The sequence below is a fragment of the Pseudophryne corroboree genome, chromosome 9, assembly GCF_028390025.1.
Source record: "Pseudophryne corroboree isolate aPseCor3 chromosome 9, aPseCor3.hap2, whole genome shotgun sequence".
Classification (NCBI taxonomy): domain Eukaryota; kingdom Metazoa; phylum Chordata; class Amphibia; order Anura; family Myobatrachidae; genus Pseudophryne; species Pseudophryne corroboree.
Genome location: NC_086452.1, coordinates 111,245,082 through 111,533,439, shown reverse-complemented (window position 1 = coordinate 111,533,439; position 288,358 = coordinate 111,245,082). Strand labels below are relative to the sequence as shown.

Here is a 288,358-nt window from a genome sequence, read left to right as displayed (position 1 = left end):
ACATACAAACTCCACACTGATGAGTCACTGTGTGTGCGAATACATGCAGTGTGCACAGCGATTTATGGTAGCATATGCATTCACACAGACAAGCCACAAAGATATATTCAACACATATTTCATACCACACATAAATTAAACATGTCAAGCACCAGACATTATAATGTTTTAAATTATATAACAGAATATAACATCATGTATATGTATTAATGGAACGGAACAAGATAAACATGTCATGCTTGGTGTCAAAATAATCAGAGGAATGAGTGTGTTGGTTTGATACCTGTGATTAGATTGTAGCACATTGCAATGAGTAGTTATGATTGAATGTATGAATATGAAGCCACAATTCTAATGACAACAAAGAACATTCCAAGGAAAGCATGTGTGGGCAGGAAACCAGTGGCCAACCCCTATGATGTCATCTTCAAGGCTGGATGTTGCTTGCATATGAACTGACCAATAACACATCATGAATGAGAAAGTTCCCTCCCCTGGACCAATAACAGAAGACTCAGTCCCAGACCTGTACTCTCCCAATATACACAGTGTATAGGTGATTCCAGCCACAAGAAGTTCTGTTTGCTGTTTTTCTGCTACTGTGTTAGTTGCTGAGCATTGAGAGAGAGGGAGAGATGGAGGAAATGGAGCGGAGTGTGCATTGAGGGAAATGGTAATTGTATGCTGGTTGTATCTGTATGGATTCTTTTGTAACCATCTGCTTTTTGTGTAATTGTAACATTATAACTGAATGATATATACTGTACATGTGAAATATTGTATACATATCCTTTTAATATCAAATATATACATCACTGAGCATTGGAACTCAGACAATGTGTGCGAGTGCTTGTTTTCTCTTAAGGGAAGTAGTGTTTGCGACGTACAGCGCACTTTTATCGTATATGATAATAAGATACGCCTTGCGTCCGCAGCATATACAGTATTAACGCTGGCATTATAAATATTTATTAGAAATAATTTGAATTTCTCACTGCGCATGATTAAAAAAATACAGAAAACATGACCTGTTGGTGGTACTTTAAGATCTCCCCCATATGTGTGTATAAAGATGTTTAAAAAATAGGGAACACTCTTCTAAATACTACAACTAAGTGGCGTAATAGACAGCACCAGGGCATCAATATATATCACTTCCTTTAAAGTTGCATGTACATACCAAACATAACTATAGTGTTCTGCTATTTTTAAAGACAAGGCTCAGTTAGTTTCTTTGTAGCAGACCTCAACCACGGTGGTTTATTTGTTGTAATGATGAAGCAAGTCATTGTTACTGTCCTTTAGAAAAAAAAAACCCTTGAATACTACTCACTGGTGTTACTTTAATTCTTCGCAAAAATAGGATTTTGGTTACCTACCAGTAAATCCTTTTCTCGTAGTCCATAGAGAATGCTGGGGTACACATTAGTACCATGGGGTATAGACGGGTCCACCAGGAGCCATTGGCACTTTAAGAGTTTGAGAGTGTGGGCTGGCTTCTCCCTCTGTGCCCCTCCTACCAGACTCAGTCTAGAAACTGTGCCCGAGGAGACGGACATCTTCGAGAGAAGGATTTAACACAGATAGTGGTGAGATTCATACCAGCTCACACATACAAGGCACCTCAAGCTAACTAGCCTGAAAACTCAGCAACTGCTGAAACATTACTTACCAAATAACAATGCAGTATACAACTAACTAAAGTTGTACTGAACCAGAGAACGGTTGCAGGAAAATGAAGCGCTGGGCGGGCGCCCAGCATCCTCTACGGACTACGAGAAAAGGATTTACCGGTGGGTAACCAAAATCCTATTTTCTCTTACATCCTAGAGGATGCTGAGGTCCACTATAGTACCATGGGGATGTACCAAAGTTCCCAGAACAGGAGGGAGAGCGCGGAGGCTCATGCAAAACTGATTGATTGAACTTCAGATCGTCAGAGGCCAAAGTATCGAACTTGTAGAACTTAGCAAACGTGTTCGACCCACCCAGGAAGACCCCACCTTACAAGTAGAGTGGGCCTTAACAGATTTTGGACACAGCAATCCTGCCGTAGAATAAGCATGCTGGATAGTGAACCTAATCCAGCGAGATATAGTCTGCTTTGAAGCAGGACACACAATTTTCTTGGGATCATACAGGACAAACAAAGAGTCCGATTTCCTGTGACAAGCAGTCCTCTTCACATAGATTTTCAAAGCCCTCACAACATCCAAGGACTTTGACGAAATTGAGGAGTCAGTAGCCACTGGCACCACAATAGGTTGGTTGATATGAAATGACGACACAACCTTTGGAAGAAACTGCTAACGTGTCCGGAGGTCAGCTCTATCTTCGTGGAATATCAAGTAAGGGTTTTTATAGGACAAAGCCCCCAATTCTGACACATGTCTAGCAGAAGCTAAGGCCAACAACGTGACAGCCTTCCATGTAAGAAATTTGACCTCAACCTCCTGTAGAGGCTCAAACCAGTCGGACCGGAGGAACTGCAACACCACGTTAAGGTCCCAAGGCGCCGTAGGCGGTACAAAGGGAGGTGGAATGTGCAGCACTCCCTTCAAAAAGGTCTAAACCTCAGGGAGGGTAGCCAATTTTTTCTGGAAGAAAATGGACAGGGCCACAATCTGGACCTTCACAGATCCCAACCCCAGGCCCATATCCACACCTGCTTGCAGGAAAAGGAGGAAACGTCCCAGTTGAAACTTCAGTGTAGGAAACTTCTTGGACTCACACCAAGAGACATATTTCTTCCAAATATGATGGTAATGCTTAGACGTTACCCTTTTTCTAGCCTGTATCAGGGTAGGAATGACCTTCTTCGGAATGCCCTTCCGATCAAGTATCAGGCACTCAACTTCCATGCCATCAAACATAGCCACGGTAAGTCTTGATAGGCGACCGGCCCCTGCTGCAGCAGGTCCTCTCGAAGAGGAAGAGGCCTCGGCTCTTCCTGCAAGAGATTCAGATGGTCCGCATACCAAGCCCGCCTTGGCCATTCTGGAGCAATGAGGATTGCTTGAACTCTTGTTCTCCTTACAAGCTTTAGAACTCTTGGAATGAGTGGAAGTGGTGGAAATACGTACACACACTGGAACACCCACGGAGTCACCAGGGTGTCCACTGCCACTGCTTGTGGGTCCCTCGACCTGGAACAATAACATTGAAGCTTCTTGTTGAGACAAGAGGCCATCATATCTACTTGGGGTAACACCCAAAGGTCTGTTATTTCCTTGAACACCTCCGGATGGAGACCCCACTCCCCTGGATGGAGATCGTGTCTGCTGAGGAAGTCTGCTTCCCAGTTGTCCACTCCCGGAATGAAGATTGCTGACAGCGCCAACGTGTGTCTTTCTGCCCAGAGGATGATTCTTGTCACCTCTGACATTGCAGCTCTGCTCTTCGTTCTGCCCTGTCGGTTTATGTAAGCCACCGTCGTTACATTGTCCGACTGTACTTAAATGGCCCGATCTCTTAGAAGATGGGCCGCCTGAAGAAGACTGCTGTATATGGCTCTTAGTTCCAGGAGGTTGATCGGCAGGCCGGCTTCCAGACTTGACCACCTTCCTTGAAAGGTTTCCCCTTGAGTGACTGCGCCCTAGACCCGAAGACTCGCATCCGTGGTTAGAAGGACCCAGTCCTGAATCCCGAACCTGCGGCCCTACAGAAGGTGAGGCAATTGGAGCCACCAGAGGAGTGAAATCCTGGCCTTTGGCGACAGACGAATTCTCTGGTGCATGTGGAGATGAGATCCTGACCACTTGTCCAGGAGATCCAGTTGGAAGGCCCGAGCATGGCACCTCCCGTACTGGAGAGCCTCGTAAGAGGCCACCATCTTTCCCAAAAGGCGAATGTATTGATGAACAGACACCCGGGCTGGCTTCAGGACATCCCAGACCATTGTTTGCATCACCAACACCTTTTCCTGCGGAAGAAACACCCTCTGCACTTTTGTGTCGAGGATCATCCCCAGAAAAGACAACCTCTGGGTTGGTTCCAAATGTGATTTTGGAAGGTTCAGAACCCAGCCGTGGAGTCTGAGTAGGTGGGTTGTGAGAACAATGGACTGCAACAGCTGCTCCTTGGACGATGCCTTTATCAGCAGATCGTCCAGATATGGAATGATGTTCACCCCTTGTTTGCGGAGAAGAATCATAATCTCTGCCATCACCGTGGTGAACACCCTCGTTGCTGTTGAGAGGCCGAATGGCAGGGTCTGGAAATGACAGTCTAGTAATGCGAAACGGAGATAAGCCTGATACGGCAGCCAAATCGGAATGTGGAGGTACGCATCCTTGATATCCAGGGATACCAGGAATTCCCCCTCTTCCAAACCTGATATCACCGCCCGGAGAGACTGCATTTTGAACTTGAACTACTTTAGAAAGGGGTTCAGTGATTTTAGGTTCAGAATGGGCCTGACCAAACCATCCGGTTTCGGTACCACAAAAAGGTTCGAATAGTAACCTGTGGTTTGCAAATGAGGAGGATCTGGCACAATGACCTGTGCCTCCACCAACATCTGGACAGCCACTTGTAGGACAGTTCTGTCTGCCAGTACAACTGGCAAGCCTGATTTGAAAAATCGGTGAGGAGGGAGATTCTGAAATTCCAGCCTGTATCCCTGAGACACAATATCTATCACCCAGGGATCCAGGCCGGACCATACCCAGACCTGACTGAACTGTCTGAGTCTCGCTCCCACTCGCCCACCTCCAGGCCGTGCGGTCCACCGTCATGTGGAGGACGGTTCCGGTATGAATGGTCGACCATGTTATGGTCGACAGTCATTAGGTCGACCACTATTGGTCGACATTGACATGGTCGACAGGGACACATGGTCGACACATGAAAATGGTCGACACATGAAAGGTCGACACATGAAAAGGTCGACATTAGTTTTTTAACTTTTTTTGGTGTAGTTTTTTGCATACAGTGACTGGGAACCCCAATTAGTGCACCGCGTCCCCTCGCATGGCTCGCTTCGCTCGCCATGCTTCGGGCATGGTACCTTCGCTCCGCTACCGCTTCGCTTGGCACAGATTACCGTTCCAATCGTAGTCCACGTGGATCGTAAAGTATGGAAAAGTTCCCCAAAAGAAAAAAAGTTTAAAAACTCATGTCGACCTTTTCATGTGTCGACCTTTCATGTGTCGACCATGTGTCCATGTCGACCATGTCAATGTCGACCAATAGTGGTCGACATAATGACTGTCGACCATAACATGGTCGACCATGTGAATGGATACCGTGGAGGACTTTGGCATACCTGAAACAGGCTTTTGTTCCTGGGAACCTGCAGCAGCAGGTTTCTTGTATTTAACTCGACCTCCCCTAAAGAAGGTATTGGACGGTTTGGCCTTTCTAGGCTTGTTAGGCCGAAAAGGACTGTGATGCTGATGAAGAGAAGGATTTCTTCGGAGCAGGTGCAGCTGAGGGAAGGAACAGAGACTAACCCGCTGTAGCCGTGGATATCCACGCATTCCAAAGCTTCCCCAAAGAGAGCCTGACCTGTGAAGGGTAGGGACTCCACACTTTTCCTGGATTCCGCGTCGGCCGACCACTGGCGCAGCCACAGTCCCTGACGAGCTGAAACAGACATGGGAAAGATTCCCGCAGCCATGGAACCCAGGTCTTTCATGGATTCTACCAAAAAACCTGCTGAATCGTGAATGTTACGCAATAACAATTCAACAGCACCCTTATCCATCGTATCCACATCCTCAAGTAAGGTGCCTGACCACTTTACTATAGCTTTTGCAATCCATGCACTAGCAATAGTGGGACGTAATAATGGCGCTGAACGCTGCTGGGTCCGCTCTGAGGAGAGCTCCACCCCCAAAATGGCGATGTCTTCCCGCTCTTCCACTAATTATACTGGCCTGAGGATTGAGTGCTGGCTGAGATCCGAGGACACCGACAGGCTTTGGGACCAGTGTAGGGTGTAGCGCTGGCTCAGGGCGCCCCTCACAGCGCTGCACCATGTACCGCTGAGCCTCCTGGAGCGCCACCGATTCTTCAGCTCTGTAAGGGGGTGGCGGCATGCTGCTGGGGCAAGCGATCCCCTGCGGCTGGGAGCGATCTGACCCCTCAGGAGCTCAGATTCCTGTCAGCGGAGTAAGTGGCTCAGACCCCACAGGGCGGACACCCCTTAGTCCCACGAAGCGGGGAGGCTGTTGCCAGCAGCCTCCCTGTAAAATAATAAACTCTAAATAAAACTTTTATAGGCAAACTCTGGAGAGCTCCCCTAGCTGTGACCGGCTCCTCCGGGCACATTTTCTAAACTGTGTCTGGTAGGAGGGGCATAGAGGGAGGAGCCAGCCCACACTCTCAAACTCTTAAAGTGCCAATGGCTCCTGGTGGACCCGTCTATACCCCATGGTACTAATGTGGACCCCAGCATCCTCTAGGACATAAGAGAAATGTGTATTATGCAGTGCTAGTGCTAATTTATCTTGTCAGCATCATGTAACATGCATATCTAGATGTTACTCTGTATTATTTCTAACACACCAATACCGAAGGTGTTGATGGCCTCAAGGGAGTCTAAATAAGAACCTAATCGTGAGGATTGTTATCAGTTAACCACACAAATACTGCATTACGCCAACATGATAGCACAAATGTTAACAGATGGGAACAAGTGCTTCTTGTATTCTGTCATATCTCTACATAGCAACTATGGGGCCAAGACTGATAATTGTTGCACAAATTCAGATGTACTCACTAATGCTTGCCAATGTACGTTAGCAGGACCAATGCTTGTTATGCTTCTACCCAGTGGCGTAAGGTTGTCCCAGGCGCCCGGAAGCAAGCTAAATATGGTGCCCCCCACCCCTATATTTAGTCAAAGAGATATATATATATATACATATATATATATATTATATACAGGTTGAGTATCCCATATCCAAATATTCCAAAATACAGAATTTTTTGAGTGAGAGTGAGATAGTGAAACCTTTGTTTTCTGATGGCTCAATGTACACAAACTTTGTTTAATACACAAAGTTATTAAAATATTGTATTAAATTACCTTCAGGCTGTGTGTATAAGGTTATATGAAACATAAATGAATTGTGCGAATGTACACACACACTGTTTAATGCACAAAGTTATTAAAAATATTGGCTAAAATGACCTTCAGGCTGTGTGTATAAGGTGTATGTGAAACATAAATGCATTTTGTGCTTAGACTTAGGCCCCATCACCATGATATCTCATTATGGTATGCAATTATTCCAAAATACTGAAAAATCTAATATCCAAAACATTTTGGATAAGGGATACTCATCTCATCCTGTGTATATATATATATATATATATATATATATATACATACACATACACACGCATTCATACATATACTCTGTACATATATATGTGGATGTGGATCATCAAATCTACAGTGTCTAGGTCGACAATGTTTAGGTCAACCACTGTATATACATATATACACACACGCAGTATATATAGCACACATGTATGTGCCGCCTCACACACATATGCACCACAGAAAATATAGGCTGCTGCAATCATTATAACCCTCCCCCTCCTGACACCCCAGAAAATAATGGCTGTTGTAACCATTACAGACCCCACCACCACCAGCTCCAACCCAGCAAACTTAGGCTGCTGTAGAACTCAACCCTCCACCCCCACATATACATACTTACCCACCCCACCCCTCCCCCTCCCCTAGCAAATATAAGCTACTGTAATATTTATAACAGATCCTCCCCCCCCCCCAACACACACATATATATATATATATACACACACACACACACACACACACCAGCAACCTGCCCCGGCACCACTGCATGCGCCATACACAGTGCAAGCACCGCCTTACCTGCGGACAAGCATGCAGTGGATTCAGCCACCCGTTTCTATGGCTGCATGAGGAGCTGCCGTTTATGCATGGCAGTTCACTTGAGCTCCGTTTATAATGGATTGGCGGGCGGGGGGGTTTCTAGGTACTCAGAACCACCCCCTCCCCACATGCGCATATGCAGCACCTCGCACGTGTATGTTCCCCTGTTCCTCCCGCAGCAGCAATGGCAGCAGCTCTCTTTCCTACAGACACTGAAGCCACGCACAAGGGGTGAGCGCTGGAAGGGCCTCATGGGCGATGGACTTACAGGCATGAGTCACTCTGCCTCATTGCGGCCGGCACGGAACATGAGACAATGGAGGTCCAGGTGCCCGCTCCTGGAGCCCGGCGGCAGCTGACTCCATTGCCTCCCGGATTTCCTCCTCTGCTACTACCTGCTTTGTCATTTTTTTTATTTATCAATATTAATCAAGACGTCATTCATTGTCTAATAATCGCTAACTTAGCTGGCTGCAAATTCACTGCAGTTGTCAACTTCGGTCCTGACATAATATGTATTTACATACCTGGCTGTAATAGTCATTGGTGGGATCACCGAGGAGAACAGACCAGGGAGTAAAGATAGCATAAAGACAATAACCTAATGTTTGTCAATTTGACATCTTTCTGGAATATCTGTACATAGGGACAGACCTGCCTAATGTGTTTCATATAGTCATTCTCCGTTGCAAGATCTAAGCTGGGTACATTAAACAATGTGTACCCAGCGCGATGTCATCAGCGACGGAACCCGGCGGTGGGGCCGTCCGATAGCGATGAGTGAAGGCAGGGGGGGAATGGAGAGTGGAGGCCATGCTGCATTCGGCAGTATGGCCCTCGCTGGTGAGCACGCATCATCAGTGACATAGGGGGTCATTCCGAGTTGTTCGCTCGGTAAAAATCTTCGCATCGCAGCGATTTTACGCTTAATGCGCATGCGCAATGTCCGCACTGCGACTGCGCCAAGTAAATTTGCTATGCACTTAGGAATTTTACTCACGGCTTTTTCTTTGTTCTGGCGATCGTAATGTGATTGACAGGAAATGGGTGTTACTGGGCGGAAACAGGCCGTTTTATGGGCGTGTAGGAAAAAAACGCTACCGTTTACGGAAAAAACGCAGGAGTGGCCGGAGAAATGGGGGAGTGTCTGGGCGAACGCTGGGTGTGTTTGTGACGTCAAACCAGGAACGACAAGCACTGAACTGATCACAGAAGCCGAGTAAGTCTGGAGCTACTCAGAAACTGCTACGAGGTGTGTAATCGCAATATTGCGAATACATCGTTCGCAATTTTAAGATGCTAAGATTCACTCCCAGTAGGCGGCGGCTTAGCATGAGCAAATCTGCTAAAATCCGCTTGCGAGCGAACAACTCGGAATGACCCCCATAGTGAATACACACTAGACGATATTGTGAACGTTGTGTCGGATTCGGGCACATCATCTACGATGTTGTTTACTGTATACCCGGCTTAATGTGGGCCCCTTACATATAAAAAAAAAGTGTCCTTCCCATGGCTTTCCTCAACACTTTACCACAATGCCACTCTATTTATAGTACTTACCCCGGCCCTGATTCAGGTCCTGACATAGCTGTGGCTCATGCCGCAAAGTACCGATGTTCAGTACTTTGCACATGTGCAGTACGGGTCTGCAATGTCGGACGCAGATCGGCAGCAGACTATCAGTGACTGAGACAGTCTGCTGCCGTTTGGGGGTGGCGACGGCCTCGGTTTGCCATAACGGAGTTGCGTTGGCGCTGTTTCAGGGGGAGTGGTGAGGCCAGGATCTCTTTCGGTAGATGGAGATTTCCTGGCCTCTTTGTTGGATCTGTGGCGGCCGGCTAGCACAACCACATGGGATATAGAGCATGGGATCGCAGGTGATCCAATACTGTGCCCTAGCATGGATCACAAATGCAAGCAGGAGGCGTGATGCCTCGAGCTGCATTACCATATTAGTGCTATCACTGCTGCTTCCATGTAAGCAGCAGCGATTACTCCTCCAACCACTTCTGAATCAGTCCCCCTATGCGCACTCCCAACATTGTTACCTTTTCTTCCTCCTCGTCATACATTATAACATATTTACCAATAAAAAGATAATCCTCCAGCTAGCCAGCACTACACACAATTGTGCCCTCACACAAGCATAAACATAGTGTCACATCCCACCACATCTGTGTCACTGGCTGCATCATTCTCAGTGGCTGTTGCCCCATTTAGGATCCAGAGCCTCTTTCTCTCTCACCTGCCTTGGCTGAACGGGTCAGTGACCTTTGTCACTCTTAAAGAACATTACAGGAACACTCGGAAAAGGGTGTGCATGAGCAACGGGGGTCCAGTCCAGACTCTGGTACCATCCCCAGCATTATATAAGGAAGCAATGAGTAAACATTCTAGTCCCACGCACCTGAGTAAGAAAATGTTACCTCCTCCATCTCTATGAGCCGCAACATTAAATAATAGCATTTAGATTTACTAAATAGGCTTCTCCCCCAACTTGCTCTGACATTAAATTAATAACAACTACATTTAATAAATAGGGGAGCACATGAGAGGGATGGGACTTATTATTTTCCCTTTCATGATTTCTTTATTTATTTGTAATTATTTTAGTTGTCAGTCATTATCATTAATCATGTTTGCTTCTGCAATTTGGCTTCCCATACTAATAATATAAATATGCCTCTTTGTATTTATGTTATCAATTTCAGGATTATAAATTTCTATTTTGCTCTCCTGTTCATTCTCTTCAATTTTGACTGTGACTGGTTTGGCCTACATCAGGCCCGCATCTAAGGCAGCAGCCTGATCAGCTTATTGGCTGGACAGCTGCTGCACACATTGTAGTGTACCAATTTAACAAATGCCTAAAAGTTTAGCTTTTTGGAGTATGGCCCCAATAGCTTCAGATGGTTTTACGTGTTGTAGGCTATGGGCTACAGCAGCGGTGGCCAACCCGCGGCTCTCGAGCCGCATGCGGCTCTTTCATCCTCCGCATGCGGCTCAATCCGCTCCCGGCCACCGCTGCCCGACACTGCGCTACTTAGGACTCTCCGGCGTGTGAGTAGATGTGAGCGCAGCGCGCGCCTCTCCTGCCCCTCTGACTCTGGCAGCGGTGTCTATCTTCAAGTCAGCGCCGGCCAATGAGCCAATCAGAACTCGCAGTCTGGCAGCTGAGGCTCCTGATTGGCTGCCGGACCGCGAGCTCTGATTGGCTCACGGGCCGGCGCTGAATTGAAGATAGACGCCGCCGGAGTCAGAGGAACAGGAGAGGCGTGCGCTGTGCTCTCCTCCCCTCACAGCAGCAGCACGGTGAGTAGCACTCGGGAGTCGGGGAAGCCACTGTGGGGACATGCGTATCTGCAATGGGGGCATAGCTGGCACTGTGGGGGCATGTGTGTCTGCACTGGGGGCATAGCTGGCACTGTGGTGGCATGTGTGTCTGCACTAGGGGCATAGCTGGCACTGTGGGGGCATGTGTGTCTGCACTGGGGGCATAGCTGGCACTGTGGGGGCATGAGTATCTGCACTGGGGGCATAGCTGGCACTGTGGGGGCATGTGTATCTGCACTGGGGCATAGCTGGCACTGTGGGAGCATGTGTGTCTGCACTGGGGGCATAGCTGGCACTGTGGAGGCATGTGTGTCTGCACTGGGGGGCATAGCTGGCACTGTGGGGACATGTGTGTCTGCACTAAGGGCATAGCTGGCACTGTGGGGGCATGTGTCTGCACTGGGGGCATAGCTGGCACTGTGGTGGCATGTGTATCTGCAATGGGGGCATAGCTGGCATTGTGGGGGCATGTGTGTCTGCACTGGGGACATAGTTGGCACTGTGGGGGCATGTGTGTCTGCGCTGGGGGCATAGCTGGCACTGTGGGGGCATGTGTCTGCCCTGGGGGCATAGCTGGCACTGTGGCAGCATGAGTATCTGCAATGGGGGCATAGCTGGCACTGTGGGGGCATGTGTATCTGCACTTGGGGCATAGCTGGCACTGTGGGGGCATGTGTGTCTGCACTGGGGGATTAGCTGGTACTGTGGGGGCATGTGTGTCTGCACTGGGGGCATAGCTGGCACTGTGGGGGCATGTGTGTCTGCACTGGGGGCATAGCTGGCACCATGGTGGCATGTGTGTCTGCACTGGGGGCATAGCTGGCACTGTGGGGGCATGTGTATCTGCACTGGGGGCATAGCTGGCACTGTGGGGACATGTGTATCTGCACTGGGGGTATATCTGGCACTGTAAGGACATGTGTAGATGGCACTGTAAGGACATGTATAGCTGGCACTGCGGGCATATCTGGCACTGTTAGGACATGTGTAGATGGCACTGTTAGGACATGTGTGTCTGCACTGGGGGCATATCTGTCACTGTAAGGACATGTGTATCTGCCCTGAGGGCATATCTGGCACTGTGGGGGCATGTGTATCTGCAGTGGGGGCATATCTGGCACTGTAAGGACATGTGTATCTGGCACTGTAAGGACATGTGTATCTGGCACTGGGGGCATATCTGGCACTGGGGGCATAGCTGGCACTGTGTGGACATGTGTATCTGGCACTGGGGGCATAGCTGGCACTGTAAGGACATGCATAGCTGGAGACGTGTTTATCTGCACTGGAGGCATATCTGGCACTGTGGGGGCATGTGTATCTGGCACTGGGGGCATATCTGGCACTGTGGGGGCATGTGTATCTGGCACTGGGGGCATATCTGGCACTGTGGGGACATGTGTATCTGGTTCTGTGGGGGCATGTGTATCTGGCACTGGGGGCATATATTTATCTGGCACTGTGTGGACATATGCATATCTGGCACTGTGGAGGGGGGTATATGTATCTGGCAGTGTGGAGGCACCAATTTATTGGCATTTTTATATGTATGTGGCACTGTACTGGGGCATTATATGTATGTGGCACTGTACAACATGACTAAAAATGGGGTTATGACACAAGGTTATACTCCTACAAATTTCATACCGAAAGGTGCGCGCACAAAAATGGGGTGTGGCTTTGTGAAAACTAGTGATAGTGGCTCTTGCCCTTTACTATGGATCTTTTCTGGCTCTTTGCCTCTGACTGGTTGGCCACCCCTGGTCTACACCTTCAATTGTACATACATACATAATTACAGAGTAAAGAGGGGGGGGGGGGGGGGCTGAACTGCACACCCTAATCTTACATTTTTCAGGTGCTACCTTGTAGTGCCACTCAGAAAAAAGGAAAATGCGGGCGCATACTCACTGTAGACCCTTCGACGTGGACTAGTATCCTACCCACCTGCCCTTAGGTGTTTTTAATAAGTATGGGATCATCTATTTGCTGACAACATATTAGAATAGGCACTATGATAGGTAAGATCTGGATACATTTATATTTGTCTGTATTAGGGATGTTAGGGACCTACCTGATGAGGTCACCGTGACATGGCAGGTGGGTCCACATTTTTGGCCAAAAATAGTACTAAGAACCTTAATTTTACTCCATGTTAAATTGTAGAGATTATTATAATTGTTTCGATCACCAGTGTTCTTAGAGGTTAGAGTGTGCATCTACAGTTTCCTTTTTTTCTGTGTGTCACTAGCACCTCTTATGTTTAAAATTAGGGTGTGCACACCCCTCCCCCCCACCCCCTTTAAAATCGATAATATCCCAGAAAACCTTTAAAAGCAGGATAAGCGGTAATAGTAAACCAACTTCTAGACATATATGCAATCGACTGGAAAGACTCCTGGTTGCTAGAAGATAGAAGAAAATAAAAAAATGCCATATTAATTAATTCACAAAAAACTGACCCTACGAACTGTAAAAACTACAGAAGCATCAGTTTGCTATGAACATCCAGCAAAATATGACCATCAATTATACACTCAAGGCTACTAATAACTCGAGAAAGCAACTGCAGAGAAAAAGCTGGATTAAGACCTTGTAGAGCAGGGGTGGCCAATCAGTCAGTGACAAAGAGCCAAAAAACCTTGTTAGGTACGTCAAAGAGCCGACATCGCGCGTGCAAAAATGGTGTGTGGCTTTGTGCCAGCTAGGCCACGCCCATGGTGTATAAATTACATTGGAAAAGCCAGATCCAACATAAGATACATTTAAGAATCAGATCCATATAAAATATTTTGAAAAAGCCAAATCCATATAAAATATTTTCAAAAAGCCGGATTCACATAATACACTTCAGCTCCGCCTGTGTCACTTCAGCCAGCTCCCCCATGTGTCACTCCTGCCAGCACATTCCTGTGTCACTCCAGCCAGCTCCAGCATGTGTCACTCCAGCCAGCACCCTCCTGTTTACTACAGTCAGCTTCCCATTGTGTCTCTCCTGCCAGAAAACTCCTGTGTCTCTCCAGCCAGCCTCGACTTGTGTCACTTCAGCCCACCCTCATATGTCACTACAGTCCCCCCAACAAGTGCCATTGCAGCCAGGGGCCAGTGCAATTTAAGTGTTCTAGGGCCATTTGACTGCAGATTCCCCGTGAAAAGCTGGGCCGCTTGCTTGAATCTGCCCCCCAGGCTGAATGTTGCCAGTCAGCCCCTGATTGCAGAAGCCACTTTATGTATCCTCTATTTGCCAGTGGATGTCTCACCTATAGCATTTGGCTTCCTGAGTTTTCAGTCCCCATAGTGCTGCTGCTGTGTCTGGCTGGAGTGCAGTGGTTTCTGGATCTGTTGTGGTCTTATGAGTGCTGGGAGCCACATTTGAGTAACGAAAGAGCCGCATGTGGCTCAAGAGCCACGGGTTGGCCACCGCTGTTGTAGAGGATGCGGTGACCATATTTTCGCTATCAGGCAAACACTGGAACCACGCCTACAATCAAAGAAAAAACTTTTTCTAGTTTTTGTTGACTTAATGTAACTTTGACAGTGGGGTACCCATGTATAGATAGACGGTGTATAGACAGTCAATAGGTTGACACCATATGATTGACATGGTCAAGGTCAACAGGTAAAAGGTAGACAGTACTTAAGGTCGACAGGTACAAAAGGTTAACTTGACAATGGTTGACGTACAAATGGTCGACAAGTTGTTTGGGGTTTTTTCAACTTTTGTTTGATTTACCATCAACATGGACTACAATTGGGAATAGTAAGCTGTGCCAAACGCAGCGGTAGTGGAGCGAGGCACCTTGCTCAAAGCAGGGGTATACATTTGCCCTAATTGTGGCCACATATGATGAAACATAGAAGATTACACCCAAAAAAACCTTTTTAAAAAAGGTGTGTCGACCTTTTTGTGTCAACTATTTCCATGTCAACCCTCTATTGTCTACATTTTGACCCTGTTGACCATGTGAGGTAGATCTAATGACTGTCTAATTACTGTAGATCTTCTATACCACCCCCTGACAGTGTGACCCGGGAATCTGTTTGGTGTGCCCTTAAGGAGGAGAATATACCAAATAATACCCTCAAGGTGCTTCAAGCCCTCTACAACAATGGATCAAATAAAATTAAATATGCAGGCCAAATGTCCCAACCATTCACAATCCCAACTGGCGTCAAGCAAGGCAGTGTAGTATCACCCATGCTCCGCAACATAGCTATGGACTGGATTCTCAGAAAAACATTCCTAAATTAAATAGGTAAGCTACTGGCAAACAAACAGCCATAACATGATATCGTCTTCCTAGCCCCAAAAAATGAAGGGTACCCGAAACATCCTAAGCTTTAAATACCTGGGTTCAACTATCAATATTCAATAAATGCTAGAAGCGACATAACAAGTCGTATAGGGGGTGCACAGAAAGTTGGGAGGTACAGTATAGTAGACTTCTGCATAATGGGTCATCATGTTTGTATGCAATGGCCAATTATCATGCAACGGGGGAATTATTGCAGACTGGGCATGTGCCGTGATCGCAATGTGCATGCGCGAAGGTGCCGCTGTGATCCCGCTCGCACTGAGGATTTCATGGAAAAATGATTGACAGGAAGTGACCATTTGGAGGTGTTAACCAGAAGTTTACGGGGAGCGAATGGGAAAACGAAGGTGTGTCATGTCTGTTTTCGCGTTGTGTATCTGCTGACGGCTGCGAGCTTGTACGTGCAAAGACATGGCGCCTGAGTCACTACTGCTGTGTCCAGTCTGTGTTGCCATAGGACAACCCTTTTCCTCGATGTCCCTCATTTTTGCGTATAGGCTGCTAATGTCTATACAGTTGTAAATGAGTTTGCGATGGCTCCGGTGGGCGTATCTTCTCATTTCTGGACGGCAGCTTCATTTACTAACATTAGCAATCCAATAGCCTAGAGAATCGCACTTGCTAATGCATTAGCGTACAAACATGAATTAGGCCCTATATTCTGGAATTGAACCTATTAAACACTCAACTGATCCTGGTTTCCTATATGATACAATTTGATGATGAAATAATAGGATTTTGGGACTTACCAGATAAATCCTTTTCTTTGAATCCATAGGGGTCACTGGAGTACTCTTGGGATATGGACGGGGCGTTAGCAGGGATAGGCACATTTAAATATGTATATTAGTAACCCTGCTCCCCCTCAATACTCCCAAGATGCCTCAGTGCTTTTTACTGAGTCGAACAGGAGCGAAAGAGAGGATGAACAATGGAGAATTACATATAACAGTTATAAGATAACGAACAATGAGAAAGTTGAAACGACAACAGATAACAATCAATCACAATAACATTCAAACAAGCCGGTGATAATGTGTTACCATAAGATATACTGAACTTACCGCAAGACAGGTGAAACTGCTCTGGGCGGGCGTCCAGTGCCCACTATGGATTCAAAGAAAAGGATTATCTGGTAAGTACAGTGGTGCAAGTAGAAAAAATGTCTTATAGGTACTGTGTGCGCGCGCAGAAAAAAATGGGTGTAGCCAAATGCCACATGGGGCGTGGCCAATGAACATGGGGGCGTGATACACATATGGGAGGGCCAGATACACATATGACTCCAATAGTGCCAGATACACATTGCCCCACAGTGCCAGATATACATTGCCCCAGAGTGCAAGATACACAAATGCCCCCACAGTGACAGATAAACAAATGCTCCCACAGTGCCAGATACACAGTGCCCCACAGTGTCAGATACACATTGCCCCACAGTGCCAGATACACATTTCCCCAGAGTGCAAGATACACAAATGCCCCCACAGTGACAGATAAACAAATGCTCCCACAGTGCCAGATACACAGTGCCCCACAGTGTCAGATACACATTGCCCCACAGTGCCAGATACACATTTCCCCAGAGTGCAAGATACACAAATGCCCCCACAGTAACAGATAAACAAATGCTCCCACAGTGCCAGATACACAGTGCCCCACAGTGCCAGATACACAGTGCCCCACAGTGTCAGATACACATTGCCCCACAGTGCCAGATACACATTGCCCCACAGTGCCAGATACACAAATGTGAAATGATGTGTGCATTTGACGTGATGTGAGTTATTAAAAATCATCTTGAATTTTATCCTTAAAGAAGACTGGTGAGTGCTCTCTCTATACTTGGATATATTATTTCTATATATATATATATATATAGAGAGAGAGAGAGAGAGAGAGAGAGAGAGAGAGAGAGAGAGAGAGAGAGAGTTACAAATGTGCGGCACTCCCCATATATCAAAAATAGACCCAAGTGCCTTCTGCTGTAGGTATTGGTACAAATGAGCAAAAAAGGCAGCAGCACTCCGGGATTTAGAAAAATGTAAACAACTGTATTGTGCAAACAAAAACAGTCTCATCTGGACAACGTTTCAGGGCCCGCAGCCCCTTTGTCAAGGTGTGAACAAAGGGGCTGTGGGCCCCGAAATGTTGGTCAGATGTGACTGTTTTTTATAAATCCCGGAGCGCTGCTGCCTTTTTTGTGCAAAAAAATAAAAATAAAATAATAAATATATATATATATATATATATATATATATATATAGAAGAAATTGGAGCACTCACCAGTCTCAGTATTCAAATATGCACCAGATTTATTTATGTTGACAGTATGATTCAGCTGTGCCTCACAGCCTATATGGTATCAAGTATACCTTCCAGTTTACAGATACCCTGTAAACTGGAAGGTATACTTGATACCATATAGGCTGTGAGGCACAGCTGAATCATACTGTCAACATAAATAAATCTGGTGCATATTTGAATACTGAGACTGGTGAGTGCTCCAATTTCTTCTATATATAATTGGATGTTCGTGAGAATCTCTTTGGATGACACCCCAGCGGATGGACTGTGATCTAAACGTGAGTGCGACCCATATACTTATATATATATATATATATATGCAATCTGGAAGGCGACACTTAGGAAAATAAATCCACAAGAAGCAGGTCCTGAAGTAAAGTGCTTGCGCATTGAAACGTTGATGTGGTAAAGAAACCTGCTTCATGTGGAGTGCCGCCGTCCAGATTGAATATACACTGTCTGATACAAGGCACAAATTGGAGGGCAATGGGGCAAGTAACTTTCATTCCAAGTTTCATTCCATGTATATAGAGTGCCAGATAACAATGCCATATATGGGGCGTGTCCTGGCTATAAGATGGAACAGACGTGCTTCAGAGGAGCTCATAAGACCGGAGCTTTCCACTGGCGTTTTTCATGCTCCTACCCTTCTTCTGCAGGTGACACGGCTCCCATTTCTCTCACACATCTGGATAGCAGCGTCCGGTGTTCTCTTCCATTCTCCCCCCGCCATTATTCCGCGAGGCCTACCCGTGACTCAGGAGCCACGGCCTCGATTCGCTGACGGGATCGGGAGTTCACTTCCGGCTATCACCACTGCCGCCATCGGAGGATCCCCCGGACGCTGGGTCTGTCTCTCCCTCTGCACAGAGGATTTGTACCTAGTACCCGCGTCTGGACCTGCCACTCTGTCTCCCTCACATTGGACCCGCCTGCCTGACGAGCTGCGCACGTCCCTACAGCCTGCTCCATCACGGGTGACAGCCTTTCTCCTGCACTGCTCTGGTGAGTGTCGGTCCCCATGTCTGCTGGACACCCAGAGCCAAACTTTAGCTGGGTCCCTTTGCAGTGGCCTTATCAGACTTGTCTTATACCAAAAAGGCTACAGTCCAGTGGCCACCTCCTGGTACATGACATTGTGTTTAAGTGCCCAGCACACACGCTGCCTCATTGCTACCACAACTCATCAGTGTGCTCCCTATGATATCTCACGCTGCGGCTGTTCAAGCATAGAAGCAGCTACAGGTCCTGCCATCACCAGTCTCCCCCCAGTAAGTTTCCTCATGTGGTGATTCACTTTTGTGGAGGAGTTTATTGTGTTGTATATTTTTCCACCTGACACCTGGTTGTTTCCTGCTGGCCCTCTCATACCAACTGTTCCTGCTGCAGGCCCACATTATCCCCCCTCTATTCTTATTACGTTGTATGCTATATAGACTGTATCCCTGGAAATCTCTCAACTATGATATAACTATGTTACGTCTCTTTTCACCTAACTGTTCACGTGCCACGCTGTTCATGGAATAATGACGACCTCTCCCTGGTTGTTGCCCTTTAAGATGTAGTCTGCTGTATCTACTTTTCTTCTCCATGTGACCTCATTACCTGCTCCTTTGTGCGACGACTTCTACAATTGAGATCTCCATACCCCGCCTACTACTGTTTTTATGGAAAAGTTTTCAATACCACCTCAATGTCTGCTGCTGGCTCCGCCTTATCAACCCGTGACGACACTGTATGTGGGAATTCCTCTGACCCGGACTGCTCCATCACCCGTTCCAGGTCTCATCAAATCTTCCAAAATGAAACCTACGGATATCGTGGCGGTGTTAGGCCCCTTGCTGGATGAAACTGGCGGGCATTAGGGAGGCTATTGAATCCACCTTGTCCCAATTAACTCAACATTCTGGCCGCCTGGATGACGTTGAACAGAGGGTGTCTACCCTGGAAGATAATTTACACGCTGCTCAACTCACCATTGCCTCACAGCAAAAAGATATTACGGACTAAACCCTAAAGCTGGATGATTTAGAAAATCGCAGACGCAGAAGTAACCTTTGGGTGGTGGGTATCCCCGAGTCGGTCAAAGTCCATGAACTGCTTGACCTTCTTTCCACTTGGATACCACAACAATTGGCAATGGATCTCAAAGGCACCCCTCTAGCTATTGAGAGGGCACACAAAATTGGTCCTGATCGTAAAGCAAACTCTGGTCACCCACGTTCCGTGATCATGAAAATCCTTAATTATGCTGACAAAGCGAAGTTCTTGGATCACTACCGGCCAACCTGACCTACAATGGTGACAAGCTTCTAATTTTTCAGGACTTCTTTACTCTTGTCGCTGCAAAACACAAGGAGTTTGCTCCATTATGCAAGCAACTATTTGACGCAAAAATCAAGTTTTCCCTCTTGTATCCGGCTCATCTACGAGTCTTTGAGGATGGCAAACCGTTCTTTTTTTTTTTTTTATGAGATAGCACTCGCTAAAGCCCACTTCTCACGTTTAAACACCTGAATAATGCAATGATGTTACTGCTTGTATCTATGCCTTTCTTTTTTCTTTTTTTTTCACATATAGGTCACATGGTGAGGAATGATTGCACGGCCCTATGCGTTACTCTTGTTTGTTGGTTATGTTAATGTTTATTACTGTTAGTGTTACCTGCCGGGCCCACTGGTCCCGATCCTCCAGAGATCAACCCTTCCCGCTCATTGGGACGGGCAGGGGCCCTGTTTGATCTTTGCTATATGTTTCATTTTATTTCCGTCAGAGAGAATAGGCTGATATGGTAGCCCTACCCCTCCCTCGCCCACCGCCCCGGAAGATACCCCACTTCTTTCCTTTAATGTTATATCTTGGAATGTGGAGGGTCTCAATAACCCAGTAAAACGTAAAAAAATACTTTCACGCCTTCCCCGTATGACCCCTCATGTTACCTTTCTGCAAGAAACGCATTGGTTAGATGATCCCCATAACGCTTTACGAGTTCCCTGGATAGGGTATTGTATTTCGGCCCCTTATACTAATAAGACTAGGGGAGTTGCTATTATCTTTCATCGATATTTGCAATACTTGATTTGCAGGAAATTCTTGACCCTGATGGGTGGTTTATCTTAAATGATGTGGTTATTGATAATGTACTTTATACTTTTCTCAATTTATACACCCCGAATGTTTCTCACCAGGATATTTTTGCAGCTGTCTTGCAGAAAACCTTATCTTGACGGAGTTCAAATTTGATTTTAGGAGGAGATTTCAACACGGTCATCGAACCATCCATGGACAGGTCTGAGCTTAGTAATCCACCTTCCAAATCTAGCTGTGATCTTCTCTCCTCCTTTTGCTCACAACTTGCTCTCTCTGATCCTTGGCCTATACATCACCCACTACACCGTGACTATTCCTTCTATTCCCATCCTCACGCTACCCACACTCGTATTGATTATCTCTTTCTATCCAGACATCTCTTTTCCAAAGTCACTCACACCTCAATCAAAAATATAATTATCTCTGACCATGCCCCTATCATGCTGTCCCTCAAGCTAGCGCTACCGCAATGCTTTTCCAAATGCTGGCGCTTCCCTGCTTACCTTATGCACTTGGAGGTCTTTCTTCTGCATCTTAGACATACCTGGCATGCCTACACTTCTGATAATTTGGCCCAGGAGGAGGATGTCTCATTGTTTTGGAGCGCCTCTAAAGCTGTCATCCGGGGCCATATTATTTCATATGTTACTTCTAAACGCAAAAAAATCCCCTCTCGCTTACACGAATTTAGCTCTATTCTCACATCAACATATGGAGCATATAAACGACGTGACACCCCTGCTCATAAAGAGGCATACCTTTCCGCAAAACAGATCTATGAAACTTTTCTACTGGAGCAGGCCCAGTCAAGACATGATTTCCAGCTGAATAAATATTTTAGGTGGGGTAATAAGTCGGGCAAGCTTCTGGCAAACCTTATTCAGGGACCCCATAAACGTACATGAGTGGAAGCGGTAGAATCTTCAGGTGCCATTATCTCAGACCCTACGGCTATCTGCGCTGAATTTATGCAGTTCTATGAATCTCTATATACTGCAGAGCCTGATAATGCAGTTGCAGGCCACTCCTTCCTATGTGATGCACAGCTTCCTATCCTCTCTCAGGATGACAGGGACCTTCTTGATATGTCTATAACGGAGGAGGAAGTCCGTTCAACTATTAAATCTTTACCAAACGGCAAAAGCCCAGGCCCGATGGTTTTGGGGCTGAATATGATAAATTACTTAGTGCTGAGCTTGTACCCACTCTAGTCAAATTATATAACCATATTCTCATTTCCAAGACTATATCACTATACTTAAATGATGCACGGATAATTGTCTTAGCCAAGCCCCTCCCTAGTGGGCTCCTACCACCCTATTTCGCTCCTCAACTAAGACTTCAAACTACTCACCAAATTGATGGCCAACCGCCTACAGACCTGTTTACTTCACCTCATTTCTCCGGCCCAGCTCGGTTTTATTAAAGGTAGACAATCAGTGCCGGGAATTCGGTCGGCGATAGCTGCAATTTCCCATACCCGCCTTCATAAACTAGAAGATAACATTCTTATTAATTTGGACGCTGAAAAAGCCTTTGATAAAATAGCTTGGCCACATCTTTCTAGGGTACTTTCCCATCAACAATTTGGCACTAACTTTTGTAATCTTATACAAACTCTTTATACTAACCCGATAGCTCAGGTGGTTGTTAATAATGTAGCTTCCCCTTCCTTTTTTCTTGGGAGAGGTACCAGACAAGGCTGCCCTCTCCTTTGCTTTTTAACTTGGCCTTGGAGCCTTTTATTCGTTATACCCAGCTATTGCCTGAGTTTCGGGGTATTGTTATTGGAAACCGCGAGCTCCGAGTCGTGGCCTTCGCTGATTATTTACTTATATTCACTTCAGACCCTAAACGATCCCTCCCTGCATTGATTGATGCTATCGATAAGTTCTCCTCCTTTGCTGGTTTCTCTATTAACTTTGACAAATCAGAAGCCTTAGCTATATTTGTCAGGCGTGACTGGGCTGGGATAGACCCTTCCCATTTAAATGGGCACCTTCGCATATCACATTCTTAGGAGTTGCTCTGCCACAATATCTTTGCACCCTCTACTCACGCAATATTACCCCGATTATACATAAAATACGAGATGAACTCAGTCTTTGGCAAAACCTCCCCCTCAATATGTTAGGGAGATGCAATTTATTCAAAATGACGAGCTTCCCAAAACTATTATATATTCTACAGATGACCCCCATTCTTCTCACTAACTCTGATCTTTCTTTACTTAATACCCTGCTTTCCAAGTTTCTATGGAACCGTAAGTGGCCCAGAATTAGTCTTAAAAAAATGTTGCAGACTGTGCATCGAGGTGGAGTGAATTTGCCCAATATTAAACAATATAATTTGGCTTGCCTCCTTCGTTTTGCCATGGACTGGCTAAGTGGTAATAATATATTCATGGATACCAAGTTAGAATCCCAGCTCTGTACCCCCCTTTCTCTTGGTTACCTTTTACATTCACGTTCCTCTCAATTAAAATCTCCCCAATTTGATAATCTATTACTATCACCCACTATCAAGGTATGGAGAATGTCTAGGAAATCTCTTGGTCTTAAATATTATCATTAATTGTTCCTACCCTTGCTTGGGAATTTGGAATTTCAGAATGGTGCTGCCTCTATGCCTTTTAATGCCTGGTGTTCATCTGGTCTTCTAAATTTACGTAACCTAATGACACCCTCAAAGACCCCTCTGCCATTTTTGGAGGCTATTGAGAAATTCGAGATATCGCCCCTGCATGGGTTTTTTTTTTATTCCCAGCTATACACTATCTGAAATCTGTTCTTTCTCAACTCAAGGACCAGGACTTCTTAAATCCTATAGATTCCCTTTTACGTTCCAATAATTACTCCATATTCTCTATATATGCCCGTATCCGCTTGGAATTAGACCCACACTTACTGTAGATAGCTTTATAGATACCTTTTTTATGACTCTTAAACTAATACCGGCGAGTATGTATCAGGAAATGACCTATAAACTGTTACACAGGGCCTATATCTCACCTAAACAGGGACTTCTAATGGGTATATCTGATGAGGCTAGATGCACTAAATGTTCTGCTGAGGAAGCTGACCTTATGCACTGTCTCTGGAACTGTCCTGTTATTCAGGGTTTTTGGCGTACTCTACACCACTATGGCACTTCAGTCTTAGGCATCCCCTTTCACTGTACTTTTCCTTGTGCTCTCTTTGGACACCTGACAATCTAATATTCCAAACACCGACAAAAAACTGATTGTACTGCTTTCAACAGTGGGGAAAAAAAGCGATATTACAGCAATGGATCCATTCTACCCCTCCCACTCTCTCTATGGCTACCTCTAGATTACTCTTTATTTAATATGGATTGGCTGGAGGCATCTATTCATAAGGAAACCCTAACCTCCACGCTCTTTATGTGCTGGGAAAAATATATACATACCCTTCCACAACACACTAAGTTGGCAATACATAAATGTTTTCAATCTACCTCCTGGTATTTGCTTCAGCGAATTGATAGCCGGGATCCTTTGGCTTACTGAATTCTTTACCCTTCTATCGTGCTCCTCTCTCCCTCCTTTCCCTTCTTCTCTCTTTCTTACATCTCTATCTCCTTTTGGCGGTTGGACGGACAATTACATGGTGGTTCTTGGTAGGTGTTTTTGTTCACTATGTTGGTTTCTAAATTGTTACTTCTTTTCTTTTTTCTCTCTTCTTTTCTCTTTCCTTTTTCCTTCTTTTTCTCTGAATTTTTATTAGGTGGATGATTTAGGGAAGGTTGGTTTTATACTCCCTGCACCCGCCTACTGCTTTTTCAGAACTGGGTGATAGTCTGACACTATGCTTATTAGCTATGTTTTATTCCATCTCTGCTACCATATAGTTATACTGTCGCTCTCTTGATAATCTACAGTTTGTTTTTTATTTCATCATTCACTAATTTTTCGCTAATATGTTATAGTATACGATTGTTTTAGAAAGTTGGAAAATTTTCTCAATTTTTCCTATATATGTTGTGTATCTCCATTTGCCCATTTTGACTACTGCTGTGATGGTATGTACGATTTACTTACTATTTTCCCTTGCAATTTTGTAATGTCCATTCTGAAAAATTTAATAAAGATATTTTGAAAAAACAAACAAACAATGCCATATATAATATATATGTATGGCGTAATGGCGGCACTCCAAGGCTTTTATTCAAATACCAAAAAGTCCTTTTATGTCAACGTTTCGGGAACCAGTCCCGTCGTCAGGTTTTCCTAAAGACGGGACTGGTTCCCGAAACATTAAAATAAAACCACTTTTTGGTGTTTGAATGAAAGCCTTGGAGTGCCGCCATTACGCCGTACATACTGGAGATTAACCTCTCATGGAGGGCACCCAAGCAAGTAAAGCGAGGCCATTATAGGAGGGTTGTGTCTATGCTCCCTTCGTGATCAGGACAAGGAAGTGACAGGGAAAATAGACACTACCATTATAGGAGTGCCAGGTGAATTGGATATTTTATATATATGTTTGGTGTATATATATATATATATATATATATATAGATAGATATATATATAAATATAGATATATATATAGATATATATATATATATGAAGAAAAAGGTTTCCCCAGGGAGCTGGTGTAGTTCTTTGGTATGTACAAGTTTGTTGTATAATAAAACAATCGTTTGCAGAGGCCACCACTACAAATATACACCTAGATCCTGGAATACGCCTAGAAGTCCAGCACGCTTCAAACGGGGAACTTGTTGGTGTCCGAGAGAGGAACAAGAGACCATGCTTTCAATAGGACTTCAATCGTCCAAAATCAAGCTTTGAAGGTTCTTCATTCACTCCATGTGGACTATACCATCTATACAAGTGCTATATACACCCACTGGACTGTGGCATCTTTTTCCAAGGATTCTATACGTGAGACTGTGTTTGGGCTCTATATGTGGTAATATATTCAATGAAGTGCTGTGCTGTGTTTGCCCTATTTTACACATTTTAATATCTATCTATATATATATATATTTTAATTTTGTTGTTGCTGCAACTAAATGGTAATTTTTGTTTAAATAAAAAGCTATATTGTCTATATCCAGTTTATAGCGCTGTATATTCCTTCCCTAATTATTTCTCAGGGATTAACTATCCCTGCTAATAGCTGCTTTGGGTTAAAACATCACATTTTGAAGCGCCGGGACCATTACCTTGGTAATTTTTCTTTGCATAATCGTAAAAATTAGACTTTTTTTATTTTAAAAATGCAATAAATAAAACTGTTTCACAATTTGCCCAAGATAACAATAAATGATGTTTTGTACAGACAATGCTTGTGTTGGTATTAATCCATTTTAGTCAAACAACATCATGATAATTATTCTTCCTTGAAGACATGACAAAATCGCTTTCTTAATCCAACGCGTTTCGTCCTACAGACTTCATCAGGGGTTTATTATAATCATACATCTTAGCGTGTCTTCAAAAGGTAAATAAACAATACTAAAAATGGTATCGGACCAGATTTCACCACAAGGAATATCAATTAAATGTTTGTTAGATGTGACCCATTTAGTGATTTTCCACTGAGCAACACCCGGTTCAAAAATTACATAAGTAACTTTAATCAACCCAATTATATTAAATCAAGCCCATAGAGCAGCTAATCACTGAACAACGCCCAGGTGTAGATTTGAACAAGGTGGGTAACTGTATAAGTACCTCTCCACAGTTAGCAACACTCCTAGCTGCTGTATCCAGCAGATACAGCAGCTAGGAGAGGTGGAGAGGTACTGTGGAGAGGTACTATTACAATTACCCAAAGTTAACCCAAGTTACCCATTTTGCAAAAAATCTAAAACTAGATTCAAGTCCCATGGAGCTGTAGGTGGTATAAACGGAGGTTGAACACTAAGGACACCTTGCAGGAATGTATGCACTGTTGGTAAAAGAGCCAAACAGCGCTGAAAGAAAATTGACAAAGCAGAAACCTGCACTTTTAGTGTCGCTATACATAGTCCTCCATCTAACACCGTCTGTAAAAATCGCAAAAGACGAGATAACTTGAAACTTCTGAGCTTCACACAAACCAATATCAGCTTGCCAATCCTGTGATAATGAGCTGCTGTAACTGGCTTCCTAGTACGTAGCATGGTTGGTATAACCAACTCTGGATAGATAGATAGATAGATAGATAGATAGATAGATAGATAGATAGATAGATAGATAGATAGATAGATAGATAGACAGTTAAGATCTGGGACAGTCACATAAAAACTTACAGATCACCAGTCAAATTAAGACGGACAATAACAGATGGGAAGAAACTGTTCTTAAAACGAGATGTTCTTGTTCTTATACACCTGAAATGTCTACCAGATGGAAGAAGAGAGAAGATGCAATGGTTAGGATGATAACAATCATGTACAATGCTATTTCCTTTGCGGAGACAGTTATCAACATAGATATTGCGGATTGATGGTAGCTCACAACCAATAATACTCATAGCTGTATGTACAACATGCTCAGCTATGAGTATTATTGGTTGTGAGCTATGTTGAATGCCCTCTCATCTTAAGAGAGCGGTTTCAACAGTCACCCCGTCAAGCGCAGCTGCACTAAATCGGGGTAAAGAAACGGACCCTGTTGCAGAAGGTCTGGATGTAGCGGAAGCGGCCACGGATCGTCTGCGAGTAGATCGCGGAGGTCCGAGAACCACGCTCTCTGAGGCCAATGAGGTGCTACTAGTATGACGGTCGTGGACTCTCTTTGATCCACTTTAGCAACCGAGGAATGGTGGAAATAGATACGGCCACGCTATTGTGAGAGCATTCACTGCCACTGCATTTGGATCTCTTGTTCTGGACACATACTTGGGTGTCTGATGATTTGGGGAGATGCCATTAGATCCACCTGTGGGTAACCCCACTGCTGGACTAACATCTGAAATAGACATTAACATCTGTAAAACAGATTACAGGTTGAACCCGATGGGCATTTTGCCTCTTTTCAACCTCATTAACTATGTAACTATATGTAACTATGTAACTTCTGGATGTAAGGCCCATTCTCCTGGATGAAAATCCTGACGACTGAGACATCAGTTTCCCAGTTGTCCACTCCCGGAATGAACACTGCCGATAATATCACCTGGTGGTGCTCCGCCCAATTAAGAATTCGAGCAACTTCTCGCATGGCCATGCGACTTCCAGTTCCTCCTTGCTTAAGCTCATTGATGTATGCGACTGCCGTCGCGTTGTCTGACTGAACCTGAACAGTCTGAGACTGTAGTAGGTGAACTGCCTGTTGCAGAGCGTTGTAAATTGCCCTGAGTTCCAGGACATTTATTGACAGTAATCTTTCTCGATCTGACCATAGACCCTGAAGCTGACAATGTAGGACTACTGCTCCCCAACCTCTGAGACTGGCGTCCATCGTCAAAATTATCCAATTCCAGACTCCGAACCTTTGTCCCCGTGGTGAGATTTTGTATTTGGAGCCACCAGAGTAGCAATACTCTGGACCTTGGAGACAACCGCACCATCTGATGAATTCGTAGCTGAGAGCCTGACCACTGTGCAAGAAGATCTAGCTGAAAAGGACATAAGTGAAATCTTCCGAACTGGAGTGTTTCGTAGGATGCCACCATCTTTCCTAACAGTCGAATGCACAAGTGCACCGAGACTGTCCGTGGTCTGAGCACTAACTGTACCAGGTGACGAATACTTTGTGCTTTCTACTCTGGCAGGTAAATTTGTTGATCTAACGTATCCAGAATCGTTTCTAGAAATTGAATCTGTTGAGACGGGACCAGGTTTTATTTATTTATTTATTTTAAATTGACAATCCAACCGTGCTGAACAAGTACATTGTACGTCAGTAAGCCATTTTGAAGGAGTATTTGTTGAGATGAAGCCTTGATGAGAAGGTAGACTAAGGGGGTCATTCCGAGTTGATCGTAGCTGTGCTAAATTTAGCACAGCTACGATCAGGCACTCAGACATGCAGGGGCATGCCCAGCACAGGGCTAGTCCGCCCCGCATGTCAGTGCCAGCCTCCCCCGCAGAAATGCAAAAGCGCTTTTGCATCTCAGGAGTTACTCCCGGCCAGTGCAGCTCCTGCGGCTGGCCGGGAGCACCTCTTCGCTGCCCCGGGTCGCAGCAGCTGCGTGTGACGTCAGGCAGCTGCCCCGGCTTTCCCCCCCAACGGTCTGGCCATGCCTGCATTGGCGGACCGCACCCCCTAAATGGCGGCTTAATGCCGCTGTCCAGCCCCCTCCCGCCCAGCGACCACCTCTGCCTCAGAGGCGATCGCTAGGAAACGACGGCCTTGGGCCGTCTGGCATGCTCCGGCGCACTGCGGCGTCGGCGCATGCGCAGCTCCATCCCGATCACTGCGCTGCGATAAACTGCAGTGAGCGATCGGGTTGGAATGACCCCCTAAGTACAGAACTATTATCACTCCCAGAGACCTGAGATGAACAATCATCACAAACATTACTTTTGTGAATACCCGAGGCGCTGATGAGAAGCCAAATGGTAGTGCCTGAAATAGATAATAGGTTTGTTGTACTGCAAACCTTAAGTACGCCTGATGCTGTGGCCAAATTGAAATGTGTAAGTACGCATCCTTGAGATCCAGCGAAATTATGAATTCCTGTGCTTCTAAACCTGGAATAACTGACCGCAGGGATTCCATATTGAATCTGTAGTAAGTGACATACTGATTAAGCCCCTTTAGAGTCAATATCGGTCTGACTAAGCCATCCGGCTTCGGTACTACAAAAAGATTGGAATAAAACCTGAATCAAAACTGCTGAATCTACGAGAGACTGAATAGCGGTCTGCCGAACAGCCTTCTTGTCTGCTGACACAGACAGATCTGTCTTGATAAACCGCATAGGTGGTAGCCCATCGAACTCTGTTTTGTAACCTCTGTACACTTAAGTGCGGATCCACTCACGTTTGAAGGCGTGCTTCCACAACTAAAGATCGGAGTTGGTCTGAAGCCTGTCATGCCACTGGTTTGTCAGTTGGCTTTGTGTCTTGACGACGGTTAGTGGTTTGTTGAAAACCACGTCCTTTACCACGTCTACTCTCTGAATGCTGGTCCAGTGTACTTCCTTTTAGGAACTGGTGCGGGCAAGGTAGGAAAACAGATATTCCCCCCCGTAGCAATCCATTTGTCCAATTCAGGACCAAATAACACATCGCCAGTATAAGGCAACGCCTGTATTCCTCGTTGTGACTTAGCCTCTGACTGCCAAGAACGCAAACCAAAGCGCCCGTCGGGCTGCAATTATTGAAGCTGAAATCCGAGAACTTACTTGTTAGACATCCATAAAAGCCGTACCTAAATACTCAGCCGATTTACAAATGTGATCGGTGAGAGGTATAAACTGGTCTGAGGAAATATGAAAAAACAAAATTCCACTAAGTGGAAACAAAGAGCGCCAGTATTTAAACTGCTTTATTATAATTTATCTGAAACAACACATATATATATATATATATATATATATATAAACGTTGATACAATACCCATAAAATTATAATATGTTATAACCGGCCGGTATAAAATATTCCCAAACGAGACCTTTTAAAATAAAATTTGTCCGAGGCTTACTCGTTCCAAAAGTGCTGCTTCTTTAGTTACTTTGAAAGTTACTGTATCCGTTAGTATAGATATGCACACAAATTGTCCATTGGCCGCACAGTAACAAATAAGAGACCTATTTTTCCGTATACTTAATTCAGCAATATGTAAATCACTGTATCAGCCAAATTACTTTTAACGGGATTAAACAAGCATATATATTTTTACCCATCCATAGGGGTATATTTACTAGGTCCCGATTTTGACCGAGATGACGTTTTTTCTTCAAAGTGTCATCTCGGGAATTTACTAAGCAAAAATCTCGGCAGTGATGAGGGCATTCGTAATATTTTGGAAGTCCTAGGAAAAAATTATGAATCAATACACCATCGGTCAAATACGCCTGCAATTTGGTAGAAATCGGTCATTTACTAAAAAGTGCAAATCACAAACACTGCCGACAATAGCCAAACACTGCCGTGCTGAAATACAATTCGTGAAAAAGTGCTAAAAAAAAACAGACCTGCTTTTCCCCCCCATGTTTGGATAGGCATGCACGGATCTATGAGATCCGTGCATGTTTTTCAGTGGGATGGGGTGGGAATTTGTTATTTTTTTTAATAAAAATTGCGTGGGGTCCCCCCTCCTAAGCAAAACCAGCCTCGGGCTCTTTGAGCCAGTCCTGGTTGAAAAAATATGGGGAAAAAAATGTCAGGGGTTCCCCCATATTTAAACAACCAGCACCGGGCTCTGCGCCTGGTCCTGGTTCCAAAAATACGGGGGACAAAAAGCGTAGGGGTCCCCCGTATTTCTGAAACCAGCACCGGGCTCCACTAGCCAGATACATAATGCCACAGCCGGGGGACACTTTTATCTTGGTCCCTGCGGCCCTGGCATTACATAACCAACTAGTCACCCCTGGCCGGGGTACCCTGGAGGAGTGGGGACCCCTTCAATCGAGGGGTCCCCCTCCTCCAGCCACCCAAGGACCAGGGGTGAAGCCCGAGGCTGTCCCCCCCATCCAAGGGCTGCGGATGGGAGGCTGATAGCCTTTTTGACAAAAAATGAATATTGTTTTTAGTAGCAGTACAACAAGTCCCAGCAAGCCTCCCCCGCAAGCTGGTACTTGGAGAACCACAAGTACCAGCATGCGGAGGAAAACCGGGCCCGCTGGTACCTGTAGTACTACTACTAAAAAAATACCCCAATAAAAACATAAGACACACACCTTGAAAGTAAAACTTTAATACATACATCCACACCTCCATATCCACATACTTACCTATGTTCACACGAGGGTCGGTCCTCTTCTCCATGTAGAATCCATGGGGTACCTGTTGAAAAAATTCTACTCACAAAATCCAGTGTAGATGGCTCCTCTTCTTTCCGATTTGTAATCCACGTACTTTGCAAAATAACAAAACGGACACCCGACCTCGCACTGAAAGGGGCCCCATGTTTTCACATGGGACCCCTTTCCCCGAATGCCAGAAACCCCCTCTGACTTATGTCTAAGAGGGTTCCATCAGCCAATCAGGGAGCGCAACATTGTGGCACCCTCCTGATTGGCTGTTTGCTCCTGTACTGTATGACAGGCAGCACCCGGCAGTGTTACAATGTAGCGCCTATGCGCTCCATTGTAACCAATGGTGGGAACTTTGTGGTCAGCGGTGAGGTTACTTTCGGTCAACCGCTGACCACAAAGTTCCCACCATTGGTTACAATCAGTGCGAGGTCGGGTGTCCGTTTTGTTATTTTGCAAAGTACCTGGATTACAAATCGGAAAGAAGAGGAGCCATCTACACTGGATTTTGTGAGTATAATTTTTTCAACAGGTACCCCATGGATTCTACATGGAGAAGAGGACCGACCCTCGTGTGAACATAGGTAAGTATGTGTATATGGAGGTGTGGATGTATGTATTACAGTTTTACTTTCAAGGTGTGTGTCTTATGTTTTTATTGGGGTATTTTTTTAGTAGTAGTACTACAGGTACCAGCGGGCCCGGTTTTCCTCCGCATGCTGGTACTTGTGGTTCTCCAAGTACCAGCTTGCGGGGGAGGCTTGCTGGGACTTGTAGTACTGCTACTAAAAACAATATTCATTTTTTGTCAAAAAGGCTATCAGCCTCCCATCCGCAGCCCTTGGATGGGGGGGACAGCCTCGGGCTTCACCCCTGGTCCTTGGGTGGCTGAGGGGGGGGGACCCCTTGATTGAAGGGGTCCCCACTCCTCCAGGGTTCCCCGGCCAGGGGTAACTAGTTGGTTATGTAATGCCAGGGCCGCAGGGACCAAGATAAAAGTGTCCCCCGGCTGTGGCATTATGTATCTGGCTAGTGGAGCCCGGTGCTGGTTTCAGAAATACGGGGGACCCCTACGCTTTTTGTCCCCCGTATTTTTGGAACCAGGACCAGGCGCAGAGCCCGGTGCTGGTTGCTTAAATATGGGGGAACCCCTGACATTTTTTTTCCCAGATTTTTTCAACCAGGACAGGCTCAAAGAGCCCGAGGCTGGTTTGGCTTAGGAGGGGGGACCCCACACAATTTTTTATTTTTATTTTAACACTGATTACAATTGTTTAAAAGGTGCACAATGAAGCCCAGCACGGATCTCTCAGATCCGGCCGAGATTCATTGTATTAAAGTCGGCAGTGTTTTACAAGTCACTCACGTAAAACACTGCCTAAAAAAACGAATGACATCGACATCGGTAAATCCGAAAATGCAGAATACGACAGCTTAGTAAATTAGTCATAATAAATTCAAAAAGTTGCAACTTTACACTTTCGATGTCATTCGTGATTGAACTTTGACCTCAAACGGGAAAATACGAATTTTAGTAAATATACCCCATAGAGTCCACACTCATGGTGAAGTCCTCCCGACCGCTGGTGCAAAATCTTTTTTAATTGCAGTCCTATCCGGAGGTAACCTGCATGTGGCCACCGCAGTGTGGAACTCCGTCTCCCCGGTCAGGTGTCTCTTTGCAGCAAAAAGTCACGATTGTAGTGACTAATCTATAGTCCCCATCAGCATATAATTTGGTCATATATTGCAGAAGTCCCGGTAATTACACAATATGGGAAATCAGGGCTTTGACCGGCTCCTGTGTTTATGGTCGAATTTACACGTTTCCCGGCCTTTGACCAGAGATTCGGCGGCTTCCTCAGAATCCAGTATTGATTTGGAACACAGGTGAGCTTTTTAAACCTGTTGCGCTCCTATGTGCATGCGCACTATGGCCCTCATTCTGAGTTGTTCGCTCGCAAGCTGCTTTTAGCAGCATTGCACACGCTAAGCCGCCGCCTACTGGGAGTGAATCTTAGCTTAGCAAAATTGCGAACGAAAGATTCTCAAAATTGCGAATAGAAATTTCTTTGCAGTTTCTGAGTAGCTCGGGACTTACTCTGCCACTGCGATCAGTTCAGTCAATTTCGTTTCTGGTTTGACGTCACAAACACACCCAGCGTTCGCCCAGACACTCCTCCGTTTCTCCAGCCACTCCCGCGTTTTTCCCAGAAACGGCAGCGTTTTTTCACACACTCCCATAAAACGCCCAGTTTCCGCCCAGAAACACCCACTTCCTGTCAATCACATTACGATCACCAGAACGAAGAAAAAACCTTGTAATTCCGTGAGTAAAATACCAAACTTCTTAGCAAATTTACTTGGCGCAGTCGCAGTGCGAACATTGCGCATGCGCAATTAGCGGAAAATCGCTGCGATGCGAAGAAAATTACCGAGCGAACAACTCGGAATGACCACCCATATGTGCAGCACAAGCCTCACTTTAAGCAGCATTGAACCAATTAAACACAATGTTACATCATATAATTTAACTAATAGCTATCAGAGAAGAGATGGCTACATTTCAGGCGCCACCAAAGCACAAACGGCTCCCTAACAATTAAGTATATACATACACAGAGACATTTATATAGTATTAGGGGCACATGGGTGTTTACTATGGGGGTCATTCCGACCCGATCGCTCGCTGCAGTTGTTCGCAGCGCAGCAATCGGGTTAGAACTGAGCATGCACCGGGGCCGCAGTGCGCCGGTGCAGGCAATCGTTCCCTAGCGATCACCAGGGTACCCAGAAACCCCCCCTGATCGACTAAATTCTTGCTTGCAGAGATGGAGACAGCTCTGTCTCCATCTCAATACAAACTGCGATCGCGACCCGCTCACAGCTGGTGCTGCAGCAGGGAGCTCTGGACGTCCGTGCTCTCTGCAGGGAATATACCCGGAGGAGCATAGGAGCTGTTGCGCATGCTCAGCGACAACAGTTCCCTCCACGATGAATGCTGGCGTTTTAATCTAGTGACCCAGACCACCAATCTCCTAAGGGTGTATGTTTATATGTATTTACAGTGTGTGTGTGCGTGTTTATATGTATGTACTATGGGGGTCATTCCGACCCATTCGCACGCTTCTGTGCGAACGGGTGCGGAATGCGCATGCGGCGCAGGGTGCGTGCGCGACGTTGTCACCGGGTTACATCGCAGCTTCCGACGGGAGCGGTCACAGTTGCGACCGCTAAGAAGATTGACAGCAAGGAGGCGTGGAGGGGCAGATCCGGACCATTGGAGAGCGTTTTCGGGGAGTGGTGAGTATAACGCAGGCGTGTCCAGGACAACGGAGGGCGGAGGAGTGACGTCAAAGCCGGGCCCATCATCGCTGGATCCATCGCACAGGGTAAGTATGTCCAGGGCTACTCTTCTTCTGCTTGAATTTTTTTTAGCTTAGCAGGGCTGCACAAGCGATCGCAGCCCTGCAAAGCTAAAATACACTCCCCCATAGGCGTGGACTATTAATCGCAGCAGCAGCTAAAAGTTGCTAGCTGCGATCAACTCGGAATGACCACCTATGCAGTGGCGTAAGTTCGTCCTAGTCGCCCGGAGGCATGATACATTTTGGTGCCCCCCTACACATACACACACATACCATATGTAGCTATCCGGCACCCAGGGTGAACAGTAGCAGCGTGCTCAGGTACCTTTCCCAATAGTAATATAGATACACATAGAAAGTGGACGCACTCCAAGTCAGTCATTACAATAAAACAGACACCAGCATACCATTATAGTACACCTACAGTGCTCCCTCACCCGCCAGGTCTCCATGGAGATGCTTTGGCGCAGCGGTGTGCCAATATAATTAGTGTTCACTGTGGTATTTTTTTTTAGGGCAGGGTGCTGATCACGGGGAGGGCACATTTTTCATTCGGGAGGGCACATTTTTAAGTTAGATGGGCAAACTTAGGTACATACTATAATGCTTGGTGCTCCCATTCCTATGGCCAAAACATGGACAGTGCGCACCGAAGGTGCGCAGCAAAAATCTAGGGGCGTTGTTTCGTGGGGAAGGTAGTGCCCCTAATACACATTGCACCAGTTAGAACCTCCTATACACACTGCGCCAGGTAGAGCACGTTATACATATTGCGCCAGATAGAGCACATTATACACATTGCGTCAGATAGAGCACATTATACACATTGCGTCAGGTAGGGAGCACTGAGGCACATTGCACCAGGTAGAGAGCACTGAGACACATTGCACCAGGTAAAGAGCACTGAGGCACAATGCACCAGGTAGAGAGCACTGAGATACATTGCACCAGGTAGAGAGCACTGAGACACATTGCACCAGGTAGAGAGCACTGAGGCACACTGCACCAGGTAGAGAGCACTGAGGCACACTGCACCAGGTAGAGAGCACTGAGGCACACTGCACCAGGTAGAGAGCACTGAGGCACACTGCACCAGGTAGAGAGCACTGAGGCACACTGCACCAGGTAGAGAGCACTGAGGCACACTGCACCAGGTAGAGAGCACTGAGGCACACTGCACCAGGTAGAGAGCACTGAGGCACACTGCACCAGGCAGAGAGCACTGAGGCACACTGCACCAGGTAAAGAGCACTGAGGCACACTGCACCAGGTAAAGAGCACTGAGGCACACTGCACCAGGTAGAGAGCACTGAGGCACACTGCACCAGGTAGAGAGCACTGAGGCACACTGCACCAGGTAGAGAGCACTGAGGCACACTGCACCAGGTAGGGAGCACTGAGGCACACTGCACCAGGTAGGGAGCACTGAGGCACACTGCACCAGGTAGAGAGCACTGAGGCACACTGCACCAGGTAGAGAGCACTGAGGCACACTACACCAGGTAGAGAGCACTGAGGCACACTGCACCAGGTAGAGAGCACTCAGGCACACTGCACCAGGTAGGGAGCACTGAGGCACACTGCACCAGGTAGGGAGCACTGAGGCACACTGCACCAGGTAGAGAGCACTGAGGCACACTGCACCAGGTAGAGAGCACTGAGGCACACTACACCAGGTAGGGAGCACTCAGGAACACTGCACCAGGTAGGGAGCACTGAGGCACACTGCACCAGGTAGGGAGCACTGAGGCACACTGCACCAGGTAGAGAGCACTGAGGCACACTGCACCAGGTAGAGAGCACTGAGATACATTGCACCAGGTAGAGAGCACTGAGATTAATGTTTACAGCTGCAAAATACTTACAAGGTTAATTTAGCCCAGGGGGACTCTCATGTACGTACCGGGTCTGGCGGCGCACGGCTGGCCGACGTGGAGGGGTCCGGCAGGCAGCAAACGGCGGGGCGGCAGGGCGCACAAAAACTGGCAGGGCGGGATTCAGCTGTCTAAAAAAGGGGCAGACACCTAGCGTGAACACTAGATATATATTAAAAAAAACACAAACGCCTCATTCACTTAAACACTCACACACGTCTCACTTAAACACACACGCCTCTCACTTACATACACATGCCTCTCACTTACACACACCTCTCACACACGTGCCTCTCACTTACACACACCTCTCACACAAGTGCCTCTCATATACACATGCCTCTCACTTACATACACATGCCTCTCACTTATAGGCCCTACACACATAGCGATTTCACTGCACGATATGAACGATCTTGTTCATTAATGAACGAGATATCGTTCATATCGTGCAGTGTGGAGTCCCCAGCGATGAACGATGTGCGGCCCCGCGCTCGTTCATCGCTGGGGCCATGTCGGCTGTGCATGCAGGCCAATATGGACGAGATCGTCCATATTTGCCTGCAAGTCTACGGAGCCGAGTGACGGGGGGAGTGAAGAAACTTCACTCCCCCCGTCACTGCCCCCCCGCCGCCGGGTCGCTCGTCGGCCGTATCGGCCGTCGGGCACCTTGGTGGCGCATCGCCTAGTGTGTAGGGCCCCTTACATACACATGCCTCTCACACACACACACACACATGCCTCTCACTTACATACACATGCCTCCCACTTACATACACATGCCTCAAACACACACACACACACACACACACACACACACACACACACACACACACACACACATATGCCTCTCACTTACATACACATACATGCCTCTCACACACATGCCACTCTCACACACACATCACACATGCCTCTTTTACTTGAATGTACAACTTTCCTTAAAAACACACACACACCTCACTTAAAAACAAGCACACACAAAACACAGTACTTCCCCCCCAAATACACCTCTCCCCCACCCCCCACACAGTGCCTACCTTTGGCTATCATCCAGAGCATGGAGGAGCAGAGAGTTCTGAGCTTCCCTCGGCTGGCTTACTAAGGGCCCGGGAGGAGCTGTGCTCTGGAGCTCCCCCTAGCTGCAGCCAGTGCCATCTCTCTCTACAGGAGGCAGCTTCCGTGTCACTGACACAGCTCCTCCATCTGCAATAGCAGCGCAGTTCTCAGGCTGCGGGAGACAGTGGAGGAGATGCGCCCCCTTGTGGCCAGGAGCCCGGCGGCAGCCGACTCCACTGCCTCCCACAGTTCCGCCCCTGCACCTATGTATGTACAGTGTGTGTTTGTGTTTGTGTGTGTGTGTGTTATGTATGTAACATATAGATATATATTCTAGATTTGTATACACACACATTATATCTATAAGAAAATTCTATCCTTTATTCAAGTCTGATGTTTTGTTACTTAACCCATCATCAAAGATATACTGTACATATAGTGTTAATAAAAGTACAGACATTTATACTCACAAGTATTACCCCAATAATCACACAATGCTACTCACCTGGACGACGCCGAGGGTCAGCTGCCGCAGGGAGCGCACCGGGACAGGGAGTCGCATATCTGTACTTTTTTGCATACTGTATGTATTTCCCTGATGATGGGTTAAGTCCCAATTGAATAAAGGACTGAATTTTCTTAATATATTAACAAGCCTAATGAGTACCACCTATACCTGGATTGCTCTCTATATATATATATATATATATATATATATATTTCTCTAACATCCTAGTGGATGCTGGGGACTCCGTAAGGACCATGGGGAATAGACGGGCTCCGCAGGAGACTGGGCACTTTAAAGAAAGATTCAGTACTATCTGGTGTCCACTCGCTCCTCCCTCTATGCCCCTCCTCCAGACCTCAGTTAGAATCTGTGCCCGGCCAGAGCTGGGTGCTCCTAGTGGGCTCTTCTGAGCTTGCTAGAAAAGAAAGTATTTTGTCAGGTTTTTTATTTTCAGAGAGCTTCTGCTGGCAACAGACTCTCTGCTACGTGGGACTGAGGGGAGAGAAGCAAACCTACTCACTGCAGCTAAGTTGCGCTTCTTAGGCTACTGGACACCATTAGCTCCAGAGGGATCGAACACAGGTACCTAACCTTGATCGTCCGTTCCCGGAGCCGCGCCGCCGTCCCCCTCGCAGAGCCAGAAGTACAGAAGCAGCAGAAGCAAGAAGACATCGAAATCGGCGGCAGAAGACTCCTGTCTTCACTTAAGGTAGCGTACAGCACTGCAGCTGTGCGCCATTGCTCCCGCAGCACACCCACACACTCCGATCACTGTAGGGTGCAGGGCGCAGGGGGGGGGGGGGGGGCGCCCTGGGCAGCAATTAAGATACCTGATGGCAAAAGTATACATATATACAGTCAGGCACTGTATATATGTGCGAGCCCCCGCCATTTTTACACATGAGAAGCGGGACAGAAGCCCGCCGCTGAGGGGGCGGGGCCTTCTTCCTCAGCACACCAGCGCCATCTTCTCTTCACAGCTCCGCTGGAAGGACGCTCCCCAAGCTCTCCCCTGCAGTATACAGGTGCAATAGAGGTAAAAAAGAGAGGGGGGGCACATAAATTTAGGCGCAGAGATATATATATATATATGTATATATAAAAACAGCAGCTACTGGGTAAACACTAAGGTACAGTGTAATGCCTGGGTTATATAGCGCTAGGGTGTGTGCTGGCATACTCTCTCTCTGTCTCCCCAAAAGCCTTTGTGGGGTCCTGTCCTCAGTCAGAGCGTTCCCTGTATGTGTGCGGTGTGTCGGTACGCCTGTGTCGACATGTTTGATGAGGAAGGATACGTGGAGGCAGAACAAGTGCAAATAGATGTGGTGTCGCCCCCGACACCTGATTGGATGGATATGTGGAAGGTGTTAAATGATAATGTAAGCTCCTTACATAACAGATTGGATAAAGCTGTAGCCTTGGGACAGTCGGGGTCTCAACCCATGCCTGCTCCCACAGCGCAGAGGCCGTCAGGGTCTCAAAAGCGCCCAATATCCCAGTTAGTTGACACAGACGTCGACACGGAATCTGATTCCAGTGTCGATGACGATGATGCAAAGTTGCAGCCTAAAATGACTAAAGCCATCCACTACATGATTGTGGCAATGAAGGATGTGTTACACATTTCTGAGGAAAATCCTGTCCCTGACAAGAGGATTTATATGTATGGGGAGAAAAAGCAAGATGTGGCTTTTCCCCCGTCACATGAATTGAATGAATTATGTGAAAAAGCATGGGATTCCCCTGATAGGAAGGTAGTAATTTCCAAGAGATTGCTGATGGCGTATCCTTTCCCGCCAACGGACAGGTTACGCTGGGAATCCTCCCCCAGGGTAGACAAGGCGTTGACACGCTTATCTAAGAAGGTGGCCCTGCCGTCTCAGGATACGGCCGCCCTAAAGGATCCTGCGGATAGGAAGCAGGAAGCTATCCTGAAGTCTGTTTACACACATTCTGGTACGCTGCTGAGGCCAGCAATTGCTTCGGCCTGGATGTGTAGTGCGGTAGCAGCATGGACGGATACTCTGTCTGAGGAGTTAGATACCCTGGACAGGGACTCTGTTCTAATGACCCTGGCACATATCAAGGACGCGGTACTATATATGCGGGATGCCCAGAGGGACATTTGCCTGCTGGGCTCTAGAGTAAACGCAATGTCCATTTCTGCCAGAAGGGTCTTATGGACTCGGCAATGGACGGGGATACCGACTCTAAAAAACACATGGAGGTTTTACTTTATAAGGGTGAGGAATTGTTTGGGGACGGTCTCTCAGACCTAGTTTCCACAGCTACGGCTGGGAAGTCAAATTTCTTGCCTTATGTCCCGCCACAGCCTAAGAAAGCACCGTATTACCAAATGCAGTCCTTTCGTTCGCAAAAGAGCAAGAAAGTCAGAGGTGCATCCTTTCTTGCCAGAGGCAGGGGTAGAGGAAAGAGGCTGCACCACGCAGCTAGTTCCCAGGAACAAAAGTCCTCCCCGACTTCCACTAAATCCACCGCATGACGCTGGGGCTCCACAGGCGGAGCCAGGAGCCGTGGGGCCGCGTCTCCGACATTTCAGCCACCAGTGGGTTCGCTCACGGGTGGATCCTTGGGCTATACAAGTTGTGTCTCAGGGATACAAACTGGAATTCGAGGTGACGCCCCCTCACCGTTACCTAAAATCAGCCCTGCCAGCTTCCCCCATGGAAAGGGAGGTAGTGCTGGCAGCAATTCACAAGTTATATCTCCAGCAGGTGGTTGTAAAGGTTCCTCTCCTTCAACAGGGAAGGGGTTACTATTCCACTATGTTTGTAGTACCGAAACCGGACGGTTCGGTCAGACCCATCTTGAATTTAAAATCCCTGAACATTTATCTGAAGAAATTCAAGTTCAAAATGGAATCGCTCACAGCGGTCATTGCAAGCCTGGAAGAGGGGGATTTTATGGTGTCTCTGGACATCAAGGATGCTTACTTGCATGTCCCCATTTATCCACCTCATCAGGAGTACCTCAGATTTGTGGTACAGGACTGTCATTACCAATTCCAGACGTTGCCGTTTGGGCTCTCCACGGCACCGAGAATATTTACCAAGGTAATGGCGGAAATGATGGTGCTCCTGAGAAAGCAAGGAGTCACAATTATCCCATACTTGTCCGATCTCCTCATAAAGGCGAGGTCCAGAGAGCAGTTGCTGATCAGCGTAGCACACTCTCAGGAAGTGTTGCAACAGCACGGCTGGATTCTGAATATCCCAAAATCGCAGCTGATTCCTACGACGCGTCTGCCCTTTCTGGGCATGATTCTGGACACAGACCAGAAGAAGGTGTTTCTCCCGGCGGAGAAGGCTCAGGAGCTCGTGACTCTAGTCAGAGACCTCTTAAAACCAAAACAGGTGTCGGTGCATCACTGCACGCGAGTCCTGGGAAAGATGGTGGCATCATACGAAGCCATTCCCTTCGGCAGGTTCCATGCGAGGTGCTCACCTTCTCGAGGGCCGCAGGTTCGGCATACAGGACTGGGTACTGGTGACCACGGATGCGAGCCTCCGAGGATGGGGGGCAGTCACTCAGGGAAGAAACTTCCAAGGGTTGTGGTCAAGTCAGGAGGCTTGTCTGCACATAAATATCCTGGAACTAAGGGCCATATACAACGCCCTGAGTCAAGCGGAGCCTCTGCTTCGCAACCAACCGGTGCTGATTCAGTCAGACAACATCACCGCAGTGGCTCATGTAAACCGCCAGGGCGGCACAAGAAGCAGAGTGGCGATGGCGGAAGCCACCAGGATTCTTCGTTGGGCGGAGAATCACGTGCATGCACTGTCAGCAGTGTTCATTCCGGGAGTGGACAACTGGGAAGCAGACTTCATCAGCAGGCACGACCTCCACCCGGGAGAGTGGGGACTTCATCAAGAAGTCTTCACGCAGATTGCAAGTCGGTGGGAACTGCCACAGGTGGACATGATGGCGTCCCGCCTCAACAAAAAGCTAAAAAGGTATTGCGCCAGGTCAAGGGACCCTCAGGCGATAGCTGTGGACGCACTGGTAACACCGTGGGTGTTCCAGTCGGTCTATGTGTTTCCTCCTCTTCCTCTCATACCCAAGGTACTGAGAATCGTAAGGAAAAGAAGGGTGAAAACAATACTCATTGTTCCGGACTGGCCAAGAAGGACTTGGTACCCGGAACTGCAAGAAATGCTCACAGAGGAACCATGGCCTCTGCCTCTCAGACAGGACCTGTTGCAACAGGGGCCCTGTCTGTTCCAAGACTTACCGCGGCTGCGTTTGACGGCATGGCGGTTGAACGCCGAATCCTAGCAGAAAAGGGCATTCCGGATGAAGTTATTCCTACGCTGATAAAGGCTAGGAAGGACGTGACAGCAAAGCATTATCACCGTATATGGCGAAAATATGTTGCTTGGTGTGAGGCCAGGAAGGCCCCTACAGAGGAATTCCAGCTGGGTCGATTCCTGCACTTCCTACAGTCAGGTGTGACTATGGGCCTAAAATTAGGGTCCATAAAGGTCCAGATTTCGGCCCTATCCATCTTCTTTCAAAAAGAACTGGCTTCACTGCCTGAGGTTCAGACGTTTGTTAAGGGAGTGCTGCATATTCAGCCCCCTTTTGTGCCACCAGTGGCACCTTGGGATCTTAACGTGGTGTTGGATTTCCTGAAATCCCACTGGTTTGAGCCACTTAAGACCGTGGAACTAAAATATCTCACGTGGAAAGTGGTCATGCTGTTGGCTTTAGCTTCAGCTAGGCGTGTGTCAGAATTGGCGGCTTTGTCATGTAAAAGCCCCTATCTGGTTTTCCATATGGACAGGGCAGAATTGCGGACTCGTCCGCAGTTTCTGCCAAAGGTGGTGTCATCTTTTCATTTGAACCAACCTATTGTGGTGCTTGCGGCTACTCGTGACTTGGAGGACTCCAAGTTGCTGGACGTAGTCCGGGCTTTGAAGATTTATGTAACCAGAACGGCTGGAGTCAGGAAGACTGTCTCGCTGTTTATCCTGTATGCATCCAACAAGCTGGGTGCTCCTGCTTCAAAGCAAACTATTGCTCGCTGGATCTGTAACACGATTCAGCAGGCTCATTCTGCGGCGGGATTGCCGCAGCCGAAATCAGTGAAAGCCCATTCCACAAGGAAAGTGGGCTCTTCTTGGGCGGCTGCCCGAGGGGTCTCGGCACTACAGCTTTGCCGAGCTGCTACTTGGTCGGGTTCAAACACTTTTGCAAAATTCTACAGGTTTGATACCCTGGCTGAGGAGGACCTTGTGTTTGCCCATTCGGTGCTGCAGAGTCATCCGCACTCTCCCGCCCGTTTGGGAGCTTTGGTATAATCCCCATGGTCCTTACGGAGTCCCCAGCATCCACTAGGACGTTAGAGAAAATAAGAATTTACTCACCGGTAATTCTATTTCTCGTAGTCCGTAGTGGATGCTGGGCGCCCGTCCCAAGTGCGGACTTTCTGCAATACGTGTATATAGTTATTGCTTAACAAAGGGTTATGGTTATGTAGCATCGGTTGAGTGATGCTCAGTTGTTGTTCATACTGTTAACTGGGTAAGTTTATCACAAGTTGTACGGTGTGATTGGTGTGGCTGGTATGAGTCTTACCCTGGATTCCAAAATCCTTTCCTTGTAATGTCAGCTCTTCCAGGCACAGTTTCCTTAACTGAGGTCTGGAGGAGGGGCATAGAGGGAGGAGCCAGTGCACACCAGATAGTACTGAATCTTTCTTTAGAGTGCCCAGTCTCCTGCGGAGCCCGTCTATTCCCCATGGTCCTTACGGAGTCCCCAGCATCCACTATGGACTACGAGAAATAGAATTACCGGTGAGTAAATTCTTATTATATATGTGTGTGTGTGTGTGTTTGCGTGCGTGTATGCATATGTATGTATATATATATATATATATATATATATATATAAAAAATATGGAAACTCCCCAAAGTAAATCCTGCGTTTGCCCCTGAAGCTTTCCCGAGGTAGCCTTCCTTCAATCCTGGAAGATCAGGTTATATAATGCCAACAGGTTTTACCTTACAAACAAAAACAAAAAAGATACATTATAATGAGTTTTATAATACAGAAAAAAAGATTTTTGTTGTCTGTTCCACTAGGCAAGGAGTCTTTCTCGCTGCTTTAGTACCAGTTATAGCCCATAGGTGGTGTGATACAGGGCCTGATTCAGAGATGCACGTAAACCCCTTGGTTTGTATGCACAGGTCTCCATTCTGCAAGACTGCTCCCACTGCTCCCAAACTGCAGCATGATTGACATACTGTGGCTGTCTGAGGAGCGGGGCTGCCTGTGTTTGCAGAAAGTGAGGACGTGTTGACCCTATTTTCTGGGACTGACGAGGCCAGTGTCTGCGTCTTCCGACACAGATTGCAAGTAGCCAATCTAAGTAAGCTTAGGACAATATTTCCGCCATCATGACTGGTGGTTGCTATGGTAATGACGCTGCGTCTTCGGACACAGCACTTGGATCTGAGATGCTGGCAGGAGGCATCTTTTTCCCTCAAACACTTCTTGCAGGTACTAGCATATTTTTCGCACAGCAGCTGCATACAAAGTATTTTAGGGTAAAATAGTTATAGATATAGAAATTCACTATGTTTTAGGTATTTAGATTTTTGATTTGTATGATTTCATGTAATAATAGTCTAATGTGACAACCGTAGGGCTCATCCACTGCATACACCTTGAGGGGTATATTTATTTAAGTGGGTTTATAGAAATGGAGATGTTGCCCACAGCAACCAATCAGATTCTACTTATTTATCTAACACCTTCTAGAAGATAATAGCTAGAATCTGACTGGTTGCTATGGGCAACAGCTCCATTTCTGAAAAACCCACACTTTAGTAAATATACCCCTAAAACTGCAGAAGACAAGTCACATCTTTCAAACTAGGTGCCTCTCCTTAAAAGCTAATGGGGGTCATTCCGAGTTGTTCGCTCGGTAAATTTCTTTGCATCGCAGCGATTTTCCGCTTATTGCGCATGCGCAATGTTCGCACTGCGACTGCGCCAAGTAAATTTGCTATGCAGTTAGGAAATTTACTCACGGCATTACGAGGTTTTTTCTTCGTTCTGGTGATCGTAATGTGATTGACAGGAAGTGGGTGTTTCTGGGCGGAAACAGGCCGTTTTATGGGAGTGTGTGAAAAAACGCTACCGTTTCTGGGAAAAACGCGGGAGTGGCTGGAGAAACGGAGGAGTGTCTGGGCGAACGCTGGGTGTGTTTGTGACGTCAAACCAGGAACGACAAGCACTGAACTGATCGCACTGGCAGAGTAAGTCTCGAGCTACTCAGAAACTGCACAGAGAGGTATTTTCGCAATATTGCGAATCTTTCGTTCGCAATTTTGATAAGCTAAGATTCACTCCCAGTAGGCGGCGGCTTAGCGTGTGCAAAGCTGCTAAAAGCAGCTTGCGAGCGAACAACTCGGAATGACCCCAATGTCTGTGGATCAGTTTGTGTGATCTTTACAAATTTATTAAATATACAATTAATTTATTTTTCTTGAGCCGTCCTAGTTCAAACAGGAAAGCTAGCCAGGGTAATGCTACATAGCACTAGGCTTGGCAACTCATAATGTTGACATTTCCATTAGGGTTACCATTTGGGACAGATTTACAGGTAAAAAGTTTGTGGACATTTCAACAATACAGAAACATAGGGGTAAATTTACTAAGATGGAAGTCCTATTTAAGATAGGATGTTGCCTATAGCAACCAATCAGATTCAACTTCTCATTTATCTAGCACCTTCTAGAAGATAATACCTGGAATCTGATTGGTTGCTATGGGTAACATCCCATCTTAAAAGGAGATTTATGGTAAGAACTTACCTTTGTTAAATCTCTTTCTGCGAGGTACACTGGGTTCCACAGGGAATAACATTGGGGTGTAGAGTTGGATCTTGATCCAAGGCACCAACAGGCTAAAAGCTTTGACTGTTCCCAAGATGCAATGCGCCGCCTCCTCTATAACCCCGCCTCCAGGCACAGGAGCTCAGTTTTGTTAAGCAGCCCAATGCAGTAGCAGGTAAAAGAAACGACAATCGTTAGTAGCCACATATACCAAATTCTCGCGACAGGAGAAGGTACCAGCGGCTAATGCAATACAAACCCAAAGAAGCTAAGTGCGTCAGGGTGGGCGCCCTGTGGAACCCAGTGTACCTTGCAGAAAGAGATTTAACAAAGGTAAGTTCTTACCATAAATCTCCATTTCTGCTGCGGGGTACACTGGGGTTCCACAGGGAATAACATCGGGGATGTCCTAAAGCAGTTCCTCATGGGAGGGGACGCACTGTAGCAGACACAAGAACCCGGCGTCCAAAGGACGCATCCTGGGAGGCGGAAGTATCGAAGGCATAGAACCTTATGAACGCATTCACTGAGGACCATGTAGCCGCCTTGCACAATTGTTCAAGGGTCGCACCACATCGGGCCGCCCAAGAAGGTCCAACAGACCGAGTAGAATGGGCTTTGATGGTAGCAGGAGCTGGAAGACCAGCCTGTACATAAGCATGTGCAATCACCATTCTAATCCATCTGGCCAAGGTCTGCTTATTAGCAGGCCATCCACATTTGTGAAAACCATAAAGGACAAAGAGGGAATCAGATCTCCTAAGAGAAGCTGTTCTCTTCACATAAGTACGGAGAGCCCATACCACATCCAAAGACCGCTCTTTGGAGGATAAACCAGGAGAGGTAAAGGCCGGAACCACAATCTTTTGGTTAAGGTGGAAAGATGACATCACCTTAGGCAGATAACCAGGGCGAGTTCTAAGAACCGCCCGGTCACAGTGAAAAATCAGAAAGGGTGACCGACAGGACAAGGCACCCAAGTCTGAAACCCGTCTAGCAGAGGCAATAGCCAGCAAGAACAGGACCTTAAGAGTAAGCCACTAAAGGTCCACAGACTCAAGAGGTACAAACGGAGACTCTTGTAAGGTGTCCAGAACAACCGACAAATCCCAAGGAGCCACAGGCGGGACATAGAGAGGTTGAATCCATAAAACACCCTGAGTGAATGTATGAACATCAGGCAGACTCGCAATTTTTCTCTGAAACCATATCGACAAGGCAGAAATATGAACCTTGAGGGAGGCCAGACGAAGGCCTAAGTCCAGGCCCTGTTGCAGGAAAGCCAAAAGCTTGGCAGTACTGAACTTATATGCGTCATAATGGTTAGTCACACACAGGGCAAAGTAAGAATTCCAGACCCTATAATAAATCCGAGCAGAAGCTGGTTTACGGGCCTTCAACATAGTTTGAATGACCGCCTCAGAAAATCCTTTAGCCCTCAGTACGGAAGCTTCAAGAGCCACGCCGTCAAAGCCAGCCGGGCCAAATACTGGTAGACACAAGGGCCCTGAACGAGGAGATCTGGGCGTTGCGGAAGTAGAAGAGGACACTCTATCGAGAGACCCTGGAGGTCTGAGAACCAATGCTGTCTGGGCCACGCTGGAGCGATTAGAAGTAGTATTCCTCCTTCTTGCTTGAACTTCCTTATCACCCTGGGCAGAAGTGACACCGGAGGGAACACGTATGGCAGCCGAAAGTTCCATGGAATTGCCAGTGCGTCCACGAACGCTGCTTGAGGATCCCTTGCCCTTGCTCCAAAGACCGGAACCTTGTGATTGTGTTGAGACGCCATCAGGTCTACAACTGGTAGGCCCTACTTGTCCAGTAGGAGTTGAAAGACTTCCGGATAAAAACTCCACTCTCCGACGTGTACGTCCTGACGACTGAGGAAGTCCGCTTCCCAGTTGAGGACTCCCGGAATGAACACTGCTGATATGGCTGGCAGATGGCATTCCACCCAACAAAGGATTTTTTATACTTCCTTCATTGCCATGCGGCTTCGAGTGCCGCCTTAATGATATATGTACACCACCGTGGTGGCGTTGTCTGACTGTACTTAAACAGGCCTGTTCTGTACTAGAGGTAGGGCTAGTGTCAACGCATTGAACACTGCCTGCAATTCCAGAATGTTTATCGGGAGGAGAGATTCCTCCCTGGTCCACCGACCCTGAAAAGAGTGTTGCTCCAACACCGCGCCCCAACCCTGCAGACTGGCATCCGCCGTCAGAAGGACCCAGTTGGAGATCCAGAAGGGACGACCCTTGCTCAGTTGCTGGTCCTGTAGCCACCAGCTTAGTGACAAGCGGATCTCCGGAGTTTAGGAGATCATGTGAGTCCTAATCCGGTGAGGCAGGCCGTCCCACTTGGAGAGTATCAACCTCTGCAGAGGGCGGGAATGAAATTGAGCGTACTCTACCATGTCGAAAGCCGACACCATGAGGCCTAGTACTTTCATCGCCGAGTGTATCGACACACGTGGGCGAGAGAGGAAGCATCTTATCTTGTCCTGAAGTTTCAGGATCTTTTCCGGAGACAAAAACAACCGCTAGTTGTGGGTGTCCAATAGTGCTCCCAGGTGCACAATGCTCTGAGCAGGGACCAGGGAAGATTTCTTCCAGTTGATGAGCCACCCGTGGGCTTGCAGGAATTGGACCGTCAGTTCCAGATGATGGAGGAGAACCTCTGGAGAGTTCGCCAGGATCAACAAGTCATCCAGATACGGCAGGATCCTGATACCCTGACGGCGGAGTAGAGCCGTCATGACTGCCATGACCTTGGTGAAAATTCTTGGAGCCGTGGTCAGACCGAAAGGTAAGGCCTGGAATTGAAAATGTAGGTTGCCAATAGCAAAAATAAAAGAAAAAACAAAGAAAAGGCGCCCTACTGATCCTAAGTTGAAATGCTGTCTGCTGCTCTCAAGGGAAAAGGGTATTAGCACACCCTAGACAATTAGAAAAAAAGGAAAAGAGAGAGCGCAGACAGACTACATATAAATTTGAACAAATTTATTCATAAAATATGTTAAATCACAATCAGTTAAAAATTGAAATTGATTAGAGCTGATAATAATTTAATTCAACAAAGAATCCACACTCAGCATATAATATATAATATATAATAGTCCCGCAATACTAGTGCACTAGTAGATGACACAATAACCGGTATATGATTTTTAATAGAACCAATGATCCATCAGTCTAATATAATTAGTATGGCAAATGACTTGATATGGAATTATTTATATAGCACTTTAGAAACAGTTCCAAACTGGATGATTTCTTTTAATCTGTGTAGCAATGGTCTTCTTGCTAATAAATATACCGGTTCAGTGAAGGTATCATACTCAAATTACGTGAAGTGAAGTATAGGTGCTCTGTCCGTCACTCTCTCACTCACTGTGACCGGTAGCCGGAGCTAGATTGCTTACCGCTTCCACAGATGTCCCAGCGGCACTGACCATGAACCGGGCGCCGCTCTTTCTGGCGGCTCGACCTCCCGTTCTCCTGCCGGATCAGTATGGCAGGATATTTCATCCACTGCCGCCTCCAAAATGGATCGATGGTGCTCTTAATGATTTGAGCGCTGTAGATTCCAAAGGATCCAGGCACTCGTCAGTCCTACGAGTTATCTAATTTACACCTTTAATCTCTGCCGGCATTGATTGACCAGCTCCGTAGCCACCTGCATTGGTCCCGCTTGCCATACGGGGACCGTGGCTTTCATTTGATCCATCTGGAATCTACAGCTCCAGCAAGAGTTTAAATAGACTTCAAGCAACCCGCCACATGCTTATCCGTCGGTTCCTTCAGCTAGGTGACGGTAGTGACAGGCAGAGCAGAGGCCACCACCAGACGTGCGACTTGTGAATCCACCGGCGGAGGTGTTTCCCAATTCTTACTTAACTCTGCAGTGAGGGGATAATGGACTAGCATCTTTTTAGACAAGGCAAATTTCTTTCCTGGATTTTCCCAGGATTCCTGACGAATGTCAACCAAGTGGTCAGAATGAGGTAAAACTAATCTAGTAACCTTCTGATGTTTAAACTTATCTGGTTTCTTAGAGGTAGCTGGAGGCTCTTCGTCATCATCGATTTGAAGAATCAGCCTGATAGCCTCCAAGAGGTCAGGAACATTCACTTGTGTCAGAGATTCCCCATCAGAAGCATCTGCGTCAGTGTCTGAAGGGTCAGTGTAAGCGCTTTCTTCATCGGATGAGATATCCGAAACATGTGTGGATTGTGAGGAAGTAATGGCCCGTTTAAATGACTCTTTGGTCTTAGACGGGCGAGAGTCAGGATTTTGCTTAGCTAGAGACTGATTTAATTGCTGTAACTGAGAGGAAAGAGTATCTGCCCATGGCGGATTAACTGCAGGGACAATATGTGGCTGTAATGGCACAGGAGGTCCCATAGGGGCCGCAAGTTTAGTTACTAGCGTAGTCAGTAAATGAGAGAAAGCAGCCCAAGGTGGGTCTTGATTTGCCCCCGTTGATGCAGACTGACCATGGGGTATTGAACCCCCAGTACCTGAACCCTCAGCTGCTATGTTTTCCTCAGAGTAATCCGTGGCATCAGCACTGCATGGTGCAGGATCAGCCATATATCGACCACCCTGTTTAGCAGACATTATATGTAAGCGTAACTTTAGGGTGTAATAGTACAATATAAGCGGACAAATTACCTGAAAAAAAAACCCTGTATAGTGTCACTGCAAAGCAGAGCACAAACAGAGGATTTAAGAGGTATGTGGTGACTGTAAAACACAGAGAAAAATACCAAAGTAGTATATCCTTTGAAACACTATATTTATGAGGACCCTGGCGCACTTAGCCCTCCTCAGGGTACAGAATATAGGGATAGCAATATGTGTGGGATACACGAAATAGAGATCACACAGAAGCAATTGGCACACACTCAGTCACATATACAATGCAGAAATTATTACCAACAATAAAAGGATGTGGATCATCAAATCGACAGTGTTTAGGTCGACCACTACAGGTCGACAGTCAATAGGTCGACAGGGTTTCTAGGTCGACATGTGCTAGGTCGACAGGTCAAAAGGTCGACATGAGGTGTGGGTTTTTTTTGAGCCGTTTTCTGCGTACAGTGAACGGGAAGCCGAATTAGTGCACCGTGTCCCCTTGCATGGCTCGCCATGCTTCGCTCGGCACAGATTACCCTTCCTATCATAGTCCATAGGTGGATCGTTAAGTATGAAAATGTTCAAATAAAGAAAAATTTTGGGGAAAAACTCATGTCGACCTTTTGACCTGTCGACTTAGCACATGTCGACCTAGACAGTGTCGATATTCAGACCGGATCCCCAATAAAACTGCACTGGACTAGCAATACTAAGTACAAACTGTACCACTAAGTAAAGCTATATAGGTATATAGATATAACAATGCACAGTAAAGACTGGATGTATATCACAGGATACTTGTACTTAATATCCCTGTAGTCAGAGCCGGTGTGAAGCGCTCAGCGAGGGTATGAAATGCAGGACGGCGCCGGGTTGGACAGGCGCCGTCCCTGCTCTGCTAACCTTTTTTTTCTCATTTCAAAGGGCTTATGAGAGGGAAGCCGCGGCTGTATTTTATTTTGTGAGACAGATCTCTTTGTCTCATCTGGCTGCCGCTGCGCTCCCCTCAGAGCAACGGATCACAGCACGGAGTGCCCAGGCCATCTGCTGCGGTGCAAGCTCCTCCCAGCAGCTCTCGATAGCCTGATTCCCCTTACCCGTAGCATGGAGGAGAGGGTGCGCTGTCTGCAGACAGGATCCGGTCCTGCGTTCCCCCTTTGCCCTTGCCGTGCTGTTAATGTGTAGGGTGAGCATTGAGTGTCAGAAGGTGAGGGCAGGGGTGGGAGATGCTGTTGCAGTGTGTGCAGAGAGTAATCTCTGTAGTCACTGCTGGGTTTTGCTGCCACTTATCATTCATTACTATTTCTGGTCATGTTTCCTACAGTTTGTTCTCCAACCCCACCCTATACCATCTCCCCTGGTACAGGACCCAATAGGTGCTGCTAACCCTCATAATTATTTTGGCTCCCATTTGTCACTGTAACTGTGTGAAAACCAGACTTGCTGGTTACTTGCAGCCTGGAACTGTGTATGTATATGTGTGTTTCCCGCCTCTGTGCAAGAAGTGTATGTCCTCATGGGATGGTATCAGGATCCCAGCGTTTGGGATGCTGCGGCCAGAATACCGACAGCAGCATCCCAACGTGCAGTATCCCAACACATGTATGGTATGTAGTCTAACCCTAACCCTGTACCTGCCTAACCCTAATCCTCTCTTCCCAAAGCCTGACCTTACCTGGTGGTGCCTATCCCCAACACTCACTCACTACAGCCTAACCCTAACCCCTCCCCTTTAGTGCCTAACCCTAACCACCCCTTTAGTGCCTAACTCTAAGCCCACCTCCCCCCACATCTTAGTGCCTTCAGACCAGTGTAGGGACCTGGGGGCTAGGGCAGGAGGCTCAAGGGCATTTCTAGAGAGGAAGAGGAGGCCTGTGTGTAGGTTCCGCCTGGGCTCCCTCCTCTCCAGCCGGAAACGCTGTACAGGTCTGTGCACTAGGATCCCTGGTGGACCCTAGCGCTGTCCTAGAGCCTAGCGCGCATGCGCAAATCACCGGGAAAATGGCAGCGGACATTTTCCCAGTGATTTTCCTACTGTGTGTGAGCCAATTGCGGGAAAAATGTCGCCGCTCCATTTTCCCAGTGATTTTGTGCAGCGCTGCTGCTGCGCCACGGGACTCCAGAGGGTAAGTATTTAAATCAATGGGTGCAGGGTGTGTGGTGTGGACCCCCTTGGACCCAGGGGGGCCGGTTTGCACCGCACACACTGCACCCATTATACATATGCCAGTGAGAAGGCTGCATATGACTCCTATCATGGAGGGAAGTCTGCTGCTGCTGTCACTGCAGCCCTGGTGGGTAACCCTTACACAGAGAGGCAGGTGCTGCTATTGCATGGCTAGTGAGCGGTGATGGGTTGTAGGATGTGAGGCACCCTAGTGCTGCATGTTGCCCATCATCATCGCAGACACTGAGAGATGTGACATTGACGTCACGTTGCTTCATGCACAGCCCACCGGCCCCAGTCATCTTCTCTGTGATGGCCCCAGCAGTATCATTTCATAGTGTTACATATAGTGTTAGTATTGTTTTTCTGTGTATCATGCAGCTGCAGCCAGTAAGGGGGTATATGTAAGACTGTCAGTGTACTAAGTGCTTGGGGAATTATATAAATTCCTCTAGCCAGTCACCTCCACCGCACATTGGGAGACTGCGGCCTCTGATTGGTGGCCGGGCAGTGATCCTGCAGAGAGCCCAGTTTCTATTCAACGTAATTCTGTTTGGTCACACACTGTATAATCTCACACACACAGGTCTCTCAGCAAAGGTAACACAACAAATGTCACACATGTACACTTACCTCCCTAACCTTCACACACATTATTGTACCCCTTATAATCAATTTTACAAAATATTGCACGTTACATTTCAAAATATAAAACATTGTAAAGAAACATGTTAAGAGGACTTTTTTTGTAGGAGGGCGAAAATGTATAGTTTGCAGGGGGGCGTCGAACACCCTAGCACCGGCCCTGCCTGTAATAATGCACTTGTTCTTAACTAACACTGTCTAAATGACATGTAGAATACTTAAGTGTCCTGTAAACGCATATAAAGCTGCCATTTGGAGTGCAGCAAAACCGGTCATGTGCCTGTGTTACCAAGCTACAAGTGCGCTGGAGAAAGGACTCAAACCAACCCCTGGACATCACTATCCATCGCATCTTAAGAGGAGCCCAGTAACAGTTTGGATTAGGAGGCTTCAGACCGCACTGCATGAGGAACCCATCATTAAGGGACATTTGAAGGAAATCAACCTCTAACGGTCAAAATCACAGTACTCCTCCACTGGACTCCCACCCAAGCTGTGTAACTATTGCGTTGGACTTTATCATTTGCTACAGGGGTGCTAATAGGAACGGACTATTCCAGCGTTAATCCTTTGCTGCAGACGCACATGGATGGTTACAATTTATCAATTCACTGCATGAATTTGCAATTTTTAATTTAATGTGACATGAATGTTTTTTACAGTGTTATTAATTGTGTAACAAATTGTTTTAGTAGAGATATTTATTTGCTCTCTCATATTGTACTATACAAATTTACTATTTAGCGGTCTTCTTTTTTCTGTTGGCTTTACAGAGGAGACATTGCCCAGCAGTCCCAGAATCAGCTCAGCATGTGTGTAATGGCGCCCAAACGCTGACAGGAAGTGAGGGAGACAGAGAGATGCAGCTCCAGGGCGGGAACATTTGCAGTAAATGGCGTCTGGGGCTGGGGGAGGGGCTACAGGTCAGAGCCTTATCCCCTTACTGGACTTCACCACCGGGTACTGCGGGGCCTATTAACTTGGATTATGAAGTAATCCGACCTGTGCCCCTTGCCCTGGTGGTCTAGTGAGGTCCCTGTACGGCCACAATGTCCACGCCAGCGTGTGTGGCCCGTCTCCTAGAGACCGCGTCGGATCGCGTTTTTCAGCGGGTCCCGCCTGGGGGACCCTCTTACCTCCTCCCTGTAATGCGGCCACGCGATCCTGGAGAACAGCGGAAGGTGTGTGTAGAGATGGCTACTGACTCGCTGACTCAACACAGTGACTCGAATCATCAGGAAGTGTGAATGATTCGAGTCACTCACTGTGTAATGTGTCGAGACAGCTGCAGTAGCCTCTCTCAGCCAGAGGGAGGAAACTCAGTGTGTCCTGAGTCGTTCAGTGAAGTCAGTGTGCTGTGTGTGTACACCAGCGTCATCTGTCACTCACACACACAGTGCTGAATCCATTCTGGGGCTGGGGGGGGGGGGGGTAGGTAGGTAGGTATACTGTACAGTTCCCGGCGCCCGCTCATTCCCCGCAAAAGTGCCGCTGCCCGCTAACACACTAACCCTCCGGGAACCGGGGCACTGACAAAGGTGCTGCTGCTAGGCCTGCAATGCCTCTATGCAGGCTGGGGATCACATCACAGTCACACACATTCCGGAGCTCTCTAGTCCAGCCACCCCGAGCAGCAGTAAATAAATAAGATGGGACCTCACCGCCGGACGAGTGGATCAGTCACAGACTCAGTGCGTGCCGTGGATCAGTTTAACTTCTGACAGCAGCAGCGGCTCCACACTCAGGGGCGGGGCGGGGGCGTGCACTATCACCTGCCTGGCTCTGCTGTAATTGGCCAGCAGCAATACTGGGTGACACCTAGTGGGAGGGAGGCAGGGAGGAGCAGTCACGATTCATGAGTCAGTGAGACCTGAGAGACGTGCTGTGCTGTGCTGCTTTGCATGACTCACTTTCATTCATCCTGATTCCTGAGTCTGCCAGTGAGTCGAGACAGTTGTACACTGTGTAGACTCAGTGACTCAGTGGATGGATCTGATTCATGCAGCATAAGACAAACCACAAATAATGAAGCCCTGTACACACTGCTCTCAGCTCACTCAGGGGCAGATGTATCAACCTGGAGAAGGCATACGGAAGTGATAAACCAGTGATATGTGCAAGGTGATAAAGGCACCAACCAATCATATCCGAACTGTTAATTTACATATTGGAGCTGATTGGCTGGTGCCTTTATCACCTTGCACATATCACTGGTTTATCACTTCCTTATGCCTTCTCCAGGTTAATACATCTGCCCCTCAGTGCTCACTGTTCCTAGTCAATGTGATTGTGGCACACTGCATACCCCTGCCTGGAGGCTAATAGTGTATAAAATAATAAATCCAAGCCCACATAAAAAAAAGAAAAAAAATATATAAAATCATCTAATTAGCATACTATGCAAAGCAAGATAGCAAGGTTTTTCAGTCACACTGTGAACTGCAAACAACCTTGCTACTTTGCTTAGCCAATTGCGTTTCAGTAGACAGGCGCCGGAATTTTACTGAGGTTAGTCAGTAAAAAAGGGGTATGTGTGTGCCACTGGTAAGTGTGTAAAGTGCAAGTGTGCTTAGCTTTCCATTGGAGTGCACATGTGACTGCAGCTGTCATATGCATGCTATTCTTCTGTGTACACCGGTAATGCAGCAGCTCATTATGTGTGGTCTGTATCCTTAATTTCCACATAACTCTGTATCACTGTCTATGGGCCCAATTCAGACCCTGCTCACTGGGCTGCATGTGTTTGGAGCCCAGCAAGCAGGTTAACGCCCCCCTGCCCCTGTGCAGGGCTACGAACGAATGTGTACGGGTACACATCCGCTCGCTAGCATACTCATCCATACTCTAGCGGGTGCACAGAGGAAAAATCATTTCATAGTTACTTGCCATCAAATGATCTTTCCTCCTCTCCCCGGTACTCGCAGCCGCCGCATGACCCTGGAGTCACTCGACGACTGCACGGGAAGTGAGCGATTTCGGGGAGGGTGCTGAAGTCATGCGACTGCCCCAAGCAGACAATCGAACGCTTGCATTCGCTCGGCTACTCCCAGTGTACTGCTGTGCTACTGTGTTTTCTCCTTCCCTAAAATAGAGAGCTGCTGCTATCTGCAGTCACCCTACAGGAGAGAGGGATCCTGTTTACTTACAGATGTTTTATGGTGGATTCAGCATTTTTGTAATTTTATTTGGTTTAGTTCCTGTCAAAGTCAGAAAAATGTCCCAATGCACGTTGCCATATTTGTACCGCACACTGGTCCGCGCTGCGCGTGCGTACGCTCTCCCGTGGAGGCGCATACCCGCAATAGCGTGCACTCGCAGGCGCGGTATGCGTATTTACGGTAGAGTTTATGTAGTCGTAGCGTGCGACTCATTCGTTACATATTTGCACAATTAATGTAGTTTGTAGATCATGGTCCCCTTGATAGATTCTGAAAGTTTGGTTAAAATAGAAGGTCCCTGGTTAAAGGAATCCCTCTTTGTATTGTACGAAGGGTCTGACAGGAATCATACAGCAGTGTTTGGTACCCATCGGAAGAGTATTTAATTAGTAATATTCCGGTGTTGGTTTGGAGCGTATTAATCGCTCGTGCGAATAGTTATGGACATAAGAAATTTATGTCCATTTCTATTATTTACACATACTCAGGTATGCGGCGGGAAACCCAGTTTCCCACCCACCTGAGCTGTTGGAAATCGTCACAGCCCACCTGTATGAATCACCCTATGACCTTTTGTTATGATGCAGGGCCGAATTCCTTCGGCCAATGGACAATGGGATTGTAGGACCATGAGATTGCATTGTGTGTGGGGCATAAATAGGCAGGCCGACCACATCCAGCTCTCACTCTCTCATCAACGGTTATCTGCTGATAGCCGGGAGCTGGATATCGAGGCGCAGGCGATCATACCCTTTGTGCGTAAGTTTCTCTCCGTAATCATTGTCTTTCTGTGAGCCAATCTCTCTCATCTCTCTCTCTCTCTCTCTCTCTCTGTTCTGTTCTCTCATATCTCCCCTAGACTAGGCTAGTATTGTATTGTATTAGATAGTATTGTATTGTATTGCATTTAGGTCAGTGTAGTATTGTCTTTTTGTATTTATTGTTTAGTTCTGTGGTTAGGAAGTCTTTGTTATATTGTAGTGTATCATTTGTACTGTTATCCCCTTTTTACAAGTATATTAGATATAATACAGTTAATAGGCTTTGGAACCTAAACCAGTATCTGTGTATTTTCTATAGTGTTAAGTGTTCACTTGAGCGTCGGTGACGCTCAAGCAGCTTTGTAGTTAGTCAGGTTACACAAGGTTGCACTTACACCCTGTACTCACATTAAGGTATTCTGTGTATTTCATTGGTATAAGGTTTAGACATAAAGGTATAGCGTTGTGAGCGTCTGCGCCGCTGGTGATCTCCTCGTGGTCTCGAGCGTCCGCTACGCCATAGCGAATCATTACTCTAGTCATAGCCAATAACGTGTCCTGTGATCGCTGGGCCGTGAGCGAACGTGACGCTTGAGCGTCTCGCCTACGGCTGAGCGATCGTTACGCAACTAGCGTACCATTACGGTACTTCTTAAGTAAACAGCGTACAGTGTTCTTAGCTTCATAAAGGGTTGTTTATACGACAAGGGAATTTAGCATTGTCAATTGGGGACTCGTCCTATCCTTCTCATATCTGCACTAGGTAGATCAGCAGACATTATCCCTCCAGCAAAGGGTGGGAGGTTGTCTCACAGTGCTGACGGGATAAACGTCTGCTTCGCTTAGATAAAGAGTGCTGAAGGAATCCGGGAACCGGAAGTAAGAACAAAACGCTTGTGTCTTTTAAAACTGTTTATTTCTCTTCTGTCTTGCGTATACACGCACGCATACATATATCTGCATTTTCTGTTTCAATTTCGTATATCACTATTCCTGTTTGCCAATTTTTATAGTTGATAGAAAGTGCTAAAAAGAGATTTGCTGTTATTTCATAATAAAGGTAATAGTTAAAGTATAGAACAACACACGATTTGTCTAGGAGACAAGGCAGTCAGTGTGGATTGCGGTAGATGATCAGGGATCATTTACATTGATAAAAGTATATATTGTGTTACGGTGGATCTTTGCATTGCGTACACGTGTCGCTAACAAAGACTAGCGTACGCAATCCAAAAGGCAGACGCACGCAGCGTACATTACGCAACGTAGCGTCCGGTTACGCTCACGTAGCTCAAGTCACGAAAAAGTTGAATTAGCGCAAAGCGATAATTAGCGCAAGGCGATAAGTAACGCACAGCGGTAGATAACGCGAAGCGGTAAATAACGCAAATCTATTTTTGGAAAAAATCTGAAATTTAGTTTAACAGATCCTGCTCCTAATTGGTAACACTTTTGGCCTAAAGACAATTTCTGCGCAGAAATAGATATAGAAACAAAAGTGTACATGTGTTGAGTGAGTGTGTTTTGTATACCAAAGTTTATATAACTTTAAGGTGGAACCAAAAGGAAAGCCGGGTACTCGTCAAGGGACATACGTGTAAGTGACATATACGGTGGCTAGGGAGGCATCCCTGGTTAAATAATATTTGAGCATTAGAGTATAGCGGACCATAAGGTAACAAGACCAGGAGGTCATAAGGTAACAAGACCAGGAGGTCATAAGGTAACAGACCAGGAGGTCATAAGGTAACAGGTAAAATAGACAAAGAGGTCCGCTATAAAAGTCCAGTGGCACAACGCCTGGGGTGTTGGTGCAGAACCCATATAGGCCATACAAGCTCTTGCTGAAGGAATCGCGGCCGGAAACATCGATTCCATTGATCTTTCAGTACATGACAAGTAGTGCTCGTGTACTGAACGATTGGACCGCACGTAATTGTGTGCAGTAGTTAGTAATCTGACCTAATACCATTAGAGTAAAGTGGTCACAAACGCTATTTGTACATTCTGACGTGATTTGTGTAATTTTTTATTTTTGGAAGGGAAGTTCGCTGGTCACTCAGGAACTATCCAACAACCGATACTTGCTGGGGAACGCGCCCCAGTAAATAAAGGTTCACAGGGGCCCTAGGTTGGGTACAGCAGCTCTGGTTACAGTGATTGCAGTACTGGCCAACGTGGGCGAGAAGTAAGTGGGGTACTTGATAAACCACCACCGCCGGCCTGCCCAAGGACATCTTGGTTTGTTTGTAAGGGTTCGCTGAAAACCTTGAGATAAAGATCCAAGGAGGAATAAGCAACGCCTGCAGATTATGGGGGCCATTTGTTCAGGTAGGGGGCGATCAACCTCGGTTCGGGTTGATTCAGAGAACCGACCAGTTGGGTCGGCACGATATGTAATGTGTGAAAAATACGGTAGTCACACAGAGGTTTTATGTGATGAATGGGAGAGAATGACTGTACAAGACAGGGACAAATTCCCAAGAATAGGTAGCTTCAGTCCAGAAGTGTTACAAAATTTAAGGAGGAGGATATGTCTCGTAAAATCAACAAAGAGACGAATTCAACATCATGATTGTTTACAGTTATGGCACCAGGAAGGTGAGATACAGAGAGGTTTGGCTCTGGCGGCAGGATCTGGGGCAGTCAGGAAGTTGATTGCCACAGCTCCTCCTCCACCATACATTGCAGGAGAGAAGTTGATTGCGGAGAGAAACGCACTGGGTTGTAAAACACAAACTCTTAGTAACACTGTAAATGTTAATGATGTTAACCAAATAACTCATGCAAGTATTAACCCGTGCAAGTTGTACCCTGTTTTGAACCTTCCTCAGGAGTGTGATCAAGAAGACGATTCAGCAACAATTTCAGCTCTCTCTCTTGCAGCCACCATAGCAGAAACCACAGTAGGCACAGCGACACCCACGAGATTAGTGAAAGCCCCTAGCGGAGGGATAGGTGAGGTCGTGTCAACGGGTAAGTACGGCACCATGCACTACACTGAAACAATTGTACCACAACAAGCAGTAGAATCTACACAGGAAGAGGCTGTTAGAATTGCTCCTGTAAGGGTAATAGCAGTTCCCAATGGAAAAACAGATGTGTCTGGAGCCACTCCCATAAGGAACATTGCCATGTACACTCCATTTTCCCGAATGGAATTAAGAACAATAGTGTCCGAATTTCCTGACCCCAGGAAGGATTTAGTTGCTAGCCAAAAATACATCAGGGATCTAGGTAACACTGTAGAACCCAACAACAAGGATTGGCAGATACTGCTAAGAGCTTGTTTACCTTCCAATGTTGACGCAACTCAATTTTTAGCTGATTGTGCATTGGATAAAGATGTACCGCTTACAGACGTGTACAACAAGGATAATGTAAAAAGGATAAATTTACAGCTAAAAGAGTATTTCCCAGCCGTTGTTAAATGGAATAAAATATTTTCCATTAAGCAAAAGGAGTCCGAAACGGCAATAGAATATTTTCACCGGGCACTATTAGAAATGGCAAAGTACACGGGTATAGAAGACATAAAGACCAACCCAAACCATCGAGAAGTAGCAGTATCTGTACTGATGGATGGTTTGAAAGAAACATTAAAAGCTAGGGTACAGACCACGCAGCCATGTTGGCGAGGTCTGTCAGTGTCCACATTGAGAGAGGCTGCTATTGATCACGACAGAAACATCACTAGGCACAGGGAATCGCAAAGTGATAAGTTGATGTCCGTAAGTATACAGGCGCTGACCACAAGGCAGCCTGCGTATGTACCACCGAATCCTGTGGGTAAGGCAAGTGTAATAACATGTTTTTCTTGTAACAGACCGGGACACTTTGCACGAGAATGTAGAACAAAGAATGTACAAAGATCTTTTCAACCCCCTAGACAACAACACAACACACGACATTGGGAGCAGGGTCCACAGAGGCGGAGTTTTGAGCCACATACAGGGGAAACAAAAAGATATCCCCCGAACAGAGATTGGCATGCCTCTGGTAGTTCCCAGCTAACTCCCTCACAAGTAGTTGCTGCCAGCGGGATTCAGGGAGGTCAGCATACCCAATAGGGGTGTGGCCATACCTGTAATCTGCACCCAGTTAAGTTGATTGCTAGTCTTGGAAGCGAACCAGAAATTGCAATCAATGTAGCTGGTAAAACTTTAAACTTTCTTGTAGACACAGGGGCGGCCAAGTCAGTGATAAATTCGACAGTGGGCATGAGAACCACTGGTAGGACAATTCCAGCCATGGGAGTAACAGGAGTAGTCCAGCACTACCCTGTTAGCAAACCAGCCGAGATTACAATAGGGCCTTTGCATACCAAGCATTCCTTTTTGCTGGCTGCATCGGCACCAACTAATCTCCTGGGAAGAGACTTACTATGTAAAATGGGTTGCGTCATTTATTGTACTCCTGAAGGTGTATTCTTGGACATCCCTGAGAATCACGCTCAGGAAGTACGAGACATGTTAGACTCCCCATCAAAATTAATGTCACATTCCATTATGACAAATAGGAATCCATCCCAAGTAGAAGAGATGACATCTCAGATACCAGAGTCACTTTGGACAAAAGATGGACAGGACACTGGATTAATGGCAAACGTAGCTCCAGTAGTTGTACAAGTAAAAGATGGTAGGATAGCTCCAAAAATCCCACAGTATCCTCTGAAGCCAGAGGTGGAGTTAGGAGTTTTCCCAGTAATAGAGCGCTTGCTACAACAGGGCATTCTAGTAAGAACGTCCAGCACAGCAAATAGTCCCATCTTCCCTGTTAAAAAGAGTGGGGGGAGGGGTTACAGGTTAGTGCAGGACCTAAGGGGGATTAACAAAATAGTTGAGAGTCAGTTCCCCGTAGTGCCTAATCCAGCTGTCATCCTAATGCAAATTCCTCCCACTGCCAAATTTTTCACTGTTATTGACCTCTGCTCCGCTTTCTTTTCGGTACCTCTGCACCCTGACAGCCAATATTTGTTTGCATTCACATACAGAGGAGTCCAATACACGTGGACTCGGTTACCCCAAGGTTTCATAGATAGTCCAAGTATATTTTCTCAGGCTTTGCATGATTGTTTACAGTCTTTCCAACCGGAGAGTGGATCAGTGTTGATACAGTACGTGGATGATCTACTACTGTGTTCTGATTCATTGGAGGCATCCCTGAAGGATACGAAACAGCTCCTGTTTCATCTTTCAGACACAGGTCACAAGGTTTCCAAAGACAAGTTGCAATTATGCCAAGCTAAGGTAAAATATTTGGGACACTGTCTAACACAAGGACTGAGACACCTGACCGCTGATAGAATCCAAGCCATTAGAGACATGACACTGCCACAAACCCAACAACAGATCAGGACGTTTCTAGGAATGTGTGGGTATTGCCGTAATTGGATCCCAGGGTTTTCCATATTGGCGCTACCTCTGCAGGAAATGGTCTCTTCAAACAAACCTGATCGGATTTCGCATACAGACGAATCCGAAACAGCATTTGAGAGACTCAAACAGTGTCTAACGCAGGCACCAGCACTAGGTATGCCAGACTATGGGAAACCCTTTGAACTATACGGAACAGAAAGTGCTGGGTGCGCAGCAGGTGTACTAACACAAAAACACGGTGACGCCAGCAGGCCAATTGCATACTACAGCGCCCAGCTAGACACGGTAGCGCGATCCCTCCCCACATGCTTGCGTAGCGTTGCGGCGACAGCATTGCTAGTGACGAAAAGCGAAGATGTCGTGCTAGGCCACAACCTCACAATCCATACACCGCATGCGGTATCTGCCTTATTGAATTCTGCCCAAACCAGACACGTCTCATCTGCAAGGTTTACAAGATGGGAATTGGCATTAATGGCCCCAGTAAACATCACCATAAGGAGATGCAGCGCATTAAATCCTGCAACATTTCTCCCAGGTGTGCCTGGTCAGACACAAAGGGTGCAAAGGAAGATACACATGATTGTATGGAATATTTGACCCAAAATTTTACCGCAAGGCCTGACATCAGTGACAATCCACTGGAAGATGCAGAACTCACGTTCTACACGGACGGTAGTTGTCACAGACAGTCAGACTCGGGAGACTTGTGTACTGGATACGCAGTCGTAGATGACCAAGACACCATAGAAGCGGAACCGCTAGGCCCACCTCACTCAGCCCAGGTTGCTGAACTGGTCGCCCTAACCAGAGCATGTGAATTGGCTAAGGGTAAGTCAGCCAATATCTACACCGATTCCAGATACGCGTTCGGGGTAGTCCATGATTTCGGAGCGCTATGGCGGCTCAGAAATTTCATGACGGCGGCTGGTACACCGATAGCGCATGCAGCTTATATAAAAAGGCTTCTAACAGCGATACAGGAACCCGACAGAGTGGCTGTTATCAAATGTAAAGCACATACATATAGCCAAGACCCAGTATCCCTTGGTAACAGCCGAGCAGACGAAGCCGCAAAGCTTGCAGCTGCTACCCCCATACAGACAGACACCACACAACTGATGGTATTTAATACCATCAACACACAAAAGTTGTGTGAGATGCAGAATTTGTGTTCCACACAGGAGAGAGCAGTCTGGAAGGCAAAGGGATATGGCCAGGAGTCCTCAGGGCTCTGGACGGATGGACATGGTAAACCAGTGGCCCCCAGGGCATACCTTCCATGTCTGGCTGAAGCAGCTCACGGGCTGACTCATCTAGGCAAGGAGGGGATGTGCAAATTGGTAAGAGCATACTGGTGAGCCCCAGGATTCTCCTCTCATGCGGGTAAAAGAGCAATGTCATGCCTTACCTGTCTGAGAAAGAATATTGGAAAAGCAATACCTACAGAACCATCCCATATCCCACCTGCCGGCGGCCCTTTCCAGGTAATACAAATTGACTTCATTCAATTACCCCCATGTCGAAATTTGAAATATGTACTTGTTTGTATAGATGTTTTCTCGAATTGGGTCGAGGCTTTTCCAGCAGCTACAAATACCGCTATGTTTACAGCTAAGAAAATTGTGCAGGAATTTGTATGTAGATATGGTATCCCTAGAATCATTGAAAGTGATAGGGGTACCCATTTTACAGGTGATGTCTTTCAAGGAATGTGTAAGTTGATGGGAATTGATAGTAAGCTGCACACTCCGTACCGTCCACAGGCGAGTGCGAAGGTCGAAAGAGTGAACAGCACTATTAAAAATAAATTGAGTAAAGTAATGGCAGAGACAGGATTGACGTGGCCAGAAGCTTTACCCATTGTTTTGTATAGCATCAGAACCACTCCCAGGTCCCCTCTTAATCTGTCTCCTTTTGAAATCTTGTTTGGTCGACAACCGCATGTCATGATTAACCCTCAGGATGATTTGAAATGTAACAATGAAGTAACTGTAAAGTACTTGATTAACATGAGTAAGCAGTTGAGGAGTCAAAATGATAATCTGAAGTTGGTGATTCCTGATTTACCAGGTAGTAATTGTCATGACATTGAACCTGGGAATTATGTAATGATACGAAATTTTCTACGCTCAGGTTGTCTTATTGATAGATGGGAAGGACCATACCAGGTCTTATTGACTAGCACCACAGCATTGAAGGTTGCTGAGAGAGAGACTTGGGTCCATTCATCCCACTGCAAAAAGGTTGCCGATCCAGAGAAGTCCCGTGATAAGGAACAGACGGTAGAGGTTGTATCACTGGAGTGTCTGTTCCAGGAGGACTGAGGCGGCACCTGAGCCTTGAAGACCGAAAGCAGTTGTCGACTCCCTTCTCCCTTTTATTGTTTTTCTCCACTTCCCAGCCCCTCTCCCTTAAAATTTCTTTTTCCCCCTTCTCATTCTTCTCTATTTCCTCCTCAAAGATGGACTTGCCCCAAGAGACTGTGATCCGGATTTTGATGTTAACCATGATGTTGACCAGAGCAGTCTGTTCCGGCGAGAGTACCATAGAGGTCGAAAGAGGTTCTGGAATGGGTTCCGATTATGATGATGGAGGCGTAGTTTTCCAAGATCAACCAAACCAACAAGCAAAGGCGAGTATCAGAAAACGATCCGATAGAAGAAATTGTGATGGATTGTTAGCTGAAGAAAATTGTATCTGTAGGCTCTGTGATAATCTGGTTGAAGATGGATGCATAAAGAAATGCCAATCTAGTTTTAATATCCATATGGACCGGCATCCATTGAGTGACTATCACTCCTTAGTGGGTAACGTGTTAAACCAAACAGATTGTTGGGTATGCTCTCAAGTACCTCAGGGTCACAGCAAATCAGGGCTAGTACCATTTCCTTTAACGTTAGGGGAGGTACTTGAGCTAAGTGGTGGGAGACCGGTGGATCGGAGGTTTAACATCTCCAGCCCTCCTAGTTTGAAGCTCCACCAATACCATGTGGATAGGTCCCTCATATGTTTTAACATCTCCAATCCCAGAAAACCGGGAAATTGGGAAGTGTCATGGAGCAACCTTACCATGACCTTTTCACACAGAGCAGATAGAATGCCTACAGATACAGAGCTCGTACGCCACATAGCCAGTAGAGGAAAATCTTTCCGGTATCGATATACCTTAGGAAATAGGATTACTAGAGTTGGAGAGGTATCACCAGGATACTGTGCACATATCGTACAAACCGATACGTGCATTAAGCAGATGGAAGAATTAGGGTCAGGAGATTTCACCTGGAAGGTTTGTAACATGATCATGTCCTTCTCCGTCCCTTATGTTCTCCCCGATGATGCATATTTCATATGCGGGAGAAAGGCGTACAAGTGGCTTGCCCCAAACTCTGAAGGATTGTGTTATATTGGAAAAGTATTGCCTGAAGTGATGACTGTAACACATGACAAAATGAAGGACATACACCGTGGTGCCCAAGCTCCTTATACTCACACTCATTACGAGCACCGAGTTAAAAGACAACTGTCAGAAAGGTTAGAGCATCCGGCCTCTGATCTTATCCATGAATCCACCGGGATTCAGGTTCTGGTAGCGTTAGATTTCACTCGCACCGCTCGAGGTGTGATGAATTATAGATACATTTCCGCACTCGCCAATTTGTTAGATAATATCACTGAAATGTATGATGACACGTTTAGATACACTGGAAGAGAACTTCAAGCTTACAAAACAGAACTAGTTCAGCATAGGATGGTTCTTAATTATCTTACAGCAGTAACAGGCGGATATTGTGTTACATTGGCAACACAGTACGGCATAAAGTGTTGCACGTATATCACAAATAGCACCGAGGACCCGGTAGAGGTCATAGACCAAAAGATGGACGATATTCTCCAATTGAAGTGGGAATTTCGTCGAAAACACAATCTCACCCTTGCTGCTGTAGGTAATGAGCTGACTGGTTGGGTGTCATGGTTGAACCCGCGAAATTGGTTCTCCGGTTTGGGAGACTGGGCTCAAGGAGTCATAATGGATGTTGGAAAGTTTCTACTATGTATCTTGGGTGTCGTTATATCGATTGGATTGATATTTAGATGCGGGCAGGCTTTAATGAGGTGCAAACAAAGTACAAGAGTGATGAGCTTGAGGAGCGAGGAAACCGTAATTAACCTGGATTTGATTTATGACCCAATGATAGAAACCAGAATGTGATGAAAATGCGATTATACGGTCCGTTTCTTTCACCTGTTTTTCTGCTTTTCTCCAAGATACAAAGACCCCCTTGGACGAGGAAGTTGACGAGACGCTATACAGACAACAGACAAGCACCAAAGAAGAAGATTTGACAACTTTAAATATGGACACTTGATGAACTTTGCCATGGATCCCCAGTTTCCCTAGTATTTTTAAACTCACGCTAGCCCAACATTTTTGTAAATCTGATGGCACTGACAAAGCTTGTTGCTCATGCCTAAGGAGCAAAACAGCGCAAAGAAGACGACTCTCAACAGATACCGAACACAACTTCGACGACAGATGTACATTTCCCTGACATAGAATATCATTGCATTTTCCATAAGTGTTCTTTATCTTCATCTCTACAACCCTCAGGTAATGACACACATAGACGATAGGGAATACAGGCACAGATATTAGCAACCACATACCTCCCCCATTCATGTATCATCAACTAAAATGTGCATCCCCATTTTGTTACAACCACAGCCGAAATGAGCTCGGTAGAGTTTGACAGCCCATCCACAGACCTGTACCACAGGATAAGAAGGAATTCAAATGTATACTTCGCAATACCTCGAAGCTTGATTTACAACACGTACGGCACGATGATACATGACCCCCCAAACATGGATTCATACACACATGCTTCTGCTATCTCACTAGGTCATACCCTCTTCACACCTTCTCCTCTCTCCTCCCCTACCCAACCATGGAAATCAATTAACCCCTGACTTACATTTTTCTCCTTAAATGTTTTGTGGCAGTTATTATTGACTGCCAAAGGGTGGACTGTCAAAGTCAGAAAAATGTCCCAATGCACGTTGCCATATTTGTACCGCACACTGGTCCGCGCTGCGCGTGCGTACGCTCTCCCGTGGAGGCGCATACCCGCAATAGCGTGCACTCGCAGGCGCGGTATGCGTATTTACGGTAGAGTTTATGTAGTCGTAGCGTGCGACTCATTCGTTACATATTTGCACAATTAATGTAGTTTGTAGATCATGGTCCCCTTGATAGATTCTGAAAGTTTGGTTAAAATAGAAGGTCCCTGGTTAAAGGAATCCCTCTTTGTATTGTACGAAGGGTCTGACAGGAATCATACAGCAGTGTTTGGTACCCATCGGAAGAGTATTTAATTAGTAATATTCCGGTGTTGGTTTGGAGCGTATTAATCGCTCGTGCGAATAGTTATGGACATAAGAAATTTATGTCCATTTCTATTATTTACACATACTCAGGTATGCGGCGGGAAACCCAGTTTCCCACCCACCTGAGCTGTTGGAAATCGTCACAGCCCACCTGTATGAATCACCCTATGACCTTTTGTTATGATGCAGGGCCGAATTCCTTCGGCCAATGGACAATGGGATTGTAGGACCATGAGATTGCATTGTGTGTGGGGCATAAATAGGCAGGCCGACCACATCCAGCTCTCACTCTCTCATCAACGGTTATCTGCTGATAGCCGGGAGCTGGATATCGAGGCGCAGGCGATCATACCCTTTGTGCGTAAGTTTCTCTCCGTAATCATTGTCTTTCTGTGAGCCAATCTCTCTCATCTCTCTCTCTCTCTCTCTCTCTCTGTTCTGTTCTCTCATATCTCCCCTAGACTAGGCTAGTATTGTATTGTATTAGATAGTATTGTATTGTATTGCATTTAGGTCAGTGTAGTATTGTCTTTTTGTATTTATTGTTTAGTTCTGTGGTTAGGAAGTCTTTGTTATATTGTAGTGTATCATTTGTACTGTTATCCCCTTTTTACAAGTATATTAGATATAATACAGTTAATAGGCTTTGGAACCTAAACCAGTATCTGTGTATTTTCTATAGTGTTAAGTGTTCACTTGAGCGTCGGTGACGCTCAAGCAGCTTTGTAGTTAGTCAGGTTACACAAGGTTGCACTTACACCCTGTACTCACATTAAGGTATTCTGTGTATTTAATTGGTATAAGGTTTAGACATAAAGGTATAGCGTTGTGAGCGTCTGCGCCGCTGGTGATCTCCTCGTGGTCTCGAGCGTCCGCTACGCCATAGCGAATCATTACTCTAGTCATAGCCAATAACGTGTCCTGTGATCGCTGGGCCGTGAGCGAACGTGACGCTTGAGCGTCTCGCCTACGGCTGAGCGATCGTTACGCAACTAGCGTACCATTACGGTACTTCTTAAGTAAACAGCGTACAGTGTTCTTAGCTTCATAAAGGGTTGTTTATACGACAAGGGAATTTAGCATTGTCATTCCAGACTGAATATGTTTCATTACTGTTAAGCTTTCTCTCCTCAGCCTGAAGTAATGTGCACATTCAGTAACTAGTATGCAATAATTGGTTATTAATAATATATCAACATAACACTGAATCTATGTTAATATATTATTAACAATCAATTCAATGCATAAGCAGCTGCCTCCCCCAGATACACTGCACACAATCAGTGCAGCTGAAATTCTAGCTGAGCCAACTCCCAGAGTACTGAGTGACTCCCTCCCTGAGTCACCAGCAGCACTGATCTGCCAGCACTGAGCCTGAGCAACTCACTGATTCATGTGCACTGTGTCTCTGCAACTGCAATACATTCAAATAGAAATGAGTCATGACTCATGTGTCGAGACACTGACTCGAGACACTTCACTGAACTGAGTCATGTGTCCCAACTCAGTTCAGTGAATCCATACCTCCCAACTGTCCCGATTTCGGCGGGACAGTCCCGTTTTTCACGGTCTGTCCCGCTGTCCCACCCGCGGGTCGCAGTGTCCCGCGGGTGGGGGGGCAGTTGGGAGATCCCCCCCTGTCACTCGCTGCTCTGAGCAGAGCAGCGGTGAATAGATGCTATGCGCATGCGCACAGCGTCTATTCACGGCAGAGAGGGAGAGGGGGCATGACCAGCAGCTCTCACAGCGCTGTTCATGCCCCCATAATGACGAAAACGGGGGCGTGGCTTGTGATCGCGGCACTTGCCATGAGGCCACGCCCCTTTCCGTTAGGCCACACCCCCTAAAGTCGGTCGCGCGCAGAACTGTCCCTCCTTGGATGACAACAAAGTTGGGAGGTATGGTGAATCACTTTGCCCATGACTAGGTGTGTGTGTGTGCCTGAGGAGAAACCGGAGCCCTCCGCTGTAAGTACCCGGCAACCAGGGCGCGGGAGTATACAGCACCACTGGGGGAGGTGAGGGAGCCACAGCACGATATGTCAAACTGACATATAGCACTTTTAAGTGCCTGTGCTGCGGCCCTTGAAGTCTTCTTTCTTCTAAAAATCTCTTTTCAGGGCTGCCTAGCGCAGCCCTCCCTGTTGGCTGCCTGCACTGCAAGCACCAACTTACAAACTGAGCTCCTGTGCACGGAGGCGGGGTTATAGAGGAGGCGGCACTGTGCATCTTGGGAACAGTCACAGCTTTAGCCTGTTGGTGCCTCGGATTAAGATCCAACTCTACACCCCGATGCTATTCCCTGTGGAACCCCAATGTACCCCGCTGAAGAAATAGAATTCCCGTCTAAGTAAATTTACACCATAGAATTTGACAGCAGATAAGAACCACTTGGCCCATCTACTCTGCTCATGTACGCACACACTCACAAACTACGCTTACGTTTTGTTGGAAACCAATTAACCTACGAGTATATGGACCCTATTCAATAAGGATTGTAAATTCTGAATTTACAAGCCTTTTGCTCGCATGCTGGGGGCCGCCCAGCATGCAGCCCCCCGCCTACCCACTGCGATCACGCTGAAATTGCGATCGCACCTCAATTTCAGCGTGATCACTGAAATTGTGGATGGCTCCTGCCAGCGCAGCCTGGCTGCGACGGCAGGAGACCTGCCGCCATCTTTTTGATCAGTGCGGCTGCGTGTGACATCATGCAGCCGCTCCGATCACGCCCCCATTCAGAAACTGCCACCCCCATTTTCCTGCCGCAGCAAAACTCAGTCTTGAAAAGGGAGCGTTGCCGCCCCCTACCTATCAATCAGTAAACGCGGGCGCCGGACCTGCGCATGCGCCCGCATAGTCATTGTATTTTTTATGGTTGGATCGCGATTTGTGATCCAACCTGAATGAGCTCCTATATTTAGAGTGTGGGAGGAAACCAAAACAAGTACAGGGAGAACATACAAACTTTGCACGGTTACCACACCCAAAGCAAGAACCACAAAGTATACAGTATCTTGCTTAGAGATGTTTAGCTAAAATACCCCAAGGTATTTGCATTTAGCTCAACTTCAATAAAAAAAATATTTTTTTTTTGAGGATTTTGGATAAATGTAATTTGCTAAACTCGACCAAACCGTTGGACGCAACACAAAAAATAAGAATTTACTTACCGATAATTCTATTTCTCGGAGTCCGTAGTGGATGCTGGGGTTCCTGAAAGGACCATGGGGAATAGCGGCTCCGCAGGAGACAGGGCACAAAAAGTAAAGCTTTCCGATCAGGTGGTGTGCACTGGCTCCTCCCCCTATGACCCTCCTCCAAGCCTCAGTTAGGTACTGTGCCCGGACGAGCGTACACAATAAGGGAGGAATTTTGAATCCCGGGTAAGACTCATACCAGCCACACCAATCACACCGTACAACTTGTGATCAAACCCAGTTAACAGTATGATAACAGAGGAGCCTCTGAAAGATGGCTTCCTAAACAATAACCCGAATTAGTTAACAATAACTATGTACAATTATTGCAGATAATCCGCACTTGGGATGGGCGCCCAGCATCCACTACGGACTCCGAGAAATAGAATTATCGGTAAGTAAATTCTTATTTTCTCTATCGTCCTAGTGGATGCTGGGGTTCCTGAAAGGACCATGGGGATTATACCAAAGCTCCCAAACGGGCGGGAGAGTGCGGATGACTCTGCAGCACCGAATGAGAGAACTCCAGGTCCTCCTTAGCCAGAGTATCAAATTTGTAAAATTTTACAAACGTGTTCTCCCCTGACCACGTAGCTGCTCGGCAAAGTTGTAATGCCGAGACCCCTCGGGCAGCCGCCCAAGATGAGCCCACCTTCCTTGTGGAGTGGGCCTTTACAGATTTAGGCTGTGGCAGGCCTGCCACAGAATGTGCAAGTTGGATTGTGCTACAGATCCAACGAGCAATCGTCTGCTTAGACGCAGGAGCACCCATCTTGTTGGGTGCATACAATATAAACAACGAGTCAGATTTTCTGACTCCAGCTGTCCTTGCAATATATATTTTTAATGCTCTGACAACGTCCAGTAACTTGGAGTCCTCCAAGTCACTTGTAGCCGCAGGCACTACAATAGGCTGGTTCAGATGAAATGCTGACACCACCTTAGGGAGAAAATGCGGACGAGTCCGCAGTTCTGCCCTGTCCGAATGGAAAATCAGATATGGGCTTTTGTAAGATAAAGCTGCCAGTTCTGACACTCTCCTGGCCGAAGCCAGGGCTAGTAACATGGTCACTTTCCATGTGAGATATTTTAAATCCACCTTTTTTAGTGGTTCAAACCAATGAGATTTTAGAAATTCCAAAACCACATTGAGATCCCACGGTGCCACTGGAGGCACCACAGGAGGCTGTATATGCAGCACTCCCTTAACAAAAGTCTGGACTTCAGGAACTGAAGCCAATTCTTTTTGAAAGAAAATCGACAGGGCCGAAATTTGAACCTTAATAGATCCCAATTTGAGACCCATAGACAATCCTGATTGCAGGAAATGTAGGAATCGACCCAGTTGAAATTCCTCCGTCGGAGCACTCCGATCCTCGCACCACGCAACATATCTTCGCCAAATGCGGTGATAGTGTTGCACGGTTACTTCCTTCCTTGCTTTAATCAAAGTAGGAATGACTTCTTCCGGCATGCCTTTTTCCTTTAGGATCCGGCGTTCAACCGCCATGCCGTCAAACGCAGCCGCGGTAAGTCTTGAAACAGACAGGGACCCTGCTGAAGCAAGTCCCTCCTTAGAGGTAGAGGCCACGGATCTTCCGTGATCATCTCTTGAAGTTCCGGGTACCAAGTCCTTCTTGGCCAATCCGGAACCACTAGTATCGTTCTTACGCCTCTTTGCCGTATAATTCTCAATACTTTTGGTATGAGAGGCAGAGGAGGAAACACATACACCGACTGGTACACCCAAGGCGTTACCAGCGCGTCCACAGCTATTGCCTGCGGATCTCTTGACCTGGCGCAATACCTGTCCAGTTTTTTGTTGAGGCGAGACGCCATCATGTCCACCATTGGTCTTTCCCAACGGGTTACCAGCATGTGGAAGACTTCTGGATGAAGTCCCCACTCTCCCGGGTGAAGGTCGTGTCTGCTGAGGAAGTCTGCTTCCCAGTTGTCCACTCCCGGGATGAACACTGCTGACAGTGCTATCACATGATTCTCTGCCCAGCGAAGAATCCTTGCAGCTTCTGCCATTGCACTCCTGCTTCTTGTGCCGCCCTGTCTGTTTACATGGGCGACTGCCGTGATGTTGTCCGACTGGATCAACACCGGTTTTCCTTGAAGCAGAGGTTCTGCCTGGCTTAGAGCATTGTAGATTGCTCTTAGTTCCAGAATGTTTATGTGAAGAGACGTTTCCAGGCTCGTCCACACTCCCTGGAAGTTTCTTCCTTGTGTGACTGCTCCCCAGCCTCTCAGGCTGGCGTCCGTGGTCACCAGGATCCAATCCTGTATGCCGAATCTGCGGCCCTCCAATAGATGAGCACTCTGCAACCACCACAGAAGAGATACCCTTGTCCTTGGAGACAGGGTTATCCGCTGGTGCATCTGAAGATGCGACCCTGACCATTTGTCCAACAGATCCCTCTGGAAAATTCGTGCATGGAATCTGCCGAATGGAATTGCTTCGTAAGAAGCCACCATTTTTCCCAGGACTCTTGTGCATTGATGTACAGACACCTTTCCTGGTTTTAGGAGGTTCCTGACAAGCTCGGATAACTCCTTGGCTTTTTCCTCCGGGAGAAAAACCTTTTTCTGAACCGTGTCCAGAATCATCCCTAGGAACAGCAGACGAGTTGTCGGCATTAACTGGGATTTTGGAATATTCAGAATCCAGCCGTGCTGTTTTAGCACTTCTTGAGACAGTGCTAATCCCATCTCTAGCTGTTCTCTGGACCTTGCCCTTATTAGGAGATCGTCCAAGTATGGGATAATTAATACGCCTTTTCTTCGAAGAAGAATCATCATCTCGGCCATTACCTTTGTAAAGACCCGAGGTGCCGTGGACAATCCGAACGGCAGCGTCTGAAACTGATAGTGACAGTTTTGTACAACGAACCTGAGGTACCCCTGGTGTGAGGGGTAAATTGGAACGTGGAGGTACGCATCCTTGATGTCCAAGGACACCATAAAGTCCCCTTCTTCCAGGTTCGCTATCACTGCTCTGAGTGACTCCATTTTGAACTTGAACTTCTTTATGTACAGGTTCAAGGACTTCAGATTTAGAATAGGTCTTACCGAGCCGTCCGGCTTCGGTACCACAAATAGAGTGGAATAATACCCCTTTCCCTGTTGTAGAAGAGGTACCTTGACTATCACCTGCTGAGAGTACAGCTTGTGAATGGCTTCCAAAACCGTCTCCCTTTCGGAGGGGGACGTTGGTAAAGCAGACTTCAGGAAACGGCGAGGCGGATCTGTCTCTAGTTCCAACCTGTACCCCTGAGATATTATCTGCAGGATCCAGGGATCTACCTGCGAGTGAGCCCACTGCGCGCTGAAATTCTTGAGACGACCGCCCACCGCCCCCGAGTTCGCTTGAGAAGCCCCAGCGTCATGCTGAGGCTTTTGTAGAAGCGGGGGAGGGCTTCTGTTCCTGGGAAGGAGCTGCCTGTTGGTGTCTCTTCCCCCTTCCTCTGCCTCGTGGCAGATATGAATATCCCTTTGCTCTCTTGTTTTTAAAGGAACGAAAGGGCTGCGGTTGAAAAGTCGGTGTCTTTTTCTGTTGGGGAGTAGCTTGAGGTAAAAAGGTGGATTTCCCGGCTGTAGCCGTGGGCACCAAATCTGATAGACCGACTCCAAATAACTCCTCCCCTTTATACGGCAAAACTTCCATATGCCGTTTTGAGTCCGCATCGCCTGACCACTGTCGCGTCCATAAACTTCTTCTGGCCGAAATGGACATAGCACTTACCCGTGATGCCAGTGTGCAGATATCCCTCTGTGCATCACGCATATAAAGAAATGCATCCTTTATTTGCTCTAAAGACAGTAAAACATTGTCCCTATCCAGGGTATCAATATTTTCAATCAGGGACTCTGACCAAGCTACTCCAGCACTGCACATCCAGGCTGTCGCTATAGCTGGTCGTAGTATAACACCTGTATGTGTGTATATACTTTTTTGGATATTTTCCATCCTCCTATCTGCTGGATCTTTAAGTGCGGCCGTCTCAGGAGAGGGTAACGCCACTTGTTTAGATAAGCGTGTGAGCGCCTTGTCCACCCTAGGAGGTGTTTCCCAGCGCGCCCTAACCTCTGGCGGGAAAGGGTATAAAGCCAATAACTTCTTTGAAATTAGCATCTTTTTATCGGGGGCAACCCACGCTTCATCACATACATCATTTAGTTCTTCTGATTCAGGAAAAACTATAGGTAGTTTTTTCACACCCCACATAATAACCTGTTTAGTGGTACCTGTAGTATCAGCTAAATGTAACGCCTCCTTCATTGCCAAAATCATATAACGTGTGGCCCTACTGGAAAATACGGTTGATTCGTCACCGTCGCCACTGGAATCAGTGCCTGTGTCTGGGTCTGTGTCGACCGACTGAGGCAAAGGGCGTTTTACAGCCCCTGACGGTGTTTGAGGCGCCTGGACAGGCACTAACTGATTGTCCGGCCGTCTCATGTCGTCAAACGACTGCTTTAGCGTGTTGACACTATCCCGTAATTCCATAAATAAAGGCATCCATTCTGGTGTCGACCCCCTAGGAGGTGACATCCCCATATTTGGCAATTGCTCCGCCTCCACACCAATATCGTCCTCATACATGTCGACACACACGTACCGACACACAGCAGACACACAGGGAATGCTCTTAACGAAGACAGGACCCCACTAGCCCTTTGGGGAGACAGAGGGAGAGTTTGCCAGCACACACCAAAAGCGCTATATATGACAGGGATAGCCTTATAATAAGTGCTCCCTGTATAGCTGCTTTTATAATATAATTTTTGCCACTATTTTGCCCCCCCTCTCTTGTTTTACCCTGTTTCTGTAGTGCAGTGCAGGGGAGAGACCTGGGAGCCGTCCTGACCAGCGGAGCTGTGTAAGGAAAATGGCGCTGTGTGCTGAGGAGATAGGCCCCGCCCCTTTTTCGGCGGGCTCGTCTCCCGCTCTTTAGTGTATTCTGGCAGGGGTTAAATATCTCCATATAGCCCCCGGAGGCTATATGTGAGGTATTTTTTAGCCAAATAGGTTTTCATTTGCCTCCCAGGGCGCTCCCCTCCCAGCGCCCTGCACCCTCAGTGACTGCCGTGTGAAGTGTGCTGAGAGGAAAATGGCGCACAGCTGCAGTGCTGTGCGCTACCTTTAGAAGACTGAGGAGTCTTCTGCCGCCGATTCTGGACCTCTTCATGTTTCAGCATCTGCAAGGGGGCCGGCGGCGAGGCTCCGGTGACCATCCAGGCTGTACCTGTGATCGTCCCTCTGGAGCTGATGTCCAGTAGCCAAGAAGCCAATCCATCCTGCACGCAGGTGAGTTCACTTCTTCTCCCCTAAGTCCCTCGTTGCAGTGATCCTGTTGCCAGCAGGACTCACTGTAAAATAAAAAACCTAAGCTAAACTTTCTCTAAGCAGCTCTTTAGGAGAGCCACCTAGATTGCACCCTTCTCGGCCGGGCACAAAAATCTAACTGAGGCTTGGAGGAGGGTCATAGGGGGAGGAGCCAGTGCACACCACCTGATCGGAAAGCTTTACTTTTTGTGCCCTGTCTCCTGCGGAGCCGCTATTCCCCATGGTCCTTTCAGGAACCCCAGCATCCACTAGGACGATAGAGAAAGTGCCATTTGCCCGCGCCCAAACGGGTTACTTTTTGCACAATTCTACTTGCCAGTTTGGGGGACTGCAAGCAGAAATTATGTTACCACGCCCGTCGGCAGAAACAATTGAATAGCTGCCGGCAGGCACACACGCGTGAGGATGGTGGGTGGCGCAAACAATTGCATTTCGTTCATAATGTCGACATGGTTAAAATGGCGAAATATGACATGTCAACTGGCAAAGGGGGTGCCCATAAGTCATGTGTGCATACCCTCCAACTGTACCTTTTTAATAGGTACAGTACCTTTTTTTTATGGTCTGTACCGATTTTTGGCTCTCCAAACTTCCATTGAAAGTATAGGAAAAGGGATGTGACCACGCCCCCTTTACCCGCGGCCACGCCTCTTTTTCGGATTTGTACCGATTTTTATGTGTAAAATGTTGGAGGGTATGTGTGTGACTGACGGGCCACATTCTATTATTTTGTCAATGGGTGCAAGTGCCATGGGCATCCATTATTTCTGCTCGTACCCTCCTGAGGTGACAAGCTGACATCCAGGGTTAGGCGCTTTAAACATCTAAACCCGGTGCATATGGGCACACAGGCGCAATTGGCCCCCATGGCACTCGTGCCCATCGGCAAAGCAATTGTGTGCTTGGCGGGCCCCCAGAAACTAATTGCCCCCCAAATCTCTCTCTCTGGAGACAATGTAGACACAGGGGTAACTTTGGAAGCCTCATCAGTGACTGACAGCGGGCGGGACACGAGGTGCAGGAATGAGTGGCCCCAGGCGGGCACATTATGTATAACTCCCGCACAGCCGCTGACAGCCCGGGTTATGATGCGGGCGGAGCATTCCGGAAGCTGCCGAGGAGGAGAGTCCATGTTCCCGGGATCCCGTCCTCTGCCCCATTCCCATTCCCAGGTTGCTTTGCGTGTCCAGAGCCCCCACCCCGTGTCCTCGGCCGGCCCCTCTCTCCTGCCCCATAGAGCAGAGCGCAACACACACCACCATAGCCCCCCACCCAGAGCCAGGTCCCGGGAACCCCTGCACCACCCCAGCCGTCGCACCCACTGTACAGCCGCGGCCTCAGACCCTGCCCCGGAGAGCAGCCGGAGCCGGGATCCCAGCAGCAGCAGCAGCGGCGGAGAAAGTTTTCTGGAAGTTGGTGGGAGCCAGCTGCCGCCCGGAGCCAGCATATGAGAGGAGGCTCCCAGCAGTGCACCCGGACCGCCCTGCATTCAGCCAGCACCCTGCCGGAGAGACCCCCGGCTAGATCACCCTCTCCCCAGCCCCCCCACACCGTGCTGCCACAGGAAACCCCCATGCCCCGGAGGATGCGGCCCCCCGTGCTGCTGCTCGCCCTGACCCTGCTGCTTGTGGACGCCGCCCGGGCGGCTATGGACGAGTGCACGGCACACGGGCGGCTGCAGCGTTGCATGCCCGAGTTCGTCAACGCTGCCTTCAACGTGACAGTGGTGGCCACCAACACCTGCGGCTCCCCCCCGGAGGAGTACTGCGTGCAGACCGGAGTCACCGGGGTCACCAAGTCCTGCCACCTGTGCGACAGCGACCTGCCCCACCTGCAGCACAGCGCCGAGTACCTCACCGACTACAACAATCAGGCGGACACCACCTGGTGGCAGAGCCAGACCATGCTGGCCGGGATCCAGTACCCGCACTCCATCAACCTGACCCTGCACCTGGGTGAGTGCCAGCTCCTGTGACCAGTGCACGCACCCCCTCTCCTCCTCTACACCCCAGTGTATGTGCTCAGCAGAGTCTATATGGCACTGGGTAGTTGTGGTGGTGCCTCAGGTGTCACACTGAGCCTGGGTACACTTCTCTGTGCTGCTGCCTCCTCTTGGGTGAGTGCCAGCTTCTGTGCCCAGTGTTCGCACCCCCTCTCCTCCTCTGCACCCCAGTGTATGTGCTCAGCAGGGTCTGCATGGCACTGGGTTGTTGTGGTGGTGCCTCAGGGGTCACACTGACCTGGGCACACTTCCCAGTGCTGCCGCCTGCTCCTGTGCCCAGTGCTTGTATGCGCTCAGCATGGTCTGCATGGCACTGGGTGGTTGTAGTGGTGTCTCAAGTGTCACACTTCCCTGTGCTGCTGCCTGCTCGAGGAAGTTGTGTGATCAGCTCTTTCCATAGCCTATGGCTGTGTGACTGTTGTGACACCACACAAAACACAGCGCCTTGGGTCATGTAGAAGTGCTTTACAGTCTTTTTCCATCTACCTTTTATTTATTTTAACTTATACTTGTATTTCCTCTTATTCCCAGTAACGATGGCAGTGGAAGTGTTAGATACGGTTTGTTAGTGTTATGTACAGATTATTCTATATTAATGATGGATAGGTTGTGGTCCTATGTTGTGCAACCTGTACACGCACAGCCCGATTAATGTAGGAGCCACCACACTTCGCTACATCACCAGAATGGGTGGTATTGTGCCATATGTTGAATGGGGTTTCTGTGTGGCATAATATAAACTGAAGGCACTAGTGTGTTTAACACATTTATGGTGCTGTGGGTCTTTACACATTCTATATCTTTTAATAACATCACAAGCATGTGTTATAGACAGTTTTATCGGTAGGGCCCCCATTTATCTGGCTACCGTTTCCAGGATTCCCCAAGACAGTCGGGGGGCATCAATTATCTGCAATCTGTCTGGGGAATCCGGGAAGTTATTCATGTTAAACCCTTATTTCAACTTGTTTGATACCCCCGATTCCCTGACCCAGATGTTGGGGGGGGGGGGGGGGGGGGGATCGGGAAATTACTACAGTCCGTGTATGTATGGGGGCCTTTAGTTGCCTTGGGACACCACAAACCTTATGGGCCCTACACATTGGCCGCGGTGCCGGCCGATACAACCGTCGGGTGACTCGGCGGCGTGGGGGGTGACGGGGGGAGTGAAGTGCTAATATGGACGAGATTGTCCATATTGGCCTGCAGGTATGAACGAACAGGCACCAACGATGAACGAGCGCGGGGCCGTGCATCGTTCATCGTTGGTGCCTACACACTGAACGATATGAACAAGTTCTCGTTCATTAATGAACGAGAACGTTCATATCGCTCAGTTATATCTTTAAGTGTGTAGGGCAGTGGTTCCCAAACTGTGTGCCTAGGCACCCTGGGGTTCCTCAGGACACCAGCAGGGGTTCCTTGGATTGGTGGTCCAGGACCAATTCAAAAATTTTTGGTCAAAGTAATAGACAAAACCAGTGCTTGTGGCTGCCAATTATAAAATATGAGGACAAACAGAAGCACATATTGTCTCACAACAGACTAAAGACACTAAGGATGACACATAAACGTAATGTACTTATTGGGGTTGATTCAATTCACTGACAGTTGAATAGCGCCGGGAATTAGCTCCCGGCGCTTTTCAATACAGCGACAAGTGACCCTCAATTGTCGGGAATTTTTCTCTCACCCCCGGGGGACGAGAAAAGAAACCCGACAAAAGTGCTGCCACGCGGCCGGCGCGAGGCTGATTCTGTCGGAAATCAGCATCGTGCCAGGTAGTTAAGTCGGAGAATGCCCGTTCTCCCGACAATTCAACCTGTTAAGTCGGCGAGAACGGGCCTTCGCCAACTTAACTTGAGCTGAATTGAATAGCGACGGGAGCTAACTCCCGGCGCTATTCAACTGTCGCTGAATAGAATTGACCCGTTTGTTTTCTAAAATTCTTAAAGAAACTTTTGGCCTAGGGGTGCTGTCAAAAAATTCTGATACTCTAGGGCGCCATGATTAAAAAAAGTTTGGGAACCACTGGTGTAGGGCCTATTAATCTGTCCTTTTGTTTAGACTAATATTTACTTAATTGTTTATATTGTAGATCTGCCAACATCATACCCTTATACCTGGTCTATCATTTCCTCCCCTCTTTCTTTTGTATCTCATTTACAAAAGATTTTCAAACATTAATTCAAATTAATATACAAAAAGGAATATTTTATTCAGCAGAGTGTACACTGAAAGTACAGTCCTAACCGCAGCTTTACAATGAAATGTCTCTGTTAGGCCACTGACCCTGCAAACACTGGGGGTAATTCCAAGTTGATTGCAGCAGGATTTTTGTTAGCAATTGGGCAAAACCATGTGCACTGCAGGGGAGGCAGATATAACATGTGCAGAGAGAGTTAGATTTGGGCGGGGTGTGTTCAATCTGCAATCTAATTTGCAGTGTAAAAATAAAGCAGCCTGTATTTACCCTGCACAGAAACAAAATAACCCACCCAAATCTTACTCTCTCTACACGTTATATCTGCCTCCCCTGCAGTGCACATGGTTTTGCCCAATTGCTATCAAAAATCCTGCTGTGATCAACTTTGAATTACCCCCACTGTCCGAAGACTTTAATTGTACTTTTGTATAAATAGACAGTGAAAAACTGTTTTATTTTTCCCTCACCAAAGAAGCAATTGAATGCCTGGTGCAAAAAATAGCACCTCAGGCTGTGTAAGTGAGCACACCATCTGCTAATTCTCCTGTCCTGTACTCACCCTGGATACCATTAAAGGTGAATGAACCTTAAGGGCTGAGGAACAGGGCGGACTGATTGAGGTGTGTTTGTATTTTATTCCATACAGTGTTTTAAAATACGTATGCCTGATATTTATAGTGAGGGGTTCTGATCTAATTTTGTATGTGGCATTTCTTTGAAGCTGAGCTCTTTTTCAAATTAGTCTATTTTTTTGCTTGCAACTAACTGTAAAAAACCCCCCCAAAAAACGATTGTGTAGATTGCATGTTTCTGTATTTAGTCTTTAGTTTAGCTGTCGGCAGATGCTTTTAAAACAACCTGTCTCTCCTTCAGTTGTAATGATTAGAAGTGTCTTCTCAATTGTCACATGGCATAACGTCACATTTATTTTAGGAATATACTGCAATATTTTAGATGGCTATGTTCATAAATAAGTGCTTATTTTGTCTTCCTTTATTGTGTTTCTGCTACCTCCTTTCCTGTCCGATGATTCCAACTTGCAGTGACCTTCCTTTGCAGACAAAATTCCACAATGCGCTACGGTGGACAACGTATTGGCTCCTATTCATGAATGATGTTACTTGGGTTCTATAACCCATACATCTGTTGTACATTGAATTCTCAGGTTGGAAAAGGTAATATTTGCTTTTTGGGTGTGACTGCTCTATTGTCTATGGCACCTATAAGGCCTTGGGCTTGCAAGCGTTTTTCAGGTGTCCTTGGTGCATTGATTCGAGGTGTGGTCATACATTTATGTAGCTGTGCCAAAGGTTAGGGGGTCATTCACCTTTATCTATACATGGTGGTTCAGCTGTGGGGAATTTGTGGAAAGTACACAAACGTGCTTAGATATTGAGGGAAATTGTGCAAATGGAAAAAAAAATAAATGCCAAACAGCGTTGTCTTGTGGCCAAAATCCTGTCAGCATTCGCTATGAGCACCTATGTGTAATGAAGATGCGTTCACGTAAATACTTGCTCGTGTCAGCATAATACAGTTCTGTAACTGGATATGTGCCTGTGTATAGTAACATCTTATAGGATTCAATTCTACATGGATTGAATAGTGCTGGGAATAGTGCAAACAAAAATCTGAAAGTGCTGGGGCGATGCTGTTTTTTGGTTTTAGTGCTCCAGTAACAGCATCGTGGGCAGCACTTTAGTCAGGGAATGCCTGTTCTCGCGACAAAACACCTTGTTTAGTCTGTGAGAACAGTCCTTCTCCGACATAACAGCACGCAGAATTGAATAGAACTAGGAGCTAATTCCCGGCGCTATTCAATACGTGCTGGCAATACTGCCTTAAAAGCGGGTACTAATAGGTGCGCACATGTGGCACTCGTGCCCCTGGGAGGGTGAAATGACTTAATTGCTCCAATGGGAGCCCACAAAATAAAATAATGCCTGCCCTCTTTGAGTCCTATTGGGAGAAAAGTGCTATCTAAATGTTGTTGTTATTATTGATTGTATGCTCCCCTGGGACAGGGATTGAGGTGAATGACTGAAATATTTTCTGTAAATATTGTGGAATGTACTGTATGCAGTAGATGCAAAATGGTTAATAAGATCTCTATACAAGTTCAGAAAAAAAGCACACTTGGGGGGAGATTGAATTGTTTGAAAAGTCAGTTGGGTGTTTGTTTTTTCCTGTCTATTAGATAGGAAAAAGCAGACACCCAACCGACTTTTCAAACATTTTAATACCCCCTTGATGTTTTCAAAGTGTCCAATGATATGTTTTTGGGATCCCATGCTTTTACATATTTATATGTACATTTAACATATGATTGGCCACATTTTTACTCATGTTCGCATGTTCCTTTAGGATTTTATGATTCACAGTAGTAATAATTGAAAGGGGATGTCTTCTATAAGCATATTTAATAGAAGCTAAAGTACAAAAGGAACACCTAGTTAATAACAGATTCTAGGGATTACAAACAGATTTGGTTCTAGTTCCCTGGCTCCCAGACAAAAACTTAACATGTCTCAAATGTGGATTATTTTAGTCAGTGGTGTGCATCAATTACCAAGAAAAGATATTGTCTTTATTTTTGTAGCGCCTAACACCCATAGGTTTTGCATGATTGTGTTTAATGTTTTAAACTTTTGATTATGGGAATGAGTTTTATATTGGAAGGGGCTGCTCTAAGCAGGGAATTCAATTAGTCACAGGATTTACCACAGAGTTTTAGCTCCTATACTTTTAGCCCAGAGCTATTCAGTTACTGGTCGGGGTAAGCTATTCAGTTACTGTTTGGGAAAATCTAGCAGCGCTTGAGGACCGCTCTCTGTTGTTTGTATAGGTGCCCAGTCTCCTTTCTACAGTGATCCCCGTTATCGTGCATATTGCGCCCATAATAATCAGGTTTAGCTGTGTAAAGGGTTAGGGCGGCTCGCTACCCCTGGGTTAGCGAGCTGAAATACCACGCCCATCAGCAGAAACAGACCAGGTGTGGAAGGGGGTAGAAAGAATTGAACACCGCCCATAGAATCTATTCACGCGGCGGCAAGCTGTTCTAGCAGGGCGTGGCTAAAACAGCCCAGTGTGAAACTCTAAATAAAACACAATTGGAAAGCTGTATGCACCATAATGCACCATTTCCGAAGTCCTATGGTGCATGCGTTATTGAGTGTACACACAAAGATAGTGTTCACTCTAGGCTGTTTTAGCAGGGCGCCGCGCCCTGCCCGTTTTTTAGCAGGCAAAACCCGCCCTGCCCCTTTTGCGTCGCCCTGCTAGAACAGCCGCCCGCTTCCTGCCCTCCCGGCGTGTATAGGTGCTGGGCACGCCCCCAACAGTAACGTCGCTGGCCACAGACGCTCTCTATAGTAGCGTCTGTGGGCCGCCCCGCCCCCTAAAATGACGTAGGCGTGGCCACGCCCCCTAATTTGCGTGGCCGCGGCCCCATTTCGGCCGCGCATGTGCCCCCAGAGTCCGGCGCCCTGCCCCTTTTCACTCCTACAGTGAACACTACAAAGGCACTGTTGCGATCGGGACAGGTGATATCAGAGAAGTTGTGGAACAGTGGTGGGTGTTCCTTGTGTCTAGAAATGAAAGCAAAAATGCACTGTTCATTGGGCGTGTTTTGGGGGAAGGTGAAAGAAGCTGCGTTCACAGACCCACAGGCATTGGAGGCCATGGTCAGATGGAGAAACTGCACCTCTCATAGAGCTGGTGTAAGTTTTGATTGTAGAGCATAAGGACGCAGAAAACTGTATTACAACGAACATGGATGCTAAAAGTGGGCATCTCCGACCGTGCTTATTCGGCCACGCGGACGTATACCAGGGAACGACCTTTGTAGCAGCATTTGCATAAGGTTGTAGATGGGCGGCCACCAATAGACCCGTCTGCGTGCGACTCAGAATCGGGCGCACAGGGCCTGTGTTCTTATTAAAAGCAAACTGTACTTGATAGTGAACGTAGCACATGTCTGAACTTAGATCTGTGCAACACTATTTCAGCTTGGGCATATTTGATCTTTCCAGCCAGTGTTGGCTGCCACAACTAAATCTCCCCACTCCCCCATTACTAGCAGCTGCACTATGTAACAGGAAAGCTGTATAGAGAAGAGGTTTCTAAAAGGTTGACAGTCCTCTCTCAATAAATAAAACTTTCTCATTGGGGTCAATTCATTTCAGAGCGGATTGAATATCACTGGGAATTAGCTCCCAGTGCTATTCAATTCAGCAAACTGTTACGTCTCAGAAGGATGGTTCTCGCTGAGTAAACAGGGTGTTTTGTCACAAGAACCAGCATTCTCCGACTTAAGTGCCCAGCACGATGCTCTTTCCACCAAGCTAAGGGCACAAAACAACATTGCGCCAGAGGGCGTTGCATCGCGCTGAATTGAATAACTCAGCGAGCTAAGTCCTGGCGCTATTCAATCCGTGCTGAATTGAATTGACCCCATTGTTTCCTGTAGAGTAATATATTCAAGTCTTTCATTACAGTAAGCCGAGCATTATGAGGGGAATTACATTTTTGGGGTGTCTAATTTTCCCTACATGGGACTTCTTAGATGGCCAAACAATTGTCCCTATTGAATTGTTTGGCGGCACGTGCATGTTGCGCAAGTCATGACCATCAGCTAGGGTTTAGCCGCTAAACCCATCTTAAGTCCTGCTGTGTGTTCAAACTCGGCACTTTGGGCGTCCAAAGTGCAGAGTTTGCACACATAATTTTTTTCTCGCATCTCCGAAAGCGGCAAGAAAAAATGTGGCTGCTAGGCGCCCGAACAGCAGAACAATTTAATTTCTGCCGTTGGGTGCCATCTAGTGGCGGTAGCAAGAAAAACAATTGAATCTCCACCCCCATTGTCTTAACTAAATTGAAATGCTGTCATGTCTTTCCAGTTCATTGTAATGAAGCGAGTTAAAACAAAAAATGTATCTTGGAGAGAGATGAGCTGTGGCCAGCTGTGTATGTATTTCTAGTGACAGTCTTACACAATTATGTGGCCTGTCTAGTCCCAGACTACATCAAAACAATTTTAAGACCATTACGTAGGCTGGAGTGTTGTAAATGACTGTCTAATCCTTTTTCTCTATCGTCCTAAGTGGATGCTGGGGTTCCTGAAAGGACCATGGGGAATAGCGGCTCCGCAGGAGACAGGGCACAAAAGTAAAGCTTTTACAGGTCAGGTGGTGTGTACTGGCTCCTCCCCCTATGACCCTCCTCCAGACTCCAGTTAGATTTTTGTGCCCGGCCGAGAAGGGTGCAATTCTAGGTGGCTCTCATAAAGAGCTGCTTAGAGAGTTTAGCTTAGGTTTTTTATTTTACAGTGATTCCTGCTGGCAACAGGATCACTGCAACGAGGGACAGAGGGGAGAAGAAGTGAACTCACCTGCGTGCAGGATGGATTGGCTTCTTGGCTACTGGACATGAAGCTCCAGAGGGACGATCACAGGTACAGCCTGGATGGTCACCGGAGCCACGCCGCCGGCCCCCTCACAGATGCTGAAGCAAGAAGAGGTCCAGAATCGGCGGCTGAAGACTCCTGCAGTCTTCTTAAGGTAGCGCACAGCACTGCAGCTGTGCGCCATTTTCCTCTCAGCACACTTCACACGGCAGTCACTGAGGGTGCAGGGCGCTGGGAGGGGGGCGCCCTGGGAGGCAAATGAAAACCTTTAAAAAGGCTAAAAATACCTCACATATAGCCCCAGAGGCTATATGGAGATATTTACCCCTGCCTAAATGTACTAAATAGCGGGAGACGAGCCCGCCGAAAAAGGGGCGGGGCCTATCTCCTCAGCACACGGCGCCATTTTCTGTCACAGCTCCGCTGGTCAGGAAGGCTCCCAGGTCTCTCCCCTGCACTGCACTACAGAAACAGGGTATAACAGAGAGGGGGGGGCAAAATAAATGGCAATATATATTAATATAAAAGCAGCTATAAGGGAGCACTTAATCATAAGGCTATCCCTGTCATATATAGCGCTTTTTGGTGTGTGCTGGCAGACTCTCCCTCTGTCTCCCCAAAGGGCTAGTGGGTCCTGTCTTCGTATAGAGCATTCCCTGTGTGTCTGCTGTGTGTCGGTACGTGTGTGTCGACATGTATGAGGACGTTATTGGTGTGGAGGCGGAGCAATTGCCAAATATGAGGATGTCACCTCCTAGGGGGTCGACACCAGAATGGATGCCTTTATTTGTGGAATTACGGGATAGCGTCAACTCGCTTAAGCAGTCGTTTGCCGACATGAGGCGGCCGGACACTCAATTAGTGCCTGTCCAGGCGCCTCAAACACCGTCAGGGGCTGTAAAACGCCCCTTGCCTCAGTCGGTCGACACAGACCCAGACACAGGCACTGATTCCGGTGGTGAAGGTGACGAATCAACCGTATTTTCCAGTAGGGCCACACGTTATATGATTTTGGCAATAAAGGAGATGTTACATTTAGCTGATACTACAGGTACCACTAAACAGGGTATTATGTGGGGTGTGAAAAAACTACCAGTAGTTTTTACCGAATCAGAAGAATTAAATGACGTGTGTGATGAAGCGTGGGGTGCCCCGATAAAAAACTGCTAATTTCAAAGAAGTTATTGGCTTTATACCCTTTCCCGCCAGAGGTTAGGGAGCGCTGGGAAACACCTCCTAGGGTGGACAAAGCGCTAACACGCTTATCAAAACAAGTGGCGTTACCCTCTCCTGAGACGGCCGCACTTAAAGATCCATCAGATAGGAGGATGGAAAATATCCAAAAAGGTATATACACACATGCAGGTGTTATACTACGACCAGCTATTGCGACTGCCTGGATGTGCAGTGCTGGGGTAGTTTGGTCAGAGTCCCTGATCGAAAATATTGATACCCTGGACAGGGACAATATTTTACTGTCGTTAGAACAAATAAAGGATGCATTTCTTTATATGCGTGATGCACAGGGAGATATCTGCACACTGGCATCACGGGTAAGTGCTATGTCCATTTCGGCCAGAAGAGCTTTATGGACACGACAGTGGACAGGCGATGCGTAGAGGAGTTATTTGGGGTCGGTCTATCGGATTTGGTGGCCACGGCTACGGCCGGGAAATCCACCTTTCTACCTCAAGTCACTCCCCAACAGAAAAAGGCACCGACCTTTCAACCGCAGCCCTTTCGTTCCTTTAAAAATAAGAGAGCAAAGGGCTATTCATATCTGCCACGAGGCAGAGGACGAGGGAAGAGACAGCAACAGGCAGCTCCTTCCCAGGAACAGAAGCCCTCCCCGGCTTCTACAAAAGCCTCAGCATGACGCTGGGGCTTCGCAAGCGGACTCGGGGGCGGTAGGCGGTCGTCTCAAGAATTACAGCGCGCAGTGGGCTCACTCGCAGGTAAATCCCTGGATCCTGCAGATAATATCTCAGGGGTACAGGTTGAAATTAGAGACAGAGCCACCTCGCCGTTTCCTGAAGTCTGCTTTACCAACGTCCCCCTCAGAAAGGGAGACGGTTTTGGAAGCCATTCGCAAGCTGTATTCTCAGCAGGTGATAGTCAAGGTACCTCTTCTACAACAAGGGAAGGGGTATTATTCCACTCTTTTTGTGGTACCGAAGCCGGATGGCTCGGTAAGGCCTATTCTAAATCTGAAGTCCTTGAACCTGTACATAAAGAAGTTCAAGTTCAAGATGGAGTCACTCAGAGCAGTGATAGCGAACCTGGAAGAAGGGGACTTTATGGTATCCTTGGACATCAAGGATGCGTATCTCCACGTTCCAATTACCCCTCACACCAGGGGTACCTCAGGTTCGTTGTACAAAACTGTCACTATCAGTTTCAGACGCTGCCGTTTGGTTTGTCCACGGCACCTCGGGTCTTTACAAAGGTAATGGCCGAGATAATATTTCTTCTTCGAAGAAAAGGCGTATTAATTATCCCATACTTGGACGATCTCCTAATAAGGGCAAGGTCCAGAGAACAGCTAGAGATGGGTTTAGCACTATCTCAAGAGGTGCTAAAGCAGCACGGATGGATTCTGAATATTCCAAAATCCCAATTAATGCCGACAACTCGTCTGCTGTTCCTGGGGATGATTCTGGACACAGTTCAGAAAAAGGTTTTTCTTCCCGAAGAAAAAGCCAAGGAGTTATCTGACCTGGTCAGGAACCTCCTAAAACCAGGAAAGGTGTCTGTACATCAATGCACAAGAGTCCTGGGAAAAAATGGTAGCTTCTTACGAAGCAATCCCTTTTGGCAGATTCCATGCAAAGGGATCTGTTGGACAAATGGTCAGGGTCGCATCTTCAGATGCACCTGCGGATAACCCTGTCGCCGAGGACAAGGGTATCCCTTCTGTGGTGGTTGCAGGAGGCTCATCTATTGGAGGGCCGCAGATTCGGCATGCAGGATTGGATCCTGGTGACCACGGATGCCAGCCTGAGAGGCTGGGGAGCAGTCACACAGGGAAGAAATTTCCAGGGAGTGTGGTCGAGCCTGAAAAAGTCTCTTCACATAAGCATTCTGGAACTAAGAGCAATCTACAATGCTCTAAGCCAGGCGGAACCTCTGCTTCAAGGAAGACCGGTGTTGATCCAGTCGGACAACATCACGGCAGTCGCCCATGTAAACAGACAGGGCGGCACAAGAAGCAGGAGGGCAATGGCAGAAGCTGCCAGGATCCTTCGCTGGGCGGAGAATCACGTGATAGCACTGTCAGCAGTATTCATCCCGGGCGTGGACAACTGGGAAGCAGACTTCCTCAGCAGACACGACCTTCACCCGGGAGAGTGGGGACTTCATCCAGAAGTTTTCCACATGCTATTAAACCGTTGGGTAAAACCAATGGTGGACATGATGGCGTCTCGCCTCAACAAAACACTGGACAGATATTGCGCCAGGTCAAGAGATCCGCAGGCAATAGCTGTGGACGCGCTGGTAACACCTTGGGTGTACCAGTCGGTATATGTGTTTCCTCCTCTGCCTCTCATACCAAAGGTATTGAGGATTATACGGCAAAGAGGAGTAAGACTAGTGGCTCCGGATTGGCCAAGAAGGACTTGGTACCCGGAACTTCAAGAGATGGTCACGGACGATCCGTGGCCTCTACTTCTGAGAAGGGACCTGCTTCAGCAGGGTCCTTGTCTTTTTCAAGACTTACCGCGGCTGCGTTTGACGGCATGGCGTTTGAATGCCAGATCCTAAAAGGAAAAGGCATTCCGGAAGAAGTCATTCCTACCTTGATAAAGGCAAGGAAGGAAGTCACCGCGAAGCATTATCGCCGTATTTGGCGAAAATATGTTGCGTGGTGCGAGCAGCGGAGTGCTCCGATGGAGGAATTTCAACTGGGTCGTTTTCCTACATTTCCTGCAATCAGGATTGTCTATGGGTCTCAAATTGGGATCTATTAAGGTTCAAATTTCGGCCATATCAATATTCTTCCAAAAAGAATTGGCCTCAGTCCCTGAGGTCCAGATTTTTATCAAAGGAGTACTGCATATACAGCCTCCTGTGGTGCCTAAGGTGGCACCGTGGGATCTAAATGTAGTTTTAGATTTCCTCAAATCCAATTGGTTTGAACCACTAAAGAATGTGGATTTGAAATATCTCACATGGAAAGTGACTATGTTACTGGCCCTGGCTTCGGCCGGGAGAGTATCTGAACTGGCGGCTTTGTTTTATAAAAGCCCTTATTTAATTTTCCATTCGACATAGGGCAGAGCGGCGGACGCGTCCGCATTTTCTCCCTAAGGTGGTATCAGCGTTTCACCTGAACCAGCCTATTGTAGTGCCTGCGGCTACAGACGACTTGAAGGACTCCAAGTTGTTGGACGTTGTCAGAGCCTTAAAAATATACATTTAAAGGACGGCTGGAGTCAGAAAATCTGACTCGCTGTTTATACTGTATGCACCCAACAAGTTGGGTGCACCTGCTTCTAAGCAGTCGATTGCTCGTTGGATTTGTAACAAAATTCAACTTGTACATTCTGTGGCAGGCCTGCCACAGCCTAAATCTGTTAAGGCCCATTCCGCAAGGAAGGTGGGCTCATCTTGGGCGCCTGCCCGAGGGGTCTCGGCATTACAACTCTGCCGAGCAGCTACGTGGTCAGGGGAGAACACGTTTGTAAATTTTTACAAATTTGATACCCTGGCAAAGGAGGACCTGGAGTTCTCTCATTCGGTGCTGCAGAGTCATCCGCACTCTCCCGCCCGTTTGGGAGCTTTGGTATAATCCCCATGGTCCTTTCAGGAACCCCAGCATCCACTTAGGACGATAGAGAAAATAAGAATTTACTTACCGATAATTCTATTTCTCGGAGTCCGTAGTGGATGCTGGGCGCCCATCCCAAGTGCGGATTATCTGCAATACTTGTACATAGTTATTGTTAACTAATTCGGGTTATTGTTTAGGAAGCCATCTTTCAGAGGCTCCTCTGTTATCATACTGTTAACTGGGTTTAGATCACAAGTTGTACGGTGTGATTGGTGTGGCTGGTATGAGTCTTACCCGGGATTCAAAATCCTCCCTTATTGTGTACGCTCGTCCGGGCACAGTACCTAACTGGAGTCTGGAGGAGGGTCATAGGGGGAGGAGCCAGTACACACCACCTGACCTGTAAAAGCTTTACTTTTGTGCCCTGTCTCCTGCGGAGCCGCTATTCCCCATGGTCCTTTCAGGAACCCCAGCATCCACTACGGACTCCGAGAAATAGAATTATCGGTAAGTAAATTCTTATTTTATGTTCCGCACCATATAATAATGATTGGATCCTAAACGGTTGTGTTCACGAATGTTTACTTGTTTTCTCTTTGTTGAGAATTGAGGTACATATAAAGCTCAATGAAATAAGGGTTTAGGATCCTGGATACATAGTTTTCCCATAGAAGTGAAGCAATACAAATGATAACATTACATAATCCTCCGCCTACTCCTTCTGGAATTTTTGGGAAAATAAAGAGAATTGTGTTATAGGAAACAAGGCAGCATTATGAAGCTAACTTAGTTGTGAATGTGCTTTAAATGTGGGCTCCTTCCCTTAAACATTACAGATCAAGGAGTTTAATGTTAGAAAAAGACAATTCATTCTGTGTTCACATAAACCTGATGTGTGCATCCAGGGAAATTCAAATGGAAAGGTTACATCACACTGCCGTTAAGATAGATGATGCGTTTCATCGCCAGGCCAGGTCTGGCAATGTGGGTATATTATTTACATTACTGCATCCTGACCAGTATAATGAGGAAGCTGTTGGTGACCTTTCTAATGGGCCAATATCCCTTCTAGGACAGCCATAAGCTGATGTCTCTGGTCTCTTCATATGCGTAGCTCGGGGAATGTAAATCTTGTTAATAGACCTGTGGAAGTTATTTGTGTATGGAGCTGCTTTTTGTTTTTCACATGTTCCTCTGGCGGTTTTACGGGATGTGCCTATGGGTTGGGTATGAAATCCTGGTAGTCTGGATCCTATATTCTGACTGCCGGATCCTAACCACAACTTGTGCATACGATAAATGGGGTTTTATATGAATATACCTAATTTGTCTGAAATTGTTACTTTGGAAATCAATTGGCAATATGTTTAGGTGGTAGTTTCTATAAATAAATGTTAATGGAATTAAATCAGGGCGTGACAAATTCCAGGGACCAGGTAGCCATTGCCCCTAGATTTTGCTGCCTGGCTACCAGATTATGCAGGGAGGGGAAGAAGCAGATCCTCTTTAGCCCCAGCAGAGATTGTTGAGCGTGCATGCGTTGCGGCAGACATTTTGTGCACAGGACTGCATGTGCTGAGTGTCCGTCCCGGCCTGCGCTGACTGCTGTGCCTGTCCGTCCCGGCCTGCTGTGCTATTTGCTGTCTTCAAATTCCGGCTGCATAGAGCACTCCGATAAAAGGGTCTACGCATGGCCAGGGATTGCAGCTTCGGAGGGGCTTGTGATGTGGCCACAGGGTTGGTGGGGTTGTTTGCCCGGGGGATTGCTGCAGAAGGCTGGTTTGCCTAGGGAGTCCCCGTAGTTGTGTGGCCGTGGAGTTGGTTTTCCTGGGGGTGGAGGGAAGCTGCTCAGTAATGTGGCTGTGGGGGGGTTCCAGATTTATCGAGACTTGGACTGTGATCAATTGCATGGTGATAAATTACCAGCCACTCTGCTCCAAATTGTCCTTTTTCAAACACAGCCTGTAACATGGCAGTTAGGAGCTGATTGGCTGGTACTTTATCACCAAGCAATTTATCACTCTTCAAGGCTTCATCAATCTGGGCCTAGTTTTGCTGAGGAACAGACTGTAGTTAAGATCTCTTCTTGGTGCATTTTATTGTATGGCATACAGAAATACGGTACGTTTTGGGGGGAATGAAATTGTTGTATGAGGCTTGCCAATTAATGAGTGCCTGATCGAAACCATGGGGGGGGTTTCAAATGTTATTGTGCCCCCGATCTCCCTGATTGTGCCCATTACACTCTGGTTTTAGGCGCGCAAAGCACCTAAACCCGACTAAAGTAATGGGTGTGAGTGTGAAAAGACCCGTTTGGTTGCCCGAAAGGGGCTCTCTACGCACATTTCAGCTCACTATCCCCGGGGGGTAGCGAGCTGAAATGAACTTGTCACGTCCACCAGCAGCAACATTAGAATAGCAGCCGGTGGACAAGATGGCGGGAGGGGGCACATTTGAAAGCAGCCCATAGAATTTGGCGGTAGATAAAGATCTCATGACCCATCTAGTCTGACTGAGCAGTTCAATTGTACCAGGGTCCCATTAATCATGTTGCGCCCTAATAGCCAATGTTTAGCCATGTACAGCGGCTAAGCCCGTGTAGTCCTGGTTAGGGAGCCCATACCATGGAATATTTTCACATTTCTGCTCGCCATTTCTGGAGACTGAGCAGAAATGTGTTCTCCCAGAATATGCGTGTCTGAACCGAGCAACATTCTGTATGCTCTGTGAGGGCACCCATTATTAACAGCCGCTGGGAGAACAATTGAATCGACCCCAAAGTGTCCTGGTCATGTGATATATTTTTGCTTTTAATGCGTTTATACCTTGTGCACTATATTGCAAGCAAAACATTGGCAGAGAGTTTTTTTTTTTTGTTGAGCTGACAAAGCTCTAGGCCCATACACACTTGCTGATAAAATGAGGGACGTCGCTCATTTTCTCCCTTCCTGAACGACGTCGCTACTTTTATCGGCAGCTGTGTATGCCGCCAGCAATGATTGATGCGCGGCCCCGTGGGTCGGCAACAACCGCCACTGTTGGCAGTGCATGCAAGCTCGATCTGGACTGTCGTCCAGGAGCTGCATGCACGGCCAGCGGCTGTGTGACGTCACTGAGCGATGTGAGCGGTCATATCGCTCAGTGTGTATGGACGGCTGCCAGCCGCCCAGCCCGGGAGTGGAAACACTAGACAACCTCGCTCATATGGACCTTTTCTCCCGAGCATGCTTCTTCCAGCCCGCACCGCAGGGGAGCACTGCGTTCTATAGGAAGTCAGCCCTGGAACAGGCATAGTGCATTCCACATGTCAGTAGGGAACTGGCTTCCTCTTTTCCTCCCAGCTGTCTTGAGAACTACATAAGATATAAGGCAAAGAACTATGTAGCCGAATACAAAACTGGCATCCATAGACACATACACTCAGTAATCTGGCTAGCTTGCATTAGGGACCAAATCAAAGCATGCACGTTCCATACAACTATTGGCAAGTCTGATCTCAGTAGATACCAATTGCTGTGTTCAGTGCCTGGGATTTACAACTCTGAGCTCCAGACCCGTTCATTGCTAGTAATTGAATACCACGCTATGGGGGTAATTCCAAGTTGATCGCAGCAGGAATTTTTTTAGCAGTTGGGCAAAACCATGTGCACTGCAGGGGGGGCAGATATTACATTTGCAGAGAGAGTTAGATTTGGGTGGTTTATTTTGTTTCTGTGCAGGGTAAATACTGGCTGCTTTATTTTTACACTGCATTTTAGATTGCAGATTGAACACACCCCACCCAAATCTATCTCTCTCTGCACATGTTATATCTGCCTCCCCTGCAGTGCACATGGTTTTGCCCAACTGCTAAAAAAATTCCTGCTGCGATCAACTTGGAATTACCCCCTATGTCAGAGTGTGTTTAAAGGGGAAGCATGGCCAGATCTTGCAGGCTTCAGCATACTGCACATGTGCCGGACCAGGCGTACCCACACAGAGGCCATATGTGCGTATGGCAGTGGTGTCCAAACTTTTTTAATCACGGCGCCCTAGAATATCAGAATTTTTTTCACAGCACCCCTAGGCCAAAAATTTCTTATTGAGAAATTTAGAAAGAAATATTACATTAAGTAGATCACGTTTATATGTCATCCTTAGGGTCAGTTGTGTGGTGAGGGACAAGATTTGCTTCTGTTTGGCCACATATTTTCTGACTGGCAGCCACCAGCACTGGTTTTGCCTATTATATTGACCATGAATAATTTGAATTGGTCCTGGACCACCAACCCAGGGCACCGCTGCAAGTGTCCCGAGGCACCCCAGGGAGCCACGGCACACAGTTTGGGAACCTCTCGCGTATGGATTAATCTGTCTTTACATGTACTACACTTTCCATGAAATGGGCGTCTCCGGTTGGGGCAGTATGGATGGTGTAATGGTTAGCATTCCTGCCTCACAGCACTTTTTTGGTCATGGGTTTGATTCCCACCATGGCCCTAACTGTGAGGAGTTTTTACATTCTCCCCGTGCTTGCGTGGGTTTCTTCCGGGTACTCCAGTTTCCTCACATAATCCAAAAATATGCTAGTAGGTTAATTGGCTCCCAACATAAATTAACCCTAGCATGTAAATGTGTGTACATGGGCTGAGTAGATGGGCCAAGTGGTTCTTATCTGCTGTCCCAATCTATATGTTACTATGTAACTTGGCTGCAAGGATGCGAATGCACAGAACTGTTCCGTCTCGTGGGAGTATGTTAGGCATGTAAATTGAACGCCTGCACGGGTGGACCAGTTTTGCACCCAGCATGGGATACGTGCAAGTCCAGATACTGATGACTGCTGTGGACATTAAGACAGTGAAAGAAATAGGCTTCCACATGCAGCTGCATGGAACCTTCAGCATGCCCGGGAGCATTTTCACATTCGCGCAAGAACGGAAGAAGCCTACCTAAGCCATATGGAAAAGATACTGCGTATGCAGCCAACTCAGAATCCGATCCTATATGTTCCATGTTGAATGCATTGGGTTTTATCCCCAGCTTTCTTGGTCTTAAAAAGATTAGCTGGGGATTAGAGGAATAATCATTACACGTCAGGTTGTGTTAAACATGGTAAAATACTCACTTTTATAGCATCATGACTATCCCATCAAATACAGACCTGCCTGTGCTTTATCTAAGAAAGCTGCATTGCAGAGACTTTTTGCAGAGCGTATTTGGTAAGTGTTCCCATTGCTACTTACAGTCTGTGGGACAAAAAAAATCGATCAAACTCTTAGTAATTAAGGGGAACATTTACTAAGCAGTGATAAGAGTGGAGAAGTGAGCCAGTGGAGAAATTTCCCCATCAACCAATCAGCAGCTCTGAATCATTTTATCGTATGCAAATTATAGATATTACTTCAGTGCTGATTGGTTGCCATGGGCAACTTCTCCACTGGCTCACTTCTCCACACTTTTCACTGCTTAGTAAATGTACCCCTAAGTCCAGGCTAATGGTCAACGTCACAAAAGATCGGCCAACACTGTGTGCGGGAGACTAGTGCACTTCCAGTATAAGTGTTGTTGCCATATAGCACCACCATCTTGCACAGTGCTGTACAGAGAGCATTTATCAGACATTTGTCTCATTCATACGTCGGCCCCTGCCACATTATAGACTATAGTAAGTTGGTGTTCAGCTTGTCACTGTTATTACAGCCTTTAAATGGCACATATCTGCCGATTCAATTGTGGTACTCGCCCCGGGCGTCTATAGGAATGGGTATCTATCAGAGTTATTCAGTTGTTTCTCAGCCTCCGAAGGTGCGAGAAAAAAATGTTAGTCTGGACTTTGGATGCCCAATCAAGCTTTTTAGACGTGTTTGTGCAGCTAAACCCGTAGCTGCCGGGCGTGTTAACTAATGGGTGTCTGATCAGAGCAACAATTGAATAGCTCCGAACGATGCCCCGTAGTGTAGATGCCCAGCAGGGGGCGTGTGCAACAATTAAATAAGCCCCTTTGCTTTCTGGAGAGTGCTCTACCTATTGCCTCTTCCTGATGGGTCAAATTGGCCAGGATGTAATGAAGTTCGTGTTTGGCGGCTGTGCGGGTTACCTGGCTGAACTTTGACTTTTTTTTTTTTTTTTTTAAGGGGACGATCGCTTACCCTTGTAAATGATCGCCTCTTAAAAAAAATAAAAATAAAAATCAAAGTTCGGCCAGCATCCCGCACAGCCGCTGAACTCGGACTTAATTACATCCAGGCCAATAATAATTCTGTTCTCTGTATGTTCCTTTGTGCTGTCATGTAGGAGCCATACCTACTGTAGAAGGAAACGTGGGGATGTAAAGCAGCAGCTGAGAAGATGAAACATGGAGCTTTTTCTGTTTATTGTGTTTTTAATGTATGTTTTAGTTCTAATCCAATAAATAGCCTAACTTGTAATCTTTGGCTAGTAACAATTGCCACCTGTTCCCTATTTGTGCTAGACTGCACATCAGTCAAGCAGGGAAATGGCTGAGAGAGTGTTTTGAGGAGTTGTCTCTGGTTTCTGTTGTGAGTCAGCCTTGGGAATCCAGGCATGTTTCCTGCCCAGTGCAGGGACTCCTTGTTATTGACAGAGGCCTGAGATCAGGGGAAAAGGGGAATATGTCTGTTGGGATTAAAAGAAGAGTTTTGGGAATGCTCATGGGATATTCCGTCCATGTCCACCTTCTAAGCGGGGGATGGGTAGGGATTTTCCAGATCATGGGTTAAATTTGGCTTTTTTTGTAGCATTCCAGCATCAGCAAGCCCTTTTTTCTCACTCAAGTTAATATGCAGGCCCATTCCGGGAAGCAGGGCGACGGGGGAAACAAAGAGCTTGCTGTTGGTCAGCAATGTCTCAGACAGTCCTTGCGTGTGTCCTTGTCCTCTTCACGGAGATGAATTTTCCAATTTCTTAAGTGCTAGGAGAGAGGCAAAGCACAGGGCTCTTGGGAGAATTAAACATCATTAACATCTGTATTTTTCCCAGTTTTCTGCTTGACCTTTATTTTTTATTTTATTGTTTTGCCTTTAGGCTGTAGAGCGCTGCTCCCACGACCCGATGATATTATTAACCCAGGCAATGCTGGTGCCTATGTTTCCCATGTCACTATATATATAATTGGGCATGCACTGCACGGATAAACCACCCTTTTGTTTCTAGCATACAGTTCTTCTATAGCAGCTATAGGGTTCGCTCTGTGGGGTATGTTTGTGAAAGTACAAAGAAACGGGCAACTGAATGCAGAGGACAGAGACGTTTGTATCTTGACGTATTAGTGTTTCATTCACATTGGTAATTAATGTCTCATTTAGAAAGCTAGAATTTTTTGCCTTTATTGCTCGGATGTTTAGCATTAACTGCAGGCCACAGTTGTTGTTTTTTTCAGAGTTCCTTAGTATTGTTGGCCAGCGAGAAGGCAGAATGAAATTCTGCAAACTCGCCTGGCTGATACAGTATATACAGCTATGCAGGTTTTAGGGAGCTGCTTACTTCATCCAGCATGTATTATTCTGAGCAGACCCACCTCTGCTCCAAGGCAATCCTAGTAAAGGAATTTAAAAAATCCTGATGGTCACGTCACAGGCCCGTGAGTTCTTCTGAGGTGTGCGCTAAAAATTGGCATTCATTCGTCTTTACTGTAGTTCTGGGGATTGTCAGGAGCTCTCTGGGAAATGTTTGACTAGAGATTACTTGAAGGGGAGCCTGGATCGTTGTGTAAACAGTGGAGAGTAATCCATATTGCAACTGCTGGCGAGCATAATTGGCCAAGTGACTTCAGGAAGTGATGCTCTGATCTTCAGTTCCTCCCCAGGGCTGCAGATTTTTCTATTATCAGTCTTCATTCCTGTCTATGGATGTAGATAATCTTACAGTATGCGGACTTCCTGCTATCAAATGTCCACCCACACTTTGAATAAAGTTGGAGACGGGAAAGATTACCCGCTTCCCCGCCCCCTCTGAAGTATTAACAGTATGACTCCTCTCCTTTCATTATTTTAGTTAGTTTTGAATGATCCAAAAGGGATATTAGGTTTATAATTTCATGAAAATTGGTACAATAGACAGTTGTTGGTTTTCATTGCCTAAATAGCAATACACAAAATAACACTTTTTGTTTTATAAATGTCAGACATAGGGGCCGGTTCAGTTGTTTTTCCCACGGCTACCACAAGGTGGCGCAAGGCGGAGCAATTCAATTGTTGCTCCGTTTAGACGCCCAGTAGCCGCAGGGCTGACATTTTTTTTTCTCGCAGCTTCCTGAGGTGCAAGAAAAATTGTGTGCTAAGTTGTGAGTTTGGACGCCCAAAGTGGGGAGATTAGGGGGGTCATTCCGAGTTGTTCGCTCGGTAAATTTTTTCGCATCGCAGCGATTTTCCGCTTAGTGCGCATGCGCAATGTCCGCACTGCGACTGCGCCAAGTAAATTTGCTATGCAGTTAGGAATTTTACTCACGGTTTTTTCTTCGTTCTGGTGTTCGTAATGTGATTGACAGGAAGTGGGTGTTTCTGGGCGGAAACAGGCCGTTTTATGGGCGTGTGGGGAAAAACGCTACAGTTTCTGGGAAAAACGCGGGAGTGGCTGGAGAAACGGAGGAGTGTCTGGGCGAACGCTGGGTGTGTTTGTGACGTCAAACCAGGAACGACAAGCACTGAACTGATCGCAGATGCCGAGTAAGTCTCGAGCTACTCAGAAACTGCACAGAGATGTCTTTTCGCAATAATGCGAATCTTTCGTTCTCAATTTTAAGAAGCTAAGATTCACTCCCAGTAGGCGGCGGCTTAGCGTGTGCAAAGCTGCTAAAAGCAGCTTGCGAGCGAACAACTCGGAATGACCCCCTAGATGCGTTTAGTCAGCTAAACCTTGTCTGTTTAGACGTGACTTGGGCAATGTGCATGGACGCCCAAACACAATTGAATAGTGACAATTGTTTGCCCATCTAAAAAGTCCTGTTTAGATGAGATTTGTAGACGCCCAAAACAATTGAATTGGCCCCAAAGTGGTTTTGTAAATCTCATGTGATCTCCTGTAAGTGCGGAGAATGACCAGAATGTATTAGCTGTAAATAGCAACTGTGTAGAGATTATTTGACAAAATGCTCCCTTTGTAGGCATAGGGGAAATTCCATGGTACCAGGATTACAGGAACATGTCTTGTTTACCTGCTGATGCATTACAGCAACGCATTCTGGTCAGTATTACTTTTGTACCCTTGATACTATAGTGATGGCATTTATTACTGAGTGACAAGATGCTAACTAGGGCTCATTCCAATTAGTTGCGAAGGGTACCATTGCCGCAGCATTTAAACGCCGGCAACGGCACCCGATCTCGCACCCTGGATTCTGCCTGAATTCGCTCAAAATTGCTCTGACCTCTATGGGGTGGCGAGCACTTTTGTGCGAATTCAGGCTGCCGTAAAGTGCGGCCGCTGCCACGATGACTTGCACCAGTGAGATCATCGCTGCTCATTGAACTGACCCCTAGGAACAGGTAAAGCCATTAAATGAAGACTAAAGACCATTCTGAGGGATGCATCTCAATCATTTCTGTGCATTGTAGTTTTTTGTATTTCCAATACAAAAGCCACTGGCAACCTTTTGTAAAAAAAAACAAACAACTTTTTATGAAGTCGATGGTTGATTATTATTTTTTATTTTATGGGGTATATTCAATTAGGGTCTGATACATTCCAACATACATTTGTCGGAATGGATCAGACAACCCCTATTCAATCCCATCTCAATTCGACTTTAAAAATAGTCAAATTGAGATGAGACCTGTGAGCGGAAGAGAGGGGGGAGACCAGAGTGGAGAGCCGCGGGCAGACGGAGGAGAGCAGCGCTGCAGAAGGATGTCTCACAGCCACCAGTTGCATGAAATCTGACCATGCCAGTTAAGTGGTTTTAAAGCCTCAGTAGCTGCTAGGAAAAATCTGCATTAAATGCAGCCCTCTCTATTTGTTGTTCAGGAGAACAGAACTCTATGTAAATAAACAATACATTACTACTTAGCTTTTAAATGTTCATTTTTATATCTAGAAGGCGTTAAGTGGCTTGATTTGCTTATATTAGGAAAGTATGTAATCTAGCTTGGGGCCAATATCCAATCAAGCCTGCCATATTGGATTTGGGGTGTCTCTGCTTCGTCCTAGACTTGAGAATCTAAGCTGAGGAGTATTAAAGTTTCCGAGATAGGTGTCCCTAGAGCTCCAGGCTTGGAATTCGTCTGTCCCTTTAGGGTTTCTATATCAGGCATTCTGACAAAGAGCTGCATGTACGGACTAGAAGAGGTTACAGCATACTTCTGTGTATTAGAGGGGCATCCTTCTCCCACTCATCTGTTAATTATACCCTTCATTCATTTCTTTTGTCTTCTCTAATTAAGTTTTATTTTTTTATTTTTATTTTTGTCTTCCTCTCTGCCCATTTTACCTTTTTTCTATTTCTTTTAATCACATGCACCACCCCACCCTTTGTGCAGGCTTACCCTGCCCTCCCAGCCCCCTCCCAGAATGCTGCCTCGGAAGCTTATCCATTGAGTCCCATGCTTATTTTAAGGCACTGCCAGAGTTAGAATTTTATGGCATGCCGCAGCTATTTGCAGAAAGGATGAAGCAGAGTGTTAAGTGTAGAGGGGTTGTACCGCTTGTGACCAGCCAGACGCCACTGGTACACTTCTCAGACAGTGCCCTGTACTCACCTGCAAACTTCCCTTTCATGTGAAGTGGACGTGACCCACTTCAAATCACAATGCCATATTCTATATTAACACACTGTAGCTGTTCCTTGTACAGCAATGCAAACATTGATTCCCATTGTGGGTTTCTGCTTTCATGTAGCGTACACACCTCGTTTGTACACAGCCTAGTTTTAAATCCTGGTTAAGCATGTATTAGTGCGCAGTTTGTTGTCGGCGCACTCACAGATGTGGGCACATTTTCTTGACATTCTCCTTTGCTCTGTAGTTGACCCGTAGCTTTCAGAATTACTCAGGTAAATGGCGATATGGACAAAGGTATGTGATCTCTAATCATCCATGTGACTTCTGTTCTCAGAAGTGACAGTTGGAATAGTGAAAAGACGTTTACACGCATTTGTTTAACCTTTATTATATTTTTGGCCTGTTTTTAAATCCTGCAACATTTTTGTGTGTATTTCTGATATTTATGTGAACCATTTTAATGTTGGGTTATATTTTTACCAGGTACATTTTAAAAAAGAAAAAATGTTTAAAAAATGAAGATTTCACCAAAATTGAATATCAGACTTACGGTGCAACTCTGCTTACTCTGTGAAATGAGGATTGACGAGCATTGCTAACTGGGTTTCTGGCGTAGCTTTTGTAATGGCTGACCTATTAAATTCCACGTAAATAACACTTCTCCACAGTTACCGAATATTGGGCCTGATTCATGTTTGTAAGTAAAGCAAAAATGCAAGCAACTGAGCAAAACCATGTTGCACTGCAGGTGGGGCAGATGTAATGTGCAGAGAGATTTAGATTTGGATGTGGTGTGTTCAAACTGAAATCTAAGTTGTAGTGTACAAATAAAGCAGCCAGTATTTACCCTGCACAGAAACAATATCCCAAATCTAACTCTATCTGCACATGTTACGTCTGATCCACCTGCTGTGCAACATGGTTTTACCTAGTTGCTTGCTTTACTTACAAACATAAATCAGGCCCTTTGGATACTTATAGGCTCCATGTAATCTGCTTACTGACCAAAATATCACTTTTTCAGTACCAGCAAGGAAATGTGTCTTGCCAGGTTGGCTGCAGGGGTGTTGTGGGGTCTCGAGCCATGTTATGTCCATAGCTTGTGGTTCTAGACTTAGCTGGAAATTGTAATTGTTTAATTGTGCCTGACCTCCCATGGCGGGAGATTGCGGAGTGGTATTCAATTGCCCCCCATTACCGTGCTGATTGCGCCTATATCCGTTGAGATTCGCCGCATAAAGCTGCAAAATACGACTAAATGAACAGGCGCAATGCGAAAAGTTACGCTTGGGCACCCAAACCGGTCACTTTTTTTCCACATTTCAGCTCGCCACCCTCTGGGGGTAGCGAGCTGAAATGAAGGTCTCACACCCTCTTGCAGAAAAATCAGGATCAGTGACCCGTGATGATGATGATTAAATTCCCAAATGTGAATGCAGCGAAACAGATATTAGGGGAATTCTACTTTTATTCACGCTGATGGCCAGTAGATGGCGCCCGATGGAGCAGTTCTATTGTTGCTCTGGGGAGAATGGGCGCTGACATTTCTGTGCACAGCCCCTGTGCTGGCGAGCAAAAATTTGTGAAAAGTGACCCATTTGGGTGCTCAAATGGCACTTCTCGCATCCAGCCCAACACCCGGCCTGAAACCCAGATGAATTGCGCACCGCGTTCTTCCGTCATTTTTAGATGGGAGATTGGGCTTGCAAAACAATTGAATTCCCCCCACCCCTCATTATATGCCCATTTCTTCCCAATCACTAAGACTGAAGGAGCTCCCATGCTTGTTCTACAATTGTCTGTCTCTTCTGTTGTAGTTAGCTTATGGTTTACCCCCTTGAAGTAATGGTCACAGCTGTACCAACCTTTGAACCTGCTGACATATGTCTAAGAACTTGGCTTTGAAGTTCAGTAAAGTTAAAGTGTGGAGGCGCTTTGAAAAGGTTACTAGGCTTCTCTTTTGTTTTTCCTTTTCGTTCTGCTTCCTAATTGGCTTCCAGGTGTGTGAGTTTAAGTACCATCTCTCATGCCTAATGGTACCTTCCACCTGCCCCTCCCCTTTTCAGGAAGTACCATTTTTGTCCTTTTCTAGTCAGCTTATCTGTTACTGCTGGGGGTCATTGAAAGTCCTTTGATGCTCAATCCCTCCTCACCCATTACATGCCCAGAGGGACAGACCTGCTGAGTAAGAGTTCCTGGACAGACCCTTTTGAGCTTTCAATCCGTGCACTCCAGTCCCCGCTAAGCTGATCAAATAAATGAACATTATGCAATAATTATACTTGCTTGTTTTCTCCACAAGCAAAGGGCAAGGCAGGGTACTCATTTGTGGAATTCCATTAAGGAAAAGGAGAAATGTACTGCAGCTGTCATTGAAGAGAGCACATCCTGTGTCAGCGAGACCTAAACTGGTGACAGTGATACTTGACTAGGTCAGCTTGTACCCTGCAGTGCAGCTCCTGCAGTCATATGTTGGAAGTCAGTGATACAGCATGCTAAGTATTACAGTGTAAACAGTCCTGCTACATGGAACACACTAGTGACCGCTTCTGATTTCTAATCATAACTTGTATTTTCTACTCTTCGCGTTGCACCAATTCATTTAGTCGGGGTTTGCCGCTTTATGCAGCTAAACCCAACTGAAATGGGCGTGATCAGCACGAAAATGGGTGGCCAATCGAATATCGCACCGTGATCTCCTGTCACTTTAAACTGGAGACAGGGGGCTAATAAACAATTGAATTTCCCCCTTCGTGTTGCAGGCAGTATATTAGTCGCGTTTAGGACTGCTAAACCGTATGCTTCTGGGCGTAATGGGCGCCTGATCGGAGCAACAGCTGAATTGCTCTGATGGGTGCCCATTACTTTGTATGCTACAAAAAAAAGCAATTGAATCACCCCCATGCATCCAAATTGGGAACGACTGCCTTCTTGCCTTCTTACGCGTACCTTCTCAGAGCATACGCAGTATGCATTCACATAGTGTGCTGTGCTAACGGGCATATGCTAAACTCTGCAACAGCCCCATTAGTTGTATTACTTTTGTTCTCTTATTTTTATTGCGAAAAACGGTTCACCTTGACATAATCCTAGCGGAAATGCGACATGGCTGACTGCTTTCTTTGTGTTTTTAACGTGAAGAGGTGAATCCGTGCGGCACAGGGTCAATGATGGCAGGTTACCCTGTGTCTCAACATGTGGGCTGTTTGCTGCAGATCAGTTTAACAGATTACAGAGCTTGGGATATAGAAATATTGTGGTTAACCCAGCACAGTCTGCCCTGAGTGGGGAGACATTTAAGCCTATTAGTCTGTTCTGATGATCTCTTCAAAGTTTCATTAAAAACAATACATTGCTTGTATAATCTGTTAATGGTGTAAATGAGTCCCCTGTGTGTCTCTGTTATGAGATTCCCTGGGCGTGCAGCATTTACATTTGTTGTCTATATTCTGCAGAAGATCCCTTGTTAGCCCATCCGCATTTTTTTTGTAGAGTGCCAAATAGGTTGTGACAGTTCTACAATCGATTGTTTTAAAGTCAGAATAGTGTCTTTGTTCTAGTTCCTTACGTTGCCACATGTAATGATGGTCTTTCCACGGTCGCAGTGACACGGGAACAGCAGGTTATATTGTAAGCCCAGACACATTGCGGAAGAAATGAATGATAAAGAGACAAGTTTGTTTTATTGTGCAGTGTTGTCATGGGAAGGACTGCGTGCTGTTTATGAAAGTATGTCACAGTCCATATGCATATTCTCAGGAAAGCGTCAGGAAAATAAAACTATTTACTGAACCAATATTCCAGCCTAAAATTTGCAAAGAAATGGTGACATATGGGGCAGATGTATTAAGCCTGGAGGGTTGGCGATCATTGGGGTGACATGAGTTAGGTAAACATACATTGGGTCGACTACGTTTGGTCAACATGCATTAGGTCGACATGAACATTAAGTTCTACATGGAAAAGGGTCGTCCTGAGTTTTTCACAATTATATTTTTTATTTTTGACCTTTTTCATTCTTAACGATCCACATGGACTACAATTGGGAATGGTAACCTGTGCTGAGCGCAGCAAGGCACTGGGGTTAAGGTGCACTATTTGGGGTTCCCCCGTCACTTTTCAAAGAAACGACACCAAAAAAACTTAAAAAAACCCCAAAAAACTCATGTCGACATTTTCCCATGTCGACCTAGCACATGTCAACCTAATGACCATGTCGACTTGATCATGTAGACCAAACGTGGTCGACCCAGTGTATGTCGCCCTAACTCATGTCAACCTAATGAACCACACCCAGCCTGGAGAAGGCATAAGGAATTGATAAACCAGTGATAAGTGCAAGGTGATAAACGCACCAGCCAATCAGATCCTAACTGTTAATTTACATATTGGATCTGATTAGCTGGTGCGTTTATCACCTTGCACTTATCACTGGACTATCACTTCCTTATGCCTTCTTCAGGTTATTACAAGTTTGAACCTTGTTGACTTCATGGAGGGAATTCAATTGTTAACGCCAGCAGATAGCTCCCAATGGAGCTATTCAATTGTAGCTCTGTTCGGGCGCAATCAGCCCCTGGGGGTGGTAAGCTTAAATGCGTGAAAAGTGACCCTTTTGAGCACTCATACTGGAGTTTTCACATTGCGCCCTTTTATTTGGTCGGGTTTAGTCGCTTTATTTAGAAATTGGATGATTTATTGAAATGAACGTTAACCAGAGTAATAGATGCCATTGCACATCCTATTTGTAAACTCAAGCCATGTTTTTGTTCCTCTTTGGTTGTGTGTGTATAATGCGGTCCTGTAATATATACGGAAAACATTCTCCTCTCCTGACCAGAGTTAAAGTTTCAACGTCCATTTTTCGTTGTATTGAAGTAACACTGTTTTATGTAGGGTACACTGTGTGCATTTACAGGTGAGCAATGAGTTAAATATTAGCTAGCGTGCAGTGGAATGTTATTTAGTGTGTGTGACTGTGTTCTAGGTCTGCTTAGAAAGCAGAAGTGTAGCCAGTCGTGAAATGCAACAACTTCTGGGATCATTGCTCTTACCCCAGCTGCAATATGTCAGGAAGGGGGGAACAACCCCTCATGTGCCCTGATAAAATCACAGATCTGTTTCGTATAATTTTTACACTATTAATTGTGTTTAAGGTCTCGCACATGCATCCTCAAAAATTACTGAATTATTATGTCAAAATAGAGGTAGAGCTCAATAAAGGGGGAATGGCATCAAACAGCTATATGCGCAAAAAGAAAAAATGGTTCAGAAAGAGCATGAAATCTCTGAAAATTCACTCTAAGTTGAGCTGTACAGATGTTTCTGCATGACTTGAAACTTATATGATACAGGACAAAAAGCTGAACTAGTAAAAGCTAGCATCACTGGCAGTGCACTTGTATTTGCATCATCAATCTGTTGCTTGTGGGATTAGCAAAATAATCACACATTATATTGCTTTCCACTTCCCAGAGTGTGGCATTGTAAAGAACTACATACCCACCAACACTGCTGTGCCGAAAACTGGCGACGCTCCCATAGGAAAGAATGGGATTGGGAGACGCCAGAACCCGGTACAAAGCCCTTTTTGGCCGGTACAGACCATAAAAAATGGTACTCGGCCTGCCAAATAGGTACAGTTGCAGGGTATGGAACTACCACCTACCCAAGCAATGTCTGCATTATTGCTTTTAAGGTTAGAACAGAGAGAATGTTAGACCGTTTCTAAGCACATTGGTGATTTCTACTATATTTTCGTATACGTCATCATCCCATCCAGTCTAGTTACTATATTTTTTATTTCTTTAACGTCCTAGTGGATGCTGGGGACTACGTAAGGACCATGGGGAATAGACGGGCTCCGCAGGAGACTGGGCACTCTAAGAAAGATTTAGTACTACTGGTGTGCACTGGCTCCTCCCTCTATGCCCCTCCTCCAGACCTCAGTTAGAATCTGTGCCCGGAAGGAGCTGGGTTCATTTTAGTGAGCTCTCCTGAGCTTGCTATTAAGAAAGTATTTTAGTTAGGTTTTTTATTTTCAGAGAGCTTCTGCTGGCAACAGATTCTCTGCTACGTGGGACTGAGGGGAGAGAAGCAAACCTACTAACTGCGGCTAGGTTGCGCTTCTTAGGCTACTGGACACCATTAGCTCCAGAGGGATCGAACACAGGAACTTAACCTTGGTCGTCCGTTCCCGGAGCCGCGCCGCCGTCCCCCTCGCAGAGCCAGAAGACAGAAGCCGGCGGGTGAAGCAAGAAGACGTCAAAATCGGCGGCAGAAGACTCCTGTATTTATATGAGGTAGCGCACAGCACTGCAGCTGTGCGCCATTGCTCCCACACTAACCCACACACTCCGGTCACTGTAGGGTGCAGGGCAAAGGGTGGGGGGGGGGGGCAGCAATTGAGTACCTCCTGGCAAAAAGCTGCATATATACAGCTGGGCACTGTAATATGCATGAGCCCCCGCCATTATTTTTACACAAAATCGTGGGACAGAAGCCCGCCGCTGAGGGGGCGGGGCTTCTTCCTCAGCACTCACCAGCGCCATTTTCTCTCCACAGCTCCGCTGAGAGGAAGCTCCCCAGGCTCTCCCCTGCAGACTCACGGTAGAAAGAGGGTAAAAAGAGAGGGGGGGCACATAAATTTAGCGCATTAATCATATATACAGCAGCTACTGGGTAAACACTAAGTTACTGTGTAATTCCTGGGTTATATAGCGCTGGGGTGTGTGCTGGCATACTCTCTCTCTGTCTCTCCAAAAGGCCTTGTGGGGGTCCTGTCCTCATATAGAGCATCCCCTGTGTGTGTGGTGTGTCGGTACGCTTGTGTCGACATGTTTGACGAGGAGGGCTATGTGGAGGCAGAGCAGGTGCAGATGAATGAGGTGTCTCCGCCGACGGCACCGACACCTGATTGGATGGATATGTGGAAGGTGTTAAATGATAATGTAAACTCCTTGCATAAAAGGTTGGATAAAGCAGAAATCTTGGGACAGTCGGGGTCTCAGCCCATGCCTGATCCTACAGCGCAGAGGCTGTCGGGGCCTCAGAAGCGCCCACTATCCCAAATTGTTGATATCGACACGGATTCTGACTCCAGTGGCGATGATGCAAAATTGCAGCCTAAAATGGCTAAAGCCATCCGCTACATGATTATAGCAATGAAGGATGTATTGCACATATCAGAGGTAAACCCTGTCCCTGATAAGAGGGTTTATATGTTTGGGGAGAAAAAGCAAGAGGTGACTTTTCCCCCTTCACATGAGTTAAATGAGTTATGTGAAAAAGCGTGGGATTCTCCTGATAGGAAAGTGCTGATTTCCAAAAGGTTACTTATGGCGTACCCTTTCCCGCCAGCGGACAGGATGCGCAGGGAATCCTCCCCTAGGGTAGACAAAGCTCTGACACGCTTATCTAAGAAGGTGGCCCTGCCGTCACAGGATACGGCCTCCTTAAAGGATCCTGCGGATAGGAAGCAGGAAAGTATCCTGAAGTCTGTTTATACACATTCAGGTACTCTACTGAGGCCGGCAATTGCGTCGGCCTGGATGTGTAGTGCTGTAGCAGCATGGACAGATAATCTGTCTGAGGAACTGGATACCTTGGACAAGGATACTATTTTACTGACCCTGGGGCATGTAAAAGACACTGTCCTATATATGAGGGATGCCCAGAGGGACATTTGCCTACTGGGCTCTAGAATAAATGCAATGTCAATTTCTGCCAGAAGGGTCCTGTGGACTCGGCAATGGACAGGTGATGCCGACTCTAAAAAGCACATGGAGGTTTTACCTTACAAGGGTGAGGAATTGTCTGGGGACGGTCTCTCGGACCTAGTTTCCACAGCTACGGCTGGGAAGTCAAATTTTTTGCCTTTATATTCCCTCACAGCCTAAGAAAGCACCGTATTACCAAATGCAGTCCTTTCGATCATAAAAAAGCAAGAAAGTCAGAGGTGCATCCTTTCTTGCCAGAGGCAGGGGTAGAGGAAAGAAGCTGCACCATACAGCTAGTTCCCAGGAACAGAAGTCCTGCCCGGCTTCCACTAAATCCACCGCATGACGCTGCTGCTCCACGGGTGGAGCCATGAGCGGTGGGGGCGCGTCTCCGACATTTCAGCCACCAGTGGGTTCGCTCACAGGTGGATCCCTGGGCTATACAGATTGTGTCTCAGGGATACAAGCTGGAATTCGAAGTGATGCCCCCTCAGCGTTACCTCAAATCGGCCCTGCCAGCTTCCCCCATGGAAAGGGAGGTAGTGTTAGCGGCAATTCACAAGTTATATCTCCAGCAGGTGGTGGTAAAGGTTCCCCACCTTCAACATGGAAGGGGATACTATTCCACAATGTTTGTGGTACCGAAACCGGACGGTTCGGTCAGACCCATATTGAATTTAAAGTCCCTGAACATTTATCTGAAAAGATTTAAGTTCAAAATGGAATCGCTCAGAGCGGTCATTGCAAGCCTGGAAGAGGGGGATTTTATGGTGTCTCTGGACATCAAGGATGCTTACTTGCATGTCCCCATTTATCCACCTCATCAGGAGTACCTCAGATTTGTGGTACAGGACTGTCATTACAAATTCCAGACGTTGCCGTTTGGGCTGTCCACGGCACCGAGAATATTTACCAAGGTAATGGCGGAAATCACGGTGCTCCTTCGAAAGCAAGGGGTCACAATTATCCCATACTTGGACGATCTCCTCATAAAGGCGAGGTCCAGAGAGCAGTTGCTGATCAGCGTAGCACACTCTCAGGAAGTGTTGCAACAGCACGGCTGGATTCTGAATATCCCAAAGTCGCAGCTGATTCCTACGACGTGTCTGCCCTTTCTGGGCATGATTCTGGACACAGACCAGAAGAAGGTGTTTCTCTCGGCGGAGAAGGCTCAGGAGCTCGTGACTCTAGTCCGAGACCTCTTAAAACCAAAACAGGTGTCGGTGCATCACTGCACGCGAGTCCTAGGAAAGATGGTGGCATCATACGAAGCCATTCCCTTCGGCAGGTTCCATACGAGGATCTTTCAGTGGGATCTGTTGGACAAGTGGTCCGGATCGCATCTTCAGATGCATTGGTTGATCACCCTGTCCCCCAGGGACAGGGTGTCTCTTCTGTGGTGGCTGCAGAGCGCTCACCTTCTCGAGGGCCGCAGGTTCAGCATACAGGACTGGGTCCCGGTGACCACGATGCAAGCCTCCGAGGGTGGGGGGCAGTCACTCAGGGAAGAAACTTCCAAGGGTTGTGGTCAAGTCAGGAGACTTGTCTGCACATCAATATTCTGGAACTAAGGGCCATATACAACGCCCTGAGTCTAGCGGAGCCTCTGCTTCGAAACCAATCGGTGCTGATTCAGTCAGACAACATCACCGCGGTGGCTAATGTAAACCGCCAGGGCGGCACAAGAAGCAGGGTGGCGATGGCAGAAGCCGCCAGGATTCTTCGTTGGGCGGAGAATCACGTGCAAGCACTGTCAGCAGTGTTCATTTCGGGAGTGGACAACTGGGAAGCAGACTTCCTCAGCAGGCACGACCTCCACCCGGGAGAGTGGGGACTTCATCAAGAAGTCTTCACGCAGATTACAAATCGATGGGAACTGCCACAGGTGGACATGATGGCATCCCGCCTCAACAAAAAGCTAAAAAGGTATTGCGCCAGGTCAAGGCACCCTCAGGCGATAGCTGTGGATGCACTAGTCACACCGTGGGTGTTCCAGTCGGTCTATGTATTTCCTCCTCTTCCTCTCATACCCAAGGTGCTGAGAATCGTAAGAAAAAGAGGAGTGAGAACAATACTCATTGTTCCGGATTGGCCAAGAAGGACTTGGTACCCGGATCTGCAAGAAATTCTCACAGAGGACCCATGGCCTCTGCCTCTCAGACAGGACCTGTTGCAACAGGGGCCCTGTCTGTTCCAAGACTAACCGCGGCTTTCGTTTGATGGCATGGCGGTTGAACGCCGGATCCTAGCGGAAAAAGGCATTCCGGATGAAGTTATTCCTACGCTAATAAAGGCTAGGAAGGACGTGACAGCAAAACACTATCACCGTATATGGCGAAAACATGTTGCTTGGTGTGAGGCCAGGAAGGCCCCTACAGAGGAATTCCAGCTGGGCCGGTTCCTGCACTTCCTACAGTCAGGAGTGACTTTGGGCTTGAAATTGGGGTCCATAAAGGTCCAGATTTCAGCCCTATCCATTTTCTTTCAAAAGGAACTGGCTACTCTTCCTGAGGTTCAGACGTTTGTGAAGGGAGTGCTGCATATTCAGCCCCCTTTTGTGCCACCAGTGGCACCTTGGGATCTCAACGTGGTGTTGGGTTTCCTGAAATCCCACTGGTTTGAGCCACTTAAGACCGTGGAGCTAAAGTATCTCACGTGGAAAGTGGTCATGCTATTGGCCTTAGCTTCGGCTAGGCGTGTGTCAGAATTGGCGGCTTTGTCATGTAAAAGCCCCTATCTGGTTTTCCATATGGACAGGGCAGAATTACGGACTCGTCCACAATTTCGGCCGAAGGTGGTGTCATCTTTTCATTTGAACCAACCTATTGTAGTGCCTGCGGCTACTTGTGACTTGGAGGATTCCAAGTTGCTTGATGTAGTCAGGGCTTTGAAGATTTATGTGGCCAGAACGGCTGGAGTCAGGAAAACTGACTCGCTGTTTATCCTGTATGCATCCAACAAGCTGGGTGCTCCTGCTTCAAAGCAAACTATTGCTCGCTGGATCTGTAACACGATTCAGCAGGCTCATTCTGAGGCGGGATTGCCGCATCCAAAATCAGTAAAAGCCCATTCCACAAGGAAAGTGGGCTCTTCTTGGGCGGCTGCCCAAGGGGTCTCGCCATTACAGCTTTGCCGAGCAGCTACTTGGTCGGGTTCAAACACCTTTGCTAAATTCTACAAGTTTGATACCCTGGCTGAGGAGGACCTTGTGTTTGCCCATTCAGTGCTGCAGTCATCCGCACTCTCCCGCCCGTTTGGGAGCTTTGGTATAATCCCCATGGTCCTTACGGAGTCCCCAGCATCCACTAGGACGTTAGAGAAAATAAGATTTTACTCACCGGTAAATCTATTTCTCGTAGTCCGTAGTGGATGCTGGGCGCCCGTCCCAAGTGCGGACTTCTTCTGCAATACTTGTATATAGTTATTGCTTAATAAAGGGTTATGTTATGTTGGCATCCGTTTGTTTGATGCTCTGTTGTTGTTCATACTGTTAACTGGGTATGTTATCACAAGTTATACGGTGTGATTGGTGTGGCTGGTATGAGTCTTACCCTGGATTCCAAAATCCTTTCCTTGTAATGTCAGCTCTTCTGGGCACAGTTTCCTTAACTGAGGTCTGGAGGAGGGGCATAGAGGGAGGAGCCAGTGCACACCAGTAGTACTAAATCTTTCTTAGAGTGCCCAGTCTCCTGCGGAGCCCGTCTATTCCCCATGGTCCTTACGGAGTCCCCAGCATCCACTACGGACTACGAGAAATAGATTTACCGGTGAGTAAAATCTTATTTTTTTATTTTTTTATCCTTCACATGCCAGGTGGGAATCTTCCTTAAAGCAGACTAGCAGGGCACAGTGGGGAGTGAGGCCATAACGCAGCAGGAAGAGTCTGATCACATTCTTAAGCATGATGAGATGCACCCTGGAAGCATTTAAGTTGCTAGCAATACCCATCAATGGAAGACAATGAATTATAGCTTTTAATAAAAAATAAAATAAAACAATGATGAAACAGGGATTTGTAGAAATATAATCAATTCTCTCTGTATTAACAATTCTTTATATAGCTCGCATATATTCCATTGTGCCGAGGGACTTTCCGAACTGTGTGTATTGTGGCATTATGAAGGTAAATTGTATGAGTGAGCCATGAATTCTGTGTGGGATAGGAGCAATCCACCCACACAGGGAAGAAACTGCTGTAGGGTGGAAACAGTCCTGGTGAGATAGTTACAGCCAGGTGAAGCTGTGTGTCCAGCCCAGATGGAGTTGTAAATGCCAGTCAGGCTGCGGTTGTAGTCAAAGAGCCCAGTGTGCCAGGAAGTCGGTGGAGCCAGTGTCTAAAGCTGCAGGAGGCAGGGAAGACCACCAATCTTATCGACTGTGCTTATGTTGCTGCAAAGAAGCCAGGCCAGTGGGCATTGAGTGTGAGCAGGTCGGGAAGGGCCGTACCTGTCAGAGACAGGACTGAGACCGTATGTGAGTAGGTGTAGCAGCAAGGCCGAAGCCTGTGGAAATACCTGCAAGAAGCAGACAGGACTGTGAGACTTTGTACACAGATTGGCTGCCCAGTATAGTGAGGGGTAAAAAAGTGAAATAGCACCTTACACAGGGGCGTGGCAGCTTGTTTTTGTTTCATTTATGCTGCCAGTCAAAATTGCGAGAAAAGTTAGCACAAATCTCATGTGTATGCACTTGCGATGCTGATGCACAGTCCCATGGGATCGACATCGCAAGGAAATAGCGTGTGCAGGCAGGATTGACTACATTGGAGGTTCTAGACATTATCGACCGTTAGCCAGAATCGCACCGTGTTTTTTTTGTTTTTTTCTCTCTCTCTCTCTCTCTCCCTCAGTAGTTCCTTTCATTCAAATGGTTGGTTTGATTTTATTTCTCTTTAGTGTATTTTAGGGCGTATGGTAAAAACTACAATTTCTCCATAATATTCTTCTCCTATTTACCTAAACACAGCACAGAACTACATACAACCACACACCCAGCAGTGCATATACCCACTTATCATTGAGTCACTTGTACAGCCAAGGCTACTAGCAGTCCTACTAGCAGATCCGCACATTCAACAGTCTGCGTCTGGTTAGCGTAGCTGTATATTATGCAGTGCAAACATTCTGTTTTTCCAACCAATCTTTTGGGACTGATCCGTAGATGGATGCATTGCTGATGTTCATGGAGTTGAGCAATATTTTTATTTTTATATTTTTGCAGCTGCGCATGAGTGAACCTTCCTGGAAACTACTACGGTGCATGCATCCTATGGTGTACGCACAAATGTGCAGTTGCAAGTGATACGCGTGGTACCACATTTGTGGAAAAGTGAAGGGCGGTGGCTAGTAGTGCCTGTAAAAATGGTCTGTTTCACGGGAGAGCTGCAGGCCCGTCAGCGATAGAGGCTGCGTAGACAGATGCAGAAACTGCTACTACTATAGGGCTGGTGAAAGCTTTGAAAGGAGCAACCAATGCTACTACAGCATACATAGATGCTCAGAGGGGGCATCTCAGTCCTTGCACATTTAGACACCCGGTTGTACACCAGGGGAAGGGCTGATACTAGCATTTGGGTAAGGTCACAGATGTTACTAAGGCAGCAGCCGCAAAAACTGTTGCAACAGCATCCACCTCAGGCATCAGGCCCATAATGTTCTGCGTTATATCTCAGGGTCATTTAAGAATACACCCTGTTGAGATTTCCATCTCTTAAAATGGAAGCAGCCATCGGAGCCAATAATCATAATAATGTACTTCTCAATTCACTGCGAACTAAGGGGTCTATTTACTAAGCCTTGGATGGAGATAAAGTAGATGTAGATTAAGGGGAATATGTACTAAGCAGTGATAAAATTGGAGAAGTGAACCAGTGGAGAAGTTGCCCATGGCAACCAGTCAGCATTGACGTAACCTTTATCATTTGCATACTATAAAAGTATACAGAGCAGCTGATTGGTTGCCATGGGCAACTTCTCCACCGGCTCACTTCTCCACCTTTATCACTGCTTAGGGGTCTATTTGCCAGCCAATCGGCTCCTAACTGCCATGTCACAGGCTGTGTTTGAAAAATGACAGTTAGGAGCCGAATGACAGTTAGGAGCCGATTGGCTGGTACTTTCTCCAGCGACTTTATCTCCATCGAAGGCTTAGTAAATAGACCCCTTAGTACTTGTCCTCCTAAGTACCAGCCAACCAGCTCCTAACTGTCCTTTTTTTAAACATCGCCTGTGACATGACAGTTAGGAGCTGATTGACTGGTACTTTATCTCCGTCCACTATATCTCCATCCAAGGCTTAGTAAATAGACCCCTAAGTGTATTGGCCAAAATCCCTTTTCCTCCGCTGTGAAGGAACAGAGGAAATATCCATTGGTAGGCCGTGGCAGGACATACTGTCTGATGCAGTTGACTTTCAACTTAGTCTAGCATGCCTCAATTAGATATTTTCTATCGGCATGACCAATCAATACTGGTTGTCCGTATACACTCTACAAATATCTGTCCAATCCGCTGATATTGGGCGGTACAGTCAGATAGTTGTAGCGTGCATGTCCAGGACTAGGGTTACGTTTGCTGAAACAAAATCAATAATGTTTCTCTTAAAATTGTTTCTGTAACTATACAGTCACTAAAGCTTTATATACACAATTCATTTCTGGAATTGATGTTTACTCTTAGGATTTTTGGCCTTTGTACATTGTGATTCTGAATGTTTTTCCTGTGTCTCTGGGGAAGAAAGCCATTCCTATTTTGGCATTATGGCAGTGTGGTGACAGCAGCCAGTTTCCCACAGGAAATTCAATATTTCAAACTAGTCCGTGTCGTATAGCAATATAACAGTCACCGTGAACCATACTTAATTATTAATGAATAAATGAATATTGTTTGTTTGTTTGTTAAAAAACAAAACAAAAAAAAACCTGGAAAATAAAATAAAACTGTTCCCGAGAGGGGAAAGCTCTGTGCACCGAGGATTTCAAAAAGTACATGAGGCAGTTGGCCGGGTCATACGGGTGGGCTTTGTCAGGCACAACTGGAATGTGGAAAGGGAGAATTTCAAGGGCAAGCCGTTGTTAAATACATTCTGCTAATGTATGTTTGTAATTGAACAGCTAGGTTGTGTAATAAAAATGAACTTTTATGGTATGTTACATATGCAAAGTCCACAAAAGGTGCACTTGTCCTTTTATTAAGATTATGGGGTGTATTCAATTATAGTTGGAACTGCCGTCTTGTCGGAAAGACATCAGTTTCCGACTTTTTTAGGTCTAATGGTGATTCGACTTATTCAATGGGTTGCCGTTTTTCCGACAGGTCGGCAATTCCGACTTGCCGGAAAACACGTGGATCGGCAGATTAGCTGCGGATCCACGTGTTTAGCAGCCAAACCCGACAGGTTTTAGCCCCGTTTCCGACATTGTCAATCAGACTTTAAAAAAAGTCTGATTGGCATTGTAGATAACGACCAAAACCAGTCAGATTTGGCCACTAATTGAATAGTGAACTGTCTGATCCTCTGTCGGGGAGGATCCAACAGCAATTGAATACACCCCTATATGGGTTTAGTATGGAATACCTACAATCACAATTCCGACAGTCAAGATACCGACAACAATTGACCGACTGTCAAAATACAGACATTTAAAATGTCAACAGGTCAAAAAGTCGACAAGTTTTTTTTTTTGTGTATGTCGATGTAGACACCGTATAAGTGTACGGAGTCCCCTCACATGGCCCGCTGTGCTCGCCATACTATCTCCCCCGCCCCCCCCCCCCCCCCCCCTCCAGGTCCACTGGGATGGTAAAGTATGAACAAGTCGATTTTCATTGGAAAACCTTTTGACCTGTCAACAACTTAAATGTCGGGATTTTAAATGTTGGTATTTTGACCATGTCGGGATTTTGACTGTCTGTCAATGGCTGTCGGTATTTTGACTGTCTGGATTTTGATTGTAGATAAGTTGACCGCATCCCGATTTTATATTTATAGTGTCTTTTTATGCAGGTGAAAAATGGAAAAGGAACCATAACATATTTGTCCTAAGGGGGTGATTTAGTCCTGATTGCTGGGCTGATGACTTTGCTGTGCTGCATTCAGATAGGTGCTGCCCAAGGGGGAGTGTAAATTTGCTGTGCAAGTGTGCGATCACGTGTACTCCGAAGTGCAAAAATCCATTGTGTGCAGTCACTGCGCAGTCCAGGGCTTACTCCTACAGTGCGATGAGAACAGGCTGATCGGGGGCCGGAGCTGACGTCATACACCCTCCCTGAAAACGCTTGGGAACGCCTGTGTTTTTCCAGACATATCTCCATGATCTGCTATGCCTGCCCATCAACTCCTTTTAGGTATGACCCGGGTCATGCCTTTCGGACCACAGGTGACCCGGGTTTGTCCCGGGGTTAACCCTGGTGCAGCTAAGGGTCACATACCTGAGAAATCCGGCCTGGGTCATGTCTTTTCAGACCTAACAGAGACCCTGGTCAAACTGCAAGCCCCGGCCATATCCCGGATTTGAAAGGGGTATACGCGAGGGGGAAAATATCTAGACTATAAGGAATGTATATACCAGCAGAAACACCTTTACTCTAGTATGTAAGCACTTGATTACTATGAGGCTGATTTTGAGTAACCTGATTTTGAATTAGCGCTGAAATGCACAGATCACTGTTAATTGATTTTTTTTATTTATTTTTTTGTCCGTAGTTAACACAATCAGTCTGTCCTGAGATTGTTGTCATTGAGGACTTCCTTATTATAGAGGAGTTATCTTTGCCAGCATAAATCTGGGTAAAATATCACCAGAGAAAATATATTTTATACAAGGATTCTGTTTTATTTTCCTCTCAAGTGTGTTTTCATGGTGCCGCCGCCAGTGTTGCTCTGGGGTCTATTTACTAAGCAGTGGCGAGAGATAAAGTACAAACATAGCTCCTGTCATTCTTCAAACACAGCCTGTGACATGGCAGGAGCTGATTGGCTGGTACTTTTATCTCTCTCCAAGGCATAGTAAATACACTTATCTTTTGTAAAGGCATAGTAAATACACACTTATCATTGAAGGTGGCCCATGATTTGACTTCAGAGAAGAGTGGAAACTTAGCTTTGTGAGGATCTACCTATGTGCTCACCTGCAATGACATCAGCTAAAGATAGCAGGTCCTGTCATCACTTGCCAATCCTCTTCTCACCACCCTTTGCTGGTTAACATAATAAGCCTTAAGGGTAAAGAGGAGGGAAAAAGTGTGTCAGTCGAGCCACAGTGGAAGCATTAATACACCTGGATAAATATGCCTCCATCTCTCATTAAGGTACAGATGATTTATGACATTGAGGTTTAAGCTTTATTCTTGTATGAACCACATTAAGAGCACATAACTGAGGAACCAGCATCTGTTTATCAGAAGGATCCTTTATGACTTGGGTGGTCACCAGAATATCTTTCTGGGAAGTGGTAATTTAGTGTTCTCTTCCACCAACAGACAGGTGTCCTTGGACCCTTTTTATTTTCTGTTTTTTTTTTAAATGACTTCCTTCAAAGTTATGAAGTCACAAACAAACATTTAACTGTAATAGAGGGATGCATGAATGTGCGTTAATACATAGCACCAGTGGTGATAAAAATGTATCTTCACAGGTGAGCAAATAGGTGAGAGGTGAGGCAAGGATATAGGGACAGCATAGATCTTGGGCAGGAGGATGTGTGGGGAAGGGAACCAGGAGGGTCCCTTACAGCCCTTATCCAGCAAGGAGTTAGCAGATGAAATGTAAAAACAACATAAGGACCAAGGACTGTGCAAATGGAGGGGCGTAAATGTACCTAATGTTACTAAAACAGCATAAAAAGATGACCTAAAACCCACCTAGTAGTGCTCTGTTTAATATATTATATTTTCTTGTAGAATGACTCTGCCCAGATTACTTACAGATAATACAATAGTAGGCTCATTCTGCTACATTTTTAGTTAGTCTACTTCTGCCTCTAGTTACTGACTTGGATGAATTAATGACGTGCACTGGTAATAGCAGTATATATTATAGCTGCCTGTTTTACCCATTTTACTGGTTCTCTTATCAGGGTTTCGTTACACAACATAGTAAGAGTAAAATTTTATTATTGCATAAATGTCTCTGCTCTGGACTTGGCAGCTCAAGATCAGAAGCTGGATTTATGTAATGGCGTTGTGTGGCTCTACTGTACTCATACGGGTTTTAAATGGCATATTTTAATTTGTTGGCTTTAGCACTACTTTTAAAGTAGCTATTAAAGAACCCGTAAAGCTACTATCTTACATGGTTATATACAGAGCCGGCCCTAACCAATATGATGCCCTAGGCAAGATTTTGGCTGGTGCCCCCTAGCACCGCCGCTAGTTCTGCAGTAGATGCCTGGCATGAGTCAGCTGGCAGCTCTGCTAACGTTGGGCTCCTTTTGTTTATGAAAATGCATCTTATTTGCATTACTCTGTGGCTAGGATGCAGAAGCAGCTTCTGCTGATAAAAATGATATGCAGCATGCCTATATTCTGTGTGCGACTGCGGCTGTATCTGCATACGAAATGCTACATGACAGTGATTTCCAGGAATACACTGCAACGTAGAATTTCGTATGCAGATACAGCTGCAGTCACACACACAATATAGGCATGCCGCATATCATTTTAATCAGCAGAAGCTGCTGGTGCCCCTAAGCATACCAAATGCCCTAGGCATTTGCCTAGTTTGCCTATGCCTAAGGCCGGCTCTGGTTATATATTAAAGTCTGTCTTCTTATTAATAGAATATATACTATGCTGAATCTGTCTCATGATGACCTCTTTCCCTCCTCCTTTGGCACATCAGACATGCTCTGCAGAAATGCTCTAAGTGGATGGGTTAGTTCATACGCGGACAGGGCTAGTGATGTCGGTTGCCTCAATGGCAGCGGTCTCAGCTTTTTGACCTTTTCTTATCCCATTAGAGCTCTATTCTAAAGCTGTGGGAGGAGCTTCCGCTGCCTAATGGAGCTGGGGAGTAACACTACTTTTTAACAGAGCTGCAGGGAAATGTTAGGTTACTGCTAAATGATATATTTTACTGGTTTGATTCATATCTGAGAATTTTACTTTTTGAGGTTTAGTTGGCCTTCAAGTTTTTAGACATGTGTTGCGTTTGTGCTCATTGTTTGAGACAATAGGGCACCGCAGTGGTTAGCATTGTTGTCTCACAGCATTGGGGTCTGGTTCAGACCCCATCCAGCGTTTGCATGCTTTTCTGGGTGTTCGGACTTCCTCAAAGTCCAAAAGGTTGTATTCTGACATAAATGGACCATAGTGCACTTGTAATAGGGAATTAAAGCTGTAAGTTCCAGTGGGGCAGGGTCTGATGTCAGGGTTTCCTTAGAACAGCAAGTGAGTGTGCCTGAGGTGGCTAGTGGCTACCGTAGCCTCTGGAATAATGTAAAGTGTTTTCAGTCCTATTGGGAGAGATGTTGACAATATCACACTGATAGGTACTTATTTAAGCAAGGAAGTAGTCTGTGACCGATTAAAACATTTAAAGATTAATAAATCACCAGGGCCCGATGGTATTCATCCAAGGGTTCTAATGGAGCTTCACTCTGAATTGGCAAAACCGCTATCTTTGATCTTTGAGGATTCAGTTATATCAGGTATGGTTCCCAAAGACTGGCGTATAGCGGAAGTAGTGCCTATATTCAAAAAGGGAAGTAAAGCTGAACCAGGTAATTATAGACCAGTTAGTCTTACATCTATAGTGGGGAAAGTATTGGAAGGTATTCTAAGAGATAGTATTCAGAAGTTCCTTGAAACCAATAAGGTCATTAAAAGGAATCAACATGGGTTTATGAAGGACAGATCCTGTCAAACCAACTTACTTGGCTTTTATGAAACAGTAAGCGCAAACCTAGATCAGGGTAAAGACGTGGATGTAATCTTTTTAGACTTTGCCAAAGTGTTCGATACTGTACCACACATGAGACTTATATACAAGCTACAAGAATCAGGGCTAGGAAGCACAATATGCACTTGGGTCAAAAACTGGTTAGATAATAGGAAGCAGCGCGTTGTGGTTAATGGATCTTTTTCAACTTGGACTGAAGTGCTAAGTGGTGTGCCGCAAGGCTCAGTATTAGGACCGCTATTGTTCAATATTTTCATTAACGACCTAACAGAAGGTCTAGAGAGCATGGTGTCAATTTTTGCAGATGATACCAAATTGTGTAAGGCTATAAATACAGAGGAGGATGCCGAGTCTCTTCAGAACGACTTAGATAAATTAGAAGCATGGGCAGCCAAATGGAGAATGCGCTTCAACACAGACAAGTGTAAGGTAATGCACTGTGGTAACAAGAACAAAAATTACACCTACCTACTAAATGGGGTAAAATTAGGGGATTCTGTACTGGAAAAGGACTTAGGTGTCCTCATAGATAGCAAGCTAAGCAGTAGTACCCAAAGTAGGACTGCAGCAAAGAAGGCTAATAAGATATTAGCATGCATAAAACGGGGTATTGATGCTAGGGACGAGAGTATTATACTCCCGTTATATAAATCACTAGTGAGGCCACACCTTGAATACTGTGTACAGTTCTGGGCACCGTACTACAAAAAGGATATCCTGGAGCTTGAAAGGGTACAGAGGAGGGCGACCAAACTAAAGGGCATGGAGACGATGGAATACAAGGAAAGGCTTGAAAGACTAGGCATGTTTACATTGGAAAAGCGGAGACTAAGAGGGGATATGATCAACATCTACAAATATATAAGGGGACAATACACAGAGCTTGCGCGGGACCTGTTTTTGGTTAGATCAACACAGAGAACTCGTGGACACTCGCTCAGGTTAGAGGAGAGGAGATTCCGCACAATACGGCGTAAAGGCTTTTTCACGGTAAGGACAATACGTGTTTGGAATTCCCTGCCCGAGGGAGTTGTAATGGCGGAATCTGTCAACACCTTTTAAAAATGGGTTAGATAAATTCCTATTGGATAAGGATATCCAGGGGTATGGTGCATAGTCATGCATTATAGTTACTATTAATAGGGATAAAATGCAATGGCTGACAGCAGCATCAGTCAGAAATTTTAGTCAAATCATCATGCATAGGACACCACAAATAGGTTGAACTCGATGGACAATTGTCTTTTTTCAACCTTAGATACTATGTTACTATGTTACTATGTTACTATAGGGCTAAACAAAATATATATTATTAGGGAATTATGTTGTGGATGCTCCTCCAATGCGAACTTCTCATTTATGTGAATGGCATTTACAGCACCGCTGCCCGTTGTAACCTCCTTGGCATAGAGGAGACCAGTGTTGAGGCGTCAGGGAATTGGCTGGATTGGGTAAGCACTGCACTAGTCCATTCTGGCTACTGAGCAGAATTTTGCCTTGCAATACCATACCCCAATCAAAATGTACATTTTTACATTTCGGAAAGAACGTTTCTTCATTGGAGCAGAATGCCATGTACAGAAGGGGCAGGAATAGATCCATCAGTGTTCTTGTAACTTGAACACAGAGACTCCCTCTGTCACTTATTTTGGGAAGAGAATGGGGATGATAACAAGGAACGTTGGAAGCGCTCTGTTTTCCTTTTGTGTTTATGAAAAATCCATTTGGAAGTACTGCCAGACAATAAAAATAGTTTAGGACATAGTGTCCTTTTTATTGTTAATTACCACTGAGATGTTCTATGCTAAATGTTAGCTAGTTTCAGCTGCTGGAATATTGTCCCTCTTTTATCTTCATTCCATTCATTTTGCCTCACTGACCAGATTGATAACAGACCTAGCCAGACTAAGGGCTGTTCCTGCTTAGTGAACTCAGGGCAGTCTACTTTCACATACATCAGAGGGTACTTAACCTTTAACACTTGTGCCCATGTGACTTTCTATCCATATGAGCAGGGAAGTAGTTGATTTATTTAATAAAAGTGGTTATTAAAGTGTCACCAATCCTGAATGGGGAGAATGGTTAGTGAGGCCACAGAGCTACCTAACTGTACTTTGTACTGCTTGTACTATATTTACTTCTGCTTTACATATCCCATTATACACCCATTCTGCTGATGCTGTGACCTGAGGCATACTGCTGTCACCTTCTCTCTAGCTGAAAAAATGTAGCCTCTAGCTGTGTGTATTTAGGACCCTTCCCCTCTCTTTTTCTATTGTTTAGCTTTTCATGAATGGAAAAGGGAGGACACTAGAAAGGAGTAGGCAACCCAAGGACATCTATAAAGCTGTTAACTGCTTCAGGTTGTCACACTACAAAGGTGTGTTCCCTGAAGGTTTCCGGGTGGCATTTGTTTATTTGGATATATTAAATTGTGCATTATAAAGGGGATCAGTATGAATTACAGACTGTCGGGATGCCGGCAGTCAGTATACAGTCAATGGCTTCCCTGCTGTCAGTATGCCGGCAACGGGGCTCGCGCTAGAAAGCCCTTTGTGGGCTCGCTGATCTTGACACAGGTTCTATTCCCACTCTATGGGTTTCGTGGACACCCACGAGTGGGAATAGCCCCTGTGAACAAGGATTCTGGCTGGCAGCAGTGTCCGCAATCGGGATTCCAGCGTCTGTATCCTGACCGCTGGAATCCCGACTGCCGGCGATTTAACTGCATCCCATATTAAGGTATAACTGCAATTTGTGACCTGCTGTCCAGCCTTGACAACATTTCTTGCTGCAGTGCAAGCACAATAATAGTAGATTAGGTATAATTCTCAGAACCATTCCACTACAGATTTAGGGTTAACGGTCCATTTAAAGTGGACCTGCAATGCAATATAAAGTGGATGCATTCAAGTTGTGAACTGAACCCGTTCACTGTTGGCCATATTGGTCACGCAGTGCTACAGTGATGTTGCTAGTTCCTAAGATCACAAAACCAGTTCCTTCTCTGTGTACCAAGGCCAGGTCTAGAATACATGGAAATAAGGGTCCATTAGGCATTTGAGAGATTGTATCCCTAAAAGTCTGTTTTGTACTGCCAATCTTTCAAATTCTGTGTATATGGACCCATCAGCTCTCGACAGTAAACCTTCTGCCTAATATTGTATAAATCCCCCAATAGTTCTGACCAATCGCAGTATGGACTCCACCAGACCACTGAAGGTGTCCTGTCGGGTATCTGGCATCAAAACGTTAGCTACAGATTCTTTTAAGTCCTGTAAGTTGTGAGGTGAGGCCTCCATACCTTGGACTTATTTTTCCCACACATCCCACAGATGCTCGATTGAATTAAAATCTGGGGAAATTGGCGGCCAAGTCAAATGCTTTGTTCCTTAAACTATTCATAAACCTTTTTGCAGTGTGGCTGAAAGAGGCCCTTGTCATCAGGGGATACCTTTTCCAGGAAGGGGTGTACTTGGTCTGCAACAATAGTTTGGTACATGTTAAAGTAACATACTCATGAAAGCCAGGACCCAAGATTTCTAAGCAGGACATTGCCCTGAGCATCACACTGCCTCTTCCGGCTCATCCGGCCGTCCACGTGATGTAAATGAAAATGTGATCCATCATACAAGGCCACCATCTTCCATTGCTCCCTGGTCCAGTTCTGACTCTCTTACATGTCCGTTGTAGGCATTTTCAGCAGTGGACAGGGGTCAGCATGGGCACTCTGACTGGTTTGCAGCTATGCAGCAAGCTACAATGCACTGTGTGTTCTGACACCTATCATAGCCAGTATTAGGTTTTCGGCAATTTGTGATACAGTAGTTCTTCTGTGGAATACGACCATATGCGCTAGCCTTCACTCCCTCATGCACCCATGACCCTGTCGCCAGTTCAGATTGTCCTACCCTGGGCTACTTTTGGTAGGTGCTAACACCTGGGTAACGGGTATGTCACACAAGACCTGTAGTTTTAGAGATACACTGACCCAATTGTCTATCCATCATTATTTGGCCCCTGTCAAAGTCACTCAGATCTGTATGCTTGCCAATTTATCCTGCTTCCAACACACCAACTTCAAGAATGGAGGGTTCACTTCCCGTGCCTAAAATTCGGGATTCAGACGCTGAAACCCACTGATTATGCATAAACTGCGGAATCAATGTTTTTTTTTCACTTCGCAAACTCCCGATTTTGCGTTGGGCATTCACGTGTGGGATAATCCCCACTGATTTGGATTACCCCAGCACATCAATTAGCCTTGTGGAATTGAATACCCCCCAGCAGGGTGTGCCGATTTGAAATCATGTTTTAAGTCACATGATTTTTTTTTTTTTAAATGTTTTTTTAAATCATTGATTTAAATCAAAGGTGTTTTTTTTCCAATGCTGCACATGTGTGGAAAGAATTAGAGGATAGTTGGAAGGAATTAAGGCCCAGATTTATTACATTTTTCAAACACAGCATGTAACAGGCAGTTAGGAGCTGATTGGTTGATACTTTATCACAGTGCAATTTGTCACTCTCCAAGGCTTGATAAATCTAGGCCTGAATCTGGACAAACCAAGTATGAAGAAATTTTTGGCCCGCTATAATTAAACTCTCGCTTACTCGATGTACCCAAGTTACTGTGGCAGCTATTTTAACTACAGAAGAAAAGTTAGAAGCTCCACATTCAAATATCCTTCTACCAACACTCAGGGCTGCCATCAGAAATTGTGGGGCCCGGGACTGACAAAATAGGAAGCCGCCCCCCCCCTGAAAAAAAAGTTAAATAAAAATAAATGTATATTAAGAAAAAAATAATTCTATGCAGACATGAAGCCACCCCCTCAAGTCTGTATATTTAAGGTAGGAATATTTATTTATTTATTTATTTTAGTTGACATTTTTAATTTCGCCATCAGACATCTTAAGATCTCACCTCATTTTTCTTTACATACATACATACATACATACATACATACATACATACATGTGCCGCTGTCTGGTGGGCCTAAGATGCTCATGCTGCCTGCCCGCCTCTGTCCTCGCTGTTCTGCTGCTGTCCTTCGTCCTCCTGCAGCTCTGTATTGAAAAGGTCCCTCAAAATGGCCGCCGCCTCAAAGGAGACAGTTCTTAAAGATACTAAAGGGCTCCTCTAGTATGCGGCGGCCATTTTGGGAGAGACTTTTTTCAATACAGCTGCTGGAGGATCGGATGACAGTGGTGCGGCGGGCAGGCAGGTGGCTGCATGGGCATCCCAGGCCCTCCTCTCTCTCTTCAGAGAGGCCGGGACAGCTGTGCCCCCAGCACCCCCCTGATGGCGGGCCTGCCAACACTAGTCAAGTTCCAAGCAAAAGCAACCCCTTTTAATGACCCCTTGTTTGACCTCAATGTTGTGTCAATAGTGGCACCAATAGATTGGTGGAAAATGCACATTGGTTCAGAAACTGTAGCTGGTAATGACAATATCATGGTAGCAGTAGAGCAATTGCTGACAGCTGCAGCATCATCAGCTGCAGTAGAAAGAATATTTTCCACATTTGGTTTGGTGCAGTCAAAACTAAGAAACCGCTTGGGTACTGACAAAGCTGTAAGACTTATTTCTTTTTAAGGCGTTCAAAAAACCTAATGTGTGACTTATTCAGATTTACAAATCAGGCAAGGCAGTTGCCAACTATTGTAACTTTTAACATCATTGCAGTTTCTTCCCTTATGCAGTTTGTGTGATTTGTGTGTAGTTTGCGGTGCCCTGCCATGATTCATGGTCACGCTCTCAAGTCATTTAAATTAAATATATTAATGTTACAGTAGGTTAAAAGAATTATGTAATTTTTTTTCTCTTGGTTTATTTGTTTACTTCATAAATTTTTATAAAAATCCAATTTAAATAAAAAAATGAAAACAAAATGTTTTAATTTTTTACATTAAAAAAAAAATGTGATCTTTTTATTTTTTTAAATCATGATTTTTGCACACCCTGCCCCCCAGTGTGTCCAGTGATTAGGGGTATATTGCAGTGATGTTTATTTGCCAATTATGGTAGTGCCGACATCGTAAGCTATCGCTCTAGTCTGCATGGTTTTTCCTACAAAATGCGCAGATTCACATGCTATGACAGCCAAGTGCCTTTGGAAATTTTATTTCCAAACTTCTTGTTATTTTTAAACCCATCATTCACCAGGTTCCCCCTCTTTCACCCCTGGCCATAAACCACTGCTTTCCGAGTCAGAGAACATCATTTTCTCTACGCCGTATGCCCGCAACTGTCGGTGAGATGGGACAAGACCATTCATGATTATTATATAGATGTTCAATTATGGTGGACTTTGTTAAGCAAGGAAAATGGGTAGGTGCTACTGCAGACCTGTGTCCCTTATCATGGCTTTATAATTTCACTCTTCAAAACCAAAATGTATATATTACGCCAAGGACAATTGTACTAACCTCATTATTTAATAAGCTTTCTCTAAAAATCAGTTTATGCCACTGTATTGCACATGGCATCCCAATATATGCAGCTACTTAATAGCTAGTATAATATTGGGGGAATTTGGCAGTTGTTCGCGCCAGTGGCCAATAGATGGCGCCCGACGGAGCCAATTGTTCTGTCTGAGCACGAACAGCCGCCAGCACTGACATTTATGCTCACAGCCTCCCGAGCTGGTGAGCAGAAATGAGTGAAAAGCGACCTGTTTGGCAGCCCAAAAAGGCACTTTCTCTAACGTCCTAAGTGGATGCTGGGACTCCGTAAGGACCATGGGGAATAGCGGCTCCGCAGGAGACAGGGCACAAAATAAAAGCTTGAGATATCAGGTGGTGTGCACTGGCTCCTCCCCCTATGACCCTCCTCCAAGCCAGTTAGATTTTTGTGCCCGGCCGAGAAGGGTGCAAACTAGGTAGCTCTCCAGAGCTGCTTAGAATAAAAGTTTAGTTAGGTTTTTTTATTTTCAGTGAGTCCTGCTGGCAACAGGCTCACTGCATCGTGGGACTAAGGGGAGAAGAAGCGAACTCACCTGAGTGCAGAGTGGATTGGGCTTCTTAGGCTACTGGACGTTAGCTCCAGAGGGACGATCACAGGTTCAGCCTGGATGGGTCACCGGAGCCGCGCCGCCGTCCCCCTTACAGAGCCAGAAGAGACGAAGGTCCGGTGAAAGCGGCGGCAGAAGACATCCTGTCTTCAAGACTAAGGTAGCGCACAGCACCGCAGCTGTGCGCCATTGCTCTCAGCACACTTCACACTCCGGTCACTGAGGGTGCAGGGCGCTGGGGGGGAGCGCCCTGAGACGCAATATAACACACATATACCTTAGCTGGCAAAAGGAATACATCACATATAGCTCCAGGGCTATATGGATGTATTTTTTCCCCTGCCATTTTACACAAAAAAGCGGGAGTTAAGGACGTCGTGAAGGGGCGGGGCCTATCTCCTCAGCACACTGGCGCCATTATTCCCTCACAGCTCCGCTGGAAGGACGGCTCCCTGATTCTCCCCTGCAGTACTGCATCTGATTCAGGGTAAAAAAGAGAAGGGGGGGGCATTTTGGCAGCAAATAACTAGATTAACAGCAGCTATAAGGGATTAACACTTATATAAGGTTATCCCTGTATATATATAGCGCTGGGTGTGTGCTGGCAGACTCTCCCTCTGTCTCTCCAAAGGGCTAAGTGGGGTCCTGTCCTCTATCAGAGCATTCCCGGTGTGTGCTGTGTGTCGGTACGCGTGTGTCGACATGTATGAGGAGGAAAATGAGGTGGAGGCGGAGCAGTTGCCTGTGTTAGTGATGTCACCCCCTAGGGAGTCGACACCTGACTGGATGATTGTGTTTAAGCAATTAAGTGATAATGTCAGCAATTTACAAAAAACTGTTGACGACATGAGAAAGCCGGCAAATCAATTAGTGCCTGTTCAGGCGTCTCAGACACCCTCAGGGGCCCTAAAACGGCCGCTACCTCAGTGGGTCGACACGGATACAGATACTGAATCTAGTGTCGACGGTGACGAGACAAACGTAATGTCCAGTAGGGCCACACGTTACATGATCACGGCAATGAAAGAGGCATTGAACCTTTCTGACACTACAAATACCTCAAAGGCGGGTATTATGTGGGGTGTGAAAAAAACTGCCAATAGTTTTTCCTGAGTCTGAGGAAATAAATGAGGTGTGTGATAAAGCGTGGGTTTCCCCCGATAAAAAACAGCTAATTTCTAATAAGTTATTAGCACTATACCCTTTCCCGCCAGAGGTTAGGGCACGGTGGGAAACACCCCCTAGGGTAGATAAGGCGCTCACACGTTTATCTAAACAAGTAGCGTTACCGTCCCCTGATACGGCCACCCTCAAAGAACCAGCTGATAGGAGGCTGGAAAATATCCTGAAAAGTATATACACACATACTGGTGTTATACTGCGACCAGCAATCGCATCAGCCTGGATGTGCAGTGCTGGAGTCGCATGGGCGGATTCCCTGACTGAGAATATTGATACCCTGGATAGGGACAATATTCTGTTAAATATAGAACATTTAAAGGATGCATTGCTATATATGCGTGATGCGCAGAGGGATATTTGTACCCTGGCATCAAGAGTAAGCGCAATGTCCATCTCTGCCAGAAGAGCATTATGGACCAGACAGTGGTCAGGGGACGCAGATTCCAAACGGCACATGGAAGTATTGCCGTATAAGGGGGAGGAGTTATTTGGGGCTGGTCTAACAGACCTGGTGGCCACGGCAACGGCTGGAAAATCCACCTTTTTACCCCAGGTTACTTCACATCAACAGAAAAAGACACAGTCTTTTCAAACTCAGTCCTTTCGTTCCCATAAGTACAAGCGAGCAAAAGGTCACTCTTTTCTGCCCAAGGGCAGAGGAAGAGGAAAAAGGCAGCACCATGCAGCCGCTTCCCAGGAGCAGAAGCCCTCCCCTGCTTCTGCCAAGTCTTCAGCATGACGCTGGGGCTTTACAAGCAGACTCAGACACGGTGGGGGCCCGTCTCAAGTATTTCAACGCGCAGTGGGCTCACTCGCAAGTGGATCCCTGGATTCTACAGGTAGTATCACAGGGGTACAAACTGGAATTCGAGGCGTTTCCTCCTCATCGGTTCCTGAAGTCTGCTTTACCAAAGTCTCTCTCCGACAGGGAGGCAGTTCTGGAAGCCATTCACAAGCTGTACTCCCAGCAGGTGATAATCAAGGTACCCCTCTTACAACAGGGGAAGGGGTATTATTCCACACTATTTGTGGTACCGAAGCCGGACGGCTCGGTGAGACCAATATTAAATCTAAAATCTTTGAACACTTACATAAAAAGGTTCAAATTCAAGATGGAGTCACTCAGAGCGGTGATAGCGAACCTGGAAGAGGGGGACTATATGGTGTCGCTGGACATCAAGGATGCTTATCTCCACGTCCCAATATATCCTTCTCACCAAGGGTACCTCAGGTTTGTAGTACAAAACTGTCATTATCAGTTTCAGACGCTGCCGTTTGGATTGTCCACGGCGCCTCGGGTCTTTACCAAGGTAATGGCCGAAATGATGATTCTTCTACGAAGAAAAGGCATCTTAATTATCCCTTACTTGGACGATCTCCTGATAAGGGCAAGAACCAAGGAACAGTTAGAAGTCGGAGTGGCACTATCTCAGGTAGTGCTAAGTCAGCACGGATGGATTCTAAATATTCCAAAATCGCAGCTGATTCCAACGACACGTCTACTGTTCTTAGGAATGATTCTGGACACAGTCCAGAAGAAGGTGTTTCTCCCGGAGGAGAAGGCCAGGGAGTTATCCGAGCTAGTCAGGAACCTCCTAAAACCAGGACAGGTCTCAGTGCATCAGTGCACAAGGGTCCTGGGAAAAATGGTGGCTTCTTACGAAGCGATTCCATTCGGAAGATTCCATGCAAGAACTTTTCAGTGGGATCTACTGGGAAAATGGTCCGGATCGCATCTTCAGATGCATCAACGGATAACCCTGTCGCCAAGGACAAGGGTGTCTCTCCTGTGGTGGCTTCAGAGGGCTCATCTACTAGAGGGCCGCAGATTTGGCATTCAGGATTGGATCCTGGTAACCACGGATGCCAGCCTGAGAGGCTGGGGAGCAGTCACACAGGGAAGGAATTTCCAGGGCTTGTGGTCAAGCATGGAAACATCTCTTCATATAAACATTCTAGAACTAAGGGCCATTTACAATGCCTTAATTCAAGCAAAACCTCTGCTTCAGGGTCAGGCGGTGTTGATCCAGTCGGACAACATCACGTCAGTCGCCCACATAAACAGACAGGGCGGCACGAGAAGCAGGAGGGCAATGGCAGAAACTGCAAGGATTCTTCGCTGGGCGGAAAATCATGTGATAACACTGTCAGCAGTGTTCATTCCGGGAGTGGACAACTGGGAAGCAGACTTCCTCAGCAGACACGACCTTCACCCGGGAGAGTGGGGACTTCACCCAGAAGTCTTCCACCAAATTGTAAACCGTTGGGAAAGACCAAAGGTGGACATGATGGCGTCACGTCTAAACAAAAAACTGGACAGATATTGCGCCAGGTCAAGGGACCCTCAGGCAATAGCAGTGGACGCTCTGGTAACGCCGTGGGTGTACCAGTCAGTGTATGTATTCCCTCCTCTGCCCCTCATACCGAAAGTATTGAGAATCATAAGAAGGAGAGGAGTAAGAACTATACTCGTGGTTCCGGATTGGCCAAGAAGGTCTTGGTACCCGGAACTTCAAGAGATGCTCACGGACGAACCGTGGCCTCTACCTCTAAGACAGGACCTGCTACTGCAGGGGCCTTGTCTGTTCCAAGACTTACCGCGGCTGCGTTTGACGGCATGGCGGTTGAACGCCGGATCCTGAAGGACAAGGGCATTCCAGAAGAAGTCATCCCTACTCTGGTAAAAGCCAGAAAGGAAGTAACCGCAAAACATTATCACCGCATTTGGCGTAAATATGTTGCGTGGTGTGAGGCCAAGAAGGCCCCTACACAGGAATTTCAACTGGGTCGTTTCTTGCATTTCCTGCAAACAGGACTGTCTATGGGCCTAAAATTAGGGTCCATTAAGGTTCAAATTTCGGCCCTGTCGATATTCTTCCAGAAAGAACTGGCTTCAGTACCTGAAGTTCAGACATTTGTGAAAGGGGTGCTGCACATACAGCCTCCTTTTGTGCCTCCAGTGGCACCTTGGGATCTCAATGTTGTGTTGAGATTTCTAAAATCACACTGGTTTGAATCATTGTCTACGGTAGATTTAAAATATCTCACGTGGAAGGTGTCGATGCTGTTGGCCTTGGCTTCAGCTAGGCGTGTGTCAGAATTGGCGGCTTTATCATGTAAAAGCCCTTACCTAAATTTTCATTCTGACAGGGCGGAATTGAGGACTCGTCCTCAATTTCTACCTAAGGTGGTTTCTGCATTTCACATGAACCAACCTATTGTGGTACCTGCGGCTACTAGGGACTTAGAGGACTCTAAGTTGCTGGACGTTGTCAGGGCCTTGAAAATATATGTTTCCAGGACGGCTGGAGTCAGGAAAACTGACTCGCTGTTTATCCTGTATGCACCCAACAAGCTGGGTGCTCCTGCTTCAAAGCAGACGATTGCTCGTTGGATTTGTAGTACAATTCAGCTTGCACATTCCGTGGCAGGATTGCCACAGCCAAAATCAGTAAAAGCCCATTCCACAAGGAAAGTGGGCTCATCTTGGGCGGCTGCCCGAGGGGTCTCGGCTTTACAACTTTGCCGAGCAGCTACTTGGTCAGGGGCAAACACGTTTGCTAAATTCTACAAATTTGATACCCTGGCTGAGGAGGACCTGGAGTTCTCTCATTCGGTGCTGCAGAGTCATCCGCACTCTCCCGCCCGTTTGGGAGCTTTGGTATAATCCCCATGGTCCTTACGGAGTCCCAGCATCCACTTAGGACGTTAGAGAAAATAAGATTTTACTTACCGATAAATCTATTTCTCGTAGTCCGTAGTGGATGCTGGGCGCCCATCCCTAGTGCGGATTGTCTGCAATACTTGTATATAGTTATTGTTACAAAAAATTCGGGTTATTATTGTTGAGCCATCCTTTCAGAGGCTCCTTTAAATTTATCATACTGTTAACTGGGTTCAGATCACGAGTTGTACGGTGTGATTGGTGTGGCTGGTATGAGTCTTACCCGGGATTCAATATCCTTCCTTATTATGTACGCTCGTCCGGGCACAGTATCCTAACTGGCTTGGAGGAGGGTCATAGGGGGAGGAGCCAGTGCACACCACCTGATATCTCAAGCTTTTATTTTGTGCCCTGTCTCCTGCGGAGCCGCTATTCCCCATGGTCCTTACGGAGTCCCAGCATCCACTACGGACTACGAGAAATAGATTTATCGGTAAGTAAAATCTTATTTTTTACGTTGTGCCCATGATTTTGGTTGGGTTTAGTTGCTTTATGCTGCTAAACCCGACACTTATTAGTGCAAAAAAATAAACATTTGAGTTGCCCCCGAGTCTCCTGGCACTTTAAATGGGAAAGGCACGATAAAACAATTGAATCGCCCCCACTGAGGACCACATTAAACATCTGAAAATGTTTATTTCTTTTCTATTTTCTGAACGATGGGCCTAATTCAGTAAGGATAGAAAATGCTGCTTATTAGCAGAATTTGCTATCCTTTTCCTAGCATGCTGGGGGCCGCTTATCGCTTGGCAAGGCCGCCCAGGATGCTGACTGGCGCCTCTCCTTGATGAAGCAGAAATTGGGATTCTGCTTAAAATTTCCGCTTCATCGAATAAATTAGTGATGGCTCCTGCCGGCGCAACTTGGCTGTGCCTGCAGGAGCCCCACCGCCGTGTTCACGATTGCGGCAGCTGCGTGTGATGTCACGCGGTCACCATGACCCCCCCCGTTTGTCCACCTCCGCCCCCCATTTGCGCTGCACTGCCGCAGCAACGCTCCGTCTCCTCCCTGGAAATGGAGCGTTGCCTGCCCCCACACACCCCCTAACCATGACCACCTGTGTCTGATTGACAGGCAGAAGCGATTGCATTTTCTGCGCCCCCCCCCCCCCCTCCCCAAACACACACACACACAGAGTGCATGCGCAGGACGGGTGCTGCGCATGCGCTTGTGGAGCGATCGTAAAAATTCCGGTTGGATCGTGCCCCAATGTCCTCTGTAGCCTCTGATTGTGTTCAACCCAAGGCCAGTGGTTCCCAAACCTTTTTTAGCTATGGCGCCCTAGGGTATCAGACCTTTTTCATGGCACCTCTAGGCCAAAAGCTTCTTAATGAGAAATTCAGGAAAAATATTAAGTTAGGTAAATTGTATTTATATGTAATCCTTAGGTACAGTTATGGGGTGAGGGACAGGATTAACTTCTGTTTGTCCATATATTTTATGATTGGAAGCACTGGTTTTGTCTGTAAGTAATTTGAATGGTCCTGGACCACCAACCCAGGGCAAGTACCCCAAGGTGCCACGACACACAGTTTGGGAACCGCTGCCCTAGGCAGAAGCTCTTCTCGTATGCGTCTCCAGCAGAGACTCCAACTGTAGCTCTGCACAGCTAGAGGACTAGGTGAAAATTAGGATTTGGGGTTAAACTTGTGTGATTAATATTTACATATCAAAGCGTACAGTGGGGATAAATACACACTAAAAATGGCATTTTTTATATTTATGGAATACACTCAACATTTGAAAATGTCTTCATTATTATTATTATTATTATTATTATTTTTGGATGAGGCTGGCATTTGAATCTTCATTGGATTATTAATAGAGTGGAAACCTCCACAAATAAAGGCTCTGCCAAGAGCACTGTAATATTGGTATAGTATTATGTCTTGGTTTGTGGTTTTTGAAAATGATGTAAGTCAGGGGAGCTAGCTGTATGCAGTATGAGTGGATGAGAGCACACAGCTGGCTGGTTCTTGGAAGCCAAATCAAGGGATGAAGATAGTTTGTATATTGAAATACAGCTGCTTTCCTGGGTTTTATAACCTTTGAATTCTTCTGTATATCATATGCATAAAACGAGCATTTGCTAATCTGTATGCTATAGAACTGCATCCTCTCTCAGGCCTTTTGCTTAGGAATTTGAATTCATATCTAGCTGCTGCACTTGTAATTGCACATAATTAGTACTTATTGCATTCCTGGCTGATTATATGCAAGCCTTGTAAGGCTACCTGCTTTGTGTTTAGCATTTTTGAAAGGCTTCTGTATTTCCAGTTGTAGAGTAATGGCAAGGTGAGAATCTGTGAGGTAGTTGACCTACAACCTCTTAAATCACAAAGCTTGAAATGGGAGTAGAACATCTTCCTTGTAAGTGTAATTTTCTCACGGAGACTGGCACTAGGTGTGTGGGGAGGGCAGTGGAATCTCAGGGAGACAGGAAACACTGACCAGAGATAGTTGTGCTGAATAAATGAAGAGGGAGGTCGCCTATCTGTTAAGTGCATAAAATTAATTAAAAACCGCAAGGTGTGCCGTTATACATTTATTATCTATGTTTTTAAATCCCCTTTTATTTTTTTTAAATCCTCAGCAGTTCTCTTTTTTTATTTTTTAATCTTTTTCTGTACGACAAAGTACAAATAGGAAGATCAAGTTCCTTTTAAAATTGGATGGAAAACAGGGATGCTCTGGAACAGGCATTAATCTAATTAAATTGTTTGCATTAAAGTCGTACAGCGAAAAAAAACACCCAAAAAACATGCAGAACTTGTATGTAAAAATAATTTCTCAATGAGTGTTTATATAGAGCATGCATTCAGCAGAGCTTTACAGAGAATATTTGGCCAGTCACATCAGTCCCTGCCCAAGTTGAGCTGACAATCTATGGGCTCGATTCAATTCAGCGTGAATTGAACAGAGCCGGGAAGGAGCTCGCGTGCTATTCAATTCAGCATGCTGTTATGTCTGAGAATGCAGATACTCGCGCCTAAATATGGTGTTTAGTCGCGAGAACTGGCATTCTCTTACTTAAGTGCCAGGCGCGATGCTATTTCTGGCTCGCTAAAGGCAGAAAACAGCATTGCGCGAGAATAAATCCTCAACTTCAGCATAACATCACGTTGAATTGAATAGCCCCGAGAGCTCCATCCAAGTGCTGTTCAATTTGCGTTGACTTGAATAGAGCCCATTGTATATAGTATATGTAGAATGGGAAAACTTAAAAAAAAAAACAGTGGCCAAAAGAGGAGTCTATGTAAGTAGCTGTGCAGTGTAGAGCTGGCAATGCTAAGTGTCTATCCCTTTTTCCATATGTGATGAAAAGTTGTGTTTTAATGACTAAGGGGTATATGCAATTGCGGTCGAATTCCCGAAAATGTCGAAAAACGGGACATTTTCGCCCCCCAAAAAAAATTGACAATGTAATTCAGTACTTTTCGTCAAAAAAACAGACTTTCAAAATTCGACTTTTTGAAATTCGACATTTGTCAAATTCGACATTTCTGCAATGGTACAAATGCGGCAATTCGACAAAAGTATATTCAATTGAAGATTGTAAATTCGACAACAGTGCTTTTAGACAGTAAATTCGTCATTTTCAATCCGCCACACTTTGCTGGCGGAATCTAATAAAAATTTTTAAAAACATGTTTTTTTTGTGTTTTTTTTATTGGTAATAGCATATCTATTTATATTAGAAGGGATTAGGTACTTGGTTTGTCTATTTTGGAGGCACAAGTATTATTTATATATTTTTAAAAATATTTTTTATTTTTTTATTTTTTTTTAAATGGAATGGTAAAAATCAGGAAAAAAAATGCGTGGGGTCCCCCCTCCTAAGCATAACCAGCCTCGGGCTCTTCGAGCCGGTCCTGGTTCTAAAAATCCGGGGGGGAAACTGACAGGGGAACCCCCGTATTTTTAAAACCAGCACCGGGCTCTGCGCCTGGTGCTGATGCAAAAAATACGGGGGACAAAAAGCGTAGGGGTCCCCCGTATTTTTTACACCAGCATCGGGCTCCACTAGCTGGGTAGATAATGCCACAGCTGGGGGTCACTTTTATACAGCGCCCTGCGGCCGTGGCATTAAATACGCAACTAGTCACCCCTGGCCCGGGGTACCCTGGAGGAGTGGGGACCCCTTCAATCAAGGGGTCACCCTCCAGCCACCCAAGGGCCAGGGGTGAAGCCCGAGGCTGTCCCCCCCCGCCCCCCCCCATCCAAGGGCTGCGGATGGGGGGCTGATAGCCTTTTGAAAATTGAAAGAATATTGTTTTTTCCAGTAGTACTACAAGTCCCAGCAAGCCTCCCCCGCAAGCTGGTACTTGGAGAACCACAAGTACCAGCATGCGGGAGAAAAACGGACTCGCTGGTACCTGTAGTTCTACTGGAAAAAAAATACCCAAATAAAAACAGGACACGCACACCGTGAGAGTAAAACTTTATTTCACACATGTCGACACACACATACTTACCTATGTTAACACGCCGACCTCTGTCTACTTGTCCAAGTAGAATCCACGGTGTACCTGAAAATAAAATTATACTCACCTGATCCAGTGTCCTGTGGTCTTTTATTATAATCCACGTACTTGGCAAAAAAAAAAAACCGAACACCCGGACCAGGCGGACTGAAAGGGGTCCCATGTTTACACATGGCACCCCTTTCCCCGAATGCAGAGACCCCCCCGTGACTCCTGTCACAGAAAGGTCTCTAAAGCCAATCAGGAAGCGCCACTTCATGGCACTCTCCTGATTGGCTGTATGCGCGTCTGAGCTGGCAGACAGCGCATCGCACAGCTCCCTCCATTAGTTTCAATGGTGGGAACTTTGCGGTCAGCGGTGGGGTTACCCGCGGTCAGCCGCTGACCGCGGGTGACCTCACCGCTGACCGCAAAGTTCCCACCATTGAATATAATGGTAAGGCTTTGCGATGCGCTGTCTGACAGCTCAGACGCGCATAGCCAATCAGCAGAGTGCCACGACGTTGCGCTCGCTGATTAGCTGAAGGGACCCTCTGTGACAGGAGTCACGTGGGGTCGCGGCATTCGTGGAAAGGGGTCCCATGTGTAAACATGGGACCCCTTTCAGTCCGTTTGGTCCGGGTTGCCGTTTTGTTGTTTTGCCAAGTACGTGGATTACAAATCACAGGACACTGGATCAGGTGAGTATAATTTTATTCACAGGTACCCCGGATCGTCTGATCAGGAGACGTGGCAGTCGGCGGGTCAACATAGGTAAGTATGTATGTGTCGGCATGTGTGAAATAAAGTTTTACTTTCACGGTGTGTGTCTCCTGTTTTTATTTGGGTATTTTTTTTCCAGTAGAACTACAGGTACCAGCGGGCCCGTTTTTCCACCCGCATGCTGGTACTTGTGGTTCTCCAAGTACCAGCTTGCGGGGGGGGGGGGGCTTGCTGGGACTTATAGTTCTTCTGGAAAAAAACAATATTCTATCATTTTACTCAAGGCTATCAGCCCCCCATCCGCAGCCCTTGGATGGGGGGGGGCAGCCTCGGGCTTCGCCCCTGAGTGGCTGGGGGGGACCCCTTAATTGAAGGGGTCCCCACTCCCCCAGGGTACCCCGGCCAGGGGTGACTAGTTGGATATTTAATGCCACGGCCGCAGGGCGCTGTATAAAAGTGACCCCCGGCTGTGGTATTATCTGTCCAGCTAGTGGAGCCCGATGCTGGTGTAAAAAATACGCTTTTTGTCCCCCGTATTTTTTGCACCAGGCGCAGAGCCCGGTGCTGGTTTTAAAAATACGGGGGATCCCCTGTCAGTTTTCCCCCTGGATTTTTAGAACCAGGACCGGCTCGAAGAGCCCGAGGCTAGTTATGCTTAGGAGGGGGGACCCCACGCAATTTTTTTTCGTTTTTTTTTTCGTTTTTTTTTTTTTTTTTTAACATTTTTACAAGTCTAATCAAAATCCGTCAAATCGTCCGTTTTTCGACAGCGGGACTGTCGAATCCGTTTTTATTGAATATGTTGAATTCCGGCACCCACCTGCCAGAATTCGACGGTCGAATTTGTGTCGAATTAAAAAACGGGCGAAAAATTGCCGCGATTCGCCGGCAATTGCATATACCCCTAAATACTCAAACCAATAAAATTGAATGCTAAATAAGTTTACATACTCTGTCACTCAGAATTCCTGGCTTGTGCAATATTAGTGCGTGTTTTGTAATCTGCTTTCTTAGAATTAGAGGTCCTTACAACGGTGAATCAATCTGCCAATTCTGTATATAAAACAGATTGTACTTTGACACAAGTTTTGGATTTTATTGGCCTACGGACTCTCCAGATTTTAATTTCTCTAACGTCCTAGTGGATGCTGGGGACTCCGTAAGGACCATGGGGAATAGACGGGCTCCGCAGGAGACTGGGCACTCTAAGAAAGATTTAGTACTACTGGTGTGCACTGGCTCCTCCCTCTATGCCCCTCCTCCAGACCTCAGTTAGAATCTGTGCCCGGACAGAGCTGGGTGCTACTTAGTGAGCTCTCCTGAGCTTGCTAATAAGAAAGTATTTGTTAGGTTTTTTTATTTTCAGAGAGTTTCTGCTGGCAACAGACTCTCTGCTACGTGGGACTGAGGGGAGAGAAGCAAACCTACTAACTGCGGCTAGGTTGCGCTTCTTAGGCTACTGGACACCATTAGCTCCAGAGGGATCGAACACAGGACCTGACCTTGTCGTCCGTTCCCGGAGCCGCGCCGCCGTCCCCCTCGCAGAGCCAGAAGTCAGAAGCCGGCGAGTTGAAGAAAGAAGACGTCAAAATCGGCGGCAGAAGACTCCTGTCTTCATATGAGGTAGCGCACAGCACTGCAGCTGTGTGCCATTGCGCCCACACACTCCGGTCACTGTAGGGTGCAGGGCGCAGGGGGGGGCGCCCTGGGCATCAATTAGATGCCTCCTGGCAAAAGCAGCATATATACAGTTGGACACTGTTATATGCATGAGCCCCCGCCATTATTTTTACACAAAATCGCGGGACAGAAGCCTGCCGCTGAGGGGGCGGGGCCTTCTTCCTCAGCACTCACCAGCGCCATTTTCTCTCCACAGCTCCGCTGAGAGGAAGCTCCCCAGGCTCTCCCCTGCAGACTCACAGTAGAAAGGGTAAAAAGAGAGAGAGAGATATATATATATATATATATATATATATATATATACATACATACATACATACATACATACATACATACATACATACATACATACATACATACATACAGCAACTACTGGGTAAACACTAAGTTACTGTGTGATTCCTGGGTCATATAGCGCTGGGGTGTGTGCTGGCATACTCTTTCTGTCTCTCCAAAAGGCCTTGTGGGGGTCCTGTCCTCATATAGAGCATCCCCTGTGTGTGTGGTGTGTCGGTACGCGTGTGTCGACATGTTTGACGAAGAGGGCTATGTGGAGGCAGAGCAAGTACAGATGAATGACGTGTCTCCGCCGACGGCGCCGACACCTGATTGGATGGATATGTGGAAGGTGTTAAATGATAATGTAAACTCCTTACATAAAAGGTTGGATAAAGCTGATGCCTTGGGACAGTCGGGGTCTCAGCCCATGCCTGATCCTACAGTGCAGAGGCCGTCAGGGTCTCAGAAGCGCCCACTATCCAAAATGGTTGACACAGATATCGACATGGATTCTGACTCCAGTGTCGATGACGATGATGCAAAATTGCAGCCTAAAATGGCTAAAGCCATCCGCTACATGATTATAGCACTGAAGGATGTATTGCACATATCAGAGGTAAACCCTGTCCCTGACAAAAGGGTGTATATGTATGGGGAGAAAAAGCAAGAGGTGACTTTTCCCCCTTCACATGAGTTAAATGAATTATGTGAAAAAGCGTGGGATTCCCCCGATAAGAAAGTGCTGATTTCCAAAAGGTTACTTATGGCGTACCCTTTCCTGCCAACGGACAGGATGCGCTGGGAATCCTCCCCTAGGGTAGATAAAGCTCTGACACGCTTCTCTAAAAAGGTGGCTTTGCCGTCGCAGGATACGGCCGCCCTAAAGGATCCTGCAGATAGGAAGCAGGAAAGTATCCTAAAGTCTGTTTATGCACACTCAGGTACTATACTGAGGCCGGCCATTGCGTCGGCCTGGATGTGTAGTGCTGTAGCAGCATGGACAGATAATCTGTCTGAGGAAATGGATACCTTAGACAGGGATACCGTTTTACTGACCCTGGGGCATATAAAAGACGCTGTCCTATATATAAGGGATGCCCAGAGGGACATTTGCCTACTGGGCTCTAGAATAAATGCAATGTCAATTTCTGCCAGAAGGGTCCTGTGGACTCGGCAATGGACAGGTGATGCCGACTCCAAAAAGCACATGGAGGTGTTACCTTACAAGGGTGAGGAATTGTTTGGGGACGGTCTCTCGGACCTAGTTTCCACAGCTACGGCTGTCAAACTTTTTGCCATATATTCCCTCACAGCCTAAGAAAGCACCGTATTACCAAATGCAGTCCTTTCGATCACAGAGAAGCAAGAAGGTCAGAGGTGCGTCCTTTCTTGCCAGAGGCAGGGGTAGAGGAAAGAAGCTGCACCATACAGCTAGTTCCCAGGAACAGAAGTCCTCCCCGGCTTCCACTAAATCCACTGCATGACGCTGGGGCTCCACAGGAGCCAGGAGCGGTGGGGGCGCGTCTCCGAAATTTCAGCCACCAGTGGGTTTGCTCACAGGTGGATCCCTGGGCTGTACAGATTGTGTCTCAGGGATACAAGCTGGAATTCGAAGTGATGCCCCCTCACCGTTACCTCAAATCGGCCCTGCCAGCTTCCCCCATAGAAAGGGAAGTAGTGTTAGCGGCAATTCACAAGGTATATCTCCAGCAGGTGGTGGTGAAGGTTCCCCTCCTTCAACAAGGAAGAGGATACTATTCCACAATGTTTGTGGTACCGAAACTGGACGGTTCGGTCAGACCCATATTGAATTTAAAATCCCTGAACATTTATCTGAAAAGATTCAAGTTCAAAATGGAATCGCTCAGAGCGGTCATTGCAAGCCTGGAAGAGGGGGATTTTATGGTGTCTCTGGACATCAAGGATGCTTACTTGCATGTCCCCATTTATCCACCTCATCAGGAGTACCTCAGATTTGTGGTACAGGACTGTCATTACCAATTCCAGACGTTGCCGTTTGGGCTTTCCAGGGCACCGAGAATATTTACCAAGGTAATGGCAGAAATGATGGTGCTCCTTCGAAAGCAAGGAGTCACAATTATCCCATACTTGGACGATCTCCTCATAAAGGAGAGGTCCAGAGAACAGTTGCTGATCAGCGTAGCACACTCTCAGGAAGTGTTGCAACAGCACGGCTGGATTCTGAATATTCCAGTCGCAGCGGATTCCTGCGTCTGCCTTTTCTGGGCATGATTCTGGACACGGACCAGAAGAAGGTGTTTCTCCCGGCGGAGAAGGCTCAAGAGCTCGTGACTCTAGTCAGAGACCTCTTGAAACCGAAACAGGTGTCTGTGCATCGCTGCACGCGAGTCCTGGGAAAGATGGTGGCATCATACGAAGCCATTCCCTTCGGCAGGTTCCATGCGAGGATCTTTCAGTGGGATCTGTTGGACAAGTGGTCCGGATCGCATCTTCAGATGCATCGGCTGATCACCCTGTCCCCGAGGGCCAGGGTGTCTCTTCTGTGGTGGCTGCAGAGTGCTCACCTTCTCGAGGGCCGCAGGTTCGGCATACAGGACTGGGTCCTGGTGACCACGGATGCGAGCCTCCGAGGATGGGGGGCAGTCACTCAGGGAAGAAACTTCCAAGGGTTGTGGACAAGTCAGGAGGCTTGTCTGCACATAAATATCCTGGAACTAAGGGCCATATACAACGCCCTGAGTCAAGCGGAGCCTCTGCTTCGCGACCAACCGGTGCTGATTCAGTCAGACAACATCACCGCAGTGGCTCATGTAAACCGCCAGGGCGGCACAAGAATCAGAGTGGCGATGGCAGAAGCCACCAGGATTCTTCGTTGGGCAGAGAATCACGTGCAAGCACTGTCAGCAGTGTTCATTCCGGGAGTGGACAACTGGGAAGCAGACTTCCTCAGCAGGCACGACCTCCACCCGGGAGAGTGGGGACTTCATCACGAAGTCTTCACTCAGATTACAAATCGATGGGAACTGCCACAGGTGGACATGATGGCGTCCCGTCTCAACAAAAAGCTACAAAGGTATTGCGCCAGGTCAAGAGACCCTCAGGCGATAGCTGTGGAAGCCCTGGTAACACCGTGGGTGTTCCAGTCGGTCTATGTGTTTCCTCCTCTTCCTCTCATACCCAAGGTGCTGAGAATCGTAAGAAAAAGAGGAGTGAGAACAATACTCATTGTTCCGGATTGGCCAAGAAGGACTTGGTACCCGGAACTGCAAGAAATGCTCACAGAGGACCCATGGCCTCTGCCTCTCAGACAGGACCTGTTGCAACAGGGGCCCTGTCTGTTCCAAGACTTACCGCGGCTGCGTTTGACGGCATGGCGGTTGAACGCAGGATCCTAGCGGAAAAAGGCATTCCGGATGAAGTTATTCCTACGCTGTTAAAGGCTAGGAAGGACGTGACAGCGAAACACTATCACCGTATATGGCGAGAATATGTTGCCTGGTGTGAGGCCAGGAAGGCCCCTACAGAGGAATTCCAGCTGGGCCGGTTCCTGCACTTCCTACAGTCTGGAGTGACTATGGGCTTGAAGTTGGGGTCCATAAAGGTCCAGATTTCGGCCCTATCCATTTTCTTTCAAAAAGAACTGGCTTCTCTTCCTGAGGTTCAGACGTTTAAGGGAGTGCTGCATATTTAGCCCCCTTTTGTGCCACCAGTGGCACCTTGGGATCTCAACGTGGTGTTGGGTTTCCTGAAATCCCACTGGTTTGAGCCACTTAAGACCGTGGAGCTAAAGTATCTCACGTGGAAGGTGGTCATGCTATTGGCCTTAGCTTCGGCTAGGCGTGTGTCAGAATTGGCGGCTTTGTCATGTAAAAGCCCCTATCTAGTTTTCCATATGGACAGGGCAGAATTACGGACTCGTCCGCAATTTCTGCCGAAGGTGGTGTCCTCTTTTCATTTGAACCAACCTATTGTGGTGCCTGCGGCTACTCGTGACTTGTAGGATTCCAAGTTGCTTGCTGTAGTCAGGGCTTTGAAGATCTATGTAGCCAGGACGGCTGGAGTCGGGAAGACCAACTCGCTGTTTATCCTGTATGCATCCAACAAGCTGGGTGCTCCTGCTTCAAAGCAAACTATTGCTCGCTGGATCTGTAGCACGATTCAGCAGGCTCATTCTGCGGCTGGATTGCCGCATCCAAAATCAGTGAAAGCCCATTCCACAAGGAAAGTGGGCTCTTCTTGAGCGGCTGCCCGAGGGGTCTCGGCATTACAGCTTTGCCGAGCAGCTACTTGGTCGGGTTCAAACACATTTGCTAAGTTCTACAAGTTTGATACCCTGGCTGAGGAGGACCTTGTGTTTGCCCATTTGGTGCTGCAGAGTCATCCGCACTCTCCCGCCCGTTTGGGAGCTTTGGTATAATCCCCATGGTCCTTATGGAGTCCCCAGCATCCACTAGGACGTTAGAGAAAATAAGATTTTACTCACCGGTAAATCTATTTCTCGTAGTCCGTAGTGGATGCTGGGCGCCCGTCCCAAGTGCGGACTTTTCTGCAATACGTGTATATAGTTATTGCTTAATAAAGGGTTACGTTATGTTGGCATCCATTGTTGATGCTCTGTTGTTGTTCATACTGTTGACTGGGTAAGTTTATCACAAGTTATACGGTGTGATTGGTGTGGCTGGTATGAGTCTTACCCTGGATTCCAAAATCCTTTCCTTGTAATGTCAGCTCTTCCGGGAACAGTTTCCTTAACTGAGGTCTGGAGGAGGGGCATAGAGGGAGGAGCCAGTGCACACCAGTAGTACTAAATCTTTCTTAGAGTGCCCAGTCTCCTGCGGAGCCCGTCTATTCCCCATGGTCCTTACGGAGTCCCCAGCATCCACTACGGACTACGAGAAATAGATTTACCGGTGAGTAAAATCTTATTTTTTTTAATTTTTTTTTATTTCTCAGGGAGCAAGCCTGACTGCAATGTTTTACAGAAAGTGGAGCTGACTAACAGAATAAGTTTATTGCGGAAGTTATAGAGGTTAATACTTTCCATACTTGCGTTGATCTCCTGCCAAGCTGCCGGATTGGCCAGTGTATGACCTGCTGATTATATGCAAGCCTTGTAAGGCTACCTGCTTTGTGTTTAGCATTTTGAAAGACTCCAGTTGTAGAATAATGGCAAGGTGAGAATCTGTGAGGTAGTTGACCTACAACCTCTTACTGTACATCACAAAGTACAGGTTGAGTATCCCTTATCCAAAATCCCACATTTTTGGGTCCCCTACTGAGATAATGACATATATATTATATACATTATCTATAAATATAAATATTTATAAATAATATAATATATGTAATAATTATGTTATCTCAGTAGGGGACCCAAAAATGTGGGATTTTGGATAAGGGATACTCAACCTGTACCAACCAGTCAGCTAGGAGATGATTTGGCTAGTACGTACTTTATCTCCGTCCACTTTCTTTCTTTTCTCTCTCTCTCTCTCTCTCTCTCTCTCTCTCTCTCTCTCTCTCTCTCTCTCTCTCTCTCTCTCTCTCTCAGTACATAGGCACCATAGACCGCAAAGTTTTTTTATTTCTGTCTACTTTATCATTCTCAAAGCTTTGATTAATCTCCCCCTATGTGAGTAGTTTTGTGAATTAAATACTGCAGCAAGGGTAGGCAACGGGTGTTAATTCAGCTGCTGTGGAACAACACATCCCCAGCATGCTCTGCCATGGTTTCAGCATGTTCTAACTGCAAAACTGTGGCAGGGAAAGCTGTGTTGTATAGTTCCACAGCTTATCCCTGTACTGCAGTGTGCTGATAACAGTGGATGAGGAACTGGCTTCAGTGGGAGACTGTTACTGTATTTGCCAATGGACCACACACTGGCAGATCTGTCATCAGCTGATAGAAGCTTAATCTCTTAGATTTAATTGCGTTTTGCTATGGGACACACACATGCAGTGATTTGGGGCTCTTTGTGGATGTGGGCAGCCTGATCTTTCCTCATTTACTGTACTCGCCAAAGAGTGCTGAATCTACTTGATGAATATTTAGGTAACTTGCTTACTGTGACTATCCTGAGATGTGATATCCAATGTCTGTCTTAGGGCTAAAGCCCAGTACATATTGGCGGCGGTGGGGACCCGGCGAGGTGCCGGCATTGGCAAGTACATACACTTGACGATGCCAGTGGGGAAGGGAGCGGCGGCGGGGTTAACGACACTCATGCTGCATCTGCAGCATGGCTTTTGTTAACGAGGACCTCCCTCGTCTGTACATGTTCAGACGAAGGAGGGGGTTGTTAACGATGTGTGGGAGCGCGCATCATTAACGACATTGGACGAGATTGTGAAAGATCTTACTCAGATTGGCCCTTCTACTTTCTCGTCTAGTGTGTATGGGGCTTTACTCTTAGGAGGGCTGATTTTAAGTGTGTATTGATCCTTGTAACAGCTGTCAGGAACTCCCCATTGTTTAATGTTACATCATCTATACACTGCACCTCTCTTCAGTCCCTGCGTGTTTGTATCTCACGGACGGTGTAATGGTTAGCATTACTACCTCACAGCACTGAGGTCATGGGTTCAAGTCCCACCATGGCCCTAAAAATCCCCCATCCACTAGTGTGATATGGCACTTCATCAGTTTCCGAGCTTTCGGATTGATGGATCGGATGAAAAGTGTCACATCACATGTAATTTTTCTCCGACTCCGATCTGAGGCGTGTTCCCTTTTGCTATTTGGATCGGAGTGGCATGGCTGCCACAAGGATTCGTCAGATCCCGCAGCCATGACTGGGATCAAATTCGATACATCATATGTAAAAGGACTGCATACGATATGTTGTATGCCGTCCAGACGCCTGGGAGCTGCTGGGTGAGTTGTCGGGGTATCGCATGTGATACCTCGCACTAGTGGTTGGACACCTTTACTGTGTGGAGTTTGTATATTCTCCCTGTGTTTGCATAGGTTTACTCCGGGTATTCTTCTATTTCCTCCGATAATCCAAAAATAGACGGTTAGGTGAATTGACTCCCAACAAAATTAACCATAGTGTGTTATGTGTATGCATGTGGTAGGTAATATAGATTGGAAGCTCCACTGGAGCAGGGATGACGTGAATGGCTGAATCTTCTCTGTAAAGCGCTGTGGAATATGTGGCGCTATATAAATAACTGGTGATACTCTCCGTGTTCAGTATTTTTTTATTTATTTTTCTTCCATACTGGCAAGGTAAGAAAGCCGTAAGTGTGGGTCGTCCTTGCAGTCGGTGACATGAGAGGCTGTGTGCCTCTTCTGCATGTTGCGTAATGTGTAATTGTTCCCCACCTTTGGGGACCTACAGCTGCACACAAGATGTTAGTCTGCGGTCGCATGGTTTGACTTATAATGGGTTTCCTGTGTGGCTTCCTGCCAAACAAAAGCACTTTTGACGAACTTCATGATTACCCTACACTTATAGAGGGGCTAGTAGATACAAAAGATGCTTTTTATACCTTGCTACTTAAAACATGTCCTCTTTACAACCATTGTTTTAGGGACCAAACTGTAAAACGTCTATGCATTCCTCCTGTGTGTTTCCTGTCTAAGGCAGATTTTGCAGTTTCCATACCCTGTACAGTAGGAGGTTGTCCTGCTGTGTGGCTGCTGGTACTTTTTAGTATGTGGTGTTAGCCTTGAAGAGCCACTGAACAACAGGAAGCAATCATAACTTAAGGGCCCTACAAACTTGGCGATGTTTCCGAATTGGACGATGTTTGTTTTCAACAATTAATGACATTGTTTAATGAGGATAAATCAACGATGAATGACCGGGGGAGGCATAATTCATTGTTGGTGCCTCCACACTAAGCGACATGAATGATATATCATTCACTTATGAGCGATATTGTTCATATCGCCTGTGTATGTCGTCAAGTGTGTCGGGCCCTTTAGACTTGTTCCTGGCAAAGTTGGTTGCTGGTGGATAATTTTTTTTTTTTTTTTTAACTCATGTTGCAATTCAGTTGTTCTGGGTGCCCGTTAATTATTGTGCTTATGGCACCCAATGAGACAGGGTTTAGCTAAACTGACTACATTAATGGACTAGATGGAAAGGTGCTGTTTGGGCGCCAAAACAGACGACTCTTTGCACATTTCTTCTGGGGAGGGGGCGCAAGCTGAAATCTTTTCCATGCGTGGCTAATTCACGACTTGCTGGCAACAAATGAATTATTTTACTGCTTTCCGCATTATCAATTGAATCCTCTACCCCCTCCCCCCTTTTACATGCTGATACAAGGACGGCAAATCAAAATATGTGTAAAGAATGACTTGTTTTATGTTTTATTTTAATTTCTAGGGGTGTCAAACATTTAAATTCTCACGTTTTTCACTTCATATCTGTCGCTAAGTCAACCATACACTGAGTTTGTCTGTGATTGTGCATTTACTTCAAGTCTCTGATACATTGAGTGCACAAGAGCGCCTATGTGGTATTCTAGAACCAGAGAGACTATTAAATACTCGTTCAATGCAAGCACAAAGCTTTAATGCTGCATTATTGAGGTTGGCGGTTTTGGGTAACTGGGGGGCCCTCGAAGGGTGTTGTAGACCCCTTTTATCAGGAGTATTGTCCCTACTCTGGGATGATTGATATCACAGAGTGATCCCAGGATAATTGCACATAACAGATTAATTCATTATTGGTTAGTAGTCTATGCAGAGATAAGGTAATTTTCTCTAACGTCCTAAGTGGATGCTGGGGACTCCGTAAGGACCATGGGGAATAGCGGCTCCGCAGGAGACTGGGCACATCTAAAGAAAGCTTTAGGACTAGCTGGTGTGCACTGGCTCCTCCCCCTATGACCCTCCTCCAAGCCTCAGTTAGATTTCTGTGCCCGACGAGAAGGGTGCACACTAGGGGCTCTCCTGAGCTTCTTAGTGAAAGTTTTAGTTTAGGTTTGTTATTTTCAGTGAGACCTGCTGGCAACAGGCTCACTGCATCGAGGGACTAAGGGGAGAAGAAGCGAACTCACCTGCGTGCAGAGTGGATTGGGCTTCTTGGCTACTGGACATTAGCTCCAGAGGGACGATCACAGGCCCAGCCTGGATGGGTCCCGGAGCCGCGCCGCCGGCCCCCTTACAGAGCCAGAAGAGCGAAGAGGTCCGGAAAAATCGGCGGCAGAAGACGTTCCTGTCTTCAATAAGGTAGCGCACAGCACTGCAGCTGTGCGCCATTGCTCTCAGCACACTTCATACTCCGGTCACTGAGGGTGCAGGGCGCTGGGGGGGGCGCCCTGAGACGCAATAAAACATGATAAAAATACCTTACATGGCAAAAAATACATCACATATAGCTCCTGGGCTATATGGATGCATTTAACCCCTGCCAGAATATACAGAAAAACGGGTGATAGGCTCCGCCCCCTTTTCGGCAGCCTTATCTCCTCAGCACACTGGCGCCATTTTCCCTCACAGCTCAGTTGGAGGGAAGCTCCCTGGCTCTTCCCTGCAGTCACTACACTACAGAAAGGGTTAAAAAAAGAGGGGGGCACTAATTAGGCGCAGTATTAGAACATACAGCAGCTATAAGGGGAAAAACACTTATATAAGGTTATCCCTGTATATATATATATATATATATATATATATATATATATATATATATATATATAATATATATATATATATATATATATATATATATATATATATATATATATATATATATATATATATAGCGCTTTGGTGTGTGCTGGCATACTCTCCCTCCCCAAAGGGCTAGTGGGGTCCTGTCCTCTATCAGAGCATTCCCTGTGTGTGTGCTGTGTGTCGGTACGTTGGTGTCGACATGTATGAGGAGAAAAATGATGTGGAGACGGAGCAGAGTGTCTGTAACAGTGATGTCACCACCTAGGGGGTCGACACCTGAGTGGATGTACTGTTGAAAATTACGTGACAGTGTCAGCTCTATATAAAAAAACAGTGGTTGACATGAGACAGCCGGCTACTCAGCTTGTGCCTGTCCAGACGTCTCATAGGCCGTCAGGGGCTATAAAGCGCCCGTTACCTCAGATGGCAGATACAGACGCCGACACGGATACTGACTCCTGTGTCGACGGTGAAGAGACAACCGTGATTTCCAGTAGGGCCACACGTTACATGATTGAGACAATGGAAAATGTTTTATACATTTCTGATAATACGAGTACCACCAAAAAGGGGTATTATGTTCGGTGAGGGAAAAACTACCTGTAGTTTTCCTGAATCTGAGAAATAAAATGTGTGATGATGCGTGGGTTTCCCCCCGATAACAATTGATAGTTTCTTAAAAAGTATTGGCTGTATACCCTTTCCCGCCAGAGGTTAGGGTGCGTTGGGAAACACCCCCTAGGGGGGATAAGGCGCTCACACGCTTGTAAGAACAAGGGCTCTACCCTCTTATGAGATGGCCGCCCTTAAGGATCCTGCTGATAGAAAGCAGGAGGGTATCCAAAAATGTATTCACACACATACTGGTGTTATACTGCGACCAGCAATCGCCTCAGCCTGGAGGTGCAGTGCTGGGTTGGCATGGTCGGATTCCCTGACTGGAAATATTGATATCCTAGATAAGGATAGTATATTATTGCCTATAGAGCATTTAAAAGATGCATTTCTATATATGCAGGATGCACAGCGGAATAATTGCCGACTGGCATCAAGTATAAGTGCGTTGTCCAATTCTACCAGTAAATTGGTCAGGTGATGCGGATTCCAAACGGCATTTGGAAGTATTGCCTTTGAAAGGGGACATTTGGGGTCGGTCTTTTAGACCTGGTGGCCATGGCAACAACTGGGAAATCCACGTTTGTACCCCAGGTCGCCTCTCAAAATAAGACGCCGTATTATCAGGCGCAGTCCTTTGTTGGCAAGCGGACAAAAGGTTCCTCTTTTCTGCTCGTGACAGAGGGAGAGGAAAAAGGCTGAAGAGATTACCCAGTTCCCAGGAACAGAAATCCTTTCCCGCCTCTGCAAAGCCCTCAGTATGACGCTAGGGCCTTACAAGCTCAGGCACGGTGGGGGCCCGTTCTCAATGAATTTCAGTGCGCAGTGGGCTCACTCGCAAGTAGACCCCTGGATCCTTCAGGTAATATCTCAAGGGTACATATTGAAATTCGAGACGTCTCCCCCTCGCCGTTTCCAAAAGTCGGCTTTACCGACGTCTCCCTCTGACAGGGAGGCAGTTTTGGAAGCCATTCACAAGCTGTATTCCCAGCAGGTGATAATCAAGGTACCCCTCCTGCAACAGGGAACGGGGTATTATTCCACACTATTGTGGTACCGAAGCCAGACGGCTCGGTGAGACCGATTCTAAATCTAAAATCTTTGAACACTTACATACAGAGGTTCAAATTCAAGATTGAGTCACTCAGAGCAGTGATTGCGAACCTGGAAGAAGGGGACTACATGATGTCTCGGGACATCAAGGATGCTTACCTTCATGTCAAAATTTACCCTTCTCACCAAGGGTACCTCAGGTTATGGTACAGAACTGTCACTATCAGTTCAGACGCTGCCGTAGGGATGGTCCACGACACCCCGGGTCTTTACCAAGGTAATGGCCGAAATGCTATTCCTTCGAAGGAAGGGAATTTTAGTTATCCCTTACTTGGACGATTCCCTGATAAGGGTAAGATCCAGGGAACAGTTGGAAGTCGGTGTAGCACTATCTCAGGTAGTGTTGCGGCAGCACGATTGGATTCTCAATATTCCAAAATCGCAGCTGGTTCCGACGACTTGTCTTCTGTTTCCTAGGGATGTTCCTGGACACAGTCCAGAAAAAAGGTGTTTCTCCCGGAAGAGAAAGCCAGGGAGTTATCCGAGCTAGTCAGGAACCTCCTAAAATCGAACCAAGTCTCAGTGCATCAATGCACAAGGGTTCTGGGTAAAAATGGTGGCTTCCTACGAAGCAATCCTATTCGTTAGATTCCACGCAAGAACTTTCCAGTGGAACCTACTGGACAAATGGTCCGGGTCGCATTTTCAGATGCATCAGCGGATAACCCTGTCACCAAGGACAAGGGTATCCATCCTGTGGTGGTTGCAGAGTGCTCATCTTCTAGAGGGCCGCAGATTCGGCATTCAGGACTGGGTCCTGGTGACCAGGGATGCCAGCCTGCGAGGCTGGGGAGCAGTCACACAGGGAAGGAATATCCAGGGCTTAGGGTCAAGCCTGGATACATCACTTCACATAAATATCCTGAAGCTAAGGGCCATTTACAATGCTCTAAGCTTAGCAAGACCTCTGCTTCAAGGTCAGCCGGTATTGATCCAGTCGGACAACATCATGGCAGTCACCCACGTAAACAGACAGGGTGGCACAAGAAGCAGGAGGGCAATGGCAGAAGCTGCAGGGATTCTTCGCTGGGCGGAAAATCATGTGATAGCACTGTCAACAGTATTCATTCCGGGAGTGGACAACTAGGAAGCAGACTTCCTCAGCACGACCTCCACCCGGGAGAGTGGGGACTTCACCCAGAAGTCGTCCACATGATTAAAAAACTCGACAGGTATTGCGCCAGGTCAAGAGACCCTCAGGCAATAGTTGTAGACGCTCTGGTAACACCGTGGGTGTACCAGTCAGTGTATGTGTTCCCTCCTCTGCCTCTCATACCCAAGGTACTGAGATTGATAAGATGGAGAGGAGAAAGCACTATATTCGTGGCTCCGGATTGGCCAAGAAGGACTTGGTAACCGGAACTTCAAGAGATGCTCACGGAGGATCCGTGGCCTCTACCTTTAAGAAGGGACCTGCTCCAGCAAGGACCCTGTCTGTTCCAAGAGTTACCGCGGCTGCGTTTGACGGCATAGCGGTTGAACGCCGGATCCTGAAGAAAAAAAAGGCATTCCGGATGAAGTCATCCCTATCCTGATCAAAGCCAGGAAGGATGTAACCGCAAAAACATTATCACCGCAATTGGCGAAAATGTGTTGCGTGGTGCGAGGCCAGTAAGGCCCGACGGAGGAAATTCAACTGGGTCGATTCCTACATTTCCTGCAAACAGGAGTGTCTATGGGCATGAAATTGGGGTCCATTAAGGTTCAAATTTCGGCCCTGTCAATTTTCTTCCAAAAAGAACTAGTTTCAGTCCCTGAAGTTCAGACGTTTGTAAAAGGGGTACTGCATATACAGCCTCCTTTTGTGCCTCCAGTGGCACTTTGGGATCTCAATGTAGTTTTGGGTTCCAAAAGTCACATTGGTTTGAACCACTTAAATCTGTGGAGTTAAAATCTCACATGGAAAGTGGTCATGCTGTTGGCCCTGGCCTGGGCCAGGCGCGTGTCAGAATTGGCGGCTTTATCCTGAAAAAGCCCTTATCTGATTTTCCATTCGGACAGGGCGGAATTGAGGACTCGTCCTCAGTTTCTCCCTAAGGTTGTTTCAGCGTCTCACCTGAACCAACCTATTGGTGGTGCCTGCGGCTACTAGGGACTTGGAGGACTCCAAGTTGCTAGACGTTGTCAGTGCCCTGAAAATATATGTTTCCAGGACGGCTGGAGTCAGGAAATCTGACTCGCTGTTTATCCTGTGTGCACCCAACAAGCTGGGTGCTCCTGCTTCTAAGCAGACTATTGCTCGTTGGATTTGTAGTACAATTCAGCTTGCACATTCTGTGGCAGGCCTGCCACAGCCATAAATCTGTAAATGTCCACTCCACAAGGAAGGTGGGCTCATCTTGGGCGGCTGCCCGAGGGGTCTCGGCTTTACAACTTTGCCGAGCAGCTACTTGGTCAGGAGCAAATACGTTTGTAAAATTCTACAAAATTGATATCCTGGCTGAGGAGGACCTGGAGTTCTCTCATTTGGTGCTGCAGAGTCATCCGCACTCTCCCGCCCGTTTGGGAGCTTTGGTATAATCCCCATGGTCCTTACGGAGTCCCCAGCATCCACTTAGGACGTTAGAGAAAATAAGAATTTACTTACCGATAATTCTATTTCTCATAGTCCGTAGTGGATGCTGGGCGCCCATCCCAAGTGCGGATTGTCTGCAATACTTGTACATAGTTATTGTTACAAAAATCGGGTTATTATTGTTGTGAGCCATCTTTCAGAGGCTCCTCTGTTATCATGCTGTTAACTGGGTTCGGATCACAGGTTATACGGTGTGATTGGTGTGGCTGGTATGAGTCTTACCCGGGATTCAAAATCCTTCCTTATTGTGTACGCTCGTCCGGGCACAGTATCCTAACTGAGGCTTGGAGGAGGGTCATAGGGGGAGGAGCCAGTGCACACCAGGTAGTCCTAAAGCTTTCTTTAGATGTGCCCAGTCTCCTGCGGAGCCGCTATTCCCCATGGTCCTTACGGAGTCCCCAGCATCCACTACGGACTATGAGAAATAGAATTATCGGTAAGTAAATTCTTATTTACTGTATGTATGATATTTTTGTTTCCCTATTTGTGTGGTCATAGTACTGGTATACTCAACTTTTAGGCTCAAACTCTGTATGCCAAATGTTGATTAAAATTTTTTTTTTTTTTTAAATGGCATGCCTCGCAGCAATTATGTACAAATCATTTTTGTCAAAACAATACATTTAACAGATGCAGATCTGTAATAAGGTATCAGCAGCATTTATAATCCAGGTTTGCGAACTAGAACGAATAAATCCAACCCTAAAGTAGGAGCGGGCTGCAGATACTGGCTCAGAGGGCCACCTATCGCCCATCAGTGAAACATAGTGCTAACAGCTTCTGGCCACCTTTCAGCAGGGAGGAAAACAGGGTCCCTGTTGGAACAACCACCCTATGAGGCACTTTGGTAGCAGCATTTGTATGTTCATAAAAATAAACTGTTTCCAGATGTCGCATTTTCACCTATTACTTTATAAAAGCTGCGGAAATCCAGGTCTACTGAAATGTATCACATTCGAGCTGTAAAAAGCTATTGATGTATCAAAGCATGGTATACCCCAAGATTCTCATGAAAATGATCCTAAAATGATTCTGATTAAGCTGCAGATAATGTTGCCTCGGAAATCAGACTGGCGTCTTGTTCATAGGAATTTACTATCCAAAAATAAACCATTTATATACTAGCTGGGATATATTATTGTACAGGGTCAAATAGATTGTTATAACTTGCTGATATAAGGATTAATGGTCATCCTGCAGTATGTCAGTGTGCATTTTCACTTATTCAGTCTCAAAGCACCACTTTACTATGAGAGATTACATTGTGGCGAGGGAAATTGTTTTGTCTTTGTACCAATAACATCCCTATGTTAGCTAATAATGGGGTCGATTCTATTCGGCAACTAATGAATAGCGCCGGGAATTAGCTCCCGACGCTATTCAATTCAGCAACTAGTTACGTCGGCGATGGCCCGTTCTCGCCGACAAAACAGGTTGAATTGTCGGGAGAACGGGCATTCTCCAACTTAACTCCCCGGCGCGAGGCTGATTCCCGACAGAATCAGCCTCGCGCCGGCTGCGAGGCAGCACTTTTGTCGGGTTTCTCTTCTCATCCCCCGGGGATGAGAGAAGAATTCCCGACAATTGCAGGTAATTAGTTGCTGAATTGAATAGCGTCGGGAGCTAATTCCCGGCGCTATTCATTAGTTGCCGAATAGAATCGACCCCAATGATTACAGAGGTAAACTGTAGTATCCAATGAAAATAGACATTTCTCTTACGTCCTAGAGGATGCTGGGGACTCTGTAAGGACCATGGGGATAGACGGGCTCCGCAGGAGACATGGGCACTTTAAGAAAGAACTTTAGGTATGGGTGTGCACTGGCTCCTCCCTCTATGCCCCTCCTCCAGACCTCAGTTTACTACTGTGCCCAGAGGAGACTGGGTGCATTACAGGGAGCTCTCCTGAGTTTCCTGAAAAAGTATATTTGTTAGGTTTTTTATTTTCAGGGAGCCTGCTGGCAACAGACTCCCTGCATCGAGGGACTGAGGGGAGAGAAACAGACCTGCTTTAATGTTGGGCTCTGTTTCTTAGGCTACTGGACACCATTAGCTCCAGAGGGATCGGTACGCAGGTCTCACCCTCGCCGTCCGTCCCAGAGCCGCGCCGCCGTCCTCTTCGCAGAGCCGGAAGATTGAAGCCGGGTGAGTATGAGAAGAAAGAAGACTTCAAAGGCGGCAGAAGACTTCAGATCTTCACTGAGGTAACGCACAGCAGTAAAGCTGTGCGCCATTGCTCCCACACAGCACACACAAACGGCAGTCACTGTAAGGGTGCAGGGCGCAGGGGGGGCGCCCTGGGCAGCAATAAAACCTCTTTTTCTGGCAAATGTGTGTATATATACAGCTGGGCACTGTATATATACAGAGCCCCAGCCAGGTTTTTTTCGATGTTTGAGCGGGACAGAAGCCCGCCGCCGAGGGGGCGGGGCTTCTAACTCAGCACTCGCCAGCGCCATTTTCTCCACAGCACAGCGCTGAGAGGAAACTCCCCGGACTCTCCCCTGCTTATCCACGGTGAAAGAGGGTTTTAAAGAAGGGGGGGCGGGCACATAATTGGCGCAATATACAGATTACAGCGCTATCTGGGTAAACATATTGTGTGTTTTTTCCTGGGTCATATAGCGCTGGGTGTGTGCTGGCATACTCTCTCTGTCTCTCCAAAGGGCCTTGTGGGGGAACTGTCTTCAGATAAGAGGATTCCCTGTGTGTGGGGGGTGTCTGTATGCGTGTGTCGACATGTCTGAGGTAGAAGGCTCTCCTAGGGAGGAGGTGGAGCAAATGAATGTGGTGTCTCCGTCGACAACGCCGACACCTGACTGGATGGATATGTGGAATGTTTTAAGTGCTAATGTGAATTTATTGCACAAAAGATTAGACAAAGCTGAGGCTAGGGAACAGCCAGGGAGTCGACCCATGTCTGTCCCTATGTCGCAGGGACCTTCGGGGTCTCAAAAGCTCCCACTATCCCAAATAGTAGACACTGATACAGACACGGATTCTGACTCCAGTGTCGACTACGATGATGCAAAGTTACAGCCAAAATTGGCTAAATGTATTCGATATGATTATTGCAATAAAAGATGTTTTGCATATCACAGAGGAACCCCCTGTCCCCGACACGAGGGTACACATGTATAAGGGGAAGAAACCTGAGGTAACCTTTCCCCCTTCTCATGAGCTGAACGAGTTGTGTGAAAAAGCGTGTGAATCTCCAGACAAAAAACTGCAGATTCCCAAAAGGATTCTTATGGCGTATCCTTTCCCGCCAAAGGACAGGATATGGTGGGAATCCTCCCCTAGGGTGGACAAAGCGTTGACACGCTTATCCAAAAAGGTAGCGCTGCCATCCTAAGATAAGGCTACCCTAAGGGATCCTGCTGATTGCAAGCAGGAGGTTATTTTGAAGTCCATTTACACTCATTCTGGTACTTTACTCAGACCGGCTATTGCGTCGGCTTGGGTTTGTAGCGCGGTAGCAGCGTGGACAGATACCTTATCAGCGGAGATTGAGACCCTGGGTAAGGATACCATCTTATTGACCCTAGGACATATAAAAGATGCTGTCTTATATATGAGAGATGCTCAAAGAGACATTGTTTTGCTGGGTTCTAGAGTCAACGCTATGTCGATTTCTGCTAGACGAGTCCTATGGACAGGTGATGCCGACTCAAAAAGGCATATGGAGGTTTTTACCTTACAAGGGTGAGGAATTGTTTGGAGAAGGTCTCTCGGACCTGGTCTCCACGGCTACAGCTGGTAAATCCAATTTCTCTGACGTCCTAGTGGATGCTGGGAACTCCGTAAGGACCATGGGGAATCGCTGCTCCGCAGGAGACTGGGCTCAACTAAAAGAAAGCTTTTAGACTACCTGGTATGCACTGGCTCCTCCCACTATGACCCTCCTCCAAGCCTCGGTTAGATTTCTGTGCCCGGCCGAGCTGGATGCACACTAGGGGCTCTCCTGAGCTCCTAGAAAGAAAGTTTATTTTAGGTTTTTTTATTTTACAGTGAGACCTGCTGGCAACAGGCTCACTGCATCGAGGGACTAAGGGGAGAAGAAGCGAACCTACCTGCTTGCAGCTAGCTTGGGCTTCTTAGGCTACTGGACACCATTAGCTCCAGAGGGATCGACCGCATGGAACTGGCCTTGGTGTTCGTTCCCGGAGCCGCGCCGCCGTCCCCCTTACAGAGCCAGAAGCAAGAAGAGGTCCGGAAAATCGGCGGCAGAAGACATCAGTCTTCATTAAGGTTGCGCACAGCACTGCAGCTGTGCGCCATTGCTCGTCATGCACACTTCACACTCCGGTCACTGAGGGTGCAGGGCGCTGGGGGGGGGCGCCCTGAGCAGCAATAAAAACACTTTGGCTGGCAAATATATCACAATATATAGCCCCAGAGGCTATATATGTGATAAATACCCCTGCCAGAATCCATAAAAAAGCGGGAGAAAAATCCGCGAAAAAGGGGCGGAGCTATCTCTCTCGGCACACTGGCGCCATTTTCTCTTCACAGTGCAGCTGGAAGACAGCTCCCCAGGCTCTCCCCTGTAGTTTGCAGGCTCAAAGGGTTAAAAAGAGAGGGGGGGGGCGCACTAAATTTAGGCGCAATATTGTATATACAAGCAGCTATTGGGAAAAATTCACTCAATATAGTGTTAATCCCTAAATTATATAGTGTGCTGGCATACTCTCTCTCTGTCTCCCCAAAGGGCTGTGTGGGGTCCTGTCCTCAGTCAGAGCATTCCCTGTGTGTGTGCGGTGTGTCGGTACGGCTGTGTCGACACGTTTGATGAGGAGGCTTATGTGATGGCAGAGCAGATGCCGATAAATGTGATGTCGCCCCCTGTGGGGCCGACACCAGAGTGGATGGATAGGTGGAAGGTATAAACCGACAGTGACAACTCCTTACATAAAAGGCTGGATGACGTAACAGCTATGGGACAGCCGGCTTCTCAGCCCGCGCCTGACCAGGCGTCTCAAAGGCCATCGGGCTCAAAAACGCCCGCTCCCTCAGATGGCAGACACAGATGTCGACACGGAGTCTGACTCCAGTGTCGACGAGGTTGAGACATATACACAATCCACTAGGAACATCCGTTACATGATCCCGGCAATAAAAAATGTGTTACACATTTCTGACATTAACCCAAGTACCACTAAAAAAGGGTTTTATGTTTGGGGAGAAAAAGCAGGCAGTGTTTTGTTCCCCCATCAAATGAGTGAATGAAGTGTGAAAAAGCGTGGGTTCCCCTGATAAGAAACTGGTAATTTCTAAAAAGTTACTGATGGCGTACCCTTTCCCGCCAGAGGATAAGTTACGCTGGGAGATATCCCCTAGGGTGGATAAGGCGCTCACACGTTTGTCAAAAAAGGTGGCACTGCCGTCTTAGGATACGGCCACTTTGAAGGTACCTGCTGATAAAAAGCAGGAGGCTATCCTTAAGTCTGTATTTACACACTCAGGTACTAGACTGAGACCTGCAGATAGTGCTGCTGCAGCGTGGTCTGTAACCCTGTCAAACAGGGATACTATTTTGCGAACATAAGACGTCGTCTTATATATGAGGGATGCACAGAGGGATATTTTGCCGGCTGGCATCCAGAATTAATGCAATGTCCATTCTGTCAGGAGGGTATTAGAGACCCGACACTGGACAGGTGATGCTGACTTTAAAAGGCACATAGAGCCTTATAAGGGTGAGGAATTGTTTGGGGATGGTCTCTGGGACCTCGTATCCACAGCAACAGCTGGGAAGAAATTTTTTTACCTCCGGTTTCCTCACAGCCTAAGAAAGCACCGTATTTTCAGGTACAGTCCTTTCGGCTTCAGAAAAGCAAGCGGGTCAAAGGCGCTTCCTTTCTGCACAGAGACGAGGGAAGAGGGAAAAAGCTGCACCAGTCAGCCAGTTCCCAGAATCAAAATTCTTCCCCCGCTTCCTCTGAGTCCACCGCATGACGCGGGGGCTCCACAGGCGTAGCCAGGTACGGTGGGGGGCCGCCTCAAAAATTTTCAGCGATCAGTGGGCTCGCTCACAGGTGGATCCCTGGATCCTTCAAGTAGTATCTCAGGGGTACAAGCTGGAATTCGAGGCTTTTCCCACCCGCCGTTTCCTCAAATCTGCCTTGCCGACAACTCCCTCAGGCAGGGAGGCTGTGCTAGAGGCAATTCACAAGCTGTATTCCCAGCAGGTGATAGTCAAGGTGCCCCTACTTTAACAAGGACGGGGTTACTATTCCACACTGTTTGTGGTACCGAAACCGGACGGTTCGGTAAGACCCATTTTAAATTTGAAATCCTTGAACACATACATAAAAAAAATCAAGTTCAAGATGGAATCGCTCAGGGCGGTTATTGCAAGCCTGGAGGAGGGGGATTACATGGTATCCCTGGACATCATGGATGCTTACCTACATGTCCCCATTTACCATCCTCACCAGGAGTACCTCAGATTTGGGGTACAGGATTGCCATTACCAATTCCAAACACTGCCGTTTGGACTGTCCACGGCACCGAGGGTCTTTACCAAGGTAATGGCAGAAATGATGATACTCCTTCGAAAAAAGGGAGTTTTAATTATCCCATACTTGGACGATCTCCTTATAAAGGCGAGGTCCAAGGAGCAGTTGTTGGTCGGAGTAGCACTATCTCGGGAAGTGCTACAACAGCACGGATGGATTCTATACATTCCAAAGTCACAGCTGGTTCCTACCACACGCCTACTGTTCCTGGGGATGGTTCTGGACACAGAACAGAAAAAAGTGTTTCTCCCGCAGGAGAAAGCCAAGGAGCTGTCATCTCTAGTCAGAGACCTCCTGAAACCAAAACAGGTATCGGTGCATCACTGCACACGAGTCCTGGGAAAAATGGTAGCTTCTTACGAAGCAAAATTCCATTCGGCAGGTTCCATGCAAGAACCTTTCAGTGGGACCTCTTGGACAAGTGGTCGGGATCGCATCTTCAGATGCATCGGCTGATAACCCTGTCTCCAAGGACCAGGGTATCTCTACTGTGGTGGCTGCAGAGTACTCATCGTCAAGAGGGCCGCAGATTCGGCATACAGGACTGGGTCCTGGTAACCACGGATGCCAGCCTTCGAGGCTGGGGGGCAGTCACACAGGGAAGAAATTTCCAAGGACTTTGGTCAAGTCAGGAGTCGTCTCTACACATAAATATTCTGGAACTGAGGGCCATTTACAATGCCCTAAGTCTGACAAGGCCTCTGCTTCAAAACCAGCCGGTACTGATCCAATCAGACAACATCACGGCAGTCGCCCTTGTAAACCGACAGGGCGGCACAAGAAGCAGGATGGCGATGGCAGAAGCCACAAGGATTCTCCGATGGGCGGAGAATCACGTCTTAGCACTGTCAGCAGTGTTCATTCCGGGAGTGGACAACTGGGAAGCAGACTTCCTCAGCAGACACGACCTACACCCGGGAGAGTGGGGACTTCATCCAGAAGTCTTCCAACTGTTGGTAAACCGTTGGGAAAGGCCACAGGTGGACATGATGGCGTCCCGCCTAAACAAAAAACTAGATATTGCGCCAGGTCAAGGGACCCTCAGGCAATAGCTGTGGACGCTCTAGTGACACCGTGGGTGTACCAGTCGGTTTATGTATTCCCTCCTCTGCCTCTCATACCAAAGGTACTGAGAATAATAAGAAAACGAGGAGTAAGAACGATACTCGTGGTTCCGGATGGGCCAAGAAGAGCTTGGTACCCAGAACTTCAAGAAATGATATCAGAGGACCCATGGCCTCTACCGCTCAGACAGGATCTGCTACAGCAGGGGCCCTGTCTGTTCCAAGACTTACCGCGGCTGCGTTTGACGGCATGGCGGTTGAATTCCGGATCCTAAAGGAAAAAGGCATTCTGGAGGAAGTCATTCCTACGCTAATAAAAGCCAGGAAAGAAGTAACCGCAAACCATTATCACCGTATTTGGCGAAAATGTTGCGTGGTGTGAGGCCAGGAAGGCCCCAACAGAGGAATTTCAGCTGGGTCGTTTTCTGCACTTCCTACAGTCAGGAGTGACTATGGGCCTAAACTTGGGTTCCATTAAGGTCCAGATTTCGTCTGTCTATTTTCTTCCAGAAAGAACTGGCTTCACTGCCTGGAGTTCAGACATTTGTAAAGGGAGTGCTACATATTCAGTCCCCTTTTGTGCCTCCTGTGGCACCTTGGGATCTCAACGTGGTGTTGAGTTTCCTAAAATCACATTGGTTTGAGCCACTTAAAACTGTGGATTTGAAATATCTCACGTGGAAAGTGGTCATGTTATTGACCTTGGCTTCGGCCAGGCGTGTGTCAGAATTGGCGGCTTTGTCATGTAAAAGCCCTTATCTGATTTTCCATATGGATAGGGCAGAATTGAGGACTCGTCCCCAGTTTCTCCCTAAGGTGGTATCAGCTTTTCACTTAAACCAACCTATTGTAGTGCCTGCGGCTACTAGGGACTTGGAAGATTCCAAGTTACTGGACGTAGTCAGGGCCTTAAAAATTTATATTTCCAGGACGGCTGGAGTCAGGAAAACTGACTCGCTTTTTATCCTGTAGGCACCCAACAAAATAGGTGCTCCTGCTTCTAAGCAGACTATTGCTCGCTGAATTTGTAGCACAATTCAGCTGGAGCATTCTGCGGCTGGATTGCCGCATCCTAAATCAGTAAAAGCCCATTCCACGAGGAAAGTGGGCTCATCTTGGGCGGCTGCCCGAGGGGTCTTGGCTTTATAACTTTGCCGAGCTGCAACTTGGTCAGGGGCAAACACGTTTGCAAAATTCTACAAATTTGATACCCTGGCTGAGGAGGACCTTGAGTTCTCTCATTCGGTGCTGCAGAGTCATCCGCACTCTCCCGCCCGTTTGGGAGCTTTGGTATAATCCCCATGGTCCTTACGGAGTTCCCAGCATCCACTAGGACGTCAGAGAAAATAAGATTTTACTCACCGGTAAATCTATTTCTCGTAGTCCGTAGTGGATGCTGGGCGCCCATCCCAAGTGCGGATTGTCTGCAATACTTGTATGTAGTTATTGCCTAACTAAGGGTTATTGTTGAGCCATCTGTTGAGAGGCTCAGTTATATTTCATACTGTTAACTGGGTATAGTATCACAAGTTATACGGTGTGGCTGGTATGAGTCTTACCCGGGATTCAAAATCCTTCCTTATTGTGTCAGCTCTTCCGGGCACAGTATCCTAACTGAGGCTTGGAGGAGGGTCATAGTGGGAGGAGCCAGTGCACACCAGGTAGTCTAAAAGCTTTCTTTTAGTTGTGCCCAGTCTCCTGCGGTGCCGCTATTCCCCATGGTCCTTACGGAGTTCCCAGCATCCACTACGGACTACGAGAAATAGATTTACCGGTGAGTAAAATCTTATTTTTTTGCCTTATATTCCCTCACAGCAAGAAAGCGCCACATTATCAAATGCAGTCCTTTCGGTCACAGAGAAACAAGAAAGTACGAGGTGCGTCCTTTCTTGCCAGAGGTAAGGGCAGAGGAAAGAAGCTGCACAACACAGCTAGTTCCCAGGAACAGAAGTCCTCCCCGGCCTCTACAAAATCCACCGCATGACGCTGGGGCTCCGCTACGGGAGTCCGCCCCAGTGGGGGCACGTCTTCGACTTTTCAGCCACATCTGGGTACACTCACAGGTGGATCCCTGGGCAATAGAAATTGTTTCTCAGGGTTACAAGCTGGAATTCCAAGAGGTGCCTCCTCGCCGCTTTTTCAAATCGGCCCTGCCGGCTTCTCCCCCAGAAAGGGAGTTAGTGTTAAATGCAATTCACAAATTGTATCTTCAACAGGTGGTGGTCAGGTTCCCCTACTTCAACAAGGGAGGGGATATTACTCAACCCTGTTTGTAGTCCCGAAACTGGACGGTTCGGTCAGACCCATTTTAAATTTAAAATCCCTAAACCTATACTGGAAAAGGTTCAAGTTGGAATCGCTCAGAGCGGTCAGCGCTAGCCTGGAATGGGGGGATTTTATGGTATCCCTGGACATAAAGGATGCATACCTTCATGTTCCAATATATCCACCTCATCAGGCGTACCTGAGATTTGCGGTACAGGATTGTCATTACCAATTTCAGACGTTACCGTTTGGGCTTTCCACAGCCCCGAGTATTTTCACCAAGGTAATGGCGGAAATGATTGTGCTCCTGCGCAAGCAGGGTGTCACAATTATCCCGTACTTGGACGATCTCCTCATAAAAGCGAGATCAAGAGAGCAGTTGCTGAGCAGCGTGTCAGTTTCGCTGAAAGTGTTACAGCAACACGGCTGGATTCTCAATATCTCGAAGCCGCAGCTAGTTCCTACGACTCGTCTGACCTTCTTGGGCATGATTCTGGATACAGACCAGAAAAGGGTTTATCTTCCGATAGAAAAGGCTCAGGAACTCATGACCCTGGTCAGGAACCTATTGAAGCCAAAACAGGTGTCAGTGCATCACTGCACTTGAGTCCTGGGAAAGATGGTGGCATCATACAAGGCCATTCCTTTCGGCAGGTTCCATGCGAGGACCTTCCAATGGGACCTACTGGACAAATGGTCCGGGTCACATCTACAGATTCATCAGTTGATCGTCCTGTCCCCCAGGGCCAGGGTATCTCTCCTGTGGTGGCTACAGAGTGCTCCCCTTCTAGAGGGCCACAGGTTCGGCATTCAGGACTGGGTTCTGGTGACCACGGACGCAAGCCTCCGAGGTTGGGGAGCAGTCACACAGGGAAGAAACTTCCAAAGACTTTGGACAAGTCAAGAGACTTGTCTTCACATCAACGTCCTAGAGCTGAGGGCCATATACAACGGCCTTTGTCAAGCGGAGACCTTACTCCGCGACCTACCAGTTCTGATTCAGTCAGACAACATCACCGCAGTGGCTCATGTAAACCGCCAAGGCGGCACAAGGAGCAGAGTGGCGATGGCGGAAGCCGCCAGGATTCTTCGCTGGGCGGAAAATCATGTAAGCGCACTGTCAGCAGTGTTCATTCCGGGAGTGGACAACTGGCAAGCAGACTTCCTCAGCAGGCACGACCTGCATCCAGGAGAGTGGGGACTTCATCAGGAAGTCTTCGCAGAGATTGCAAGCTACAGAGGTATTGCGCCAGGTCAAAAGACCCTCAGGCGGTAGCTGTGGACGCCCTAGTGACACCGTGGGTGTTCCAGTCGGTCTATGTATTCCCTCCTCTTCCTCTCATCTCAAAGGTGTTGAGAATAATAAGAAAAAGAGGAGTACAGACAATTCTCATTGTTCCAGATTGGCCGCGAAGGGCCTGGTATCCGGATCTGCAGGAGATACTCACAGAAGATCCGTGGCCTCTTCCTCTAAGGCAGGACTTGTTGCAACAGGGGCCCTGTCTGTTCCAAGACTTACCGCGGCTGCGTTTGACGGATCCTAGCGGAAAAGGGCATTCCGGATGAGGTCATTCCTACTCTGAAAAAGGCTAGGAAGGACGTGACGGCTAAACATTATCACCGTATGTGGCGAAAGTATGTTTCTTGGTGTGAGGCCAGGAATGCTCCTACGGAAGAATTCCATCTGGGCCGTTTCCTTCACTTCCTACAAACTGGAGTGAATTTGGGCCTAAAATTAGGCTCCATTAAGGTTCAGATTTCGGCCTTATCAATTTTCTTTCAGAAAGAATTAGCTTCTCTCCCAGAAGTACAGACTTTTGTGAAGGGAGTGCTGCATATTCAGCCTCCTTTTTGTACCTCCGGTGGCGCCTTTGGACCTTTTAATGTAGTATTGAGTTTCCTTAAGTCGCACTGGTTTGAACCACTTCAAACGGTGGAGTTAAAATATCTCACTTGGAAGGTGGTCATGTTATTAGCCTTGGCTTCGGCTAGGCGTGTGTCGGAATTGGCGGCTTTGTCTTGTAAAATCCCCTATCTGGTTTTCCATATGGATATAGCGGAATTGCGGACCCGTCCTCAATTTTTGCCTAAGAGGGTGTCATCTTTTCATATGAACCAACCTATTGTGGTGCCTGTGGCTACGCAAGACTTGGAGGATTCCGAGTCCCTTGATGTGGTCAGGGCTTTGAAAATTTACGTGGCCAGAACGGCTAGTCAGAAAAACAGAAGCACTGTTTGTCCTGTATGCAGCCAACAAGGTTGGCGCTTCTGCTTCAAAGCAGACTATTGCTCGCTGGATCTGTAACACGATTCAGCAGGCTCATTCTACGGCTGGATTGCCGTTACCAAAATCGGTCAAGGCCCATTCCACTAGGAAGGTGGGTTCTTCTTGGGTGGCTGCCCGAGGGGTCTCGGCACTACAGCTGTGCCGAGCTGCTACTTGGTCGGGTTCAAACACTTTTGCAAAATTCTATAAGTTTGATACCCTGACTGAGGAGGACCTCCTGTTTGCTCAATCGGTGCTGCAGAGTCATCCGCACTCTCCCGCCTGTTTGGGAGCTTTGGTATAATCCCCATGGTCCTTACGGAGTCCCCAGCATCCTCTAGGACGTAAGAGAAAATAAGATTTTAAACCTACCGGTAAATCTTTTTCTCGTAGTCCGTAGAGGATGCTGGGCGCCCGTCCCAAGTGCAGACTACTTCTGCAAGACTTGTATATAGTTTTGCTTACTAAAGGGTTATGTTATAGTTTCATCAGTCTCGGACTGATGCTATGTTGTTTTCATACTGTTAACTGGTTAGTATATCACAAGTTATACGGTGTGAATGGTGTGGGTTGGTATGAATCTTGCCCTTGGATTAACAAAAATCCTTTCCTCGTACTGTCAGTCTCCTCTGGGCACAGTTTCTCTAACTGAGGTCTGGAGGAGGGGCATAGAGGGAGGAGCCAGTGCACACCCAGACCTAAAGTTCTTTCTTAAAGTGCCCATGTCTCCTGCGGAGCCCTGGGGGGTGGGGGGGTTGCAGCATGAAACCTACTCTCACTGGCAAAAGGTAGCATACTTTGTGTTTACACTGTCCTACACCCCCGCCAGTATAAATATCTCTTCTAAAAGCTGAGGGAAAACCCGCCATTATAGGGGGCGGGGCTACATACTCAGGCAGCCAGCACACTGCTCAGCGCCGTTTTCTCCCAGCAGCTGCAGGGCAAGAAACGCTGATCCTCCTCTCCACTTCTGAATCAAGTATCAGGGTGCAAAAAAAAAAGGGGGGGGGGGGGGAGTGTAATATTCGGTGCTATTACCTATTATTCATAATATAAAGCGCTTGAAGATCTCTGTGTACAAAGTACGCGACACAGGGATTTTTTGTCTCTGTGTACAAAGGGACACTGAGTTTTTCTGTTGGCGCCGAGTTGTGAGCTGGCAATTCCTTCTGTGTCCTTGACAGACTTTACTGTGGGTCTGTCCCCATTAAGCCCCGGAGTGTCTGTGGTGTGATTGTGCACGTGTGTGACATGTCTGAGGCAGGGAGCTCTTCCCCTGAGGGAGCCATTTTAGGGACACAGAGTTATAATGTGGCGGCGCTGCCGGCACACCACGAGCCTGAATGGGTGAAAGAATTACGTGATAGTGTGAATCATATCAGTAAGAGATTGGATAAGTTTGAGTCTCATGCAGAAAACTGGAGAAAATCTGTAGAAGATGTGATTTTTAATAGTTCTGCCTTTTCATCCACAGGGGACCCCTCTGGGTCACATAAAAGGTCATTTGCACAAATAGTACAAACTGATACCGACATGGACTCTGATTCCTGTGTCGACACTAGTGATTCCAGGGGAATAGATCCAAAGTTAGCGAAAAACATTCAATACATGATTGTTGCTATAAAGGAGGTGTTAGAAGTTACGGAGGACCCTCCTTTACCACAGGAGAAGGCTTACTTTTGTAAAGAAAAGAAAATTAATGTAACTTTTCCTCCATCTCATGAGCTGAACAGTCTCTCTTTGAGGGAGTCTGGACAAATCCTGAAAATAAATTTCAGGTTCCCAAAAGAATTCAGGTAGCTTTACCCTTTCCCTGCAGAGGACAGGAAAAGGTGGGAGTCACCCCCCGTTTTAGACAGTTCGGCCTCTCCACAGCACCAAGGTTATTCACCAAGGTGATGGTGGAAATAATGGTTCTCCTCCGCAGGCAGGGGGTGAACATAATTCCGTATCTGGACGATCTACTGATAAAGGCATCGTCCAAGGAGAAGCTGTTTCGGTCAATAGCTCTCACGACCCAGCTTCTCAAGGAACATGGTTGGATCCTGAATATCATAAAATCACATTTGGAACCATCCAAGAGGTTGTCCTTTCTGGGAATAATCCTCGACACGGAAGTGCAGAGGGTGTTTCTTCCGGAGGAAAAAGCGTTGGTGATACAAACGATATGTCCTGAAGCCAGCCCGGGTGTCTCTTCATCAGTGCATTCGCCTTCTGGGGAAGATGGTGGCCTTTTGTGAGGCTCTTCAGTATGGGAGGTTTCACGCTCTGTCCCAACTGGATCTCCTGGACAAGTGGTCGGGATCCCATCTACACATGCACCAGAGAATACGTCTGTCGGCAAAGGCCAGGATTTCACTCCTCTGGTGGTTGCAATTACCTCACCTTCTGGAGGGCCGCAGGTTCGGGATTCAGGACCTGATTCTTCTAACCACGGATGCAAGTCTCCGGGGCTGGTGCGTAGTCACTCAAGGGGAAACCTTCCAAGGAAGGTGGTCAAGTCTGCAAGCAGGCCTGCCGATAAACACTCTGGAACTAAGAGCCATCTACAATGGTCTTCTCCAGGCTGCCCATCTTCTGAGAAATCAGGCCGTTCAGGTACAGTCAGACAACGTAACGACAGTGGCTTACATAAATCAACAAGGCGGAACGAAGAGCAGAGCTGCAATGTCAGAGGTAACAAGAATCATTCTCTGGGCAAGAAAACACGCGTTGGCGCTGTCAGCAATCTTCATTCCGGGAGTAGACAACTGGGAAGTGGACTTCCTCAGCAGACTCGATCTCCATCCAGGGGAGTGGGGTCTCCATCCGTAGGTGTTCAAGGAGGTAACAGATCTTTGTGGCGTACCCAAAATCGACATGATGGCTTCTCGTCTCAGCAAGAAGCTTTGTTAGTATTGTTCCAGGTCGAGGGACCCACAAGCAGTGGTGGTGGACGCCCTAGTGACTCCGTGGGTGTTCCAGTCGGTATACGTGTTTCCTCCACTTTCACTCATTCCAAGAGTTCTCAAACTCATAAGGAGAATAAGAGTTCAGGCAATCCTTATTGCTCTGGACTGGCCAAGAAGGGCTTGGTACGCGGATCTTCTGGACCTACTACTAGAAGAGCCGAGGCCTCTTCCTCTTCGGGAGGACCTGCTGCAGGAAGGGCCGTTCTTCTATCAAGACTTACCACGGCTACGTTTGACGGCATGGAGGTTTAACACCAGATACTAGCTCGGAAGGGCATTCCGAACAAGGTTATTCCTACCCTGATACAGGCTAGGAAGGAGTAACGTCTAAACATTACCATCGTATTTGGAAAAAATATCTATCTTGGTAGGAGTCCAAGAAGTTTCCTACGGGGGAGTTTCAACTGGGACGGTTACTCCTACTTTTTTGAAGGGAGTTCTGCACATCCAACCTCCCTTTGTACTGCCTACGGTGCCCTGGGATCTTAACGTTGTGTTGCATTTCCTCCAGTCGGACTGGGTTGAGCCTCTACAGGAGGTTGAGGTCAAGTTTCTCACGTGGAAGGCTCACTTTGTTGGCCTTAGCTTCTGCTAGACGTGTGTCGGAGCTGGGGGCTTTGTCATGTAAAAGCCCATACTTGATCTTCCATGAAGACAGAGCTGAGCTTCGGACGCGTCATGTAAGGGCTCTCAAAATCTATGTGAGGAGGACTGCTCGTCACAGAAAATCGGACTCTGTTTGTCCTGTATGATTCCAAGAAAATTGGGTGTCCTGCTTCTACGCAGACGATCTCTCACTGGATCAGGTTCACTATCCAGCATTTTTATTCTACGGCAGGCTTGCCGTGTCCTACGTCTGTTAAGGCCCACTCTACTCATAAGGTGGGTACTTCCTGGGCGCCTGCCCGGGGTGTCTTGGCCTTGCAACTCTGCCAAGCAGCTACTTAGTCGGGGTCGAACACGTTCGCAAAGTTCTACAAGTTCAATACTTTGGCCTCTGAAGACCTTAAGTTTGGTCAGTTGGTTCTGCAGGAGCCTCTGCGCGCTCTTCCCTTTCTGGGAGCTTTGGTACATCCCCATGGTACTAATGTGGACCACAGCATCCTCTAGGACGTAAGAGAAAATAGGATTTTAATTACCTACCGGTAAATCCTTTTCTCGTAGTCCGTAGAGGATGCTGGGCGCCCACCCAGCGCTTCATTAATCTGCAGTAGTTATTTAGTTCAGTACTGATTAGTTCTTGGTGAGTACTGTTTTGTTACTTGGTAAGTAATCCTGTTCAACCGTTGCTGAGGTTTCAAGCTAGTTAGCTTGGGTTGCCTTGTGTGTGAGCTGGTGTGAATCTCGACACTGTGTAATAATTCGCTCAAAGATGTCAGTCTCCTCGTCACAGTTTCTAGACTGGGTCTGGTAGGAGGGGCATAGAGGGAGGAGCCAGTCCACACTCTATGGACCAAGAGAAAAGGATTTACCGGTAGGTAATTAAAATATTTTCTCTTACGTCCTAGAGGATGCTGGGGTCCACATTTAGTACCATGGGGTATAGACTGGTCCACTAGGAGCCACTGGCACTATAAGAGTTTGAGAGTGTGGGCTGGCTCCTCACTCTATGCCCCACCTACCAGACTCTGTTTAGAAAATGTGGACCCGTCTATACCCCATGGTACTAATGTGGACCCCAGCATCCTCTACGGACTACGAGAAAAGGATTTACCAGAAGGAAATTAGAATCCTATTTTTTCTGGATAACGATATTTTATTTATTTATTTTAGCATTCTAAATCACTTTTTTTTTTTAAAAAAATACAAAATAGTCTCTCTCTCATTTATATGTATGTGTGTGTGTGTGTGTATATGTATGTAGATAGATATTATTTTGGTAAACCTTAGCCTTTATTTGAGTAGGCCAAGTAACTATTGATTTTAATTCTTCTTGTATTCTTACCTTTATACGAACCTGCTGTGGTAGCTTCCTGTCACGATCACACTTACAGCTTGTCTTAGCATTTCTGAAGTGAAATATTTAAGGATGTCTTTCATTAAAACAATGTAGACTTTTTTTTATCAAGGGGAAATTCCAAATCTCAGTAATATGATATCTTAGCCCACAATGAAAGTACATTAATGTGATGTTCTTTCATAAACGGTTGCTTGGTTGATCCAGTGGATTAATCTGCCAGTAGATTTTATTTTTTGTTCCATATACAGAAACCTAAACATAGTTTCGCCACACCCCTCTTGTTGCAGCTATGGAAAATATCTATTTTAAGTTGTAAGCAGGACTCTCTCCCCTTATATTTGAATATATGATACTGAATTATCACGTATTGTACCTGATTGAACAGTGGATTGTTTTGTTTGGAAATATTGTCCGCCGCCTCCTCCTTCTAGTGTAGGGGTGGGCAACAGGCGGCCCACGGGCCGGATGCGGCCCGCGGACCGATCCTGCCTGGCCCGCTGTGCCCCACCAGAGTGCAATGACAAGCGGCCCGACAGGCCGCTTGTCATTGCACTGCTCTCGGACGCGGCGCCGCTGAGGAAATCCCGGTCACGTCACAGGGTCAGCTGACCGGGATTTCCTCTGTTAGCTGGGCGGCGCGGGGAGCGGGCACTGCAGTGAGCTGGAGCGGCGGCCTGTGAGGAGGAGATTGAGCGGTGGCCAGTGAGGAGAAGCAGAGGGCAGCGAGCCGGAGCAGGAGAGGCCACATCAGTGGTGACTCCGGCCGGCAGCAGCGCGGATCATCGGACAGCGGGGATCGTCTACCACTGTGACAAACGGGTAAACCCCCTGTCCAGCCAACCCCTGGATCAGTTCTTAAGCTGCCATATAGGTTATGGGGTGGGGAGGGAGGGGAGTTAAAAACTGCAATATGGGTTTAGGGGAGGGGAGGAAAGGAGGGTAGGGACTGTCTGCTGTAATGTATAAAAAGGGGGACGCTGTCTGCCGTAATGTGTAAAAAGGGGGACGCTGTCTGCCGTAATGTGTCAAAAAAAGCACGCTGTCTGCCGTAATGTGTAAAAAGGGGACGCTGTCTGCCGTAATGTGTAAAAAGGGGACTCTGAGTATTTTGTGTGTGGCCCTTGAATATTCGCTGGAAGTGTTAAGCGGCCCCCCAGCTGAAATAATTGCCCACCCCTGTTCTAGTGTCTCACTAGTTCCGCCTTTCTCATGGATACTGAACCATCCCATAGAATGTTTGCCTGCCCTCTGTGTGCACAACAACAAACAGATCTTTTTCATTCAAACATTGAGAATATTTGATCTTGTAATTCCATTGGGTAAGTTCTTTTAGCCGCAAATTCATGGCGCAAGTAAATGCGGCTATATGCTGCATTTACGGTACCTCCATAGCGCTGCATACAATAGTCCGTGAGAAAGGGCCGCGAGGAGGAAGAATTGCAGTACTGTTGCCGGTGCTTTCCTCGCTCCTTGAATTACCACCGTAAGTTGGACGGAGTTGTTCCAAGACTGAAGCCGTAACATTGACCCATGGTAATTGACTAATTATATGGGCCTGGTGTAGGTTGCTTAATAGAAGAGTGCACTGAAGAAATGTGTATATTGAGCCATCTGTAGAGCCGTATGCAAACGGACAAGCACCAGCATATGCGCTTGGTTTACTACAGGTTGTTATCATGCACTTGCCTTAAAATAGGTGTGAAAGATATGCTGTCAAATAGGCATATTTTTGCTTCTGTCATGCTCTGCGTACCCCTATTTGTGTAGACTCCATCACGGAACTTTGCCTGCTTGAGAAAATCCCGCTACAGTCCAGCTCTAGTGTCGATGCAATAGGAAGGCTTACGATTCTGCATTGCTCACACTTGTGCGGCCATTTTTAGAGCTGGCGCATTACAAATTCATGCAAGGTACGCACCGCACACGTTCAACTGTGTCAGCCCCAAAGTGTTTATTTATATATATATATATATATATATATATATATATATATATATATATATATAACCCATGGCACCTTACTTATGGGCAGGTTGGAAACCCCCTGCATCATCCACCAGTGTGCCACCTTCCTCATACGATACAGACTGATTATACAACATACCTATTTGATATCATGTCCGTAGTGCTTTTCATTTATTATTGGACCTTTCTGCAGTTTGAGATAAAGCAGGTCGTGGCCCAAACAGTTTCCTTTGGTATTCGTCCGGTGATCGTGATAGAGCCAGAGACATGGGGGTCACATAACTCCGCTCCGCAGTCTACTTGCATAAACAGCTGTGTCCACAGAGGACCTCTTTCATTTTCAATTTGGTTTTCTCAGGGCTAGCAATGTATGGTGATCACCATTTAGGAAGTATTTGTTAAGGAAGCCAGGGCTTTAATTATCTCCGTGTTTGATTTGTCAACAGAGAGTATAATTAGTGCTATTTCAGACTTTGCATTTACAGGCCGCCAATGCAGAGGGCCTCTGTGTCTGGTAATAAAATAATCATTTCATGTATACACGGTGTTTAGTTTAAACTCGCAAAGTCTACACAGTTATAAGGCCGTTTTGTTGTAGTGCGTTTTACTTTGTTACACTGCAGTTCTTATGCTAATTATCCATATATGTTTCCATAGACCTCCTACACATCACGATATAGAAAGATATACAGCATGGCCATAATTAAAGTTTCCCTACTCAAAGTTACTTGCAGGTTTATTAAGTACTATTCAAGGCACAGGGAGAAGGATTCAGTGGGGAAAAAAATAGTTTTCATGGGGAATTCAATTGTATTTTGGGCATCCTGTGCCTGACGGAGCAATTCAGTTGTTGCTCCAATTGGGCCCATTATTTCTGCTCGCACACTCCTGAAGTGGCGAGCAGAAACGTGCCAAAAGTCCAGATTTGTGCAGTTTCCTTGTTACATATAATAGTTTAGATGGGCTTAGCAGCTTCACATATTTGAACAGAGTCTGTTTAGGTGTGTCCTGCGCAAAAAGCAGTGGGCACCCAGTGCCAGGACAAGCAATTGAATATCACCCTATCTAAAGTGAAGGGGGTTTGAATGGAAGAGCGCATGCTTTCCCATATTGGAAGATTTTGGAAGTGAATATTCTCCCCATGCCTTGAATAGTATACTTGCTCATTTCTGTGGTGTTGCGCCTTTTATAGCTGCAGACCGCTCTGAAGAGGGAAACTTTAATTGTGGCCAATGGTTTGCATTTGTATAATGGACTTCAACCACGTTTCAGCTAGCAAAGTGATTTTTGTTTCTTTTGCACGCCCTTCTGCCCCCCTCCCTCCCAATTTCTAATAGATTAATTTGCTTTGCTAGTGATAACCCACAACTAACAGGGAGCCATAGTTCCCAGTAGTGAACCCTGCTGCAAAAAATTCTATTAAACAAACCTGACCCCTTATTCTTGTGTGTGTCCAATTCTAGATCACTCCCAGTGTTTTATATCTGCAAGGCAATTGATGAAATGAATACTTATACACTAAATTGCCAAAAGTCATGGGATAGCCGTGTGTAAAGGTAATGGTAGGTTGCGCCACCGTACTGTGACGTCTTGGAAATGCCCAGACCTGCATCAGTTGTAATCGAATGTCTTGAGTCAGTTTGAACGCCAGTTATGGCTGCTCATGGCAAGACAATGTGAAATATTGGAGTTAGAATGGGGCATGATGGCGTGTGCATGACGAATGGGACATTTAATTTCCGAAGATATGCAGATATTCCTCAATCTACAGTGTTGTGTGTACCGGGAATACTTCTATGGAAGGCTTTACCATCCACGCGGGCAACGCAGTGGCCAATCACTGGTGCTTTAATGATTGTGACCAGTGGCATCTGTCCAGAATTGTCCATGGTAACCGACAAGTGACACTGGCTCACGTCCACATTCAATGCAGGAGGTACTAGACGCATATCCAGCAGTCAGTGCAGCGCTGTTATGCTTCCAGAAGACTCACCAGAGTGCCTGTGTTAATACGACAACACCGGACACAGCACCTCACCTGGGCTTGTGTTTGATCCATGTGTCACTGTTCCAGTTTCTGGCTGATGGTAGGGCTCAGGTGTAATGAGGCCATGGTCCCAGTTGTCGTCAAGGCACCGTGCAGGCTGGTGGTGGTTCCATAGTGTTCATATGGCATGGATTGGGTCCGCTTTTCCGCCTGAACAAGTCATTGAGCGGCAACCACTACATTGTATTGATTGATAACCATTTGCATCCCTTCATGGACTTCATGTACCGCCACAATGATTAATTATTCCAGCGGGATTATGTGCAATGTCATCAGTCCCAAATTGTCCAGGATTGGTTTGAGGAGCATTCTGACGAGTGGTGTGGCCACCACGTTCACCTGACATGAACCCAATTGAGCATTTTTGGTACATGGTGGAGAGGTCTATTCGAACCCGAGATCCAGCACCTGCAAATACCAGGGAGTTGTGGGAAGCTATCCCAGGTGGCATGGGTCAACATCTCTCCAGAGGGTTTCTGATTCCTTGTGTTATCGAACAGTAGCACAGCATTAGTATATATTGAGTAGTCCTGACTGTGTTTTCTAGTTAATGAGTCACTATCATATAGCTATTTAGGTGAGAACAGCTCCAAATTGTATGCTCTAGTAACTACAGCAGTGATTACTTGCTCAATTTGAAGATTAACCATTAAACATTTATTCAAACCAGACAGATCACTTACTGATTTATTTGGGGCCCTTTAAATGTCCATACCTGCTTCAATTGTATACAGCACCTATTCAGGGCACAGTACAATATCTTGGGAACTGAACTCATGCTGGGGATGCAGTCTAAACGGGTTGTCTTCAGTATGCCGACTGTCGGGATCTCGGCGCACAGTATACCGTCGCCGGAATCCGACACCCGGCATACCGACAGATATTCTCCCTTGTGGGGGTCCATGACCCCCCCTGGAGGGAGAATAAATAGCGTGGCACGCGTAGCGCGCCACCTTGCCCGCAGCGTGGCGAGCGCAGCGAGCCCGCAAGGGGCTTATTTGCGCTCGCCACGCTGTCAGTATGCCGGCGGTCGGGCTCCCGGTGCCGGTATGCTGGTCGCTGGGAGCCCAGCCGCCGGCATACCGTACTACACCCGTCTAAACATCCACTTCAGACTTTGGAATGAATTCAGTTACCTGCAGCACTTACCCAAGGATTGTAGCTTCCAAGTGCCCGTGGCTATTCAATTACAGCCCAAGGGTAGCCTCAAGGCTGCATATAACACAGATTTCTGTTCTCATCGTCCTGAGGTGCGAGCAGAAATTTGAGGTAATTCACATTTTTTCAGGAATCTGTGTTATTACGCAAGAAAACTGGCTGCAGTTGAATAGCTCCGAGCATTAAACCTGGGAGCGGCAGCTTCAGTAAGTCCTGCAGCTAATGAAGTTGTGAGCTGAACTCATGACATTAGGAAATGAGGTACAAATTATTCCAGAATCACTTCCTGTTACTGCTATTAGCCAAAATAGGGTCGGCTGGATCAGGTCTAATAAAATAAAAATTATAAAACTATAGGACAACTAGTAAAATACTTTGGGGGTGATTCAGACCTGATCGCTTCTGTGCATTTTTGCACAGCAGGAGATCAGGTCATAACTGCACATACGTGTGCACTGCAATGCGCACGTGCGTCAGATGACAACTGGCATTGTCGATCAGTGACAGGATGGTGCAAAAATTCTGATCGCTCGGGTGTTCGCAAGGTGATTGACAGGAAAAAGCCGTTTGGGGGTGGTAATTGACAGTTTACTGGGAGTGTCCGGAAAAACGCAGGCGCTCCCATGCGTTTTCAGGGAGGGTGTTTGACGTCAGCTCTGGCCCCGATCAGCATCTTCTGATCGCACTGTAGGCGTAAAGGGCCCATACACTAGAACGATAATGCCCGATTTCGGCCATTTTATGCAGAATTCATGGTTTTTCGTGCAAGGAAAAGGCAAAATATTTGGCTAGGTATGTGTGTGAAACACAGAGCTTTTCCCCGCATGGCAAATCTCCCACAAAATGTGTCTACTTCTGTCAAATCAGGAAACATTCACCCAATGGGATACGGTCATTATGTCGACCACTATTGGTCAACATGTATTAGATCGACAGGGTCACTAAGTCAACATGGTCATTAGGTCGACATGTACTAGGTTGACAGTTCAAAAGGTTGACATTTGTTTTTCACTTATTTTTTTTCTTTCAATTTGTGAACTTTTTCATACTTTATGATCCACATGGACTACAATTGGGAATGGTAACCTGTGCCAAGTGCAGCGAGGCACCTTGCCCGAAGCATGGCGAGCCATACGAGGGGACACGTTGCACTTATTGGGGTTCCCCGTCACTTTGGGAAGAAAACACCAAAAATAGTTTTAAAAAAAATTCCTGTTGACCTAATGCATATCGACCTAATGCATGTCGACCCATAGTGGTCGACCTAGTGACCCTGTCTACCTAAGTTGTGTCAACCCAACGATCCATACCCCACCCAATAGTGATCAGCTAACTTATATATTTTTAGGTGAGCACAGAAAGTCATTCAATGGCACAGGGTCCGGCCCATGTGTGTGACGAGGAGGAGTCGTGCGCATTGCAATATCTCGTACAGTGTAAAAATAATTATGTTGTAGAATTGTGTGTATACCTGCCAGCATTTATAGTGCAAAATCAGGATTCTAGTAGGTAGCGGTTCTGTATGTGTTTTCTAATATTGGGTCGATTTCAATTCAGCAACAGTTGAATAGCGCCGGGAATTAGCTCCCGGCGCTATTCAATACAGTGACTAGTTACCCTCAATTGTCGGGAATTCTTCTCTCAGCCCCGGGGTGTAAGAGAAGAAAACCGACAAAAGAGCTGCCGCGAGGCCGGCGCGAGGCTGATTCTGTCAGGAATCAGCATCGCCGCGGGTAATTAAGTCGGAGAATGCCCATTCTTCCGACAAAACAACCTGTTAAGTCCGCGAAAACGGGCATTCTCCGACTTAACTTTAGCTGAATTGAATAGCGTCGGAAGCTAATTGCCGGCGCTATTCAACTGTTGCTGAACTAAATCGACCCCATAGTGTAGGTTCTCCAGTTTCTGCTGGTTATATGTAACAGTACATAAAACTTATACTCTGGCTAGTTGATGTTCATCCTTAGGGATGTCCTGACCTCGAATGAGATGTAATTTCCTATGCTAGAGTAAATCTAGATGAAACATCTGCCTAACATTACGAGCTCATAATTTCTATAGAGAAGGAAACATTAAGTTATATGTAGCACATCCTTGTTCTGTAGTTGTACTGCTTTTATTTCGAACAAGAAACAAACATAAGATTTTATTGACACGAGTCTTTATTGGTCATAATTCTGTAGATGTCTTTTTACAATGTTATCTAGCTATCTATTGATAAACTTTAGGGTTTAAGCATACATCCCAACTTTGTTGAGGCAGGAAGTAGGATTCCGCACGGAAAAAGGGTGTGTGGCCACAGTAAAGGGGTCATGGCTTCACAGTAATGCTACAATCACAAGTCTTGCCCCCATTTTCCGTCGGTTTTAGCAAAACTGTGGCAGGGCATGCTGGAATGTGTAGTTTTACAGCAGTTGGAGGGCAAACACAGCAAAACTGTGGCAGGGCATGCTGGGATGTGTAGTTTTACAGCAGCTGGAGGGCCACAGCTTGAAGAACCGTGGTTTTTAAGATTTACTCGCTTAAAATTACATTCCCTAATAACTTTTGTGCATATTGTTACACTGATATATGTGGTATTGCAATCCTTGTCTTTAAGGCAGATAGCTGAAGTTTAGCATTTATATCCCCAAGTCGTGGAATCAATTATTCAAAATGGTAACCTGTTATGGGCTACACATTTAGGTCACCCTCACGTGTACACCGCAGGTTATTAAATCTGCCCAATCCCCAAAAAATTGTGCGTTTTTATGTAAGGTCAATTATTATTATAATTATTATTATGTGAGGCAATTATTTCAGCCGGGAGGGATGCTTGGCAGGTTTTGGTGAACTGTAAAGGGCTCCATGCAGCGGACCTAACCTGATTGCCCCTTAACCCCTTTTACACGTAGACTTATTCCTCCGTAGTCTCATCAGTCAGTCCCCTCCCAAGTCAGTAAATCAGGGCACCCAGCTCCTCATTCCTGCTCAAGTTACTGTTCCCTCATCTCCTGTACAAGCTGCAAACCTTTCACATAATCTAAATCCCGAATCACTCCACCTTCTTCTAGTGTTCATTCTAGCACCCTGCACCTTTCAAAACCTGTGCAGTTCCTCTTCCCTGCCTGGGGTGTCACTCTCTGCTGTAGTGCTTCTCCGCACACTCTGATCTGTAACTCAGTGCTGTGATACAGACCGGTGTGTGCTGAGAAACACCAGAGCAGAGAGCGACACCCCAGGCAGGAAAGAGGAACTGCATGGATTTTGAAAGGTGCAGGGTGCTAGAATGAACACTATTCTTCCAGATATATACCTCACATCTGCAGCAGCAGTTTGCCCAATGATGAACCTCAATATTTACTCTTGCACCCTAAATGCATAGATTTTAACATTAAATCACATTTTCCCTGTTTAGGATTAACCCACTGGCTCTGTGCTTCACACACGCACTTCATTGCACATTTCCCTAAGCGTGCCAAAGTTTAGCTAATTTTTACCACTTACCCGTAGCATCTTCATCCCAAACCATATTCCATGGCGGCGAGTACTGTGGAAGCAGGGAGAGCAGGGCTCATGTGGTGGGGGCATTGTGGGTTTTGGTGGCCCTTTATTGCTGGCCACATGCAGGTTGGTACATATCAGAGTACCAGGCAGACTACAATTTGCCCACCCCTGCAATAAAACCTTCATTGCTGCCAATATGTAATCTACATTCACTCAATTTACCTTCATTATTGCTAGTATATAGGGGGTAATTCCAAGTTGATCGCAGCAGGAATTTTTTTTAGCAGTTGGGCAAAACCATGTGCACTGCAGGGGAGGCAGATTTAACATGTGCAGAGAGAGTTAAATTTGGGTGTGGTGTGTTCAATCTGCAATCTAATTTGCAGTGTAAAAATAAAGCAGCCAGTATTTACCCTGCACAGAAATAAAATAACCCACCCAAATCTAACTCTGCAGAATAGCATTCTAAAACATTCAAACATCTGCTCGCTATGGTTTTGTTTAGGTCCTAGTTCGTCTCAGGTCATCCAAATTATTATTATTATTTTTTTTTTTAGCTTATTACTTGTAAATTTATTTAGAGCTTAGATGCCTACTCGCAAGGGGTTAATCTAAGCAAGGATTTATAATGAGGAGCACTGGAGTTTTCAGCAAATAAAAAAGCACTTACCTAGAGTTCCCTCTTTATCAGTTCGCTGGCTGTTTGTTTTTAGAGATTATGGCTGTTTGCAAAGGCTTTTGGCACAGAAGTGTATCCTGCAAACATTATGTTTTCAACTACACGGAAGTGACCAGTATATATTATACCCCCTGAGGCCGTATGCATTATATCACAGGAAAAAACAGAACTTCAAGGGGGGAAATGTATGTAAGGGTTTCCTAGTTTACATGGTCAGCGGTTATTATCAGTCACCTACTGAGTGAGCTTAGTGGAATTCATTCCATTTAAAGTAACATAGAAACGTTGAACAATACAATGAATGACATTATCCTGTCTCCTGGGGACAAGGAAACAGCTGTTTTACACTGAAAATGTTCCTTCTTCTTACAAGTGTCTCTTGATTAGAACTAGGAAAGGTGTTGCTACTAAGATTTAATGTGAGCTGCAACCTTTTGGCACCCACACAGCCCGCTACCATGAAACCACGTTCGTTTTTAAAAACGTGAGCTGATGACGTCACTGTGGGGTCAGAAATACAAGCAGCCATGCATTTAATGAACATACTAAGAAGAGAGAGAGAGAAGGCTTTTGCATGTCTGCATATAAAGGTACTATTTGATGCACTTTGCTATCGAGTGGGTATGCATTTAGCATCCAGGCAGTCGGGATGCCAGTGGTCATTTGACAGATGCCGGAATCCCGACACCACTTGGTATTCCATTATCTATAATAAGCAATATAAGTGAGGTAGGGGCTGCATCGGGGAAAAATCAACCCTATTGGGACTTTATACATCTTAATTTTAAAACGACTTGTTCACAAATGTAATTTTTAACCTGTGCCAGGTCATGAATGTTCTGATTGCTCAACAGAAATTTTGGCAGAGGGTCCATTAAGTATGATTGAAAGACGTTCATTACCTATGGCGGGGAAAAGTTACTTCCTCTTTAGGACATAAGGGCCTCTGTGTAATACTATTATAAGTTTACATAGAATTGCTCGGCTTGGTATTAATCAGGCAGATCAGTATAGTTAAATCTGGTAGATGTTGAACATGGCTGAAAGTACCAAATCCTAATACAAAAACTCCCCTGTGATGACAGACACTGGTGTGGATAGAACGTGTACAAATAAGGCATTGTAGGACTCTGCACAGCCTGTGTTGAGGTTCATGTTGGAAGCTAAGCATTACTATTTTTGGTGTAAAAAAAATAAATATATAATTACATATAAATAAGTTAATATTAGTGATCTAATGCGTCAGCAAAGGATAATTTAATATTTATTAACGGTTATTTATATAGCATCCAATCTGCTCAGTGCTTTACAGATAATATTTAGACATTCACATCAGGCCTTGACAGTGGAGCTCACAATCTGTATTCCCTACCACATGAGCGCATGCACGCACATTTTGTTGCACTCCAGACTCAGTGTACCTACACATGTTGGGTTCTACCGTATATAAAATGTATATTAACTTGTGCTGTATCACCACCTAAATTCCCCTCTTTGCTGGTAAAGAGCTTTGAATCACAGCAGTGACTGGCAGGGACAGATTAAAACCTTAAGAGGCCCTAAGCACTTAAAAGATTTTGGTGCTCCCATATATATCTTGTTCAGAAATCTAAACCGTAATAACCCATAAAATAATTTACCATTTGCAGCATATGGACCATGTTAAATCCAGCCATGGAAAATTTCTGTGGTACTCCCCTTCCCTTGATGCCCTAAGCACGTGCTTATTTTGCTTAATGGTCAATCCACCCCTGGTGACAGGGTTAAGTGGTCACTCATGTGCCTCAGACAGCGCAAGGACAATACATCGAACAGTTGGGGGGAGAGAGGGGATTTGAACCTGCTCTGCTCCAGCAACTTGGCCAGTGGTTTTATAAATAAGAGGTCTAACAAATCGTTAGGAGAGTTGAGGTAACGGTCCGGTTAGCAGGAGCCGCACTGCTTTTGGACAAGAGGTCTGGTGTGCAGACAGTGGGATTGAGTACAGGAGGATCAACCTGGCGCAGCTGTCATTGATGAGAGGCAGCTCCAACCTCTCCTTCCTAGTGACTGACAGTGCATCAAGGTGGGCCAGAAGGAGCTGCTTGTAGCGGGCGCAGCAGACATCGGAGGCTGGCCCTAGCAGCCAGTGTAATCTGATCCTGTTTGTGACGCCAAATGTGGTACCCTGCTTGATGGTGTGAGGCAGTACTGTGAAATGCTACCAAACCTTACCAAACCAAGGTGGTTCATTCTTCTTTGTGCAAGTTCTTTTGATCCTTTTTTAGATGACAGAGAGGTAAGGAGGTCTACTCTTGTTTGTAAGGAATACTTGTGAATGTCTTTACATAAGTTTCTTTGAGCTCAGTCCAATTCAGCATGGATTGAATAGCGCTGGGAATTAGCTCCCAGTGCTATTCAATTCAGCGCGCTGTCAAGTCGGGGAAAGGCTGGTTCTCGTAGACTAAACAAGTTGTTTTGCAGCGAGAACAGGCATTCTCTGATTAAAGTACCTGGCGCGAAATAAGTATCGCACCAGCACTTTTGTAAAATATCTGCTCACAACCCTCCAGGGGTGCGAGAAGAAATCCTCTCATCGGGCGTCACATTGCGACAAATTGAATAGCACCGAGAGCTAATTCCCTGCACTATTCAGTCCACTCCAAATTGACTCAAGCCCTTTATTAAGCTAGTACGTCTGTTCGGTATGGCACAATTGCATTAGCCGATTCACATCAATATGTGTGCTAGACAATCAAAGGCAGTTCTGTAATTTATCCGCTAGGGTCACTCTTTTAGTGTCGGGGGGGCATTACTCTGCTCAGCTTAGCCACCCACTAGGCTGTTCTCTGTAAGACTTAACTTGTGTACATACATGGATGACTGCTGTCATCACCCAACCAGATTTAGGGCTGTTCCTCTAAGTGGCAGCATGCTTTGGTACCTTCACTTTGAATTTTCAATCTACTCTCCAGTTTCTGACTTGTTCTGCTGTGTAACTGTTATTATGGAGGGGACTTGCTAAACAACTTAAATTGTATGTAGCTGGACTTTGCGTCAGTGTCTTCTTTCATTTTTAAATGCAATTATCATGGAAACCTCAGGTCCTGTTTTGGTTCTTGTCCATCCAAGGCTGGAATGTTCAAAAAATGGATGTGAATATGGAAAATCTAAATAGGATGTGAGTTTACGTTTCAAAACAATGTGTTTAGACTAGAAGTTACATTACAGCAATCTGTTCAAGTATAATTTTGTATTGCAGCATTACAGTATATACATATGAATACTATGTGTATGCTTCTGACCAAATGTTTGTTAACCATAGTATATAGGAAGGAAGCATTGCCAACCACATTTGCATAACTAATAAACACAGCCATATGTGTGTATATATATATTTAGAAAAAGCAGATAATTTGTTTCTGATCTAAATTTATTTGAATATCATATGTTGGTGATTAGAAATAAATTGCAAGAATGCTTTGGGCTTATTGCTGTTCCTTTTTAGCTTGTGTTGCAGACTAGTGTTGCATGTCAAAACATAAGTTAAAGCACACTAATTACATTGCCTTTTTTTATATGTGTTTTATATGCATTAAGATGCGTTTTGTAAACCTGCTTTTGAAAAAAAGAAACTGGATGGTTTCATTTTAATTCAAATGCATGTGTAAATGCTTCTTAATCATTTTTTTGATGGTTTGTAAAATGAATGATGCGATAAAATAGTTTTTTTTGCTTCTCTTGTTTTTTTTTTTTTTTTTTAAACAATCCATCTGAAGTGCAATAACATAACAGGTGTTGGCTCACTGGTTCAGTGATTTTTATTCTTCTATCTATATACAAGCTCGAAATGCGTTAAATATGCATCTTACAGGCAGAATGTTAGTTCCACCTAAAACTGTTGAGTAAGCTTCAGAAAATAGATGCAATAGGAGTGTATAGCCTATGACGTAGATGTGAGGAGCCGGCTGTGGTCAGATTCTGCAAATAGCACATTCTGAGACAAGTGTCTCCTAACGAGCTGTTGGCTATGTCTGTACAGGCCATGCAGCCGAGACCCACCATCATAATGTGACCGGTGTGACTGTCTTTCCAGGATTCCTTCTGTATTATGTACACTGGAGTATCGGCTTCAAGCCCAGCTTCTGTCTTGTATTTATCTTCTTCTTTTCCATTGCAAAATCTTTCATGAGATCTCCAACTACAGTTAATTGTGTTTGATGTCTATCACACTAAATAGCAATATCCTAAACTAACACTTTACTAGAGTTAATCAAAATAAATGCTCCCTAGGGTTCGTATATTGTTAGTCATATGAATGCTCCCAGTAGAGTAATCTTGTTCAATTTGCTAATATTACAGCTATTGAAGTGGTCAGCAGTTCAGATAGGAAATGGCCCAAAGTTATATGTGGATTGTTATAGAACACTCAATGGGGTCGATTTCAATTTGGCAACAGTTGAATAGCGCCGGGATTTTGCTCCCGGCGCTATTCAATACAGCGATGAGTGACCCTCCTCAATTGTCGGGAATTCTTCTCTCATCCCCGGGGGATGAGAGAAGAAACCCGACAAAAGTGCTGCCGCGCGGCCGGCGGGAGGATGATTCTGTCGGGAATCAGCATCGCCGCAGGGAGTTAAGTCGGAGAATGCCTGTTCTCCCGACAAAACTACCTGTAAAGTCGGCGAGAACAGGCCATCGCCGACTTAACTGGAGCTGAATTGAATAGCGTCGGGAGCAAACTCCCGGCGCTATTCATCTGTCGGAGAATAGAATTGATTGACCCCATTGTTTGTTAGTTTACATGTCTAGAAGTTAAAAGATTAAATTAGGGTCTGCTATAGTTGACCTCTAAAAAGTAAACTACGTTAAAACTAGGGGCGGGATGTAATGAAGTCCGAGTTGGTTGGAGGTGAGGGTTCCTGGTCAAACTTGTGTTTTTTGTTTTTTTTTGAAGTGGCAATTGTATACAAGGCAAAACCATGCCTTGTAAATGATTGCCGCTCTAAGAAAACTTCAGAGTTCGGGCGTGAAACTGCACCTCTGGCCAGCTCTGGCTTCATTACATCCCGCCCTACATGTCAAATAACATATAGTATAAATAAAATGCTACATTTATACCACTTTCAGACCACCAGCTTTGAACACTGGTAGGTTGGCCAATCCAGGGATCGGGATCAGCGGGATCCCGGCCTAAAATTGGCCCGGGATTCAATCCTGGGATTGGAGCTTCCAATCCCGGGGATTTCATGATTGGCCACCAACCTATATTTGGATATATCAGGTAGCGTTGAGCGTCCTCAGGACGCTCAGAAGCTGCCCGGCTCCCCCTGCTTACCTCCCCCGGCTATGGCTGGCCTGCGCAGCGTGATGTGAAGTCAGAGGTCACGCTGCGCAGCCGCCCGCCCAGCTGCCGGACCTCACCGCCACACTGTCCACCCAGCCGCTGGATCACGTAAGAAGTGTCTCTCTCTCTCTCTCTCTCTCTCTCCCGGCCAGATTGCTGTGAGTTATCTGGCATAGGCAGGGGGTGGGACACATTGAAATGCAGCCAATCCTGGGATTGAGCATTTTTTAATCCTGATTCCTGGGTTTGAAAAAAAGGCCCGGTATTGACCACCCTAAACACGGGTTATTGGCACATGTGCGCGCATAACCAGTGTTCCTGTGCAGTCTTAAAGGTGCCAGGGGAAATATACCTGGTCAAGTGACCCGGTATTTAAACCCTGGTAGCGAGCAGTGTTGAACTCGTGTTCAACCTGGCTCGCTGTGCAGTGTGAACAGGAGCCGGGTCGATGTGACCAGTTTCCCGTTCTCCAGTATCCGCCCCCGCACTATGCCTGATTGCAGACAGCGGTGGCGAGGAGCCTGAGGTGGTCTGAAAGGGGTATTACAGTGTTTTAGCTGTATATAGTGCCTCTGAACTCCCATTTATATGCCTGCTAAAATGTAGCACGTTTCTGAGCAAGTAGAAACAGAATTGTACCCAACAAGTTTGTTCTGATGCCCTAGAAACATCTGTCTCTATTACCCTGGGTCCCCACCCTAGAACCAGGTAATATAAAAAGGAAAATACAAAAGTCTGAGTAATATTGGCACTAGATGCATACAATCAATCATTACATAGCTCAAGAAATCAATAAGATTATCTTATGATGCTGAAAAGATTTCTACCATATGTTGCATATAAGAGGAAGAGAAATACATGAAATAGCCTTATAATATAGAGTACATAGGTGATCCAATGGGTGTAGTAGGGTATGCCGGCGGCCGGGCTCCCGGCGGCCAGCATACCGGCGCCGGAATCCCGACAGCCGGCATACCGACAGCTTGGCGAGCGCAAATGAGCCCCTTGTGGGCTCGCCACGCTATCGATTCTCCCTCCAGGGGGTCGTGGACCCCCAAGAGGGAGAAAAAGTGTCGGTATGCCGGCTGTTGGGATTCCGGTGTCTGTATACTGTGCGCCGGGATCCCGACAGCCGGCAAACGGAAGACCACCCGATCCAATAATGAAAGTACAATTCGGCTTTTGTAACACTATAAATGGGAATGAGTTTGATCATTTATTGTAGGCGTACCCCTTTAATAATGGGGTTACTTCAACTTCGCTTTAAAAAAAAAACCTTGGGGTCTGCCTTTAGGAATCCTCTAATAGGTTTCACAGAAGTGGTTTCATCTTGTTTGAATACTCCAGTAAGTAGAATGACACGTGTATTACCTGTAAAAAAAAAAAAAAAAAGCCAGTAAAAAATACATAGTGGAAAATCCCAACTGTTGAGGTGGAAACGGCACCGTGGATAAGATGAAATGAAATGGGGGGTTGAAATAAGCCGCAGATGGGTCTGAACGCTTCAGATTCCTCTTACCTGAATTTTAGTCGTTTATCAGCAGACAAAGATTCCGAAAATCAAATGGTTCTCTTGGAGATCATACTGCACAGACCAAGTACCAACGCGTTTCGAGCTCGAAGTATGAAAGCCGTTTTGTAAACTTTCTTTAGGAATTCTGACATAGTTCAGCACATTGGCTATGAATGAACAGGTTCTGTGGGCACAGTTATCAAAGCTTTTCTCAGCAATGGTATATATGACACTAACGTCATATTACTATTAAGCTGTTACTTTGGCAAACGAAGTCTGTTGGCCTGAGAAGCACCAGAGTCTCCGTTGTAACACCCTGTGGGTTCTGTAAAATAAAAAATGTTATGACATCACCCCCACATGAAGTTTGCTACATTATATTGCGTTTTGACATACAAACGTAATCTTCGATTAGAAGGACATTTTGACTCATTGAAGCAATAAAGCCACAATTTGACAACATATAGAAAAGTATGTGTGTACAAAGCTGAATAATACACATGATATAATCTGCGTGTTTGTACTTGACTAGATATGTCCACCATGCTTTTTCACTGCTCTGCAATGTTTTGATATGTCGGTGTTACTGAGCAGGCAGTGTTTGAGTGACAGCTTTGCAAACCTGTTATGCAGAAATACACAGCATGAATCATACCGTACATAGGGCTGTTTTTTGACCTGTTTAAGATCCCATCATAGAAACTACCCAAAATATGTGGGGGGGGGGGGGGTTCAGCTACCTGATGCAAGGATGAGGGGTAATATGTAACTTGCATTAACTACAATGGAATGTCCTAGCAACACTGATGGTACATATGACAATTATTTCATTTTGAGATCTTTTATGACCTTGAAAAAAAATACCTCTTTGATGACTGAACCCGGGGAAAGCTAATATCCATGAGATGTACACTTCATGGTGTACACTTTCCCACAGACCTTCTATCCGTCCTGACCCGTCTTCAGCTTCTCTGCATGTTCCCTACACCTGTTTGTTTCTCTCTGTCTCCCGTTCAGCTCCGTGGAGTGTATGGAATTTTGTTTAGAAGTCATACACATCCTGCCTGAGATTGTTTCCTGTAACCATCTGCCTCTGATAGATGCATCAGGAGGTAGCATGGGATACCTGTGGGGAATGAGTAACGGTCCAGCAGCAGCAGACATATCCTTAGGAGTCTAATCGGCGCAGCATTTAGTTACGTGGCGACATTTAGAATAAAAAGTAAAGAAGAGTTTGCTGGTTACAGGGAGACGTCCGCATAACTGGATCAGAGTAACTTCAAATGTAACAACTTTTACTACTTAGGTGGTATAAGAAGAGACGGTAAGTGTGCTATGTTTGACACTTTCAGTAAACTTTATGTATGAAAGCAGATAACATAGAGAAAAATCTTGTAAATGTAATGGTGTACACACACGGTGAGATTTTCTTACGATTTTGACTAATATAGTCAAAATCGTAAGAAAAGTTAGTGCAGATCGCAAGGTGAAAGTCACCTTGCGATCCCGAAACGATGCCGATGTGCGGTCCCGCGCGGTCAGCATCGCAAGCATAGATAGACTGTGCAGGCAAGTCAATTTTGACTATCTCTATAGAAGAGATAGTCAAAATTGACACTTAGCCAAAATCACACATGTTGGTGCATACACACGGAGAGATTTTGACTGAGAGATTTTGACTAACTTTTCCCTTGAACTGGCAGTAGGAGATTTTGACTAACTTTACCAGAGATTTTGTCTAACTATGCAAGAGATTTTGGCTATGGGAGATTTGGGCTATGGGAGATTTTGACTATCTCATTTAAATAAGGGGATGAGTGTCATATATAGGACGATTTTACAGGGTGGCTGGTATTTAAATAGCTAAAAGTAAAAAAAAAAATTTTTGCGTGGGGTCCCCCCTCCTATGTAAAACCAGCCTCGGGCTCTTTGAGCCAGTCCTGGTTGTTAAAATACAGAGGAAAAAATGAGTAGGGTTCCCCTATATTTAGACAACCAGCACCGGGCTCTGCGTCCGGTCCTGGTTTAAAAAATACGGGGGACAAAAGACATAGGGGTCCCCCGTATTTTTCAAACCAGCACCGGGCTCCACTAGCCAGGGAGATAATGCCACAGCCGGGGGACACTTTTATATTGGTCCCTGCGGCCGTGCCATTACCCCCCCAACTAGTCACCCCTGGCCGGGGTACACTGGAGTGAGGACCCCTTAAATCAAGGGGTCCCCCCCTCCAGCCACCCAAGGGCCAGGGGTGAAGCCCGAGGCTGTCCCCCCCCCATCCGTGGGCGGTGGATGGGAGGCTGATAGCCTTTCAATAGTAATATTGTTCTTTACAGGTGGCCTACAGGTCCCAGCAAGCCTGCCCCAGCATGCTGGCACTTGGAGAACCACAAGTGCCAGCATGCCCGGACATAAAGGGCCCGCTGGCACCTGTAGTCCACCTGTAAAGAAAATATTGAAAAAAAAACACGACACATTCTTTAAAAAATCCTTTATTAAACTGGGTCTTCACCTGGGGGCGGCGGCCTTTAAGCTCTTTTGCATGGCCGCCGCCTTCTCAGGGCTTCCGGCGTCTTCACCTGGGGGGGCGCCACCTCCCCAGGGCTTCTGGGGTCTTGCTCTGGCGTCTTCACCTGGTGGGCGGTGGCTGCCAAGCTCTTTTGCATAGCCGCCGCCCATCCAGGACTTCCACGACGTCTTCACCGGAGAGTCGGCGGCCTTTAAGCTCTTTTGCATGGCCACCGCCTTCCCAGGACTTCTAGCATCTTCACCTGGTGGGCGGCGGCTGCTAAGCTCTTTTGCATAGCCGCTGCCCATCCAGGACTTCCACGGCGTCTTCAGTCTTCAGGAGCTCTTCTCCGCTCCTCCTCCGCCGTCGGACTGAAAGCCGCTGCCTCGCGCTGACTTATATAAGTCAGCGGGAGGGGGCGGGGCGATGACGCGGCGAGCCGTGATTGGCTCGCGGCGGCCATCTTGAATTTAAAAAATGACGCTGAGGCGCCATTTTTGAAACTGGTACTGCTCCGCTGCCAAACTCTGCAAGATAAAGGTAAATTTCCCCCGCCCGCACCGCTGCCGCAACCCGCCGCCGCCCGCACCGCCGCCGCCCACACCGCCACCGCAACCCACCGCCGCCCACACCGCAACCCGCCGTCGCCCACACCGCCACCGCAACCCGCCGCCGCCCGCACCGCCGCCACAACCCACCACCGCCCGCACCGCCGCCGCCTGCAACATCGCTATCGCTGGGAAAAATCGCTGGCCTCTTAAAGTATTAGCGATTTTGACTAACTTTTGCAGCGACATAGCCAAAATTGACTTGCCTGCACTGACTATTTTTCCCAGCGATAGCGACCTAGCGGGGACGCCCATCGCTATCGCTGCCTGTATACACACAGAGCGATCTGCACTAACTTTCTGAGCGATTTTGACTATATAGTCAAAATCGCTCAGTTATATCGCTCCGTGTGTATGCACCACGCAAGCACACTCATTATGTGCATGCAATGCCAACCTAGCACCTGTCGCATAGTGAGAATCGGGCATAGCCCGAATCTCACCGTGTGTATGGGCCTTTACTATTTCGCCATCACCATACCAATGAAAAATTATTCAGCTGTTACTAAAAAACAAGCAGCGCACTTCTGTGACTTATCATTTTTCTAGATAGTCAGAAGATTAAGTGCTGGTGTATGTACATACCTGCGACGGCTGCAGCAGTGTACCTAGCCAGAAGGTAAGACACAGCACAGCCGCACTAGGCTGATGGGTTGTGGGTCTTGCACGGATCAGCAGAGTGGGGAGTATTCTTTCTCCCTTTCTGATGGCCAAGACATGGTACATCTCACCCTGTATTTTAAATCTCATTTGTTCTAGCCTCCAGACTGTTTTAGAAGTCTGTGTTGCTTTGCTCCAGAGAAGTCTTGATAGTGACTTTTGTCGTACGATCATTGGGCGCGTTTCAAATGTTTATCGTGGGTCCCTTATCCGCATGCAACCCCTGACAGCTATTCAAATGTTGCTGCTGATGGGCGTGAGATTTTAATTTCAGCTCGCTACCCCCAGGGGTGAGACAATTTGGGCGCAAAAAAGTGACCTGTTTGGGCACACGTTCGTTTAGTTGGGGTTTTGCCGCTTTATGCGGCTAAACCCAACTGATATGAGCGCGATAACGGGGGACAATTGAATATAGCCTGTCACTTTAGATGGGAGATCGGGCGCTATTAAACAATTGAATCCCCCCCCCCCATTGTGTTCAAAACCATGGCAGAAATGTTTTCTGCAGCTGTACTTGTATCTATTTGAAAGCTTTTTTTTTTTTTTATAGACACAACAGGCCTATTGAATCCATTTATAAATACAAGTCTCCGCATAATGTTTTGTTTTGTTTAAGCTGCGCAGACGCGGGCCAGTCTTAGACCTCTGCGCACAAAGCCCAATTGGTTTTCATCGACCTCATCTGCAGTCACTGGTATTTTTTTATTTATGTATGTTTATGTAGATCACCACTTTTTCCAATAACCATTCAAAGTGATATAGGGACCACTGGCAGCTGTCCTGAGACCAGGATTTATCCTATTAATAAATCCAGTTTTGTCTCAGAGTAAAAAAGAGTGATTTGAGCATTTTTTTCTGAGTAGACCATTTTGTCTCTTCTGAGACCAATGCTATCAGACTTCTGCCATTTTCAGTGTTGTAATCATTCTTTGACCAGCTCTTTCATTGTGAAGTGTTCTAAAGAGATTGCAAATATAGATCGTCCTTTGTGCTAAAACTGTTTGTTTTGGGTTTCCGAATGTGCAGACACACAAATCATTTTTTTGCCAAAAACAATTCATTCATATGGACCATATCCTTATTTATATTATAATTTATTAGCCGACTACCTCAGATGGACTCATTAGATATCTTTAGTGACATTAGTAAGAAATGTAGTTTGTTCTTAGAAACAAAATGGCCGCCCTCCTGCAGTGTGTGGGAAAAGAGTGCACTCTCTGTATATGTGGGGCAGCGAGGCAGTTATTTGCCTCTGTCGGCATTTTCTAGTTGCATTGCACTGAAGATGCAACCTGCATCAGAGGAGAGAGCGTATATGGCGGGAGGCGCTGGCAAGAGCTCTTCTGCCTGTGTATGTTCTGTAAACCAACAATGAGACAGCTGGTTTGCAGCTGTGCACATCATCCTGGGAACCTTCGTGCTGGACATTTACTCCAGATGTTCTGTGAAATAATTGCGTTGGAGGGTGCCTGTTTTTGTAACGGACACCCTGTCTGAATCTCTCATCTCTCAGTTGTCTCCCCCTCTCCTGTTACATGTGTGTCTCATATGCATATTTTCCTTCCTTACTAATTTTTCTAACTTCTGTTTTAATGACCAAGGAAGTGTTTCTGTTTGATGCACACACCATACATGCCCCTCATTCAGTGCTGGTGTTTATTATCCACAATACATTTTTTTTCAGATACAGTCTGTCACTAAAACTGTTTATAAAAATATATTTGTAATCCACTGGAATTCCATTAGAAGGACATTTTCTCTGTAGGAAATCACCTGTCTGCACATGTATAATGGGTGCTTCCGCTGAGGAGATATTTTGTCCCCTTCTGTGCTTCTGCAGACCCCTCAGAAGAATACCCAGTCCTCAGAGTTCAGAGGGTTCTTTTTTTGTGTGCAACCAACTCTGTCATGCTGTCACACTTCAGTTACACGCATTCTAAATGCGGTAACCATTGGCCCTCAGAATTAAATATCATGTAGTCCAAAATAAAGCTGCAGTGTGATGCGGGAGTGGTAGCAGCCTGGCAGAATCCTTGTTCTTGCTGGGTATGTTAGGCCCTTCCTTGTGGATGCCCCAATACTTCAGGCTTCCATTTCAGCTCTCCACAGGGTACACAAGAGAGCACATTTACTATGCAGGCATGGGGAAGGATACCTTTATTAAAAGACATAAGACATTTCCTACAATGGAAATGCCTTTTAAAACTGACCACCTCCTTTTTTTTTTTCTTACTAATAATTATCTCCTTCTTTTTAATGTTTAGGGAAGGCATTTGATATTACCTATGTGCGTTTGAAGTTCCACACAAGCCGGCCTGAGAGTTTTGCTCTATACAAGCGGACGAGAGAGGATGGTCCTTGGGTGCCTTACCAGTATTACAGTGGTTCCTGCGAGAACACCTACCAAAAAATCAACAAGGGCTTCATCCGCACGGGGGAAGACGAACAGCAGGCTCTGTGCACTGATGAGTTCAGCGACATTTCTCCACTCACAGGCGGGAACGTCGCGTTCTCTACTCTTGAGGGGAGGCCGAGCGCGTACAACTTTGACAACAGTCCTGTCCTACAGGTATGCCGGATGGCTTTCTATTTTATTGCGTGTGTTTTTGAGGTTTTATATGAGGTTTATTATATCAGATTATAAATTCTTTCATAAACTGTAGTGCCAAAGCAAAGTTCGGTATGAGGTCATCATACCAATAGTCAGGATCCTGGCTGTCACAATACCGACGTCGGGATCCCGAAAGGGCCACCATACCGACGCCAGCATATCAGTGAAGTAGGTGATTCCCCCTCTATGGGTGTCATGAGAATAGAATATAACCTGTGGCGAGCGCAGCAAGCCCGCAAGGGTATTCATTGCGCTCACCTCCCTGCCGGCATTCCACTGCTCGGGATGCCGATGTCGGGATCCTTACGTTAGGCATCCCCGGGTGGCGGGATCTCATACCGATCCCATATGTTCCGCCATAAAGTGCACATCACTGGCTAATAGAAAAGTGACATCCATGTTGCTGTCTATGCCACAATGTCTAACTCGGTCGATCCTTAGCAGACTGCATTTTTTAATTCTTTTACCATTGTTGAGAATCACTAACACTCAGAAAAACTTAAAAAAAAACAATAGTTAAAAGGCTGATTACATCCGCTGATGTCTTTGATATCTCTTCCCAAAACTACAGTAACAAGGCCACATTTCTTTCATGCTTCTTAAATCCGTCTACTCCCTCTCCTGTGACGGTGTTTAAGAAGGAATCTTAATAAAATGAAGGCCAAGCATCCTGTATCGTCTACCAAACATGATTGTAGACAATACACAAGGTTGCCTGCCAAATGTCCTTCAAATGCATTAGCAAAAGGGGTAGCAAGTGGGCAGTATTTATGGCTAGAAACTGAAATGAATACATACAGTACATTCGAGACATATCCATTGCTGTATATGCTTCTTTATAGTGAATTGGATAAAGGTGCGGCTGATATACAGGAGGCAGGGTATAGTAACTCAGAAGAACGGCTGGTAATTGGCGGAGCACCGCAGGGCTCAGTTCTGGGTTCCGTTGTAATGTATTAGTGGTAATGGTTGTAGTCTACAAAGCGAGATGGGATTATTTATTATTGCAGTTTAATTCTATTGAAGGGATAAAAAGTGCAGTAGTGGGTTACAGAGAATCGGAGGACGGACAAAAGTGCGGAATCTGAAAGTACCCATCTGCAGAGTAGCTCAAAAGTAAATAAAAATTATCTTATCTGTTTTTTTTTTTGTATTTTTAAAAATGTTTTTACTGCTTAAAGGCTAGTGTGTTTACGTTCTGCAGTAAAATAAATTCTATGATAGAACGCTTAAAATAAAGGCGGTTCTCAGTGGACATCACTACTTATCAGCACTGATTTTAGGCAAATAATGTAGGACTTGATAATGGAAATGTCTGCGTTTAGGGGGTGCTCCAAATTCTGCAAAAACAAATACACATTTTGGGAAAATAGAATTCATGTTGCAAATATCCTCGATAAAAAGCTGTGTTCCGGGCTGGTGATCCTTGCAGTTGTCCTAGGCTTGTGCCCCCTTGTTTGGATTATACCCCATACTGTTTCCAAAAGCTCAGCACTTGGTGTCATAGTAGTAGGTTATCCAGCAAAGTATAGTCATCGGGCGCACTGACTAACATGCCGTCTCTACTTATCTTTTTGTTCTGCAGGAATTTGTGACGGCCACAGATATTCGTGTAACTCTGAACAGACTCAATACGTTTGGTGACGAGGTGTTCAGTGACCCCAAAGTGCTGAAGTCTTATTACTACGCCATTTCTGACTTTGCTGTAGGAGGCAGGTGAGTGTGTTGCTTTTTTTGTTGCTCACTGCAGCTTTGGATCTCTTCCCGACATTCTATAGGATACAGCTATGGAATGTACTGCAATCCTTTGTATGGTTTCGCATAACTCGTTTGAAGTAATGAGCATTTTTAGAGGCGATTCAATTACTTTGGCTGTCGTGATGTTTAGATGCCTAAACAATTAGTCACCACTCAATTGTTTATGAACAATTTATCTCGCATGTCACGCCCAAACAGTGTTTATCCGCATAAAACGGCTAAATTCATATCAAGTCCTGCTATGGGCATCCAAACTTCTGTTAAGATTCACAAAATGCCAACTTAGCGCACGTTTCTCCTTGCACCTCAGGCTACAAGGAGAAATGTCACCTCCGCGGCTAACGGCATTTAAGCGGAACAACAAGTGAATGGCTCCGTTGTGCCCCCCCCTAGTGGTCACAGCGGAGGAAACCAGTTGAATGGCCCCCTATGTGTGAGAACAGCTTGACCATGGTCTTGTACAGTGAGTGGGCGCGCTATTTTATCTGATTTGGTTGCATAGCAACAACTTGGACTTGGAGTAGTACGGAGGCCTGACCTAACTTCCTGTATCTGGAATGCATGTATTCGTTCCAGTTGCATGCAAATATCTTTGGCATGTGGAACATAAACACATTTCTTCTATTGTCGCAAACCTTCATAATTATTTTTATAGATTAATTTGCTCCTGCTTTGTAGGAAAACATAAAATAAGTAACAGAAGTGTCTCCACAGAGTTCTAATAAAAACATTTATTTTGCTGTGATCACGTCTTAGTGGGCAATTTTTCCAGGTCATAGCCTCCTCTGCATAGCGTGCACTGTTTCTCTAGATTACAATCACAAGAGTGTTGTTCCCTCATGGCAGTGATAAATGAGCCAGTATTAGTAGGGTGTAGTTCATTTTCAACTCCTCTGTGTAACATTTATGTGCGTCATCCATGCTCCTTCTCTCATTTTCAGGTGCAAGTGTAATGGCCATGCCAGTGAATGTGTGAACAATGAGTTTAGCAGGCTCGTTTGTAACTGCAAGCATAACACATTTGGTGTTGACTGTGAAAAATGTTTACCCTTCTTTAATGATCGACCATGGAGGAGGTCAACTGCCGACAGCGCCAACGAGTGTTTACGTGAGTAGCCTTTTTCTTCATTGATATCGATAGTGCTCCAATTGGACTTTGAATATAGCAGAGGGATCATTATGTATGTTACCCACATTAGAATTAGTCCTTTTTTATCCAGTTCTCCAGGGCGATTCAATTGCTGTTCCACACGTCTGCCTCTAGATGGTACAATTCAATTGTTGCTTTGTTTGGTAGCGCATAGCCATGGCAGGGAGACATAACACTTTTCAGCTTGCTGCCTCCTGAAGTGTGTGTTGGGGCTTATTCACACATTTGCGCAAATATGTGTAACGAAGATCTCTGAATTCTATTATTATGTGGAATTTATATCTGGTTACGGTTATCATTCAGGGTGCTGGGGGAAACAAATGCCTTTTTTTCTTGCTTAGAAATACCCCTCCCTTTCGAGCACCTGAAGGATATCACTAAGCTAATTGAGCATCTACCAATATATATGTGTGAAATGTGTGATAAGTCAGGAATTTGGGCACCCAAAGCAGTACATTAGAGTGGCTAAAGCAGTCACATATGGGCGCACATGGATGCCACTCGCATCCGGGAGGGTGGGGGGGGGACAATTGAATTCCGTTAATGGGCAACCATTATATCAGGGATGGGGAACCTTTGGCCCTCTAACTGTTGTTGAACTACACATCCCAGCATGCCCTGCAGCAGTTTAGCATGGCCAAATAGCAAAATTGCTGGTATGTGTAGTTCAACAGCTGAAGGGCCAAAGGTACCCCACACCTGCATTACATTATAGTGTCCAGTTTGGTCTCATATGTAGGTGGCCAAATTATAGAGATTTAGGGGTCTATTCACGAAGCAGTGAAAAGAGTAGAGAGGCGAGTCTGTGGAGAAGTTGCCCATGGCAACTAATCAGCTGCTTTGTACAATTGTATAGTATGCAAATTATAATTGTTACTTCAATGCTGAATGGTTGCCATAGGCAACTTCTCCACAGGTTCACTTCTCCACACTTTTCACTGCTTCATGAATAGACCCCTTAGCCTTTTAACGGTCAGGCAGGATATTGGGCTGGGAAATGCCCAATAATGTAGTAAAAACACAGAATTTGATAGTCTTCTAACTGCATTTTTTTTTTACATAGGATTATTAAAAGTTGGGCAAACGTTTTGCCAGCCCTCTACTGTGGGCAAACATCTGTGACTCCTTAAGTCTCGGGCAGTTTGGTTCTAATTTCAATTGATTTGCTGTATGTAATGTATCCTCAGGGAAATCTTAATTTCACCATTCTTGTTTATGAACATACAGTAATTAAATGTATGCTGTTAATTGTATTTTCTAGTTGAGTGGCCAAAAATACAGACAATTCTTTCTTTAGTTTCTTTGTTTTGGCCCTTTACCCTGGCTTTAAGCTGCGGAAGTCCAAGCAGGAAGAACATCTGAGTTTACAATTCTCATGTGCCCAAAAAGCAATGTAGCAATGTGTTCTAATAGAATACACACCAATAAATGTGTGTATATTTCTAAATATTCGTATTACTGCTGTGTGCGGCGTTTGGTATCCAGTAATGCTCTTGCTAGGCAGCCGCGATGTGTGTACTGTGTCTGTAAAAACCATGCTTCCCTGAATTCAGCTTGGAGAGACATGCAGTCTGAGACTTTAGGGTATGTTAATCACACTGGCATAATGGAATTAGCACTATTTATTTTATGTATGTATTCAGTTATTTATATAGTGCACATACATTACATAGTATTAAACAGATATTTAGTCATTCACATCTCAATCACTGTCCCAGAGGAGCTTACAGTCTATGGGGGTCATTCCGAGTTGATCGCAGCCAGCAACTTTTTGCTGCTGGTGCGATCAACTAATCCCCGCCTATGGGGGAGTGTATTTTAGCTTAGCAGGGCTGCGAACGCTTGTGCAGCCATGCTTTAGCTAAAAAAGTTTTGTGTAAAACAAGACCAGCCCAGGACATACTTACCCTGTGCGACGATCTCAGCGATGAGGGGACGGCTTTGACGTCACACTTCCGCCCTCCGTTCGCCTGGACATGCCTGCGTTTTACTTACCACTCCCCGAAAACGGCAGGAAATGGTAAGGTGATGCCCAGGAACGCCCTCTTGCTGTCCATCTTCTTGCGGTTGCTGCTGCGACGGCTTTCTTCGTTGTAAGCGTCGTTGCATGGCGACCTCTGTCTCTGGGCAACGATGCACGTGCGCCATCTTCCACGCACACACCAGAGTCAACTGGCAGAAGCAAATCAATCTAATACGCTTTTGGATTGTGGGAGGAAACCACACACACACACACACACACACACACACACACACACACACACACACACACACACACACACACACACACCTCCATAGGGTTAGAGCCCTGTTTGGAATCAAACACAAGATCACAATTCTGTGAGATGGCAATGCTAGCCACTGTGTCACCATGCTCCCCGATATGTGTACTTGTGTCTTAGTGTTATTTGGTCATGCAGAGACAATTATACATGGGAGTAAGAAATATCTACACACAGTTTTTAAGGAAAAAGTCTATAAAGCGTTGGTCTTTAACTTGCGGTCCTTCAGCTGCTGTGGAACTGCACATCCCAGCATGCCCTGCCTCAGTTTTAGCATGCCTTAATAGCAAAACTGTGACAGGGCATGTAGGGATGTGTAGATCCACAGCAGCTGGAGGGTCGTAGGTTAAAGACCCATACTATAAAGGATGATCATCGATTTGGTGTGACACCTACCAATGGAGTGGATGCTACAGTAGTTATTATTTTACGGAACTTAGGGGGACATTTACTAAGCAGTGATAAGAGTGGAGAAGTGAGCCAGTGGAGAAATTGCCCCATCAACCAATCAGCAGCTCTGTATCATTTTACAGTATTCAAATGATAGATTTTACTTCAGTGCTGATTGATTGCCATGGGCTCACTTCTCCGCTCTTATCACTGCTTAGTAAATGTCCCCCTTAATTTAAACCAATATCAGCTCAGCCGTGTGCTTGCATCTCTCGCTATTTTATATCTGTCTTATCTTTACAGCGTGCAATTGTAATGGTCGCTCCCAAGAATGCTACTTTGACCCCGAGCTGTACCGTTCTACTGGCCATGGCGGGCATTGTATGGGCTGTACGGACAACACCGATGGGCCAAACTGTGAGCGCTGCCGAGAGAACTACTATCGTCAGAACAGCGATGAGTCCTGTCTGGCCTGCAACTGTAACCCTGTTGGTATGTGAGACTTTGTATTCTCTTTATGCAGCATCTGTGGTGGCTCCTGTTGAAGATTTACCAGATGTTGCATATGTCATTACATACTGTAATCGTGTGTGTCCACTTCTCTGACTGAAATTACAATGTTTTCTCTATCGTCCTAGTGGATGCTGGGGTTCCTGAAAGGACCATGGGGAATAGCGGCTCCGCAGGAGACAGGGCACAAAAAAGTAAAGCTTTAGGATCAGGTGGTGTGCACTGGCTCCTCCCCCTATGACCCTCCTCCAAGCCTGTTAGATTTTTGTGCCCGGCCGAGAAGGGTGCTATCTAGGTGGCTCTCCTAAAGAGCTGCTTAGGAAAGTTTAGCTTAGGTTTTTTATTTTACAGTGAGTCCTGCTGGCAACAGGATCACTGCAACGAGGGACTTAGGGGAGAAGAAGTGAACTCACCTGCGTGCAGGATGGATTGGCTTCTTGGCTACTGGACATCAGCTCCAGAGGGACGATCACAGGTACAGCCTGGATGGTCACCGGAGCCTTGCCGCCGGCCCCCTTGCAGATGCTGAAGTAAGAAGAGGTCCAGAATCGGCGGCAGAAGACTCCTCAGTCTTCTAAAGGTAGCGCACAGCACTGCAGCTGTGCGCCATTTTCCTCTCAGCACACTTCACACGGCAGTCACTGAGGGTGCAGGGCGCTGGGAGGGGGGCGCCTTGGGAGGCAAATGAATACCTATTTTGGCTAAAAATACCTCACATATAGCCTCCGGAGGCTATATGGAGATATTTAACCCCTGCCAGAATCCGTTAAGAGCGGGAGACGAGGCCGCCGAAAAAGGGGCGGGGCCTATCTCCTCAGCACACAGCGCCATTTTCCCTCACAGAAAGGCTGGAGGGAAGGCTCCCAGGCTCTCCCCTGCACTGCACTACAGAAACAGGGTTAAAACAGAGAGGGGGGGCACTAATTTGGCGATATGCTTATATATATATTAAGATGCTATAAGGGAAAACACTTATATAAGGTTGTCCCTATATAATTATAGCGTTTTTGGTGTGTGCTGGCAAACTCTCCCTCTGTCTCTCCAAAGGGCTAGTGGGTCCTGTCCTCTATCAGAGCATTCCCTGTGTGTGTGCTGTGTGTCGGTACGTGTGTGTCGACAGGTAGGAGGACGATGTTGGTGAGGAGGCGGAGCAATTGCCTGTAATGGTGATGTCACTCTCTAGGGAGTCGACACCGGAATGGATGGCTTATTTAGGAAATTACGTGATAATGTCAACACGCTGCAAGGTCGGTTGACGACATGAGACGGCCGACAAACAATTAGTACGGTCCAGACGTCTCAAGGGTTTTAAAACGCCCGTTTACTTTAGTCGGTCGACACAGACACAGACAGGGACACTGAATCCAGTGTCGACGGTGAATAAACAAACGTATTCCTTATTAGGGCCACACGTTAAAGGCAATGAAGGAGGTGTTACGTATTTCTGATACTACAAGTACCACAAAAGAGGGTATTATGTGGGATGTGAAAAAACTACCATAGTTTTTCCTGAATCAGAAAAATTAAATAAAGTGTGTGATGATGCGTGGGTTCCCCCCGATAGAAAATTATGGGCGGTATACCCTTTCCCGCCAGAAGTTAGGGCGCGTTGGGAAACACCCCTTAAGGTGGATAAGGCGCTCACACGCTTATCAAAACAAGTGGCGGTACCGTCTATAGTTAGGGCCGTCCTCAAGGACCAGCTGACAAGGCTGGAAAATATAATAAAAAGTATATACACACATACTGGTGTTATACTGCGGCCAGCGATCGCCTCAGCCTGGATGTGCAGAGCTAGGGTGGCTTGGTCGGATTCCCTGACTAAAAATATTGATACCCTTGACAGGGACAGTATTTTATTGACTATAGAGCATTTCTATATATGCGAGATGCACAGAGGGATATTTGCACTCTGGCATCATGAATAAACGCGATGTCCATAACTGCCAGAAGATGTTATGGACACGACAGTGGTCAGGTGATGCAGATTCCAAACGGCACAGTATGGCCGTATAAAGGAAGAGGACTTGTTTGGGGTCGGTCCTTCGGACCTGGTGGTCACGGCAACTGCTGGAAAATCCACCGTTTCTTACCCTAAGTCACATCTCTGCAGAAAAAGACACCGTCTTTTCAGCCTCAGTCCTCTCGTCCCTATAAGATCATATCTGCCCAGGGATAGAGGAAAGGGAAGAAGACTGCAGCAGGCAGCCTATTCCCAGGAACAGAAGCGTTTCACCGCGTCTGACAAGTTCTCAGCATGGCGCTGAGACCGTACAGGACCCCTGGATCCTACAAGTAGTATCCCGGGGGTACAGATGGGAATGTCGAGACGTTTCCCCTTCGCAGGCTCCTGAAGTCTGCTTTACCAAGTCTCCCTCCGACAAGGAGGTAGTATGGGAAAAAATTCACAAGCTGTATTCCCAGCAGGTGACAATTAAATTACCCCTCCTACTACAGAAAAGGGGTATTATTCCACACTATATTGTGGTACTGAAGCCAGAAGGCTAGGTGAGACTTATTCTAAAAAATTTTTTTTGAACACTTACAAAGGTTCAAATTAAGATGAAGTCACTCAGAGCAGTGATAACGAACCAGGAAGAAGGGGACTATATAGTGTCCCGGGACATCAGGGATGCTTACCTCTATGTCCCAAATTTGCCCTTCTCACTAAGGGTACCTCAGGTTCGTGGTGCTGAACTGTCACTATCAGTTTCAGACGCTGCCGTTTGGATTGTCCACGGCACCCCGGGGTCTTTACCAAGGTAATGGCCGAATTGATGATTCTTCTTCGAAGAAAAGGCGTCTAAATTATCCCTTACTTGGACGATCTCCTGATAGGGGCATAGTCCAGGGAACAGTTGGAGGTCGGAGTAGCACTATCTCGGATACTGCTACAATCAGCACGGGTGGATTCTAAATATTCCAAAATCGCAGCTGATCCCGACGACACGTCTGCTGTGCCTAGGGATGATTCTGGACACAGTCCAGAAAAAGGTGTTTCTCCCGGAAGAGAAAGCCAGGGAGTTATCCGAGCAAGTCAGGAACCTCCTAAAAACAGTGCATCATTGCACAAGGGTCCTGGTAAAAATGGTGGCTTCCTACGAAGCAATTCCATTCGGCAGATTTCACGTAAGAACTTTTCAGTGGGATCTGCTGGACAAATGGTCCGGATCGCATCTTCAGATGCATCAGCGGATAACCCAATATCCAAGGACAAGGGTGTCTCTCCTGTGGTGGTTATAGAGTGCTCATCTTCTAGAGGGCCGCAGATTCGGCATTCAGGATTGGATGCTGGTAACCACGGAGCCCAGCCTGAGAGGCTGGGGAGCAGTCACACAAGGGAAAAATTTCCAGGGAGTGTGATCAAGTATGGAGACTTTTCTCCACATAAATATACTGGAGCTAAGGGTAAATTTATAATGCTCTAAGCTTAGCAAGACCTCTGCTTCAAGGTCAGCCGGTATTGATCCAGTGGGAAAAACATCACGGCAGTCGCCCACGTAAACAGACAGGGCGACACAAGAAGCAGGAGGGCAATGCCAGAAACTGCAAGGACTTTTCGCTGGGCGGAAAATCATGTGATAACACTGTCAGCAGTTTTTCATCCCGGGAATGGAAACTGGGAAGCAGACTTCCTCAGCACGACCTCCACCCGGGAGAGTGGAAACTTCATTGAGAAGTTTTTTCCACATGATTGTAAACCGTTGGAAAATACCAAAGGTGGACATGATGGCGTCCCGTCTGAACAAAAAACGGGACAGGTATTGCGCCAGGTCAAGAGACCCTCAGGCAATAGATGTGGACGTTCTGGTAACACCGTGGGTGTACCAGTCGGTGTATGTGTTCCCTCCTCTGCTTCTCATACCTAAGGTGCTGAGAATTATAAGACGTAGAGGAGTAAGAACTATACTCATGGCTCCGGATTGGCCAAGGAGGACTTGGTACCCGGAACTTCAAGAGATGCTTACAGAGGTCTTATGGCCTCTGCCGCTAAGAAGGGACTTGCTTCAGCAAGTACCATGTCTGTTCCAAGACTTACCGCAGCTGCGTTTGTCGGCATGGAGATGGAAAGCCGGATCCTAAGGGAAAAAAGGCATTCCGGAAGAGGTCATTCCTACCCTGGTCAAAGCCAGAAAGGAGGTGACCGCACAACATTATCACCACGTGTGGCGAAAATATGTTGCGTGGTGTGAGGCCAGGAAGGCCCCACAAAGAAATTTCAACTCGGTCGTTTCCTGCATTTCCTGCAAACAGGAGTGTCTATGGGCCTCAAATTGGGGTCCATTAAGGTTCAAATTCGGCCCTGTAAATTTTCTTCCAGAAAGAATTGGCTTCAGTTCCTGAAGTCCAGAAGTTTGTCAAGGGAGTATTGCATATACAAAACCCTTTTTTGTGCCTCCAGTGGCACTGTGGGATCTCAACGTAGTTCTGGGATTCCTCAAATCACATTGGTTTAAAACCAGTCAAATATGTGGATTTGAAGCATCTCACATAAAAAGTGACCATGCTCTTGGCCCTGGCCTGGACCAGGCGAGTGTCAAATTGGTGGTTTTTTTCTCAAAAAAGCCCATATCTGTTTGTCCATTCGGACAGGGCAGAGCTGCGGACTCGTCCCCAGTTCTCTCCCTAAGGTGGGTCAGTGTTTCACCTGAACCAGCTTATTGTGGTGCCTTGCACCTACTAGGGACTTGGAGGACTCCAAGTTGCTAGAAGTTGTCAGGGCCCTGAAAATATGTTCCAGGACAGCTGGAGTCAGAAAATCTGACTCGCTGTTTATACTGTATGCACCCAACAAGTTGGGTGCGCCTGCTTGTAAGCAGTCGATTGCTCGTTGGATTTGTAACACAATTCAACTTGCACATTCTGAGGCAGGCCTGCCACAGTCTAAATCGGTTAAGGCCCATTCCACAAGGAAGGTGGGCTCATCTTGGGCGGCTGCCCGAGAGGTCTCGGCATTACAACTCTGCCGAGCAGCTACGTGGTCAGGGGAGAACACGTTTGTAAATTTCTACAAATTTGATATCCTGGCAAAAGAGGACCTGGAGTTCTCTCATTCGGTGCTGCAGAGTCATCCGCACTCTCCCGCCCGTTTGGGAGCTTTGGTATAATCCCCATGGTCCTTTCAGGAACCCCAGCATCCACTAGGACGATAGAGAAAATAAGAATTTACTTACCGATAATTCTATTTCTCGGAGTCCGTAGTGGATGCTGGGCGCCCATCCCAAGTGCGGATTATCTGCAATACTTGTACATAGTTACAAAAATCGGGTTATTATTGTTGTGAGCCATCTTTTCAGAGGCTCCGCTGTTATCATACTGTTAACTGGGTTTAGATCACAAGTTGTACGGTGTGATTGGTGTGGCTGGTATGAGTCTTACCCGGGATTCAAAATTCCTCCCTTATTGTGTACGCTCGTCCGGGCACAGTACCTAACTGGCTTGGAGGAGGGTCATAGGGGGAGGAGCCAGTGCACACCACCTGATCCTAAAGCTTTACTTTTTTGTGCCCTGTCTCCTGCGGAGCCGCTATTCCCCATGGTCCTTTCAGGAACCCCAGCATCCACTACGGACTCCGAGAAATAGAATTATCGGTAAGTAAATTCTTATTTTTTTCATTATCAAAGTTTAAATCTATCACTAACGTGTGTTAAGGGTGTGGTACGTAGGGTCGACCTCACTTAAGTCGGCAGTGTCTAGGTCGACCACTATTGGTCGACAGTAAGTAGGTCGACATGGTTTCTAGGTCGACATAACAGGAGGTCGACATGAGTTTTTTTGGTGTCGTTTTCTCCGTACAGTGACGGGGAACCCCAATTAGTACACCCATGTCACCTGGCATGGCGAGCGCTCGGCACAGGTTACTGTTCCCAATTGTAGTCCACGTGGATCATAAAGTATGAAAAAGTTAAATAAAATAAAAAAAATAAAGATTTAAAAAAAAAAAAAAACTTGTGTCAACCTTTTGCCATGTTGACCTAGAAACCCTGTCGACCAATAGTGGTCAACCTAGACATTGTCGACCTAGAGACCGGATACCGTGGGTTACCGTGGGCTGTTCTCTCCATGTAGCCCTACCGATACCATTGGCTTTCTTGGAAAGCACCCCATGATTTATGTTTAGAATATGGAGATTCTGGATATACTGATCTGTCTATATAACCAGTAGCTGTGTACATCATATGCTGTATTAGGGTACAGATCCCCACTAGCTTTGTTTATCTCACGGACCTTATAGGGACACTATGTTTAATAGTTAACATTGAATTTTACTTACTCTTGTGTGCCTTTTTTACGAGGTACAGTCCAATCTAACAGCTTCATCATATTATGCAAAACAAATTGTCCCCCAGTGTTTGTGTTCTTGAAGACAACCCTAAATTAAAACTTTTCTGGTTATGGTTTTATCCTGAAACATATCCATCCCATGTAATATCCTAGTGGCAGAGACCAATATGGATGTGCTACAGTATATCACAGGCAGTTGGCTTTCCCTCTCTAGTCTAATGAAAACGGATGTCCATTTTTGTTAAATTTACTCCATTTTGTTAAATGAACTTCTAAGATTGCACAAGATGTTCAGTACTTTTGTATGGGCCTGTTTTAAATTATAATATAATGACGTTTTATCTTCAGATCTGGAACTGGAATATCTCCCCCTGGGTTTAAAACAAATAAACAGTTTTGTAAACACTTTGGCAATAGTCATCCTGCTGTCTCCTAATCCAAAGGAGACCGCACACTGTGAATACCTGCTCACACGGCTTTCCTCTTACTCCCCGCTGGCACCTAGGGTTTATTGCCACTAGAGTTCCTATAAACATATCTGTACAGATCTCTTTTTATTGCTCTGTGTATCTGTTCTTTATTGGTATGAATGCAAGACCAGCCTGCTTTCTTAGCCAAGGTAGTAAAGCATTCTTAGATGACACTGGCGTAATATCATTCTTAGATGACACATTCTTGGGTAAAATTGCGATAAGGTAATATATTATAGGGTATTTGGTGGCAATTCTCTGGAATCTCGTGATCTTCGGCTTTGCAGATATTTCCTCGTATCCCATAGAGAAAGCACTGCAGGAAGATCTGCGAGGTGGACTATATTATTAAGTGGTTATACTGTGTATAATGTACAATTGCCTGGTAGCTATCGCTCAGCACTGCTGTTTGCATACCTTCTTTACATGGAATTCTTTTTTTCATATGAATGTGAGATAAAATTATTTTTGAGCTGGGTACACACCTTCCTATGGTGCAATATGTAACAATTTATCTCTGTGCCGTACATATTATATGAAGCACAACGACGCAATGTATGTATATTGTTACATGCTGCATGTAACTGCACCGCATCGGCCTTGGAATTGTCCCATTGGGCGTGCAGCACATCAAGTGGGGCGATTAAGTGAACAACGGATTGGGGGTACACACAATATGATGTGTACGATATATAGTGTTGATTTGCATTGGAACGATATATTGGATGATAGATCATATAGGATGAGATTCAGTGTTTTTTTCGCCAGTAGATGGTGGCCAACGGAGCTATTCAATTGTTTCCCTGTTTGGCCGCGACCAGCTACCTGGGCCTACATTTCACCTTGCATATACTGTAGATATGAACCAGAGTTTTCTGCTTTCTATACAATGCAAATATTCAAAGCTCATTTGCAAACAGACTTGGTAACATAGGTCCGTGACGCGTTTCCACAGATTCCCCCCATTATGCAACTCTCACCAGTACATACCGTGCACAGCTATAATTGTGTTCCCATCTTACCATCTCTGTACAGGCTCGCTCAGCACCCAGTGTGACAACTATGGACGCTGCAGCTGTAAGCCCGGCGTGATGGGTGAAAAGTGTGACCGATGTCAGCCCGGTTTCCATTCTCTTACTGAGGCCGGCTGCAGGTAAGTGACCAGAGAGAGCCAGATGTATTCCATAGACGTAGCAGCACCAGTCATTATAAATCCATGCAGAGTGGGTGCGTGTTCTCCTGGGTGTTAAACAGTATCTTCCCTCATCAGACCCTGCGCTTGTAATGCTGCCGGCAGCACGGATGAATGTAATGTGGAGACCGGACGCTGCAGCTGTAAAGACAACGTTGAGGGCTTCAACTGTGAAAGGTAACTGTGCCGCATAGAATCATTGTAATTGAGGGTGTAGTGTAAGTGATGCAGGGTCATCCCTTGCTTTTGAAATTAATACTGTTGTCCTTTTCCAGACTGTACAAGAACACTAATTGGGGGTGGTTCAGTTAGTACCACAGGGTTTATAGCTTCTGGAGCTATTCAGTTACTCCTGCGGTAAGCTAAAGACCGGCGGATTTCTGCTCACATTCTCCTGAGAGTGCAAGCAGAAATCCGCATGCGTTAGTTCCTGGGGGCTAGTCGCGTGGTACCACGCCCAGCACTTAATTCGGGAGATGCAATTTACTGCAATTAAGCCCTGGACATTAGTCATGGTAAAGTGCCGGACATGATGCTGTCAGCTGAATAACTCTGGGCATTTGGCGCTACATTCACGCAGTGCTAATTGAATAGCCTCCATTGTTTATCCGGGGTCAAAAGTACACTCTTCATAAGAGGGAAACTAGAACTAATATACAGATCACCGTTAACTGCTGATCATGACAGTCACAAAAGTCTGTTTTATCTGCCTGCCGCTCACATGCATTACTATACTAGAGTATTCTGCAGTACGCGAAGACTGATGAAGAGCACATCAGTCACTGAGTTAGATTTAAATCCTAACAGTCCATAGATTGTAAGCTTGCGAGCAGGGCCCTCCTACCTCTGACTGTTTGATTTTACCCAGTTTTGTCTTCTAATTGTGTCCAGTTGTAAAGCGCAACGGAATTTGCTGCGCTCTATAAGAAACTATAAATAAATAACAGTGGGGGGGGAGGTTGTTTATAATTGTTGAATTCTTTTGTAAGAGAAGTCAGTAAGCTTTAGGAATGTTTAAATAGCCGCTAAATGCAATCACCACTGTAAGAGGGGTTGTTAGGTCTGAGATTTTTATGCCAGTGCTTTACCTACTACTTATTTACACTGACTCTGTTGGGAGAATCAGAAGACCTCATGTAATGGAGTTTCATTGCACAATGTGTTTCTTGTTATATACCCTCCTCTCCAATACATGTGAAACATTCTGATTTTTTATTTATTATTTAATTTTAGGTGTAAACCTGGGTTTTTTCACATGGACACAGCAAATCCCCGTGGCTGCACCCCCTGCTTCTGTTATGGTCACTCTTCAGTCTGCAGCAGCGCAGAAGGTTTTACAGTCGCCAGCATCATCTCCACATTTGAGACTGGTAATTATCCTCTACATGTGCAAATTCTGTCACCTTGTGCCATGTTCTAAAATAAGCGGAACATTCATGAACCTCCTGTGATACGCCTGGCTCCTGTTTCATAGTAATAAGTGTCACATCCTATCTGGTTCTTGCCCTGTAAGTTTGTCCCCACTCACCACCAGTTTTTTGTTTTTTTAAGGTGCTATCACAGCAGACTTCTCTATCAAGCTGGTATTGAAGCCGATGTCTGTCCTTGATTAATGAGTTTGTTCCTGATTATGTATTGGTATAATTGTATGTGTTATCTCTTTCAGGAACGGACGGCTGGTTGGCACAGCAGAGGGATGGTGCAGAGTACCCCCTAACCTGGATTTCTGAGACTACCTCATTGTCTGTTGCCTCAGAAAGCTACTTCCCAATCTATTTCATTGCACCTGGTAAGTGGTGGTTTAGTTTTCACTGTCCGTGAAGAACAAATTGTGTTTGTTCCCATATACAACGGATGAGCTTTTGTACTGCAGATTATCACACGCGTCTAACTTTGTTATAGTACAAACATTTCCAGAGTGGTGGATGGAAAAGCAGAGTATGTTCTGCAGGAAATTAATAAATGTGCTGCTATCACGATCATCTTCTGAACTCTAGAATGTTATTGGCATCTGGCAGACAAATTATTATATTAAGTGAAGGAAAAGCTGTTTTTATATCGGGAAGTGGTTTATTTTAGAACTGCGGTTTTCAGGAGGTTACTTAGTCAATGTCATTGCTCCACATCTTCTGTTAACCGCTTTGACATCTAGTGGTCAGTAATGGCATAGCACTTTATACAGTGTTCTATAAAGCAGTACATACTGTAAGTAATTGCCACTGACTTTACAATTAGTGGCAACTGCACTATTTAATGGGCTGAGGCAATCATTGACAATGCAACCTGCTACTTCAAGTTCCCCATAGGTGTCATTAGACATTTAATCTCAAACATCACTCCCCACAGGTACCACAAAAGCAGAAGAGACTTATTCCATCCCACAAAGCCTCTCTAATGGCTAATTCTTCTACTGCTAATGGCATTTTTTTCTCCAACACAAAGGGAACTGTTATGTCGGAAAGAACTGACCAATCAGTGCTCTTGAAACACATCAGGCACTATAGAGGGAATTCAATTGTCGGCGAAGATGCGAATTGCCATTGCTGCGGAATTTAATTGCCAGCATCCCTTCTTACACCCTTTGCCTGGGTGATTTGGTCCCTGATTCACCCAAGAGTGCTTGCTACCCTATGGGGTAGCGAACCCTTTTTTTCAGCGAGAACCTGCAGCTGTACAGTTTCGGCCATGTCAAAGGGTTCACCCGGTAATTGAATTCCTTCCAATGTGCGAAAATCATTGAATTTCAAAATATTACCCATTAGCGAATGACTGGGCACAGAAGGGTGGTGGTGAGCATCTCCAGAGGTTGTAGGCATTGAGCCACTGATACTGTGATGATTGGAGGAAGTCTCAATGGTACTTGAAAATAATTGTGGGGCTGGACATTCTCTTTAGGGTTTTACACAGAAAAGAGTTGGACATTTGGAGTTCACCTCATCTTTTGTCTTGATCTTCATTCTCCTCTTGCAGCCAAATTCCTTGGTAAACAGGGTCTAAGTTATGGTCAGAACTTGACGTTTACTTTCCGCGTGGAGCGGCGAGACACGCGACTTTCAGCAGAAGACCTTGTGCTGGAGGGTGCCGGGCTCAGAGTGTCCGTGCCTCTGATCGCTCAAGGGAACTCTTATCCCAGTGAGAACTCCCTGCAGTATGTTTTCAGGTAAATAAGACTCAGTCCGTGCCCTTTGATGGATGTGGAGAGAATTGCAGCACTTAAATATTCTGATATACGACATGCTAGTGTTTATACTTCTGTGACAATGTTTACTAGCTAAGAGTGTATTAACACATTCCTTTCTAGAGGTCTGGAGCATGCAGGATGAGCAGTGCACATGTGGTCTCCAGCAGACAGGGGGATGAGGAGCTGAGAGACGCATGGGTTATGTTCTCTGCCAACCTCTAGGATGGATGGGGCTTTTACCTTCTGGCGCCTCTTGCAGCGCAATAGAATAATGTAAGGAATTTGCAGCATCGCCACCTGTATGGGCGTGATGACAGCAGATCTGGGGGAAGGAAAGGGTTACTAGTTCATAGATCACAATCATTTATGGCTACTCCCAGAATCCATCACTAATCCCCTGACCTTTGATTTCTATAAATACCCCTACAATATGCACATGTTCCCACCGCCCTCCATTCTCCTTGATATGGGGCACCTGGAAATGGTTTACTGAGTGAACGTTTCAGCTTGCACATACACATATTTTAGTAGGCTCCTTTCATGCAGCTCTCACGAACTGAGAAATCTCCCTTATGATCCTCGTCTTATTGGTAGAGATGTCAGTGGCTTAAAACTGGTGCACCGAGGATCAGGGTTTGATGTCTTCCCACCAGCTTGACTAGTCACCCATAATATAACCTCTTGTGCAGCTGCTCAGCTGTCACCATGTGATCTAATTCTCCTCCGTAGAGGCATTCTGGGGTCTTCTAGAGAGACAAAGGGCCCCTGAAGATGTTATGTTGCCCACTACTACCATGCTCAATATGTTATCTTAGGTGTAAATAAAAATAACGGGTTCCTCACAGAAACTAAAAATGAAAAGTGGGGATGTTGCCCATAGCAACCATCAGATTCTGTCTGTCATTTCTCTATCGCATCCTTGAAAATGATAGACAAAATCTGATTGGTTTCTATGGGCAACATCACTTTTACTTTTTAGAATCTTTAGTAAATTTACCCCGAAGTGTCCTGCTGATTTATACTGTGGAGTAGATAATATTGTACAACACTCTTATTTGAATGTTTTTTGTTTTGTTTTTTGGGGGGGATTATAAGTAGTTGCCTTATCGCGCACTGGCTTTTCATGTGATGTTGGCATAGTCATAGACAGTAGATTGTCTTGGCTTTGACTGTAAATGTAATTTCTTAGAAGAGTACACAGCCATTTATTTTGCTCTGACCTAATGAAGTATGTGGCTTGTGCTAGGCAAACTGTCTCATAGATCGACTCCTAAGGGCATATTCAATTAGGCGTGGGGTAAAGCTCCAGGTTTTACACCCAGAGCTATTCAATTACTCTGCATTTTTCCCCACGGCTAATTGGATATGCCCCTTAGATGGAGGCTAACCTTACACAGTTTAATGGTTTTGTTTGTGAGTGAACATCTGATTCTGGTTAAAAGACTCTGCACATAATTTTTTAAACATAAATCAAATTTGAAATCTGCTTGTTTACTGAATGGAGGGTTCCAAGATGTTACATTAGTGGGGAGATGCAGGGATGTGTAGTGTTTCTGTGAGAACAGCACAAACCAGGACACTCTGCTTTATTTATAGACCGTGAGATTAACAACCGGGAATTCCATGTATAATGCACAAGAGATAATATATGTAGAACATATCTCTATGAACAATGAGTTTTGAATTATGTTGTGTGTTGGAGAAGTAAATTACCTTTTACTATGTCCTATTCAGGCTACATGAGGCTACAGATTATCCGTGGAGGCCATCTGTCTCGCCATTTGAATTCCAGAAAATGCTCCAGAATCTTACTACCATCAAAATCCGAGGAACATACAGTGAAAGAAGTATGTGGGGGGGGGGGTTTATAATAAGTCATTATACAGTAATTAGGAGCAGTGTGGGTTTGAGATGTGTTATTAAGGATCATTGGGGCGTGATTCTGGAAGTGATGTTGGCGGTCGGTGACTGACGCATCACTCCAAGAGATCACAATGCATCCCCACGACAGCAGACACAGCGGGCAGCGCATTGCATGTAATGCGACCTGGCCATGTAATGTACTCCTGGCTCCGATCGTATCACAAGGCAAGTGGTTAAATTATTTGCACAAGTATCAATTCACTGGACTGATTGCCATCTGTCTGATATGGGAATGGTCCCTAAAAATATATAACTGGTATAAAAAAAACAGTGGTAGCTCTGCATTCCCTAGCAATAGGCGCCATGTACTTATCTGCGTATAAATGATAGATAATTGCCAGTTACAAGACCAGAACAAGCTGAGGTTTCATGGAATTAAACGGAACACTATTATTGTCTACATAGAAGTATTGCTTGTGGAGCTTCCAGCGTATGCAGCAAAGTTTCTCTTTTGAGACCAGCTTCCAATTTTCGTTCATCTACTTATGTATTATACATCCTGTAGTAGAACGGACAGCCGTGCAAACTGGATTTCAAATACACTAGAAGAGGAGTAGGCAACCTCCTGGTCTCCAGCTTATGTGGGCCTTTATAAGGCTTGCCAAGCATGCTGGGAGTTGTTAATCTTGAACAGCTGGGAGCTCCAGAGTGCGCATCTTAATTTGCCCTTTTCTTTCATGGCTGAGACACTTTATTGTGCATTAGATGCGTCAACATTTTATTTTGATCTATGCCTACTACAGGATTAAGTAACCAAGTTTCTCTGTGCAGGTGCTGGATTTCTGGAGGAGGTTCGGTTAGTGACTGCACAGCCTGGTGCTGGTGACCCTGCACCATGGGTGGAGGTTTGCAGCTGTCCTGTAGGGTATATCGGGCAATTCTGTGAGAGCTGTGCACCTGGTTACCGGAGAGAGAACCCCAACCTTGGGCCTTACAGCCCCTGTGTGCTTTGCACTTGCAATGGACACAGTGACGCATGTGACTCCGAGTCAGGTGAGTGCAAGAACAGCTGCTCATTTTCAGAGAAGAGGAGGGGGTGGACTTGGGGAGAGTAGCAATGTTTTATTATCCGAATATGCTCCACGGTTTTCTGTGTGTGGGTGGGGGGATTCTTGATATAATTTAAGTCTTTGTTGCAGTATTCTACGTATTTGAGATGTTTGTAGGATAGATATTGCATAGTACATCAGTGTTGTCGGTGAAGCATTGGTCTATAAGAATTGTAACTAGAATACTGTTACTCACGTCTGGGCTTTCCTTTATGCAGGTGTGTGCAACTGCCAGCATAACACTGCAGGTCCTCACTGCGAGCGGTGCAGCGAGGGCTTCTATGGAGACAGCAGCGCCGGTACCAGCTCCGATTGCCAGCCATGTCCGTGCCCTGGCGGATCCAGCTGTGCAGTTGTACCTCGCACTAAGGAGGTGGTGTGCACCAACTGCCCATTGGGGACTACAGGTGAGAACTGTCTCCAGCGTGTCTGCTTGTGTGCCTAGCGAAATACCGCTCTTTCATCTCATCACTTACACTTAAATGGCCATTCACTCTAATTAAATTAGAAGGAACAAAATTGTATAAAAAATAGTTTTCCCTTAAAGTAAAAGTCATGTAGTGACCTGTTGTTGTAGTTCAGTGACTGTCCAGTTCTGCTCAGGTAGATCATGAGCCGTGTGTATATCAGCATGGCAGCACACACAAAAATTGCTGCTGTTGTATGCAGATCTCCAAATGATGGGGCAGATGTATTAAGCCTGGAGAAGTGATAAAGGAGTGATAAGTAGAAGGTGATAACATATCAGCCAATCAGCTCCTAACTGTCATTTTTCAAACCCGTAATGATTTGGCTGCTGCGTTATCACCTTCCACTTATCACTTCTTTATCACTTCTCCAGGCTTAATACATCTGCCCCAATGAAAGAAAATACAATAAAGTATAACCTAATCTTATGTTTGCACTGGGAACGGCTGTTCCTTGGACAACAATGATGTAAAATGCCTTAAGGCATCTCATTGTTTACTACAGCACTACTACTTTCTTAATACAAGTCATATTTTGCCTTTGTAACCCTTTGTGCTGGACTTCTGTTTTGGTTTTTTGTCGTTCACCTTTCGATAACAAATGCGCCCGGTGTGGGGGCGGAGATCATTTACTTGCAGTCTCCTTTTATCATTTCAATGCCGTTTTTTTGTTTCTTAGGAAAAAGGTGTGAGCTTTGTGATGATGGTTATTTTGGTGACCCCCTGGGTCAAAATGGAGCACCTCGCCCCTGCCGTGCCTGCGAATGCAACAACAACATTGATCCAAACGCCGTGGGAAACTGCGATCGCCTGACTGGAGAGTGTCTGAAATGTATCTACAACACTGCTGGGTTCTACTGTGATCGCTGCAGGGATGGCTTCTTTGGAAGTCCCCTGGGAGCAACTCCGGACCTCAAATGCAAAGGTGTGCCGTTTTATCATTCATCTGGGCTAGACGGCATGGGCGATTTTAAGCTGTGAGGCTAGTTGCACTCAACAGCCAATCCCAATCCCTTGGGACAGTGGTTCTCAAACTGTGTGCCGTGGCACCCTGGGGTGCTGAGGGACACTTGCAGGGCTGCCCCAGGTTGGTGGTTCAGGACCAATTCAAACTATTTATGGTCAATGTAATAGGCAAAACTAGTGCTTGTGGCTGCCAATCATAAAATATGTGGACAAACAGAAACAAATTCTGTCATTTACCACATAATTGAACTTAAGTATGACATATAAACACAATGTACTTAATTTAAAATATATATATATATATATATATATATATAACAAAAAGTACAGCACTCACCAAAATAAGCTCAATTATCCTCACAACATCTCTGGATAAATGAATAAACGATGGGGGTTTAGTTAGTGAATTGGCCAATGCACGGAAGCCTGCATACCGCTCCACGGTACCCCCACCTTCATGCAGGTCCTACACTATCACCAAATCATCTAAATTAAAACCTGGCAACTGTATCTCATAATATAACTGCAAAAATGCCCACTTGGTGTAAGGTATACCTGCCATGAACTGCATGGCTTTTAAAGGTAGACTAGTCACCTGACACTGGCTAATCATTTACTAAAGGGCAGCTGACAAAGTTGCCAGGTTTTAATTTAGATGATTTGGTGATAGTGTAGGACCTGCATGAAGGTGGGGTACCGTGGAGCGGTATGCAGGCTTCCGTGCATTGGCCAATTCACTAACTAAACCCCCATCGTTTATTAATTTATCCAGAGATGTTGTGAGGATAATTGAGCTTATTTTGGTGAGTGCTGTACTTTTTGTTTCTATATTTTTGAGTAGGTGGCCATGGGCTACATGCACCCCACCCTATTAGTGGCGAGTGCGGATACTGCACCCCACTTCTGGGGTGGCGAGTGCTGTGGTTTTATTTATATATATATATATATATATATATATATATATATATATATATATTTATATATATTTATTTATATATATATTTATATATAATTTTTTATTTTTATTTTTTCAAAATTTCTCAATAAGACGCTTTTGGCCTGAGGGTCCCGTGAAAACATTCTGATACTCTTGGGTGCCGTGATTCAAAAAAGTTTGGGAACCACTGCCTTGGGGATTAATCTACTTGCAGGCGCTTTTTATTATGTACAGGTAGTTACAATGTTTAATCACTGAGGTACAATAGTTGCAAAATATTTTTTATTATCGATAAATGTAATTGGCAAGAGCATTGGGTATACTTGCAAAGCCATGTGTACAGAGAAGTGACCGGTTACTGTCTCCTTCCAGCATGCAGCTGTAACTCCTATGGCACAGTGAATAGTCAGAGCAGCTGTAACCAGGTGACAGGCCAGTGCGAGTGTCTTCCTCATGTCACGGAGAGAGACTGTTCAGCCTGTGAGCCGGGATTCTACAACCTGCAAAGCGGACTTGGCTGTGAGAGGTCCGAGCTCCTCATTTCTTATATTACTTCTCTTTAAAATGCTGTTTTTCGAGTGTTTACAGAATCCCTCCTCCCCTCCTGCATTGTTTAGAAGTTTGTTAGTTGTTATTATTGAATAGTGTCACCCACTACCTGGCTGTTCCTCCAATCTGGCTCTGGATACTATGTTGTAATAGGTACTAGCGTTTGCCCGCGTCTTTACTCGCATAGATATTTGTTATTGTTCAACAGAACTAATTTTACAAAGACGGTAGTCCGGAGGTGAGGGCTGCAGATAGTATTAACCACCCTTCCTCTAGTGCCAAACCCTAACTTACCTTCAGGATGGCGGCGGTCAGGGTTCCAGCGCTGGTATTCTGAGTGCTATCAGGATTCCAGCATCTGTGACATGACCACTGGCATCCTGCCTGCCGGGATGTTTAACGTATCCCATATTTTTATTGTAGAGATTGATCACAAAATGTCTTTGTAAACCATATATGCAGTTTCTCTAACGTCCTAGTGGATGCTGGGGACTCCGTAAGGACCATGGGGAATAGACGGGCTCCGCAGGAGACAGGGCACTTTAAGAAATAATTTGGATACTGGTGTGCTCTGGCTCCTCCCTCTATGTCCCTCCTCCAGACCTCAGTTTGAATCTGTGCCCGGACGAGCTGGGTGCTACTTAAGAAAGTATTTTGTTAGGTTTTTTATTTTCAGAGAGATCTGCTGGCAACAGACTTTCTGCTACGTGGGACTGAGGGGAGAGAAGCAGCCCTACTCACTGAAGATAGGTCCTGCTTCTTAGGCTACTGGACACCATTAGCTCCAGAGGGATCGTACACAGGATCGCACCCTTGGTCGTCCGATCCCGGAGCCGCGCCGCCCCCCCCCCCCCACCACCCCCCCCTCGCAGAGCCAGAAGACAGAAGCCGGCAGACAGAAGCAAGAAGACTTCGAAATCGGCGGCAGAAGACTCCAGTCTTCATATGAGGTAGCTCCCACACTAAACCCACACACTCCGGTCACTGTAGGGTGCAGGGCGCCCTGGGCAGCAATTAGAGACCTCTTTGGCAAAAGTTTGCATAATATACAGTTGGGCACTGTATATATGTATGAGCCCCCGCCAAAATTGTACATGAAAGCGGGACAGAAGCCCGCCATCGAGGGGGCGGGGCTTCTTCCTCAGCACTCACCAGCGCCATGTTTTTTCTCCACAGCACCGCTGAGAGGAAGCTCCCCAGTCTCTCCCCTGCAGTTACACGGTAGAAGAGGGTAAAAAGAGAGGGGGGGCAATATAAACAGCAGCTACTGGGTTAACATTAAGTTACTGTGTTATTCCTGGGTTAATAGCGCTGGGGTGTGTGCTGGCATACTCTCTCTCTGTCTCTCCAAAGGGCCTTATGGGGGAATTGTCTTCAGATGAGCATTCCCTGAGTGTGTGGTGTCGGTACGTGTGTGTCGACATGTCTGAGGTAAAAGGCTCCCCTAAGGAGGAGATGGAGCAAATGTGTATGTGAGGGTGTCTCCGTCGACAACGCCGACACCTGTTTGGATATGTGTAATTAAGTGCTAAGGTGAATTTATTGCACAAAAGATTAGAGAACAGACAGGAAATCTACCCATGTCTGTCCCTATGTCGCAGAGACCTTTAGAGTCTCTCAATGCTCACTATCCAAAATAATAGACACTGATATCGACACGGAGTTTGACTCCAGTGTCGACTACGATAATGCAAAGTTACAGCCAAAAGGGCAGAAAAGTATTCAATATATGATTATTGTAATAAAAGATGATTTGCATATCACTGATGACTCATCTGTCCCTGACACAAGGGTACACATGTTTAAGGGGAAGAAAGCTGAGGTAAATGTCCCTCCTCTCATGAAGAAAAAGAGCGGGAATCTCCAGACAAGAGACTGCAGTTTCCCACAAAGAATTCTCAGGCAGTATCCTTTCCCCACTAGGGCCAGGATATGATGGGAATCTTCCCCTAGGGTGTCACGTTTGCCCAAAAGGTAGCCCTGACGTAACAGCTATTCTCAGGGATCCTGCAGATAGCGTGCACATTCTGGTACACTACTCAGACCGGCGATTGTGTCGGCATGGGTTTATAGCGCTGTGGCAGCGTGGACAGGTACCTTATCAGCAGAGATTGAGACCCTAGTATGTATATAGATATATATATGTATATATAGAGATATATATATATATATATATATATATATATATATATATATATATATATTAAAGATGCTGTCTGAAGAGATATGTATATATAAAACATGCCCAAAGAGACATGAGTATACTGGGTCCTAGAGTCAAAGCTATGTCGATTTCTGCTTGACGTGTCCTGTAGAATATGCAATGGACAGATGATGCCGACTTAAGAGGCATATGGAAGGCTGAGGATTGTGTGGAGAAGGGTTCTCGGACCTGGTCTCCACAGCTATAGCTGGTAATTCTGATATTTTGCCTTATATTCCTGCACAGCCTAGGAAAGCATGACATTATCAAATGCAGCCTTTCGAATAAAGAAACAAGAAAGTCCGAGGTGCGTCCTTTCTTGCCAGAGGCGAGGCAGAGGAAAGAAGCTGCACAACACAGCTAGTTCCCAGGAACAGAAGTCCTCCCCGGCCTCTACAAAAATCCACCGCATGTCGCTGGGGCTCCACAGGCGGAGCTAGGCCCGGTGGGGGCACGCCTTCGTAAGTTCAGCCACAAGTGGGTTCACTCCCTGTTAGATCCCTGGGCAATAGATATTGTCTCAGGGATACAAGCTGGACTTTGAGAAGATGCCCTCTCACCGACTGCCCTGCCGGCTTCCCCCCACGAGAGGGAAACAGTGTTAACTGTAATTCACAATTGTATCTTCAACAGGTGGTGGTCAAGGTTCCCTTCCTTCAACAAGGAGGGGGTTATTATTCGACCATGTTGTAGTCCCGAAACCAGACGGTTCGGTCAGACCCATATTGAATTTAAAATCCTGAACATATACCTTAAAAGGTTCAAGTTCAAGATGGAATCGCTAAGAGCGGTCATTGCAAGCCTGAAAGGGGGAGATTTTATGGTGACTCGGGACATAAAGGATGCATACCTTCATGTCCCCATTTATCCACCTCATCAGGCGTACCTCAGAATTGCGGTACGGGATTGTCATTACCAATTTCAGACGTTGCCGTTTGGTCTCTCCACGGCCTTGAATATTCACCAAGGTAATGGCGGAAATGATGGTGCTCCTGCGGAAGCAAGGTGTCACTATTATCACGTACTTGGACGATCTCCTCATAAAAGCGAGATCAAGAGAGCAGTTGCTGAACAGCGTATCACTTTCTCTGGAAGTGTTACTGCAACACGGCTGGATTCTATATATTCCAAAGTCGCAGTTGGTTCCTACAGCTCATCTGCCTCTCCTTGGCATGATCCTAGACACAGACCAGAAAGGGGTTTATCTCCCGATAGAGAGAGCTCAGGAGCTCGTGACACTGGTCAAGAATCTATTAAAACCAAAACAGGTGTCAGTGCATCACTGCACTCGAGTCCTGGGAAGGAGGGTGACATCATACGAGGCCATTCCCTTCGGCAGGTTCCATGCGAGGACCTTCCAATGGGACTTACTGGACAAGTGGTCCGGATCACATCTTCAGATTAATCACCCTATCCCCCAGGGCCAGGGTGTCTCTCCTGTGGTGGCTGCAGAGTGCTCACCTTCTCGAAGGTCGCAGATTCAGCATTCAGGACTGGGTCCTGGTGACCACGGATGCAAGCCTCCGAGGGTGGGGGGCAGTCACACAGGGAAGAAATTTCCAAGGGCTGTGGTCAAGGCAGGAGACTTGCCTTCACATCAATATCCTGGAACTAAGGGCCATATACAACGCCCTAAGTCAAGCGGAGACCCTGCTTCGCGACCAACCGGTTCTGATTCAGTCAGACAATATCACCGCAGTGGCTCATGTAAACCGCCAAGGCGGCACAAGGAGCAGGGTGGCGATGGTAGAAGCCACCAGAATTCTTCGCTGGGCGGAGAATCACGTAAGCGCACGGTCAGCAGTGTTCATTCCGGGAGTGGACAACTGGGAAGCAGACTTCCTCAGCAGGCACGACCTCCACCCGGGAGAGTGGGGACTTCATCAAGAAGTCTTCACGCAGATTGCAAGTCGGTGGGAACTGCCACAAGTAGACATGATGGCATCCCGCCTCAACAAAAAGCTACAGAGGTATTGCGCCAGGTCAAGAGACCCTCAGGCGATAGCTGTAGACGCACTAGTGACACCGTGGGTGTTCCAGTCGGTCTATGTATTTCCTCCTTTTCCTCTCATACCCAAGGTGCTGAGAATCATAAGAAGAAGAGGAGTGAGAACAATACTCATTGTTCCGGATTGGCCTAGAAGGACTTGGTATCCAGAGCTGCAAGAAATGCTCACAGAGGACCCATGGCCTCTGCCTCTAAGACAGGACTTGTTGCAACAGGGGCCCTGTCTGTTCCAAGACTTACCGAGGCTGCGTTTGACGGCATGGCGGTTGAACGCCGGATCCTAGCAGAAAAAGGCATTCCGGATGAGGTTATTCCTACGATGATAAAGGCTAGGAAGGACGTGACGGCTCAACATTATCACCGTATATGGCGAAAATATGTTGCTTGGTGTGAGGCCAGGAATGCCCCTACGGAGGAATTCCAGCTGGGCCGTTTTCCTTCACTTCCTACAGTCGGGAGTGACTTTGGGCCTGAAATTGGGTTCCATTAAGGTCCAGATTTCGGCCCTATCCATTTTCTTTCAAAAAGAACTGGCTTCTCTTCCTGAAGTTCAGACGTTGTAAAGGGAGTGCTGCATATTCAGCCCCCTTTTGTGCCTCCAGTGGCACCTTGGGATCTTAACGTGGTGTTGAGTTTCCTGAAGTCACACTGGTTTGAGCCACTTAAAACCGTGGAGTTAAAATTTCTCACGTGGAAGGTGGTCATGCTATTAGCCTTGGCTTCAGCTAGGCGTGTGTCAGAATTAGCGGCTTTGTCACATAAAAGCCCCTATCTGGTTTTCCATATGGACAGGGCGGAATTGCGGACCCGTCCGCAATTTCTGCCAAAAATGGTGTCATCTTTTTTCATATGAACCAACCTATTGTGGTGCCTGTGGCTACTCGTGACTTGGAGGATTCCGAGTTACTAGATGTGGTCAGGGCTTTGAAGGTTTATGTAGCCAGAACGGCTAGAGTCAGGAAAACGGAGTCACTGTTTATTCTGTATGCACCCATCAAGCTGGGTGCTCCTGCTTCAAAGCAAACAATTGCTCGCTGGATCTGTAACACGATTCAGCAGGCTCATTCTGCGGCTGGATTGCCGCTGCCAAAATCAGTAAAAACCCATTCCACAAGGAAGGTGGGCTCTTCTTGGGCGGCTGCCTGAGGGGTCTCGGCATTACAGCTTTGCCGAGCAGCTACTTGGTCGGGTTCAAACACTTTTGCAAAGTTCTACAAGTTTGATACCCTGGCTGAGGAGGACCTTGTGTTTGCTCATTCGGTGCTGCAGAGTCATCCGCACTCTCCCGCCCGTTTGGGAGCTTTGGTATAATCCCCATGGTCCTTACGGAGTCCCCAGCATCCACTAGGACGTTGGAGAAAATAAGATTTTACTTACCGGTAAATCTATTTCTCGTAGTCCGTAGTGGATGCTGGGCGCCCGTCCCAAGTGCAGACTTCTTCTGCAATACTTGTATAGAGTTATTGCTTAAATAAGGGTTATGTTGTGGTTGCATCAGGGTTGATCTGATGCTCCGTTGTTGTTCATACTGTTAACTGGGTAAGTTTATCACAAGTTATACGGTGTGATTGGTGTGACTGGTATGAGTCTTGCCCTGGATTCCAAAATCCTTTCCTTGTACTGTCAGCTCTTCCGGGCACAGTTTCTCTAACTGAGGTCTGGAGGAGGGACGTAGAGGGAGGAGCCAGAGCACACCAGTATCCAAATTCTTTCTTAAAGTGCCCTGTCTCCTGCGGAGCCCGTCTATTCCCCATGGTCTTTACGGAGTCCCCAGCATCCACTACGGACTACGAGAAATAGATTTACCGGTAAGTAAAATCTTATTTTTTCCTTCAGGGATTAACACAAAAAGATGCTTGGGGCTACTAACCATGTGAGCAAGCCACGTAAAGCTGCCCATGGGAGAAGAAGCTGGTCCTGAGATCTACACCTGCAGCCCTAGAGCATGCAATATATGTGTATACACGTGCCGAGTGTCAATCGTCTGGATTTTCTTTTATTGCTCCTCTCCCTGATGTCATATCGAGATCTTACACACCTTCTTTTTAGGTCACTAAGCTATACAATAGTGAAACGCCATTCAAAGGTGGCTGATTTTTAGATATTCGATAAACAATCATTGCCATTTTTCTGAAACCTTTTTATACCTATATCTAGTTGAAGTAATATGTTTGCAATGATACATAAAGTAGGATGTTTTGTGTTCGCAGATGTGAGTGCCATCCCCTAGGATCCACAAACGGGCAGTGTGACATTCGTACTGGGCAGTGTGAGTGCCAGCCGGGCATCAGTGGCAAACGCTGTCAGCAGTGTGAGCCCAACCACTTTGGCTTTGGACCAGATGGCTGTAAACGTGAGTGTGATGATCTTGGGTATAAACCCTAATGATCCTCCTTGTACCTATTGCCTGCCCTTTTATGATTTGGTGGCAGTACTGTGGTATGTACAAGAACAATTTCAAAGGAGGTTATTGTTCAGAGAGCAATCCTCTCTTGTTTTGGTCTTTATTGTAGCCTGTGACTGTGATCCTGAGGGCTCGCTCACTCTGCAGTGCAAGGAGGATGGCCGCTGTGATTGTAAAGATGGGTTTGTGGGTATTCGCTGTGACCAGTGTGAGGAAAACTATTTCTACAACCGCTCAGGCCCGGGGTGTCAAGAGTGTCCTGCCTGCTACCGCTTGGTTAAAGACAAGGTGAGGCAGCCATTTTGCACTATACAAAGCCTTGTTTAGAGCAGCTCAGCTCTAAGGTATGCTTTGGCTTGTTATCGTTTCCAAAAAAACAATGCAATTTGCTACTGCTATTCTTAGCAAAGCCACCAGGGGGCTCTGCTGTTGCTTGTTTTTACGCATTGTGCATGATCGACTGTTAGTCCGTTTTGGATGTTTCTTAAACTGATATCTGTGATGTAAAGATAATTAATAAAATTGCGTTATTTGTTGTACTTCTGTGTTACATGTACAAAAAAATGTTTTGTTTTTGGATTTAAAATACACAACATTAGAAACTAGTACTGTAACTTTATATATGGTAGGGCAGATTATGTATGCTTGTGTATGTGGTCTATTAGGTGGTTGAGCAAAGAGAGAAGCTGCAGGAACTGGAGGAGCTCCTGAAGAACCTTGGAACAGGTGATGAGGCAGTGACAGATCAGGGCTTTGAAGAGCGGCTTAGGGAGGCTGAGAAGGCTGTCAGTGACCTCCTTTTGGACGCTCAGGGCAGCAAAGGTACAAACTTGTCTCATATTTTTTTTTTTCAGCATCTGACATGACTTCTTGCTGCAACTGCTCACTGACACTGGCTTGTTTTGTCTCAGATGTAGATCAGGGGATGCTGGACCGCCTTGCAGAGATAAATGCCACACTAAGTTCCCAGCTGGAGCGCCTGCAGAATATCAAAGATATGATTCGTGACACTGACAAACAAGCCCGTGAGGCTCGGGAACGTGTGGAAGGCACTGAGCTCATCATTGAATCTGCAAGGGAGCAACTGGAGCGAGCCAAGGTGGCAATCGCTAATGTGGTAAGTACCTAAAGTAAAGTTAGGGGCGAGATTGAGTTTATGATCTGATAGGTTAGATATAGTTATTGATTATTACTACGGAGTATGCTACAGATATATTTATTCTGTTATTGGGAACTGTATGCTATCCTATCTGTCAGTTGTGCTTTTTTCCACCATCTTTGTGGACACACATTAAAGAACATGTGTGGTATGTGTGACCGACACAGGGATCCCGACAGCAGAATCACGGTGTTGTCTGAGGCAGCAAGCCAAGCTTCCCCCCTCCCCCCTTGGTTCTATTCCCATGAGTGAGAAAAGTCTGTGTTTATTGGCATGCCGACCATCAGGATTGTGAGGGGACGAGATATAGGGGGAGGTTATGTGACCCGCGGTCTCCTGACTACATCCCGAAAGAACAATGCAGCTAAGCACTTGGCGGCTGCGCTTAAAAAGAGTTACCTCTTGGTTTTTACAATGATAAATACCACGGTTCAGTTTCCCACTGGCATCAGAAACAGCGTATAAAATAATTGTGCTTTTTTTGTTTCAGTCCATCACTCCACCGCAGACAACCGGTGATCCCAATAACATGACGTTACTGGCGGAAGAGGCAAGAAAGCTGGCTGAAAGGTGAGGGACACCTGTCCTGTTTAGCTCTGTAGATTTGGTGCCAATTACATCGGAATCATAATGCCAATTACAAGGGTGCCTACTGTCACTAGGGTCTCCCCTTGTTTCAAAGCAGATCAAAGAAAAACAATTGCAGCACAAGAAATAATTGAAACTGTTAGTGAATGCACAACTGAGTGTTGCAGAACTTTTAGTATTAATAAAGGAGGATGCTGCAGTCAGCACCATATGTTATCAATAGTTTCATCTTCTGTCAGATAGGACAGCTGATGATGCTGGCAGTTCAGGGATAATTACAACCCTACACAAAGTACGTCCTAGTATTAGCTGTACCTATAAATGTTAGTGTCTGGGCACAATAAAAGCTGATCACTACCCCAAGCCCTCAATGGTAACTATAGCAACATAAAAATTGATATCCCTGCACCCTTTCTTATTTATGCTCTGTGCGGCTGCCCCTCTCACACAGCCTCGGGTAAGGATTTGGTGGGCAGTGTTACTGTGATTTTGTAGGAGATATTAAAGAGAGAAGCTATCCCATAAGATAGTCATTTTTGTTAATTTTTCTCTTCAGTAAATATTTGGAATGTGTAGATGTTGTTTCCCCAGTGGCTCATCCACTTGTAGACTTACAGTAGATTGTGGAGTGCAGAACTCGTATCATTTTGCAACATTCCATTAACCGCTGCATAGGGGGGTGATTTTATTGTGGGTACTTGTGTTTGGGTAAAAGTTTATTTTTCAAAATGTGGTTCACCGACCTTACATTTTTATATGCTTATTTCAGATAAAATATAGAATACACTTAAAGCAAATTGTATAAACCTTTGTGGATAAGATTATGGTTGCACGATAGGAAACAGACAGTTGTAGTAAATGAAGTGCATTCACAGTATGGAAAAGCTACCAGTATAGTACCCCAGGGATCTGCACTTGGACCAGTGCTTTTTAGTATATTTATTGGTATCATTGTAAATGGCACTGAAGGGAAAGTATGCCTTATTGCAGATGACACAAAGGTATGCACAGACACACAAGACGGGGTAAAACAAATGATAGAGGATCTAGGTAGACTTGAGGAATGGTCAAGAATATGGCAACTACAAGTTAAAATCATGCACTTGGGTGTCAAAAACTGAGAAGGAAAGGGATCTAGGGGTCACTTTCTGGTGATGTACAGGCAGGTAAGCAGTGTAACAAAGCAATAAGGAAGGCTAGTCGGATTCTTGGTTGCACAAAGAAAGAATTAGTAGCAGGAAAGTAATAATGCCACTGTATAGGCCATTGGTACGCCCTCATTTGAAATACTGTGTTCAGTTCTGGAGGCCAGGAGAACATTCTTTAAAGGAAGAGATGTATTAGAACACGAGGACATACGCTGAAACTGGAGGGAGGTAGTTTCAGGGGAATATTTTAGGAAAGGGTAGTGGAAAAGTGGAATAGCCTCCCATCAGAGGTGGTAGAGGCTAATACAGTAGAGCAATTTAACCATGCTTGAGTTAGGAACATGAATATCCTTACACAGAGCTAAGATCATACAGGGGTTTGTACTACCTGAGGTTATGTATTTGGACGATGGGAACCGGTACGTATGTAGATATGAACCAGATAACCTACACTCCGTATCCAAGGTGTAGGGCTTTCAAATTCTTTCAACCAAGAGAAACGGGGGACTGACACAAAAGAATCGTCACTATAACTTGTGGTAGACTAAGTAACCAATTTATTAGGATAAAATGTGATACTGGCCTATACGGCTGTAAACTCTAGCGACAGTCACAATACAATATGATTGAGTATTTCAACCCGAAATTGAGGAACAGGTTTATGAGTTTATTATACTGCTCCGGATTGTGTCGTCACTTCACTTCAGAAGCGGGTACCTATTTTGCTAGAGGTAGAAAACATAAACATCCTAGATACAACCTTTACTAATATGCATTCTATTTCCAGGTTATCAATCATGTAAATACTAACACCTATCCTACAACTTAATAGAAGATAATACCATATCCCTTATACAAGAAAACACCTAGGAAGTATCGGCTTTCACAGGATATACCCTGTAATGATAAATACCGTAACTCAGTTCAACTAAGATGGTGCATCTGGAAGTCAGGCTAGCTTCTAATTCTCACTATTGTCTAGTGAAGCGGTGACTTATAAGTGTTGTCTCCTAATGAACACTGTATCCTATTCCTAGGAAATAGCTGGTGCACTATTGAGCTCTTGAATGGTGCAAACCCGGGTTTGTTAGTGCAGCTCTGGTTGCCTGACTTTCTCGTCCTCTGATCTTCACAGACCAAACTAGAGTAGCTATGTGATATTTTATCTTAGCACCCTCTGAGTTGGAAAATTAAGATTTCATAAAATGGGTATCATTCTGAACTTGGTGCAGTCTCTTCGGACCTTAATACAGGGGCATGTAGCAAGTTCCTCCACTCTCTGCCAGCTGATGGTGTCTAGCCTATATCTCCAATACTCTGTGCTAAATATTGTCCTTCAGTTGAGGGCTGATAGTATTTGGCTGATTGGCGGCTCCAACTGACTTTTAGCCCAACAACAATATGCTCTATGGTGGAGGCGAATGCAGGCTAATTACTCTCCAGTATATGTGACAACGGTGGATGAGAGGCTATGATTCTACAGCTATTCTCTTCTACCATTAATTGGAGGGATGTGATTACAGGTATTTTTCCTCCATACACTGCCCAAAATGATCAAAGTCGGTTTAGTGAGAAACCGGTATAGGATGTTATGATAACAAGGGGTATTGTAGTGCTCTTTAATACTCAGGCAGATCTATTAGAATAATACTGCAGTCTCTGACATAACAGAAGTACATACTGTTCTGTGGCTGGAGTAAATTCTATAAGGTGGATGGCTGTTTGACTATTGTCCTCCTTACTTCAGCTGTTTTATAATGCAATAGGCTGTACCTTATCCTGGAGCTGCTTTTTAGCTGCGCCTCCTCCTGTCACTCCGGCTGATAACACCTCTCCTGGGGCCGACTTGCTGCAGTGTATTCCGCCCACCTGTTGCTATAGGCGCTGGTCAGGCCCGCCTCCTACTGACACTCCTGGAGGCCTCACCTCCGCTGCTGTCTCTCTATGTGCAGGGAAGCGCCACCCCTCTCTGCTTACCAGAAGGGCCGATCCGCCTCCCTCTGCTGTCGCCGGAGTCTCGGTAAACCTCCTGCTCCTCCTGCGTGTGTCGTTCACCGGAGCTGGGAGATCACAGGTGCGTCTTCTCTTTTATGTTAGTCACCGGAGCCGGGGACTCACAGCCGCCTCTCTTCTTCGCCGTCACCCGCTCACTACGCAGCTCTCCCTCGACCGTTGTAACCGCCCGCCGCGCGTCCGTCCTCTCTTCTTGTCCCTGCTCGTGGCGCTGGGGTATTCAGTGTCCTCAATCTGTTGAGTGTCCAGCTCCAACCCCCCTCCATGAGGGGAATGCTTTATTAATTAAAATTACTGCTGTACGGAGTTCACTGTTTTCCCTCTATGAGGGATCCCACAACCATTGTCTTCCCTACAGCCAGCTTCATTTTTATCCCCATATAAATATATATATTTCTCTAACGTCCTAAGTGGATGCTGGGACTCCGTAAGGACCATGGGGAATAGCGGCTCCGCAGGAGACTGGGCACAACTAAGAAAGCTTTAGGACTAACTGGTGTGCACTGGCTCCTCCCACTATGACCCTCCTCCAGACCTCAGTTAGAATCTTGTGCCCGGCAAAGCTGGATGCACACTAGGGGCTCTTCTGAGCTCCTAGAGAGAAAGTATATTTTAGATTTTTTATTTTACAGTGAGATCTGCTGGCAACAGACTCACTGCAGCGAGGGACTAAGGGGAGAAGAAGCGAACCTACCTAACTGGTGGTAGCTTGGGCTTCTTAGGCTACTGGACACCATTAGCTCCAGAGGGATCGACCGCATGGAACCGGCCATTGATGTTCGGTCCCGGAGCCGAGCCGCCGGCCCCCTTACAGAGCCAGAAGCAAGAAGAGTCCGGAAAATCGGCGGCAGAAGACATCAGTCTTCACCAAGGTAGCGCACAGCACTGCAGCTGTGCGCCATTGCTCCTCATACACACTTCACACTCCGGTCACTGAGGGTGCAGGGCGCTGGGGGGGGGGGGGCGCCCTGAGCAGCAATAAAAACACCTTGGCTGGCAAATATATCACAATATATAGCCCCAGAGGCTATATATGTGATAAATACCCCTGCCAGAATCCATTAAAAAGCGGGAGAAAAGTCAGTCGAAAAAGGGGCGGAGCTATCTCCCTCAGCACACTGGCGCCATTTCTCCCTCACAGCTCCGCTGGAAGGAAGCTCCCTGGCTCTCCCCTGCAGTCTACACTACAGAAAGGGTAAAAAAAGAGAGGGGGGGCACTAAATTTAGGCGCAATATACATATAGCAGCTATAAGGGGATATAATTTAGTTAATCCCTGTATTATATAGCGCTCTGGTGTGTGCTGGCATACTCTCTCTCTGTCTCCCCAAAGGGCTTTGTGGGGTCCTGTCTTCTGTCAGAGCATTCCCTCTGTGTGTGCGGTGTGTCGGTACAGCTGTGTCGACATGTTTGATGAGGAGGCTTATGTGGAGGAGGAGCAGGTGCCTATAAATGTGTTGTCACCCCCTGCGGGGCAGACACCTGAGTGGATGGACTTGTGGAAGGAATTACGTGAAAGTGTCGACTCCTTACATAAAAAATTTGACGACGTGCCAAATGCGGGACAGCCGGCTTCTCAGCTCGTGCCTGCCCAGACGTCTCAAAGGCCATCAGGGGCTCTAAAACGCCCGCTACCTCAGATGGCAGACACAGATGTCGACATGGATACTGATACCAGTGTCGACGACGAAGAGACTAATGTTATGTCCAGTAGGGCCACTCGTTACATGATTGAGGCAATGAAAAATGTTTTACACATTTCTGATGTGACCCCAGGTACCACAAAAAAGGGTATTATGTTTGGAGAGAAAAAACTCCCAGTAGTTTTTCCCCCTTCTGAAGAATTAAATGAAGTGTGTGAAGTAGCGTGGGCTTGCCCAGATAAGAAATTGGTAATTTCTAAAAAGTTACTAATGGCGTACCCTTTCCCGCCAGAGGATAGGTCACGTTGGGAAACACTCCCTAAGGTGGATAAAGCGCTTACACGCTTATCAAAAAAGGTGGCACTACCGTCTCCGGATACGGCCGCCCTGAAGGAGCCTGCTGATAGGAAGCAGGAGGCTCTCCTGAAGGCTATATATACACACACTGGTATTATACTGAGACCAGCTATTGCTTCAGCATGGATGTGCAGTGCTGCTGCTGCATGGTCAGATTCCCTGTCAGAAAACATTGACACCCTAGACAGGGACACTATATTGCTAAACATAGAGCATGTTAAAGACGCTGTCTTATACATGAGAGATGCACAGAGGGATATTTTCCGGCTGGCATCTAAAATAAGTGCACTGTCCATTTCTGCCAGGAGAGGGTTATGGACTCGGCAGTGGACAGGTGATGCAGATTCTAAAAGGCACATGGAAGTTTTGCCTTATAAGGGTGAGGAGTTGTTCGGGGATGGTCTTTCAGACCTACTGTCCACAGCAACGGCTGGGAAGTCAGCATTTTTACCACATGTCCCCTCACAACCAAAGAAAGTACCATATTATCAGGTACAGTCCTTTCGTCCCCAAAAGAGCAGGCGGGGTAGAGGCGCGTCCTTTCTGCCCAGAGGCAGAGGTAGGGGAAAAAAGCTGCAGCATACAGCCAGTTCCCAGGAACAAAAGTCCTCCCCCGCTTCTTCTTCTAAGTCCGCCGCATGACGCTGGGGCTCAACAGGCGGAGCCAGGTACGGTTGGGGCCCGTCTTAAAAACTTCAGCAATCAGTGGGCTCGCTCACAAGTAGATCCCTGGATCCTTCAAGTGGTATCTCAGGGGTACAGGCTGGAATTCGAGACATTTCCCCCCCCCGCCGTTTCCTCAAATCTGCCTTGCCAACAACTCCCTCAGGCAGGGAGGCTGTGATAGAGGCAATTCACAAGCTGTATTCCCAGCAGGTGATAGTCAAGGTGCCCCTACTTCAACAAGGACGGGGTTACTATTCCACAATGTTTGTGGTACCGAAACCGGACGGTTCGGTGAGACCCATTTTAAATTTGAAATCCTTGAACACACATAAAAAAATTCAAGTTCAAGATGGAATCGCTCAGGGCGGTTATTGCAAGCCTGGAAGAGGGGGATTACATGGTATCACTGGACATCAAGGATGCTTACCTGCATGTCCCCATTTACCATCCTCACCAGGAGTACCTCAGATTTGTGGTACAGGATTGTCATTACCAATTCCAGACGTTGCCGTTTGGCCTGTCCACGCCACCGAGGGTATTTACCAAGGTGATGGCCGAAATGATGATACTCCTTCGAAAAAAGGGAGTTTTAATTATCCCATACTTGGACGATCTCCTGATAAAGGCGAGGTCCAGGGAGCAGTTGTTGGTCGGGGTAGCACTATTTCGGGAGGTGCTACAACTGCACAGTTGGATTCTAAATATTCCAAAGTCACAGCTGGTCCCTACGACACGTCTACTGTTCCTGGGGATGGTTCTGGACACAGTCCAGAAAAAAGTGTTTCTCCCAGAGGAAAAAGCCAAGGAGCTGTCATCTCTAGTCAGAGGCCTCCTGAAACCAAAACAGGTGTCGGTGCGTCACTGCACGCGAGTCCTGGGAAAGATGGTAGCTTCCTACGAAGCAATTCCATTCGACAGGTTCCATGCCAGAACTTTTCAGTGGGACCTGTTGGACCAATGGTCCGGATCGCATCTTCAAATGCATCGGCTGATAACCCTGTCTCCACGGACCAGGGTGTCTCTGCTGTGGTGGCTGCAGAGTGCTCATCTCAGAGAGGGCCGCAGATTCGGCATACAGGACTGGGTCCTGGTGACCACAGATGCCAGCCTTCGAGGCCGGGGGGCAGTCACACAGGGAAGAAACTTCCAAGGACTATGGTCAAGTCAGGAGATTTCCCTACACATAAATGTTCTGGAACTAAGGGCAATTTACAATGCCCTAAGTCAGGCAAAACCCCTGCTTCAAAACCAGCCGGTACTGATCCAGTCAGACAACATCACGGCGGTCGCCCATGTAAACCGACAGGGCGGCACGAGAAGCAGGACGGCGATGACAGAAGCCACAAGGATTCTCCGATGGGCGGAAAATCACGTGTTAGCACTGTCAGCAGTGTTCATTCCGGGAGTGGACAACTGGGAAGCAGACTTCCTCAGCAGGCACGACCTCCACCCGGGAGAGTGGGGACTTCATCTAGAAGTCTTCCAACTGATTGTAAACCGTTGGGAAAGGCCACAGGTGGACATGATGGCATCCTGCCTAAACAAAAAGCTAAAAAAGTATTGCGCCAGGTCAAGAGACCCGCAGGCGATAGCTGTGGACGCTCTAGTGACACCGTGGGTGTACCGGTCGGTTTATGTGTTCCCTCCTCTTCCTCTCATACCAAAGGTACTGAGGATAATAAGGAGAAGAGGAGTAAGAACTATACTCATTGTTCCGGATTGGCCAAGAAGAGCTTGGTACCCGGAACTTCAAGAAATGATGTCAGAGGACCCATGGCCTCTGCCGCTCAGACAGGACCTGCTGCAGCAAGGGCCCTGTCTGTTCCAAGACTTACCGCGGCTGCGTTTGACGGCATGGGGGTTGAATACCGGATCCTGAAGGAAAAGGGCATTCCGGAGGAAGTCATTCCTACGCTGATTAAAGCTAGGAAAGAAGTAACCGCAAACCATTATCACCACATATGGCGAAAATATGTTGCGTGGTATGAGGCCAGGAAGGCCCCAACGGAAGAATTTCAGCTGGGTCGTTTCCTGCACTTTCTACAGTCAGGGGTGACTATGGGCCTAAAATTGGGTTCCATTAAGGTCCAGATTTCGGCTCTTTTGATTTTCTTCCAGAAAGAACTGGCTTCACTACCTGAAGTTCAAACTTTTGTTAAGGGAGTGCTGCATATTCAGCCCCCTTTTGTGCCTCCAGTGGCACCTTGGGATCTCAACGGGGTGTTGGATTTCCTAAAGTCACATTGGTTTGAGCCACTTAAGACCGTGGATTTGAAGTATCTCACATGGAAAGTGGTCATGTTGTTGGCCTTGGCTTCGGCCAGGCGTGTATCAGAATTGGCGGCTTTGTCATGTAAAAGCCCTTATCTGATTTTCCATATGGATAGGGCAGAATTGAGGACTCGTCCTCAGTTTCTCCCTAAGGTGGTATCCGCTTTTCACTTGAACCAACCTATTGTGCCTGCGGCTACTAGGGACTTGGAGGACTCCAAGTTACTGGACGTAGTCAGGGCCTTGAAAATTTATGTTTCCAGGACAGCTGGAGTCAGGAAGACTGACTCGCTATTTATCCTGTATGCACCCAACAAACTGGGTGCTCCTGCTTCGAAGCAGACTATTGCTCGCTGGATTTGTAGCACAATTCAGCTTGCGCATTCTGCGGCTGGCCTGCCGCAGCCTAAATCTGTGAAAGCCCATTCCACGAGGAAGGTGGGCTCTTCTTGGGCGGCTGCCCGAGGGGTCTCGGCTTTACAACTTTGCCGAGCTGCTACTTGGTCAGGGGCAAACACGTTTGCAAAATTCTACAAATTTGATACCCTGGCTGAGGAGGACCTTGAGTTCTCTCATTCGGTGCTGCAGAGTCATCCGCACTCTCCCGCCCGTTTGGGAGCTTTGGTATAATCCCCATGGTCCTTACGGAGTCCCAGCATCCACTTAGGACGTTAGAGAAAATAAGATTTTACTCACTGGTAAATCTATTTCTCGTAGTCCGTAGTGGATGCTGGGCGCCCGTCCCAAGTGCGGACTGTCTGCAATGCTTGTATATAGTTATTGTTACCTAAAGGGTTATTGTTGAGCCATCTGTTGAGAGGCTCTGTTATGTTCATACTGTTAACTGGGTATAATATCACGAGTTATACGGTGTGATTGGTGTGGCTGGTATGAGTCTTACCCGGGATTCAAAATCCTTCCTTATTGTGTCAGCTCTTCCGGGCACAGTATCCTAACTGAGGTCTGGAGGAGGGTCATAGTGGGAGGAGCCAGTGCACACCAGTTAGTCCTAAAGCTTTCTTAGTTGTGCCCAGTCTCCTGCGGAGCCGCTATTCCCCATGGTCCTTACGGAGTCCCAGCATCCACTACGGACTACGAGAAATAGATTTACCGGTGAGTAAAATCTTATTTTAACTGTACCTATTTACATTTTAGGGTGTTACATATATCCCCTTTTGAAATATGCGTGTCCTCACGCATCCCAGGAGCCTTCTTCTAACAACTTTACACTGATACAGAAATATCCCTATAACAGTTATGTTCGGTATCTCAAGGGTAGGACACCCTTGGTGCTGCGCTCCGACCTCCTAACGGTTAATTCAGCAATATTTTCGTCTGACTGGTCAACCATTCTACAGGGAATAACCTCGTTATCTACCGTTCGGTCTACTAGAGGTGTGGGAATTGTACCTCTAGCGAGGCTCAAAGGGATGGGTCCGCACATGTACATCAGTAAATCTATGGGATCTTTAAAAGGGGTATCCCCAGAGAATCTCCGTTCCTCATTCTCACATGTGCCCTCGGATAGCAAGTCTGGAACCTCTGTAGTACATAACTTCAACTGTTCCCGAGATACTGTGCTGACAGGTCCACCATGGACTTTCTGAATCTGATAAGTATAAAATTTATCAGTAGGAACGCCAAGCACAACATATGGGATTCTTTCCCAGAGGGTATCCAATTTGTTGGATCGGTGATTCTTTCTTCTCCAGACTTTGTCCCCTATTTGCAGAGGGATGGCTCTAGCTCCCTCATTATAATTCTTTTCTTGAAGTTGACGCACCGTTTCCATACGTTTCTGTAGGATATCTCTCGCAACAGCCATGCGGTCTTGGTGTTCGCTCACCCAATTGGTTTGGAAGGTGTCCGTCTCAGTCACTCCAGGAGGCAACTCCAAATCTTTCGGGAGTTTTCCGTGCCTTCCGAACATTAAATAAAAGGGTGTAAATCCTGTGGAACAATGTTCAGTGTTATTGTATAAAGTAGCTGGGGCATTGCACAGCCCGAAGGGCATTCAATCAAATTCGAAGAGGCCCATTGGGGTCGTAAAGGCAGTCTTTTCTCGGTCTCCTGGGGCCATCGGGATTTGCCAGTACCCACTGGTCAAATCAAGAGTAGAAAAAAATCTTGCCGTTTTTAACGCAGCCAGAGATTCCTCTATCCGGGGTAGTGGGTACGCGTCTTTATGTGTGACTGCGTTTAGTTTCCGGTAGTCGACACAGAATCGTAAGCTACCATCCTTTCTCTAACGTCCTAGTGGATGCTGGGGACTCCGTAAGGACCATGGGGAATAGCGGGCTCCGCAGGAGACTGGGCACTCTAAAGAAAGATTTAGTACTATCTGGTGTGCACTGGCTCCTCCCTCTATGCCCCTCCTCCAGACCTCAGTTAGAATCTGTGCCCGGACAGAGCTGGGTGCTTTTAGTGAGCTCTCCTGAGCTTGCTAATAAGAAAGTATTTTAGTTAGGTTTTTTTTTTTTTCAGAGAGCTTCTGCTGGCAACAGACTCTGCTACGTGGGACTGAGGGGAGAGAAGCAAACCTACTAACTGCGGCTAGGTTGCGCTTCTTAGGCTACTGGACACCATTAGCTCCAGAGGGATCGAACACAGGACCTGTCCTTGTCGTCCGTTCCCGGAGCCGCGCCGCCGTCCCCCTCGCAGAGCCAGAAGACAGAAGCCGGCAGAAGCGGAGAAGACATCGAAATCAGCGGCAGAAGACTCCTGTCTTCACATGAGGTAGCGCACAGCACTGCAGCTGTGCGCCATTGCGCCCACACTAACCCACACACTCCGGTCACTGTAGGGCGCAGGGGGGGGGCGCCCTGGGCAGCAATTGATACCTCCTGGCGAAAGCTGCATATAGACAGTGGGACACTGTTATATGTATGAGCCCCCGCCATTTATTTTACAAAAAATCACGGGACAGAAGCCCGCCGCTGAGGGGGCGGGGCCTTCTTCCTCAGCACTCACCAGCGCCATTTTCCTTCCACAGCTCCGCTGAGAGGAAGCTCCCCAGGCTCTCCCCTGCAGAATCACGGTAGAAGGGTAAAAAAGAGAGGGGGGGGGGGGCACATAAATTTAGGCGCATTAATCATAATACAGCAGCTACTGGGTAAACACTAAGTTACTGTGTGATCCCTGGGTTATATAGCGCTGGGGTGTGTGCTGGCATACTCTCTCTCTGTCTCTCCAAAAGGCCTTGTGGGGGTCCTGTCCTCATTTAGAGCTTCCCCTGTGTGTGTGGTGTGTCGGTACGCGTGTGTTGACATGTTTGACGAAGAGGGCTATGTGGAGGCAGAGCAAGTGCAGTTGACTGACGTGTCGCCGCCGACGGTGCCGACACCTGATTGGATGGATATGTGGAAGGTGTTAAATGATAATGTAAACTCCTTACATAAAAGGTTGGATAAAGCTGATACCTCGGGCCAGTCAGGGTCTCAACCCATGCCTGATCCTACAGCGCAGAGGCCCTCAGGGTCTCAAAAGCGCCCACTATCCAAAATGGTTGACACAGATGTCGACACGGATTCTGACTCCAGTGTCGACGACGATGATGCAAAATTGCAACCGAAAATGACAAAAGCTATACCTTACATGATTATAGCGATGAAGGGTGTTTTACACATATCAGAGGTAAACCCTGTCCCTGACAAGAGGGTTTATATGTATGGGGAGAAAAAGCAAGAGGTGACTTTTCCCCCTTAACATGAGTTAAATGAGTTATGTGAAAGAGCGTGGGATTCCCCAGATAAGAAAGTCCTGATTTCCAAAAGGTTACTTATGGCGTACCCTTTCCCGCCAGAGGACAGGGTGCGCTGGGAATCCTCACCTAGTGTAGATAAAGCTCTGACACGCTTATCTAAAAAGGTGGCCCTGCCGTCACAGGATACGACCGCCCTAAAGGATCCTGCAGATAGGAAGCAGAAAAGTATCCTGAAATCTGTTTATACACATTCAGGGACTCTACTGAGGCCGGCAATTGCGTCGGCGTGGATGTGTAGTGCTGTAGCAGCGTGGACAGATAATCTGTCTGAGGAAATGGATACCTTGGACAGGGATACCATTATGCTGACCCTGGGGCATATAAAAGACACTGTCCTATATATGAGGGATGCCCAGAGGGACATTTGCCTACTGGGCTCTAGAATTAATGCAATGTCAATTTCTGCCAGGAGGGCCCTGTGGACTCGGCAGTGGACAGGTGATGCAGACTCCAAAAAACACATGGAGGTGTTACCTTACAAGGGTGAGGAATTGTTTGGGGACGGTTTCTCGGACCTGGTTTCCACAGCTAGTGCTGGGAAGTCAAACTTTTTGCCATATATTCCCTCACAACCTAAGAAAGCACAGTATTACCAAATGCAGTCCTTTCGCGCACAAAGAAGCAAGAAGGTCAGAGGTGCTTCCTTTCTTGCTAGAGGCAGGGGTAGAGGAAAAAAGCTGCACCTTACAGCTAGTTCCCAGGAACAGAAGTCCTTCCCGGCTTCCACTAAATCCACCGCATGACGCTCGGGCTCCACGGGTGGGGCCAGGAGCGGTGGGGGCGCTCACAGGTGGATCCCTGGGCTATACAGATTGTGTCTCAGGGATACAAGCTGGAATTCGAGGTGATGCCCCCTCAACGTTACCTAAAATCGGCCCTGCCTGCTTCCCCCATAGAAAGGGAAGTAGTGGTAGCGGCAATTGACAAGCTATTTCTCCAGCAGGTGGTGGTAAAGGTTCCCCTTCTTCAACAGGGAAAGGGATACTATTCCACAATGTTTGTGGTACCGAAACCGGACAGTTCGGTCAGACCTATATTAAATTTAAAGTCCCTGAACATTTATCTGAAAAGATTCAAGTTCAAAATGGAATCGCTCAGAGCGGTCATTGCAAGCCTGGAAGAGGGGGATTTTATGGTGTCTCTGGACATCAAGGATGCTTACTTGCATGTCCCCATTTATCCGCCTCATCAGGAGTACCTCAGATTTGTGGTACAGGACTGTCATTACCAATTCCAGACGTTGCCGTTTGGGCTCGCCACGGCACCGAGAATATTTACCAAGGTAATGGCAGAAATGATGGTGATCCTGAGAAAGCAAGGAGTCACAGTTATCCCATACTTGGACGATCTCCTCATAAAGGCGAGGTTGAGGGAGCAGTTGCAGATCAGCGTAGCGCACTCTCAGGAAGTGTTGCAACAGCATGGCTGGATTCTGAATATCCCAAAGTCGCAGCTGATTCCTACGACGCGTCTGCCCTTTCTGGGCATGATTCTGGACACAGACCAGAAGAAGATGTTTCTCCCGCCGGAGAAGGCGCAAGAGCTTGTGACTCTAGTCAGAGACCTCTTAAAACCGAAACAGGTGTCGGTGCATCACTGCACGCGAGTCCTGGGAAAGATGGTGGCATCGTACAAAGCCATTCCCTTCGGCAGGTTCCATGCGAGGATCTTTCAATGGGATCTGTTGGACAAATGGTCCAAATCGCACCTTCAGATGCATCGGCTGATCACCTTGTCCCCCAGGGCCAGGGTGTCTCTTCTGTGGTGGCTACAGAGTGCTTACCTTCTCGAGGGCCGCAGGTTCGGCATACAGGACTGGGTCCTGGCGACCACGGATGCGAGCCTCCGAGGGTGGGGGGCAGTCACAGGAGGCTTGTCTGCACGTAAATATCCTGGAACTAAGGGCCATATTCAACGCCCTGAGTCAAGCGGAGCCCCTACTTCGCAACCAACCGGTGCTGATTCAGTCAGACAACATCACCGCGGTGGCTCATGTAAACCGCCAGGGCGGCACAAGAAGCAGAGTCGCGATGGCGGAAGCCACCAGGATTCTTCGGTGGGCGGAGAATCACGTACAAGCACTGTCAGCAGTGTTCATTCCGGGGGTGGACAACTGGGAAGCAGACTTCCTCAGCAGGCACGACCTTCACCCGGGACAGTGGGGACTTCATCACGAAGTCTTCATTCAGATTACAAATCGATGGGAACTGCCACAGGTAGACATGATGGCGTCCCGTCTCAACAAAAAGCTACAACGGTATTGCGCCAGGTCAAGAGACCCTCAGGCGATAGCTGTGGACGCCCTGGTAACACCGTGGGTGTTCCAGTCGGTCTATGTGTTTCCTCCTCTTCCTCTCATACCCAAGGTGCTGAGAATCGTAAGAAGAAGAGGAGTGAGAACAATACTCATTGTTCCGGATTGGCCAAGAAGGCCTTGGTACCCGGAACTGCAAGAAATGCTCACAGAGGACCCATGACCTCTGCCTCTCAGACAGGACCTGTTGCAACAGGGGCCCTGCCTGTTCCAAGACTTACCGCGGCTGCGTTTGACGGCATGGCGGTTGAACGCCGGATCCTAGCGGAAAAAGGCATTCCGGAGGAAGTTATTCCTACGCTGATAAAGGCTAGGAATGACGTGACAGCAAAGCATTATCACTGCATATGGCGAAAATATGTTGCTTGGTGTGAGGCCAGGAAGGCCCCTACAGAGGAATTCCAACTGGGCAGATTTCTGCACTTTCTACAGTCTGGAGTGACTATGGGCTTGAAGTTGGAATCCATAAAGGTCCAGATTTCGGCCCTATCCATTTTCTTTCAAAAGGAACTGACGTCTCTTCCTGAAGTTCAGACGTTTGTTAAGGGAGTGCTGCATATTCAGCCCCCTTTTGTGCCACCAGTGGCACCTTGAGATCTCAACGTGGTGTTGGGTTTCCTAAAATCCCACTGGTTTGAACCACTTAAGACCGTGGAGCTAAAGTATCTCACGTGGAAGGTGGTCATGCTATTGGCCTTAGCTTCGGCTAGGCGTGTGTCAGAATTGGCGGCTTTGTCTTGTAAAAGCCCCTATCTGGTTTTTCATATGGACAGGGCAGAATTGCGGACTCGTCCCCAATTTCTGCCAAAGGTCGTGTCATCTTTTCATTTGAACCAACCTATTGTAGTGCCTGCGGCTACTCGTGACTTGGAGGATTCCAGGTTACTAGATGTAGTCAGGGCCTTGAAGATTTATGTAGCCAGAACGGCTGGAGTCAGGAAAACTGACTCGCTGTTTATCCTATATCCCCCCAACAAGTTGGGGGCTCCTGCTTCAAAGCAAACCGTTGCCCACTGGATCTGTAACACGATTCAGCAGGCTCATTCTGCGGCTGTATTGCCGCATCCAAAATCAGTGAAAGCCCATTCCACAAGGAAGGTGGGCTCTTCTTGGGCGGCTGCCCGAGGGGTCTCGGCTTTACAGCTTTGCCGAGCTGCTACTTGGTCGGGTTCAAACACATTTGCAAAATTCTACAAGTTTGATACCCTGGCTGAGGAGGACCTTGAGTTTGCCCATTCGGTGCTACAGAGTCATCCGCACTCTCCCGCCCGTTTGGGAGCTTTGGTATAATCCCCATGGTCCTTACGGAGTCCCCAGCATCCACTAGGACGTTAGAGAAAATAAGATTTTACTCACCGGTAAATCTATTTCTCGTAGTCCGTATTGGATGCTGGGCGCCCGTCCTTAGTGCGGACTTTCTGCAGTACGTGTACATAGTTATTGCTTAATAATGGGTTATGTTATGTTGGCATCCATTGTTGATGCCCTGTTGTTGTTCATACTGTTGACTGGATAAGTGTATCAGAAGTTATACGGTGTGATTGGTGTGGCTGGTATGAGTCTTACCCGGGATTCCAAAATCTTTTCCTTATAATGTCTGCTCTTCCGGGCACAATTTCCTTAACTGAGGTCTAGAGGAGGGGCATAGAGGGAGGAGCCAGTGCACACCAGATAGTACTAAATCTTTCTTTAGAGTGCCCAGTCTCCTGCGGAGCCCGCTATTCCCCATGGTCCTTACGGAGTCCCCAGCATCCACTACGGACTACGAGAAATAGAAATAGATTTACCGGTGAGTAAAATCTTATTTTTTCTTTACAATCACTATGGGAGCTGCCCAGGGACTGTGGCTTTCATGAATTACCCCCGATTCCTTCATTTCGGTGAGCATCTTCCGTACTGGTTGGTACAGGGTCGGAGGCAATGGCCGGTGTCTTTCTTTAATGGGTGGGTTAGTCCCGGTGGGGATATGATGGTAAATATTTTCCGCTTTGCCAAAGTCTGCTGAATGCTGGCTAAAGGTCCCCACATGTTTTCGTACAATATGAAGAACTCCTTCTCGCTGCTCTAACGAGGTATCGGCATCACCAATCTGCATTTCTGTCCACCACGGTGTCTCGCAGCACATCGTATCTTGATGGATCACCGGTATACTGTCAGTAAAAACATCCTGGAAATTAATATGAATGATCCGGGCCACTGGACAATTTCTGAACAGCCTTATAGGATAGCTATGGGGGTTCAGGATACGCACTGGTACTCTGCCATGTTCAACTTTCACTAGGGTTCTAGCTACAGCAAAAGGGTACTTCCCTTCCTTGTCACAAGATTCAAGCATGGCCTCGTAGTCATGACCGCCGGGCCCAATCCTTGCTTTGCACCAGATGACATGTTCCGAGTTGGGTCGCAACAGTACAGGCCTACGATCAGTGAGTCTGGCCTTTCCTACTTCCCCCCCATTCATTGACAAACTTCATTTGTCCTACAAGCAGCCGCATCGTTTGCTGTATAGTTTTCCGTTCTTCCGGTGTTGCTGACCGCATTTCACGTCGGAGTGCCTCTACAAGCTCATCGGAACAGTTTCTAAGGACGTTCATTCCTAAAATAACTAGAGGCAAGTGATCACTTGATGTGGAGGTAATCAGACATCCTTGTCTCTCAAGTTTGGCTTTGCCAATGCATAAATCAGCCTCCCAATAACCTCTATATAGAATTTGTTGGCCATTGCTGGCTAGAAGTTGCAGCCAATGTGTGGGCGGGGCCATAATTTCTTGTTCATTCCAGTATTTCAAAAATTCATTTAGTCGAATGGTGGTTACTTGTGATCCAGTGTCCAGAAGAGCCGGAATAACAATCCCATTAATACTGATTTTCAAGTGGGGACACTCTCCAACGTAGCGAGGCCACCACTCGGGTGATGGTGGACCTACTGGGGCGGCTCCTCCCGAGGATCGGTCCGTTGCCTCGCCGTTTAAATTGTCACTGCTACAATTTCTTTCAATATGCCCGCTTTGTTGACACCGCCTACAAATGGGTCTTCCTTGGTCATCGAACTTATCCATTGTCCGTCGACCAGACTCACGGGGAAAATCCCAACGTACCCTGCTTCTCCCGCCCCGGTCTTGTCGCCATTCTCTACGACGGGCTCCAGCTTGTTCCTGTCGGATTTCTTTTACCTACCTTCCCAGCTCGGACATGTTTTGGACTAGTTCAGTGATCTTATCAGTAAGAAGTCCCATGGGATCCTGTCCAGACTGTGCTTGTTGGGCCACTGTTCCTTTGGATAGCATGTATTCCACTTTCATAACTTGTCCTATATTTCCTGAGTTTCCCTCCTCCAGAGTGTCAGTCGGTTTCCTCTTCTGCATCGATAGTTGGATTAAGGCCAAGAATTTGTAACACCTCCTCCTTGAATTCCGAAAATGAGTACTTTGGATGCTGACGCCTCCACATCCGGAGTTGGGTGCGCATGGTTTCCTCACGGGCCCCCTCAATAAACAAATTAATAAGCGTTTCGTCCTCCTGTACTTCTCCGCTTGAATCTTGGCCTTTATGGCTCGCATAGCTTCCTGAAGCCCCAGAGCAAAATCTCTCATGGACTCCCGAGGTCGCTGTTTTCGCGCATAGAGGCGGCCCTTAAGTTCAGCGATTGTTCGCGAATCGTAGATACTGGCTAATTTCTTAAAGATGTTGTTTACTGTTCGTCTCTCTTCATCTGACCATGCTTTCACCTCACGGCATGCGGATCCTTTCAACTGGACAACTACTATTTCTACTTGTTGAGCGTCCTTTAGTGGATATAACCGGAACATAGCTTGCATCCTATCTTTAAATTCTTTAAATGTACTGGTGCCTGATGTGCGATTATCTCCGGAAAACGTTGGTAGCCACGGCGCGCCAAAATAGTATGGCATCGTGATGGGCGATGATGCGGCTTCCATTGTAGATGTTGCTCTCCTATGGGGTGATGGGTTTATTGCCGGTAACCATCTTCGGCCTGATGCTGATGTAGGAGTCTGAGGATTGGACATTATCGATCCTGTTCGCGGACGCCAAAAATTGTACTACCTGAGGTTATGTATTTGGACGATGGGAGCCGGTACGTATGTAGATATGAACCAGATAACCTACACTCCGTATCCAAGGTGTAGGGCTTTCAAATTCTTTCAACCAGGAGAAACGGGTGACTGACACAAAAGAATCGTCACTATAACTTGTGGTAGACTAAGTAACCAATTTATTAGGATAAAATGCGATACTGGCCTATACGGCTGTAAACTCTAGCGACAGTCGCAATACAATATGATTATGAGTATTTCAACCCGAAATTGAGGAACAGGTTTACGAGTTTATTATACTGCTCCGGATTGTGTCATCACTTCACTTCAGAAGCGGGTACCTATTTTGCTAGAGGTAGAAAACATAAACATCCTAGATACAACCTTTACTAATATGCATTCTATTTCCAGGTTATCAATCATGTAAATACTAACACCTATCCTACAACTTAATAGAAGATAATACCATATCCCTTATACAAGAAAACACCTAGGAAGTATCGGCTTTCACAGGATATACCCTGTAATGATAAATACCGTAACTCAGTTCAACTAAGATGGTGCATCTGGAAGTCAGGCTAGCTTCTAATTCTCACTATTGTCTAGTGAAGCGGTGACTTATAAGTGTTGTCTCCTAATGAACACTGTATCCTATTCCTAGGAAATAGCTGGTGCACTATTGAGCTCTTGAATGGTGCAAACCCGGGTTTGTTAGTGCAGCTCTGGTTGCCTGACTTTCTCGTCCTCTGATCTTCACAGACCAAACTAGAGTAGCTATGTGATATTTTATCTTAGCACCCTCTGAGTTGGAAAATTAAGATTTCATAAAATGGGTATCATTCTGAACTTGGTGCAGTCTCTTCGGACCTTAATACAGGGGCATGTAGCAAGTTCCTCCACTCTCTGCCAGCTGATGGTGTCTAGCCTATATCTCCAATACTCTGTGCTAAATATTGTCCTTCAATTGAGGGCTGATAGTATTTGGCTGATTGGCGGCTTCTACTGACTTTTAGCCCAACATCAATATGCTCTATGGTGGAGGCGGATGCAGGCTAATTACTCTCCGGTATATGTGACAACGGTAGATGAGAGGCTATGATTCTACAGCTATTCTCTTCTACCATTAATTGGAGGGATGTGATTACAGGTATTTTTCCTCCATACACTGCCCAAAATGATCAAAGTCGGTTTAGTGAGAAACCGGTATAGGATGTTATGATAACAAGGGGTATTGTAGTGCTCTTTAATACTCAGGCAGATCTATTAGAATAATACTGCAGTCTCTGACATAACAGAAGTACATACTGTTCTGTGGCTGGAGTAAATTCTATAAGGTGGATGGCTGTTCGACTATTGTCCTCCTTACTTCAGCTGTTATAATGCAATAGGCTGTACCTTATCCTGGAGCTGCTTTTTAGCTGCGCCTCCTCCTGTCACTCCGGCTGATAACACCTCCCCTGGGGCCGACTTGCAGTGTATTCCGCCCACCTGTTGCTATAGGCGCTGGTCAGGCCCGCCTCCTACTGACACTCCTGAAGGCCTCACCTCCGCTGCTGTCTCTCTATGTGCAGGGAAGCGCCACCCCTCTCTGCTTACCAGAAGGGCCGATCCGCCTCCCGCTGCTGTCGCCGGAGTCTCGGCAAACCTCCTGCTCCTCCTGCGTGTGTCGTTCACCGGAGCTGGGAGATCACAGGTGCGTCTTCTCTTTTATGTCCGTCACCGGAGCCGGGGACTCACAGCCGCCTCTCTTCTTCGCCGTCACCCGCTCACTACGCAGCTCTCCCTCGACCGTTGTAACCGCCCGGCCCCGCGTCCGTCCTTTTCTTGTCCCTGCTTGTGCCGCTGCTCGTGGCGCTGGGGAATTCAGTGTCCTCAATCTGTTGAGTGTCCAGCTCCAACCCCCCTCCATGAGGGGAATGCTTTATTAATTAAAATTACTGCTGTACGGAGTTCACTGTTGTTTTCTCTCTATGAGGGATCCCACAACCATTGTCTTCCCTTCAGCCAGCTACATTTTTATCCCCATATAAATATATATATTTAACTGTACCTATTTACATTTTATGGTGTTACAGGTTCAGGTTGCCATAAAGGTGAAGCCTTTATGGGCCAAGTGGTTCTTATCTGCTTTCAAATTCTATGTTTTATATAATGTCAGAATCTGTGACTGTGGTACAGAAATGTCAAGTCTCCTGTTAATCCAGCTGGTTTTGTCTGCAGACATACACAGGAAGCTCGTGATATTGAGAAGGCCGCCAAGGATGCAAATGACACGGCAAATGAAGCCTACCGCCTGTTACTAAAGACTCTGGCTGCAGAGAACCAGACAGCCTCCGATATAGAAGAACTGAATAAGAAGTAAGTGACTAAGACACTTACGTCCATAAAGGATTGAAGCCTTCTGCAGCGTTCTTCAGAGCTCAGAGGTCAATGCATAAAAATTAAAAATCTGTGCTGTTTTCATAAGGTATAACCAGGCGAAGGAACTGTCCCGGGAGCTGGAGAAGCAGGCCAGCAAGGTGCACGCAGAGGCCGAGGAGGCAGGAAACCGGGCGCTCCAGATCTATGCCAATCTCACCAATGCTCCTAAAATAGACACCACAGCTTTACAGGTAAGGGGAGGTCTGAGGCTGTTATTGCCTGAAGCTTAGGTGGTGGGTACAGTAAGGAGAGGTCAGAAGTACAAATGATTTGTAATAATGAAGTTAATGATCAGTCTCCGACAGGGATCGTTTGCTTCTGTGGGAATTTATAAAGAGTGTTTTTCCCTTTTATAACTGCTGAATGAATGCTCAGAGTAGAATTAATGGATCAGTGATTTCACTGCGTAGTACTATGGAAATGTGCAGCAATAGACTGTTAATGTGTAACAACACTGGTACAGGTAAGCATGTGACACACAGCAAGCTTTACATATGTTTATCAGACCCAGTACAGAGTGGCAGATTATTATTTGTGCTTGCAGCGATGACTGCTGTGGTTTCAAACACAGATGTAAATGAGCAAAAATAAACGTAGAGTCATTCAATAGCAGTGTGCAAAAAGGGAATTACTTTGCATTAGCAGTGGAACATACCCTCAGTAGCGATGTGGGGGGGTATGGTAACATAGCCCAACACTGACACACAGTATAAATGTTCTACCCTTTCCCCCAGAATGAGGCTGGAAAGATCCAGAAGGAGGCAGAAGAGTTGGATCTGCTGATAGACAGAAAGCTGCGAGACTATGATGACCTGCGTGAGGACATGAGAGGTCGGGAGATGGAGGTCAAACGTTTGCTTGACAAAGGCAAGAGTGAACAGCAGGTGGGTCCGTTCCCCATATCTCACTGGGGCATCCTGTTCCAGCCACATACACTCCGAATCTACAATGTAAGAAGCTTTTACATCCTAAGGGGTAGATTTACGAACACTTCTAAAAATGAAGTGGTGATGTTGCTCATAGCAGCCAATTAAGTTCTAGTTATCATTTGTAGCCTAACAAAATAACAGAATTGATAGGTTGCTATAGGCAACACCTCCATTTGTCTGTTTTAGAAGCTTTAGTAAAACTTCACCTAAATGTGCTGTTGCAGTTCTGCCAACAGTGTGTCTTACAAGTTTCTGCACATGGACAAAGTGTTCATTTAAACCATGTCTGTGTTTCAACCAAAGGTTGTCCCACATCAACCAATCATTGCACAAATGCTTGTTGTTCAAGCCCATAAAACAGTTATCAGGTATTCCAGCCTAAAATGTTTGTTTTCTGCCTCTGGCCCTCATTGGTTGGTGAAGCACAGGTCTTTGATGTTCTGTGGTGCGGCCTTTTATTCATCAGAACTTCCGTTTTCCAAGTTCTACAAGGTGGCTGTTTATGTCTTCAGATGAGGCTGCCTTTGGCATGAAAGTCCTCCAGGTGGCTGTTACTACTGTGGTAACTCTCTTGTCTTGTGACGTTTGGTGCATCCCATCGTCTGTAGAGGAATAAAAGGCATCCTAGGATAGCAGACACTTTTGATAGAGCCGTGGTTCCATGAGATGGAATATAACCCATTGTCTCTGCCCCTACAGTATTGGATTATGGGATTTTAGTTCAAGATAAAGAGAAAAGAAACACTCCAGCCTCCAGTGGTATCTCGCTTACTGCTGGTGATAGTTGGTGGCAGCGGGACAGTAGAGAAACATTCACACACAGGACAAATTTGCCGTGGGCTTGTACACAGAGTTGCATCCTATCCTGATGCTGGGATCTGTCAGATCTAAGGCTAAAGCTGGTGCTGATGGCTGTGGTCACAAGTGAAGTTTAGGGCAGTACGGATGGTGTAATGGTTAGCATTACTGCCTCACAGCGCTGAGGTCATGGGTTTAATACCCACCATGGCACTAACTGTGTGGAGTTTGTATATTCTCCCCGTACTTGCGTGGGTTTCCTTCGGGTACTCCGGTTTCGTCCCACAATCCCAAAAATATACTGGTAGGTTAATTGGCTCCGAACAAAATTAACCCTAGCGTGACTGTGTGTGCGTGTACATGTGGTAGGGATTATAGATTGTAAGCTCCACTGGGGCAGGGACTGATGTGAATGGCCAAATATTCTCTGTAAAACGCTGCGGAATATGTGTGCGCTATATAAATAACTGGTAATAAATAATAAATAAAGTGATGGGCACAGCGCATTCGCATAGATGCCTTCAGCTCTGAATACCGGCGGATGTTTGCAAGGAGATGCTGGAATTGTGATTGCTTTATGTGCAATAGATTACCAGTCAAATCATTTGAACAGTTAAAAATACTTAATTGTACATTATGATGGCTACCTACAGTAACAATATTGTGAGAAATAGCTTGCATAGGTTTTTGTTTTTTTTGGAGGGTGACTAAAGTATTTGAAGAAGCAGCTCTAATCATTCTATATTGTGTTGGGCACATTGTCATTTTTTTATATTTAGAGACCAGATGCGTGTTAGCAAATGTCCCCTGAAATTCTTTTCTCAAATTTTTCTGGAATTGCAAATATGCAAACGACTACACTGCAAAGCTAGTTCCCTTCCATCAACACACACCACAGCCTGTTATTGCTATCAGTTTATTTGTTTTAAGCTGACGTGAAGGTTTATTTGCCTCTGTATTCTCTATCTAGACGGCGGACCAGCTGCTGGCCCGGGCAGATGCTGCAAAAGCCCAAGCGGAGGAGGCTGCCAAGAAGGGTCGTACCACACTGCAGGAGGCCAATGACATACTGAACAACCTGAGAGGTAATATTGCAGAACCTGTGCATCTATTTGGCTGGTTGGTGGGATAGCAGCAGAACATTCCTGAACTGGGTAATCTGGTTATGCGACCTCTGCCCTCCCTACCCTGGTTATAGAAAGGTCAGAGCCAACATGCTGTAAACCATTACCTTATCTCTCTCCTTCAGATTTTGACAAGCGAGTGAATGATAATAAAACTGCAGCTGAAGCTGCCTTGCGGAAGATCCCCATCATCGCCCAAACCATTGCTGAAGCCAACAATAAGACTCGCCAAGCTGAAAGCGCCCTGGGCAATGCCAATGCTGACGCCAAAGGGGCTAAGAGCAAAGCCGAGGAAGCAGAGCAAATTGCAAATACCGTCCAGAAGGTAGGCAGTGGGTACTGCACGTGTGACAAGTGGTCCTCTACTAGTGTGTGTCGTGTGGCATACCTGCTGTAGAAACCAGAAAAACTCTCCCCAACTGACTGTAAATATAAAGACATGGATAAAACTGGAATCCCGACCGCTGGCAGGGGGGCGAGCGGAACGAAGCCCCTTGCAGGCTCGCCACGCTGCAGGCTTGCTTCGCTCACCACAGGTTCTATTGCCGCTCCATGTGTTTCGTGAACACCCAGGAGTGGGAATAGCTGTGGTGGCGCGGTCGGGATATTTTGACCGTCGGTACTCCGACCGCCGGGATTCCAACTACATCCCGGATAAGACGCACTGAAAGTATTTTAGCAAATGATGTGGAACATTTACAAGGCAATAAATGTAATGTTTTGAAATTTTAAAGCCGTTTTAAAAACTGTTAAGCAATCGTGCAAAGCAAATGCCAAAAGACCAAGGGATAGATTTTACTAAAGTTTCTAAAAAAGAAAAGTGGTGGCATAGCAGCCAGTAAGATTCTAGGATGAAACAGAGAAATGATAGCTTGAATCGGATTGGTTGTTTTGGGCAACCCACCACTTTTCATTTTTAGAACCTTTTAGTAAATGTACCTCCGAAATTGGTTCCACTCGTTATATCTTGCATTCTTTAAGGTGGATCAGATACAAAATACTCAGAAAGGAACACATGGACGGGTTAGTAAGTTGTCTAGTCTCCACATTGTAGCCTTCTGCTTGCGTGTTCCCCAGGATGAAAGTGAAGGTCTCCTGACTCTGCACACATCTGTTATATTTAGTATTTCTCAGAAATGTCAGGCTCTTCCATCTAGTCATTATCAGCTTAGGAGCTGCATCTGTTATGTTCAAAGCTAAAAGACAGCACTTATGTAATTGCATGCTTGAAGACAAAATCTCAACAAAAAAGGGAAAACATTAGCCAGGTTTGAGACGTTGAGTTTGCAGCATCAAAAGCCTAAATTAGAGAGAAGATTGATAAGCATTGCAAAATTGAGGCAGTCATTCTTAACGGTCAGAATGTAGCAAACCATATGGATTCTGGATCTGAGCAGTTAGTGTGGAGATGTACTAAGCCTTGAAAAGTAATAAATTTCACGGTGATAAAGTACCAGCCAATCAGCTCCTAAGTGCCATGTTACAGGATGACAGGAGCTGATTGGCTGGTACTTTATCATTGTGCAATTTATCAGTTTTTAAATCTTAGTAAATCTGGCCCATAATTTATTATAAAAAAATGTGTTAATAACTTATTGGTTAAACCAGTGGTTCCCAAACTGTGTGCCTAGGCACCCTGGGGTGCTTCAGGACAGTAGCCGTGGTGCCTTGGATTTGTGGTCCAAGACCAATTCAAACTATTTTTGGTCAAAGTAATAGACAAAACCAGTGCTTGTGGCCGCCAATTATACAATATGAGGACAAACAGAAGCAAATATTGTCCTGCACAACACTTAAGAAACTAAGGGGTATATGCAATTGCCGGCGAATTGCGGCAATTTTTCGCCCGTTTTTTAATTCGACACAGTTCGACCGTCTAATTCCGGCAGGTGGGTGCCGGAATTCTACATATTCAATAAAAAACGGATTCGACAGTCCCGCTGTCGAAAAACGGCCGATTTGACGGATTTTGATTAGATTTTTAAAAATGTTTAAAAAAACGGGGAAAAACCAAAAAAAAAATTGCGTGGGGTCCCCCCTCCTAAGCATAACCAGCCTCGGGCTCTTTGAGCCGGTCCTGGTTGCCAAAATACGGGGAAAAAAATGACAGGGGATCCCCCGTATTTTAACAACCAGCACCGGGCTCTGGTCCTTGTGCAAAAAATACGGGGGACAAAAAGAGTAGGGGTCCCACGTATTTTTTGTACCAGCACCGGGCTCCACTAGCTGGACAGATAATGCCGCAGCCGGGGGTCACTTTTATACAGCGCCCTGCGGCCGTGGCATTAAATACCCAACTAGTCACCCCTGGCCGGGGTACCCTGGAGGAGTGGAGACCCCTTCAATCAAGGGGTCCCCCCCCCCAGCCACCCAAGGGCCAGGGGGTGAAGCCCGAGGCTGTGTGTCGTCTCCCCCCCCCCCCCCCAATCCAAGGGCCAAGGTGGGAACTTTGCGGTCAGCGGTGAGGTCACCCGCGGTCAGCGGCTGACCACGGGTAACCCCACCGCTGACCGCAAAGTTCCCACCATTGAAACTAATGGAGGGAGCTGTGCGATGCGCTGTCTGCCAGCTCAGACGCGCATACAGCCAATCAGGAGAGTGCCACGAAGTGGCGCTTCCTGATTGGCTGAAGGGACCTTTCTGTGACAGGAGTCACGGGGGGTCTCTGCATTCGGGGAAAGGGGTCCCATGTGTAAACATGGGACCCCTTTCAGTCCGTGTGGTTCGGGTTAATGCGGTTTGTTTTTTTGCCAAGTACGTGGATTATAATAAAAGACCAGGACACTAGATCAGGTGAGTATAATTTTATTTTCAGGTACCCCGGACGTCGACATTGGAGACGAGGCCAGAGTCGGCGTGTCAACATAGGTAAGTATGTGTGTCAGCATGTATGTAATAAAGTTATACTTTCACGGTGTCTGTCCTGTTTTTATTTGGGTATTTTTTTTTGCAGTAGAACTACAGGTACCAGCGGGCCCGTTTTCCCCCCGCATGCTGGTACTTGTGGTTCTCCAAGTACCGGCTTGCGGGGGAGGCTTGCTGGGACTTGTCGTTCTTCTGCAAAAAACAATATTCTTACATTTTACTCAAGGCTATCAGCCCCCCATCCGCAGCCCTTGGATGGGGGGGACAGCCTCGGGCTTCACCCTTGGGTGGCTGGGGGGGGGGACCCCTTGATTGAAGGGGTCCCCACTCCTCCAGGGTACCCCGGCCAGGGGTGACTAGTTGAATATTTAATGCCACGGCCGCAGGGCGCTGGCATTATCTGTCCAGCTAGTGGAGCCCGGTGCTGGTACAAAAAATACGGGGGATCCCCTGTCATTTTTCTCTGACGTCCTAGTGGATGCTGGGACTCCGTAAGGACCATGGGGAATAGACTGCTCCGCAGGAGACTGGGCACATCTAAAGAAAGATTTAGGACTATCTGGTGTGCACTGGCTCCTCCCCCTATGACCCTCCTCCAAGCCTCTGTTAGATTTCTGTGCCCGGCTGAGCTGGATGCACACTAGGGGCTCTCCTGAGCTCCTAGAAGAAAGTATAGTTTAGTTTTTTTTATTTTCAGTGAGACCTGCTGGCAACAGGCTCACTGCAACGAGGGACTAAGGGGAGAAGAAGCGAACCTACCTAAGTGGTGGTAGCTTGGGCTTCTTAGGCTACTGGACACCATTAGCTCCAGAGGGATCGAACACAGGACCCGACCTCGTCGTCCGTTCCCGGAGCCGCGCCGCCGTCCCCCTTACAGAGCCAGAAACAAGAAGGTGGTCAGGAAAATCGGCGGCTGAAGACTTCTTCTCCTCATGCACACCACACACTGCGGTCACTGATGGGCGCTGGGGGTGGGCGCCCTGAGCAGCAATAAATAACACCTTGGCTGGCAAAACTAACACCATATATAGCCCCAGAGGCTATATAGGTGTATATTAACCCCTGCCAGAAATGATAAAATAGCGGGAGAAAGCCCGCCGAAAAAGGGGCGGAGCCAACTCCCTCAGCACACTGGCGCCATTATTTCCTCACAGCTTCGCTGGAAGGAAGCTCCCTGGCTCTCCCCTGCAGTCCTGCACTACAGAAAGGGTAAAAAAGAGAGGGGGGGCACAATTTAGGCGCAGTATATATATTATAGGCAGCTATAGGGGAAAACACTCTGTATAGTGATATCCCTGTGTTATATAGCGCCCTGGTGTGTGCTGGCATACTCTCCCTCTGTCTCCCCAAAGGGCTTTGTGGGGTCCTGTCCTCTGTAAGAGCATTCCCTGTGTGTCTGCTGTGTGTCTGTACTGCTGTGTCGACATGTATGATGAGGATAATGATGTGGAGGCGGAGCAAATGCCTGTGAATGTGATGTCACCCCCTGCGGGGTCGACACCAGTGTGGATGGACTTATGGAAGGAATTACGTGACAGTGTCAGCTCCTTACATAAAAGGTTTGACGACATAGGACAGCCGGCTACTCAGCTTGTGCCTGTCCAAGCGTCTCAAATGTCATCAGGGGCTATAAAACGCCCGCTACCTCAGATGACAGATACAGATGTCGACACGGATACCGACTCCAGTGTCGACGATGATGAGACGAGTGTACCCTCCAATAGATCCACCCGTTATATGATTGAGGCTATGAAAAATGTATTACACATTTCTGATGATACCCCAGGTACCACAAAAAAGGGTATTATGTTTGGTGAGAAAAAACTACCAGTAGTTTTTCCTGCATCGGACGAATTAAATGAGGTGTGTGAGGAAGCGTGGACTTCCCCAGATAAGAAATTGATCATTTCTAAACGGTTAATGGCTGCGTACCCTTTCCCGCCAGCGGATAGGTCACGCTGGGAAACACCCCCTAGGGTAGATAAAGCGCTGACACGCTTATCAAAGAAGGTGGCACTACCGTCTCCGGATACGGCCGCCCTAAAAGAACCTGCTGATAGAAAGCAGGAAAGTACCCTAAAAGCTATATACACACACACTGGCATTATATTGAGACCCGCTATTGCATCAGCTTGGATGTGCAGTGCTGCTGCTGCGTGGTCAGACTCCCTGTCGGAAAACATTGATACCATGGATAGGGACAATATTTCTTTTTCATCCACTAGGGGTCACTGGAGTACTCTTGGGATATGGACGGCTTCCACAGGAAGTAGGCACTGAATAAATTAATTTTGAAACTACACCTCCCCTCCATATCCCTGAGTACCTCAGTGTTTTTTCTGTGCTCGACACAGTTAGTAGGCTTGTGGCTTTGCTGCCACAGAGGTCCACATTTCATGGAATTTTTTTCTAAGTTTTTCTTTTTTCAACGATTTACCACATCCCTTCCCCCCTTCCAATAGGCGTGGGTCCGGGATAGTGAAGGCTGCTTTAGCAGCTGTGGGTGTCGGACCTCTCTAAAAAGAGCTCCCTCACTACCACGTGCATGACTAAAACCTGCAGTAAAGGCTGGACGGAACTTACAGAGAAGGCCCGTCATAGCCCTCACCACAGGGTCCAGGTATGTTGAACGGGGCGGTCAGCTCACGCTGCCGCCCCACTGTATGGGATACTGTGTGTGTGTGTGTGTGGTCCCCCGCCGCTCTGAGCTGCGTCAGCCACATGGTTTTATGCATAGGCCGCTCCATGAGTAACTTTGCTGCCACAGTGATGTTCCCTGCACACAGAAATGTCAGGGTCACTGGATAAAAGATCATGATTCAACTCTTATTGATAAAGGGAATACAGCAGCGCTGCATATGTATTACAAGAGGCTATGAAGTCTTTGTTAAAACAGGGCAACATAAGATGTTTATTAAATCTGCCTACATAATTATAAGTCGGCACTTTGTGTTATACTGTGAGCATGGGGACATATTAACCATGCTTCCTGTTGTTTTCCTGTTGTATTTCTAGAATTTCCTGTGTTACATCTCTCCCCCATTGAAGGCGCAGGGGTGTTAAGGGGAATTTGGGATCAGGCATATTGCTGGCGTGCACTGCACTTGGCCAGATATATATTTATAGAGACACCTTAGTGCTATTTACTAAGTCATGCAAGTTGTCTGTCTTTGGGTTTTGTTGTTTTTTTTTTTTTTGTATTGTCTGTCTGCATTAGTGAGACACCTGCAATTACTAATAAGCAGTTTCCCTGCCATGTCTAAAACATGGGTATACACTTACTAATTATTTATTTCATAAACTGTTTATAATGATCCTAGAGACTGCAAATCTGAATCATGGCTGTGGCAGCCAAATACTGGCTTTGTTCACTGTTATAAAGTAAGATATGTTATATCAATTGGTCAGCACATGGTGCTTATAAAACAGTATTTGTGGAGCACTGCAAAGCCTGCAGCAGCTTTGGCTTAATTCACTTGGCCACACCACACTGGATACGCCCAATCTCATCTGATTTTGGAAGCTAAGCAGTGTTGGGCCTGATTAGCCACCTGGGAGTACAAGGTGCTGTAGGTATTTTTAATCTACAGCCTCACTACTCTGGATACGCCCAAATTCATCTGAGCTTGGAAGCTAAGCAGGGTTGCATAGTGTTTTGCCATCTGGGGGAAACTGGTGATCCAACTAGATTGCATACCAATACATGCTAGTTCAAAAAAAAAAAAAAAAAAATACAAAAAAAAAAATAGCTCAGTTGGGGCTTACACTATCAATATAAACCTACCATAGGTTTTACAGTCAGGATAGCTCTCCATAGGCTGCTCCCAAGAGCGCGCTCCCGGCGCCGGCCACTAGAGAGGGCCCATTAACTAAGCTGTGGTTAAGCAGCAGTCATCTCAGGTTTTAAGCCTGTGTGAGGTCACATTTAGTTTCAGACTTCTAAATAAATGTATTATACCTCTGTATCAGGATATATCTGGATATTTGTATAGGTATATAATATATATGTGTATGTATGCATATATGGAATATATATATAATATATTAAGGTCTGAGTATGTGTGAATATACATTGTTGTATGTATGTGTAGATATATATATATATATATATATATATATATATATATATATATATAAAATATGCTGACATTAAAAATCTATTTTGCAGTAAGCAAGACTAATTGGTCAGCACACAGTGCTTATTAAACAGTATCTGTTGAGCACATCAAACATGGTGAGTTCAGGCCTCACCTGCAGCAGCTTTGCTTATTGTTTTTACAGGTGGCTCTGTAGCCAAGTGGTTAAGCTTTCTGGCCACAGTGAACATTGTGTTTGCATGGACACTGGTTCAGATCCTGGTTTAACAGGTGTTAAAAAAAAAAAAAAAAAAAACATAAAAGAAAAAAAAAAAAAGACATGGTTGGACACCTTTTTCTTTTAATGTTACTTCCTGGTTCTTTCCCGGAAGTTGCTGCCCTACAACACTTAGACTCTGGAGGAGCGGGGTGTTGTTAGGAGTTTAATTTATTAATTGTTTTTTGTACAGCATGACTCTACAGGAAGATTCACTATTGCTGGTAACCACATGCACGGTAATGCAGGTTAATTCACACGTTACTTCCGTGGTGTACTTACTGGTTGAGTACATGATCACTAAGTCTAATGCATAGTCAAACAAGCAGCTTCGCTGCAAAGTCGGTCACACAGAGTGGCGGACAAATACGAATCTGGGCCAGTGGCGCAATGTATAACGCATCTGACTATAGATAACAAGATTGTAGGTTCGTCTCCTACCTGGCTCGTTTAAGTTGTCGTGATCGTATAGTGGTTAGTGCTCTGCATAAAAACTGCACAGACAGACCCTTACTGGTCCTCTTTTGGGGGAATGCGGGAGCATGTACTGCCTGAGAAAAAAAAAAAGAAAAAGAAAAAAAAATTTTTTTTTTTTTATTTTCTTTTACTGTTTTCAGTTAGATTGTTGTGGTCGATTTGCCGCCAGGCCAGTACGTCAGGTTCTCAGCGAAGGCTGAGTGATTTCCAATGAAAGACAATTACAATTATTGGGTGTTTTACTACATATCGGAGTGTACCCTACACAGCAGTAGGGCTGTTGTTTCGCCCTGCTTTGGTAAGGGCTTGAGGTAACAAGGCTGTAGTGGCAGGGCATTCCAGTTCAGGTTTGCCCTAAATAAAGACCACCTTACACTTCTTGCTGCCTACAGCTTCTTTGGACGTTGGCAGTTGGTTCTTGCGTTTCTAGCTTCGCTAGTAGCGCATAACGTCCACTTTGGCTACGTTCCTAACAGGCGGAGTCGGATTCCAAACGAGATAGATCGCAGACCAAGTGGGGGGGGAAATCTGATTTCCTGCCATTGTCTACGCGAATTTCTGAATGATTCCGTCTCAACGACTTCAATTCCTAGGTATGATTCTCAATACGGTAAATCAAAGAATTTACATACCCGAACAGAAAGTACAGGTCATTCGTCATCTGGTACAATTAGTGCTCAAGCCACGCACAGTCTCGGTTCTTTTGTGCATTCGCCTATTAGACACAATGGTGGCGGCTTTCGAAGCGCTTCAGTTCGGAGGACTTCACTCACGTCCTTTTCAATTGGATGTGTTCGCACAGTGGTCGGGCTCGCATCTGCAGATTTACCGCAGAGTGAGGTTGTCTCCAAGGGCCAGAGAGTCTCTACTCTGGTGGCTCAGAGTAAAGAATCTAACCGCAGGGAAAAGGTTCGGTGCCTGGAATTGGATAATTCTCACGGCGGACGCAAGTCTCAGAGGTTGTGGAGCTGTGGTTCAAAATGATCAGCTCCAGGGTCTCTGGGCGGATCACGAAAGATTGCTGTCTATAAATGTCCTGGAACCCCGGGCAATGTACAATGCGCTATGACAAGCAGTGCACAGGCTGCAGGCTCAGGCTGTTCAGGTGCAGTCAGACAATGCGACGGCGGTCGCATACATCAACAAACAAGGAGGCACGAAAAGCCGTATGGCAATGCGGGAAGTACAGATGTGTCCACATACAGCTTTGCTATATCCCGTCATGTATGGCACAGTTTTGCATGCTATATACTCAGATTTAGTCATGCCTTGTGTTTCTTTTTTTTTCTTAATTTGCTTCCTTAATATGTTGCTTTATACATATTCTTTTATAGCAAACAAAAATTTTAAAATTCATCCACTCGCTTCTCATGAAAAACAGCTTAGCTGTGTTTTGCATGTTGTGCCAAATTTGTAAAAAAAAAAAAAAAAAAGCAAGGGTGTAAGTAGTCACATCTGTAGCTTGAATCCTCTATTGGGCCGAGTATCACCAAATGATATTGTCGGCAGTAGTCATTCCGGGAGTGGACAACTGGGAGGCGGATTATCTCAGCCGTCTGAATTTTTATCCAGGAGAATGGGCATTAAATCCAGAGGTATTTCACATGCTGGTCCAGAAGTGGAGTTACCCGCAGGTGGACCTGATGGCATCTCGCCACAATCATCAAACGCCCCAGGGCGTGTCCAGAACGAGAGATCCAAAGGCAGTGGCGGTGGATGCTCTCACAATCGCGTGGCCATACAGTCTCGTGTATCTATTTCCACCGTTTCCGCTGCTCCCTCTGTGGCTAAAACGGAGAGTTCGTCACAGTTATACTAGTGACGCCTCTTTGGCCTCCGGAGAACTTGGTTCTCGGATCTCCGCGGTCTACTCGCAATCGGTCTTTGGCCGCTCCCACTACGTTCGGACCTGTTACAGCAGGGTCCATTCCTTTTACCCGATTTAGCACGACCGCGTTTGACGAGGTGGCTGTTGAGACAGCCCTCTTAAGAAGAGAGGGCATTCCAGAATCGGTTATTCCAACCATGTTACGAGCTAGGAAGCCGGTTACGGCAGCTCATTATTACAGAATTTGGCGTGCCTATGTAGGTTGGTGTGAAGCTCTGAAGTTTCCGACATCATCTTTGAAGTTATCCCGTCTTTTGTTATTTCTACAGATGGGGTTAGATAGAGGTCTGAGTTTATCCACACTAAAAGTGCAGATATCGGCGTCGTCCATTTATTTTCATAGTAGATTGGCCCTATTGCCGTCGGTTCACACCTTTTATGCAGGGTGTCCTCAGAGTTCAGCCTCCATTCACTCTTCCTACTGCGCCATAAGACTTGAATCTGGTTTTTAGATTTCTTAGTCTTTTTATTATGAACCCTTACAACAAGTTGATATTACATTTCTCACTTGGGAAAATAATTTTTCTTTTAGCCTTAGCGTCAGCAAGGCATGTTTCAGATTTGGGTGCTTTGTCGTGCAAACCACCGTATTTAGTGTTTCATGATGACAGGGCGGAATTCCGGACGAATTCCGCTTTTCTACCAAAGGTAGTGTCATCTTTTCACATCAATCAACCAATAGTAGTTCCCGTGTTAACAGGAGACTCTGGTAGGTTGGATGTGGTACGCGCATTACGCATTTATGTATCCCGAACGTCGACCGTTCGTAAGACGGATACGTTGTTTGCTCTCTATGATGCTGCCAAGATGGGTTGGCCAGCTTCTAGGCAGACCTTATCCAGTTGGATTAAAGTGACCATACGTCAGGCTTACCTTCATGCTGGGTTGCAGCCGCCTACATCGGTGACAGCTCATTCCACACGTGCTGTGGGAACATCATGGTCAGCGAGTCGTGGAGCTTCTATGACACAGCTTTGTCGGGCGGCTACATGGTCTTCGGTGCACACGTTTGTGCGCCTCTACAAGTTTGATACGTTTGCGGCATCAGCATCTAGCTTTGGCCGCCTAGTGTTACAGGTGCCAAACAGCTCTCCCGCCCAAGGGGGAAGCTTTGGTACGTCCCAAGAGTACTCCAGTGACCCCTAGTGGATGAAAAAGAAAATAGGATTTTGGTACTTACCAGGTAAATCCTTTTCTTTGAATCCATAGGGGGCACTGGACGCCCACCCAGAGCAGTTTACCTAGTTTGGGGTAGGTTCAGTAGATCTTATGGTAACACACTTTCACCGACTGGTTCAGATTAACAAGTTATGGTGTCAACTGTTTAGTTGTCAGTAATGTTGTGTCAACTTTATTGTTGTCCGTTATGTTCTATGTAATTCTACACTGTCAACCTCTCTATCGCTCCTGTTCGGCTCCGTAAAAAAACACTGAGGTACTCAGGGATATGGAGGGGAGGTGTAGTTTCAAAATTAATTTATTCAGTGCCTACTTCCTGTGGAAGCCGTCCATATCCCAAGAGTACTCCAGTGCCCCCTATGGATTCAAAGAAAAGGATTTACCTGGTAAGTACCAAAATCCTATTTTTGCTAACGATTGACCATATAAAAGACGCGGTCTTATACATGCGTGATGCACAGAGGGATATTTGCCGGCTGGCATCAAAAATAAGCGCTATGTCCATTGCCGCCAGACGGGGGTTATGGACTAGGCAATGGTCAGGTGATGCCGACTCCAAGCGGCACATGGAAGTTTTACCCTATAAAGGGGTGGAACTTTTTGGGGACGATCTTTCAGACCTCGTTTCCACAGCTACTGCTGGGAAATCGACTTTTTTGCCACAGGCTACCCCACAGCAAAAGAAAGCACCGTATTATCAGGTACAGTCCTTTCGGTCCCAGAAAAATAAGCGGGCTAGAGGCTCATCCTTTCTGCCGAGGGGCAGAGGAAGGGGGGAAAGGCTGCAGCACACAGCTAGTTCCCAGGAGCAGAAGTCCTCCTCTGCGTCCGGTAAGTCCACAGCATGACGCTGGGGCTGTTCAGGCGGAATCGGGAATGGTGGGGGCACGTCTCAGGTTTTTCAGCACACAGTGGGCTCTCTCACAGGTGGATCCCTGGGTCCTTCAAGTGGTATCTCAGGGGTACAGGCTGGAATCCGAGACGTCTCCCCCCCGCCGTTTCCTAAAATCTGCCTTGCCGGCAACTCCCTCTGCCAGGGAGGCAGTGTTGGTGGCTATTCAAAAACTGTATTCACAGAAAGTGATTGTCAAGGTACCCCTCCTTCAGCAAGGAAAAGGTTACTACTCCACAATGTTTGTGGTACCGAAACCGGACGGTTCGGTGAGACCCATCTTAAATTTAAAAGCCTTGAACACTTATATCAAAAGGTTCAAGTTCAAGATGGAATCGCTCAGGGCGGTTATTGCGAGCCTGGAGGAGGGGGATTACATGGTATCCCTGGACATCAAGGATGCGTACCTGCATGTCCCCATTTACCCTCCGCACCAGGAGTACCTCAGATTTGTGGTACAGGACTGTCACTATCAGTTCCAGACGCTGCCGTTTGGGTTATCCACGGCACCGAGGGTCTTTACCAAGGTAATGGCCGAAATGATGATACTCCTTCGCAAGAAGGGAGTTTTAATTATCCCGTACTTGGACGATCTCCTGATAAAGGCGAGGTCCAAAGAACAGTTGATAGTGGGGTTGGCACTTTCTCAGGAAGTGCTACAACAGCACGGCTGGATTCTAAACATTCCAAAGTCACAGCTGGTCCCGACGACTCGTCTTCTGTTCTTGGGAATGATTCTGGACACAGACCAGAAAAAAGTGTTTCTTCCACTGGAAAAAGCCGAGGAATTGTCATCTCTGGTCAGAGACATCCTAAAACCAGGAAAAGTGTCGGTACATCAATGCACACGAGTCCTGGGAAAAATGGTAGCTTCGTACGAAGCAATTCCATTCGGAAGGTTCCACGCAAGGACGTTCCAGTGGGACCTGTTGGACAAATGGTCCGGGTCCCATCTCTAGATGCAACAGCGGATAACCCTATCGACCAGAACCAGGGTGTCGCTGCTGTGGTGGCTGCAGAGGGCTCATCTACTAGAGGGCCGCAGATTCGGAATACAGGACTGGGTCCTGGTGACCACGGATGCCAGCCTTCGGGGCTGGGGGGCAGTCACAAAGGGAAGAAATTTCCAAGGACTGTGGTCAGATCAGGAGATTTCTCTTCACATAAATATCCTGGAGCTAAGGGCCATTTACAATGCCCTAAGCCAGGCAAGACCCCTGCTTCAAAACCAGCCGGTACTGATCCAGTCAGACAACATCACGGCGGTCGCCCATGTAAACAGACAGGGCGGCACGAGAAGCAGGATGGCGATGGCAGAAGCCACAAGGATTCTCAGATGGGCAGAGAATCATGTGTTAGCACTGACGGCAGTGTTCATTCCGGGAGTGGACAACTGGGAAGCAGACTTCCTCAGCAGGCACGACCTCCACCCGGGAGAATGGGGACTTCATCCAGAAGTCTTCCAAATGCTGGTCAACCGGTGGGAAAAACCACAGGTAGACATGATGGCGTCCCGCCTCAACAAGAAGTTGACAAGATATTGCGCCCGGTCAAGAGACCCTCAGGCGATAGCGGTGGACGCTCTAGTGACACCATGGGTGTATCAGTCGGTTTATGTGTTTCCTCCTCTACCTCTCATACCCAAGGTACTGAGAATAATAAGAAGGCGAGGAGTGAAAACCATACTCGTGGTTCCGGATTGGCCAAGAAGAGCTTGGTACCCGGAACTTCAAGAGATGCTTACAGAGGACCCTTGACCTCTGCCGCTCAGACAAGACCTGCTGCAGCAGGGACCCTGTCTGTCCCAAGACTTACCGCGCCTGCGTTTGACGGCATGGCGGTTGAACACCGGATCCTGAAGGAAAAGGGTATTCCGGAGGAAGTCATCCCTACCCTGATCAAAGCCAGGAAGGATGTCACCGCAAGACATTATCACCACATTTGGCGAAAATATGTTGCTTGGTGTGAGGCCATGAAGGCCCCGACGGAGGAATTTCAATTGGGTCGATTCCTGCATTTCCTGCAAGCAGGGGTGACGTTGGGCCTCAAATTGGGGTCCATAAAGGTCCAGATTTCGGCTCTGTCGATTTTTCTTCCAAAAAGAACTGGCTTCACTGCCTGAAGTTCAGACTTTTGTCAAAGGAGTACTGCATATTCAGCCTCCTTTTGTGCCCCCAGTGGCACCTTGGGATCTCAATGTGGTTTTGGCATTCCTGAAATCACATTGGTTCGAACCACTTAAGACTGTAGATTTAAAATATCTCACGTGGAAAGTGGTCATGCTGCTGGCCCTGGCGTCGGCCAGGAGGGTTTCAGAATTGGCGGCTTTGTCTTGTAAAAGCCCTTATCTGATTTTCCATATGGATAGGGCAGAATTGAGGACTCGTCCTCAGTTTCTCCCAAAGGTGGTCTCAGCTTTTCACTTGAACCAACCTATTGTGGTGCCTGCGGCTACTGGGGACTTGGAGGATTCCAAGTTGCTGGACGTAGTCAGGGCCCTTAAAATTTATATTTCCAGGACGGCTGGAGTCAGAAAGACTGACTCGCTGTTTATCCTGTATGCACCCACCAAGCTGGGTGCTCCTGCTTCTAAGCAGTCTATTGCGTGCTGGATTTGTAGCACTATTCAGCTGGCGCATTCTGCGGTGGGCTTACCGCAGCCTAAATCTGTAAAAGCCCATTCCACACGGAAGGTGGGCTCATCTTGGGCGGCTGCCCGAGAGGTCTCGGCTTTACAACTTTGCCGAGCAGCTACTTGGTCGGGGGCAAACACGTTTGCAAAATTCTACAAATTTGATACCCTGGCTGAGGAGGACCTGGAATTCTCTCATTCGGTGCTGCAGAGTCATCCGCACTCTCCCGCCCGTTTGGGAGCTTTGGTATAATCCCCATGGTCCTTACGGAGTCCCCAGCATCTACTAGGACGTCAGAGAAAATAAGAATTTACTCACCGGTAATTCTATTTCTCGTAGTCCGTAGTGGATGCTGGGCGCCCATCCCAAGTGCGGATTGTCTGCAATACCTGTACATAGTTATTGTTACAAAAATCGGGTTTTGTTGTGAGCCATCTCTTCAGAGGCTCCATTTGTTATCATACTGTTAACCAGGGTTCCTATCACGTGTTATATGGTGTGATTGGTGTGGCTGGTATGAGTCTTACCCGGGATTCAAAAATCCTTATTGTGTCAGCTCTTCCGGGCACAGTTCCTAACTGAGGCTTGGAGGAGGGTCATAGGGGGAGGAGCCAGTGCACACCAGATAGTCCTAAATCTTTCTTTAGATGTGCCCAGTCTCCTGCGGAGCAGTCTATTCCCCATGGTCCTTACGGAGTCCCCAGCATCCACTACGGACTACGAGAAATAGAATTACCGGTGAGTAAATTCTTATTTTTTCCCGTATTTTGGCAACCAGGACCGGCTCAAAGAGCCCGAGGCTGGTTATGCTTAGGAGGGGGGACCCCACGCATTTTTTTTTTTCAGATTTTTACCATTCCATTAAAAAAAAATGACAAAAATAATATTTTTAAAAATATATAAATAATACTTGTGCCTCCAAAATAGACAAACCAAGTACCTAATCCCTTCTAATATAAATAGATATGCTATTACCAATAAAAAAAACACCAAAAAAAACATGTTTTTAAAAAAATGTATTAGATTCCGCCAGCAAAGTGTGGCGGATTGAAAATGACGAATTTACGGTCTAAAAGCACTGTTGTCGAATTTACAATCTTCAATTGAATATACTTTTGTCGAATTGCCGCATTTGTACCATTGCAGAAATGTCGAATTTCAAAAAGTCGAATTTGGAAAGTCCGTTTTTTTGACGAAAAGTACTGAATTGCATTGTCGAATTAATTTTTTTTTGGCGAAAATGTCCCGTTTTTCGACATTTTCGGGAATTCGACCGCAATTGCATATAACCCTAAGGATGACACAGAAACATAAATTACTTATTGTTTTCTAAAATTCTCAAAGAAACGGTTAGCCTAGGGGGTGCCGTGAAAAATTCTGATACTCTAGGGCGCCATGATTAAAAAAAAGTTTGTGAACCACTGGGTTAAACCATATCTAGACAATAAAGTAATGGAAATCGGTTCCAGACATTTGGGTGTCCCAAATTAGGAAACATGCATGTGAGATCTCTGATTAAGTGCGGGGTGCTAGACTGAACACCACATGTGGGAGAAATGTATCCATTCTTCTAAAGAGGACAAGTGTGGTTGTGGCCCATAGCAATCCATTAGATTCTAGCTATCATTTATTTAGTATCTGAGCAGCATGGGTGGTGTAATGGTTAGCATTGCTGCCTCATGGCATTGAGGTCATGCGTACAGTGTGTGGAGTTTGCATATTCTCACTGGGCTTTTTTGTGGGTTTTCTCCGAGTACTCTGTTTTTTTTCTCTCCCACAATTCTAAAACCTACTGGTAGGTTGATGGGCTCCCAACAACAACAAAAAAACCTGTGTGTGTGTGTGTACATGTGATAGGGGATATAGGGGTGTATTCAATAACTGTCGTAATCTGCCGTCTTGTCAGAAAGACGGCAGCTTCCGACAGAAATAGGTTGATGGGGTTCCAACCTATTCAATAGGGGCTGATTTTTTTCCAACAAGTCAGGAATTTCAGACTTGTCGGAAAACACGACGATCGGCGGAATAGACGCCGATCCACGTGCTTCTGTCGGAAATGGGGCCAAATCCGACAGGTTTTGGCCCCCTTTCCGACAAACTGAATCCGACTTGAAAACTAGTTGGATTGAAGAGAGGAGACAAGTGCGATCGACGGCCAGCAGGGGGAGCTGGCTGCATGGGGACATGTCTGCGGCGGCGTGGGGAGGCGCTGCAGGGAGAGAGGTGCTTGGCCGTCTCCCGGCCAGACACCTCTCTTCCTGCAGCGCCTTCCCACGCCACCGCAGACATGTCCTCCCTCAGCTAGCCCCTCCCGCCGATCTCTGCTCCGCCTGCAGGCACCCCTCTCCCTGTAGCATGTCCCCCGAAGCCAGCCCCTCCCACTCACGGCCGCCGATCTCTGCTCCCCTGGCCGCTGCTGTCAGAGCAGTCGCTGACAGGACCCTGTGTATGCCCAAATCCGACAGTCTGATTTGGCCGTCCATTGAATAGGAGTTGTCGGATCCATTCCGACAACTGCATGTCGGAATGGATCCGACTCTTATTGAATATACCCCATAGACTCCAAGCTCCACTGGGGCAGCGACTGGTGTAAATGGTCATATATTATCTGTAATACGCTGCAGAATATGTGTGTGCTATATAAATAAATGGTAATAATAAATAGTACATTCTAAAAAATGTCTAGATTGTGATTGCAACCCACTTGTCCTCTGTAGAAGGCATGATAAATCTCCCCCATAATCCTTACATCAGGGGCTACTTTGCATGGTCCTGATTTGGAACTCATGAGCTCATTTTAACCCTATAGTCTTCCTCAGAGCTTTGAGCATTAAATTTGCATCAGGTAGTGGAGGTGACATTATGGAAATGTAGTCAGGTCCCGGGGTTCCAAAAGTATGACGTAGCAGAAAATAAAGGGAATATCACAACTCCCTAATTTCACTATGATACGATCTTGCAGTCTAGTTTACCCCTGTACTAAACAAGCACCTTCCCCAATATCTGGTAAAGTTAGATTACATTTTCTCTATCGTCCTAAGTGGATGCTGGGGTTCCTGAAAGGACCATGGGGAATAGCGGCTCCGCAGGAGACAGGGCACAAAAGTAAAGCTTTTACAGGTCAGGTGGTGTGCACTGGCTCCTCCCCCCATGACCCTCCTCCAGACTCCAGTTAGATTTTTGTGCCCGGCCGAGAAGGGTGCAATTCTAGGTGGCTCTCATAAAGAGCTGCTTAGAGAGTTTAGCTTAGGTTTTTTATTTTACAGTGATTCCTGCTGGCAACAGGATCACTGCAACGAGGGACAGAGGGGAGAAGAAGTGAACTCACCTGCGTGCAGGATGGATTGGCTTCTTGGCTACTGGACATGAAGCTCCAGAGGGACGATCACAGGTACAGCCTGGATGGTCACCGGAGCCACGCCGCCGGCCCCCTCACAGATGCTGAAGCAAGAAGAGGTCCAGAATCGGCGGCTGAAGACTCCTGCAGTCTTCTTAAGGTAGCGCACAGCACTGCAGCTGTGCGCCATTTTCCTCTCAGCACACTTCACACGGCAGTCACTGAGGGTGCAGGGCGCTGGGGGGGGGGGCGCCCTGGGAGGCAAATGAAAACCTTTAAAAAGGCTAAAAATACCTCACATATAGCCCCAGAGGCTATATGGAGATATTTACCCCTGCCTAAATGTACTAAATAGCGGGAGACGAGCCCGCCGAAAAAGGGGCGGGGCCTATCTCCTCAGCACACGGCGCCATTTTCTGTCACAGCTCCGCTGGTCAGGAAGGCTCCCAGGTCTCTCCCCTGCACTGCACTACAGAAACAGGGTATAACAGAGAGGGGGGGCAAAATAAATGGCAATATATTAATATAAAAGCAGCTATAAGGGAGCACTTAATCATAAGGCTATCCCTGTCATATATAGCGCTTTTTGGTGTGTGCTGGCAGACTCTCCCTCTGTCTCCCCAAAGGGCTAGTGGGTCCTGTCTTCGTATAGAGCATTCCCTGTGTGTCTGCTGTGTGTCGGTACGTGTGTGTCGACATGTATGAGGACGTTATTGGTGTGGAGGCGGAGCAATTGCCAAATATGAGGATGTCACCTCCTAGGGGGTCGACACCAGAATGGATGCCTTTATTTGTGGAATTACGGGATAGCGTCAACTCGCTTAAGCAGTCGTTTGCCGACATGAGGCGGCCGGACACTCAATTAGTGCCTGTCCAGGCGCCTCAAACACCGTCAGGGGCTGTAAAACGCCCCTTGCCTCAGTCGGTCGACACAGACCCAGACACAGGCACTGATTCCGGTGGTGAAGGTGACGAATCAACCGTATTTTCCAGTAGGGCCACACGTTATATGATTTTGGCAATAAAGGAGATGTTACATTTAGCTGATACTACAGGTACCACTAAACAGGGTATTATGTGGGGTGTGAAAAAACTACCAGTAGTTTTTACCGAATCAGAAGAATTAAATGACGTGTGTGATGAAGCGTGGGGTGCCCCGATAAAAAACTGCTAATTTCAAAGAAGTTATTGGCTTTATACCCTTTCCCGCCAGAGGTTAGGGAGCGCTGGGAAACACCTCCTAGGGTGGACAAAGCGCTAACACGCTTATCAAAACAAGTGGCGTTACCCTCTCCTGAGACGGCCGCACTTAAAGATCCATCAGATAGGAGGATGGAAAATATCCAAAAAGGTATATACACACATGCAGGTGTTATACTACGACCAGCTATTGCGACTGCCTGGATGTGCAGTGCTGGGGTAGTTTGGTCAGAGTCCCTGATCGAAAATATTGATACCCTGGACAGGGACAATATTTTACTGTCGTTAGAACAAATAAAGGATGCATTTCTTTATATGCGTGATGCACAGAGAGATATCTGCACACTGGCATCACGGGTAAGTGCTATGTCCATTTCGGCCAGAAGAGCTTTATGGACACGACAGTGGACAGGCGATGCGTAGAGGAGTTATTTGGGGTCGGTCTATCGGATTTGGTGGCCACGGCTACGGCCGGGAAATCCACCTTTCTACCTCAAGTCACTCCCCAACAGAAAAAGGCACCGACCTTTCAACCGCAGCCCTTTCGTTCCTTTAAAAATAAGAGAGCAAAGGGCTATTCATATCTGCCACGAGGCAGAGGACGAGGGAAGAGACAGCAACAGGCAGCTCCTTCCCAGGAACCGAAGCCCTCCCCGGCTTCTACAAAAGCCTCAGCATGACGCTGGGGCTTCGCAAGCGGACTCGGGGGCGGTAGGCGGTCGTCTCAAGAATTACAGCGCGCAGTGGGCTCACTCGCAGGTAAATCCCTGGATCCTGCAGATAATATCTCAGGGGTACAGGTTGAAATTAGAGACAGAGCCACCTCGCCGTTTCCTGAAGTCTGCTTTACCAACGTCCCCCTCAGAAAGGGAGACGGTTTTGGAAGCCATTCACAAGCTGTATTCTCAGCAGGTGATAGTCAAGGTACCTCTTCTACAACAAGGGAAGGGGTATTATTCCACTCTTTTTGTGGTACCGAAGCCGGATGGCTCGGTAAGGCCTATTCTAAATCTGAAGTCCTTGAACCTGTACATAAAGAAGTTCAAGTTCAAGATGGAGTCACTCAGAGCAGTGATAGCGAACCTGGAAGAAGGGGACTTTATGGTATCCTTGGACATCAAGGATGCGTATCTCCACGTTCCAATTACCCCTCACACCAGGGGTACCTCAGGTTCGTTGTACAAAACTGTCACTATCAGTTTCAGACGCTGCCGTTTGGTTTGTCCACGGCACCTCGGGTCTTTACAAAGGTAATGGCCGAGATAATATTTCTTCTTCGAAGAAAAGGCGTATTAATTATCCCATACTTGGACGATCTCCTAATAAGGGCAAGGTCCAGAGAACAGCTAGAGATGGGTTTAGCACTATCTCAAGAGGTGCTAAAGCAGCACGGATGGATTCTGAATATTCCAAAATCCCAATTAATGCCGACAACTCGTCTGCTGTTCCTGGGGATGATTCTGGACACAGTTCAGAAAAAGGTTTTTCTTCCCGAAGAAAAAGCCAAGGAGTTATCTGACCTGGTCAGGAACCTCCTAAAACCAGGAAAGGTGTCTGTACATCAATGCACAAGAGTCCTGGGAAAAAATGGTAGCTTCTTACGAAGCAATCCCTTTCGGCAGATTCCATGCAAAGGGATCTGTTGGACAAATGGTCAGGGTCGCATCTTCAGATGCACCTGCGGATAACCCTGTCGCCGAGGACAAGGGTATCCCTTCTGTGGTGGTTGCAGGAGGCTCATCTATTGGAGGGCCGCAGATTCGGCATGCAGGATTGGATCCTGGTGACCACGGATGCCAGCCTGAGAGGCTGGGGAGCAGTCACACAGGGAAGAAATTTCCAGGGAGTGTGGTCGAGCCTGAAAAAGTCTCTTCACATAAGCATTCTGGAACTAAGAGCAATCTACAATGCTCTAAGCCAGGCGGAACCTCTGCTTCAAGGAAGACCGGTGTTGATCCAGTCGGACAACATCACGGCAGTCGCCCATGTAAACAGACAGGGCGGCACAAGAAGCAGGAGGGCAATGGCAGAAGCTGCCAGGATCCTTCGCTGGGCGGAGAATCACGTGATAGCACTGTCAGCAGTATTCATCCCGGGCGTGGACAACTGGGAAGCAGACTTCCTCAGCAGACACGACCTTCACCCGGGAGAGTGGGGACTTCATCCAGAAGTTTTCCACATGCTATTAAACCGTTGGGTAAAACCAATGGTGGACATGATGGCGTCTCGCCTCAACAAAACACTGGACAGGTATTGCGCCAGGTCAAGAGATCCGCAGGCAATAGCTGTGGACGCGCTGGTAACACCTTGGGTGTACCAGTCGGTATATGTGTTTCCTCCTCTGCCTCTCATACCAAAGGTATTGAGGATTATACGGCAAAGAGGAGTAAGACTAGTGGCTCCGGACTGGCCAAGAAGGACTTGGTACCCGGAACTTCAAGAGATGGTCACTGACGATCCGTGGCCTCTACTTCTGAGAAGGGACCTGCTTCAGCAGGGTCCTTGTCTTTTTCAAGACTTACCGCGGCTGCGTTTGACGGCATGGCGTTTGAATGCCAGATCATAAAAGGAAAAGGCATTCCAGAAGAAGTCATTCCTACCTTGATAAAGGCAAGGAAGGAAGTCACCGCGAAGCATTATCGCCGTATTCGGCGAAAATATGTTGCGTGGTGCGAGCAGCGGAGTGCTCCGATGGAGGAATTTCAACTGGGTCGTTTTCCTACATTTCCTGCAACCAGGATTGTCTATGGGTCTCAAATTGGGATCTATTAAGGTTCAAATTTCGGCCCTATCAATATTCTTCCAAAAAGAATTGGCCTCAGTCCCTGAGGTCCAGATTTTTATCTAAGGAGTACTGCATATACAGCCTCCTGTGGTGCCTAAGGTGGCACCGTGGGATCTAAATGTAGTTTTAGATTTCCTCAAATCCAATTGGTTTGAACCACTAAAGAATGTGGATTTGAAATATCTCACATGGAAAGTGACTATGTTACTGGCCCTGGCTTCGGCCGGGAGAGTATCTGAACTGGCGGCTTTGTTTTATAAAAGCCCTTATTTAATTTTCCATTCGACATAGGGCAGAGCTGAGGACGCGTCCGCATTTTCTCCCTAAGGTGGTATCAGCGTTTCACCTGAACCAGCCTATTGTAGTGCCTGCGGCTACAGACGACTTGAAGGACTCCAAGTTGTTGGACGTTGTCAGACCCTTAAAAATATACATTTAAAGGACGGCTGGAGTCAGAAAATCTGACTCGCTGTTTATACTGTATGCACCCAACAAGTTGGGTGCACCTGCTTCTAAGCAGTCGATTGCTCGTTGGATTTGTAACAAAATTCAACTTGTACATTCTGTGGCAGGCCTGCCACAGCCTAAATCTGTTAAGGCCCATTCCGCAAGGAAGGTGGGCTCATCTTGGGCGGCTGCCCGAGGGGTCTCGGCATTACAACTCTGCCGAGCAGCTACGTGGTCAGGGGAGAACACGTTTGTAAATTTTTACAAATTTGATACCCTGGCAAAGGAGGACCTGGAGTTCTCTCATTCGGTGCTGCAGAGTCATCCGCACTCTCCCGCCCGTTTGGGAGCTTTGGTATAATCCCCATGGTCCTTTCAGGAACCCCAGCATCCACTTAGGACGATAGAGAAAATAAGAATTTACTTACCGATAATTCTATTTCTCGGAGTCCGTAGTGGATGCTGGGCGCCCATCCCAAGTGCGGATTATCTGCAATACTTGTACATAGTTATTGTTAACTAATTCGGGTTATTGTTTAGGAAGCCATCTTTCAGAGGCTCCTCTGTTATCATACTGTTAACTGGGTTTAGATCACAAGTTGTACGGTGTGATTGGTGTGGCTGGTATGAGTCTTACCCGGGATTCAAAATCCTCCCTTATTGTGTACGCTCGTCCGGGCACAGTACCTAACTGGAGTCTGGAGGAGGGTCATGGGGGGAGGAGCCAGTGCACACCACCTGACCTGTAAAAGCTTTACTTTTGTGCCCTGTCTCCTGCGGAGCCGCTATTCCCCATGGTCCTTTCAGGAACCCCAGCATCCACTACGGACTCCGAGAAATAGAATTATCGGTAAGTAAATTCTTATTTTAGTAGTGCTGAACGTTGTCAGATGGTTACAGTTTTCCTTTTGCTGAGAAACTGAAGTTCATAAGGAAATTTGTAATCAATAGTTAATAGTTTTTTTTAGTTTTTTTTATTTTGTTTTCTCAAGTGTTCTGCTTTTGTCATTTATTTTTATAAGAACCTTTTATTTTGCTTTTCATTGTATTGGATCAACATAGACTAGTTGTAGATGCAGTTGTATGATCTGCCCATCACCTGCTTAATGGAGAGTGTCAGGGCTGCTTATAATGTACGAAATATGAGTCTATGAAGTCTGTTTTTTTTGGGGGGTTTTTTAATGCACAGAATGCTGCAGCAGCCAGAACCGATGCGGACAAGACGTTTAAGGATGTTACTAGCTTAGACGGAGAGCTGCAGGATATGCTGCGGCAGCTGCAAGATGCCGAGGACCAGCTGCAAAAGAAGCAGTCAGAAGCAGACAGTGACATGATGATGGCTAATATGGTGAGCACTGTGTTGAAAGATAGGCCATAGGGGGCGGTATGTGCAATATGCCTGCAGTATATAATGACCCGTTTCTCCTTCAGGCCACCGATGCAGCCCAAGATGCAGAAGACAATGCCAGGAAAGCAAAGAACTCAGTCAACGGTGTTCTCGTGGTCATCAATGACCTGCTCAACCAGCTTGGTAATGAACTGTCACTTGTGTGATTGTGTGTGTGTCTCTATGTATATGGGTATATAATGTACAGACTTCTCTAAATATATAAATATATATTATATATATATATATATATATATATATATATATATATATATATATATATATATATATATATATTCTTATCACAATAAAAGAAAACTGTAAAATTGGCCTGGCCAACCTATGGCAACCCAGCTGTTGTGAAACTACAAGTCCCAGCAAGCCCTGCCACAGTTTTGCTATTATGGAATTTTTAAACTGTGGCAGGGCATGCTGGGATGTGTAGTTTCACAGCAGCTGATGAGACGCAGGTTGGCCAGGCCTGCTGTAAAATGAGAACCGTTTACAAGAGAAACACTGATACCTAATTTGGTTATTTGTGATAGTAAATGGTGTCTTTCAGTAAAGTCTGTTTATAATGGACTTTTCATTTAAAAAAAAAAAAAAACTCGATCTACTGCACCAAACACTTCACTATGCAAAATAGTCAATCTCAGCTGCAAAGCGAAGGAAGGTGAATACACAAATCTGTTAAAGCACCATAAAGTGAACCATTAAAAAGAAAAAAGGGGTCCATGCATGGAAAATGTGACACTAATGTACAACATTCAGAGAGGATGAGACTTGTGTTCATCCTGCACAGAATCTATAATGTTGTGTTTGTGTTGTACAACAGGGAAGCTGGATTCTGTGGATGTAGGAAAGCTGACTGAGCTTGAAAGGACACTAGACAATGCAAAAACCCAGCTCCGTGACAGCGATCTAGACCGCAAGGTGGCGCAGTTGGAGGAATCTGCACGACTGCAGGACACAGCTCTTCTCTCCTACCAGCAGGACATTGACCAGATATTGAAAGACATCGATAATCTTGAGGACATTAAAAACACTCTTCCTCCTGGTTGCTATAACACCCCCATCATTGAGAAACCCTAAAGCCTTTGGGAAGAAAGGGAGGAGATTAGCCACACTTCTTTCCTCACCAACCTCCACGTTTGGCTGTGAAGTGCCTTATTACTCACCCACCCCAGACTGTATGTCCTACACACCATTCACTCCATGCCCCCCAAATATTGAACTTTAATGGGGGCTGTAATTGGAAATTTATTATTTCACCTGAACTCTCTACCGCCATACTGTGTGTACAAGAGGCAACCTCCTGAATTTGCTGTTCGTCCTACTGCAGAGAGAAATTGAAGGTTTCTTGTGTTGATGAGAGGAACAGCAGTTTGGCGCCTCTCCACATGGCAAAATAAGACCACTGCGACATCCCATGTAGTGCCTCTGCAGTGTTAGCCAAGGGACAGTTTCTAGCGAGGGTTAACCGCTTCAGTATGCAATTCATTCAAGTGCTCTGTGGCACCGAAGTGGTTAATAAAGCTATGCTTTCAACCTTCTAGAAAATTAGGGCCTATCGCCCCACAAGTCTGCGGAATAAATATTTTCCTTGTATACACTCCTCTTGCCTTCCATTCCCTTTGACTAACCAACCGCCCAGCTTCCTGCCCTGTAGTGTAACCACACAGCCAGTATTAACCCCAACAGCACAGAGCCCTCACAACAATAAGGGTAGGGGCTTCTGTTGTTTTGCTGTATAGAAAGGGTCTTCTAATGCAGAGACTTCTGCTGTGAGCTGGTTTGTAGAACGGTAAGCTGCCCTGAAGTATTGCTGCAATTCTGGGATCAAAGGAGCTGGGACTGTCACTCAGATCACCACACTTAACAGTGTACATGACTGTCCTGGCATCTCAGAATTGTACAGTAAGCGAGAAATCCACTCCCCAAGTCCGCCTTTCACGGCACAGTAGCAAAGGGAACTTATGATGTCATCCGAATACTTTGGAAAGGTTTCACCCACCATAAAGATGAAGTCAGTTACTTACGGTAGCAAACGGCCAAATTCGAACCTTTGTTTAACCCCCATTAAAAGAAAATCCACTGGAATATTGTTTTTTAGAGCAGTAATATGTATAAAACTTTACTATAGTTTATATGTTGGCAGCATCAGAGGAGATGTTTATATCCTGTCCATAGTTATATATTTGAGATTTCTGCACTCTGTAGTATAGTAGATTATTATTTTTATTATTAATATGGCCACTTGCTGTTCAGAACAAAGGAGGATCTGTCTATTCACATACTACATGCCTTATCAGGTGCCATACCTAGGGTGTTGCAGGACATTTTTATTGCATGTCATTATTCCAAATGACCGTTTCCATGCCCAGCCAGCATGCACAGAACGTAGCTGAAGGTCACTCTGACACTTTATATAGGGGCAAGTAGGCCAAACTGCCAACCTAGTAATGACTTTTATTCCTTTTACACAATTATTTTAAACCATTTTCTGCAGAAAACTGAAACCATGCTTATGTATTACATTTAATATATTAATCCGTACTATAGCAAGTTAAGTCTTAGGAGTTATACATATGTCGTAAAATCAAGACTATGCATATTCCATTTTATTTGTCCATATCCTAAGAACCTTGGTAAGAAGAAGAAAAAAGGCACAGCCGAGACTGATTAGATACATGCCTATTCTAAAATGCTTAATGGAGATTATTTCATTAGTTTATTTTTTATGTCCTGTGCCAAGGGCTGTTTATTATTTTGATTGCAGTCACTTACCTGAAAGCATTGGAATGAGACAACCAGTCCGTACGGCTGTAACAAATCTTGGCCAACTACTTGTCAAGCTGTCATTTTCACCTCTTTGGGCATTTTACTCTAAAGCAGGCTTCCAGAGGGGGGTAACTTGCCGATAAGCAACTAGCATGATGTTGCACATAATGAACAGACATTTCAGTGACGTATGTTAGATTCGTAACTAATCTCCCTTAGGCGAATACCAGACAAGAGTTTTATCCGCCCACTTATTAGACACTTGGGAAATGGGTGCTTGTTCATGCTTTGCCTTAACATGACAGATTTTACACCCGTGCACCCATGGGTTCTGTACGTTCATGCAGTGTATCTGTACCCTGTGTAGCCGTAACGCTGAGTAGGCACGGATTTCCTATGTGTGGAGTAGGCAGGCAGACAATGCATCTGTGTGTGGTTAGCAAACCATACCTCTGTTACACCTGGTCTTTCTATACAGCAATCCCTCTTCTGAAGGACTCACTCCATACTGGCTCCCCGGTGCGTGTTGGGGAGAGACGTTGGAGGGTACACCCCTTTTTTGACACTGGTGCTATAAATGGTTTTTGAATTGCTTGATTCCTGTGAGTGTTTTATTTTATTTTTTTGTATCCAGATTATAACAAGTTGAATGTCTATATTGTTCCTGTCTTTATCTATCTTTGTAAACTCATTTCTGGAGGAGCTGGGGCCAGAAGGAGAAAGAGGGAAGTTCATTTATACCTGATGCTTCTTTCCAAGCTGTCCTTGTTTTCCTCTTCCTCCTGATCAACATTTCCTCTGGCTGACCGCTTCCCCGGGAGCATCACAATTACACACCCCTCTAGGAGGAAAGACCCTTCTATGGGGTTGCAGCACAAAGCTAAAGTTACCCCCTCACTCCCTAACTTGTCTGTCAGTCCTCTGTCTCATGACACCTTGTAGCAGCCTCTTATATTATCCACAGTTGAGGGCCCCTTCGTAACCGGAGAAGCATCAATCCCACTGTTGTGGAAGCTCCTATGGCCACAGAGGTGTGTACCCCTTTGCTCTCTTGGTTAGCAGTGTCTAATATTGGACTTTAATGGACAACAGACTGCTCTGGGGGGTGGTGCAGGGGGTCATCTGTGGTCATACTATTTTTTTTGTCCAGGGAAGAAAGGGGTTCAACAGAACACAACACCTTTTTTATGTATAAAACAGTATTTCTTATTTATAATAAATTGAATATTTGTAACCCCTTAGACTACGGTACTTGTGTTTTTTGTTTTTCCACTTTATATTCTATTGTAAGTTTGCACTCATGCTTGATATATTTTTATTTTATTTTTCTAGAAATGTTTTTTTAAAATACATGGATATTTAGCGCATGCGATACGTACATTTATTGACGCGCGTGAGTCGCCATATAATGCTGCCTGCTTGACCGTTGCCATATCCTGCAATGAGCTGCTGATCTTTACTGGACAAATGACTACAGAGAATGGCAACAAAAGCTCTCAACCAATCAGTAGCTCGGACAGTGTAACATGTCTACTTGTGTAGATGTAGGTGACAATACCGGCAGTTTACACGGATGCGGATTAAAATGTACCACATAAATGCACATCTATTTGTTATATCACAGGACCTTCATGAAAATCAGGATGATACTGTGTTATCAAATTTTCTCCAACACACATGCACCTATCCTGAAGTCACACCAAATAGCCCTGTTTGGAGCACCACAGGTTTACCCGCATTATGCAACATTTTCTTAAAATATGCTTCTTAATCTGCAACTTTATTCCTAATCCTAAATACCTAGTACACTGTAAGTGACTTCAGATGCAACATTCAGGAAAAAGTCTGCAATCTGGGCAAAAGACAGATAGCGCCACGCATCACCCTGCACATTATTATGCTTCATTTGCAACTATTTATCGATTCCTTTGCAACAAAATTACCAATCCTAACTACCTAGTACACAGAATTTGGACACAAAATTCAGGAATAAGTAAGGGAGAATGGGATTTGTTACCTGTGGTGGAGCATCCGGAGTCTCTCACCGCAAAAAAAGATGGGTGTTGGACAGTGGTTCCCAAACTGTGTGCCTAGGCTCCCTGCGGTGGCGCAAGACATTTGCAGGGGTGCCTCAGGTTGGTGGTCCAGGACAAAAACAAATTATTTATGGTCAAAGTGGTAGGCCAGTGGTTCCCAAACTGTGTGCCGTGGCTCCCTGGGGTGCCTCTGGACACTTGCAAGGGTGCCCTGGGTTGGTGGTCCAGGACCAATTCAAATTATTTATGGTCAATATAATAGGCAAAACTAGTGCTAGTAGCTGTCAGTCATAAAATGAGGACAAACAGAAGCAAATCTTGTCTCTCACCACACAACTGACACTAAGGATGACATATAAACGCGATCTACTTAATCATTAAGTCTTAATGTAATAATTCTTTCTAAATTTCTCAATAAAATTTTTGGCCTAGGGGTGCCGTGAAAAAAATTCTGATACTGTAGGGCGCCGTGAGTCAAAAAAGTTTGGAAACCACTGTGGTAGGCGAAACCAGTGCTGGTGGCTGCCAATCATAAAACGTGGACAATTACAACCACTTAATTCAACCTAAGGGTAACGGTATCCGGTTGATAGACAGTGTTTAGTTAGACAGTCAATAGATAGACACCATATGTTAGACAGACAGCAGGTCGACATGAAAAAGGTCGACCGGTTCAAAAGGTCGGCATGAAAATGGTTGACATAAAAAGATACACTTTTTTAATAAAAAAGTGCATGGTTTTTAGACTATATCATACTTTATCCATGTCGGCAGAGTTGGTTATAAAATCTTGTGGCGAGCGCATGCCTTTCTACAATTGGGGGCCCAGAAGACGAAACAATCCACACAAACCCAAAAAAATGCAAAAAACATGGTGTCTACCTTTTTTGTGTCGACCATTTTCATGTCGACCTTTTGACCCTGTCACTCTTTTGTATTGTCTACCTTTTTCATGTCGTTCTTTTGACCCTGACGACATAATGTCTGTCTAACATATGGTGTCTATTAACTGTCTAACTAGACACTGTCTATCTATCAACCCACACCCAGAGTAACAGGAAAGCACAGTTTACTTAATTTAATATATATTTCTCTGACGTCCTAGTGGATGCTGGGGACTCCGTAAGGACCATGGGGAATAGCGGCTCCGCAGGAGACTGGGCACAAAAGTAAAGCTTTAGAACTACCTGGTGTGCACTGGCTCCTCCCCCTATGACCCTCCTCCAAGCCTCAGTTAGATTTTTGTGCCCGAACGAGAAGGGTGCACACTAGGTGGCTCTCCTGAGCTGCTTAGTGAAAAGTTTAGTTTTAGGTTTTTTATGTTCAGTGAGACCTGCTGGCAACAGGCTCACTGCATCGAGGGACTAAGGGGAGAAGAAGCGAACTCACCTGCGTGCAGAGTGGATTGGGCTTCTTAGGCTACTGGACATTAGCTCCAGAGGGACCGATCACAGGCCCAGCCATGGATAGGTCCCAGAGCCGCGCCGCCGGCCCCCTTACAGAGCCAGAAGACAGAAGAGGTCCGGAAAATCGGCGGCAGAAGATGTCCTGTCTTCAACAAGGTAGCGCACAGCACTGCAGCTGTGCGCCATTGCTCTCAGCACACTTCACACTCTGGTCACTGAGGGTGCGGGGGGGGGGGGCGCCCTGAGACGCAATAAAAACACCTTGGATGGCAAAAAATGCATCACATATAGCTCCTGGGCTATATGGATGAATTTAACCCCTGCCAGAATACACAGAAAAACGGGAGATAGGCTCCGCCCCCTTCTCGGCGGCCTTATCTCCTCAGCACACTGGCGCCATTTTCCCTCACAGCTCCGTTGAGGGAAGCTCCCTGGCTCTCCCCTGCAGTCACTACACTACAGAAAGGGTTAAAAAAGAGAGGGGGGCACTAATTATGCGCAGTATTAAAAATACAGCAGCTATAAGGGGAAAAACACTTATATAAGGTTATCCCTGTATATATATAGCGCTCTGGTGTGTGCTGGCAAACTCTCCCTCTGTCTCCCCAAAGGGCTAGTGGGGTTCTGTCCTCTATCAGAGCATTCCCTGTGTGTGTGCTGTGTGTCGGTACGTTTGTGTCGACATGTATGAGGAGAAAAATGATGTGGAGACGGAGCAGATTGCCTGTAATAGTGATGTCACTCCCTAGGGGGTCGATACCTGAGTGGATGAACTGTTGGAAGGAATTACGTGACAGTGTCAGCTCTGTATAAAAGACAGTGGTTGACATGAGACAGCCGGCTACTCAGCTTGTGCCTGTCCAGACGTCTCATAGGCCGTCAGGGGCTCTAAAGCGCCCGTTACCTCAGATGGCAGATATAGACGCCGACACGAATACTGACTCCAGTGTCGACGGTGAAGAGACAAATGTGACTTCCAGTAGGGCCACACGTTACATGATTGAGGCAATGAAAAATGTTTTACACATTTCTGATAATACGGGTACCACCAAAAAGGGGTATTATGTTCGGTGAGGAAAAACTACCTGTAGTTTTCCTGAATCTGAGAAATTAAATGAGGTGTGTGATGATGCGTGGGTTTCCCCCGATAACAACTGATAATTTCTAAAATGTTATTGGCATTATATCCTTTCCCGCCAGAGGTTAGGGTGCGTTGGGAAACACCCCCTAGGGTGGATAAAGCGCTCACACGCTTGTAAGAACAAGGGCTCTACCCTCTCCTGAGATGGCCGCCCTTAAGGATCCTGCTGATAGAAAGCAGGAGGGTATCCTAAAATGTATTTACACACATACTGGTGTTATACTGCGACCAGCAATCGCCTCAGCCTGGATGTGCAGTGCTGGGTTGGCGTGGTCGGATTCCCTGACTGAAAATATTGATACCCTAGATAGGGACAGTATATTATTGCCTATAGAGCATTTAAAAGATGCATTTCTATATATGCGTGATGCACAGCGGAATATTTGCCGACTGGCATCAAGTCTAAGTGCGTTGTCCATTTCTGCCAGTAGAGGGTTATGGACACGACAGTGGTCAGGTGATGCGGATTCCAAACGGCATTTGGAGGGAAATCCACGTTTGTACCCCAGGTCGCCTCTCAACATAAGAAGACGCCGTATTATCAGGCGCAGTCTTTTCGTGGGCAAGCGGGCAAAAGGTTCCTCATTTCTGCCCCGTGACAGAGGGAGAGGAAAAAGGCTGCAGAAATCAGCCAGTTCCCAGGAACAGAAGCCCTCTCCCGCCTCTGCCAAGCCCTCAGTATGACGCTGGGGCTTTACAAGCAGAATCAGGCACGGTGGGGGCCCGTCTCAATGAATTTCAGCGCGCAGTGGGCTCACTCGCAAGTAGACCCCTGGATCCTTCAGGTGATATCTCAGGGGTACAAATTGGAATTCGAGACGTCTCCCCCTCGCCGTTTCCTAAAGTCGGCTTTACCGATGTCTCCTTCTGACAGGGAGGCAGTTTTGGAAGCCATTCACAAGCTGTATTCCCAGCAGGTGATAATCAAGGTACCCCTCCTGCAACAGGGAACGGGGTATTATTCCACACTGTTGTGGTACCGAAGCCGGACGGCTCGGTGAGACCGATTCTAAATCTAAAATCTTTGAACACTTACATACGGAGGTTCAAATTCAAGATTGAGTCACTCAGAGCAGTGATTGCGAACCTGGAAGAAGGGGACTACATGATGTCTCGGGACATCAAGGATGCTTACCTTCATGTCCCAATTTACCCTTCTCACCAAGGGTACCTCAGGTTTATGGTACAGAACTGTCACTATCAGTTTCAGACGCTGCCGTATGGATGGTCCACGGCACCCCGGGTCTTTACCAAGGTAATGGCCGAAATGATGATACTCCTTCGAAGGAAGGGAATTTTAGTTATCCCTTACTTGGACGATTCCCTGATAAGGGTAAGATCCAGGGAACAGTTGGAGGTCGGTGTAGCACTATCTCAGGTAGTGTTGCGGCAGCACGATTGGATTCTCAATATTCCAAAATCGCAGCTGATTCCGACGACTCGTCGTCTGTTCCTAGGGATGATCCTGGACACAGTCCAGAAAAAGGTGTTTCTCCCGGAGGAGAAAGTCAGGGAGTTATCCGAGCTAGTCGGGAACCTCCTATAACCGAGCCAAGTCTCAGTACATCAATGAAAGGGTTCTGGGAAAAATGGTGGCTTCCTACGAAGCAATCCCATTCGGCAGATTCCACGCAAGAACTTTCCAGTGGGACCTGCTGGACAAATGGTCCGGGTCGCATCTTCAGATGCATCAGCGGATAACCCTGTCACCAAGTACAAGGGTGTCTCTCCTGTGGTGGTTGCAGAGTGCTCATCTTCTAGAGGGCCGCAGATTCGACATTCAGGACTGGGTCCTGGTGACCACGGATGCCAGCCTGCGAGGCTGGGGAGCAGACACACAGGGAAGGAATTTCCAGAGCTTATGGTCAAGCCTGGAGACATCACTTCACATAAATATCCTGAAGCTAAGGGCCATTTACAATGCTCTAAGCTCAGCAAGACCTCTGCTTCAAGGTCACCCGGAGTTGATCCATTCGGACAACATCACGGCAGTCACCCACGTAAACAGACAGGGTGACACAAGAAGCAGGAGGGCAATGGCAGAAGCTGCAAGGATTCTTCGCTGGGTGGAAAATCATGTGATAGCACTGTCAGCAAGTGGGGACTTCACCCAGAAGTCTTCCACATGTTTATAAAACTCGACAAGTATTGCGCCGGGTCAAGGGACCCTCCGGCAATAGCTGTAGACGCTCTGGTAACACCATGGGTGTACCAGTCAGTGTATGTGTTCCCTCCTCTGCCTCTCATACCCAAGGTACTGATAATTATAAGATGGAGAGGAGTAAGCACTATATTCGGGCTCCGGATTGGCCAAGAAGGACTTGGTAACCGGAACTTCAAGAGATGCTCACGGAGGATCTGTGGCCTCTACCTCTAAGAAGGGACCTGCTCCAGCAAGGACCCTGTCTGTTCCAAGACTTACCGCGACTGCGTTTGACGGCATGGCGGTTGAACGCCGGATCCTGAAGGAGAAAGGCATTCCGGATGAAGTCATTCCTATCCTGATCAAAGCCAGGAAAGATATAACCGCAAAACATTATCACCGCATTTGGCGAAAATATGTTGCGTGGTGCGAGGCCAGTAAGGCCCCGACGGAGGAATTTTCAACTAGGTCGATTCCTACATTTCCTGCAAACAGGAGTGTCTATGGGCCTGAAATGGGGGTCCATTAAGGTTCAAATTTCGGCACTGTCAATTTTCTTCCAAAAAGAACTAGCTTCAGTCCCTGAAGTTCAGACGTTTGTGAAAGGGGTACTGTATATACAGCCTCCTTTTGTGCCTCCAGTGGCACCTTGGGATCTAAATGTAGTTTTTGGGTTCCAAAAGTCACATTGGTTTGAACCACTTAAATATGTGGAGTTAAAATATCTCACATGGAAAGTGGTCATGCTGTTGGCCCTGGCCTGGGCCAGGTGCGTGTCAGAATTGGCGGCTTTATCCTGTAAAAGCCCTCATCTGATTTTCCATTCGGACAGGGCGGAATTGAGGACTTGTCCTCAGTTTCTCCCTAAGGTGGTTTTCAGCGTTTCACCTGAATCAACCTATTGTGGTGCCTGCGGCTACTAGGGACTTGGAGGACTCCAAGTTGCTAGACGTTGTCAGGGCCCTGGAAATATAGGTTTCCAGGACGGCTGGAGTCAGAAAATCTGACTCGTTGTTTATTCTGTATGCACCCAACAAGCTGGGTGCTCCTGCTTCTAAGCAGACTATTGCTCGTTGGATTTGTAGTACAATTCAGCTTGCACATTCTGTGGCAGGCCTGCCACAGACAAAATCTGTAAAAGCCCATTCCACAAGGAAGGTGGGCTCATCTTGGGCGGCTGCCCGAGGGGTCTCGGCTTTACAACTTTGCCGAGCAGCTACTTGGTCAGGAGCAAATACGTTTGTAAAATTCTACAAATTTGATACCCTGGCTGAGGAGGACCTGGAGTTCTCTCATTTGGTGCTGCAGAGTCATCCGCACTCTCCCGCCCGTTTGGGAGCTTTGGTATAATCCCCATGGTCCTTACGGAGTCCCCAGCATCCACTAGGACGTCAGAGAAAATAAGAATTTACTTACCGATAATTCTATTTCTCGTAGTCCGTAGTGGATGCTGGGCGCCCATCCCAAGTGCGGATTGTCTGCAATACTGGTACATAGTTATTGTTACCAAAAAAATCGGGTTATTGCTGTAGTGAGCCATCTTTTCTAGAGGCTCCTCTGTTATCATGCTGTTAACTGGGTTTAGATCACAAGTTATATGGTGTGATTGGTGTGGCTGGTATGAGTCTTACCCGGGATTCAAAATCCTTCCTTATTGTGTACGCTCGTCCGGGCACAGTATCCTAACTGAGGCTTGGAGGAGGGTCATAGGGGGAGGAGCCAGTGCACACCAGGTAGTTCTAAAGCTTTACTTTTGTGCCCAGTCTCCTGCGGAGCCGCTATTCCCCATGGTCCTTACGGAGTCCCCAGCATCCACTATGGACTACGAGAAATAGAATTATCGGTAAGTAAATTCTTATTTTATTTATTTACTTTAATTTAGCAATAAAACTTCCGGCTTAGGTGTGCCTTGAAAAAATGCTGATACTCTAGGTTGCCGTGATTCAAGAAAGTCTGGGAACCACTGGTGTAGGAGGACACGTTTGAGGATATCTTCAAATAAAATGTATTTAAGTATCATTTTCACATGCTAACTGCTATCGGACCTGCTTTCTGCAGATTGAGGATTGGTTGCACAAGAAAATGTGTTTTGGGGTTTTCATGAGCCATTTAATGATGTGTAACAGTCAAAAGATTAAAGCTAGGTACACACTAGGCGATATTTTAAATGATACTGCTCATTTCTCTTACATCCTAGACCTAGAGGATACTGGGGTCTATTTAGTACCATGGGTATAGATGGGTCCACTAGGAGCCATGGGCACTTTAAGAATTTGATAATGTGGGCTGGCTCCTCCCTCTATGCCCCTCCTACCAGACTCAGTTTAGAAAATGTGCCCGGAGGATCTGGTCATGCTGAAGGAAGCTCCTGAAGAGTTTTCTACATTTATTTTATATGTTTGTTATTTTCAGGCAGGGCTGGTTGGAATCAGCCTGCCTGCTTCGTGGGACTTAGTGGGGAAGAACGGCCCAACCTCTTGAAGGGTTAATGGTCCCATTCCCCACTGACAGGACACTGAGCTCCTGAGGGACCTATTCGCAAGCCCCACCATGGCGAGCGTACATTCCCGCAGCATGTCGCCACCCCTAACAGAGCCTGAAGAGTGGTGAGTACTGAGCCAGCATCCCGGCTAGCGGAGCACCGGCCATTATGGCGGCATGAGGGTATGGAGACGTACAGCTTCTAAACGGGGCGGCATGCGTCTCCAGACACAGTGCACAACTGTATCCCCGTACACAGCTCCCACACTGGCACAACAGCCTTAAAGCGGTTTTCTCCATTTTAAGCACCAGATTCCTCAGCCAGTATAAAAAAAGCGGGAAGACTGCGCGCACTTGAAGGGGTGGGGCTTCACTATGAGTGGATCCCGCGCCATTTTCCCTCTGCAGTGGACACGGACGCTGACAGGACAGGGACGTGCAGCTCCTCCAATGTGACTCCAAATTACCTCAGCGGTACCAAGGGGTCATAGTGGGGGAGGGGGGGGGAGCGATTAATAGTGTACTAGGTCCCCTATCAGGGTACTTAGTCTGTGACCTGGCTAAGCTTGGCATTAGCAATAAGGGCGCGGTGGGGGCTGGCTCCAAACATTTCTGTGTCTCCCTTAAGGGCTCTTTGTGGTTTAATTGTGCTTAAACTTTCCTCTGTGTGTGTGCGCTGTCGCATTACATTGTCAGGCAAAGAGTGTGCGTCTTGTACCGCAGAGTGTTCCTCTTCACCAGGGGGCTCATTAATGGGTACTTGGGGTTCACAGACTGGCGGGGCTGAACCAGAACGGGTTAATTCTCTAAAGGGAATGATCTCAACTCTTTCTACAAAATTGTCCCACAATGAGAAAGAGACGCAATACTTAAAACAGACTGTGGATGAGTTTATGAACAGAGACTGTCCCCAAGACAGCGTCTCAATCCCCTCCCATTTGTCCGCAAAAGTGATCTCTGGCCCATATCCTGCAGTCTGACGCTGACAGTTCAGACATGGAGGAGGGGGAGGTGGACTCAGAAGGTGGGGGATGCAGCTCTGTCACAGGGAATAGAGGCTCTTCTAGAGGCTATCAGATGTTCTGCATGTTCCTGATAAGGTGTCAGAGGAGTGTGAGAAATCTTATTTCAATGTAAAAAAGAAGTCCTCAGTCACTTTTCCTGCTTCAAAGGAATTGAATACCCTGTTTGAAGAACCTTGGGTTAATCCTGATAAGAAGTTTCAGGTCTCTAAAAGGTTGCTCTCATCTTTTCCTTTTCCTCTGGAGGATAGGAAAAAATGGGAAAATCCACCGATACTGGACACATCAGTCTCTAGGCTGTCACGTAAAATCGTATTGCCTGTTCCCGATGCAGCCTCTCTGAAAGACACAGCTGATCGTAAAATTGAGACTACACTCAAATCATTGTACACAGCTGCTGGGGTGGCCCAAAGACCCACTATTGCATGTGCGTGGATCACTAAAGCCATTGCAAAATGGTCAGGTAACCTAATTGAGGGGTTAGACTCCTTATCCAGGGGGGATGTTGTCTTACTCCTGCAGCATATACAGGGCTCTGCGAACTTTATGGTGGAAGCCATCAAGTTGTTGAACCTGTACTTGCGAGTGTTCAAATTTAAGATGGAGTCTCTGAAAGCGGTGATCTCAGGGCTGGAGGAGGGGGAATTCCTAGTGTCTTTGGATATCAAGGATGCGTACCTTCACATTCCGATCTGGCCGCCTCATCAGGCCTATCTACGGTTTGCACTGCAGGACTGTCACTACCAGTTCCAGGCCCTGCCATTTGGCCTCTCCATGGCACTGAGGGTGTTCACCAAGGTGATGGTAGAGATGATGTTTCTACTCCGCAAACAGCGTGTGAACATAATTCCGTAACTGGACGATCTCCTGATAAAAGCACCGTCCAGGGAAAGCTTGCTGGACAGCATTGCCGTCTCAACCAAACTTCTCCAGGATCATGGGTGGATTCTGAATCTTCTGAAATCCCACCTAGAGCCAACACTGAGGCTCCCATTCCTGGGAATGATACTGGACACGGAGTCGCAGAAGGTGCTCCTTCCGTTGGAAAAGGCATTAGTAATCCAGTTGATGGTTCGGGATGTCCTGAAGCCAACCCCGATATCGGTGCGTCTATGCATTTTGCCTTCTGGGGAAAATGGTGGCCTCTTACGAGGCTCTTCAATACGGAAGGTTTCACGCAAATCAGGTTAAGTACGGGATTCTGGCACCTAAGACCGACACTTGGTGGATAAATATGCTAACTCTCTTCTTCCACCCATCCGCTCCCCCAACCCTAACCCCTTTCTTCCCACAGCCTAACCTCGCTCCCCACAGCCTAAGCCTAACCCTCCCCAGCATACTTACATTCGGGATGTTGACTGTTGGGATTTGGGTGCTGGGATTGTAAGCCTTGGGATGCCAACTACATACCAATAAAATCATTGACTACCTTAGTTGGTGCAGCCCCTGTGGAATGTTGGGGACAAAGCCTGACTGAAGTTGGTCCATTAAGTTGTACATGTTATAAAAAAAAAAAGTGTGTTAGGTCGGTTGTAGGCAAGCCTTGGGGGGAATGGTAATTTGAAAGCGTTACGATCAGAATTGAGTTTTTTCAGCATCACTGCATGCTTGACTAGTGATGGAAATATGAGAGAGAAATTTCAGATTTTAGTTAAGGTTGGGATGAGTACTGAAGTTCTAGTGAATTGTGATGGTATAGTTTCAAGAGTAGAGGAAGAAGACCAGAAGAGAGTGCATAGGTTCTCTTCATTTGTGGGATCAAATGAAGAGAAGGTGCCAGCTGGGGAAAAGCATGCCATTTCAAGTTGGATCTTCTCAATCTTGTCATTACATAGAAACATAGAAGTTGATGGCAGAAAAGGCCCATCTACATCTAGTCTTTTTCTCTTCACCTTTTGAGAACCTCAATTCTACTTGAAATGGGAAGCTGCCCACTGATATCTGCCGTTGGGTGTCGGAGAGGTGAGAAGCGGGTTAAATGTTTTAAAAAGTTACTTGGTGTTAGAAGCTTGAGCAGAGATGAGAGATTGGAAATGTATTTGGCAGTGCCCAAACCTTTTGGACACCCCTGAGGATGTCATCACGTCCACAAGTGGTGGACAAGATGAAACTCATTGGGGAGTTTGTCGTCCAGAACCTACTGTATGGTGGCATCTGTCAATATCCATTGTACGCCATGTCCTAAAAAGGCTTTTCAGATAAACTGTTGATTCTTTTAATTAATGTAAGTTTGATTTTGCCATATTTTAATAAAATGACAACTATTTTATTGTGTGCTATTATGGAGATTTCTCACCCTTATTTTGAGCTACATTGTTATACTTGTACGAACCTGTAAGAAAAAAATCTGATTCAGGTAAGCCTAGAATATTAATTTTTTTATATGTGACCATTGATTTTTTTTCACATGAATTACAGTGGAGGATCTGCACATCATCCAAGATTTGTATTCTGGATTATTCACTAGCACCATGGTCTATAGAT

The 288,358-nt window shown here is 46.4% G+C and overlaps 1 protein-coding gene across 1 annotated transcript; it reads left to right on the top strand.

Moving 5' to 3' along the window:
* Positions 1-78,261: 78,261 nt before the first annotated feature.
* LAMC1 (laminin subunit gamma 1) lies at positions 78,262-276,886 on the top strand. The gene is made up of 28 exons (XM_063939765.1): positions 78,262-79,120; positions 194,103-194,407; positions 196,035-196,165; positions 197,149-197,315; positions 200,333-200,521; positions 208,330-208,447; positions 208,565-208,663; positions 209,720-209,856; positions 210,153-210,275; positions 211,457-211,646; positions 213,402-213,514; positions 214,362-214,583; positions 214,858-215,046; positions 215,786-216,031; positions 217,382-217,535; positions 223,980-224,122; positions 224,283-224,461; positions 224,839-224,995; positions 225,085-225,290; positions 225,823-225,902; positions 246,370-246,507; positions 246,617-246,761; positions 247,305-247,454; positions 249,268-249,382; positions 249,547-249,746; positions 272,667-272,825; positions 272,909-273,008; positions 273,700-276,886. Exons 1-28 carry the CDS (start codon positions 78,613-78,615, stop codon positions 273,954-273,956), a joined length of 4,920 nt encoding a protein of 1,639 aa, XP_063795835.1. The 5' UTR covers positions 78,262-78,612; the 3' UTR covers positions 273,957-276,886.
* The last annotated feature ends 11,472 nt before the right edge of the window (positions 276,887-288,358 follow it).

What these genes read in the sequence shown, in the direction of transcription:
- LAMC1 (XM_063939765.1), top strand. Translation starts at nt 78,613, where the DNA reads ATGAGAGGAGGCTCCCAGCAGTGCACCCGGACCGCCCTGCATTCAGCC. An exon ending in GACTTTGCTGTAGGAGGCAG is followed by an intron (nt 196,166 to 197,148) that starts GTGAGTGTGTTG and finishes TCTCATTTTCAG; the next exon opens with GTGCAAGTGTAATGGCCATG. An exon ending in AGGTGGCAATCGCTAATGTG is followed by an intron (nt 225,291 to 225,822) that starts GTAAGTACCTAA and finishes TTTTTGTTTCAG; the next exon opens with TCCATCACTCCACCGCAGAC.